Source organism: Molothrus ater, chromosome 3 (genome assembly GCF_012460135.2).
Source record: "Molothrus ater isolate BHLD 08-10-18 breed brown headed cowbird chromosome 3, BPBGC_Mater_1.1, whole genome shotgun sequence".
Lineage (NCBI taxonomy): Eukaryota > Metazoa > Chordata > Aves > Passeriformes > Icteridae > Molothrus > Molothrus ater.
In genome coordinates this window covers 50,192,519-50,418,723 of record NC_050480.2, presented here as the reverse complement: position 1 = coordinate 50,418,723, position 226,205 = coordinate 50,192,519, and the positions used below count along the sequence as shown (strand labels likewise).

General features: G+C 41.4%; 2 protein-coding genes across 2 annotated transcripts; one reads left to right on the top strand and one right to left on the bottom strand.

The window, feature by feature from the left end:
* The first annotated feature begins 15,561 nt into the window (after window positions 1-15,561).
* On the top strand, window positions 15,562-196,758 carry NHSL1 (NHS like 1). Its single transcript, XM_036379824.2, is given in 9 exon segments — window positions 15,562-16,194; window positions 141,877-142,029; window positions 158,471-158,598; window positions 167,530-167,722; window positions 172,594-172,725; window positions 181,503-184,166; window positions 184,169-184,915; window positions 185,457-185,586; window positions 189,047-196,758. Coding segments are annotated over 9 exon segments (5,229 nt in total). The 5' UTR covers window positions 15,562-15,836; the 3' UTR covers window positions 189,771-196,758.
* Window positions 196,759-208,722: 11,964 nt separating this feature from the next.
* SMIM28 (small integral membrane protein 28) lies at window positions 208,723-216,459 on the bottom strand. The gene is made up of 2 exons (XM_036380878.1): window positions 216,308-216,459; window positions 208,723-209,910 (listed from the first exon to the last, which is right to left on the bottom strand). Exons 1-2 carry the CDS (start codon window positions 216,416-216,418, stop codon window positions 209,512-209,514), a joined length of 510 nt encoding a protein of 169 aa, XP_036236771.1. The 5' UTR covers window positions 216,419-216,459; the 3' UTR covers window positions 208,723-209,511.
* Window positions 216,460-226,205: the final 9,746 nt, after the last annotated feature.

The following is a 226,205-nucleotide window of genomic DNA, read 5'->3' as shown; positions in this document are numbered from 1 at the left end:
TGAGTGCCGTGGTGTAGTTGAGGAGGCGGTGCTTGGTCACAGGTTGAACTCGCTGATCTCAGAGGTGTTTCCCAACCCGATTGTTTCCGTGCTCCCGTAGCCCTGGAGGCTGGAGGCTGGGAGGGGAGCGGAGCGGTCGGCAGAGGGGCCATCACCCCCCGGCGGCAGCGCGGGCCGTGCCGGGCCTCTCGGGGCCATGCCGGTGTCACCGGCAGGGATGGGCGGGACGGCCCCGGCAGTGCCGGTCCCCGCCCGCAGGGGGCAGCGCCCCCCGCGCTCCCGCCCGCCGCCGCTCCGGTCCCGCTCCCAGCTCTCCCTGCCGCGGCACCGCGGGCAGGAATGGGTGTCATGGGGACAGGGGGACCCATCCTCGTCCCCGCGACAGATGTGACCGGAACGGCTATCGTCCCAGGTAAACCCTGCTGCCACGCTGAGTTGGATGCCGCTCTCAGGGTCATTTCCGACCTGGATTTCAGTCGTCAGTCGTTGGCTGGCAGGAACTTAATTTTCAAGGCAGGCATTATAATTAGCAGGGTGTGCCTACCTAGCCTGAGTAATGAACGAGTTCAGCCCCACCAAGTCTATTTCCTGGTGCTGTCGCTATTGCGTTTCTGGTCATCACTTAACACCTCAGTGCTCCCTGCCGGTCGTGGCTTTGTGGACTTGAATGGTCGGCACACCTTTCCTACCTATGGCTGGTAGCCTAATCTGTTTTCCCCACATGTGACAGTAGTTTGTGGCCTAGAGAAATGAACTTATCAACTATCTCTACAACTTGTCAGCTTGAATTTCTTAAACCTGCAACGAGATCTTATTTTTTTACTTGAGAAGCGTGTTGTTCATCACGGTATGTTTTGTGATGAAAACTCTCAGGCATCATTCACACACCAGCTGTGAAGGGTGCTATAATCTGCATCAACCACAGTGAAAAAACATTGACCAGAAGCTTTGAGTTTGCAAGTATGTCTCAGTATGAAGCTACCTCGTGACTTAACAGGTGTGCAGTACCTAGAATGCATCCCTGTCTCTGTCTAAACTATCCATGATACCAGGAGAATGATTCTCAGTTGTACCCTGATACTGAACCTTTTTATGGACCTTTAATTTAATAGCTGAGAGGCTATTAAATAGCAGTGTCTCATTGAGACTTGGATGGGATGTTACAGCTGTGACATCCAGTGGCCACCTGGAGACCCAAAAGGGGAGATTGCATTTGGAGTGGTTCTCAGGTGAATGACAGGGACCAAATGTCCACTGAAGGTCACCCTGTAGTCAAAGTAATTCCTTGCAGCAGGAGACACAGTTTGGGTCTGAGGAACCGGATCAGTTCTGATACATTATGACCAGCGTTGTTGCAAGAGGTGTGTGGTAGACTAGGGATACACTGACAGCTCACTTGTGGGAACTAACAACCTGAGGGTGTTTGCAGGTAAGCAACCAAGAATAAAGAAATTTATCTCTGTAAGGCTGGAGATGCATTACACCAAAAGGCAGTGGTACAAGAATAAGGGACAGGTAGAGAAGCTGAAACAGTTGATTCTGTAATACAAAGGGCTTCTGATATCTGGTTTGGCATGCGTTACAGGGAAACAAGAGCTAGCAAAAGTCACACGGGCTGTGAGCCAGACACAAATCCTCAGTCGCAGGGCTGCCCAAGTAGAATCCTCATTTGCACACATACATATATGTGTATGCATAAATATATAGGGGGTAACAAAAAGTGGACAAATTGAGACTTACAGGCAGATTTCTGCAACCATTTGGGAAATTTGTGTAAGTACTGCTTCTCCATGGTAATGGAGAAATGTTGGGAATGTTTGTGTTCATGCAGCTCATTTCTCACATGCTATGTGAGCAAGTAAATGTACCTGCCATGCAGTTGGTATACAGAGGTGTGGTTTGTTTTCCCCGTGTGATTAAAGGTGTTCTGTTTGGATGGAAGGTGGCTGGGTGTCCTTTGTTTCTACCACAGCAGTTGATACAGAATGACTGATGGTCTGCTTTTAAATAAAGGGGAAATGTTTCCATCACTAAGCATTTTTAAAATAAAATTACTTTCATATTCAGGAAGCAGTTGGACTCCACAGTTAACCCTGCTTCAGTTTAATGTCTCAGTAGGAGGGAACAAATACTACAGAGAATACAATAAATTTTAGCATGTAGGAAATATTTTGCTCCAAGTGAATTACTTATCCCTGCACACTACACCACATTAGAATTATTATTAAGGTGCCTCTGTTATTTTTATATCTGATTTAAGAGAGCCTACAGGGCAGATAATTGGAAAGCATCAGATTTTATGTTTTCATAGAGAAAGTAATTCAATAGTGAATAATTAATTTCTTTAAAAGATAATAGTAAGCTAAGAGCAGAGAATTAAAGGTAGTATGGTCTTGATTTGTTACTAGAAATCCTATTGCAGATAACACAGTTGCCTAGAATCAAATAAAGTTTGAGGGAGGAAAAAGACATGTTTTAGACTATCTCTATCTGAGATTTTGCATAATTTTGTATTGTGATAATGATTCATGGTCCAGGAAAGACTTTTTTCTTCCTTTAAAAGGCTTTTTTTTCTGACAACTCCACCATGCATTACAGTGGTAGCATTTGTGTTGACTGCAATGCTCCAAGGGTAACAGTGTTTTAATGGCAACCACGTTATTGTTAAGGCAGCAAATTAAAAACTTAATTGACTCTGATTTTATTTACATGCATATCTACTTACAAACTAGAAGCCCACCTTTGAAGATGCTTTGAAGAAGAACTTCAAAGAAGTTAAGTCTGTACTTTGTATTGAGATATGCATGCAAATAAAATCAGATTCCTCTTTCTGAAAACCCTATTCAGTTAACATGAGATGGCAAGTCGGTTCTAAAGGCTTCCAAGACAATGATGAAAGCACTGGGTTCTTTAGTTTCTATAATTAATTTCAGATGTATTTCACAGGTTGGCACCTTGTACTCATAGAATCCTGACATTGCTGTAGCATCACTTTCCGGAAAAGAGCATGGTCTGGGACAAATCTGCCCATAGGAAGGAAAGTACTTATTGCTGATTTGTGAGGAGCAGCATAACAAGGTGTATATGTATCTATCAGCCAGATAAGCATGCAGAACAAAGCAGCAAAGTTGAAATTATACATATAACTAATTGCCACTGGAGTAGTATGAATGTAGAATTGCATGGGTTAGACACATGTACTCTTTACAGATTGGTGATGGATATGTTCTCAAGAAATGTGACTGAAAATATGTCAACATGTATGCTTATATTGATGTCTCTCTCCCCACACAATCATTATGCTAAGGGATATGATCATATATAAGATCATATAAAGCGTTTGATTTATGTGTTTTTATTGATCAGTTTCCACATCTCTAGCATGAATAGTCCATTGAAATCAGTACTGTTACACAAGAACAAGCAGTTTAGAACCTCCACCAGTATTGTGTGCTTACAAAGTGTTCTGATTGCAAAAAATCAATACTTGATTGGCTGCCAAGACAATAAATACATTGCCTGCTTAAGAACTGAGCAAATCTTTTACCTGAATGTGGATGAAGAATGAAGGACCTCCTTGGGCCAGCAGTGTGGTGATTCAGGCACTCAGGACATAGTGACAAGGGAGGAAGGGGGGAGAAGAGAAGGGACTTGCTGAATCCCTTGGAAAGCAGCAGTCACCCCAAGAACTAGGCCTCTAAGGGCCAAATGTCCCTGGACAGCCCCACCTGTCCCCCACCCCACTGCCCAGGAGTCCAGGAGCCCCAGCTCCTCCCCTTCAGCTCAGCCCGGGGACTTCAGTTCCCACCTAAGCTAAGCATCTCCAACTCTCTCTTCAGCTCCTGCATGGACACCTGGTAGATTATTTTTAAAGAATGTTATTAATATCTCCACTAGTTAGTCTGGATTTCACATTCACAGTATCGTGGAAGTAATAGTGGTTGGAAAGCACTGCTGGAGGTCATAGCAACATGAGCTAACTCAGTTTGTAAGAGACATCATGAGGTCTGAGTCAAAGCAGGTCAACTGTGCACACAGACCAGGTCCCAGATTTTATCCAGCCTCTCTTGAAAAACTTTTAGGATGAAATCTGCACCAACATTCTCTAGCATAGCCTCCTCCTCAGAACAGAGCTACTGCCGCATCAGGCCAGCTGTGTCTTTGTCTGGCCAAGTCTCCAAGAATGGAGACTCTACAACCCCTGCAGACAATTTGTTCCACTAGTGCATTACTATCCTGTGAAAAAGCTTTTCCTTATACAATTTTTAGTTGATTAAGAACATGTTATATTTTGTATGTGTTCAGTAGATATAGAAGATATTGTACCTTCCTCTAAATATTTAAATATTTGTAATATGCAATAAGATCCCTAATGAAAAAGCACTTTTAAACTGTACTTTAGTTGTTTTAGCAATCCCATTACTCCAGGTGGAAAAGGAAGAAGACTGTCATTGGCTCTACCAGCACAACAAGTATTTCAGGTATAGTCCCAAACCTAATAAAATTTTTCAGACTCTATCAGGGACATAAAACTAAGATTGTCCATAAATGCAGTGGTGGTTCCCTAGTGCTTAATGTGTCGTCCTTTAGAATTATTTCAAAATGGTTTCCATGGTTTTAGATGCTGCCATGTTGTAAAAAGAGTAGGGTTTTCTGAAGGATAAGGATAATAGCTGATTTCCATCTCACACTACTGTCTTGCTTGGATGATACTTATTTATGTTAAAATACATTATAATCAAATAATTCCATTTCACTGATTTTATAGTAAAATCCATTCTCACAGGACTCAACCCATTGATAGACATGAGAAAAGGCTGGGATAATATGGCACCACTCCTGCATACATGTTCAGTAATTGACAACAATTAACTTCATATGAGGTTTTAAAATAAGTTAAAATAAACCTTCAGCAAATTTTTCCCCCTTGGACAGCCTGCTGAATTATTCTTGCAGGTACTCACTGGGCTACTCACTGTAAATAGAACAATGTTTACAATCACTCTAAGGTTATCATCATGGTGTTTACAGAATTCTATGAAAATCAGCTAAAATGAACCTTTGTAAGCCAAAATGGGGAGTAAATTCTAGAAACAAGACCAGATCAGAAAACATGTGACAAAAGGTTCTTCTTCTCTACAGCTGGGGATGTATTATGCAAAGCATGGTTTCTGATGTATATTATAGAATTTAAACTAGAAAGGATTGTTGGATTTTGGTAACACCTGTTCTTGGCAGGCACCTGCTCTTTTCCACTTTTAAATATTGAATAATGTTTATGATTGATTTAGTACAAGATAGAATGTGCAGCTCATATCACAAAGATCCAATGCACGTCCTTTGTTTTCTGTAGCCTGTTTTTTAAACTGTTCAGTAATTTATCACAAGAGAATCATAATGGAGTAAGATCTTGCAAGGAAAAAAAGCCCAATGGTTTTAAGGCCACAACTGAAATAAAATACTTGTTTGGTTGTATTAATAGTTTGTTTAAGTGCCTACAAAAATGGGTTTATTTCCTTTGCCAGTGTTTACACTTCATGTCAGTAAGAAGAAACTACTATTCATATTGTCTCCATGAGGTGCCACTGAACAATATTACTATTGTTGAAGGTTGAGTAAATAAAGTTTAACTTTTCAAAGCAATTTCAGCCTCACCTCCACTATGTACAAACATAGGCTTGAGGACATAATCACCTGTACACACCTCTGAATGTCATGGGCAAGAATCTCAATGGTGTGAGACTCTGTACAAACTCAGGGAGCAAATAAACACAATTCCTATCACACAAACACTAAACCAGATGGATAGAACACAAAAGAGGAAAAAGGAAATGTAGATTCCTGTAGATAACCTGTATCTACATGATCCACCATGTCAAAGGTTCTGCTGGCATCAAGGGCAATGATGAATTCATAGCTTACAGGAAAGAATTTGTAGGTGATTTTTTTGGATGGATCATTTGGCTGAAAAGAAAACTGGTCAAACTTAGGATTTTCTTTTTAAGCCACACAATACAAAACTATCTCAAATATGTGTGGGTTTTTTTCTTTTTTCTTTATTTTTTTTTCCCTAATGGTAAACTCCATATCCAAAATTATAAGGCTCATTTGGAAACTTCAACTCAGGAAAATCCGGTAATTTTTCCAAGTGGGATCCACGAAGATTATGCCTTCAAGAACTGTGAAGGCAAGCAGCTAGGTTTCCTTTACTGAATGTGCTAAGAATATGAAATACAGCTCTCACAGTTATAGAAATAAACTTATATTCTAGAAATATAACTCGGATTATTATCTTAATATCAAAGTAGAATTGTGAGTTATTTGCAGTCTTCAATTTTTCCTGGTCAGATTTGTAGTTGGCCTCAAGTCATTTCTCTGTGTTGTTTAGAAAATTGAATTCCCTTCCCCCTCTATAGCTCGGTGGCTTAGTACAAAGACAACTGCTTCGATGTTTTAAGAGCATCGAGTGACTTTTTTTTCCAGGCTAGAAGATATGTTACTGAGAAGTTCCACTGACTAAATGTCTGTTCTCTGAAAACAGACATTGGAAAGCATGTTTGTAATTTCAGACTGTTTTGTTAGACATATACAAATGCAGAACTAAAAACAAACACAAATCCATTCCCTAAAGAGAAAAAGTGTACACAGAAATATCTTTACAGAAAACTGTTTCCAAGCAATGTAGACACTAAACAGTATTCTAAAGTTTTCTTTTTAATATGATTTTACTCCAGTAACTCTAATTAACAAGGGAAAAATTAAGCATCTGAAGCATTTTCCTTTGCCTTGGAAATGCTAAAGAGGAATAGCAGATAAAATTCTCAGCTCCAAACAGGACAACTGTGACAGTGGGCACCATACTGATGCAGGATAAAGAGGGCCTTTGGAGAAATATGTTTAAGGCTTAAATATGAGCTTTTAAAATAAATCAGTGATGGAATACAGCAGGCATGTGAGCAGCACTGTTTCACTGAAGGCAATTCTTTATAGACTAATAGTTAATTACAGTATGGTACAGTAGATATTTGTCTGAAGAATTCTATTTTAAGGTTTCGTTAAATTAATTGCAATAGAATAATGGGTTTACATGATACCTCTTTTAAAGGGATATTAATAAGCTCCCCCTGACTATTTGGAAAGCATGGCAAAGAGTTATAGATTTCAGTGGAAAAGGATTGACTATATGGCTTCAATGGATTGTGGATCACAATGATTGTGTTAGTATTTGAAACTGCAGTTGCAGCTGTCATTAAATGCAAAGCACAGAAAAACTGACAGAGCAAAGAGACAAGTTGAAATCATTGTAACACTGTTTCTTTGGTTTTGTTTGGGTTTTATTTCTTTTTTAATGTGTATGTACAACCGGGGATTAAATATTCAAACTTCTGGAAAGAGACCACAAGGGTGAGTCCTGGGAGGAAGCTAAATACAATCAACTATTTTTTCCTTCTAAAGAAGCTATTCCTGAAATACACTGAAATTCTTTACATTTTCTTCCACCTCATTTCTAAGAAAAACTAAGCAGAACTTCTTTAGCTGGATTTCACTGTATTTAAAAGTTGATTCCTCTGATATTAAGCAAAGCATAATATGTTTTTTTTCTTGAACTAAAGATTTATTTTGCTAGAAATTATTAAAACTGGGCATGTTCATAGTTCTCTAAGGAATGTGTACTCTGCCAAATCTAAAAACACTTGGAAGAGAAAGGAGGTCTATCTTGCATACTGTACTACATGTTTTTTACTGATTTATGAACAACTGATGTTTAGTTTGTACAGTTTGTTGGGTCCATGCAGTGAAATAAACACAGCTGCATTTATTACAGCAATTACATAATCACATATTTGGTACTCCCAAACTTCTGGGAATATTCAAAGAGTAGTAAAAATCCTAATTTCCTTTACCGTCTCTGTTACTCACATTTTATATTTATTTTATATTAAAGCCTTACATTATATTTAATGTAAGGCTTTAGTTTGTATAAATTAGATATTTTAGTAGTAATGATTCTGCAACAACAGTAATTTAGGTCATTGGCACCAGCTGTAAACAGTGGTAGTGCCATTGCATAGTTCATAGAAAATACAAAGGTGCCACTTGTCACAGGTATTGCTTTGAGTGATCCTCAGCTCAGCTACTCCAGGTAGCATAGACTTTACTAGTCAGTGTAATTTCTAGATAGTCATAATGCCATCCATCTTTCAAACAATTCTTTTGGAATATGAATATATTTTATTCTACTTTATTGGCAGTATGCCAGTCTTTGAGACTGATTTTATAGATAAACAAAAACACCAAGCTTTGCAGCACAAACACATTGTATTTCATCACAAACACCACCAGGTAGTTGAAATTGTGCAAAGGAAAATAAACAAGGCAGCCAGAGACCTTTAATGATCTACCACAGTGACAAAGTCTTCCCAAATGAATATTTAGGTAGAAAAAAAAAAAAAAAGTTCTGGCATCCTGTAAATATCCAGAACATGGATGGTATGCTAAATATATTTAGGAAATATTTTGTCTTTTTTTTAATCTGAAAATGGAAAGGGGAGTTTAGACAGTGGTAGAGTTTCTGATTTCTGCAGATTTCTCCACACTCACTATTATAATTTCCCCAGTGACTGTTTCATCCACGGTGGAAGTCCCAGGAACAAGTCATGCTCACTCACAAGGAAGAGAATGGGGAAATCTGTGCTAGTTGACAGAGGGTTTACCATGCCCTGCGTTTTTTCAGTGACCAAATTCAGCATTTTATTTATGAGGCAGAAGCTCAAAACTCATTCATGACTGACTGGCCTGCCATCCATTTGTGTTCATAATGGAAATGAAACAGGGTGGCATTATTTTTTAAAAAATGTTATATGTATAGTTTAAAGAAGTACTTCAGTGTAGCTGTAGTCCCTGTTGGTAGGGAGCTAATACCTAAAGAGAAACTCAGTTCTGCTTTGGTGACCAGCACAGTCTGCATGTTTGGGATGCAATTAAGAGGCTTTTGTCTGTTGGATGTATTGTTTACCCTGAGTCCTGAGGCATTCATTTGAGAAGATAATCAGCTCTGTTAAAAGAATCCAATTTCATCTTGATTGATGGAATCTTTTTTTCAAATTGTTTTAGAATTTGGTACAATATTTAGTTAGTGAATCAAAATGTAAACTGTGTTATTGCTTCAAAGGAGACCAAATATAATACAATTAGAGAAGAAATAAATATGGTCAGTGTCCTAGATAAATAAAAATTATATACAGAACTTACACCAGCTTTCAACATGATCTGTTTTCATTAAAGCTAAGGACAGCAGCAAATTACTTTGGTCAGCATATATGAAATTTCCATATGTTTATTCGATTTTCAGTTGATAATTCTTACAGCCTTTGTTTCTCCAGATGAAGGTTTTCTTGCACAAATAATGATATCCCTATTCCTGCTGTACAGTCACTGGCTGTTTGCATACCTGTAGCTATGAAACTCAGTAATAATGAATAGTTATACATGAATTGTATTAGATATAAGGAAGAAATTTTTCATGGTGAGGGTGCTGGGGCACTGGAATGAGTAGCCCAGAGAAGCTGTGGATGACTCATCCCTTGAAGTGGTGAAGGTGAGGGTGGGTGACACTTTGAAAAACCTGGTCTAGTGGAAAGTGTGTTTACATTATCAATGAAAAAAATGTATCAGAAGTTTGTCTGCTATGAAGGAAGTGGAAGAGCAGAATGCACTCTGTTAGGAGACACAGAAATGTCTCAACCAAATGAAGAAAATTAGTATGGCAATTCTGGGAGTACTATTTTTGACCCATTGAGATAATTTCTCAGCAACTTGGCTTCTCTTTGGGGAGATATAGGTAGGGATTTTTTCCATTTTCCAAGAATTGGAGTCTTAAAGGCAGGTTGTCTCTGAGTTCCACACAACCATGGTGACTGGCAGTCTTTTTTTTGCACTCTACTCAACTGAACACCAGGACCAAAAACCTCTGATGATCATTTGAGTTCTGAAGGGGTTGTTATGCTATAGTTGTATTTTCCTAGGCTTTATGATCTCTTGAAAGTGTTTCTATTCACAGTCTCGATTGCCTGCACTGTTCAGCTCCCTTGAGAATGATCCAACACACTGCTGTGTCTCGAAGTGCAAAGAGTACATTTTCCTGCAATTTTTTCACAGCATGTCAGCTGCCTCTTTTTATGCAGCAGAGCTGCAGCTCTTCTACACTGATGACTTCAGATGGTTGCAGAGCAAGCTTCAGATCATGCATCTGTGAGCAGGAATGGAAGGAAGGAAGCAGGGGTGGGAGAGCTCCCCTTTTAGAGGCAAAGAGCTGTTGCACGTTGTTGGTGTGCAGTTGAATCATATCCTCAGGCCATCACAACTACCGCTTCCTCCACGGTGTCATTCCCACTGCAGTTAGCTTTGATTGTTCCATTGCACCACTAGTAGCATGGCTTTTATCCAAAGACAATTCTGTACAGATAGAAAAATGAGAAGGGGTTTGAGAGGTTATAGGCAGGCTGAACACAGCATGCTGACTCTCCCACTTCTCTGGATAGACAGAGCGCTGTGGCACAGAAAAGCTCAGGCCAGCTAAGCAGAATAACCCAAGGTCTAAACCACAAGCTGGGCAGACTCGAAGAATAAGTTCCAGCTTAATGTTAGGAGTGAGAAAAGAGAAAGATCACTGGGACTGGTGCAACAACCACTAACTTTTAAGAAAGTGCCCAAGAAAGTACTGAACTCATCTGCGTTGAAAGTGTGAATACATCTACTCAGTTCTTTGAATAACAGGTATGAAGGTGCTGGAATTACACTACTGCCTTTGTTTAATGTTGACAATAACATGGTGAAGAAAATTAGAAAAATGCACAGCAGAATGAAACAGAAAATGCAGCTCAGTTTCAGGCTTCATGTAAGCATGTGATCCAGGCATATACCAGACAAGGAGAGCTTGGAGTTCACAAAAGTTGGAAATTATTGATGTTCAGGAAAACAGGACCTTTCTAAGTAACCTGTGTCAGAGAGAAACCTGGCATCATCAGAGAAGTTCTGCTATTAGTTTTAAAAGAATATCCACAAGGTTCTTTTTCTGGACAAAGAAGGTCTTTTGGGCTATGCTGAGTATGAACTCAAGCACACAAAAATACCAGTTCCTGATATTGGTAAGCTAGAAGAAAAGTAAGGATTGAAAGTTCTGCCGCATAGTCAGGCGAAGGTCATCTGTGGCCCAATATAGTAGTGTAGAAGTTTAGAGAAACCCAGCAAAGCAGCTATAATTTTTTAGCTGTAATTGATTTTATAATTTGATATTTATATAATGCACAAAAAGTATGTAGTCATGAGGGACAGAAAAAATTCTGGTGCCATTTGATTTTCTTGGGAGTTCTACTCCCAAGAAAATCTACTCCCATTTGTTGCCTATCTTATGCAGGTTTCCTTGAAAAAGGTTTTCTACTAAAACAAATAACTACATGATGATTAAAAGAGCCCAGTGATCCAGTAAGACTGAAAGCATCCACATACTTTTGGTTAACCAAGAAAGAATAAAATGTCAGAACTTTTCTTGCAGAATTAGCTCTGTTTTAAGCTTACACCAAACTTCTACAGCTCAACAGCTAAAGTAAGTAAAAAAATATATAAGCTGGCTATGTTTCCAGGACATTGAGCTTATTTTCTCCACTACAAACAAGAGCTCATTGGAGCTGCTCTGGGAGTGGCCAAGAAATGTCCTCCTCCATTCCTACAAGTTACACTGTTGTTGTTTCTGTGTATCCATTTTAGTTGGGTTTTCTGAGCCTACACAGGCAAACAGCTTCAATCTGTGGGATAAAATACAATGGATGAGCTTGGTGATCCATCTAAACTACCCTCTTGGCACAAAGGTACAATTTCAGGAAGAGCTGCCTGATGTTACATGGTTGGCCATGTGACTTTTGTATTACTGCTCACCACTTGCTTCTGAGAGCCCAAAGGGATTGCAGAAGTAAGCCAAGGGAAGAGCAGTGTTCATTCTGCAGTGGGTGATGAGTAAGTCCCACAAGACTTTTCTTCTGTTTCTTAAAGTAGAACATGAAAGTTATTAGGTCTTTAATTTGGTAAATTAACTTGTGGCTTAAAATGCCGAAGGATGAAAGCTGCAATTCAGGCATAATGAACTTTCCAGTGAACTTTAACTTTGATTAAAAATGTAATAAATATTGGTTTGAAATATTTAGTGGAGTCTCTGCTGTCCTTTTGTCTACCTTTCTCCTTTATCTCTCATTTTTCTATGCTCTGTTCCTCTGATGAGAGGGTCTCCCACTCCTGACTGAGGGTATTTGGAGCTGTGAGACCCAGAACATGGGGTCACAGCTCTGCCAGGCAGAGTAGCTGTGCAAGTGGAAGTGACTGCTGCCCACTGACCTCCTTCTCCAGTGGATCCAGCTGCATGGAAAGCAGCCTCTTGCTCCCACCAGTTACACAATTGCCAAAAATCTGCACTGTGTGAGCAGGCAGGGCCATGATGAGCTCCCCCAAGGACAGGGATGGCTCCCCCGAGGGCAGTGTCCTGCCAGACAGCGGGGACAGCACTGGGGCTGTCACTTGCTGGCCAGTGGTGCTTGCCTTGACTCAGTGTCCCCCTGGGCCTGCAAGAGATTTAGAAGGGTCAGGAGCATCCTTGCAGCTCTGCCAGAAAAGGAAACATTTTCCAGTTTTAACCTCTGGAAACAGACAATGTTCATGGCTACCTGAGGAAGATGGGGTGTCCCTAAGAAAGTCTGTACTTCTACTGAATGTAGAAATTTTAAATTCTTCCTTTTCAGCATGATGAATACTTTAAATCCCCACTCTGTAAGTATTTAAGCTTCTTTTTCTTCCCTATGTCCCTTCTTTTAGCACAGAGAGAAACAACCTTCACTGGTTTCAGTTAACCTATCTTCACATTTCAGTCATTCAATCTTTACATTTTTTACACTTGTTTTCTTTTCTGAGTATTTCATGTGGTAACATCCCATCCCAGAAAAACATATAAATTAATGAGAAAAAAAAGTATCAGTTTGGAATAAACACAGAGACTCTGAATATTTCAAAAACATCAGTACATCAGTGCATTTAAAATTTAGATTTATTTCTTAACTTGGTTTAACTGGCAGTCCTAAACCACCTTATTTTATGATACATTATTCCCACCAGAAATATTCAAGCTGTCACCAGAGTTTATTTTAGTTTGCAAACATAAGAACCAGTGAAATAGGTAAAGTAGACTTCACTGGCAGTGAAATCCCATTCACTCACATTAGCTAAGGCTTTTTACTGCATTTAGATGTTGTCTCAGGCTTTGATTTCTGGCTATTATTCTGTGCTCAGATCTGTTCTAAGTACCTTTTCCTGCTTATATATAAGAACATGCAAAAATATTTGCAATATCAGGATGTGATCCAGATTTTCAGGAAAAAAGAGTGGTAAATGTACCTTTTTGAAAGTACCTATTAATAAACTTAAAATTAGTAATTTCCAATCAAACAAACACACAGCCTTATGAACCCTGGCAGATATGTTGCTGTGGGTTCTTTTCAGCTGGCACCTTTACTGACCTCTTTGCTCACTTTCTTGCTACTGCATTTTATATTTATACTATATTTATATTTATATCCTGTAGTTTAAACACACCATACAAAGAATCACTCCTCCCCATTCAAATATGCCAGTGAGCAGGATGCATTTTTTATCAAACAACTACCCAAAACAAACTGTGTAAGAATTAATGAAGACATTATGTCCCAAAATAAAACCAGGAGAGTTCAATATGACAAAATTACTGTTTCCTATTCTCTGAAAATCAATCCTGACAGCTTCTCCATTGCAAAACTAATTATTTGGATTCCTTATGTGCCTAAACCCCTGATTAAACACCATTTTGCCTGTTTGCACCGTGTTCTTCTCACCAGTTTCTATAAATATTGCACATGTGCACCCATTGGTACCGTCTGGAACACAAAACCAGTGGGAGCATTCCAAGTTGCAAAGCTATCCATTGGTAACCTGTTTGGACAGAGGTGTTAAGAAAGGAGGCTTTGTTCTTTATTTTTTAAACACTAGATGGCATTGCTTCCTCCCCCTGCCCCCCAGGGAAAACTTGAAGATGAAACTTGATTAATGTAAGAGAAGAATTAGTGGCTTGCAAGTTTTGCTATGACTTGATAGGCCCTTAAAAGCCTTTCCTGTAAATCTTAACTCTCGACTGTGCCACCAAGCCTTTGGTTTGTATTCCTCTGTCTGCAGCCCCCATACTTCTCCATGCACCAAGGAATTTCTGAAGCACTACTGGTGGAATGGTTTCCTTCAGGATTCCTTTAAGTAAAGCTACGGGTGATAGATACTATGATGCAAAATATTTTGTTACATAAACTTCGTGTCCTCAAGATGCTAATTGACGTGATACATCCCTGGACCTTTCCTTCTCCAGCTGATTCTGTTTCTTTCATCACATATATTCATGAGCTACAGCGGGAACCAGAACAAGCTATGAGGCAGGAAGGAACTATACAACCGCTTTTCCCCAGGGCCCTTTCCCACAAGACGAGAGGGATTGGGTTCCTCTCTTTATCATATAGCAGGAGCCAGAGCCAGTAGGGCATTGTCCAATTAAAATTAAATAGCAGCTGTTGACAGTTGCTTGTGGGCTAAATTGGTTCTGTGGGGAATAGGGAATAGCTCATTAGAGCCGCCATCTCCATGAAGAGCTGATTGTGTCCTGAGCGCGGGGGCTTCTAAAGCTGGAACCTGCCTTCGGTCCGCACCAGGCTTACGTGCAGCGTTTGGTGCTGCCACACTCGCTGTCACGGGCCAGACTTTTCTTCTCCTACCTCGGTGTAAATCTTAGTAAAAATTAACCACAGAGAACGCGCCGTTCCCAGACAGGCTGCTCATCCTTCCCCACCTTGGAGCAGCACCCCTGGCCTGACCCGCAGCACGGCGGGGGGAAAGGGCAGAGCCGAGACGCGTCCCCTGTCTTGCTTGGCCCCTTTGGCCGAGCAGAGGAGGCCGGGCGGGCTGGCTTCTCCCGGGGGAGTCCCGCTGGACCGAGCGCCGCGGGGCCGGGCCAGGAGCAGCTACCTTGTCTGCCCGGGAAGGGTGAGGCTCCAGTTCGGGGAGCCGCAGGTAGGCGGCGGCCTCCTACTTTTCCCAGGTTCGTGGAGGTTTTTTTCCCCCCTCCGTTCTCTCCTCCTCTTTTTCCAGCTCTCGCTTTCCGGGTTGGGAGTTTGGTGCGTTCAGAAAAGTGCCTGCAACGGCGCGGGGTTCCCCAGGTGGAGCTGGTCCTGGGCTTTCTCTCCCCTCCTCCTCTGGCTGGCTTTCCTCCTTTGTGGCCGCATCCAGGGCGCTTCAGTCCCCCTCCCACGCTTCCTCTTTCCCTCCCTCCCCGCCTCATCCTCACTTCGGGGAGAGAAAGCCGGGCTCTTTCCTGTCTCCCGGCCGGCCCGGGCTCTCACCGTGCCCGCCGTGCGGCGGTGCTGCGCCCCGCTCCGCTCCCCCTCCTCTCCCTCCCTCCCCTCCCCTCCCTCCTCCCGGGGCCGCTCCCGCCTCCGGGGGCCACTCCCGCACATGGGCGCCGCTCGGGGCTCCCCCTGCGCCCAGGCGGCGGTGGCGGCTCCCCCCCGGCCCCGTAGCGCCTAGCCCGGCAGCCCTCCCTCCCGCCCCGATTCATTTGTTGTTGTGCTGTTCTCTCTCTCTCTCTCCCTCCCTCTCCGCTCCCTGAACTTTTGTCACCGCAGGCCGCTGCGCCGATGAAGACTTTTCGCGCCGGGGACGCCTAGCTCTCCCCCCACCCGTGCCGCTGCCGTGCCCCGCGCTGCTCCCCGTCCCCGGCCGCGATGCCGTTCCCCCTGCGGACCCTGGAGCCGCTGAAGCTGTGCAGGTTGGAAGAGGCCGGCGGGGATGGCGCGGAGCGGGGCGGCCCGGCTCCCGGGGACCACGCCGGGACGGCGGAGGGGGGCGGCGGGCGCCGCCGCGGCTCGGTGCCGCTCTTCGGGACGCTGGAGCAGGTCAGCTCGTACGCGCTGGTGTCGCTGCTGATGCAGCTCTCCGACCTCTCCCGCTGCGCCGGCGACATCTTCGGCGGGATCCTCAGCGAGGCGGACTCCCTGTGCCACCGCAACGCCCGGCTCCAGCGCCGCCTCGGCGCCCTGGAAGAGCTCCTCGCCCGCCTCGACCACCGCAAAGTCAAGATCCGTGAGTACCACCCTCGCCCGGCGCTGCGAGCTCGTTCGGGACGGTGGCGGGGCGGCTCGGGGAGCGGGAGGACCGCAGGAGGGCGGCCGCCCGGTGGCGGAGCTGTTGGCGCTGCAGGCTGGGCTCTAGTTTGTGATTTATTTGAAAATAGAAAGGAAAGAGGGACACCTAAGCATCCCCGTCTCTCTTTTCCCGTATTCGGGGGCGGCGGCCGCCTCCGGTCCCGCCGCGGCTCCTGCCGGGCCCCCCGGTGCCCACGGGCTGTAGCGCGGCGCTGCTCATCCCCCTCCGGGACACCCGGCCCCGGCTCCGGCCCGGGATGTCGGCGGCCCGAGCGGGAGGGGCGGGTGCTCCCCGGCCCTTCTGTGCGGCCGAGCCCTCGCTCACCGGGGAGAGAACGTGGCCGGGGGCTGGCCGGGGGCGGGGGGCGCCAGCACCGGGAGCCGAGAGCGCTGCCATCCCGGGGGAGTTTGTTTATGTGCTTATGCCGGGTGTGCGCTAGACTTGGGATCAGCCGAGCTTCTGACAGTTCAGCCCACATGCCTGATTAATTCTTTTGTATGTTCATGGAAAGACCTCAGTAAATAGAAAGCTGGATGTATTTTGCAGCTGGGTTTGTGTCTCTCGGTTCTCTCGAGCTTCTGTTCTCTGTGCAGAGCTGATTTAAAACTTTGAGATTTCAACTTCATACGGAGCCCAGGCAGCAAGATGCAGATTCGGCCTCGAATTCCTAAGTACTGGCAGCATGGGAGGCTGTTCTTGAGTTTCTTTCAGAGCCTGTAAAGTGGCCCTTAGAAGTGACTAATTGTACACCTACACAGAGCTATAGGAAAAGGTGGTTTGTTTGTTTTTTTTGTTTTTTTTTTTTCCTGAGCTTGGTCCAACTTTGGAGAAAGAACCCAGTAAAAATTGGCCTCTGGTACATGAAGTTTTGTTTGTGCGAGACCAAGCTCCCCACAGACAATGTGGGAGATGGCTTGCAACATCAGCTTAGCTTTCTCAATGTGCTGGAAACAATCAGGAACCCAAAGAATTGTGTTGCAACTTCTGTGGCAGCTATAGAAGGTGTAAGCCCAGGCTAAAAAGGGTTGTTGCTCAGAGACCACCGACAGTTTTCTTCTGACTGGAAGTAGAAAGCTTGCTTTCCATTTGGCACACTTATGAGCAAAATTTATAAGGAAATAAGCTAATTGATAATTTCAGAAATAAGATTTAAAGGGTATGAACCTTGTATGGATAACTTACCTCTTTCATTGCAAAGTATTCCTTATGGTATACTGAGTATGTGATTTCTCTGGGGAAGCACACCTTCATCATCCATACTAAACCTTGTGGTTTTAAAGTGTGAGGCTAAAGTTTTGTGCTAACCAGTTTTACTTTTTTAGGTGCTTTATAACTGAGTGATGAATAGAAGGAGAATTTCTTCCTCACCAGGACAAGTATAACCTTTCCTGCCAATATAGTTGTGTTAATTAGGCGTGGTATGGTGCTGTCACACTTGGAATGCGAGTGTGTTATTACTGAGGATATACACCTGCAGTATAGTGGTGTATTAAATTGATTGCCTGATAGGAAGCAATATTTATTTATCTCAGTTTAAATAGAATGCTAATGATTACCATACACTGATGCAATGTATATAAAGGCAAGGGTGAAATAAGGCTCCTGCTGCACTGAAACCCTGAAATTCTAGGTGTCAGACTCTTACTGATTGTATTCTTTCTTAGTCATCCTTTTGCACAAATTATATATTCATGAATTGCTGGTGTTGTTGTTATAGCTCAGTTTTTCGGGTTAAGCCTCTTATTGCTTTTAATTTGATGGTCTTTGCTCTTGTGATTGTATGCCCAAAACGAGATGCAGTTCTTATGTTTGGTTTTAAATTCTTTGCTAAGTGTCATGTCTTCTGTTCATTCAGTTTTGCTGTTTGCAATCTCATTGCTGCCGCTGCTGCTATATTCACTTTTCAAAGATCTCGTCCATTTAAGTCTAAGAGAATTCACGATTATTTAGCTCTAATTTTTTTTGGTGCTTTGGTTGATTTGTTTTTTGTTGTTTGTTGACTTGGGATTTTTTGTTTTTGTTTTGTTTGTAAAGGATGGTTATTTTATTTACTTGTTCAGTCAGTAGGAATTGATGTGTAGGCTGAAACTGTACATAAAGCCATGGCAATTCCTATAGCTTTCTGGATACTGCAGTCTGCTCAAGGAGATCAGGTAGGATGCTCAGTTGCAGTTAGAGCCATGAACATCTCTGTAATATAAGCTGTCAAGACTTGTCTGCAAATTTAACCCTGTTCCTGACATTAAAGGGAACTATATGGAAAACAAGGAAAATGGTTTAATAATGCTGTCTTTGTTTGGGAACAACAGCAAGGGGGATTTTTCCTTCCAATTTTTGAAGCCTCATGGAGCAAGCTGTTTGCTGGTGCAGAATGTAAGAACAACAAGGATTGTAGAATTGCTTTCCCATTTACTAGGTTTTTACTAATCATAAACCTTTTCAGATATTGTAAACTACTGCACCTTTTGTGGTGCACAAGTAACACACAGGTGCAGCATGACATTGTGTCAGATGATTTCAGTAATTTGCTCTTGCATTCAGGATGAGGGGATAGGACACTGTACACCTGCTTTTCAAATCATTGGTAATTTCTACTTGAATAAATGGCTTTTGTTCTCTTTGTGGGGCTCAGACAATAATTTCCTCTTGCAACTGAAGGTCCCAGAACAACTTTTGAGATCTCAGCATGATGTTGTATGGGAAGGACCAGCAGAGGACTAGAAAACTTCAAATCAGGGTTACAACCACTTTTTGGGAAGTAGCTGCAAACTGGCAGCTGGTAGAAGATATGCAATATGTGTGTCCATGGTGCTTGGGAAAGTACATACTTTGAAATTGTGGGTTTGTGTTTTTTTTTTTTATTTTTGCACTATCATAATTTTGTTTCGAAGTGAAGTTTACATGCAGTACCCCTCAGATAAGAGGGGTCTATCAGTGTTTGTTCCTCGCTGAGCAGGGGCAGGGGTGTGAGGGAGGGAAAGCAGGCAGAACAAAGCTCTTTGTCTTCGCTCAGTCACTCTCTGCAGTCATTGACCGTGCTTGCTGCTCTGTCTCTACAGTGTCCTTGTGTGTATGTAGGATCCATATGCTCCTAGATCTAGATGTTAGAGTATGAATAGGTAAATGTGCATCAGATGATCTCTGATGTTTCTCTTTGGTCACATACTCACTGGGAATGCATTAGTTCAAGGACATCCATTCACTTCTCCACATGGGAGAGAATTTTCTGATGTGGCAAACTGGTTGAGGATGTGCTGTGGTGCAGTAGGTGCTATGTCCTTGCAACCCTTACTAGGGATGAACTTCCCCATGTCTGGAATTCAGCCATGCCCTTCAGCTGGGAGGCCTCCTTTCCAAGGGTTTTGTACTGGTGTGCCACATGTACCCGGAGAGTTTAATTTCGTGTCTGCTTCAGCGCTTTGAGGGCAGCTTTCAGGTGTATGCGGTCTTGGTGATGGCTAAATTTTCAGATTCATTAGAATGACTCTGCTTTCTCTAGTTTGGTTTAGTTCTCTTTAACTTTTTGTTTACAGTGGCAGAGAAGTTTCTTGCTCTATCCCCCCAGCTGAGAAAATTGTGCTTGACATGATTTCAATACAAGGTTATTTTTAAGGCCAGTTAGTAAAATAGTTTCCTGACATGTATTTGAGCTTTGCATAATGAGCAGGGTGTTGTGCCAATAGAAGGGACATCAAAATATGATGAGACACGGCCCTATGGGCTGATGACTGCTTTATAACTCATGGTGATGGGAGGCACTAATGGCTCAAGGTGCCTTATAAAATTCGAGTGTAGTATGCAGTACTTGTGACCTTAGTTCAGCTGCACCAGTCACATCTAGAGAATTAATTAGATTCAGTACATTTTTAAACAGTCTTTCATCAGGTTTTCATTAAGCTTATGTGTGTTGCTGTTTTGCATGATGTTTTGTCATATGTTTCCAGCATCCAGCTGCCACAATGTGTTTTACACCACAGGACTTGCCTAACAGCTTTTTATTTTCTAGCAGTGTGCATCTGTAGCTGTGACCTAGCATCAGGTGATGGAGTTTTTCATCACTTTTGGTTCTCAAATGTCAGGGTGGGTGAGGACAAGTGCCTCTTTGAAGTGATCAGAGCTCGTCAAAAGCGTATAATGGCTGCAGAGAAGTCTTGCATGAATTACAAGGCCAACTCTTGGGAAATGCTGTGGGGCCTTAGACAGTCATTGTTTTTGTAGGACATGAAGAAGGACATTTTTTCCATTAATATTTGTCTTCTGCCATCTGCTGTTATTTATGAAAAAAATATTATTGCTGTTCTTTTCTGTAAATCCCAATGGTTTGACAGACTGGAAGGCTGTTCCTTCCATCCTCTCTGCTATTTATTTTAAAGTCTTTCTGAAGAGATTATTTGAGAGAGATGCTGGGAGTTTAACCTAATGACAACTTCTGGTTCAGTGTCTCCACTGACAGGATGGGGTTTGGCCAGTTGCACCTCCTATTTTAACAAGGAGCCAATGTTGTGGGAGGGAGGAAATGCTACCTCCTAATTAGTGTTGCTTAAAATCCTTCAGTGTTTGATTTTAAAGGCACAGCATAATAATTTGATTTTGGTGCACAATGTCTATACATATGGATGTTTTTGTTGTTTTTTTTTTCTCCCTCCAAGTTTAAGGACATTACTGCAGGAGAACTGGGGGCATGGGGAGTAAGGCTTTCTATTTGTCTGCATGATGGAAGGACAATCCAGTTTACACTTCATCTCCTGCTATTTTGTTTAGTAAGTATTTTCCACTCTTTGTGTGCAAGGCAGTGCTGGAGCACATTTCCTGCTTTAGCTGAACAGGAAGCTTTATTCAGCTTATTCCTAGGGAAACCCCTCCTCCATCCCAAGCCACCAAAAGTGAGCATTATTTGAGACAGTATCAGCAGTAGGCAGGAGATGAACGGGCTGGCTGGCTTTCTATACTTTCTGGTATAAGGACAGAGAATACAAGATATTCATCATCCTGCAGCAATAAGAAGAATCCTTCTCAGAAAATTAGGGATAAAAAAAAGTCAAACAACACACACCCCCACAAAAGAAAACAAAACACACCACAACCAAAATCCCCAGACTAACCACCAAAACCACAATGTGCTCATGAGAAAGCTTTGGTGAGAAGACGGGCTTTTAGGTGAAGAAAAGACAGGCTTTTAGGTGAAGAAAAGACAGGCTTTTAGATGAAGAACTCTGTTCTAGCACTATTTGGGAGCTACAGTTCACCCATGATTACAGATGCTTGAGGTGGCTGCACTTTGGTACTTCTCTCTGCTGCTGTGCAATACGAAGATTCAACAGCAAAGTTCAACCATGTTAAACAGTTAATTCCTAAGTTCCCCCTGGGAAAAAAACGAAGAAATTTTCTCTTTAACCCTGTTGTAATTATTCAGTTTGCTGCTCAGAAGCAATATAACTCTTGTTTTATTTAGCTAGTGCAGGACTAATTATCTGTGGAGATTCAACCTGATCCAAAGGAGATTTTGCTTGAAATAAGCAGGAAGAAAGTCTGAGTTAGAAAAAGATTTCCCATGGGGATGGTGGGCCAAGTCGTTGTCCTGCTGAGTGGCAAAGCTCCAGCTGAACTCAGTTTGATGAGGGTTTGGCTTGCTGTTCTGAAAACAGTTGACACTCTTTGGCTGAAATGTAGAGCTGCTTTGTACATGGCCCAGAACCTATTATACACCACCTACGAACATTTATTTCCGTGGAACTTATGAGTGGCTTGATCATTCAGGAAAACAGTGTTTAGGAGAGGTAGTTAATGAATTAAACATACTTGTATTTAGTTGTTTTCAATTAGGATCTATTTTGAAGGTTGCTAGATATTTTAGGATGCACTAAAATGTCCTCAGAAGTTTTTCTTCCTATTAGTATTGGCACGCTCTCATCTTGGTTGAGTGCAAGCTAGTAATCTTGGCCTTGTGGGCTTCTCTCTAAGCTAATATGAATCTCCTGCCGAAGAATATTTTTTTGGATGACCCTATTAACAAACAGAGAACAACACAGTGGAGAGCCAGCTGAAATTCCTCAAACCCTCTGTCCTGGAATTTAAATCAGCCTCTAATCAACAGAAGGTGGGATCAGGCTTTCAAGGGGAGTTGGGAGCAGCTTATCCCACACATGCTTAGTGTTCCCTGCATCTTCCACTGAAGTGTTTGGTGCTGGCTGCCCTCAGCCATGGGGTACTTCATTTAATGTTGCCCAGGCCAGATTCACTGTGGTAATTCCTGGCCTTTTCCTTGGTTTCTGGGTGAAGGAGCAGCAATTTCCCTTTCCTTGTCTTCCTTTTTTTTCGCCTACATGCTCAAATAAATGATAAAATAAATGATGGCATGTTCTTTGCTTCCTGTTATCTGGAGCACTAGTGCAGCAGAAACAGAAAGGGGGATTGGGAAACAGAAGGAATTAAAAGACACACACTGAAAGCTTGGCAATTATGCAAAGCCCCAGTTTCTTTTGTAGTCCTAAACTAGCTATCAGCAGGCGAGATCAAAGCTGTCCACCCTAACAGTTAACAAGATCAATTAAACATGCTAATTAAATGTTGTTCTTGGCTGTAGGTTGGATAGGAAACCTGCTGGTTGGATGGCAGTCTCCAGAAAGCCTGGATGTCATGCAACTTAAGAGACTAGAAAAAATATTTTGCTACCTGTGGGTTTAGCACAGATTAATGTGGGTGGACTTTGCAAGTTGTTTGTACTTATATCCTACCATATTTTAGTTGGGCAGGGCTGCTTCTGGCTCCAGGCTGTCATGGGTTTTTTTCTCTTTGTCATTTGTAAATTACAGTGGTTTAAGTTAGGCTGTTTTTATTTATTTATTTATTGGCCTCTTGTCCTTTAATCAGCATTGTGCATATGAGATTTCATTGCCCTTCAAGAACTAGGAGTAGTTAGAGTATAAATGTTTAAGGCAAATGGATGTGATTGAGCTTTGGGCACTCTGGAGGCAGGGTAATTACTCCTGCAGAGAGAAGCAGAACCCAGTAATTACTTTGCTATCACTCTTCTGGTAGTTACCCTGTTGAAACCACTGGACTACACAGTTTTTAGGTTAAGACCTGATTAATTTTTTTAGTTCCTTCCTCTTATTTTCTCCTCCTCATTTTCTTTAGTAGTTTTGATTCCTATCTCACCCCAGGTGTGCTCTGAGCTGCCTCTGCCTGTTCTGAGATGTGACAGTCCCAGTGTCTGCTCTGCACCTCACCACCCATGTCACTTGTTAAAACTCAGCATTTCACCTTCCTCAAATACAAATACAGGCCTCGGCAGGCCTGATAGTTGGTTGGGTCAGTGAGGAAGGAGTTGAGGAGACAGGGAAGGGTGAAGTTTGATGGAGCTTCTGGCTTTCTCCTGACAGCCCCCCTCACCCCTCTATTTCACAACCCCTTGGTGTTAGCCCCAGTGTAAGGCCTTCCTGCCTGGGGTGGTGGCACAGTGGGTGTGGCACATAATAACTGAGTATGCCCCTTTCTTCATTTCTATTGCTTCCCTTCTAAACATGTCCATTGCTCTGCTATAGGGTATAAAGCAAGCACAAAATCATTTACATCGTTACAGTGATGGAAGTGAGAATATCAAGGGATTACTTGAAATTAAAAAAACCCTCAAAGGAACTGACTTTAATGTGTGTCTGTGGCTGAGTTCTTACAACTTTCAAACTTAGAGGACATTTTAATGTTTCAGTAAGTTTAATTTCCCTAATGTGAGCAGCAGCTCTGTCTTAATTTGAAATTTGACATCTTGATAACAAGCAGATCTGTTTAGTTGATTGGACATTCCTTTTACTGTAATCGGGCTGTAGCCTAGCTAACCAAATTTTGATTAATCTAAGATTGTAATTTTTTAATTAACTTAGCTACTACTTTTCAGAGATTAGGACTAGAACAGCTGCCTCCTGAAGTATATTGGAACTATGGATGCTATCTGAAGAAGTGAGCCACTTCGTTTTTTCTGCTAGCACTAAATGCAAATGTTAATCATAATGGGAAAATGATAGCAATTTCAAGCATATTGAGTAATAGTGACAATGGTGGGATTTTTTTTCCCTGGTTGAGCAACCAATTGGAAAATAGAAACAAGACACTTCTGCAGTATGTTTTAAATGGTAATGTGTTATACTTGAATGCACTTCTTTCTTCTTGGTCCTCCCAATTTTTAAAAAAAATTTAGTGTCAAAACGCTGGCTGCAGAAGAGCTCTCATCAGCTTTTAACTGGTGGAATAAATATTGCCACTCACTGGCTTATATACATTCCTTGTGTCTGGCTGTTACATTTGTAAAGTTTCTTTCTTCCTCAAACCCAAGATTTTGGGTTTGAGTAAGAAAGCAAGCCCAGTCTTTCTCCTTGCAAATGGGTATCTGTCTTTTGCTTTCTACTTTAGCAAGTTTTAGCTTTTGGCAGCAGATGGAGTTTGCTTACAGGAAGCTCAGCAGGATCCAAGATGAGTGCCTTGTGGGTTATCTCTAGTGGCACCTTTTGTTCCTGCTGCATGGAAGAGAAGAGCTCCCAAGCAAGTGGTGTTGGCTTTCCCTTCCTGTTCTGTATCTAGCTCATGGTGAGTAACTGAATCTGCTTGGAACGACTGAGAAACCAAGTGATGCTTGACTAATGTAGTATTATTAAAAGTTAAAAAAAAAATCAAAATGTTGTTAGCCACATTGTCCTTAGAGACACTTAAAGTATTTTGAAGTAGAAAAAAGAACCCAACTACCAGGAAATGGGAGCAAGCTCTTACAAAACTTTTCATTAACTGTGGTATTTGATCTTCAATTTAGAAGAAAGATAGCTCAAGCAAAGCTTGATTGATAACACAGCAAAATCCATCACCTATTATTCTGGACATGATGCAAATAAAATTCTTACTACTCAAATTTTGAATTATTTTTCTTCCCTCCAATATATGTCCTAGACACTGAAAAATATTTATTTGCAGAAGTCCAAGAACCCAAGAATTTCTGAAAATGATCACTCTTTAAGATTGAAGATATATGTTCACGTGTATATGAACAATAATGCAATTAAGTACATGGTTATAACCTCTTTTATACTATTTTGATTTGTAGTGTTGGAAACATGGAGGCCTTCTTATGTGAACTTTAAGATTATTAAATATGAAAAAGAAATAAGTTTGTTCCAGATTTGTTGTGAGGAAGAAAGAATGAAAATACAGAAATGTTCATAAACACATCTTGGTGTGTTAGTTTAGATGCAGTTTCCTAAAAGTTGTTCATTGAGCTATTTCCTTGTTCTATTAAAATAAAGGTTGGAGGTGACTATGTAGTTCCTCCTGCTAACTTTATTTTAATAATGTGTATGTGATTAGAAGATCAGGTATTTTAGGGTATAAGTATACTTACCATAAACTCATTCTGCACGGCTGAATGCATGCCGTAGGGAATGGCTATGGCAGGAAACAGAAGGGTGGTAGTGGGGTTAGAACTGAAAGTTTTTGCACCAGCTGCATTCGCGACCTTGTTGGGAGCCCAGATATGGGAAACTGGTACGGCAACTGATCTCCGTGGGGCCAACACCCTTCCTGCCATCTCGGCTGCTGCCCTGGCAGTGGGGAGCATGTGCAGTCCTGTTGGGCAGGCTGGGGCAGCCGAGCCCTGCAGGGAGCAGTCCTGTGGAGGGGGGCCCTGGCCCCGTGGGGCTGCAGCTGGGCTCAGCCCCGGTTGTACAACGCCAGCCCAAGTGGCTCTGCCTCTGCTCTTCGGAAATCACGGGTGGCATCCAAGGCGCAGGGTTTGCCTTGTCCTGGGGAGGCAAGCAAGATCATAACAAGGGTGGTTTCAATGTAAATACATGATTGCAGTTGATTTTGAAATTACTGTTGCTGTTATAATTGTATAATAATTACGAAATACATACAATTGTAATCTATAATCGTGATCTTTACCTTCAGGAAAGAAAGGGAAGCTGGAGAAAACGAGGCAAGTGTGCGTCAGTTCTCTTGCCCTGCCTTGTCTTGATGGTCAGTGGTAGGACAGGGCTGCCCTTCTCCAAATCTGCATGGAGAGGAGGGGGACTGTGCTTGCTTATCCTGGAAGGATAAATTAAAGGAAGATTAAATTGCAGTGTTGGCCTGTTTGCGATAACAAATTTCCTTAAAACATTGGGAAGCACTTACACAGCACAGCCACAGTGCAGATTGAAGTGAGATTTAGAAGGCTCTTTGCCCTGAAAGAGTCTAGTCATAACACATGAGTGAATCCAGAAGATGGTAATTTAGTTAAGTGTGGCTTAAAACGGTCTGTTTTGAAGAACCCAAAGTTTCACAACAGTTATGGGCTTTTTTGAGGTCTAGAGGAAGAGCAGGTAATTAGAAATCCACAGAGTGTTTGCCTGAGGTGAAGAATACCACAAAAACATACAGCTCTTGGTGCTTTTTAGTTTGTCATGTTACAAAAGCCTCTGTTTGTCCATATCTGTTACAGAGACATTGTGTCTACTGGATGGTAATGAAGACTAAAACCATCTGCAGTTCTTATTATCTTGCCTGCTCCCACTCATTGCTGAGTTTGGCTTGAATTCTGTAATTTGTGATGTCCCCTCTGAAGAGTGTGGTATGTAACATGGGAGGGGAGTGCTCTTCAAGGCGTGTTGTTTTGACCCTGCTGCTCTAACTGAGCACGTTTTCCTCTCCCACCTCTTTTCCCAACACATAAAATACAGTAGCTTTTTCTTTACAAAACATTTTTTTACTGTTAGTAACCTTGCTGACAAATCGTGAAACTTGCTTCAGTCTGGAAATAGCTGCAGCTTGCAAAATGTAGGATGAAGAGTGAGTAATTTAGCATTGTACATAGAGATAATGTGCTGCAGGTTAACACATCAAATATTTAAACAATTTAAATGCATTGTGTAGTGCAACAGGTAGAAAAATGAATTAGGTCATGATAGACAAAAGCTTGTCTTCTTTTGAGCTCCTGTCAGCTTGACATGTTTGTGCTCCACTGGTTTTATCACTAGTTATGTCTATGCACATATGGTATTTCTAATTTAGATTAGTATTAGTGGCTTGTAAAAATATGAATAAAGTTAATCCCGAAGACAAATGAAAGCATGGGCATATCTCTGGAACTTTGAATTTGTTAGGGAGACTATCTCAGATTTTAATAAAAACAGCCAATTGGAAAAATGACTGACAAAAGACAGATAGCACCAAATAGCAACTGCAGGTAGGAACTCTGTATGTGAACACTGAAGTGAGCAGTGTCACTCACTGTCAGCCTGAAAGTTGTGCATGGTCATGGTTAGCACAAGAGCACAGCCTCCACTCACAAGGTGTTATAAAAGGTACTTTACTGTGTGCCATGTGTGTATTACCTTTATCCCCCTGCCTTGGTGGCTGTTGTTGAAGCTGAGACAGTGAGTTTGAATGGAATGAAACTTTTCAAGGGAGAGTTCTTGAGGCTGCTTGAGTGGTCACCAAAGGTCCTGTCTTGAGAGCATTGCAACCAAATGAGTAAACCTATAGTGTTCCCATGGGTCAGTGTGTTGAGCTAATCCAGATCCCTCTGGATGGCATCCTGCCCCTCAGGCGCGTCAACCACACCACTCAGCTTGGTGTCTGTAACCTGCAAAGTTGCTGAGGGTGCATTGATCCCTTCATCTTTGTCACTGATGGCATTAAACAGGACTGGTCCCAGTATGGGACTGGTCTCTTGTCACCAGCCTCCATCTGGACACTGAGTTATTGGTCACTACCTGCTGTCTGTGGCCACCTAATCCAGCCCCTACTCAGGACAGGCTGAGTGGGAGCCACGTGCTGAGGGCTGTGTGCATTTGGGTTTTGAATATCTCCAAGGGTGGAGCAATCACAACTCTCATAGTAAAACTGTTTTTCCATATGTTTAAATGGAGTTTGATGCATTACAGTTTGTTCTCATTGCCTCCTGCCAAAGTATTGTAACCATGAACACGGATAACTCCTTACTGGAAGGCTGTCCTAGAGAGGTCCTAGTGGCACCCAAGATGAGCAACAACTTGATCAAGAGAGCTGGGATACTCTGTGGCCTTTGGTAAATGTCTGTCCTGGTTTTGGCCAGGACAGGGTGATTTTTAGATGAGAAGGCGTGTGGCAGCGACCCGGATGTTATTCTGTACCACCTCAGGCCATTGCCTGCTACTTGCTTATTGTCATGGGCTATCCATGTAAATAGTTTCTTTGTCTTATTCCTTTTTTATTAATATTGCTGCTGTTCATTTTCTTATCTCATTGCTGTTTCCAGTTAATTGTCCTTATCTCCACCTGTGCTTCCAGTTGGAGTGAAGGGGGAGCAAGCAGTGGTGTGGTTTTAGCAGGAGTACTAAATTGGAAAATACCATTCCTAAACTGTGACTATGTCTTGGTACATTTATTTGAAAAAGGATGGGCAAGGGACGGTGTTAGTTAATCAAGTTATAGAGTGGGGAGCCAAAAATCACACTCTAAAAATTAAAAATAATATTTTTTATTTTTACTTATAATTATTTACTTGAGGACTTCTGACCTTGCAGTGCTTCTTGGGAAGAGCTTTAATACTCTCCATAAAAATACCTATTGTTTCTGTTGAACGGCAAGGTAATAAACTTGATCTCAGAAAGATGGAAACTGTCTCCAGTGGAGAAAGTGGAAACTGTTTCCAGTGTCTCACCTTACAGATCCTGCTGGCAATGACCTCTTAGGGAGTGAAAAGCATTCACTGTGTGCAGGAGGAGTCCTGAACAACCCTTCCGCATGCTTAAGAATTTCAGCAGCGGCTTCTCTTTGAAATTCTGACAAAGATCCTTGGCTGGGTTTTTGGAAACTGTCTAGGATCTAGGTTACATTGCTACAGTACCCTATTTTTTGCTTGTTGATGGGAGCTTTATTAAGGAGGGTGGAAAACATACCATACAGTTCTGTTCTTCATCTTGCTTGGGGCAAGCAAGCGAACTCCAATGAGAATTACAGGAAACACCTTTTTGATCATCCACAGCAGCAGTTGATCAAATAAAGCAGTTCCTGAGTTGCTGCTAATTAAACACATTTTCCTATCCTTCCCCTAAGTAAGCAGCCCTTCAGGCTGACTTAATTGCCAGGACTGTGTAAGTGTGGTGGTACTTTAGAAGAAAGTTGTGATTTAAGGGCCAAATCAAAGCTATTGGAGAGAAATAGTTTTAAAATGTTTTTGCTAGACTGCAGAATTATCTGGTGTTTTACATAACTTATAACTTACATACATGGATGGCAAACTATCATTATACAATTTTTTTTCCCAGTGCAAGTTCATAAACTCTTGTTAAAATTGTCCAAATTCACATGGAGGAAGCCAAACTGGCATTCAACACAGCTATATTTAAAGCTCTTGGCAGGACTTTTCCCATATGAAAGATGTTATATGTAAACTCTTGGAATAAAACTCAGAGTTTTGTGATGACAATTCTAAAGACTGCCAGATCATCTAAAATTAAGAGATTTTTAAATACTAGATGAGAGTTCTGTGTCAGAGTTCTCTTGTCTTACATTGTCTTTCTGTTGTCCATGTAAATTGATTTTTCTTACAGCACCTCTGGGAAATATCCACTGGATAAGCTTGTAATCTCAGGTATTTGGCACCTCTGTTGCTTTCTGCCATGGAATCCTGCAAAAATGGGGTTCATTGAAAGTCTGCTCTTAAGTATTTGAGTGTAATGAATGATTTTTCTTTTTTTTTGCTCCCCATATTGTGTTTCTAAGGAGAACAGTTATAGCCTGTGGAATACATCCTGTTTTCTTGGCTGCAATGAAACCCTTGCTTTTTTATTGGTAATACCTACTATTTTTCTTCTTTGTGGAGGCTGCCAACATCTGACCCAGGACTTCTTAAAGACAAAGGCTAATAGAGATGTGTTCCTTTGTTTTGTCCCAGAGAGGAAAAGGTTGGGGTTTTTTCAACCAGCTAGTTTTCCCTGTGGTGCTTTCAATCAAAGCTTGTGTGTGTCTCTCTCAAAGAAAAAAAAAAAACAAAAACAGCTCAAAACTAGAAAATCAAATCCCGACAGACACACACAAAAAAATGAAACAAACAGAAAAGCCCCCACCAGGTGAAATTCACTTTGCCCAAAGTGTAAGAGAGCCAAAAAAGTAAGGGCCTTTTATCCTAAATGCACATATTCCGATTTTTTTTCCTAATCTGTGTCAGTAGTAGTGTAGATTAACCCTCAGTAGTTTTTAATTTGTTAGTATTCCTCAATACATATTTTTATATAAATAGGTCATGTTGCTGAAACTTTCTTTTTGCCTGTTTCTTGTTTGCGTTTAAGGTCAAGAAGAGACACGGGGTGAAAGTCTGGGTTGACTTACGATTTGCATTTTCCAACATCAGTTTTGACCTTGAGTTGCTAAGTATGAACTTGGAACAAAAGAGCTTTATAGAAGTGGTTGATGGATGGGTTGTAATATTGAAGCTTCCCTCCCCCATGCTCACATCCTCAGAGCTCAGTCCATCCTTACACTGTAGTGCTGCCTTCATAGGCAAGAGTCTGCTGCTCCAGGAGACAAAAATGCTGAGGCTGGCACTTTGGGAGTCTGTTTATAATAGTGAAGATGTAGGAGACAGAGAGAAGTCAAAAGTGTGTAGGTAAGTTTTGGGGTTGTTTTCTATGGATGTGCCCCAGTGTTTCCTAATGAAGTAATGTTTTAGATAAATATCTTGCCTATCTATTGTATAGGAAATGCTCTTGTATCCCTTTTGTCTTCTCTCTGCAAACAGCTTGCTTTGTGTGGATTGTGGTACATTTTTTAAAAATTAGTTTTTAATAAAAATACCTTTTTGAGCCCTATCCCCCTCCAGCTTTCCATTTATTTCAGTACCCCTAGCTATCACAAGTTTGCTTTTTGTCAAATTTGCGGAGCTCCTTGTTCACTGAAATGCTATAAAACCAGGAGAGGTTGTTTTGGGAAGAGAGGGAATTAAGAGCAGTGGAAGTAGCAACCTGCGCAGTGATATATCCAGGAACACTCTGGAGACCATATTTTGCAATACTGAAATCTGAAAAGAGAGTTCCCCCTGACTAGGGGTTGCCCTTGTGTTTTGAATCAAGCTTCATTACTATTCAGCACTGGTGTGGTGTGAGAGCAGCGCTCCCGTGGAGCTGCAGCCGTGCCGTGCCGGGCTGGCACTGTGGCTCCTGGGCTTCTGCCAGCGGCCTGGGGGGTCCTGGGACCAGGAACGGGGGAACCTGGCTACCTATGCTGTCATTTCATAAACTAGCCTACGCTGGAAGGGACCTTCAAAGCTCCTCGAGCTGCCTCCTTTGTGTTTAATTGATTAATCTGTTTTGCCGTGGATGGAAAAGGTAAATTGGTTACAAGAACAGATGGCACAAATGGAAAAGGATGGACTGAAATGAAACAAAATTAGCATGAGGTAGGCATCGGTCCCATTGAACTAATGAAGTTCTGTCTTCTGCAGTCATCTTGGAGTCAAGTTAGACTCTCATATGTGTTGTCTTAGTGTTGCCAGTGGGGGATTGGTTTGTTTCTGGAAGAAAAATAAACACAGAAAGGGAGGGGTGTGTCACTTATTTTGCTAGAGGGGATTTTAGGGGAAAAAAAAAATATGAAAAATCTACAGATGTTAAAATGCTGTGGATTAAATCCTATGGGTAGTACAGATGCTGAGGCTGCTCACAGTTGCCAGCATCCCTATGAAACCTCTAATAATTACAGCTGTCTTATACTGTAACCTTGCAAGTTTTCCTTTAGGATGACTGAGGCTTGCTGGAAGATCAGAGATCTTCCTCTGCAAGCCTTGTAGAGACAGATCTTGATTTTAGAAGCTGGAAGTACTGAATTTGTGGGTGCAGAATAATGGGCTGATGCACAAAGAAGTGAGAAACCTCTGTATGAAAAAAAATGCCACTGCCATCCTTCAATGGAAGAGCACCATCTCTTCCTTGAAGGCTGGTGCTTCAAAGTGAGCCACAGCATAGATGAGGCCATTGTGATGTGGCCATAGCTGTAGCTGAAGGTGTTCTCACTCATAATTTTCAAAAGGGCTTTGAGAATTGTGGAATTCCCATTTTATAGTTAAAGAAAGAAAACTCGAAAGTCAGCTGCCATGTCCATACAAGCTAATATCAGAGCCTGCACCTCAACACTGGTGAAATAGGAGATCCCAATGGATTAAGCTGCCTTCCAGTTCATGGGTTGCACAAGGTCTGGCTGGAATTGTCTTGCCTTCTGTTGAGCTGTACTTTGATCTGTTTGGCTTTGATGCATAGGGCACCGCTGGCCAAATCTATCCACCAGATCTGAGGAGGAAGGGAGTAGGAGTGCCTGCTGTTTTGCAGACTTGGGATGATTTTGATGATCAAGATGACTTCAATGGATAAAGGAAAATAATTACATTTTCCTGTAACGTTCTGTAGACCTTTAAATACAAGGCATTGATTTTTACTCCAGCATTGTATAAAATTAGTGGTTCTATTATTTTGGTGCTGTAGGAAATCACCATGAAAGTACCTTCTCCAATGATCAATATTGCAGTGGCCAAAAGATGTCTTGGGTTTGCTGTCCATCTGCATGGCTGTGTGCGTGCCCAGAGACATGCTTGCTCCTTCAAATCCAGCTTGCCTTCTTGTTACTCTGCTGGTTAATGCCTGGGCTTTAACAGTCCTGCTGCTTTAACAGTCCTGAAAAGCCTGCCTCAAAAATCCCTGCTTTGATTAATAGTAGCAACTCCTTGCAAACAAATTGAAAAATGGATTTACCACATAAATTGGTAAAGGATGGTGATGAACATACTAAAATTACTTTATGAGATACATCCGAGGATTTCTGTGGAAAGGCTCAAATGCTTTTTTTGACTTTGGTTAAGTAAATTTCACTGAAGATGTGTATGCAATATCCCCAGTGATTAATTGCTCTCAAATACTTATCCCAGCTGAGTTATGTAATATGAATCTCAGAAGGATTCCCAATAAAAAGTATGTGAATGGTAGATGTAAATGTCTACAGTGACTTTTGAAATTTTAGATGTGAAAAGTGCTAATGGGAAAAATATTTTATGTAGCTTCTGAGATAGGGTCTAGATTTTTATAAGGCTTTGTGTTTGACTCCCACTGAGGAGCTTTTTGAGTCTTTGCTATAAATTATTCCTTATGCTTCTGCCAGAACAAGAGTTGAGTGTCTTCAAAGAAATTAGATTAAGGCTGTGAAGTGAAAAATACCAAATGGAAAGGTATGTACTTAATTCCAACTGCTGCCTGTGAAAATCTGCTATAATATACTTCAGATGGTATGATAGGATTCCATTTCTGAGTACCTCAATAAAGATGTTTTTTTGGCAGCAGGATGATTAACAATTTTTCTTTATTTTTTAGGACTTCTTTACATGAAGTCCTAAATTTTTCAGAGTGGTTTTTGCTGGCAACTCAAAAATGGGAAATGAACAAACACTGAGCTGAACATGTAGATGTTTTCTGTATAGATATAAAATTGAATTTCAGGGCTCACAATACCTGTACTAACACTTGAAGATCATGAGTTTTCTTTGCCAGGCCCTTTCTGAGGATGTTGGAGGCAGGACAGGGACACAGCTTGTGCTGGAGTGCTGAGATCAGCATTCTCATGGGAGTCCTGTGCCTGCTGCATGCAGGGGATGGGGAAAACAGTTTCTCTACTTAGGTGTAAAGGAAATACCATGAAACATCTGTTGTGGTAAAGGAAAGCATAGTTGAACACATGAAAGTGTGAGATCTCCAATCCAGATAGGCAGACAGCCTGTGCTTATCTTGCCTGTGTTGTTCAGCTAAGTGCTGCCTCAAAAACAGGTTTCAGTGATGAGCCTGCTGACATGTCACCTTTTCACCCATGATGTGCACTGTCACAGTGGTGTTTCCTGGTGCTGGGCTTTGTCTAGCACTCCTCAGCCAACTTTTTGAGTGGTGTCGTGCCAGCTGTGTTTTTGGACCTGTGCACATGGCAGCAGTGGCTTTCAGGGCTTAGCTTCCCGTGCCCATCTGTGGCAGGAGCCATTTGAACCCATCCAGGCTGTCAGTGGCAGCTCTGTGGTGACAGCTTACAGCAGCCCCCTCACTCTCCCCACAAGAAGGGGCAGCCCAGGCTTATCCAGCAGGCTACTGGTGCGACCACTCTCACTTTGGTTACAGACTGGCTTCTTCTTGGCTGCTGGGAAGATCTTGGTGTAGGAGCAAACATAAATGAAATCAGCCCTAATCTGTTTGTGTTGAGCTGACCAATGTGACCAGTGTTAACCATAGCTGATTGATTTCCTGGTGTTTGGTTTTCCTTAGAGGGCCACAGCACAGACCTGGAGATACTAGGGTGATGTAGCAATGGGACTTGAATAGTTATTGAAAATGAAGAGAATTTTTGCTAATGTAAGAATGTAATACAGCCTTTTTGTGTGTTTGGTGCAGTTTCTGTAGGGATGCCCACATCTACAGTCTGCCATGCAGGGCAGCACTGCCCTTCCTGTTGTAGGAGAAAACTGATCTTTTCAAATGGTTCAGCTGGTGACCAGTAGCTTCCTGCTGTAGTGTTTTGCTTGGTCCTCAGCTGGTTCCTATCCAAACCTGATGATCAGATATGCAGGGGGTACCAAGAACAAGGAGGAAAGCACCATTGTAGGAGAGATGAAGCAGCAGTAGTAGTTCCATCAGCCTCCAGCTTTAAGTCAGGACATTAAAACAAGTTTGGATTTCAAGAAAGCAAATGCTATACAGAAGTGGAGGTTATGAAACTCTGAAAATCACACATGTTTTTTTTTAATGTTGAGGAAAGAGACATTAGCCCACACTTGCATTCATATAAAAAGTCATTGACTTTGCATACTTCTGTATTGGTATGCATGTAACAAGAGATAAAAAAGCAGCAACAATCCCAAGTAGGTGCTCCCATAACTGCACAGAAGGATGGACAAAATCACTGGCTGGCATGGAGGCAGCGTGTGACGTGCATGGGGCATCTTGCAACTTGTAATGAGCAAATGGGGGGAGTGATTTGAGCAAGCGTGGCCAAATATGGCCCATAAATAGGAGCTAGAGCAGCCCATGGTTTTGGTGGTACTCAGGACAGTAACATCACACAGGATCCAGCTGTGGCACTTTGCTGGCCAGCCCTCCATCTCTTTATAACCACTTGGTGTTGGCTGTGCCTCCTGCCACCTCTTCAACGCCAGTGACAACACTGTGAAAAAACATCTGATTCCAAACTAAATGGGCACGTGCAGATTTCCTGAAAATTAGCAGAAAGTGTGAAATGAAAACAGATTTAGTTATTTTGCTGTAAGCTGGTATGTAGTTCAGCTCTCTGTAACCACTCCCAGAGGATATAATAAATACAGAAGTGTTTAAATATAAGGCTTCATATTTTCTTTAGTAAATGGCCTTGAGTAAATTGTCCTGAACTATTTTTAACTCTGTAGAGCAGTTAATGGTATAAGTATGTTTTTTCAGGATTTTTGGTCAGCCAGTGGGTTGGTATTTTGGAAATATATCTTCATGATTTCTGGTCAGCTTGTGGGTTGTTTAGAGGAAAAAAATTGCTATCTGTTTATATATGTATTAATCTAATATAGGGTTTTTTGAGTTAAATGCCATTAGGTAGTAATTTATTGTCTTTGGTATCAGAGGTATACTGATGATGGTTTTCGGGTTTCATTTCTTTTTACAAAATTTCTTTTTAGAGTGTTGTTTTTGGTTTTTGGTTTTTTTTTTTTTTGCTTTTTTAAAAAGCTTTCCTCACAGTCCTTAAAATAAAACATGCTGCACTGTCTCCCAGGTCTTGCCTTTCCCCAAAAGAAAACATTGTAAACCACTAATTTTTTCTCAAAAGTAATTCAGAAATTACAGGTTGAGTTTTATTAACCTCCTTCCTATGCTATCTATAAGCATGTGTGGCATGGTTACATATATGGAGTCATTAATGTTACTGCCAGGTAAAATTTGTTCTGGGTAATACAATTCCCCAAAGTAATGTTTTTTTTTATTTCTGAAACACTGAATATCTCATCACCAGGGGTTTGACAATAGTGTTTGTGTTACTCTAGTTTACACTTGTGGAATGACTCTTCATTGGTAATCTTTTGAGACACTTGGTCTTACTCTTGTAGGAATTGAAGTTCAGCTGAATAATTATAATGACTAACCAAGCTTGTCCTTATTTTATGTCGTTTGCTTGGTTTTATGGTTGCAGTTTAAGTGTTTGGCAACCAAACCCTGAAGTAGAAATGGCAAACAAGCCCAAATTGACATATTTCTAAGGTTAGCTAAGCGGTAATGAAAACTGTGACAGCCATCTAGTAAGTCCAATCACAGAGTATTCTGAGTTGGAAGGGACCCCCAGGGATCATCAAGTCCAGCTCTTGAATGGCCCACATGGGGATTGAACCCCCAACCTTGGTGTTATCAGCACCTGTGCTCTGACCAACTGAGTTAATTAAGTAGTAACTGAGTAGTAACTACACTGGGTTAGAGTTATTTGAAGCCATGCATTGCACTCATTCATTCAAAATGTTGCAATTCCTCCACATTCCTCAAGTAGTTCCACTCATTTGTTTACATTTTGAAGATCAGCAGAGCTCCAGGAGTTATATCCTTATAAGCTTTATTTACAACAGAAAAGGTACAGGTTTTTTAGGAATAAATAGTGATGAATCTGTGCAATACCCATTTCTCACTGGTCAACATAGATGTCTAGTACCAATTTTTTTCATCTGCTTTACCATATGCAGTGAATATTCTTAAAATTTTGGCAAAGTTAGCATTGTAAATATTTGCAATTATTAAATTCTGGAGACAAAACCTAAAACAAACCTGGACCACTGAGGTTCATTATCTCTATACCTCCAGGTCCCACGTGATATGCACTGCTTTGTGCTGTGTTACAGTGGGGAATGGAGGCAGAGGTTGGATCGCTCATCTCTGCCCTTCACTTAGGGGATAGGGAGTGTACAGCTCATCTGATTGTAACTAGAAACAACTGCTGAACTTTCATCTGTTAATTACCCTTTCACTGAGGACTGCACTGCAGTAGCATCTGGTAGTCATTATATCTTCTTTAAAAAGAAACCAGTAAGAAAAAAAATATAGGAAGGATAAAAACAATGAGGTATCAGTTTAGAGCACAGAATTGATAACAAATGTTCTATTTCTGGTTTCTTTGCTGCCATAGAAGCCTTGTACCTTCATACAAATAATACGTGTCTTTCATCACCTGCTAAATGAAGTGCCTGCTGCTTGCAGGTGCTTTGATTATTTTTAGTTTATGCAAGTATCAGTAGAAAGCATTGAAAATTCTTGGTTTTGCTTTTTCTCTCCTCGGCCTGTGGTGTCATATTTTTGTCATGTTATTTTACAGCCATGGTTGTTACCAGCCTCATCTCAAGCTCTCCTCTAGATGGCTTTTCACTTTACTACTCTCTCTGCTGTGCAGGGTCACGGGGAGCCCAGAGAGGCTCCAGTGCTGTGGCAGCAGCATTGCAAGGCTGCAGGACTGCAATTGTCACTGCACTGGTGTCAGCAGTTCCTCCTCAGCTGCCTGCAAGGTTCTAGCAAGCTCGTAAGATTGAGTTGGGATTTCTAGGACAGTAACAAGTAGGATTTGTGTAGTGGCTGGGAGAGGGATTTATATTCTAGTTCTTACTGTTTTGGCCTAAAGGATGAGGGGTAGGGTTGCTGCCTGTTCCTGTACAGAATGCTTATTTCACACCATAATTCATGAACATGTTTTCCCTGGCATGTGCAGAGCTTAGCTGTTGGAATGATGCTCTGCATAAAGCTGCAGTGCACTTCAGTCTGCACTGATTTTTGCTTCAGACTGACTTCTGTGTCTTTTCAGTAAGTTTTATGTGTTGGAACATCTACACTATGCCCTGGCATAACCTGCCCAGTCATACCTAATACACCAGAAGAGCTTGGTGTGGGGCATGTGAAGTAGTGGTAATAAAGCACCAATGAAATGTTTCAGACCTCTTTCAGATGCCTTATGACCCCAAGAATATGTAGAAGAACTGTAATGCCCCCTCTGATGGTGGTAGCAGGCTGTTGGCAGGGCTTAGCCCACCATCCCTGATCCTCGTAGCTGCAGGTTGTTGCTACCTTTACCTCTCCTCCTGCCCTTGCTGCAGGCTCCTTGGGCCAGATCCAGTGAAGGTGCAGTGCTAACTCGGCCTGCTAACCCAAGGGCAAGCCTTCTGGCAGAAGGGACAACAGTTGTACTGTATTAGGAGTAATGTCCATGCTGGAGGTGTCATGGCTCACTCACTTCAGCAGTGCCCACCTTAACAGCGTCCGTCCTCTCTCCAGTGTGCTAGATCAGCACCAAAGTGATCACAGAAATAAGCCAAACTGAGACAACTGTGAAGATGTGAAAGAACCTGCTAGGAGCTCTTATCTGGTATTTTCTTACTATACAACCATACATGAGTAAGCATTTTCTTGGGAGATTGCTGGGCCCAGGAGCCTGGACTTGCTGTCCAGTAAGTTACCTTACTTTGCAAGGTAACCCTGAATGCCTAAACTCAGTTGATATCCCTCTCCTTGGTTTGTTAGCTTGGTTTTTGGGTTTTTTTTCTACTTCTTTAAGGACAATGATGGGTACTTTTCATTAAGTGATCTCTTCAGACTGAAGGCAGTCAGAGTGCACGAGCTTCAGTTGCTGGGCAGGTATGAAATAGGAGCCCTGCTGAAGTGAAGATCATGGGACCAGAAATGAAAAAATTGGAAAAGAAACCTCGAAGGCTTTATAGTCTGGGAATTAGGGCTGTTGGCTGGTTTGGATTGATATGGGTTTTGGTCTGCACTCTGAGAGTTATTTTTCTGCTTTAGTCCAGTTTGGTTTTGTTGTTTTATTTTTTATTTCTTATTCATGTCTCTGATTAATAATAAGGCAACTATTAATAATTGAAAGTTCTATGTATCCACATCTGTGTTCTTGATTCGATGTAATTCATTAATCTAATTTCTCTACCTAGATGACCAAGTATTTTTGGCATGTCAAAATGAAAAACTTTGCTTCGTGTATTTCTCTTGCATACCTCCCTGGTCTCTCGCCATCTCTTGTCTTTGTAGGGACTGGAATTTTCACTTAGCTGAAATTCCTGTTTCTCTTGCACACCTTGAGTATTCATTAGTTTCCTCTATTGAAATTGATGCCAGACCAGTGTTGCTTGATCTACTGCTGCAATTAAATGCAAATTAAACCAGTTTTGCTCAATGTTAGTCTGCATTACAACTCACTAATTAAAAATGCCAAAGTCTTGAAAAACCTGAGTCACTGAACTTCCCAGCCTGGTACAACTGTCTGTGACTTGTGGCACAAGTTAATTGGTTTGGAGTTCAGGGCACAGCAGATGCCTCTCAGATACTAAATAAGTAGAAGACAGGGTATTACCCCTTCCTGTTTGCAGCTGCTTTAATTGGAATTGAGCTTTTTTTTTTTTTAATATGGTTATTCGCAGTTGGTGGGTTTAATTCAAGCAGAAGCTAGTGCTAGTGACCAAACAGGCAGGTCTGTTCTTGTCATGTTTTTGATTTGTTCTGTTTTGCTGGAAATTTGGGGCTTTTAGTTTGCCCCTATAATCCTGCTTTTCTGGGAGCCAGAGTGGGAGGAGTGCTCCTTCTCTGAGTTCAACCCTGTCTGCCTCATTCACTGGTGTCTCATCTCCTTTTGCATTAAAATCAAGTTTCCTCTTCCTGCTTGTTTTCTCCACCCCTCCTCCTTGCACATCTCTACCCTGTTTTCATTTGTTCTGTACATTTCCTTTGGTGTTGGTGCTTCCCAAAAACCTGTCCTGTTGGGACAAACTAGTGCTATAACAAGCATGCCCTTTAATATTAACTCTCTTCTATGCAGGGTGCACATTGGACCTGATTTTGAAATTGCCCTTGGCATGGGGAGATTATTACTCAGCACACTTTCCCCTGACTGTGTTTGGAGGCATGGCTATATAGAGAATTTAGCTGGGAACACACTATAGGATAACTTGTAGATGTGCTGGTAGGAATAGGTATTTTGGTGGGTAGCTATTTACTGCCCTGTGTAAATTACTGCTTTTCATTAGAGTTGTTTTTTAAACTGGTTCCACCTCTATGCATATGCTCCTTTCTCAGGCTAGTCTTAAACAGCTTAGGAAACTGTCTGATAATTGGGAAGCTGGTGACGCTCTACAGGCTGTATATCTGGGATGTTCTGGATTGTGGTCACTTTCTGGAACTTCGTCTCCTCAGAAGAAGACTACCTGTCTCAAAGCCATCCCCAAACCACAATCAAAACACTGAAGTTTTTTATTTCATTTTTAGTGTCACTAATAGAAAATTGTTTATTCAAAAGAAATGTTTAAAATTTATGGTGGTCCTTTTCCCTATCCCTCATGCCTTGTCATTCCAAAAATTTACCCTGAGTACTCAGATTGTAGATTTCTCAGCAATGTTGTTTAATTTCTTGGAGTTTAGCATGGTGTGGACTTCTGGTTTTGATACCAGTGTTGTCAAAGGATGGTAGATCTTCTTGCATCTATTGAGCAAATGTGGATTTTCTATGCTTGTGCAGTCTGTCACTGCAGTCCCAATGCCAGGGAATGAGTTGATCCTGCCACCACAGTGGGCTAGCTGCTGTGCTACAGTGGTTTGACCACTAGTGATCTGTATTGGATGTGAACCAGTGCTCCAGTACTGACCAGCAACAGGATCAGATTTCTTGTGCCCCTTGGCTTCTGGGAAATGCATTTGTTGGTGCCTGTGAGTACTGGGTGAAAGGAGGGCTGTTAGGGGTTTCACAGTGGTGGTAATATTTAGCCTCTACTCTGTAAGTAGAGTTTGACCTATGTGAGTGCAGAGCCCGAAATGCAGAGAGCTCTGCTTTTGGGACTCAGATTTTTCTTTTAACCTTGCCTTCTGTTGCTGCAGTTTTTATCCCTCTCCATGGCTTTTTCTGAATACAACAAAGTCAAAGAGTTGGACATTTTGTAAGCAGCAGAGCAGCATGCCACTGAAAGCTACTTTATGTTTGCATATATAAGATTGTCCAGTTGGCTGAGCACTGGAATAGACTCACAAGACTTGCTCTCCTAATTCCTGCTCTACCATTAATCACTAACAAAACAGGGATAAACTCTTCCCATGCCCTTATATTTACTAGGAAGTCTAATTCAAGTGAGCTAATAGGAAGCACTGAACAATCCAGTGAAGAGTGCATTCCTTCAGTTCTTCCTGTTGAAATCAAGGCCTCTCTCCAGTTCCTGTTTTAGTCCTGTTACCATTAATAACCCCTCCTAAGCCAGTGCTGCAACTTGCATTCCTCTGCTGTGGCTGAAGGCAAAGCTGGGATGAGGAGGAGGTTGGGGCATCCTCCACTGGGGCAGTTTCCTGCCCAGCCCTTCCCTTTGTCTAAGAGCTAAATCATGGCAAACAGGGCAGTAGGGAAGGATGAGGGCCACATTTTTATTCAGGAGTGCTGGATTTAGCTGAACTTGGGGCATCAGCTGCTTCTCTTGCTGCTACCTATTTCATCATGCCCCAAACTGGAGTTTTAAGCGTGGTACTGCAGAAGGAATAGCAAGGCAAAAGCCCATGTGTTACATAAATACCTGCAGGCAGCACTCTCCTGTGATCTTACACCAGGCAGGCTTGGCAGGAGGCTGTGATGGAGCAGAGGGAAGCTTGAAGGGAAGGAGACTTCAAGTGACACAAAGAGATAGGAGAGGGCAGGGCAGCACTAGGGGTGCAGGAAGGGTATGTGAGGGGAAATGATAAGAGATCTGATTTAAGTAGCAAGAGTAAGAGAAGGAAAAAGGAGAGTATTCTTGTTTGTTTATTTTTTTAACAGCCTGGTGGAACACCTGCCATGAGATGGCCTTTGTGGAGAGACAGAAACCAAACCTTGGAGCCTGGTTAAGACTGTGTGGGTGCAGCAGCTCCTGTGCTTGTAAGCATGGGAACCAGTGCCTGTATTCCTCTGTACAAAACCTGGTACCTACAGCAAATATTGCAGAGATTCCTGGTTTAGGCTTGGAATGTGGCATTTCAGAAAAAGCAGATGTTCTGCTGTGCGTGGTTATGTCTCTCCTGCCACCAGAGAGATTCTCTGCTGCCTTTCTTGTTTCTTGCCATGCCTGAGGTTGGTTAAGATCTTGCGGAAAAAAGTAAAACCAATGTTTAATTCATTCATGATGAAATGTTTGATTCCTGACCCTTCTGAAGGACTGTTTAACTTCCAAAGATTGAAATATAATTGTGTTTATTTTAGCATTCCCGACCTTGCTCATTGCCCTTTCCCAATAATGGTTGCTGTATGCTTTGAGAGGAATAGCCATGCATTTTTATTTTTAAGATTAGCATATTCATATAGAAATATAGGTTCCATCTTTTCCATGAAATAGTGAATGGGATTAGGGCAAAAAAAAATTAAAAGAAAAGGCAATTCCTGCATTCTCTAGTGCAGTGTCTGTAGAAGTATCCTCTGGCTTGGTTTTGCTCAAGGGTTTTCTTTTCTCCACTTTTAGCTGCTATGTGAAATGTATGCTAACTTCATAAAATCATAATAGGCCATCTCAGGGGAGGTCAAATATAGAAATTATACTTAACTGAGTCCACTTAAAAGCTAACAGAAATAGAACTCAGCCACAAATAACAAAATGCTGCAAGAATAATAATACACTATATTCTGGGGCTTTTTTATTTTTTAAAATTCTTTTTTGTGTATCGTCCCTGGTAGTTTGGTTTTGAGCATTGACCCTGTATAACTCCAGATGGACCCTGTATAACTCCAGATGGAGCATGTTCCGTGGTTTTTTACCACGGGATTTTGATGGGGCATGCTTAAGAGAGCATTCATCATTCTAAGGATTCATCATCTAAGGATTCATCTTCTCTCAGGTCTAAAGCACTGGTAGTGAAAAACTGATTTGAGGTAAGGAAAGCCAAAAAGAGTCAGTTTTAATTTCTAGAATTCAGTTTAATTAACTACCGTCAATGGAAACTTTTCCAATAAAAGGAAAGCTCTGGACTGGGTAATTTTGCAGTCATTGGACTAATACCAGATGTATTAAGAAAATAAAGCAAACTCACAGATAAAGATCTAACAATTAAAATTAGGTACTGTCATTATGTCTACAAGTATCTCGGGTGTGTAATCATGTGAACACTGCAAGGCACAGAGAGAGGGCCATGTCTGACCGCAGGGTTATTGAGGGCAGGAGATTTGGGTTTCGATAATACAGAAAGTGAATGGCTGAGGGAAACACAGAATCCGATGCAGTGAGTCCTGGGTTTGTATTTTATTCATAGATCTACTGGCTTTCTACCATGGATCTCTAGCCCTGGTGCCTGTTGTGAAAGGAGCTCTGCATAATGTATGATTCCTTTTGAAATGGCCTTGAAATACTTCTTCAGGGTGCTGTTCTCTGTCTTGGGGGATGGACTGAAAAGAATTACAAGCACCAGCCGAAGAGCTGCGGAGTATCTGGTTTCAGGGTCTTTCAGCCTGTGCAGAAAATAATGTGTCTGTACAGCAACAGTGCAAGCAGAGAGTGTTGGAGGAGATCTGTTTTGTCCACAGCAGTGGGGCAGGTTGACTGCTGAGAAGCTGCTGGATGACAGCAAGGGCTTCCCTGGTTATTGTCAAGTGGTCTCTATTTATTTATTCACCTTAGTTTTTGCTCCCATCCTGACAGTAATGAATTTTGGTAATTCACAGTGGGGAAAATTGACTGGCAAAAGAACTGAATTATTTGGGCATGATGAGCTTTGAACCCTGCACATGATCTTGGGTTTAACAAGAGTTTGCTCGTTGTAAATATGCTTGTGTGCTCCTTCTGTTGGAAGCAGAAAGTGAAATTGCAGCTCTGCCAGGCAGAGGAGAAGGAGGGAGAGGCAGAACTCCAGGAAATGGCAAGTTCTTGCCCGAATGCTGTTCTCTGCTGTGAACTTTTGTACCTGTAGTACTCTTGGATTCAGCTTTACCAGTGGGAGCAATTAGCTGCTGGTCAAGAAGCAGGTTCATGAGAGCCAGGAGGAGATTTCTGGGGGAAGAGCTGCAAAGGCAATGGAAATAAATACACATTAGAAGCAGATTAGATTCCTGAATCTTAGCAAATTGAAAAATAACAGAATAACTTAGGCTTTAGAAAACCTACTGGAAATAAGCCAGAACTTTTTGCAAACTGGAATGACCTTAGCCTGCCTTAAATTGCTGCTCAGTGTGAGACCACAGTTAAAACAAGGATTAAAAATGAGAGTTCATACTCCTACCTGCAAATCAGTGAATCTTTCCATGTTTGGTGGGAAAACAACCCAAGAGTAGTGTTGGGAAGACCTCAGAACAAATCCAGCATGTACGAGACAAAGAATCAGAATAATAATCTTAAATTTAGAATTGTGGTAGTAAGTAGTGTCAGCATGGTATGAGGGTTTTTTTTCAAGTTTAATTGAAGCTTTAATTTGTGGCAGAGCAGTTTTTGAAATGCTGACATTACCAAGGATTGATGGTACAAATCAGTAAGATTTATAGTGTGGATTGGAAAATGTTGAACAAAGTGGACAGAAACTGTATTTTTTTGAAAAGTGTTTCTAAATTTGTCCCCTTGGAGAAATCCTGTATCTCTTTCAATTCACATTTCAGGTTTACTGACTGAAAATCTCTGTGGCTTGACTGGTTACGAATGTTTTCATGCAAGCACATTAGCTTTTAAGTTGGTACATAAGCTGCTTTTTTTTAAAGAAAGTGAATAAGCTTGTAAAATAGTGTGTTGGAAACAAAAAAAGTCTTTTTTTCATATAGACAGATCTGATTCATCAGAGAGCATCAAGATAATTGTCACGATTTTCATTTTAAAAGGAAACCAAGAAATCTTGGCACAAGTGTAAAACTTTCTGTTGCTATACTGGCCTGTTGCCTGGAGCTAAATATTTGCCTCATGAATTTTCCTTTCCCTATCAGGAACAGGAAGCAATGCTACAGATGAAATGCATTAAGGTTTGTAAGTGATGCCTGTTATTCAAAAAAGGAAAGATGCTTACATGTTACATGATTTATCAACAAGATAAAACAATTTTTATTCTGGCTGAAAATCTGGATGGTCACTTAATTTTTGGGAGCAGTTCTAAGGTGGAGATTTGTACTCACTTGCTGCAAGTCCCTTCTAATGAGCACACATATTAGACCCAGGTTCAGTTAAACAATTCCAAATTCTGTTAATATGACTAGGCACATTTCCCTCTATTTGTCCCTTAATTTTTATTTTCTTTTAATGAGCTCAGCCACCAGTGATTCAGGCTCTTCCCATTGCTTCTCAGCATTTTGTGTTTCATGCTCTTATGGTAACTCCTCATCTTCCCTTTGGTCCCTGAAGAGAGGCAGCTGTGGCTGGCAGCAAGCAGCTGCATTTTCTGTCCTGTATCACTCCCTCTGTGCCTTACCTGGAGTTAGAGGAAAGAGAAACCAATCCTGTCAAGAGACTGCAAAACCTCTGAGGCCACAGAAATATGGAAAAGGTGTTTTAAGATGCTGCTCCTTTCAGGGGCTTCTGGAAATGCTCCTACTTGTTGGGAAGACCTCACTGCAGCAGAAAAACCCAACGTCCCCATCGGCATACCTGCTGGCCTCCCAGGTCAGGTACCACCATGACCTTGGGAACATCGTGTGTTTTATCAAATGCAATAAACATGACAATTGGCTCACCTTTTCTTCCTGCTTGGGATGGGGTAGAGGGTAAGCAATTGATTCATGCCCTATTCTTAGTCATAAGGGAATTCAGAGCCACCACACTACATTTATGTAGCTGATAATGCAGTGAAGGGCTCTCTGAAACTATAGTAGCAAGGTTTTCCTCCAACTTGGCTTGTTTTGAGACAATAAAGGTGATAGCGCTAACTTTGATGGTCACAAAAGACTGATGAAGGGCTTTTAGTTGTAACTGTGTATCCTACAAAATCTACTCTGTGTTGAAGATATTAGTGACATTGAGCAATAATAATTAATTCAATTTGTATCTTTATTGAATCTGCAAGGGCCTATCTTTGTGCTGTATTTTTCTGCTCTTTAAATAAGTTGCCATCTTTATGGTATTATAGGATAAAATTTAAAAGGTGAAATAAACTAGCCAAAATGCAGAACCTCAATTTTTTTGCTACTTTCCATTTCTGTGTTTCTGAAGTTAGGCAAGTTGGTTTTCCCCCAGTGTTTTTCCAGGGATTACATGTTATCTGATGTTTAATTATTTCCCTCTCATTGCACATTGTAGAATAAGATTTCTGATCTCCAGCACAGACTTGCATATTTTATTCTCTTTATGGATAATTCTCAAAAGTTTTCATTTTGCCTTTTTATGCAGCTGTTAAAGGGCTTCCTTCTTAGCTAAGCATACCTGATATTAAATATTCACTGTGTATATTATGACCACACATTTATAGTTTGTGAGTTATGCTAGTTTCGATGAGAGTTTGGCACACAATGGAGGTTTTCCATTTATTCTGGAAAAGCTTTGCATGGTAATAAGCCTTGCAGTTAGCTGAAGTACTCTTGTTTCCTAATGGAATCTGCTTTCTTTAGACTCTCGAGGAATTGAGTGAGAGCACTGTGGTAGCTGTGGTTTGTACCTACCTGTGCATTATCACACACCCTTGCAGGAAGGAGCCAGAAGAGTTCTAGAAAATATCTGTACTGGCTTTGATGTTTTTTGCATTTTTCATTTTATAGCCTTTCAAGAATTTCAGGTACTAATGAAAACTCTAGTCCTAGATGGGACCTATCTGCTGGCCTTGTTGGAATCTACTGATTTTGCTGGGCAGGCATTTGTATTTGTAAAATGTATCAAGTTATATGCTTCCAGTTCAAGTTATATGCATGCCAGAAACAATTTCTTACATTGAGGGCTTTCTATTTAAGTTCTTCTTCAGCTTTTTTGCATAAAAGCATCGAGGTATAATTTTTTTGTTGTCAACCAATTACAGTTGTTTGTGTTAAAAAATTGTATCCGTGTATGGGGTCAGTCATCTGGATAAATCTTTAGTGTGTGTAAGAACTGCCCTTCATTCAGATTACTTATAAAAAAATGTGGAGAGAGAAATTAGAGCCAAACTGATACAGCTCAAACCCCCCAAAAAAACTATTGATTGTCAGAACTGGAATGACCCGCATTAAGGGCTTCAAATGGAGAGCTGGAAAAGAGGGGGAAGAGAAGGCAGGGTGTTTAGGCAAGAGAAAGATGATGAATAGCTAAAAGACACTGAAGGTCAGGAAGTTTGGAGCTCAGCCTAGGGAAAGCTCAAGGTGTGTGGCATTGGGATTGTGCCCTGTGTCACTGGTTTTGAGCGGCCAGCAAAGGAAGCGTCCATCTCCTTTCTAATCCCTCATGCACACAGGGACACTGGGGGTTGCTATGAAAACTTTCAAGCTCTCATTGCAAATTCTCTCCAGCTACAGCAAATTATCGCACACAGAGATTTTGTCTGGCTGTTCTAATGCAAATGGGCAACATTGAGTCTTCTGTCACAAAAAAGTGATATTGAGCAAACCATCTGCATGGGTGTTTTGCCTGGTACAATTGCTGGGAATATAGCTGTTTCACTCTACCATGCTTTCATTTAGAGTCGATTTAAAACTACTGTTTTTATTTCTGCCTTTCAAACTGTGAAAACTTTGACTCCTGTTTTGTTTCTAAAGATATTTACTAGTGAGGAGCTGATGTAATTTGTTTTGGAGGACAGGCTCTTTTATACACAGAGTTTTATGAATTGAGATACAATCTCTGATAAACGTGGACAAAATTAATGGGCCTTTACGAGTGGCCAGAACAATATTTATTGTTTGCAAGCTGTGTTAACTCGTAGGGATCCCCTGACAAACCGGGGGAATGGCCTGTTGTGATTTGCAGCTGCCTGCGCCGCAGAATGCGCTTACTAGAGCTTTCCACCCGCTATTCAGCTTGCTGTTGCCTGCTTGTTTTCTGTTTTAAAAAGTGTTTTCGTTGTCAAACTGCATCCAAACTATTCAGTGGAAGCAGCCCATTTGCTGGTGCTCCGAGACGCTTCGCTTTGTCCCTGCTGACACCTGATGATGGATGCAGAATATTCTGAGCCGAATGGTAAATATGAGTCTTCTACTTATGTCGCTGTTTTTAGAGATATTGATTTTATTCAGGTCCAGCACATGTTTTATGACTCTGATTGTATGTGGCTGAGGTCACAGTGCTGTCCAGAGCTCTGGACACCAGCAAAATCCCATGGATGTAAATATATAGAAAAGAGACAAACTGCATTGGGAAAAAAAAAAAATCTTGCTTGCATTATAGTGCTTCCTTTGTGATAACAAAGGAAGATTTTTGGTTTCTGTTATTTCTGAAAACGTGAAAATCCTACATAACTGTCTAGGATAATAACCACATCTGATAGTGTAAAAGGGTGTTCTGTGAAATCTGGCTTTATAGGCACCACAAAGCTAAATAGCATAAACTGAGGAGGAGCTACCAAAAAAAGGGCATTGGGAATGCCTGCCTTGGTGAAATAGGGAAAAAATGTAGGAAAGCCTGAAATTATGGGTAGAAACTGAGTGCTGAGTTTTAGGAGAAGATTGCACAAAAAGCTGCGGATATGGATGAAAAAGAGGTATAGAAGTCTGTGCACTGTATTTGCATTCTTTGCACTTCTAATTTATTAAAGGTTTTTCTGCTCAGTTAATGCCGTATCAAATACTGAAATTGGATAAGAGTGCTTCAAAGGAACTTTTCTGAATTGTTTCTAGAATCCTTGATTGTATTTTAGGAATTAATGCAGTTCTTAGGGAACAATCCCACAAATATGTACATTTTGTTCTCTTGCACCACCTAAAGGGAACTGTTTGTGTGGTCAATCAAATGCAGAAGCCTTTGTGGAATTACATCTTTAAAAAAAAAGTTCTCCAAAATATTTCTATGCATTTAAATGTTTTTAAGATAAATAGGTAACAGGTTGTTTTCCTGTTTTATCTCAGGTATGTGTCTGCATAATTTCTAAGGTGGAAAATTCCAATATTTCTTTCTTTTTGTTTCTCTGTGTTATATATGCTTGCTCTCTTATTTTTTAACTCAACAAACCAAAGGATACTTTTAAAAATTACTTGCTTCTAAAAATCTAGAGGTGCTACAATGATATCATACTTTAAGAAAAGGAAAAAAAGTTTCATTTTGATGTTGGAGACCTTTTTTTCCTCATCATACTGTGCCAGTGTTTATATTTTATGTTTTAAGGAAATTAATTTCAAACTGTTTCTGATTAGTGGCTTGGCTCTGCTTCATTGTCATGCTGATTTTCATATGGTTCTTTTAAAAATAAAATATCAACAAGGCAGGCATGGTAACAAGAGAGAATCAGCAGTCCTGGATATTTCTGGACACCTAAATGTGGGAAAAGCCCGTGAGGAAAAGCCTGTGAGGGACTGGGCAGCCAGGTCCTGAGCTTGGTGTCCCAGGCAGAGAGTGAGGGAATGTGAGGTGCGGAGGGATGCAGCAACTAGAGCAGCAACGGGAGACACAGCCGGAGAGGGCACGATAAGAATGTGGTGTCTTCTTCTCCCAAATCAGGGAAGTTTAACATGGGCTGTATGGCATCACATATTGGGCTAGAACAAAGGGAGTGTAACTGGGAGCAGAGAAGCAAATTGTCAGAAAAGTGACATGCTGAGGGGAAATGCTGTGTTGTGGCTCTGGATGCAGCCAGCGGTTGCAGCTCCCTGATGAATGAAGTGAGGCTGATGGCTGTGCCACCCCAGCACCCCTGTGCTGCAATCAACACAGAATTGGTGTCGTGGTACCCAGCCAAGATGGTCTGTGCTCACCAAATTGCTGCTGGTTGATGTGGGACTGTTAGGACTGGGACCTGACCTTCAAATCATTGCCCCTTGTACTGGGAGGTGCCTGGCTTCCCTGCAGAATGTCACTAACCCAAGTTATTCCCTACTGGTGCTGGAATGTCCACATCTCTGAGATGTGTTATTGCTGCAGTTCCAGCATTCACTGCTTTTTATTTGTCAACTTGAAATATGTGAATGCCTGGTACACAGAAGTGCTCTGTAAATAGCTGGAGATGTGTAAAGGATTGGAGGGAAAAGCACAAATAAAGTAATTTCCACAGCACATGTAATTTTTTGTTTGCTTACATGTGGAATATGTAGTTAAATTAATAAAACTTCAGTTATTAAAGAGTTACCAAGAGTTTCTTCATGGCTACACAGTCAGTAGTGCTAAATTTAGTCTCTTACTCCTGGCCAGGTGAATTTAATAATTGTTTAAGCTAATGAAATTGGGCTGCTGCTTTGTCACAATGAAAAATGTGTTTCCTTAATCCTCCTAGGAAGCTGTGAACTGGAGGCTCATAGTTCCCAGGTATTCTCTTCCATTTTTTGCTCCTTTTCCCTTGTCACCACTGGATGGTGAGCAGACTTGTGCCACAGCACGTGTCCACCACAGCAGCGCTCTGTTTAAGCCCATCATCCTGTGTTGGTGTCTCTCCTCCCCTTAGGTTTTATAAAAGCTGCTATTTTATTATTATCTGGTAAAGAATTGTGTGTGCTGCATTCTGTCCGGTACATTTGCTTCTTTGTGTCAGTTTTTTAATCTTGGTGGGATAAAGGAGGTTTTGGAAAATCACAGTGAAGAGTTTAGTATAAGGGAAGGCTTCAGTGTTAACTTGCTTTCATTTATGTCCTGTGATATGTAAATCCACTCTGGTTTTGTCTGCCATATTTTAAGTTATAGGTGCTGGTTGCATCCTTGTCTCCAATGTTAATGGTGTGAAGAGCAGGACTGCAGCCTTAGCACTGAGGAGGCAACCAGGGCAGAAATGAAAACTACTCTCTGTTTTCACATTACTCCTCCACCTATTTTTTTTTTTTCCCTGATAGAAAATGTACCTGTTTTTTAGCTGGCAGAAATCTGTCAGCCTGGCACTTTGATCCTAAACTCAGGAATACATTGTGATTGGATCATGATGCTGGTTTTTCCATTTGCTGAAGCTTGCAGTAGCTGCTCAGGAGGTTTTTATCAACAATGCTCTGCTAACTCCACAGTGTCAGTGTTGGCTTCGTCATGATACCAGAAACATCTTTTGTTCCCTGCTAGTTTATAAAGCTTTTCCTGATTGTTTTTAAATTGATGCTGCACACTGGGAGAAGTTAGAGGTGGTTATTTTTTTTGGAAAAGCATGAATGCACAATGTGCCTCTAGTTACTCTGTGTCAGCTAAAGTCAGAAAATTTTTGAGGAAAAGAATGCCCTTTTTTGATGTTAGTAGATTTGATAGTAAGAGGGGTTTTTTTTCCTGTCTTATTATTTTTTAAAACTGAAGATTAAAAATTTGTATACTGCCCAGAGGTGCTGAATTCCCAGGTTACAGATGATAGAGGATCTGAAGTCACTGAGAAATTGCATTTAAAGATGCTGCTCATATGGTTGTAGAGCTCAAAAGGAAACTGCAGTCAAGTTGTTTATGTAATTGTTTATAGACATTTTCATTCAATAGTTAAATAATTTTTACATGTTTTTTTTCTTTCCTCAAAACAAAAAAAAAAAAAAAAGTAGGCAAAGGGAAAGCACTGTAAACTAAAAATATTACAAGGTTAGACTGAACTACAAAGTTGTATTTAGAGTTTTTATCAATTGTATTCTTTCCACCTGTTTGTTTGGGATAGGACAGGCCAGAGCTGAAACCTAGACTTGTCTATTTCAGATCCTCCTAATTTGGCTGTTGGTAATTCAGAAGCAGCATCCCTTGAGGGCCTCGTGCCTTCTGTGTGCCATGCAGGGATACTCCTGACCCTGTCTGTGATTTATGTGAAACAACCATGCTGACCTGCTGGCCAAAATGAATGAAGTTCTGTTTTCTGTTAACTGGGAAATTACTGCTGTGGTTTTATTTCTTCAAAAGGGTTAAAAAACTCATGGGAAGCCCAAATGAAATTGGCTTTTTTGTTGTCTGAACTTGATTTTGTTACTCTTGTAGCGTCACTGTTTCACAGACTCTTGATCTTCTAGGCTAGACAGGATCTGCATTTCTAATACAAAAATTCAGGCTTTTTACAGATCTAAATGGAACAAAAACAGACAAGTTTCTCCAGAGTTATTAACCTGGAGCCTTCTCATAAGCACTAATTTTACTCAAAACTGACACATCAATTGCAGGAATTTTCCTTAAAATATGAAACACTGTAATATCCGCAAATTTTAAGGGTTATTAAAAAAATGCATCTCCAGTAACACTCGAGAATTAAATTCTGGTAGGTTTAATATAAAATTTGCCTTTGTAGAGTAGATGTTTGCCAAATAGAAAATACATGTTCAAAATACAAAGGCTGTTCACAACATAAGGTCATAATGGTAGAGAGTGAAACATGAAATGCAATAGGGTATTTTGTTACAATAGGGTGCATTAAAATATTTTAGTTACATTTGCTGAATTTTTATTCAATATTTCACTGTATGAAAAAAATTCCAAATGTGTGAATACCTTGTCAGTATTTTCTTTTCCACTGTCTCCAACTAAATTGAAGCGCAGCTCCAATAATGATTTTCTTTCCCAACCTATCCTCTTTATTCCTAGTCTGTGAGAGTATAATTTGAGAAACACACCTATTCCCTGGGCAAGAACTAACAAAGTATGACTTGTTCTACTAGATGAGTTCTTTGCCCAAAATAAAATGTTCCCAAATTAGAGCTGGGGTTGTCTTGATGAAAACAATAAATTGAAGATTGAGAACGTGCCAATATCCACATTTCCCCATACCAAACTTATTATTTGTCAGGTGTGTCATCATGTGTCTTGCCACCATTCACCAAAATAAATGCCACTGGAGTAAATGCCAGTCTGGCATAAATCTTGAATATAAGCAATGAACATGGGAAAATTGTGGTGATTATTTTGATAAATGATAAATTTTGGTGTGATGTTTACTTTGTGGTAAGAGTTCTGGAAGACCTTCACTGAGATGGACATAATTTGGTGCTCATAGTCCATACAGACAGGTTGGCTTGGGAAGAACAATGGAAGTTGCTTTCATGGTAACAAATAATTTGGAAGTTGGTTTTGGCTATAGAGTTTTATTTGTAACTGGTTGTTGGGTATAACTGTGGTGTTCACAGTTCTTGTCTAGTTAGATATTTCCTTCACATTTTTCCTACTAAGGTAATTTTCACTGTGTGTCTTTAGAGCTGAAATAAAACATTAATGTTAATCCATAACATTATTTGAATGTTACACTGATACTGTATGAGCAGATTCAAAGTGTGAATTAACTGGAACAGAAGCAATTTTAGTAGGAAGTGTCATGTTGAAAGCAGAGCAATGGGACATTAGAGCTATAGTAGAATATCCTTTAAAAGTTAAGGTTACAATTCCAGCAGGTTATTCTTCAAATCTAAAGATGGTCCTTTGGTTGGACGCTTCCTTATGCCAAGTTGTGGGATACAGCAGCAAAGAGAAGTTTGCCATAGCCTGTGCAGCCAGAAGCTGGTTTGATGAGTACTTTCGTATCCTGTTCATTCTTGGGCCTGTTGGAGCCATTTCCCAGCGTGGCTGTCTGCCTCCTGTGACGGGAAATGATATGGGAGCTGAAAACTGTGTTTCAGGGAGAGGCAACAACTGGCAAGCAATTCCACTTGCTCCTATGTAGAAATCTACACATTTTACCTGGGCATGTACCAAGGCAAACAGACTCTGGGTCCTGGGAGGAAAACTACATTTGTTCCCAAGCTGCTCCGTGTGCAGTCTGGGAACTTTTGCATTGGGCCAGGGTGTGGGGGTGGAGATAGTAGCTACTTTACTTGTCTGACTTTTATCAACTGCTGCAAATCTGTCAGAGACCTGATGTGAGTTTTGGTGTCTGAGGAAGGAACTACCACAGAGTTTTGAGAGTTCCTGCCTTGAGCTCTCAGCTGCAGGTTAGTGCCCTGACAGCAAGATTTTTCCAAAGCTTATCTATCAAGTGCTACTTTATCATGAAACTTCTTTAAAAGTACCCTCAATCTACTTTGAGGTTTCACTATGATAGAGATGTAAATAATGTGAAACATTTTTGTGGTCATTTGATAAATTCAGAAATAGTTTACTCCTCTGTAACCTGCTCCAATTTTTACACAAATTCTTAACCAAAATTTATTATACTAAATGGCACGAGAGTAAAAATTCAAACCAAATATCATGTGACTCTTGGAAATTTGCCCTTTCCACAGGGGGTCTGATGTCCTTAAAAGCATTAAACCTGTCCATATTGCTATATTTCTATTTCATAATTAGCAGGTTACTAAACTTTTTCAGTTTTGACTGCTTTACTACACTGTGCGGGTACTTAATGTTTTTGCACGCTTGGAATTCATAGAATGGATTGGGCTGGAAGTGACCAAACCCTTTGACCTTCTAGATCAAACCCCCTTGCCTGGTCTACTACACCTTGTAGTAGCTAGCCCAGGTTGCTCAGAGCCCCATCCACCCTGGCCTTCAACACCTCCAGGCATGGGGCATCCACAAGTTCACTGGACAACCTCTTCAGTGCCTCACCACCCTCACAGCAAAGATTTTCTTCCTAATGCCTGGAATCTAAACCTGCCCACTTTCAGTTTAAAGCCATTTACCCCTTTTCCTATCACTGCATACTCTTGTAAAAAATCCCTCTCCACTTCCATCAAGATGAATATCCAGAAAGCTTTTGGTAATATTAGAGAGACAAGTGTTTTAAAAAGAGTGAGCTTTGGCCAGATAACCAGATGAACCAGATGTTTTCTGGTTCACTGTCTGCTGTGCTTTTGCCTTCTATTCCCTTTTGTCTGCACTGTTTCCTTGCAGCCCCTGCTGTGGAGCTGGCAGGCCAGGGGAGAGGGAAGCAGCCAACCATAGCTCCTTGCACAGCAGTGCTCTTGCCACCACTGCTCTTCATTAGGAAGCAAAAGGTATGTCAGTCTTTACAATTATTTGCTACTAGCTTGTCCTTCCAGGCTTTGCTGCCTTCTGAGGCACAAGAAGTTTGGCCCACCTTGTCAGTATTGTGTATTAACTCTACTTGTCAGTGCAGGGATTGCTTCACTGTTGTCCTTGCCAGGTCTGATGCTTAGTCATTGAATGTCTTTCCCTGACTTGCTTGTTGCTTTTCTTTCATGTCATATAGCATGCATGAGCTTTTGCTGGTTGATATATGCAGAATTATTCATCATTTTAATATATAAAGGCTTGATGCATACCTGAGTCTAATGAGTAAGGAAATGGTTGTTTAAGTTGCAGTATTTAATTTATATTTTGTAGCTCAAAATAAACAGTACAAATCCATAGGCTTCTTTCCAATTAATCGTGCTTATAATTCTCCTGTGACGTTGTGTCTTCTTTTTTCTATTTCTATTCCTTCTGTCTGTCAACCTTATTTATCCCCATTTGTTTTACTTTCTCTCAAGGCTTTAAATGATTTTGAGAAAAGGTCATTGTTTGGGTGTATAGCTTGGGTTGGAATCTCTTAGTGTAGGTAGTGGGAGTTTTCCATGGGAGTTACACAGGTGAGAGGCAGCAGCTCTGGCACCAACATTAAAGTAAAGAGGTTGGGCCAGTTTTAGGATGAGCATAAGCTCTAAATTATGATCTGAGTGCAAAATTGGGGTAGCCTGTTTCTCTGTTCTGCTCAAGTCTGTAGCTTCACACCAAGCTTTTACAGAGCAGTGCTTAGTCAGACCTGCACAGCCCATGGAATTTTATCCAATAATCTCTCTACCAGGCTCAGTAATGCATGTCTGAGCTCATCATCTCTCTTCAAAATATGTTTGACAACTAAAAATTATAAAAAACAAAAATATTTTTCATCCTAAAATAGAAGTATTCTGAAGGTATACTTTGAAGTCTGTTCCTCTTCCCAAAGACTTTGAACTCTGCAACATATGTGAGAAATACAAGTTTAAGTTATTTTCAGTAGAGAAAAACTAACTACAAAATATTTGAACATGAGTAATATTTTTTTTGTACATCTGGGTTGTCCTGGCATTCCTTATATAATCCCATTTGTATGGAAATGTTGAATTTGCAATTTATTTGCATCATTTCAAGAGACAGCACCAGAAGGACTTGCAGAGGCCACATACTCAGCCAAAACTTAACGCAGAAAGAAAACGGAGTGGTTTTATCTCTAAAGCTGGAAATAGCGGCTTTATCAATGTGTATCTGTCATACAACTATCGACCAAACTTCTGGAGTTTGCATCCTCACAACAGGGAATTTTCTAGTGCTAACACTTTTTACCAAGTAGGCAGAACTTCCTTAGAGATGCCCACGTTGTCAGCACATGGTGTCTAAGAAACAGGAGAAAAATAACCTTATTGTTACACTCCTTTTGTTTTCCAACTGCTACAATCAGTTTTGTTAGATGTACATCAAATGCTTCTTTCTAGGAAAGCACAGTAACTGCCCTGAACATGGTATGTGCTGTACACTGAGAACATTTCTCGAGCAGCAGAAGTTTCTTGCACCTCACTGATGTATTTTTGTGCTGGTGTGATTCCAGGGAGCCAAAAGTTCTCTCACTGTTATCAGAGCTGAAAAAAAAAATGCAGCATTAGAATCTTATAATTTTTGCGGGATTTTAATGAAATATTCAAATAAGAAGAAAATAGCTGTTAAACAGAAGTAAAAGTAAACCTGGGGAAGGTAGCTGGGGAGAAATGATAAAATATATTTTGTGTGAGTTTGACTACTTGCACCAGTTTTCACATAAATAAACATCATTAGCGTGTGCTTCCAAATCGTGATGAATTTTTTTCAGCTGTGTATTATGGTATGGTGCCAGAGACCTGAAGAGCTACAAATCAGAGCTTTGCAGCCTAATTTCTCAGGGAGCTGAAAGCTCCTGTGTGTTAGTACTAGCTTTGGTTAAGACACCTCTTGGAGTTGCTCTTTCACTAAATTTTCAGGTCTGTATATATTAATTTTCCAAATTAGTAACTTATAAAAGTAAGTGGAATACGGGTTACATGGATGCTGGGATTATGCATGGAATATGGATTACATGGGTCTGGGAATCTCTGTTAATAAAAGGCATAAAATACCTTTTCTTGTCTAAGTAATTGTGAGGCTTGCTGGGACGGAGTGGGGGCAAAAAATGAACCCTGCTACCATTTTCAGACTGGCTTTTTTCAGTTTATATGAGTTTTCTACATGGTTATTCTATTCTCCAAAATTTATCTGTGCAAGAATTAGTCAAACCAACGACTCTTCTTCTTTTCTCCTCTGCATTGCTGCATGTGTTTTACTGCACATAAGGCTTATTTTACATTCCACAGAAGCCTGCCAGGATTTTCCATTCTGTTTCAAAGCAAGAGTTCACATCTGAGTGCTTTCTCACTCTAGTAGTGGAAAAGGTCTGTTGAAGTATGCTGTGATAACTCTGCAGAGTTAAAACTCAGAGGAACAGGAATCAAGCATTTGAAAATGTGGAAAGGTATTTTTATTTTAATAAAAGTGATGAGCATTTTATTTTCTTTGGTTATGAATCCTGTTTGCCTTGCAAATGAGAATTCAGCTTCTCAAATCAAAGATCATTTCAGCAGTTGTGAATGTATGAATGAAACAAAACGTTAAGAGATTGCAAAAGTAATGCAAATGAGGGGTGAATTTTATCTTTTTAAAAGTTGAAGTAAATTGAGTAGAGGGGATTTGAAACTGATATGTAGCAAAAGAAACAGGCTTTTAACTGCACTCAGAACCCTGCTTGTAATACAGGTGTTTTAGCAACTGCATTTTCCCCTCGGATTCAGAGCTCTGTTTGAATGTCAGTGTAACATGCACTAGAACACAATCGCTTTGGGGTTTGCAAGTAAAGCTTTGCTGTGTGCATTTTCTTACACGTGCCTGTTCAGGAGCACAGGTGACAAGCCCTGGACAGTTTCCTCTCTTGGGATGCCATGTCACAGGTTGTCCTTTTGTCACCTAAAATCAGGGCTGCAGCCTGGGTGTGCCAGGCACAGGCAATCCCTTCCGCAGGCAGCTTGTGTCTTACACTCTGTAGGGGACTCCCTTCTGCAGTCTAGTGACAGCAGACAGTGACAGGGAGCCAGAAACTTTGGAACAAGGTGTTATTTATTCATCCCCTGAAAATGTCTGTTGGATGCACAATACGGTAATGCATCAGATGTAGCTTTGTCTCCAAAAAGACCTACGTGGATAGGCTTTACTTGCTCATTGAGAAATTCCTCTAAGCCTAGATAAGTCTGTCCCTGGCAAGGAGAGCTGGCTTTAGCTGTGTTTTTACGAGATGGATTCACATCCCCTGTGTCAGCTCCACATGCACTCCAGTTGTTCTGGCACAGCCATACAACTCTCATGTGACCCAGAACAGGGACTGCATCTGGCTTAAAAATGCAAAAAAACCCCAACGTGTTTTGTGGCTTTTGTTTTGCACGGTGAAGCCAGATCTGATTGTCAGCATGGCTGTGTAAACTGTGATACTGCTGGCATCACTGTAGGGTGCAGGCAGCAGCATTTCAGTCAGGCACTACTGTGAGAGGCTCTTGTGGACGAAATCATATAGTGAGCTTACAGCACGTCTGTGGGGGGATCAGCCTGTGCTCTCCTCACTGGCACAGTCGTACTGATTTTTGGTGTTCTTTCCCTGCTTCATTCAGACCCTTTCTCTTTTCTTGAAGTATGAAATAGCCTTTGATTCAGTTGTAAGCTTCGGGAAAATTAACACATTCAAATATGGTCGGATTTATGCAGGCAGTCTCCCCAGTTAATGGTGTTGGCACTGTCAGTTCCTTTTGAAGCTGTGTCTTTGAGACATTTACCTGCTTGCTTATTTTCCTTTTTTCTTCCCTGCTTCGAAGCTTGGCAACCTCTTTATAGCTCACTTTCTTCTTCACCAAGGAAACAGAGTTAAAAGTTGAAGAGCACATCTGACAACACTGATCAAAAATAAGCATTATTCTACTTCTTCCCTTTTCTACTTCTACCCTAACCTCTACCTCCCCTCAAGTTAATCTTCAAAACTTCCAGTGACCAAAATAGTTCAATTTAAATATTTTGGGAGACGCCTCCATCTTCCTGACTTCCATTTTCTCCTGTGGGCTGATTATACTGGCTTTTTATCTCTCTTGGCTCCTGGGGTTGGTTGCAGATACATCCCTAATGTGAGAAGATGGCAGAAGCTGCCACTGTTATTATTGGGTTTTGAATATGTTGCAGTCTGGTATTTTCCTGCTTCTAGAGCTCTTTGAAGAGCCTGAGAACCAGTTGTGTGTGCTTTTGAAGTTCTTCCTCTTGAGTGAGGCAGGAATCCCAACTGGATGCTCCTGCTGATATGTGAACCCAAGAGCTTTTCCTTAGGACTGCATCCTGAAAAATGGATGTGGTGACATAATGGCCACCCTGGCTTTTTATCCTTTTCCTCTCCTTCATTCCTTCTCCTCCTCCCAGCTCATTCAGGAGAAGCACATGGAGGCACGCCTGAAACCATGTAGAGATGCCTGCAGCATTGCTAGTATTGGCATACAGAAGAAATTGCAGGTTGTCTGTGTTTGCTGGGGGGACCTTAGAATTTGATGGCAATCTGATTGTTACTTCATTCAGGTTTCAGTGCTTGAAACAGCAAAATTGTATGAAGTCGTGGTGATTTGAATGAAACAAGATAAAATCAAGAGGAAAGGAAGTGACTGAAGGGCCTTCAGCATGCCCTTATTAAGACTTGTAACCAAAATACATGTAGAATTTAGAATTAAAGACCAAGTCTGCTTTTACACTTCTCATCTGAATACTATAGTTTCAAAGGGGAAGGATTAGTTTGACTTATCATTTAACACAGGAAAGAAATGAGAGGTGGAAAAATATCTGATTCACCAGTTAGTACACATCCAAAATTGTCTTGTTAGGCTTGTTTTGATTATATGCATGACTGCAATTTCCCCTGTGCTTAATGCAGGGAGATGAAGCATTTTAGGAGACCTGGCAAAAGGGTTGGGAAGTGTGCTGTGTGTGGGGAGCTGCTGCCAGCCCTTGCCTGCACTGTGGCTGGCATCTGCACTGCTCCATCCTCGTCCTTCCAGCCACTGCAACTGGGTGCTGGGCTCTGGGACGAGCCTCAGCGTGGGAGGACCATGTGTGGGCATGGCCTGCTGGGCTGCCCTGCCTTGATGAATTGGCTCTCAAGGCGTTCCAAAAGCACGTGTGTGTTTGTGAGAGATAAAATGGGTGTCGTTGATGCAGTTGGTTTCAATGTTTTAATGCAGAGATATAAGCTCTATTTTTCAGTGGAGCAATGTGCCGTGCTCTACTCTCACCTCCATCCCTTCCTCCTTCTATGATTTCCTTTTGTTATTTTTCAGAAACACAGGTATTTGGCCCCTGGATGTTTTGAGACTGCTAGTGCTGTGATGCATCAGGGACACACCTGCTGTGGATATTCACTTTATCTAGGCCACTGTTCTATAGTTGCAACAAGATATACATAGCTTGTCATGAGCAGAGCAAAGACTTTCCCTCATACACTCCCAGCCCTTAAGCGCAGTCAGATTCATCTCCACACGTGAGTCTGCACAGCTTAAGAAAGTCTGGGTTTTTTTTATAAATATAAATAGAGAACATAAAGGGACGCAGGAAGGAATCCACATCTAGTCAGATTGACAGTTTCCCCACGATGTGTCACTGTCTTGCAGTCCCTGCATTACCAGTAGCATTGCTTTCCAGGATGCTCTCCATAGGACAGTTCTGTGATCAGTGGTCCCAGCTGTGATACCCTGTAACAGAAGCACCTCCACAGCCACTTTGGTGGCCACTTTGTCTGGTCTGATTGAATTGAGATTCTTTGAGCAGGAACTATGATCAGGAGTAGTCTACGAGCAATGTGGAGTATAGTTTGAAGAGCAAAGCAGAGAGCCCAACTCAAACCCAAGAGATAGCTCTTGGAGTGAAATTGCTGTCTAGATTGATACTGCTGGCATTGAATATTCAGTGTTTTGGAGGAGAGATACCAGTTGGATGGGTGTGTATTTTGTGTGTTGTGGTATGCCAAGCTGATATGCAGAACTGATTTACTACTTGATGTTTGTCTCATGATGGGGAGGTGGAAGGTGGAGCTCAAAAACAACAGTCATTTAGTCCGCAGTTTCTTCCACAGTTATTTTCCTTTATTGTCTTTCTGCATTTTGTTATAGTTGCAGAAGAGTACATTCCTCTAATAGAATAGAAGATGGTGACATATATATATATATATACACATATACCTGAAGTCCCTCTGCAATTACCAGTGTAATAAAAACAAGTGATTCAGTGACTTTCTTTCAAAGCTGTAAACAAATGATGAAATTAAGGATCTGCTGAAGGTGATCATTTTCCACTAGGAGATTTGATGGTCTTGTGCACACATGTGAAAGCTGCAGAGCTCCCAAGCCCTGTTTCTGGCCCTGGCAGAAGCTGTGGGGTGAGCGAGTTGCATCACTTCTCCCCGGCTTCCGTGTTAAATAGTTTCCTCTATTAACTGGCCAAATGGTTTGTTTCCTCTGGAGCACTTCATCAGGGAGCTGCCAAACCTGACATACAGTGGATCCTGTCTTGTTCTCTGCCGAGTCTCACTGAAGCCAGTGGGTGTGCTTGTTAGGCTGTAATTAGACTTTGTTATGAGTAAGCAGCATCAGGCTGTAAACTTAATATCCTTCTGAGGTGAGTGCTGCTTAAATAATAAGCAGCCTTCTGTTTTGTCTATCCAGTCTAGTTTAAGTCCAGTAAGCTTTCAAGATGAAATACTATATTGTATGGCTCTAATAATGCACTGTAAACAGCAGCTATTTCATACTGCGTTTAGAGCTGCCTTATATTTGATGAAAATACATTCGCTGATGAGACCCTTACTTACTAATATATGCTTTCTAATTCAAATATCTTTCTTTTACAAATGAGTTCTTCTTGGCCTCAGCACTAGCACTCATCTTGCATACTACTGTGCCTTCTAAAGCAATTATTGCTTACATGCTGTGCTGTACTCGCTGTAACAAACATTTTCATATGGGATATAAAGTAAAATAGACCTAGATATTTCAAACTTTGCATTAGCTAGAACTGCTTAGGCAATCCTGGTTTGTTTCTTCTTCAATTCTGTCTTCCTTTTGTTTCCCATGTTTTACCTATGAAAGCCGCAGATTCTGAGTACTTTTGGAGTAATTTGACGAGGTTAGGAGGTGAGTGATGGCACTCAGTGAGACTTGGGAATGCATGACCTCACAGAGAATATGATTCTGATGGTAGAAATGTAGCCTGCACTATTTTAAATTAGTAAGTCAGCTACAGAAATTCCAGTTGGCAACGCATAACCTTTGAGCTCTCTGGGCTCTGTAGATCCACGGGAGAGGCATGACAGGAGAGCACACCTGAAGCTGCCTGTATTGCCAAAATATCTGTAATTGTGGTGGTTTCAAATGTGTGGGCTGTCCTTCCCTTGTCATCTGCTGTCCCTTCATCTGGCACATCCTTTTCTCTCATGGCCATGTGGCCTCACACCATGGGTTGGCTGTGCCATTGCAGCTCTGTAAGCTGTGCATCTCTCCTGTGAGCTGAAGTGTTAGCTGGCATGGAAAAGGAAAAAAGGATCAGGCTTTTTTCACCAGTGTCATATCCTTGCTGGGTACAGCTAGCAGGGACAGTGAGGGGAGGGATGTAATGGTCAGGAAAATGGGAATTGTTTGGTGCTGCTCTCACTCTGAGTGGTGAGGCCATGGTGTCAGAGCACATCCCACAGCCGACTTACTGCCGGCTCAGACGTTCTGTGCAGAGCTTCAGATGCTTTTAATAAAGTGAATGTGGTTGGTTTAATGCCTATTCATCACGCGGTTGGGAGTGCTCAGGACCACACGAGGTCGGTGACCAGCTCTCTGCTAACAGGTTGCAATTTTTGAAGAGGCACGAGACACGCTTCCCATGTGCGGTCCCTGAGGAGCCACTGTGCCACCTCCTCCTGGGATGGGCTCTTCCTGGCCCCAGTGGGTTTCTTTAGGGATGAAAATAGGAAGAAGTGTGTGAGGGCAGGTCTTGGTGAAATGGTTACCAAGAAGGGGGAATAAAGCATGAGGAGGGTAGGGGCTCCCCCTGAGGCATTCAGGCTGTGCTTGTGGTATATCAGACCCATTGGTGCTCTTCAGCACTGGGGGAGGCTTATGGCAGGCCCCAGGAGGCACCACGAGAAGGGATGGGCAGGGGAGATGTATTTTGTGTGGATTTTGACTTTCCCCTCTAGCGCTTTCTAAATAGAACAAGAGGAACAAAACATTTCCTCCCAAATGTTTCTTCATAAAAGGTGTAAAAACAACTGAAAACCTTGTGTTATGCAGATAACTCAGAGGGCACCTTAAACACCGAATTCAGTTGTTTGAAGTTATTTTTTGTAAGTTGCATGTGTGCCTCTAAAATTTCTAGGTGATTAGATGTTTGTTTAACAAAAGAGCTTGTTTTCTTTGTGCTAAACTAAATATCCAAGATTCGAAAGGACTTCTTAGGCAAAAGAGCCACCTTCTCATCCCAAGGACTAATTACTGAGACCTTCTGTTTCTCTCAGGAGTCTCATCCTCTTAGAATACATATTGCATTTTCAGAGCACATTTCCTCGCTCAGAGTTTCTCTTGTTGGGATTAGCTATTGTAGTGCTGTCACCTACCCTGCAGGGTTGCTCCTGCTTGGCTGCACGGGGGAGAAAAGGGGGAAATTACTGCAGCTCACAAAGATGCTTTGCCCTAATTATAATTCTTACATTGAGGAGGAGCAATGGTCCACCCCAGTGCTGAAAGCATACATTTGCCAAGTGTGCACTCCTGGAGATCCAGGACAAGCAATGACCTCTATTCAAGTATAAAGAAAAGTTCTAATTCAGCTACTCCAGGTGTGAGTTTGATCAATCTGTTTCTCTTATTTTGTGGTTTGTTTTTTTTTTTCCTCTTGCAAGTATATATGTTTTTTAAGGGAGGCAGGTGTTATTCCTTACAGCAGAAAAGGACTTAAGTTTCTTTTTATTTGGTTAAGTAAAAATGGGGTGTCAGTAGATGTACAGGCTACTTTTGGGGCAGTCAGAATGGCACCTACTACATGGCTTTGACTACCCTAAGGGAACAGAAGGACTCTGGTTTTTAATTTCCACAATTTAAGCACAGTAAAATGCTGTCAAAAAAGGTCCATCAAGATCCTGTAAGTTCGATGAGGCCCTTTTCTTCTGTTATTTTTCCTTGCTAAGCTGCTTGGTCTTCCAGTGGCCTTCAAACTTTTGCATGCTGTGAAGTAACGAAGCAGAACATTAAATCTTTTAAATCCTAGGAGTGCCAGCAATCTACTGAGCATTTCACAGTGCTGTTGTCAGTGAAGAATGCCTGTGTGTTGTATTCTCTACATTGTAATCCCCTGAGTGTGAAATTAGATCTGGTACCAGTTTATTTTTCTCTTCTTTAATTCTTTTTCATATCAAATATTAAATGTACTGTAATCGCCCTATCTGTTTCTGGGTATATAAAGCAAAGGATTACCCTTTGGTAAGTAGGTTTCCAACTTCTTTTTTTTTTAGTAGCACAGCTTAATAGTACAATTTAAATGGAATAAAAGATTGTGTGAAAAATTATAGGCTTCCCCCCCTCCTTTATTTCTATGTGTAGGCTCCTTTTAAATGTTTATTAATTTCAGTCTTATGCATCACTTTTTATATTTCAAAAATCTACTTTAGTAGCATATGGCCTTTTTGTGATCAAAGTTGGGCTTAATGAGTGCTTTCAAAGCATTACTTTGCCAAACATAATGATAGTACTGTATTAACTTCAAGTTTCAGTAGCACAGTACTAACAATGTCTTAAATAAATAGTTAAATGAAATAGTTCTTATCCTTTACTCCATTTCTGTTGATCACAAGTGTTAACTCACAAGTCTTTTTTTTTTTCTTTTCCCCCTCAGTTTAATCAAGTAAGTACATTTTTTTATATCTGTGTCTTCATCTGTGAAATGAGACTAATGCTTACCTGGCACATTGTGGAATAAAGTGAAAATAGCTAGTGTCTGAGATTTAGAGAGGGGCCAGGGGAGTAGGGAAAATGTGTGAGTGACTGATATTTAGTAGCTGGCACAGATGTCCAGCTATCTGCAAGGATGAAAATATGTAGACGACTGAAAAGACACGAATGAGATTGAATTGGATTAGTTTGAGCAAGGAAATCCAGTGGTACAGATGGCTTAAACAGCTGAAATTGCACTGTGCTCACCAGCATGATGAAATCCTTTCTTGTGATATGGGAAGCGCCTGTGTTGTGAAGAATGGAGACAGTTCATGTTCCTTTATGGAAAACTGAGCTACTTAGGAGATGTTCCTCTAAGGAAACAGCAGGTAGTGCTTTTTGTAAATGTGGTTCGAGTTTGCAAATCTTACTGCAAGTAAATTTAAATAGGGGGATTATATTTTTGCATTTAGTTGACCAAAGAGAAGAAAGGACTTGCTTTCATGCCTGTAAAAAAACAAGTTGTCCTTGCTGTTGAGAATACTGTTGCTCTTCATCTGAAAATGAAGCTAGTTTAAAAAAATTGTCTAACCATACATGATGCACAAGGCCTGCTGCTGTAGAGAAACATGCGTATTCTTTGCTTCAAGTGAATAAATTTATTCACTGATTTATCTTCAGTCAGGACTGTAATGTTCTGAAGTTGTGAGGGACTTTGTTTTAATGAATCCTGGAATGACAGGATACATTGCCCTACTTAAAACAGTCAGGTAAGACTGTGGAAAACCTAAACTTCCTTATACTGATAAGCTTACAGGAGGTGCAGACTAAGACTGGCAAAGAACGAAGATTCTTTTTTCTTTAAAGCTGATTTGCAAAAATATTTTCATGCCTTTTAAAATAATAAGTAAAAGCTTTGAGTATTCACAGATATCCTTGTTTGAGAACAATCTAAGCTGCTTTTGTGCTTGAAGTCTTCCGTAATTCTGTTCTGTGATTGTGGGTAGGTCAGAAGCAGTGTTTGTTGAAGTTACATACTTTGCCTTCCCATGGCCTTACATGTTTTTGGTGAAAAGCATGAACACTTGAAATGTTGGAATTTCCTTTAAGCATCAGCACTCTAGGCTTTCACTTCCATTTTCTTTAATCAGGGTGAGTATGTCTGAAAAACTATGCTGACATGGCAGTTATTGTCCACATGATAAATGTTTACATTGTGCTGCAAAATCAAGGAAAGCTCATGCAAAAAATTTCATAGTTAGAGATTTATTTAACATACAGGTGTGTGTGGTTTCAGGATGCTGTTGCATCCCCTGTTTCCTGGAAAACCCTCTGATACCATAATCATGGTATTTTTCTCCTGTGTGAAACTTACTGCTGTTAGCTATGCTTTTCTGGCTTCTAGAGGTGCTTAATGAAGCTTTCTCTTTAAAATCCTGTGAGAGGTACAGCCAGATCAGAGTGGCTCTGGTGGAGCAGACCCTCCTTTTTATCCCTTTCCTTGCAGGGAGAGTAATTCAGCTCCTGTGCTGAACCCTCCCTGCTGCCTGGTGTGGCTCACAGCAGCTCATTTGCCCGTGACCTCTCCTGTGAGAGCTGTTGTACTCACGTTGGTCAGTGCAGTTCTTGCTCACACTTAATAAAGGCAGGTCCTTTTGATGCTCTTGGCACAGTTCTGTATGTGAAGGCCCTTGGCTGCGATGATTTGGTCACAGTTAAAGCATAATGAAGTCATGCATGTTTGCTCATTTTCTGCCCAAAAGGCTTGGTGAGAACTTGTGTATGCCTTTGTGTTAGGAATATCTCATACCCAGGAGATAATTTTTGTTTTAAAAACTGATCAAGGAAGTGTGGAGGAACCTATCTTTCATGATCTTTAGGATGGGTTTGTTTCAGTGGGACACTACTTATGTAGAGAAAATTTCATTACTCAAAAAAATCCCAGGGCAGCCAAGTGCAAAGAACTCTGTATGTCTGCCATGGCTTATAATCTAAGCAATTTCAGATTAAGAACTTGATCTAAAAGACTTTGAAAAGCTTTCCTTCCTCCATTTTGAGGTATATAATGATTTTTTTTTTTCAGTGAATACAGCAATAAGCTTGTTGACTCCAAATCTCATTACAATACTATTTTAATTGGAAAATGAAGGAAAAGCTGTTATAACCAGGGGCAAAAGCAAATATGAAAGAAGTGAGAATCCTCAGAGGGACTCCATCCCTTGCTGGAGTGGCCTTTGGTATGCGCTTTAGCGACACATTTAAATTATTCATACAAAAAATTTCAATGTAAGTAATTACCATTCAGTGCTTTTTCAATAATGTTCTTCTGAAGAACAAGAGCTTTTGAAAACCTGGTAGGTTTTCAGACCGGTTTTAAAGATTTTAAAAGAAACATTGCTCTTAGATAGATGCAGTCTTGTAGCTAATAATATTGAGAACTCAGTGGTGCCTTCCAGTGATCACAACTGCTTTAAAAATGCTTAGTCTAGTCTTGCTTCTGTAAAAATAATGAGAGCTTTGCCACAGGCTTCAGTGGAAGCAGGCTATGTCTCTTTAATTATTTGAGCTTTGCTTCACTGAATTTTGGTAGGAATTGTGAAGTTAAAGCACAGGCACAGAGTCAGAGACCAGAGAAAAATCCTGGCCCCATGGAAATATGCTGTCCTCCATTGTGGGTTTCCTCACAGAGCTTTTTAATAACTGCTGTTGTGTAGTTTTCTCTGTTTGTAAAGTGGAGGAAATAATATCACAAATCATGGGGGTCATGGGGCTTCATGTATTAATAATCTCTAATGGAGGGTTGATTGTCTTGGTTGAAGCATGATGTGGGTGTGTAGATAGATTTTTGAGTCTCTTGTAAATAATAAAGTTGTCTCCTCCCTACTTACTAATTCACTAGTGGAGATGCAGCAGAAAGAAATCTCATTCATAAAACAAAGGCATATTTATGCAGGTATTAATTCTTTTAAGGTATCTGTAGCTGGATGGTGATTTCAGACAAGGGCGTCTCCTCCTTAATGATCTTAATGGTGTTTTTCTTTTGTATTTTTTTCCACCTACTGCAGGAAATTAAAGGATTGTGGCCCTGCCTTTGCAGCACGATCATGTAGTAGTACATGCTGTGTTTATTTGTGGAAAATGCCACGCCGTCACACTCAAGTGATGACAGGTTGTGCCGGCTGTGTTGCGTCGGCTCTCTTCTGTTGGAGAAGATCAATAAAGATGCTGAGGCACAGCCATGGTTATCCTGCCAGGGGTGCACTGTTGAACCTGGGTGTGTAACCTGCCCCTTGCTCAGCACCCGGCCTGGGAGCTCCACTGAGCTTCAGTGTCACTCGTGGGAGTTTGAGTGAGCCTGCAAATGTTGGGCTTCAGTCAGGACTTCCCTCAACCTGTGGTGAGACGCCACTCCACCCCGTGTCTCACCACAGCCTTTCTCTGCAGCTTTGAAGAGGGCAGTTTGGAGGAAGTCCTGATTGACTTTTGCTTTACAGAGCTGGGATTTAGTATGCAAGTTATGAGACCCAAAGGAATCATCAGCCAGCCCTTGCATCCCTTTGATGACTTGCTGTGGCAGCATTGTGGAGCAGTGCTGTGGTGAGACCTGTATATTCTACAGTCCTGAAGACATGAGAAGTATTTTCAACAGCTCTTTACTTTAAGGTACAGCCTATGAGCAAAGGTTAAGTTAAATTAGAAGTATGGGTGATGCAAAGGTTTGTGGCAATGCTGAGTTATATCTAAAAGAAGACAGTAGGAATTGCTGCAAAATGATTTAACATAAGCTGTAGGTCAGCAGCAGCCTAAGAAAACCTATCTGTGAGCTGAATGGTGTCTCCTCCACTACTGTGGTCCCGCTCTCCATTCTTTGCTGAGCCATTTCAGTAAGCAGACAGAAACAAAACCCATGGGATGACACAACGGAAAAAAAAAAGATAATTTTCTGTTGGGTAATAGGCTCAGGAGTGGAGGGCTGGGATGCCGGCAGACAGCAATTAGATCGGCTTAAGCTGCACAAAATTGGGGCCTCGGGGTTTCCTTCTGCCTCATCTCTCAGCTGTGACTGGCTGGTCCCTTCTGCCACTGCAGCAGCTTTGCAGCAGGAGCTGCCTGGGCTGGGGCTGGGGAGGGGGTCAGCGCCAGCACAGCTCCCGGAGTGCTGCAGCTGGAGCTGCATCTCTGCAGCTGGTCAGTTGTATTCTTGTCTTGGTGGGCTTTGTTGGGAAATGAAGAAAATTTGGGGCCTGCTTTGAGCAAATCTTTGGCCCCCGTGCCTGTTGTGCCCTCCCTGCGCTGGCGCACGTGTGTTCGTGATTGCACGGAGAATCAGACGGCGGTGGAGAGGATGGAAACTTGCCCACAGAAGGTTTGATTTGCTTTACTTGACTTTGCCAGGGTAATTTTCAGCCAGATCAGCTCCTGGGGCCAGGTGTGTGTAGGGGCAGCTGTGTCCCTTGCCTGCCACAGGGACAGCTGCGGGTGGACAGCGCTGCCACTAAGATGCCAAACCACAGCTCCGTGTGTCCTGCGCTGCTCTAATAGTCGGGGTAATTTGTTTGGGCTTCCCTGGAGAAAGCCATTTGTTATGAAAACGTAAATGTAATAACATTGCTTGACTAATTCCTCCCTCATTAACCACACGATGTGCCACAGGGAACTGTGTGATTCCATTTTCCCCAAGAATGCTGAATTTCAGTAACCTGTGCTAACGCTCCGTCTCTATTCTGGTAGCCTCGATTGGAGCATTTATTGAAGTTGTAAAGATATGTTAATTTCCAGTAAAATTTTCAGCTTTGCACTTTAATAAGAATACTTAAATATTTTAAGGTACTTTGAACCGATCTTGGTGGAACACAGCTTTATTATTTTGTTAAAGCTCAGTGCCACCCATAAAACGTAAGTTGCTTTAGAAAAGCATATCCTGTTATTTTTAAAGCAAATGTCTTCATTTAGTTGTAGATAAATGGCAGATTTACGGTTTTTTGAAATATATGTATGAAGCAAAAAAGAGGGAAGAAATACATAAACAGCTAGAGTTGCTCTGTAGTTGCTTCCTACAAATGCATTTATGCCTTAGACATGGCTAAGTGAAATGCCCTCCTTTTAAGAGTGCACTTGTTATTATCTCTTCATGTTGACATAAATGAGTCAAATTAGAGTTCAGTGGTAACTATATTCATTGGAAAAATTGAACAATATTAGTCTTAATGTTTCCCCTTATAATTATGGGAAATACATGATCTTATTTGTGGTACTGGCTGGCTACCCATGCCTCTAATAAATGTAATCGTTACATAGAAGCAGAACAGAAACATGGAGTTTTCTGATCCTGCATAAATTTCTTTGGAGCTTGGTAACGACTGCAGTGAACATGCATTTTTGAAGAATGTAAAGTAAACAAACAAAAAAATAAAAAGGTCAGTTGGCAGGCTGACAACTTGCTAGAGTTTCTGCTGACTCCTCTGAGTTTCCCCTGTGATCGCCTTCCTTTGAAAACAGGACAAACGGGTTCAGATTTATCTAGCTGTGTTGTCTAAATTGGCTGCTTTTCACTGTCACAGTAAATGAATTTTGATTAAAGAGATGCTTTGAGCAAAGGTGGTGACAGATTTATGCTGTGCAGAGCTTTACCTGGTGACCTGAGTGTCTAGGCCTGGCACTATTCTATATTTAGAAGGGGACAATTGACTACAGCAGGAGCAACTGAAGGTTTTTATTAGAACTGCGCAGCATTTATAATTATGCAGCTAAAGGCCACATTTTGGTTTATGGATGAAAAGTTTTCAATTGATTTTGGTTTATATAAAAGGTCACAGTCCAAGTGCACAGATTCTAACCTAAGTATTTGTCATTTTGAGGGCACAATACATTTTAAACCAAGTGTAAATAACAACAGAGAATGCTGCTGAGTAAACCTAAATCAGTGAACCACTTTAACAAAGTAAATAATAAAAAAAGGCAAAGACTCTCAACTCCTTTTTTTTAAAGCAATACTAGTGAACTGAACCTTTACCTGGAAGACATCAAAATTCAGATTTAGATTGCAATCAAATGAGTGTCAGTATTCCCATACTGCCTCAGTCCAGATGGGGAGACTTATAAACTGAAGTATAACTAAGAATGCCTTTTAAATGGGATTTAATATTTCACATGTTCCAGGAGCAGCATCTCTTTTTGGATGACCTTTTTGCTAGCTGCTTTGTAATTGGGACCTAAATTATTGGGTAGATTTAAATAGTCTCCAATATTCAAAAGGAATGGAAATTGTGTATATGTATAAATAGATATAAGCAGATGTCTGATGGGAGTAATTTTCTGCAGAGAGAAGATGCTGACTGAATGCACTCCATTCTTGCACCTGATTTTTTTTTTGTGAATATGTGCTTATACGTGTTTTATAGAACATCAAAAGCTTTTAATGAAGTCATCTGTCTATTGATAGCTTTTATATAATTTTAGAATGTTAAAGAACTTATCATCAATTATAGGAATGGTAAGGCGCTCATAGTATTTTCTTTCTCAGTGGCAGTCAAAGCAGTTTAATTTATATTAGTAAAGTTGTTCCATTTTAAGACTCTTATCTGTTGCTAGTCACTCTTTCACTTGATGTTTTTGTTTGGAGTAAAGCTGAGTTCTGGGGTTTATCTTAGGGTCTCAAAATGAAATACTTCTCTCAGTTATCCAGACAGGTTTTCAAGCACTAGACTGTGGATTTAGCTGGCTTAGATCACCTTATATGCAAAGACTGTTTTAAAGCAGGAAATGGATACATTTGGGAATTTTAAAAATTTGTGTTCCCTTCAGGACTAGTACAACACTCATGAAAGTTTGGACGAATGTGTGGGTAGAGAGAATTGTTGTGCAGTTTGTCCAGGTACTGTATGCATTTGCTGCTTTAGTAACACTGATATCAGAGCAGGTAAGGGCCAGAAGAGATGACAGGGATGGAAAGAAGGCAGTGTGCTGCAGTGACTCTGGCTGGAGAGGCAGCCAAGTGGACCATCCCGTGGGGAGGCTGGCCTCCACAGCCCTAGGAGAGGGACTTGCTTCCCTTTCAGAGTCCACAAGCAGATCCTGCGTTTCCATTACAGCCTGTCCAGATTTAAAACTCCTGGGGTTCCTCAAGCACATTATTTGGTAAGAGAACAGACTATTTTTACATGCGGTGTGTAAGGCCAATATTACACAGTCCAAGAGTATTACAAGAAAGTGTTGGTATGTGTAAAAAAAAAACCAACCCAAAACATATGATCGAGTTTATATTAACGCCTTTATGTGAAAAGTTGTTTTTGAAAAAGCATTCATATTGCATCAAATCCAGGTTTAAATAATGAAGTCCAAGATTCTCCAGTTACTGATGAGTTTTGTACATGGTGCTATTGTAATTTTTGGAAGAGACACAGGAGTGATTTCATTTGAATCGAGGGGTATGGCTTTTTTCCACCATCTCCTGGAACTGGTCTGAGAGAAACACATGTACTCTGTATCCTTCCACAGAATCGCCAAGGGTCTACATTTACAAAGCCCTCATTAAAGTGTGCTAGTCCTTCTCAAATCAGTAAAAACAAGAAGTGAATTGCCACGTTTATAAAACTATGTGCTCTGCTCAACAACACTGTCTTTCTCTTTAGAATGGTATATTTAAAAAGAAATGGTGGCCAGTCTGGTAGACAGTTTCTAGGAATATTCCAAGCCCTAGTACCAGAAATCTGTTCATTTTATTTACATTAGCTTCCCCCAAAGGGGAAGAAACATGCAGCACAGTGCTGTGTTAGCCTAGCCATGCTTTCTAGTGTTTCTGCAGGTTGCAAGAGTAATTCTCCTGTTTATGGTCTCTGTAGCAAATATGTTGATTACATGAGTGATCATCTTCAGGAGAAGTAACAGGTGACAGGGAACAGTGGTGGGAGAATGGAGGGAACGGCTGGTTTCAAGAAACAACTGGCAGGTGGATAAATGGGCACTTGTTTGGGAGAATTTTTGAACAAGTGGTGAGGAGGCTGGTGCAAGTGAAGTTTCTGAGGGGGACAGCTTGAAGGATGAAGGCTGATGGACAGAGTGCAGTTGGTTTGGAAAAGCCATGATGTGTTTGGCCTCTGACATTTCCTCTTGCATATGGTGTTCCCTCCTTGCTGCATCAAGTGGGCTCAAGATATGTCAGCCTCGGGGAGTTGATGTCTGAGAATTTCAGCTTTTGTTGCATTGGCTCTTTGCTGGAGAGCAGATTTTATCTCCACAAGAAACTTGATTTTAGCATCATGTTTGTGTTGCTTTGTGTGGACTTGAGCCCTTTTGCTGGAGGCCAGCTGTGTTTGGGGAGCAGGCTGCTGGCTGCACTGATGGCACAAGGAGAATGCTGACAAAATCTGTATCACTTCAGGTTCATTTATAGGCAAGGGCTTGTTGGCAGCTGTGGAAGGTAAATTAAACCATGTAGCATCTTTCTTAGCTCATGACAGAGAGCCCTTGGACCATGGGGCTCTGCAAGCATCTTTCACTATAAATGAGCCCTGAGTGCTGGCAAAGCAACACTGGGCTGTTTCTGAGGCAGAGGTAGGGGCCATACTGCTGAGAATTTAGCAAATGGGATATAATAAAAACCAGGCTGAAATGACATCATTCTTTCTGTTTCATAAGCATGCGCTGCATGTGTGGACAGTGCGCAGATGTTTTGCTTTGATGACTTGCTGTGTAGGTTTATGGCCCTGGAATGTCGCTAACTAAAGAGGCTGGTTTTATTTTGAACTGCATTAAATTCTGTGGAAGCGGGTATTGAACTTTAAGTTACATGCCTGCAATTTTTAGGATGTTTTACTCATAGAAATGGAATACTTTACTACTTAGTGTTTTAAGGTTTTTAAAAATTTTTATTACTCTTCCTCTTCCATTTTTCAGTTGCTAATTGTTTCCAGACATTTTTTTACTATGATGAAGACCTCTGTCGATGTTTTCATTTTATCTAATTTCTTTCTTTCTATTTTTCCTTTTTTTAAAGTGCAAAGTGTAGGGAGGTGTTTTGATTCCATCCTCCTGCTAAAAAGTCAGAGCTTTGAACTCATGATGTTACTTGCCATCAGGATTTCCTGCCACTGGTATCTGAAAAAAAATCTGAAAAAAAAAAGAAAAAGAAATCTCTGGAGAATTTTCTAATGGTTTGCCTTAGTTTAGGCTTGTATTTCAGACTAGACTCTATTGTGTCTAAGAGCAGGATTGATATAGGCTGCTTGAAACTGCTGATTGCTAGGGAACAGCTTTGCTAGATGAACGTAACACATTCCACAGTTTTCTCCCTTTTATGGTCTCCATTACAAATATTTTTTTTTAGCTTCAGTATACTTTAGTGAAGTATTCTGCTTTTAAATAGACATTCAACATATGTGTGTCTGCTTTAACAAAGGGCCAGCAAGCTATACATCAGATCAAAAAATCATTTTTCAGTTTGACTATATAATCCTACTAAATGGAGTTTATTTTTCCTTGTATGTCTTTTCTCTTGTTTGCCAAAGTTCCTGTCCCTTAATACTACCCCCAGGTTTCCTGAGAACTTCCCAATTCCCAAGATCAGGACCCTATTTTGGTCTTTTGTGTTGATGATTCAGAAATGCCATTAGTTGAGAAGAGGAAATTAAGCAGTAATATAGAAACAGTGGAGATGGTAGCAGACTGCTTCAGCTGTGGACCAACAGATTGACAGTACAGTGTAGCTGGTGTTTCTTTTGCCATGATTTCTGTTTCAGAGCACTAAAAGGGATCAATAAACTGGAAGAAGTTTTAAATTTTTTCTCATATGAAGGCTGTGCTGAGTTCTCAAAAACCCCTCACCAACAACAAAATAAAAAAAAAACCCTACACAAAACAGAAAAAAAAAAATCACGAAACAAACCCAACCCATGTTCAAATTCCCCAAACTTGTAAGATCTTTGAAGGCAATGAAGCTTTAGGTCAGATGCCTTACGTGGGTGAAGGAAATACTTCTCTCTTCTGTCCCCAAATTGTCTCATCTTTCATGTGGGCAGGGGATCATCTTCATCCTTCTGATGGAAACACCAGCTCTCGTTCTGCTGATTATCTTTTTTTCTCTCAAGTCTTTATTAGCAGACTCCTATGTTGTCCAGCACTCTCATCATCATCTTCCTTTCCATAGCATAAGCATGTGATTTTTTTTTTGGTAAATATTCTAAACTATTGTTGGGTTCTAATTCCAAAACATTATTTTAGTTTAAAGGAATTATGATTTGTTTTGAGTAACTGACTCTTCTGCACTACTTATCTCTTGCCAGCTGTCTGTTCATTTGATCACAACAGAGAAGTTATCTGGGCTACACCTCTTGTTTTCAAGGCAAACGTATCAATTAATGGCTGAGTTTATTAAATGTAAATTAAAACATTTTCAGTGTACCCTGATTTATATAGTCAGTCATTAATGTTGCTTCTTTCTCCTCCCTAAATATATTGGCTTAATTTTCTCTAAGAAGGGAGAAAAGAAAATGTCGGTGTATAGTAAACAATGGTCACTTGACAAAATTTGTAGGCATTTCATCTTTAGATACAAAGTGTCAAATGCTGAATTTAGTCACTCTTGCTTTTTCTGAGAACAAAGTGGCTTTTTTGAAAGCTGATCTATTAATCCAGTAGTGACCTGTCTCTTAGAAGAAAATAAGGAAATATAATTAGGAAATTTTTCTATAGGACCTTACAGTTTAATCTTTCACATCATGCAGTATAAGAATTGGTAAGCTCATTTATTGGTGAATTGTCTTGAGTAGGTGGCAGTGATTGAATTTTTAGTCCTGTGTTTTTGTCCTAAATTTACTGCTGATGAAGGAAAAATGAAATGGGAGAGGCAGAAAATAGATGAAGTACAAATCTTGTGACAGTAATTGATAGCTAGGTGGAGGCATCCATCCAGAGCTGCCTGCTTGCCTTTATACACACCCAGTTCAGTGAGATTGAGAAAGAGATTTTACACAGAGTAGGTAAAGAAAGGGAGGGGGTGGACTTGATAGTGACAGTCCCACTCGGTTATCTCAGATGTTGCTTACTTTGTGCTTAAAAAAACCCAACTTTGGAATTGCTCTTTTCAGAATGAGAGCTTTTTAAAGTTTGGGGGTTTTTTAAAGTCTGAATAAAATCTGAGTGTACTCAATCATTAAATTTTTTAAAAATTGAGATCAGGTTTTCAGTAAACTCTCTGAGTAAAAGAAACATTGTAGGATAAGATTTTAAGTTTCATTAATTATTGAGTGAAATAATTTTAACCACTTGTGCTAATTTTTGGCTTTGTTTTCTTTTTTGGGAAGAGAATGTTTTATTGGTTTGTACTGGCTAAACCCTTTTTGGCCATATGGCAAGATTTCTTACTTTCATACAGCTGCTACTTCAGTTCTTGCTTCTCTTCTAACCCTTGGGACCTTGCAGTATTTTTGTTAGTGTGCTTGTTCTCACTACTTGGAGATGAATTAACTACTTAACAAACTACTTTCACTGCTAAGGGTGTGCATCCAATTATCCAATAATGAAAAGCCTGTATTTTCATCTTGCATCCACCCTGATGAGGCACATTACCTCGACAGGAATTAAAATTATTGCATGCAAGCATTCAGCACCCTCCCCAGAAAAGCATCCTTTATCCTGCTCTAGCTGCATTCCTGCAGTCTAACTCCTTCCATTGCAGAGAATCTGGCTGAGATTTTCCCACCTGTAGAACTGGGTTTAAGCAGAGCACTCAAGATCTCGAGCTTACCCCCCAAAAAATTGTGAAATATGGAAACAAAAAGTGTTTTTAATACCTCTTGGGATATGAACTTTTATCATATTTAGGTTGTGTGAATTTCTGCATCCCTCAAATTAAATTTAGAAATTTTTTACTTTCCTTTGAAGATAAAAGATGTGACTCTTGCCCAGATACGTGGCTCCCAAGAATTGGGATGTGGGAAGAAGCAGCATAAGTGTGATTCACCCTGAATTTTGCAGGAATTGGCAGCGCTGTGAAAGGCATTGAGGGAAGGGTGCACATGGATGCTGCTCCCCCACACCGTGCATGCAGAGCAGCTCTGTGGTTCTCTGTGCTATCTTGCCTTCCTTGGCTTAGTTTCCCACTTGCGCTATCCTGGGAAGTTGCATAAGGAGAGGGAGGGATATTGGAGAGAGTGTTTGATGAAGGTAAAGTTTTTTTTCTCATGTGTCTGTTTGTGGCTCTGACTAACAGTGTCCATGACTGGAGAAGAAAGCAGTCATTATGGAGAAGCTGTGGGATGAGAAGGGAAGGTAGGAGGAGGCCAGCCTCCCTGCAAGGAGACGGCAGACCCAGTTTTACAGGCAGAACCTGTAGGACAACTGCAGATGAACCTCAGTGAAGACATGCAAATGCAACAGCTCTCTCTAAGCTTCAAACTAGCTGGTAGTGCCTAAAAGATGAGTGTCTACCCAGTTGACCTGCTGCTGAAGGCAGGGGGGGTATTTCAGGGTGCATCTTGACCTGTTTTTCTGAGTAGGGGCATGTGCATGCTCTGTGTTTTTGTTCAGGAGTGAGCTTGTGTGAGCACCTCAGCTGCAAGGCAGTGACATCTCTTTTCCATCAGGGCTGGAATGCCAGGGATGCCTGTCCTACCCTCACTCACATGACTGACTTGTCTTCTTGGTTTTTTCTCTCCCTGCTTACCACTCTAGCACAGAAATGTATTTCTGCCCTGTCTTGTTGTACTGGTTTTCTACAGCATGGTCTGAAGCTGAAGGTTTCCATGAAAAATCAAAGCAAAATCGGTGCTGAAAGCCAAGTAGCAGGAAACAGCATTGTCAAGGAGGCCTGGAGTTAAAAAAATTGTAAGGGAAACAAGTTTCTCTGGAATTAAGGTGGAAATACACTTCCACTTAATTTCAATGGGCTAACAAATTGTAATGTTTATAGTTGGCTGACAATGTAGAAATAACTCATGAACCAAAAGAAAAGTTTACTTCGGAAGACGGCTCTCAAATTATTTACCTTGGCTTCATCCTTCCCTGAACTGGGGAGAACATAATAATGTTTCCCTCTCTTGATCTCTGTCTTGGCTGGTTGCTGAGATGCTTTTGGATATAATTCTTAGCATAGGAGGGAACTTCCAACATAGCAAAACTGATTGCCAAACCTAAAAAAAAAGAAAGTCTGCATCCAGTAACGACATTCTGGAGATCCTGGATGCCATATTTCTTTTCTGCCATCTCAATGTATTTTCCACACATTTTTATGAAGTGTTTTGAGTCTATTTTGGTGATATAATTCACATGAATGTTTTGAGTGCTCTCTTTGCTCAACCCTAACCTCACCTCTATGGAGATTTTTTTATTTTTTCCTGTGTTGAAAACTGCCAAAGACTTCAGACATCATTTTCCCACACACAGTGAAAATAAAGAACTTTTTAAAAAGAAACCCCACACCCAAGAAACACCACTCCAAACAGATTTTCCCCCAAAATAAGAGTTCTGTTTGAAAATCAAAGTGGTTGTTTGGTTTGGTTTTTTGTATTTTTTAATTTGAAGTACAAGCTGAATCCAGGGAACTACTATGCTCAGACCTTCTTCTTTTCCTTATCAATACCCTGAATTTGTTCACCAGAGAACATAAAGGAGAGTTTGCAGAACTCCTGGACAGTTGTAGCCTTGGGGCTACAGCAGCTTAACCTGCCTAGAAGGAGCTCCTGTTCTTTCAGTGCTCATGTCCACCCTTCTCCTTAGGGTTTGGGTGTCCTTGGCTGTGCTGACACAGCTGGTTTGGGGCCATGAGCTGGCTGGCTGCAGGGATTTAGATGAAGTCCCAGCATTTCTGGGAGGCCGGGGTTGCAGTGTCACAGCGCAGGATGAGCCCAGCTGAGGTGCACACAGAGGGTGGGAAGGGAAGGACAGGAGCTTGCCTTCCTGGCTTTACTTGAGAGCAAGAGAAAAGGTAATGCCCTCACCTCAGGGCACACCCATTGATACCCAGGAGGGTGGGCTGCAAGCACTCTCCTGGTGAATGTTGTAAGGGTTTTTTTTTTTTTTGAGATTCTCACAGTGACCCCCAGAGTACCCAGAATTTGGGAGCCATTAAGGAACTGCATTGTCATTTAGTTTCTTTATTAAGTGTCTAAAAAGTGGCACACTTTTTTTTTTCTTTTAAGACAAAACATGTAGGATACTAAGCTGGCAATCTGAATTTTAAGATGTCTTTTAAGCACTGCTGAAGGATGCTGGCAGGTACCAAATATTTTAGCCAGAATGTGATATTATTTATTTACTCATTCCCCTCCTGAGTGATGTTTAGAGCTGTCAATCTGCTGCATTTTGCTGGCCCTAAACTAAGCAGAATCACTCAGGATCCTGTAACCAGAGCAGCCCTTCATAAATTAAGGTCAGTTGGGTGCAGTGCTGTAACAACAGCCTGTAGCAACAGCCTCAGACCAAGGCATCTTTTGTTAACCAGAGGAATATTAACTACACTGGGAGTTCCTGAAAGTGGGTGGTTTCTACTGCCAAGCTCAGCAACACTTTGTCATAATGAAAAAACAATACTGTCTGCAAGTAGGGATTGAAAGCGTCTTCTCACATCTGTTTGTCTAAGCTTGGGAAAAGGTGCCATTGGATGAGAGTAGCAAATCCTGCTGTGACTGTGCTTGTGCTTGTAGGGAAAGCCTTAAATGCCAGAAAATGGCCAGGCATCTTTCATGAAGCTAGTTTTAATTTAATTTTAGACTTGATTAATAGTTACTGCAATATTTGCCTTGCACATTTTTTTAATGGAATGCTTTAAAAAAAGCTAGTTTAATATGTGATCCCTTCTGTGTAATTGTGCTCTCATACAATGTCTTTGGTGAGAATGAACTAGCAGAGTTTTACCCAGAATTGTTTGGAAGATACCAGTGTGGAAAGCAGAGATGACTCACAGTGCCTTGGAGGAAGAAGAGCCAGCAGTTAACCACAGAGCATGGCATTATCTCTATGCCAAAGCTGGCTGAGAGAGCCAGAATATTTTCCACTTCACTATGTTGGGGGGAAAAAAGTACTCCAGAGAAATATTGGCTCTATAAGCAATCTTGATAATCTTGTTAACTTGATGAGTTTAGAACAGGTGTAGCATGGGAGGCATGTGAATCAAAAGAAGGTGGTAGTTCCCATCTAGAAACCATTGTTACTTTTATTTGATGAATAAATACATATGAAGCATTCTCATTTTTGGTGGATTCCCCTGGGTGAATAAACTTGGTTGCACAACAAGAATGTGGTATGTGATGGGTAGAGTACATGATTAGATAATGAGTATTTCTGCATAAATTTATTTTGTATCTAATCCCATGTGTCTGTATTCTTATTTCTTTAGGAATATCTACATGGCATCTCTTTCTATTGCAGGCAATTTGCCAGATGCCTGTAAATAAGGAATGTCTATTGCAAGTGAAATAATACATATCTCTTACTTCACAATGTAATTTGTTTGCCATTAGCATTTAGTGATGTGGCGTTCTCGTTGGAGAGAACTGATTTTGGCTTGACTTTACAGGCAGAATTACATGAAAAACACAGCAGTTAAATCTTAATTTTGATTTCATTACAATCAAAAAATCTATCTTTTACAGTATAGAGTTGAATATTTTCTTTTGGGGGAGGTGTTTCATTTAAATTGGTATGACATATCCTGTTATCTCTAGTGGCCTTTACTTACACAGAAAATAAAGTAAGAAGGGGTTGGCTTCCATTTTGGGTCCTTCTTTTTCTTACCAATCACCTTCTGAAAGATTTAAAGACATATCATTGCTGTGGTGCTGTGCCACCCTGGGACCTGGGCATGTTCTCCTGCAGATCTGATGCTCCACTTCTTTTTGTGTAAGTGTGGAAGTTTGGGTATCCAGCTCTAGCCATGTTCCTTGTTCCTGACAAGGAGAAGGTAACAGACCTCATGAAATACTGGATTTAGCATGTGAGCTGGCAGTTATGCCAAAAGATGAAAAAAACAATGGTGTAGACTGGAGCAATATTTTGGCCTTGGCCATTGGAGAAGTCAAGCTGAAGGATATATCAGGATTGATGCTTGGTTTCCAAGCATCTGAAAAGGAAGATGTTGAAGAACCTGGGTGATGAGTACATTAGAGCTGCTTTCAGGCTGGCAGGGTAACACAAGCAGATTGTCTTGTGGGCAGGCAAAAGCACTAAGTGAAGACTAAGCCTGTAATTTAGTCCACTGGTTAATAGTGAAATGTCTGGATGACTTCATTTAACAATGACTATCAAGGTGTGAATCTTTTTTGCCCTGATGAAACCACCTGAAATAGTGATTGGTGGTTGGCATTGGCTGTGAGAAGGCAGTGAGTCTGCTTTCTAAACTCTCTTGCTTGGGAGAAGTGGGTTCGGGGTGTTATTATTGTGGGAGACATCCACTGGGCTCCCAACAGATTAGTATCTGATGAACAAACATTTTTTTACACCTGTAATTTCAATAGTATGTGACTTCTCTTTCCCTTTCTACCCTTCCCACCCTGTATTTCAGTGAGTGCCAGAAGATGAGCTTTCTTTAGATACATAAACAAGATGATGTGGTGCAAATTACAGAAGATTGCAAACCCTTGATTTAATTTCTCTCTGCTGTGATTTAAGAATTGATACTCTTGGGTTTTTTAACTGTGACTAAGCAACTGTTTTGTTGAGGCTGATTATTTCACATGCCAGTGGTTGAGAGGTAGCATCAGATTATTCCTGCTGCTTGTGGGAATGTTCTTATTTATCCTGCCTTCTCTTCTACTGAGGATGATTTGGACTTAAATATTACCTCCTGTTCTCACCTTATTTTCACAGCTGATGAAAGTGAACACTTCCTGTGTCTCAAATGTTTTATTTAGGGGGGACCATAGGCTCTGCAGGGTTGACCCTGCATACTATTCTTCTGTATTCTCAGGGGTTTTTTTGACCTAGGAACTTCTGTTGGTAGGGGAAAATATTTGTGTTTCAGATTGAAAAAAAAAAAAAAACTAATAAAAATCAAAGTTGATTTCAGACCTATATATGGCAGAAGGGAAAATTGCAGGGAGGGAGAAAATTTTTCTTGTTGGTCACACTGCTCCTGCTGAATATGTGGATGTGTACATATGGAGTGAGCACATGCACAGGCACTCCATACAGAGAGAGCACACACATAGGCCATATGTTCATTATTTTAGAAGTTTTGTTTTCTCTTGCATTTTCATTAAGCTTTTAACAGAGCTATTTTAATTGGGATTCAATATAACTATGTAGGACAGTAACTAAGACACAAATTCAGTGTTTTCCTCCTCACCCTCTGTGTGTCAGCAACATTCCTTGTGCTCATCCTCCACCCAGAAATGAGTTTCTTTTAACCTAGGGCCTGTTGTCAGGAAGAGAGGAGATTGCAGCATTCTTCCAGGTGTGGTGGGGCTGAGATTCATTTACAAATTTTGTCTAGAGTTGCAACATACTCCTTTGTACTTACCAAGTGCCAGGCTTAGCTGGCATGTAAAAACAGTAATAAACTGAAAAAGCACTGCTGCAGTCCTGTACTTGTGCACACACATGCAAATGTGAGCCCTTTGTCTGTCTTCTGAAGCTCAGTATTTATGCATGGTTTACAGTAACTGCACATGCTTAGATTGGTTCCTAGAAGAGACTTACATACAGTTTAAGTAAGGTAAATAATTTTGCTGGTTTGACTGTGAAGTAATATTGAAATGTATTTTAAAGATACAGGATTTGAGACATAAAGAGGTGCACATGCAGCATTTGTATCTGTAGGAAGAAATACTTTGCTGTGGTTCAGATATCAAACAGTGAGACGTGTTTATAACGCTCATGAGCTGTGTTCTCAGTGTTGGAATGGTCAGGTCTGCCCAAGTGTCTCACAGGGCTCTAAAGTTCCATTTTAGCATTTTATTATTGCAAAGACCTGGTAAGGTTTATTAAAGTGTGTATTTTGTAATTCAAAGGGTATGTAAATACAAACAGGAAAAAAGTTTAAAAAATTAAGAATAAGGATTTCTGAGATGCTGATGGTTCTTCTCTGCTTTTTCTTTAGCCACTGTCTCTTTTCTTGTTCTTTGTGGTTCTCTTATCTACGAAAACATTTAGATTAGTGTGCTAATTAGTTTATGTTAACCAGCAGAGGGCTTCCACCTCAAAGCAAACAGCCTTATCCCTTCTGCAGTTTCCCTGGTATCCTCTTAATCAGAGAAGTGGGAAAGAGACATTTATTTAGTTGTCTTAGGGTACTTTCCTGCTGGCAGAACAATCTTCAATTACATGTTAACTATTTTTTTTGCACAGTTTGTTTTTAACTGGCTTCCAGTTACTTTCAATACGACCGTCAGCATTTCCACAGGAAACCTGGATGATTCTGTAGAAGTTTCTTGTGCTTCACCAAAGCCTCCTATTTCTAAATTCCAAATGTAACTGGTGTGTTGCAAAGTTTCTGTGCAGGTATTTAAAAGTGTTTTGAGCCCCTTCTTAGTATGAACACAGAATATGCTGAATCAAGTAGCAGGAGAGACTAAACTGATCTTACAATTTAGATTAAAGCAGAGCAAGGTGAGTTTATAAACTCTTATGCTCATTGTGGAGCATTCCAGAGCAAAGAGTACCTGTGCATACAGGATGCTACAAAAGCACACAGCTTTTTTGGGAGGTTGGAGCCGCCCTGTGAGGCACAGGGTGCTTTCATTCGGAGCATCCTTCATGCCAGCTGTGCCGGCGGCTTGGAGCGGGTGCCTGCTGCTGGAGTCAGGGTCACTGCAGGGGGGGCAGAGGAGCGCCGAGGTGCTGAATGCTGCTGGAGCACCTCTCCAGTTTCTCTCCCGGACTCTGTAACTAACTTCCCGTGTTGATCAGAACTGCTGTTGATAACTTCTGATGATTCAGCGAACAGCTGAGTGCCTGGGGGGAAAAACCCCTTCCCTTCAGACAGAAAACTTACTCTGTCCGCAAAAATTCCATACTAAGATAGTTAATCTCCCCAGTCTATCAGCACTTGGGATGTGTTGGCTAACAGTTGTGAGCAGAGCACTTCCCTGGCCGAGCCTCAGCTTTGGAAAAGAGGTGACCCGACAGTTAGGGGATTTTGAAAGCAAGAGCCCCGCAATCTAGGAGAATGTGTGTAGGAATCGAGGTGTGACTACAGTAGAGAGGGAGCTTTTAGCAGAGCTGTCTCAATTAGTGACTTGTCATGCCCCAATGAAAAACCACTAAAATTGTTAATTGCGTTTCAAGCAGAGATAATAACAGCTCACTACAGGCAAACTGCTAAAAGATAAGTCACTACCGTGTGTCACCGTGACTGTGTGGCTGCTGAGGTCCCTCGGGCGGTGGGAGCGCGGATCCCAGCTGGATCCCGCCTGGATCCCTGCTGCCACCTGCCGGCACTCGCTGCCCGCCTCCGGCCGGGCTCGGTCCCGGCTGCTGGGCAGGAGGGCTGCCCGTGGAGTACCCAAATGTTTGCACATCGCCCGAAGTCACCAAAGCCCCGTTATTCGTCCCCTTAAGCTGTATGACAGCATCAAACCTCACGAAGGAAAAGCTCGTCCGTGTGTAGGCAAGGCTGAAACTTAACGCAGATCAAGCCCTTTCCTCCTGTATCCCTCAGAATATCATGGAATTGTTTAAGTTGGAAAGGAGCTCTAAGATCATTGAGTCCAACTGTTGGCCCAGCACTGCCACGTCCACCACTGAACCATGTCCCCGGGTGTCACACCGCCAGGTCTTTAAATGCCTTAAGGGCATCCATCCCACTCTCACCTAGCAGAGCTCAGTACCTGAAATTGCTCCTGCCATCAGTAATTGCCCTACTCCTTGCATACTTGCAAGCACGTTTTCTATGAAATTTGGAGCTTGCATCAGTTCTGGAATTATGCTGATGAAGAAAGCCAAAAGCTTGTGAATGCGTTTGTATACGGCTGAAGCAGGTGGGTGTCTCTATGCGCAGTTAACTTGCCTGCTCTTTTGGCATCAAAGTATTTTAGAGAAGAATGGTATTTTTTTTCTGGGCAATTCTGACATTGGGTCCACCCCTCTTACAAATATCTTTTTGGCTAACAACCAGCTTGTACTGTTCGTGTTCCTTGCTCAATTTCTCTCTCTCTCTCTCAGTAAGAGCCATCATTATCCCTACATACAGCTGCTGTTGAGGGGAGAACCAGCTCCAGGTTAGCCTAACACTTTATAGAAACTGTACCCTTGTTTATACAGAATTTCCCTATCAAAGCAAGTGCAGCTGTTGAATCAGAGAAAACATTGCCTTGATGCCGTGAATCCTTCTGGAACACAGAAGCTGAAAGGAGAAAGAGAGACTGGTGGCAGGTACATCATACTGACCTGTCCAAAAGCTGGTTTATTCTCTGCAGGATAAAATAGTTGTCTTCAGTCTGATTTTTTTTTTCTTTTGTTTTCCTTGTGGATCTAATAAAGTTGGAAATGCAGATGGGCTGCTTCGAAGCAGTCCTACAGTATAAAAATCCCTCCTCTTTTAGTTTGGATATGGTGTATTTCTTTTTAAATTGAAAAAAAAACCAAAAACAACTCACAAACCCAAAAGGGTACAAACAGAAAGAAGTTTTTCTTTATAATTACGGTGTTCAAAGGTTCTGTAAGGGTTGTGATAGAAACAATTAATAGGCATTGCTTTTGTGTGAGACAGGGCCTACTTAAGTAGGTTGCAAGGCTGGTTGGCAGGAGACCTACTTTCTTTTCTTAGCTTTGCTGCTTATCCATTCTGTGATCTTGGGCAAGTAACTTCATTTTTGTTCCTTCATTTCTTTACTATTTTTTCCCCCTTGCAGGTCTATTCACAGTGGGAGGGAAAAAGTTTCTCACTTATGTGCCCTGCACATAAAAAGGGACATAACCTTAACTGGAAGTTTGAGGCCCTCTTATACCAGAATGCTCTCCGTGGCTGCTTTGCTGTAAAAAAATCATGCAGGAATATGGATTACTTTATGGGTTTGCTATGTGAGCATTTCATAGGGTACCTGTAAAAGAAAAGGCACGTTTTAGATAAAGATCTCCAATGGAGGTCAGGTTGACAAGGTTTCTAAATAGACTGAAATTCCCACACATCTGCCTGGAGACGATGAGTGCAATGGGGAGGTGACCATATGTAGCTGACCTGGTGGTGTTGGGGTGGTTTCTGGGATGGAGGCATTTCCAGGGCTGCTGGAGCACCCCTCTCCTTTTGCTGGCTGCAGCCAGATCTTTGTAAGGATGGGATGAGACTGCAGGGAAGGTGTTTTCAATGGCTTTTTGCCGGTGCTTAATCCAAAGGGCTTTATGACTGGCTGATGATGAGTTGTTATCACCTGAAGGAAAACACACAGGAAGCTTGAGAGAGAGGTGTCCTCTCAGCTGTTGGAGCATGAGCTCTCCCAGCAAGCTGTAATTGTGAATCATCCATGCTACTGTCTCGTTGAGTCATGAGAAATGATAGATTAGGAAATGTAGGAATTTAATTAACATAGGGATTATGCCAAAAGCCAAAAACGGAGCATGTCTATGGTATTTTGGGGTTTTTGTCTTTCTGCTTTGTTGATTTTGTACACTGAACCGAAACCTTTTCTGTGAAACTTTTTTTGCTGTTTTTTCTGGCATTAGGAGAACACAGTGGCTGTGAACCATGTACGTGTGTTTGCTTAACAACTTTTAGAGAATTCTTAGACCATCAGATTGTGATGCATGGTAAAAATCCTGATGGTATGTGAGACTATGGTCTCGTTCACCTCTAAAAAGAAATAAATAAAAGAGAACAGGGGAAGGAACCAGTTTAGCTTTCTACTTCAAGCCCCATGTTTCTTCTTCTGTGATTCCTTCATGTTTTTTACTGAGATGGATTTGTATTTAAAAAATGTACTAAAAATAATGCCTTAACCTTTACATACATAACCTGGAAAATATGAAGCCTATATACTTGTGTGACGTCTTCATAAGGGAGAAAATAGGTTGGAAAATTGGCTTAGCTTATTAGAAATGTACTTGTCTCTTTCATATGGCTTTGTAGAGTGTTTTACATAATTAAATTTAAGCCTCTACAGTGTTTCAGATGCTAAAATTTCACAGAATCACCGGGTTGGAAAAGACCTTAAAGATCACCAAGCCCAACCCATGCCCTAACAACTCAACTAAACTCTAGCCCTGAGTGCCGCACCCAGTCTTGTTTTCAAACACATCCAGGGATGGTGACTCCACCAACTCCCCGGGCAGACAATTCCAGTGCTTTATCACTCTTTCTGTGAAAAACTTTTTCCTAATATCCAACCTATATTTCCCTTGGCACAGCTTGAGACTGTGTCCTCTGGTCCTGTCAGGTGCTGCCTGGAGAAAGAGACTAACCCCCACCTGGCTACAGCCGCCTTTCAGGGAGTTGTAGAAAGTGATAAGGTCAGCCCCAGTCTGCTTTTCTGCAGGCTAAACACCCCCAGCTCCCTCAGTCGTTCCTCATAGGGCTTGTGTTCCAAGCCCCTCACCAGCCTTGCTGCTCTCCTCTGGACAGATTTCCAACTCCGTGGCCTTGTATTTGGCTAGTGATTAAAGAATGACTTAACTTGCAACAGTTACTCAACATGTATTGTTTATCAAATGGTAATTGCTGTTTTCTCTTGATCTTGGGAAATTTATTTTTGATCCACATGTATAACGATGTATGCTGATATTAAGCTTGTCACCTAGAAATAAGAAGCATTCTGTGGTAGTGACAGTGTTGAAGTGTATAGCAATGGATCTTTTCCTGCAATGAAATCGAATAATACTAAACCCTGAGCAAAGCATTGCACTACTCTGTTTACAGTAACAGTGGAAATGTTATGGTCAGTCACAGTGCTTTGGCTCTTGCATCACCAAGTTGTGACTCAGCACCGTGTTAAAAAGGCAGAGGTACAGACAGGTCAGGAAAATTTCTGAAATTAAATTGCTGCCTAGACTCTGGGCAGGCCTCTGGGATTTACCCTGGCATTTTGGGTTAACCTGAAAGGGTTTCCTTCTTGTTGGTTCCTCTGATCTTCTGTTTTTAAGTAGTACAGTAGAACGGAGATGACTGTGATTCTGCAGTTCCTACCAGGGTTTTTATACATCTGGCTCTGTATAATTTAGCCAGTAATAGCTGGGGTAGTTTACAGTTCTCTGTACTTTTCAGTACTGGCAATTCCAAATGTTTATTTTTTGTCAAAAGAACTAAGTTCACTTTAAGCATGGTTTTTGATTTTTATATAAAATCCTGCCTATTTGTACGTGAGCTGCTCCAAAAGGGGTATTTCAGTGCTTGGGTCTCTAGGGGTACCTCACTCCAAATTCTCAAGTCTTCTGGTAAGCAAAAGGAAGAAAAACAAAGGAAATCTCCCAACCCTACTCAGGTCTCTTGTCTCATCAGGGATGGGGAGTGGTGTCTGTGAACAAAGACAAAAAAGCCCCAACTAGAAGCACTTGATGACACAGTGAGAAAAGCGAGTGTTAGCAGTGTGTTAGCTCCCACTCACACTCACTTAGCACACACTCAGTGTGCACCCCCCTCCCTCCACAGCCCCACTACAGCACCACTGGCTTTGGGAAGTGGTGGGAGAGACCTGTGTATGTACATATGCATTACCTTGTTGGAGTGAGGTCAGTTTAAATGCAGCCTATTAAATTATTTACAGAAGACAGTTGGCCGACCCATTGTGCTGTGTTAGTGGGAGCCAAAGGTCACTTTGGTGTGCCTGGTTGATTCATAGGGTAATCTGATACAGTACTTAGCTTTTTGCCTCCCAGTTAGTGGGTTAAACCTTATCCTCTTATTATGAGTCAGAGAGCCATAAGTTTCAGAAAAAGCCAGAGCCTTTGTTTTTAATGGTTTTGAAGAGGCTGTGCAGCAGAATCCAGAGGGCTGCGGTAGCATCTGCCAAGGGGTTGGGGCGTGTTCTGCAATAGTGTAAATCTGACTGGCAGCTCGGGAGCCTGAACACTTCACCCTTCTTTTCTTACGATCCTTGTCCTTTCGATAACATCATCTGCAGCCGTTAGGACGTTAAGACATTAATGTTTGTTCTTCAGATAAAGGGTTTGGTTTTGTGTTCTTTTTCATCTTCGTCCCCCCTTCTCCTCCAGATTCCTCTCTACTACCATCTCCTTGAGGATTCACTGAGCTGACCTCAGTGGCTATCTCTCACATTCAACTATATATATATATATATTTTTTTTTTTTTTTTTCTGCAAGATAGAAGCTTGTGGGTTTTTTTTTGTCAACTTTTATCTTGGTGACCAATTCCAGCAAAACCCTTGGGTATTGGGGTGCCTTGGTATAACCAACTCCTGTCTGCTTTAAAATGCTCCCTTTGCCCCTCCATCTTGCAGGCTTATTCCCTTCTGGGAGCAGCATTGGTATTGGCATGCAGGGCAAGCACTGCAGCTTTCAGTAGTGGCTGACTTTTTAAAATTTTCATACTGTGGAGTGCTTTTCTTAGCTGCTAGTTTAAAGAGAAGGCCGCAGAATGTAACAGCTGGGAGCAAAACCCGTTTTATGAGCTGTAGTGACCCCAGTGAGAGCCCGATCGCTAAATATCTGCTCAGATTTTGTTTATGTCTATGCACTTTTATTTAGTTTCTTTTCAAATGTACCACCAGTTACGGGGGCACTAACGTATTCAGCACACTGGTCAGGATGCTTTTGGTGTGGAAAAGCTCCAGGATTTTATTTCCCCCCTCTCCAAGTCCGCAGAGGTGCGCAAGTGCTTTCCTATTTCTGCACGCAGAGTTCAGAAGTTTGTGCTGCCGCTGAGCTGGCTGAGGAAAGGAGGAGTTTTGCTTTTAGGCGAGCGAGCCTATCATATTTCACTCTAATCCTAAGCGATAGCCACGCAGTCGGTTTTATTGTTAGAAGAGCCTTCCTGGAGCTCCTTCACCAGGCTTTTCTCTAGGAGAGCAGGGCAGCCGGAACGAGGCGGCAGAAGTGCAGTCGCTTTACTGTCCCTCGTGAGCAGAGCCATGCCAAGGCGTGATCTCTGCCTGCTCTTCCTCCTCGTGGGCTGCTCCTGATGAGCCAGAAGAGGGGACTGGATTGCCTGCACGCTCCTGGGCAGCGATGCCAGGGAGAAGAGTGGAGCTACAGTTTTTGCTGTTGAGTGGAGAATGGGGAAAACACTTGCCTCGGTGCTATGCTCTGCTCAGCCCTTACATGCTCGGCTGAGCTGCTGCAAGGTGCCACTTTCTGCTGCTTTTCTCCCCTTTGTTTTCTTTGGCAGCTCCCTAAGTGCTGTATCAAAACAGCTTCGGGGGAGCTGCGCTGGCACAGCCACCTACCTCCATACTGGTGCTGGTCTAAAGGCAGCGAGGAGAAGCCTGGACTGAAGTCGGATTGAGTTGGTTCAGCCTCCCGCGAAAACCGCTGAGAAAAGGGGACGGGAACAATTTCAGAGAGGTCTCTTTGGAACCGACGCCAGTGGCTGGCTTGAAAGAAAATGAAAAAGGAGTGTGTTTCGAGATCTTTCAAACTCAAACAAAACCCAGGCTCCCTCTCGCGTGCTGTCAGCTGGATAAATTTCTCGTCCTTGTCAAGGCAGACAAAGAGATTGTTTCGCAGCGATGGGGAGCTCTCCTCCATGTGCGTGCAGCAGGTAGACGAGGACGACGAGACCTGGACCTACCGGAGCCAGCAGAGGAAAGGTGACTTGCTTTCTCTTTAACCCTTGCGGTTGCTGCCCAAGTGCCAGCCCTGCTCCATGCGGCTCTGTCCAGCTGCTCGCGTCCCACCCGGGGCCAGGAGCCGCAGGTGGGGGGGAGGAGGAGGAGGAGGAGGAGGAGGGCAGCACAAAAGCTGAGGTGCAGCACTGCCTTGCCAAGTTTATTGGAGGGTTAAATCTGTGAAAGCTCATAGTAATTAACAGGAAAAAGCTTTAATTTTCCATCTGGGTGCTGATTGTGTGGGATATAGGTAAGTTTTGTTTATGCTTCTTGTAGCCAGTAGTCATTGGTGCCAGAGTCTTTGGGCAGGTGCAGCTAGAATCTCTCTTCAAAATGTGGAACCGAAAGTGATTTAAGACTCCACTTTTAAACGACTGGGTGGCTTTTCTTGGATGATTGCCTCATGGTCCTGCTGGGAAAAATTTAAGTGTATTTTGTTTTATGAGGGCAGACTGAGAAGAGGTCCCAGATGCAAAATAAAAGAGATGATGAGAAAGCGATGGGAATTGCTCCACAGAGAGGAGGGGACATCTAGGATACGAGATAAGCAGCTCTGACTGAACCCTTGAAATGTTCAGAACTGGACTTCTAAAAAGTACTTTTATTTTTTTGTGTTCTGTTTTTGAATGAAGTTTGTCAGGTCACTAAGTAAACAATTACCTCATATTTGCCATAAATCAAAACAAATTTCAGAAGTTTTCTCATGTGAGTTAGTGAGCAGGACCAGTATTTGGCTGGCAGGCAGTGGAGCGTGTGTGCACGCAAGGTTGAAAATACTCAGTGAAGTGAGTGATTTGGTTGTAATTTCTCTAGTGCTGCCAGAGCAGTAGTTAGTTAATAGAAAGTGTAAGGTTGAGTCTGTTGTGCTGTAAGGTCACTTTTGTAAAAGCAAGCAGGCTCTCGAAGGGCATTTGATCTTCAAAGGGCCTTTTATTTCTTTTCATTTCTCGGAGCAGTTAATAGCTGTTTGACCAGAATTCCACTTCTGTGTCAGGACAGATTGTGGCTTTAGTAAATGGTTTGTATGCAGGAACACTAACACAGGATGTATATGCTTGTGCCTTGCTCCCTGCATGCTAGGACACAACTTTAATCTGTGCTTTGAAGGTTGTTTTTTAACCTACTTCACTACTGAAAAACTTCTAAAAAGGGAGTTTGCATTTGCAACCAGTAATTTTTACTTTTGACTGTTGGTATATTGATATTGTACAGTGGTGCCAGATTAGCTTCTAACGCCTGTGGGATGGGATCTTGCATGGATCAGAAGAACCATTGAGTCCTGCTACTGGCTTCTATGTAACTTCCATAAAGTTTCTTGTGCTGCCTTCCTTAGCCTGTGCTCACGCTGCAGGGCAGAGATGGGAAAGGAAGCTTTACTGATGGATTAATGGTGTATTAATTTTTCTGAGTGATTTACATAAAGAACCCATTGTACCGGCTGGAGGGGGAGGGAGAATTCCTCCTGTAATTGGGCAGCAAGCTATGAAAGCCTCCCTGCCTGCCTATAGAGGAGATGACAATATGTCACTTTGGAAGGGAAGGTGTGGGGAGGTGTAGATTATGCAGGGCTTATTTCCTCTTTGCAGGGAACAATTTGACTCAACTTGTAAAATCTGCCTGGATCATAAATCTAACTGTGCATTTCTGTCTCACCAGGATCTTCTGCCAGACTGACAGGGATTGTGGGGTTGAAGGGAGTGTGGGGTTATGTATTTGGGGGTAGGAGAAACTTGTCACAGCTGCAAGTCTTTTACCCTGGGCTGCGAGTCAGGCTTGCACGGTGTTGGAAGAGTTTGAGAATCCATACCTGGCCGAGTGCTCATCTTAGGTTTGTGTTCAAAGGCAAAACTGTGTGTGATAAATGGCCACTTGTGTTCTTGAATTAATTTATTCCACTGCTCTGTTGCATTACTGCTTGTCAGCCTTTGTAAAACTGAGGGCTCAAAACCATATTGTCTTTGTTGCTCAAATTAACTACATCACTAAATTAACACAAACTAGAAAGAAATGAGAGGCACAGACATAGCAAGTGTTATATAGAAAAGCAGACTATTTTAAGCTAGATGAAATTTTAATAGTTTTTCAGCTATCAGAATAGTTTTCCCTCCAGTTCTTGCTTAGGTAAGCTGGTAAAAAAAAGTAAGTCTGATAAATCACAGGCTCTCCATCTCCTAACTGTACATGTAAAGACAGGAGTGTTAGTAACAGAAGCTGGAAATGAAGGTATTGCTCCTCTTTCTGAGCTGTTTCTCTTCCTGTGTTTTTAAACCTCTTGCCACTCCATTGCTCCTCCAGGCTCAGATTGCATTCCCACGAGGCTGCTGGGTGACAGGCACAAGGCAGCATGTGTTGCGTGGTATTTCACCAGCAAAGTGGCTAATCTGCCTTGGCTGCAAACCCGAGCTTCCACACAGTAGCGAGCACAGAGATTGGCTGGATTCCTCCGTTTGAAATGAGCAAGAAAAACAAAAGTAAACGGGAACTGCGAGCCTGGGGCACTCCCGGTGTCCTGCGGAGCTGGTCCCTGTGCACCTGGAAGTCAGGGGCTGCTGCTGCTTCTCTGTTCTTTTTAAAACGTACACAGTAGTGCAGAGTGTTTTGGAGCTGGTAGCACCAATCAGAGTTAGCATTTGATAAAGCTCTTAGTAGAAGAGATGGAAAAAGTTGACAGTAAAATAAAGGTTTGGTTTTTGAAGCATTTCTTGCTCAGCCCTCTTCCTCCTCAGTCAGCTGGAGGCCCTTTGAAATGAGGGCACACTGTAACTCCCGTGTTTCTTCTTTTAATCAGAGTTTTTAGTTCACATATTTTACTTTCTGAGGGAGCACGTATTTTCAGAGTGAAGCTCAGAGCATTTTTTTCCTTTAAAAACCACTTTATTGGAAAAAGGCTGAGAGGAGTATTCTTTGAAATGAAAGTGCTTGGGTGTGTTGCAAAGGATTTCTGATGGGTGGAAGAATGGGACCTTGGTTCATGTGTGCCTTTGTTGTTCATCACAAGTACGACATAGCAAGTAACTCTGAATAGAGATAACACATGAGTTAGTTCATGGCACAGCCTTCACCGTATTTACTTTAATTTTTTTGGAAAGGAAATGAGTCACATGGCAGAATCAAAACAGCTAAGCTTTTCTGGCCAGGTGCTGGAGAAGCACAACTAGCAATCAGGTCTGGCCACAGGTGACAATGCATCAGAAGAGGTTCTTACAGAGAGAGGTTTTCCAGGCTCTCCCCAGCTCCTGTCCCTGTTTCTTGCTCTGATGTTTTACCCACTCCCTCCATTTCACTTGGTTGCTTTCCAGTCTTTCTGCATCACAAAAGTTAAAAGTCTTGCCTGCTTTTTACTGCAGGTTGTATTACCTGGAAAACTTTTTTAGAGTCATTAGAGAAACCTTGTTTCTCAGGTAACTGCTGTGTTTTAATGACTGATCAAGCCCAGTTCAGAAGGTGGCAGCCACTGGCTTTCTGCTGTTTGCTGGCCAGCTCTCAGTCTTTAATAACAAAAGGTGTGAAATGCCCACTTTTTTTCCTTGCAGAACCAGTCTAAATGAGAATTTGTTTTAATGGCAAAAGAAGTTTAAATTCACAAATCTTTGTGGGCTGAGCCTTTTGTGTCCTTGCAGTGTATCTGATGGAAGCAATCCTAACATCCTGATGACAGCTCTGGCCAAAGCTGTCAGTTAAGTTCCTAATGATTTATCATGGTCTGAGAACATCAGACTTACCAAGCGGTCGGATTTCCATAAACTGAACAATTACGGAATTGTCACAGTAGGAGTTTGTAGCATAATGCTGCCTCATTATGTCAGTAAAAATGATGGCCTTTAATTATGCCTGTATACCTGTGGTTGGTTAAATTTGCATCATGTAAGTTTAATACTATCAGATGAGTTTTTCCTCGTGTTCCAGAGGCAGACTTGAGACTCAAGACCTTTTAGTTTTTGGAGTGTATTTTCAGTGTTTCCTGTAGAAACTCAGGATAGAGATAGGCAACTCTGATCTCGCCTATCTGCGGCACCAGAGTACCACTCTAGTCTTCAGTCCAAATAATTTTTAAATTCTAGGTTTCTAAGTCATGAATATTGTTTACAAGGGGGTTTCAGGAATAGACAAGTAATCACATTTTTTTAGTAATGAGATGCAAGAGTACCAATAACTATTAAGTTTCTATAAGCAAAATTACAAAATCCAGACTTCTTGTTGCTATTCCAATGTAAAATCATTTTATTGGGCTTTTTTTCCTGTATGTTATTGCACAAGATCTTGTGTTCAAAATAGGAAAAAGTCATGCCAGTTACTACCTAGATAAAGGCCCATAAACCCAAAGGGAGCTGTTAGCATTTGTAGAATCCATAACATGTGATGGATTGTAGTGTTGGGGCATGTGTGTCTGTGAAAAGGATTCTTGAAGCTTTGGACAAGTCCATAAATAATCATTTATGGAAACCTCAAAAAGCATTTGTGTAAGAGCCTGGAGTAAGTCCAAAACAAATATTATATGCTTTATATACCTTTTTGTGAAAGACTTATTTTTTGGTTTGGGTTGTGGGTTTTGTTTGCTTTTGTTTTGTATGTTTTCGGGGGGGATATTTTTGGTTTTTTAAAAAATAAATTAATGCTTATTTAGTAAGTATAAGGATACATATGCAAATAGGAATGTTTGAAAGGAAAAAATAATGAGAGATTTGATATAAAAGCCCATTTTCTGTCTTCTACTACCTTTTACATGTTGTAGGTTCAGTGTGCAAAGATAAAATTGGATATAGTTCTATGCATTTGTAACAATTGGTCAAATTTATATCAAATTTTTGTGGTTGAACTCTTGGATGTGCTTTTATGGAAGCTCAGCTGGGAGCAGAGGTACTACTTCAATTACTGATGTATGTACTATTTGTCTTAGCATATTTTATCATGGCACAGCAGAGGGTTCTGTAAAACTTTCATGATATACAGTGGCAAACAAAAGTTTTCACGCTGGTAAAACAGCTGGGGACAGTCACAAGTCCTGCATTTTACTATAACTTGAAGTACCAGCTTTTGTGTGCTTGTACATAGAGACAAATTTAGTCAAAGCTTTGCTGTGTTCCTATGTCTTCTGGCAAATATTGCCACAGATGGGAATCTGAAAATGGGTTTGCTAAGCAAAAATTTGTAACCTACAGAAACAAATTTAAATAAGAAACATTGGTATCACAGAATATCTGCATTGATATCCAGAACCATTTGTTTAAACCCACATCTCTACTTCTGCTTTACCAAAAAAAACTATGGATTCAGACATCATGGTTATTTATTCTATAAAATCCTTGCCAAATTCCAATTATTTGCTATTTTGAAAGTGTAAATATATTCTATTTTAAAAACAGTAGAATTTTTTATTTGATCAAAAGTGTTCTAGGTAAAAATAGAAATGAAAAAAAAAATCTATAATTGTATAAAACTTGCTGTAGTCCTTCCTTTTTTCCGGGCTGCTATCCCAGCACTGTGCCTCTCCAGGAAGTAGTGACAGGAGAACAGCAGTCTGTGCTAAAGGACATTTCCCAGTAGTTTTTTTTTTATGAAGAGTTGTGGCTGGTTTCACTGCCTACTCCAAGAGCCATAACTAATGTAAGCTAACTGTGTTGAAGAGTCTTAATCTCTCAGGGGATTGTGGAATGTTTTTCGTTAGGATGGAGGGGCTGAAGGGAAGAAGAGGCTTGTGTGGTGTTGCTGAATCGTGTGTTAGAGCTGCTGTGTCAGAAGTGTGCTTTTCTTTGGCAGAGGGGAAGTTAACCCCTGGTTAAGCTCTGTGCTGCTGCCAGGTGAGACCCTGCCTGTGCTTGCCTTCACTTGGACACCCTGAATTTCAGATGCAGAGTAGCTCCAGCCAGAGTTCTCTTGGCTGGTTGCATGTAGAAGACCACAGTGGTGGGAAACACAAACAAATGGAGCAGCACCTGACTTAACCCCGTGTTTCCAAAGTTACAGGGGCACTGCAACCCAATTTGTCCCACAGTTTCTGTGCTGTTTGGATTAGCAGGCTCGCTGGTGCAGCCCTCCTTGGCTTGCTTCTTTGTGGCCATGATGAAACACAGGAGGTGCTGTGGTTTTCCTTCTGAGAATGTATTGCTTTGAAAGGTTTCCAGTGTTACTTCATGATAAACTTCTCTATGCTTTTATACGCTTTATATGCTTGTTCCCAGGGTACCCTATAATGTCCAGCTTATCCTTAGGCTGAAAACTTGGGGCAAATGTTTCCCCCTCACTAGAGGTCAAAACTGATTCCTCCTGACCTTCATATTTTACTCTTAAGTAGCTATATTTTATAAAGCAGACTGGATGCTTTCCAGTGATTGGATGCACTCTTTGAGCTGAAACAATGTGCTGTATGTGCTTTCCCGTGCACTGCTCATCGAGTAATAGAGTACATGAAATATTCTATTTGTATGCAGTTGTTAGCCAACTGTTTCAAGAATTGTCCTCTAAAACTGAGGGGACTTTTGTCTCCAGCATGGTCATAGCTCACCATTCTGGCAGAGCATTGCAAATGTAACAACTTCTTGTTTTCCCTCCAATCTGTTACAAACGAAAAGAAAGTGAAGGCGAAGGTTAAGAATGTGGCTAAGTTAATAAAGTTGATGAATTCTGAAAGAGCGTATTTAGCTTCTATTATAATTGGAACAATTAAATAGGGTGGATTTGACAGTTTGTGATTTAAACTGCAAAATACATTTTCTTCTTGTCTTTTAGCTGCAGAACTTCAATAAAAATAAAGAAATTAAACTCTAGGTTTGCCATCTATCTTATTTGTTTGGGGCTTGTTTGGGTGTTTGTTTGGTTTTGCTTATATTTGTGTATTAATATAATTTATCTACCAGCCTCTCTCATTTTTAAGTGGAAACCTCTGTGTTGTTGTTTTTTTTTTCCTGGAGAAATGAAGTGTAAATGCTGTAACAACTCGAATATGTACCTTATTGTTCCAAAGCCTGAGCTGAAGTGGGTGAAATATAAGGCCTAGGTGCTTTTGATACCTAAGCAAGGTGTACTTTCAGCATGTGTGTATGTTGGACACTTAAGAGAATGGCACATTTTCCATCCCAGGAAAAGGTAATTAATATGTACACCCTCTGCTCCTTCTAGAGCTTCCCTTACATATGGCATAGCTGCTTATGCCTGGTACTTTATCTCCCTGAAGCAGATGGGTTCCCTGGACACTGAGTCCTGGTGAACTTGTAGTGTTTGGAAGGCAATTATGGGCTGTGAATTAGGTGCTTTGCAACTGGTGCATCACTTACTTACCCATTCACTCCGAAATAAGAGATCTGAGAAGCACCGTAGAAGGTTTTCATATAAAGCTGCTCAGAAGTTGTCAGATCAAACACCTAAGCAGAGGGAATGACAGGGCTGCATTTTGCACGTGGGGATGTTAAATAGAAGTTATTCCTGGTCACACTTTCTCCAGGGTAACACAGGTCCATAGTAACAGTGCACCAGTGGATATTGTGGATATTGTGGATATTGGAGGGGACGGGGGAGGTTTCTGCCCACACCTCTTCTCACTTCTTGCTTGAACAGGGGGCCATGTCCATGAATCACGGCACAAGAAGCCGTGCTTGCCAGTTAGCAGGTCAGCTTTGATAGGAGCAGTTCTTGGAGCGAGGGACAGCTTCGCCTCCTGACTGCTTTGGAGGGACACCTGCCCTCCACACACTCTGTGCCTTGGTTCGTGCAGCATGTCCCCATCAGTCACGTCCCATCAGACCTGCTCCTGTACCTGCTGCCTCTCTTTCCTTCTGCTTGTTTGCAAGTCTGAATTTGATTTTTTTTCTTCCCCATGGCTTTGTTTTGCATATGCAGGTGTTTGCTCCCTACTCCCTTGCAGTGGGGGTACTCACAGTTTATGTACTAGGCTTAATAACTCTGAATCACACTCTTGCAGGCACCTTGCTAATGACTACATTAATTAAAGAGGGACCTTTGGAAGAAACAGGCTCTTAATTTTGATTCTGTCATTCCTGTCTAATTTTAATGTCTGAAATAGGGACAGAAACTAATGAATAGTGGAGGCTGTTGCCTTTTAGAAACTGAAATGTGTTTGTACTTACTTGTAATTTCCATTGAGTCTTTTGTATCTTTTTCTCCTTTGTAATCCAGACTGCCAGAGGTGATGAGTAAGGGTGACTGATTACAGCCTACTGTACACTTACATGGAAACTCTCATCCAGGAGTTACTAACTCAGTTTTATTAACCTTGAGTCATGCATGTAATGCCATATATGGTAAATATGGCATTTTCATTTCAGAATGAAATGAGGTATTGTGACATGCAGTGCCAGAATCAGGTATTAAATTCTGTGTTTGACTTGTAGCCAGCTTGACCTGGTTTTGCAAAGGGAGAAGATGGCCTGCACTCAGCACCACAACTCCTTTCCCCCTGGGGTGCCAGCTGGCTCTGATAGTGGAGCTGTCAATAGCAAAGGGGCTGCAGCTCTTCCATGGTCTCTGTCAGATTGTCATTCAGCTGGGACTATGAGGAAGGCAGCAAATGTATTAAATTAATCAGGTCAAATAAGGAATAACTCATTTTGTTCCGGCTGCTCTGTGCTGACACCCTCTCAGTGCAGAAGCAGTTGTGTTTCTGCCCCGGGGACAATGGCAGAAAACACCTTGGGGCTATCTCAGCTTTGTAGCAAGGAAGGAATCAGAACAGGTGGGAATGTAGAAAGAGTTCCCATTGCACTACTCAAGTGAAGCTGTAACAACCTACAAATGGCTCTGTCACCCTGCCCTAGCACGGTTACTGATAAGAGTACTGGCCCAATTTGCTGCCCAAGGACAGCTCATGCTGAAGTGCCAATTTTTGTAATTTTTTGTCAAGGACTTGAGTGTATTTTGGCCCATAGCTTTAAATCAGAAGAGAAATGTATAAAGTGCTGCTGGTTTCACCTCAATTTTTCAGTGAACTAGTTTTTGGTAGGTAGGCATTGGGGTGATGTGAATGAAGACAGCTCCTCAGGCAGTATGGATGGTGTGTCTGCACACTCGTACACAATTAGGGCAGAAGAGAAACTGATTTTTCTCTTTGCTGCTTTGGGTTGGTCCGGCATTTGTGTCAGCCTTGAAGAGTTTGTTTGTTTGGTTTTTTTTTAAGACTATTGCTCTGTTTGGTTACAACATGTCACAATTCTGCATATTTCAGGAAACAACCTGTTCTTTTGTCCTCATCCTTGTAGGATGGTGCAGCTGTCTTTATGTGCCAGGGTGATAGCGGGGGGAATTCACGTGTTCCTCATGCTGCCTGTGCTTTCGGTATTTCTGATTACCCAAAGGTGGCCTCAGAGCATTCCCCAGTGGCTTGCTGTTACTAGGGTTAGCGGAACACTGACGACAGCAATCTGAGGGAACAAGCCCTTGCCAACCTGTGGCAATTTTCTGGAGCGATGCACAGATGACTGGGTAAATCAAAGTGCCCGCGAGGGACACTTTTGTTTTGTTTTAATAGTAAACATTATTAATAAAGCCCTGTTGCATCCATTAATCAAAGCTAATTTGGCACACAGCCCTTGCAAAACAATGAATCTTTTTTTTTATTAAGAAGCGGGTCTTTTAGCAGCAGATTGAAATTACTGGATTGCCTGTTGTTTTCCCTGGTTTTTCCTTCAGAATTTCTGCTCTAGCCTCTCTTTAAATTTAGGACCATCAGCCACCGTTTCCATACAATTAGTGTGTTCTTCTGGTGATGTGTAAAGGCTCTGTACATTCTGGTCCTACCCACAAAACTAGGAATGCCCTCTTTGTTCAAATTCTGTGGCAAAGAAATTCCTGAATGAATTTGGAGAAGTTGGTTACAGATTCCTTTCTTGACCTACAGCAGCTCTTTAAAAGATTTTGCCCTTTCTGTGCCCTTTGTCTGAAGAGTAAGGCAAACAAACGATAAGGCGAACTAATTCATGACTTCATTGTGTTTGTTTTCTTCCTCACTTAAGGCAGAAGCCAGCCCATTCCTAAAACCATTTATTTTATTAATTTTAAGGCCATGCACTTAGTGTCTGCACCTGCAAACGCTGCTGGGTTTATTACAGAAAAACTTTTTGTTTGCAATCATCGGAAACCACAACAGGATTTAACAAATGCTGTCTGCAGTATCTGATTGAAAACTCCACCAGTATAGCTGTAGCTAGGGTAGAAATAAAAATAAAGGTTTTTCATTGAAAATTGTATTTTGATGAAAAAACCCCACATAGAGAAAGGATTTACTTTGGCTTCTGAGTTTACATAGGATTAACGTGGAACTGTGTTCCTCCTTCAGGTAAAAGGTCACTGCTTTAGATTTAATTCTCTAGGAAAACAATTTTGTCAGAGGTTTTATTGGAACAAAGTTGTTGTAATTATGGGCATACATTTTTTCCCCAAAATGTTTATATTGGTTCTGCTCATTCCTGCTCCTTAAAGGTCTGAAAAACTCCATTTTTTTCTTCTACGTTTGACAGTTTGGAAAATTCTGTTACTCATGCCAGTCTAGAAGGGTGGGACAAGGCCCTGCAGCTGCAAATCTGGAGTGCAAGAGTAGCTCTATAGTAGTTGTTTCACTGATAATTTTAGAAAGATCCATTCATCACAAGTCACCTGCCTGCCTGACTTTTTCCAGGACAGGATACGTCTTTTTAGCTCCTGCTATGGTGAATACTTAGCAATTTGAGTTACTTTGAGTTACTGCTTTAAAGGACATACTTTCTGCCTGATCATTTCAGTAATACCTGATTACTTGTTTCATTATGTTTGCTGTGACTTTCCCCAAACGATTTTCTTAATCTTAAATAATTTTTGAAATATTTCTTTCCTTCCTCACTGTATGAGGAAACTCCACCCTTAGTCCTCAAGTAGAATAGGTAATATAATATGTGCTATCAACTGCAAGAGATAATAGCAAAATATTTTTCTCTTGCTTCAGAGTTGTAAGAATATTTGGTTTTACTTATCAAAATAATGTTTAATATCTTTTTTCCAGTGCTTGGTTTCCGAGTTAGTGCTGACTTTTTAAAGATATGCTGGGGCTGACCTAACCTCTCTTTATCTCCCGTCTCTTATCACCAGTGGCAGCACAGGGCCTGGTGGGCTCTGGGTCTGGCTTTCCTTAGTGCTTGAGCTGCCTGCACACTAGATAGTGTGGCTTGTGTCAACCCTCAAATTGAAAATTTTGTTTTTACTCCAGCTGTTTTCTTTGGATAGCTTTTCAGAATGGTTTTTTTTTGGTTTTGGGGTTGTTTTGTTTTTTTTTTTTGTTTTGTTCTGTTGCTTTTGGTTTATGTGCAGATTGAAAGGCAAACATGTAAGAAGAATTCAGACTTTAGAAAAATGATAGTTGACACCCATCCAGGGTATCAGAAATGGATGTCTCCCAAGGATTGCTTTGGTTCTAAAAGGGAACAGGCCTTATTTAGATGTCCCAACAGCCCTGCTAGTCAGCTGGCAGTCAAACTGGGATGCACCTTGATGTGCAGCAACTCATGAAGATCAGAAAGAACCTAAACCCACATCAATTTTTTCAGTGAGTTGGGCAGATCTGAGCTGGATTTTCTTTCTGCTCATTTTAATGGTACAATCTTTAGTATCCAAAAAGTGATGAAGTATGTACGTATTTTTCTTGAATTGATTTCCCTCCCATCCTGTTGCATATTCAGATTAGGGCAGCTAAGAGAAACGGCGCTAACAATGTTATGTTTCAACAAAGGAAAAATGACATTGCAGCTTTTCTTCTAGTTGTGCTCAGAGAGCTGATAGATGTTTCAGAGAGTTGAGGGTAAGGGAGAGGATGAAAGATGTGGTTTGGTGTTTCATGTGGTTAAAACATTTCTATTTTAAAAATCATGACCATTCCCTATTAAACATGGATATATAGGCACAGTTCTCCATGTCAGTTGTGGTCTCCTCTATGGAGCCAGTCTATTTAGCATCCATTTGGGGGGAGCAGTGCCCCCCTGAGAGGTGGCAATGGCAGATGGCATTATGGCAGCTGGGAGAGGTGCTTCTCCTGTCCCAGGATGGATGTGGTGGGATGTGTTCTTTCACATTTGTACCTGTCTCTTGGTATCCAGCACAGCATGTAATACTTTGCAGAGTCAGCATATTTTGTAATATGGCTGTTGGAAGATATTTCCATGTTATTTCCATAGAGTTCACCCAGGTATGATCGGGAAATTTGGTTGCCTAGAGTCACAGACTGCAATATGAGATGTAGGGTGTAGGAGAACTGGTTCCCTGATGGGAATTTGATTTCACACTGCAAATGGCCAGGCAAGGGAAGACCTGGAGAAAGGAGCTGTCAGCTTCCTAGAGGGCAAGGTCCATTACCTTTGAGGCAGTCAACGGGATATCAGGCCTCCTTGTTTTTGCTGCTGTAAAGCTGCATGTGTCCTTGGATCCCTCATAGAGTCTTGTCACACTAAAACAAATAAAATAGATGCTAAACTGCTTTAGGCTTGTCTGGGGGTTGATAATTCTGCCCTCTTCCAAAATATGTGAATTTTTATTTCACTTATTTTTTGTTTTAAGCAAACAAAAAATTGTTTTTCCCAATGGATATCTGAAAAGTGACATCACTGTTAAAGGAGGATCCCTTTCATGCTTCTTTGCTCTACTCCTGGTGAGGGTGGGAGGGGAAGCTGGTGAACAGGACAGAGTATATCCTCCAAGGAAGATACACTTCCCCAAGGGCCCAAACCTTGCCAGAGGAGTATGTGTCACTGGTGTTATGGCCCAGAGCAAATCAGACTTTTCAGCAATTGTCTCTAAGTTGTGTCTAATTTCTTAGACACTATTATTATTCCACAGTTGGCTTCCTCTTCCTTGGTTTATTGACACAGTCTTCCTCACTGCCCATGTACAGAACAGACTGCTGGTTTGGGGGCTTTTTTGGTAGTTTTTTTGGTGGTTTATTTATAAATTACTTATTTTTGTATATATTTTTTTAAATTTTCTACTTATGTTTGTGATTCCCCTAGAATCTGCTGTGTCCTTTCTTAGTTCCCAGTCGATTGTTGGCAGCTGCTCTCAGTCCCTGGTGATTATCACTGATGCGCTTCTTACTTCCCCTTGCAGGTAATTAATGAGTAGATTTAACAAGATTGGACCTTAAACTCCCTCTGGTATCCAAGTAACCTTCCTCCAGCTACAATATGTTTTTGTTTATTTTGCTTCCATAAACTGTTTACTCCCAGAGCCCTCTGAAAAGTTAGGGTAGGAAAGAGCACACGCATGCCTGGAGCACTAGAAAATGGAATTAAGGGGAAAGGGCCCCTTTGGTTCTCAGAGCATAAGGAAATCTTGACATTAGTAGGATTTGAAAGAGAAAGGGCAGGCTGAGCTGTATAAATGTTCTTTTTTAATTTCAAATTATTCCGATGTAGTGTCTCAATTTTTCTGCCACCACAGCCTGCTCATAGTCCACTCTAAAGTGAAGTAACTCTTCTTACATGAGGACAGATTATTGAAATGTTATTCTTTAATATCATTAAATCAAAGCCCAGCTAACGGTACTCAGCATCTCATCAACACTGCTTCATCTGGGGTCTGAATTGCTGTTTTCAAGGTGTCTGGGCCAGGGCTTTTTTTTGGAGCTCCACCTAAAGATAGCATGTGTTTGCATGTGTTATTTTCATTTAGCTTTTCATGGAGGATTTTAGGATTTGTACTTTTGGAGACAGTTGCAATTCTTGTTTGTTCAGCAAGATAGGCTATTCTGACCCTTACCTTGTTCTTTGGTTTTTGTGTTTCTTTGCTGCACAAGGCCAAGCCAGGTTAGTCAACAAAACACAGCTTAATTTAGACCCAAATACCATGGATAAGCACAGTGCTAGTGGCAGCTCTTTGCGACCCTTATAAAATAAAATGCTTACATTTTATTACGGAAGGTGTCCTCTGCAGAAACAGTGAATAATGTAATAAATCATTTTAGCCACAACATCTCTGGTACTGAGTAGTGGAATCATAGAATGGCTTGGGCTGGAAGGGACCTGAAAGACCTTGTGATTCCAACCTCTTTGCTCTGGCCAGGAATATCTCCCAGCAGACCAGGTTGCTCAAAGCCTCATCCCCAGCCTTGCCTTTGAACACTTGCAGAGATGGGGCATCCATCCACCTGCAGTCTTAAAGCACACAGGCACATGCAGTATTGCAAAAAGAAACATTTTCTCTAGTTTGACTGTTCAGATACACTTAGAAGATTTTGGGTTATGGATAAACTTTATATTTATAGAAGAAGTAGAAAACTGCTCAAAGCACTTTCTGGAGAGCAGACACGGGGGCAGGATCACCAAGAGCCGAGTCAGTAATTTGTGAGGAACAGGCGCGCTGGATTACAGTGACTTCCTTCCCTGGCGCTGACCCCTGGATGCCCACGAGCTGCAGGAGGGCAGTGACAAACGCTGACAGATGATCCGGACTGTCCCTCCCCAGGAGCTGCGGCCCGTCCCGTCAGTGGCCGCGCTCCTTCGGCCGCGTTTCCCGGAGGGACGGAGGGGAGGGAGGCCGGGCCCCGCCTCGCCGCTGCCCGCCGGGCCGCAGGATGTTCTGCCTGAAAGGTGAGGCTGCCGTGCGGGGCGGGGAGCGGCTGCCGGTGTGCCCAGCGGGGCCGCTCGGCCTGGGGGACAGCCCGTGGCTTTGTGGCTCCTTTCGTTGTCCCGATCGTGCGGGAAGCTGCCGGGCAGCCCGGCAGACAAAGGCTGGCGCGGTGCGAGGGCAGGAGCGCGGCCGGCGCGGCAGCCGCCGCAAGTCTCCGTGTGGGGAGCGTCGCTGCCAGTGACACAGCAGCAGGGGCGGATTTGCCTTCATTTGGGTTTTCCCCCGCACGGGTGAGATGCCATGGGGCACCCGGAGAAGAGCAGAGAGTAGTGGGTCGTGCTGTGTTACTGCAGGTGCTTGATAGAAACTCTGCTGCTCTGCTGGGTGATGCTTCCTCTCATTCAGATATGGTGCCCACCGTCGGAACAACCAGAGTTTTTACGTCCAATGAGATAGTCTTATTTACCTTTTTAATTGAACTTCTTAAGCACGTGATTCTGAAACTAAAAGACTAGGAAAAGCTTGCTCGTTTTCTTTCACACCCATATTTCTTTTTTTTTTTTTTTTAATTGATATTACTGCTACTTTTCGTACTGAAGTAAGGTGAAAGCTGACACCGGAGAGCCGTTGTAAGGAAGGGTTTAGGAGTTGTTATTAAAAAAAAAAACAATTTCCCTGGGAAAGAATAACAATTACGTTAATTACTTAAGTGCTTATCAGTGCTTGCTCAGAGTGTTTTTCTAAGCTAGTTAGGGACATGGTTTAGTGGTGGACTTGGCAGTGCTGACTTAATAGTTGGATTCGATGATTTGAGAGGTCTTTTCCAAAGTAAATGGTTCTATGATTCTATAAACCATTGACTACTTTTATTCTACTAATCTTCTATTAATGCAAAGTTCCCACTAAAGGATCTCGGTACAACCAAGAACAGTAGTTCCTTTCCTGCAAATTTCAGAGTAGTGATCCAGTGTTCCTAGAGAAAACCTTAGCGAATTGCACAACACAGTTTGCTATGCAGTGGTTTATCTTAAATGAAATTGCTCTCGTGCACAAAAAATCTGCACAGTTTAAAATTTGAAACTTCCCCAACAAGAGGTTTTCAATGCACAACAATTCAGCAGATCACTGGAATTACAAAGCAATACAAGATGAAACTTTTGCTGTAGCATTAATACTACAGGACAGAAATGGTTTAAATGAAAAGTATAATAGGTAAAAGGTTTTCAAGCCTGTTGAGGCAGCAACTGAGACTTCTGTAATCTAGATCACCTGTCTGAAAATGGACCAAGGAGTGAAGTTTTCAGATATTGTCGTATGTACAGCAAATGAGCTTGTACAGAAGCAAAATACTTTTGCCTTACATAATTAAATTGAGTTACTCTAGCTTTTTTCTTTTAAATCCTAAGTTGAATGCATAGGAAAATGCATTTCACATTGAAAATACTTTTCAACGTTTTCAGGTTTTATTTGTGAATAAGTTGCTAGTTCCAAGACAAAAGCCCATCTAAGGGCTACCCTTCACAGCCTTCAGGTGCCCCCATCTCCTGAAACATATATTGGAGTTTGAGCTAAGTTGGGCACCTGCAGCAGAGGCAATCTGGGTCCTAGTTAGTGATCTTTAGGACTGAAGGAGTACAAATGGAATATTTAAATAATTTCCCTGGTAAAGAATTAATTCCTAGGAACGTCATGAACTGTTCATTGGCACGTGGTGAAAAATGAGCTCACATTTCTGTGATAACAGACTGGAGTTTCTCTTTCCTTCATAGCTTTTGTAAAGGCAGAAAGAAAGTGCCAAGAAATGCTGTAAAGAAGGCATGTGTGCTCACTGCCTGCACTTGGGCAGTATTTTCCATCCTTGCTTTTCTTACAGCTGTGCATTTGGGAGGGAAGTCTTTTATACTAATAATAGCAAGAAGTTATGATAGAAGCTATCCATGAAAAATCCCAGGCATGTGCTGCTTGCTCTCTGGAGAAGAGTTCCATTATAGAAATGCAGATTTTTTTAAAAATATTTTTTTAAAAGATCACAGGGCTGCTCACCAGTTGTCTCGTGTGTTGTGTGTATGTAAGGACATTCCTTGGATTCCTTTCTTGGAAATTTTCTCGTGAAATATCCAATGTTTGAAATCAGAAACAGATTTTCTCTCTCTTAAAGTAAATGTGTTTTCCAAGTTGAACTTGACAAGAAAAAATTTGTACTAGTTGTTTTTTTTAATTTATTTAAAGTTTTACTTTTTTGTGCATATAACACCAGGCCAAAATGAGGAAGGGGACTTAAAATAATCTAAATGAAGGAATCTATCAAAGTGAAGATTCCTGGCAGAATTAAATGAGGAGTCTAGTTTAAGCCTGGATTGATCTTGTGACATATCTTCCCCTGTATTCATTTCATTTTTTAATTTCTGTTTTGGTTATGGATAATCACAATGGGATCCATTATTTTTGTAGTTGTTTTTTATATCATATGCATTATTTTATTAGGGTGAGTAACTTTGAGGACACTTGCTATCTGCAGTTCTTTGATGGATTAAAGCAGTTTGAACAAACACAGAATAAGTACAGATTGACAATTAAGCGTGTAAGATTAAAAACCCTATGTCTCAGTTCTCACAGGTTACACCTGTGTGAACCTTGGACATGCCAGGTTGGCTTTGTCAGCTGCGCCACCAAGAACTGTCAGACATGTTGTGTTCTCATGATGTGTGTTTGTGGGGGGGAATCAGTTTCTACTTAGCTGCTAGGAAGATTTTACTGTTTAAGACTGCATAAAGTTTGAAGGTTTTGGTCATTAAATGACAGCTTTATTAATTCACACTGTAGGCAGGAGAGGATTGGAGGTAGGGAAGGACATGCTCATGGCTGTGGGTGACAGCATCTGCTACAGGACTGGCCTTTCTCTGTCCCCTGGCAGTGAATGGAATGGCTTCTAACTGTGCCTGGAAGTATGGTATGAAATTGAACATAACAAAAGGAAGATTACAGGTCTGGATACTAATGTTCTTGCTGAAGTTAGTCCATGCTCAGAAATACTGAATATATTCTTCTGCTTTTAAGTATCATTCAAGTCCTTCACCTATGGCTACAGTCCTATTGTCGAATGTACTTGAGCACCAACAAAACACTGTTTCTGCCTGGATTTGTTTACAATCTCAATGCATTGGAAGGGGCAGTGTATATAAAAACAAAGTGAATTTCCGAAGGTAGTGGAATGCCTGGGTGGCAGAGCTGCAGCTGTGCCTGCAGTGCCTACCCTGCTTCTTTCTTGGCTCTGTTTGTAGCACAGATACAAATCCCAGGGAGTATTTGTGCCATGCTGATCCACTGGGGGAGAATGGAGCACCCCAGTTCTTGCTTCTGCAATTCAGAGGTTGCCTATAAATACATTTAATCACCTCATTGTGGAGGCATGTTGTTCCACACTTGGAGCTGTTTCATTTGACCGCCTCTGAGGAGCCCACCAAATGGCATGGGTACAGAACCTGCAGAATGAATGCCTATTGTTTTGCTTTGCTTTTTTTTGCTCATAGAACAGGGTGTGGGTGCCTATTTTTTCCGTTAAATTTTTAAGAAGGTCAGTGGCAGTGGGTGAGGCAGGGTGAACGTGTTCAGGCATTGGATAAAAATCTCTTCCGGCAGGTACAGCAGCCTTTCCCAGGGCACATGGGCTTTCACCATGGTATGGTGACAACACAAGCCAGACAGATTGAGCTGTGAAATCAGTTAGTATTGAAGCTCTCCATCAGTAAATCTTGAGGTGATGATTAGAAATGTGGAGTCAGGGCAGACTGCTGTATGTGCCTGGCTCTCAGTACTTGAACTCAGCTTGTGCTTTTCAAACACTGCACAGTATAAACACACACAGAAAAAAATACTTGATGTTTGTAGTCCATTTGTTGACTCAGGTGGTATTATTCTTAAGATTATGGAAATTGACTCCTCTACTGTCACAACTGTATAATTAAGACACAACTTTTCCTTCACATGTGCATTTAATGCACACTCTGCCTTTCTGCTCCACATCTGGGTCTTTACTGCAGGCTGCAACAGGAGCCATTTGCACAATTCACACAGCGCTGCAGTCCTGAGGAGGGCCTGTTGGTAAATGAATCATAGGCAGAAAGATCATCTGCTGTTTTCCTTGACCTGCTCATGTTTGCTTTTACGCAATATCTGTTAAGCCCCTCCATTGTCTGGCGGGCTGCAGTACAATGAATTTGGCCATCACTGTGCAAAGCAATAATAGAGGGCAGTGAATTTCTGTCCAATTGCAGCAAGAAGCCAGCACTTAAAATTAAGCAGTAAAATGCATGCAGGCTAGAGAACATTGAACTAGATGTAGAAGTAGCATGCACAGCTGATTGGATTCAAAAGCACTGAAAGAATTCCATGTTGAAGTGGTCTTTGAGACAGCACACACATACTCGAAATCTATTAATATCTTCATGAATTTTTCAGTGCTTTAAGCATAGTAATGATTGCACGTTGTGTAAGTATTGTGTTACCAGATTTGTATTCTCTATGCTTGTCATTCTTCTACATTGGCTTTCTCCCCTAGCCCCATCCCCCCACAAAAGCATTTTTGCAGAAGACTGCTGTTACTTCCAGGGAAATGCCATAAACCGTTGTCAAATGGGAGACCTGTTCCCTGTGAAAGCACTTTGCCTGGTATTAAGAAATGGAAATTTTATTAATTCTTTTATTCAGAGTCCTGTCACAGCTGTGCTCTTGCCTGTGGTTAATGGCTGGCAAAACAGTCTATAATTACCTCAGGCATCTCTCTCTAATACTAGCCCAGTCATCCAGAGCATCCCACTTTTTTCTAGCTATATTTAAAAAAATTCAGAAAATGTTTTTGGCATTTGAAGTTCTTGTATAAGTTTTCTGGACTTTAAGACTTTAAAATATTTTAAACTTTATTGCTGGCCATATGCAGATTATAAAAGCACAGCTTATTTAGTCTAGCTGGTAGCTTGGGAGGTAAATACCACAAGGAGGGAGGAAACCTGTTGCAGTCCAAGGAGAGTACTGGCACAAGATAAATGGTTATGACTGTGTTCTGAATTAATTGAAGTCAGACATTAAAAGGTTCCAAACCATCTAAGGAGGGAAGTTGTGAAACAGACGTCCAAACAGGATAATGTGGACAAAGAACGTTATTAAGATGTTTCTTGATAACGTGGAGAGTTCGAAATCAGAGTCTCTCGAGCTGGTAAGGGAAGTCTGTGACAGAGAGCTACATGGAAACTTGGGGACAGCATTGCATTAGCACTTTGCATACGTTGTAGTTGTCCCATGTTTAAATGCTTCTCCTGGTCCTCCTGTGAAGATCAGGAAGAATTTTCCCTTTAAATATATAGTTGCATCTTCTGAAGTTTCTCTTTCAGTGGAGGCTGGCTACAGGAAAAGGCTGGATGAGGAGCAGGGTGTGCTGCAGGTTCTCACGGCATCAAAGCATCTCACAGATGTGCCCTGCTCACCCCATTCTTTGCTTTAGACTCACTAACAGGTACTGCTGAGGGGAAAATTTCCCCAAAAGCTCAGCCTGGTCGGGATTGCTGGACTTTTCCTGTTCTTCTCTAGTGCCAGCTGTGCTGCACTCTCCTTAGAAGTTTTATCTTACAGATCTCCTGCTTTCAAAGTCTCCAGACCTTGCCGACACCTTTCAGTTTTCTCTTGCTCTTTTCCTGTGTCACACTGTTTTTACATACATAGTGAGTTACTGCTGTGTCTCACTTCAGGCTGCTTGTTGATAAGGTCTTCTTGGCCTGTGAAAACTTTAAATCTAGAGACATGTTGAAAATCTGCTATTTGCAGCATAGCATCCTGGCCCCTTTGTCTTTCTGACTTTTAATCCATCTCCACTTCAGTTGAAACCCATCAGTAGTGCTGAAACAGAAATACAAGCCAGGAATTTTAGCCATATCCCATAGTTAAGGACTAATACCTGTGGTGCTCAAGCAGAGGCATCTCCAGCATCGGCAGATCCTGCTTTTCAGGAGAGTAATGTGCTTTCTGTCTACATCTCTGCATCTCAGTCATGAAATCTTGGATTCTTTTGTGTGACTTTCAGCCTTAAGAGAATTGCTGCATCTTTAACGTGTTTATGTGGGATAAAGAATCATGATGCTTAAGTAATGAGGAAAACCCAGCTTTTTCCTCCATTCATTATTAAGGCCAACAAGTTGCCAGTTCTTGTCTGAAGGCTCAATTTGCAGGGAAGCTTGTGTTAAAACAGGAGAAAATCTTTCCACCATTTGAATGCACAAGTGGGTGTTCTTCAGTCATTCAGATTTTGTTGTCCTAGTTTCATACCTCAGATGAATCTGAGATCGCAAGGAGGTTTTTGTAGTTGGGAGCAACCAGGAGCCATTGTTTGTGCGGCACCTTCTGGAGAGGTGCCCTTCCTCATGCAAACCAGGCTGGAAAACTGAAGGTGGGAACAAGGGTCAGTGTTAACTTCTCTCCTTACAGGCAGAGTGCTGGAGTAAATGTGGCAGACAAATCAGGAGAACAGAAGAAAATGCAAAGCCGTGTTTCCTGCCTAATGGATATTTGGAAGACAGTTTTTGATTATTTTCAAAGCCTTTTTTTGCTCAATCTTCAGTACACCAATGTGTATTTTCACGAGTCAGTTCATGCTCTGGAGCAGTATTGCTGGTTAGGACATTGGTCCAGGAGATTGCTGTGGTGAGAGACATCCCACTCTGTCAGGTCACACAGCTTGTAGCTCCACTCTGAAGATCTTGAAGGGTTTCTCATGTTGTTCTCCCATGCAGAGGTTGCTCTTGTCATATTGCTTCTCATCTTAAAGGATTGTTTTCCAGTCAGTTAAAAATAATTTTACTTTCCTGCTAAAATTTTTAGACCTGTTCTTGAATTATCATGCTAAGTTGTGTGGCTTTGCTCTCATTTTTTTTAAAGTCTAATGCATAATATAAAGGCTGAGTGACTCTTTTTATAAACAAAAAGGTTTATAATCTGTTCAGCTTCAGATTAACCTTGATTCAGTGGCCTATAGTCTGTCAAAATATGGAATTTTAGGAATACATAATTCTAAAATTACATGAAGCATAGGTTTGAAGAATTATGTAAATTTTTCATGTCTCAATTTGTGGATTTAATATGGACCTTGTCATAACCAGGGCATATTGCATTGCTCAGTGAGTCATTGCAGAGAAGATCCTTCTCCAACAGAAGTTCGGCATACAGGGAGATTTATCAGAAAGGAGACTTATTTTCCAGAGTATTCCTTGGAAATTCAATTTTTTGAAATAAATTCAAAATGTTAAAAATAATTTAGGTGGGGTTTTTTTTTTTTTTTTTTTTTTTTTTTTTTTTTTTTTAGTAAACAGACTGACAAATGGGTCTTGTCTATTGGTTTCATTTGTCTTAATTTGTGGACTTGTATACATTCAGATGGCTGCTCTTTCCGGTTTATTTTGTGAAGCTGAACCATTTGACTTTTTTTTTTAACAGAGCAGCAACTCTGGATACATGAAAGAATGGCCTGGTGGGCTGCATAGCAGTAGCATCTGCATTCAATCATTTCATTGAAAAATCAGTTGTTTTAAAAACAGTTGAGTGTTGGCTTGGTAACTTCATATTCCACATGAAAAAGCAGTCCATTTGCTGTTAAAGACACAAAAATGACAAGTCAATACGAATTTTCTGTAAAAAACATCAAGACTGTGTAGTTGATAGTGAAAAGTTCACACATCACACAGATATATTATTGACTGGGACTTAACAAGAATGTTCTTCTTAGGGTGTGACTTGGTTTTGAATTGAAATACTGCTAATTTGTACTGCTCCTCATTAGGGTAATCTTTTCTTTGTCAAGGGGTGCATATTTTTGTCATTATTCTTTCTAATGGATGCATTCCTGTAGCCTGATCTGTAAACCCAAGAGTTTACTTACTCTTTTTAGAAAGCCTTTATGTGACCTGTTGGAAAGTAGGTGGGCTTGTATTTAGTCATAGTTCATAAGAAGCTAGTGCTAACTGGCTTATCTTGCCTAGATACGATTTGCAAGTAAATGTGACACTTCAGATTAAAAATTTACTACTGAACCATTCCAGGTTAATGGGATTATATTTGATACAAAGTCTTGTTTTAGTTCTTTTAATGTAATAATTATCTTTGCTAAGTTACGACCATTCCTTAGGCTGCTGACAGAAACAGCCTGAAAAGGTGATTTTTTTTTTCATTGGTTGTGCTTTTAAAAATAATAGAACTATTTTATCTTGAGCATATGCAACGATCATGAAAAACTATATCTACATTGGCAAGTTATCATGAGAGGAGAGGGAGGGATCTGTAGCATGGAGTAGGTGTGACATCCTTGTGCTTGCAATGCAAACCAGTGGCATGGGATGCGGAAAAGCATCTCTGGGTGGAACCAACATGTGACTGAAATGTGCACCTATAGGCAGGGAAACCCCTTCAGGCTGAAAATTGAATAACATGACTATTTTATTTTTAACTTTTAGACAATTAGGTTTGCCGTTCTTGGTCCTTTACTGATGTTTTAATGTTGTTGCATTTATTGTAGTGTGCCCAACATATTAGCTGCTGCTCTCTTGTCTGAAAATCAGTGAATGAATGCTCTGCCCAGCAGAGCTGAATAATGCTCTTCAGTGTTGAATGTTGTGCCCTACAGAATAGAAAATCCTGCCCTGCGGGACTGACTGTTACCTACCAGTTTATATTTAAAATGGATGAACAGAAGATCAGCTCATCTTTTGACACCCTGAGGTTTTTTTTTTTACTATATACTGCAGCACCACTCTGTTAATAAAACCAAGTTTCGCCTTTTTTCCTTGCCTAGATTCTATAATCATTTAGGCTAAAAGAATTCAGTCCAATGGCTAAAAGAATTCAGTCCAATGGCTAAAAGAATTCAGTCCAATGTTAACCCAGCACTACCAAGTGCCAAGTCCATCTATGAACTGTGTCCCCCAATGCCACAGATCTTTTAAATACTTTCAGTGATAAGGACTCAACCACTTCCCTGGGCAGCATGTTCCAATGTTTCACAGCCCTTTCAGTGAAGAAATTTTTCCTGATACCCAATTTAAACCTCCCCTGGTGCAACTTGAGGGCATTTCCTCTTGTCCTGTTGCTGGTTGCCTGGGAGAAGAGGCCAACCCCCACGTGGCTGCAGCCTGCTTTCAGGGAGCTCTGGAGACCAGGAAGTTCTGCCCTGAGCCTCCTTTTCTCCAGGCTAAACACTCCCAGCTCCCTCAGCTGCTCCTCATGACTTGTGCTCCAGACCAGCTTGGTTGTCCTTCTCTGGACATGCTTCAGCACCTCAGTGACTTTATTGTAGTGAGGACTTGAGGTGTGACCTCATCAGTGCTGAGTACAAGAGGACAATTACTGCCCTGGACCTGCTGGCCACACTATTCCTTATACAGGCAAGGATGCCACTGGCTGCCTTGGCCAAGATGCTGGATCATGTTCAGACACTGTTGGCCAGCACTTCCAGGTCCTTCTTTGCCAGGTGGCTTTCCAGGTGTTTTTTCCCCTGCTGCATGGGTTTGTTGTGACCCAATGACAAGACCTGCACTTGGCATTGTTGAACCTCACAGTTGTCCTCGTACCACTGATCCAGCCTGTCCAGATCCCTGTGCAAGAGCCCTCCTGCCCTCCAGCAGACCAACAGTTCTGCCCAGCTTGGTTTCAGCAAACTGAATGAGGGTGCTCTTGATCCCCTGGATAATTGATAAAGATATTAAATAGGGCTGGCCCCAACACTGATCTGTGGGGAGCACCACTAGCAGCCAGCTGCCAGCTGGATGTAACTCCATTCACCACCACTCTCTGGGCCCAGCCATCCAGTCAGCTTTCTACCCAGCCAAGTCTGCACCCAGCCAAGTTATGAGCTACTCATTTCTCCAGGAGAATGCTGTGGGAAATTCTTTAAGGCTTTACTGAAATCCAAGCAGACAACATCCACAGCCTTTCCCTCATCTTACATAGACCTTAAAAGCAGTTCTTTATGGGGTACTTACTGAAACACTGACCATGTAAAACCAAAATGTTTTAGAAGTACTCACTAAAAATAATGAATCATCTCAGTACAGATTTGCATTTGTTTTACCATTTTTGTTGTTTTAATCTTGAAAGCCTTCCTGACTCTCCATGGCACACCTGGCCAAAGCAGACCTTCCCCGGAACGTGTGTGTCCAGGAGGTGGCACTGCGTTTTTGACAGCAGTGGTGGAGTACATGAACAGAAGGCAGGTTGTCAGACCATTTCTTCCAGAAGGAGGAGGGCGAGGAGGCTGCAGCCTTCTGACTGAAGGCTGCTTTCTAACAGTGGCTCTTATCAAGCAGTGTAGGTTGCTTTGGCTTTTGATTTGAAAACCCCACTGCTTGTGAGCTCTTCCAGTGGGCTGTGCGGGTGGCAGAGAGGTCGCTGGTGATCTATATCAGATGGTGCTTCCCTCTTTGGACTTTTTAATCCATTAAAAAGAATTGTGCAAGATAATAGGAGTGGGGAGATGACTTCTTTCCCTTCCTGTTACCATGGTAATAAGTTTAATGAGCAGACCTGAAACGGGTAATCCTACCCAACCCTGTCTGCATTGCTGCTACACTTAATATGAAGTGTAAAATAAGCTGGTAGAATGTGACTCCTTTGCTCACAGAGTGTGTGGGTGTACCAGCGTTGCTGACACTGCCATCCATTGTGGCCCCAGACTGGAAACCACCATCTCCCCTGGCTCCTGGCAGCATCATCTTTTCTTCTGTTTTCAGAAGGATCAGAGATGTGTGGGACTCAACTGCTAGAGCAAGGCAGCAAGAATAGCTTGTTTTAACTATCAGTAGTAATATCTAATTGCTTCTGTTTCACCAATAGCCCTATCTTCTGCGCCCAAACATGTGTCACCCCCTTCCCAAAGGTGGTCCAGTTCACAGAATGCACTGACCAAAGTACTTTATTTTTGTATGGCAGCAGAACTAAACCAGAAAGGCTTCTCTGCTCCTTATATGGCTGGCTTTAATTGCTTTCTTGTTTAAATATTGCAAAGCAGTGATCCAGTGTTAATATCAAACATACAGTATTGCCTGTTGCTCTTAAGAGGGCTTTTTAATTGAAAGTAGAGATGAATAATTAGAACACAGAAGTGTATTTTAAAATATTTAAGACTGCCAATAATATAATCCAAAATATGTTTTTCTCGTCTAGTGTCTTATGTCCTGTATATCAAAATACTTATTGAATTAAAAATAATTGCAGAGGGCTATTACATAACAGCAAAGGAAAAATTAAATTAAGATATGAAAGAGAGGGTAATGGGTATGTTTAGAGTTGGTGCAGCAGAGGAAATACAGGCATGCATGATTCCTAATGATCCTTGTACATTATGTTTGGTTTTGTTGTTGTTGGTTTTTGTTGTGTTTTACAGGTGCCTGCTATACAATGGTTTGCAGATCGGGTGTCCTTTCAGAGGGCTGAGGTTGCCTAGGGTTGACACCTTGAATCTGGCTATGTGGATACCAGGAATTAAGCTAGCCAAATGCCCCATCATTCAGGGATTTGCCTTCAGTTTGTTTGGTACACATTTGCTGTACCTTTTTACAAATCATATTTGCTTGTTAGGATTGCTTTTAGCTGCTGTGCCTGTCAAGCTCTTTAGGCTGCACAAGACTTACTGACTTACTACTTATATCCCTTAAAAAATATTAAGAGCTAAAAGCTCATAGGTGCTGTATGATCATAAGCATTATGAAAAAATAAATCCATTGAAAGTAGCAGGGGACAGAGCTAATGCTGGAGAATGTGAATATGGCAAATGGAGAGAGCTTTCTGGAACATCACAAAGCTTTGTGTGCATTTCTGCCACCCTGGGTCCCTTTCATCTCCCTTGCACCCTGATGTTTGTTGGTATTGTACAAGCTCCTCAAATGCTGGGCTTGCTTTAAACACTGTAAAGCTGATACCTCTTGCTCACTTCCTGTTTGAGAGATTCATGTTCAGTTAAAAAGCAGATTTACAATACCTCAAGTGGGGCTTTTTTCCTCTTTGTTTTGAAATTCTTTAGCTTTTGTCTGCTGTATTTCTGTTTAAGGAACATGAGTTAAGACTCCATGCACGCTATATGTACAGGAAAGAGGAAAGTACATGCACAGGCCAGGAGAGCAGGACATCCCATGTCCAATCTGGCATTTCCACCAAAGGATCATGATGGACATGTCCTGATTCTTGCTGTGTCTTGAGCTGTCCATCTGTAAAAGGAGGATACTTCTTTCTGGGAGTGTTATTTTGAGGATCAGTTAATGCTATATGGTCCAATTAAATATGTTTAATATATAAATTTTTCCCCCTGTTTGTTTTAAAAATAACTATTTAAGTACAATTTAGAAGCTCCACCTGCTCATTCAAAAAGCCCGGAACAATTCATCAATTCATTGCTGCTAAAAATAGAATCCATGTCTAATTAGGTCAAAGTTTATCCCCGTGGATTTCTATGAGCTGTCTTTAATTTCCAGTTTGGCTGCTGGAATTACTTCATTTGATGGTTTTGTTGTGCAAGGTGTCCATAAAATTGCTGTTATTTTATGACATGGTGCATATTACCTTCTATCCAGAGGATCTAGAAATTGTACATAAAGGCTGATGATATAATTCCTTATCTGGCATTTATCTAACAAAGATTATCTTAATGCCTGAGTAGGGCTGACATGACAATATCATATGGAATCCTTTGTGATTCCATATTCCCTGAGTTCCCAATAGATGTATCCTATATATTTTTAAAACTCCTATGTGTAGTACTCATCAGTATCATTGCTGTTCTCAGAGCTCAGGACCGTATATGCTTGTCTAATAAAAGGAATAATGTTTTCTTTGGTTGTTTTTTCTTTATGATTTTGTTTCTTGTAATCACTGAGTTAGTCACAGTTCTGTGAGTCTGTCAAACTCTTAAAGATCTTTTTTGTTTAAACCAAACATTTCCAATATAATGCAATATTGATTGCATTTTCTGTAATTATTCCTAATTATTCAAGCTCTCTCTAATAGAGTCTGAGTGTAAGGAGATGGTTTAACAAAAATGAAATATGCTGATGAAGATTAATATGCATATATAACAGCCTGCTCAGAGCATTCATACTAGCATTACTAATAGTTCAATTTTTAAACGTCATGAAAAAGAATAATAAAGGAAATAAAATGTTACTTTTGGGAAATCTTTCTATAAATGATAGCTCAAGGCTGAGAAAAATGAACAGCCTCACTGTTTTGTATTTGAAAACATAAAGCTGTGCTACAGCTGCAGTAGAATAAGTGAAGATTAATGAGAAGTTTTGTGATAAAATTTTGACTTTATCAAACTTAGAGAGGCTTTTGCTCCATATAGACATAGCATAAAGAAATTGGGTTTTTTTAATAGGATTTTTGGGGGGAGATGAAGAGGCAATGTACACAGTGTCTTTCTCACATGATAATGGTACATTTTGGCAGCTCGTTATGGTTTTACATTTGCTAATAGCTGAGACCATAACCATCACCAAATCATTTATCATTTATGTTACCAAGGTCTTTGCAGCTTCAGTGAAGAACAGATTTATTCTTCAAGTAAAAAACTTATGGGGACATTAATGCCTACCATATGGTAAATACACTTGTTAAACTGGATTTCAGCCATGATCCCATTATTGCGCTTCAGCCTTACTTCGTGAGCATGCATTGGAAACATGGATAATTGAGTATGTCTGTACTCTAGAGAAGTGCATGGTAAATGTCATGGGGACTCCAGAGCAATATGTTATCCTGTGTCACCTTGCTAAGTGTTTGGGAGCATGGGAGTCTGCTGAACACTGAGTTGTTGGTGTCCCCTGTCTTCTTGCTCTTGTGTTTGTACTGCATGTTACCTAATAATACTGGCTTGGTGTGTAGATCAACACTGAACTTTTACGTCAGATGACATGACTGTATAGAATAGAAAGACTGCATGCAAACATCAGCCAGTGTCCTTTAGAAAATGTAATTTGATAGTGTGATTTTGAGTTATTAAAATTAAAAAAACCAAAGAAACCCAAAACAAACAAAGAAACCTCCATAACTGAAATCAACCTGTATTCTTATGTAAGAAAAGATACTGTTCCTGTCTGCAGGAAAAATAAATGCAATTTCCAGAATACACTTTTATCAATAGCCTGGTGATGCTCTGAAGTTCTGTGCATCACATCTCTGACAGTGACTCTTCCCAGGACCCTGATAATCACAGGGAATTGAAAGGGTGAGGCAGCAGGCATGGTGGCTAGACAAGCTGGTTGCAGAGGTCCCCTTAGGGAGGCAGTAACAGGGCCTCCTTATGAACTGCTTCACTGACAGCACTCTTGGGCTTTCATTCCACCCAGGACGACTGTCTAGACATTCATTTATTCTGGCAGACACAAGAGTATCAGCATGGTTGATGAGTGAATTGAGCTCTGCTAATGTTAATCACAGTTTGTCTTTCTCATAGTCTGATGAGTAAATGTACTTGGCTTTGTAAATTTGTATTTGCCTCAAAGGCCTGTTTGCCAGCGTTCAGTGTTTGCCAGTGAGTTTCTGCTATCTGTATGGACAAGGCAGAGGTACCAACAGCTATTGCCCTTGCTGTTGGCATGTTTTTCCCTTTCCATCCATATTTTTGCAGATACTTGAAATTGTTATCAAAAAATATAAAATTGCAGGCAGGGCTTGTTTCATCCCTATTTATTAAAGGTATCTGGCACAGTTCGTTATATGACCTGTTTTCATCTATTTGCAAATTTGCTGAGATTCAGTCATGTGACGTGTATGAAAGGCTTTGTAGTGAAAATTGTTTGCTCAGACTGCTGTGCAAAGTAACAGGATGTTAAATGAAAAAAACCCAAACAAACAACCTCCCCCCACCAAACTAGCCAGTTGTTGGTAAACTTTCCATGCTTTGCCAGCAGTGTCAGCGCTGCAGACGGCTTGTGCTGGCTGTTGCTGTGTGGTGTGTGTGTCTGGAGGCTGATGCCACGCTGGTGCAGGGCCCATGGGCAGCTGGTGTGTACACCCTGCTCCGGGCTGCGGCTGCCAGCGCCGGCGGCAGCAGCGCCGAGGCAGCAGGGGATGCGTGTGTGTGTGTCGGGGGAGAGAGGAGATGTGCATCTGTGCTGGTGCTGTTGTTAAACAGTGGGCTTGGTTTGTTTTTTCTTCCTGACCAAAAGTTTATTGTAGCTCTCAACCAGACAGCACACAAAGCCTTTTAAAATATGTGTAAATACTTACATTTTGCTGTTGTGCTGCTATATATATAGAGCAGCCACCTCCTTGAATGGTATGGGCTGCAACCAAAGCACTTATAAAGAGCAGTTAAGAAAGCGGACTAAGAATTATTCTTTGTTTACCTTTACTCAGGGTTTTGATATCTTCCCTTTTTAAAAAACAAGTATTCTCCGATGTAATATTTCAAACAACATAAACCTTTAAACATTGCTGAAGACAGCAGTTCATGCAGTGTGCTCTCTTCATGTGACATCTTCCTTGCTGTCCCAGTCTGGCTGTGCTGTTACAGCCAATTCAAAAGCCTAGGATGGGCACTCTTCCTGAATCCCAGAGAATAACAGTACAGGAGATAATGGTTGACAATGTTAGCAGCATGGAAACTTGCTTACTAGTGCAGTGTTTGGGAGAGGTGCCATGGACTAGTGACTTGTGAATAAGGCTAAAGAACTGAGAATACCTTGACTTTAATCCTGGCTTTTCCACTGTGTGGGCAGGTTACTAAATCCCTTTGAGACTATGTCTTCATCTTTAAATAGGAATAATAGAGACCCTGTAGAGGCATTGTGAGGATGTATGTATTTATGCAATACTGCAGGCAAGCTTTGTGTTCAGCATCAATCCAGTTATAGTCTAACCTAGAGGATACCATCATCTTTTGGTATCAAACATTACAGTTCTAACTTTGAAAGGGAGCTTCTTTAATAAAATCCAAATACTGAAATCATGACACTTTGCCCTTTTTTCTTTAGTCTGTATGTTTTTTTCTGCTTTTGCATTCTAGAAGAAGGTGTACGTTCTTGTTCTTGGCAGGTTCCTGCCCAGTTAGGGTTCTGGAGCTGCCAGTGTCACGGCAATTATAGTAACTTAGCTTTAAATAAGCTTCTTGGACGTGGCCATCTGTGTGTGGCTGTAGTACCTGTTGTTCAGAGTGGTGAATAATCAGGGATAAGGCTTAAGAGAAGCCACAGGCTGGAGAGGCAGCAGAAAGGGAGTAGGCCGAGGTCTGTGGCAGGTGACTGGGTTTCCCAGCTCTCTGCAGCCTCTATTTCCCTGCTTTGGCTGTGAGCCGCGGGCGGGAGGAGGGCAGGAACAGGACAGCCAGTAGCTACGGTGGGCTGCTTAAACAGGTGCTTGATTTTTTTTGTTGCTGTTTTCCTTCTTTTTCAAGGACTTACCGAATTCTATTCCAAACAGTTTTCGGGATATCCAAATAGCTTAGCTCGCCTAAGTGCGAAGGAGGAGAAAATCTTTTCCTCCCCAGCCTTTTTGAATGTGTCCGCTCAAGGGTTATAAGCAGGCCACTCCCTTCTGCTGGGAGCTAGCCATTGGGGACAGCAGGGACATCCTTGAGAGCAGCATCTCACAATGATCGCCTATGTGCACTGCCTGCCCGCCGAGCCGATGGTCGGGTGCCTCGGCAGGAGCAAGTGGCAGCCCAGCTGCAACGATGAGGAGGAGGAGGAACTCATCCCGCTGTATTCCAGCAAAATGGGCAACGCTCACACCAAGCTGCCTGGGCGCCTCAAGAAAAAGTTTCTGAGCAAAGACGACAACTCCTTTTGGCCAAGTAAGATCAGTTCCTGTTCCTTAGCATTTTGGTCATTTAGTATTACATTGTCATCACTGAAAAAACAACTAAATAAAACAAATATAAACAAGGGAAAATACTCTTATTTCTCTTCTGGAGGATGAAGGCATTGGGAACAATTTTCTTACAAAAGTAATGTATTTGCCCTTCAGGACAGTGCATGTAAATATTGTATCTGATGGGGCTGCTAAGTTGATACAGGATGGTACTGTTTTGTGCATGTGATATGTCTGTGTTTGAGAGGTCTTGAGCACTCGCTTTCAGTTCAATAATGCTCCTTTGCAGCAAAATGATTGTTTTAGATGAGTGGAACTGTTGACGTAGCACTGTAATTGAAAGCTATAGGAACAGGCCAGGAAAAATAAGAAAAAGGTCTGACAGACTCAAAAGGTGCTTAATGCAGTTGATGAGTACTTATTTGAAAAAAAACAGTTGGCTTTTGAATAACCTTTGGTCTAAGGTTATTTTCTCTCTGAACGTGAGAAGAAAGAATTCCTGAATTGTGATGACTCTCCTTTTTTAATCTGAATAGTTTCAAGTTTCACTGGCAAATACAGATGGGAAATAAGGAGAGAAGAGGACGGACAATGGTAATGTTAAGCTGCTTTGTTTTTAGCCTTAATGCCTGCCTTCCCTTCTTTTCTGGCCACCTAAGCAAAGGCACCCAGCTGTTTGTGGAATGGTTGTATATTTCTACGGCAGAAAACTCTATTTAAGGGTGATGGGGGAGAAATTTCACAAGACAAAGAAAGCTTTTCCTGCAAAAGCCAGCTGGCTGGCTATCTTGTGCCAGGTCTTTTGGGAAAAAGAAAAAAAAGGTACAGGAGTATATTTACAACTGTATTGATTTTTCTTTTTCTCATTAGTCTCACACTGACTATCTGACAATGGTTCGTTATTACCAGGAATTGAAAAATCCCCCTCTTGCCACATGATGCTAACACTGATTAGCAAAACCACCTGTATTTTGTTTTCTGAATTATCATATTCTCCATTCATTACTAAGCAAGCTTCATTTGATGTCCCCTCCTGCTCCTGTAGGAGGAGTGTGAATTACATGATTGTTTCAGACCTTTTTCAAGAGCAGGTAATTTTTTATACTGCATGCAAAGACAAATCCACGTCTTCTGCTGAATTTTTGTATTTTTGAGCACAGGATCAATTCTGGTCCATTTCGGGGGAAAATGAAAAATCTTCCTTTATGTAAAACTATATAGTCACTGTCAGACCTAGGGAAGCCCTGAAGTTAGGGACTAGGAAGCAGCTTCTAGGGATGCTCTTAGGTAGGAGGATATGGCCCTTCTTGCCCCAGACAGCCTGGGGTGTGTGTATGTGTCTTCTGGGATTTGTCTCTCTTGCTGGTTGACAGGTTAGTTCATTCCTACAAAGCTGTGAGCTGACTTTCAGAGCTGGTTCTCGTAGTGCCCTCGGAGGGGTTGCTCAGAGCATTGTGAGCAACCACTCTGTTTGGATCTGCTTCTCCAGAGTGTGGAAATGTGATTGAGGAGCATGGGCAAGGAACTCAGAAATCCCTGCTCCCTCACTGCAGCCTCCCTCCTTTTTCTCTTTGTGATGCCCATAGGGAAAGCATCCCCTTCTCTCTAAAATGTGCCTGAATTGAAATTACAAAACTTTCCAGAAGATATTTGACAATTTGTCCATGTGTGTAATTTCACTGATTTATAGTACAACACTTACATAAGCAATTGAATTATTTGACTTGTGATCTAACAAAGCTATTTAATGCAATTTTTGGTCCTTAGCAATGAACTTTCACGTATTTCAGACCAAGTTTATTGCAGTATTCCTTATGTCGAATTTCACTGATATCTGGTATGACCCAATACATTTTATTTGTTCTTTCTGAATTCCAAATCCTCACAGTTTCAATGAAATTTTTTCATTGAGACAGTGAATGACAAAAATCAATCACCCTGCTTTCTGGCCTGACTTTTCCCAGAACCTCTGGTGCTTCAGTGGTGGTGTCCCAGCACAGTACAAGTGTGTAGATTGTGGGACACCAGCTCTGCCTTCATTGGCTCCTTTCTTACTCGTTCCCAGTTCATAGAAACAAAAGAATCGCAGAGTAATTAAGCCATCAGTTAAAAGTGTTATGGGTGGGGCAGGTACTATTTCTCTTTGAGTAGGGAGACTGTCACTTTAAACTCTGTTAATGTTTATTTTAAGGAACAAAAGTGTTTAAGAGTGGAAGTGCTTTCTGGGACCAGGTCAAGAGATAACTGCAAAGCACAGCAGGGGATTATTGGCTGGGCTTTATCTCTGTTGATAAAGGCCTCCCTTTGGGGTCCTTATCCAGCATCATGAGAACTGGGCTTGGAGAGCTTTCACAGTGCTGATACACTCCACAGAAAATGCTCCCAGTAGTGTTAGGGTTGTTTAAAAACATAATACAGTCAAATTATTTGAACTTCCTCATGGGCTGGGGGGGGGGCCCTCCTCACTGAGGGGATCCTCAGTAGTTTGCAGCAGTAGTCCTTGTGCTCCTGCTACCAAATAATCAATAATCAAAATACTTATGGTGTGATGTAGCAGCCATAATAATCAGGTTACCATTTTAGGGTTTGAAGGTTTTTTAAGCTGTTGCGATTAGTCTGATAAAACTTATAAACTGATAAAAATTAGTCATGTTGTGAAGTCAAAGTTCTGCATATACCAGCTCAGCCTTGTTCCAGCATCTGTGATGCTGTTCTTCTGCTGTTCTTTGCTGCTAGACTGAGTGCAAATAGACAATGTAGGATTAAAATCAGTCAGAGTGCAGCAGTACATCCTTTAAAAGCCTGTCTGCCTGCCAGAAAAGCAGTATTACAATGGTGCTGGGGCTGTCACCATCACATGTTCATTCACAATTACAAACTCCAGTGGATCTGAGTGTTTGATAACTGGTTTTCCTGCAACAAAGTTAAAACTGAGGTACTCCACTGGCCAGGTTTGGCAAAAATGTCAGGGGCTTGGTTTAGTTTGCTTTAAATGCCTGCTGAATTAAAACATGAGGCAGTGAGACACTGCTGGCAGTGACTGCTGCTGTGGGAGGCTGTCACCTCCTGGTTAGAGCATCACCTGCCTCTTGGAGTTCCCATTGCCACTTTTATCCAATTTGCAAAGTTTAAAGGTGTAGTATGCTCTTGCCAGCTTTTTGTGATGATAAAGTTTTGATAAGGAGTTGGGAGTTTTTTCTGTCTTTTACAGATGCAGGAGCAAGCCAGTGGCAATATCAGATTACTTTTAATGTTTGTTAAACAAGTAGCTTCAGTTACTGGGATTTTTTCTCAGTGTTTTGTTGCCTGCTAGCTCATGAAAGAATGCTTTCTTCTTCTTTATTCATATCTGTAAAGCTGAGAATTGTCTGTATGATTTGTATTTTGTGAAAAACATAAAATTTGAAATAGTAACTATATCTATTTATACATTAATAGGATATTGTGAACCAAGTTGGGTATTTCATTAGCTACTGTTTGCTTTGCTTTTTTCCAGGTTTCTCTTCCAATAGCTATGAGATTTAAATTTCCCTATATAAGGGTGTTATACTAAAAAGAAAAAGATGCCAGAATCCTTGCAAACTGAGAGGATTCATTCTTTGCTGTCTCATTTAGCAGTGTGAAACAAAGGCTGAATTGCTTTCCATCTCTGCAAATTCTGGGCTGTGTGGAACACTGAGCAAGCCTTTGTGGCCTTCCATGCCCTAAGTGACACAAGGACTCAGTCTGTGTGGTGAATGGCTGGGACAGCTACTTACAGAGCCTCGTGCAAGTGACTGGCCACCCTCATTCCCAGTTTTATCTGCTGCATCCAGCTCATACCATAACAGCTGACATAGTGGATTGCACCAGAAGAAGCCAGGAACTGGTTTGTTTTGAAAAGAAAAAGTAAATTTGATGTAATTTTTATTACATGTCTAAAAATGGGGGAATTCCCCTCTCCCTCCTTCCTTTTCTCTATGTGTTTTTAATGTCTTGTCTTACGACTGAGATTTTTTGGAGGTTTTGTTCATTTGGCTAAAACAAACCACGGTAATGTTGCAAAGCAGGGGAACTTCTCCATTTGGACAAAATTACTTCAGGTCTTGGATAAATAACAGCCCTTCTGGTGTGTGTTTCTATATGTGTATTGCGTTTCTTACCCACATTCTCTGCATGTTCCATAGAAAACAAGCCTCCCTGCCTGTGCTCTTCTGGACAGGCCATGGAGGTCCAGCACTTGGTCTCCTATGCCTTTTCATGCTTCAAATGCAAGAGTGACGTGGATGAAGGGAGGGAGGAGGAAGAACTTGGAATATGATGGTTCAAAAGATGTTAATGTTGGGTTGTTGTAAAACACTCAAGTGAATCACTAACATGAATAGGAAGGTCTTCCTAAGTTTCCTGGCTGAAAGAAAACACTTGGCTAGCCTGACTGCTCACTGTTAGGTGTGAACCTGAGCTTGCTGTTGCAAGGAGGTGCTGGTGGTGGACATTTCATTCCTCTCTGCCTGTGAGCAGAGAAGAAGCTTTCTGTGGTACTCAGGAACACAAGGAAGAGGTGGTGAGGTTTTGGTATGGAGCTCATTAACACCCCTCAAGTGCATCTGGAGGAGTGTGAAAAAATAGAGAGCTCAGAGACATATTTTGGGTAGTGTTTTTTATGACTGGGGCAAGGGAGCATTTGCTGTAGTTAAGGAGGTAAAGCAACATAAATGCAAATTCACATGTGAAACAAGTAAGATTGGAAAGCCCATGGCTGAGGATAGTGGTTAATGGTACACTGAGTAGGTTCTTCAGTGTTTAATTTGATGAAAGCTTCTGGGGTTTATGGATGCTGGGTACAATATGTTTCCAAGTCTTACTGCAAGTTGCTTGTGAAGTCAGTAAATGGTTTTGAGTGCTGTAAGAAAATCAGATCAGATTATTGTGGAAACATGGTAAGGAGAATGGGAAACCTCACAGAAAGGGCATCCTTTAAAGGAAATGGTTATTAAAAGTCTGATAGATTACAATAGATTTTTAGCCCTCTATTGTTTCCCTGCCCTAATCCAATGACCCATCATTGGCAAATGCCTGTGTTGCTTGATTTTCAAGATTTTCAAACATCTGCTTAGTTATCAGCTCTGCTTTTTTCACCTGTCCAGAGCCACGTGCTCCATCCTATGGGCTGTGATACTTAAAAGGTGCTCATTCTCTGAAATACATCACTTCTGTCCTCTGCTCTCAGTTGCTTGCACAAACATTTCGGTGGTAAAGCAGACTTGCACTTTGCTGGCATTGGAGCTGGTAGCATATAAATCTGTTTTATTCATGCCTTGTAGTGTTAATAAAAAAAGACACGTTTAAAATAATGCCAAATGCCAATAGGCTTAGTGACATTTAAGCATGAGCGATGCTGTCAGTCCATCCGCAAACAAAAGCGTTACGTCTTAATTTGTCTAATTACACTCTAACATGCAGGCCAGCTGCTGCTGTGAACAAAAGCAGTTGATCACACCATTTTATTAATTGCATATTAATTGCCACATTCATGTTAACCATATGGGAGACAGTGGAGTAGAGTGAAGGCTACTTACTGATGGAAAAGAGAAAATGAACTGGCAGAGTAGGGTCTGCAGGGGACAAATCTTAGAATGATAGGGTGCCTGGAGCTTGTTGATGCGATCTGATTTTTACAAATATCTGGGTTTTTTTTCAGCCATCTAAATTACTGTATTTAAAAGTGAGAAGGATTTGAGTAGAAAGGATTGCGTCTTGCATGGTGACTGCATATTTGTGAAAATCCTACTGTGCAAGTTGGTATTGAATTTGTTTGGTAATTTGCAGAAGGCAGGCCTGCTGGCACGTGGCTGCCTGCCTTTGTCTGCCTGCTGTGCTGATGGATGCACCTGCACTGACTGGAATCACTTCTCATAGGAGCAAGAGGGGTACAAAACTTGCTGGGTTTTATATTTTACAGCAGTTTTGCTCCAAGTATGTAGCCTTTTTAGATGATGGTAGTAAGTCTTGAATAGAGCTGGATTTCTTAGAATGAAAAATAAAAACCTTGACGGGGTAGATTATAGATTAATTGGTGTAAAATAACCTACAGCAAATAGCAAATGGCCTGGCCCCCTGCATTTATCTGGCATCAGATTACCTAGTAGGATATTTAATGATATTTAATTTATCTTCTTGAAAGTAAGACTTGAGAAAAATACCCTCAATTTCTTTTTTTTTTCCTTTTTCTTTTTGCTGTGTGGAGGCACCAGCTACTCTCAGCAGATGCGCAGCAGTTCTGTCAGGCAGCAGGTGCAGGCTGGAGTAGACATGAAGTGATTTCTGTCCTGTCACCCCCAGACTGACATTATCACGGTCTGTAGAGCATCTCCTTCAGCAGGGCTGTGGCGTTGTTGTCTCCTGCCTCCGAGCAGCACTGTCCTGCAGGCGGGAACATGCAGTAGGGACAAATTATATGATACATGCAAAGAAAGCTTACTGGACTGAGACCTAAAAAAGTCCTCAAGGTCTGCCTTGAGTTTATTTTCTTGCCTTCCCCTTCATTTCTCTTCATAAAGGAAAGCAAAGACCCATGTTAGAATTTGTAAGACAGAGGAGCAGCAGGCTTGGTAGGAGGAAGGCCCAAGGGCAACTCTTTGCTTTCTTAGAAAAGAAGTAATGAGATAATGGCAGATCAAATAGAAATATGTCTACTGTGAAATAAAGTGCACAACTGGACCTGGAATCCACAGTAATTTAGAGAACTCAGTCTTGTGAATCAATTAAATATTTTTGCTTGGCTTTTCTAAAATGAATATTTCAATGTTAAAGGCTTAGTCCCACCTCATTGCCAACAGATGGCATTTTGCTTGCATTTCCTCTATCTCTCAGAAGAGCTAGGATTGAGAGAGATTGGCTAGTTAAAAGGAAAGGGAGAGGGTCACAGCCTTTGTTTTAATTGACATATTGTTCCAAAAAAAACCTCCCTAGAAAGCATTTTTCAAACTGTATTGGAAGGCACAAAAGGACACACAAGGAGTCGCACAGTTAAGGAATTGCTAATAAGCAGTTGAGAGGTAGATTGGGATCTGATCTATTCTAAGAACATGCAGTGCAAAGCAAACAATAATGGTGACATTCTTATGTCTAAGCAGAAATTGGGGCAGTGGGGTTGTTGTGGGCTTTTTTTTTAATAAGAAAAATGCTTTAGGTGGCTCATCGCAATTACGTCTCAATTGGTGCTGTAATACACAGCAGTGTGGAGTCTGGATTATAGAGATAAAGCATGATTGGAAAGGCACAGCTTGAATTTTGGATTGCAAGCAGTGCCTGCCATTACAGCAGTTACAGAAACAGTGCCTGATGTGTGACATGACCAGTTCTGACTTGGAGTCATTGGAAGAGAATAAATGTGAAACCCCATGATGCCAGCTCTCCAGTCCCAGCATAAGGGTGCTTAATCAGCCTCGCCAGGTCTTCTCCACTCAGGGCAGGCAGGCTGGGGCCTGACCATTACTAATTTAAAGGCTGAATTCCCCAATGCTCTGCTTGTGGCTGTTAGGCTGCAGCTCCTGGCATGTGCTTGGAAACTCTATCTCGGTGTTTGGGGGACTGACTAGATTACCAGTGATCCCACCAGCTGAGCATGAACTGGTGTTGCTGGAGAAGATACAAAATCTTGTAAATGCTATGGTTGAAAGACAAGTTCTCTGTCTCTGATGCCTTTTCCGGGGCAGTGCTCAGCTAGCTGCTCTGTGTGGGGTCAGTGGCCATGTGCTGCTTATCCCAAAGGTCTCATGCCCTGTCTGACTGATTTCTGATTTGAGCCACAATGACTATGGGGCAACTTTTCCTGCTCTGGTTTAATGCTGTCGTTTGTTCATTGTCCTTTATGTAGTTTGACAAGGAATTTAAGAACAGTGAAGTTTCCCACACAAGGGTTGCAGAGCACATTTGTCATTGCCCAAAGGCATCAACAGAAGTTTATAAAACCATTTCTGTGTGGTTTTGGGATGTGTTCCAGGAAGGGCTAATTAAACTTGGAGCTGGGTAGCATCTTCAGAATAGGTTTGGCACACCTCATGAATGATCCCTCAAAGTTGTTCTCGGTGTCTTTTAACCTGGCCCTTCCTTCTGTTTGTCAGGCATGATGCTATTGCCACAAACACAATGCTATGGCTAGACCAGGAACAGTGGGCTGCTGTTCGAGGGGAGCAAGTAGGTCCCCAAGCAGATGCTGGTGGCAACATTAGGGTAAATAATTAATAACATCAAAGGAAAAGACACTCCTTTATGTCCAGTAGTTGAAGGTGAGCAGTTTTTTTTTCCCCTGGGTATGACGCTAACCTGTTCCTGATAGGTTTAATTATTTCAAAGAGAAGAAAGATTATAATTACCCTGATTTTAAAAGGAGCATTTTCAATGCCTTATAAGAATGCAGTGTTTTAATTTATTACTTCCTGGGGCTGGGTGTGTGCTCTGTACAGGATATTAGACGTTGTGGATGTGTCAGGTACTTTTAATGGCTGTAGTTTCAAGTATGTTCTTCAAACCAGCCATAGTTGAAAAACAAAGATGTAAATTGAGTTTTGGTGTGCATCAGCTTAGACAATTCCTTGCATGATGGCAAAGCAGGGATCCTGTTAGCTGGTGCTTTTGTCTATGGTGAATTGGGATTGAAGTTTTTTTATGCTGCATCAAAGCATCCTAAATGGATGCCAAAGTCAAGACTATTTGTGTCATTATCCATCAGGATGGGAAAAAGGAATTGCCTTTTCATGCATATTGCATACCAATTTTGGGAAAATACTGCTGTGGTTTTATTGACTGGTTTTCCTGAAGGTTTATTCACATTGACCATGATCTCCTATCTCCTTTAAGTTTAAATGGAATCTTCTGCTCCAGGGGTCAGCCCTGCCCTGGAGCTGGTGTATAGTTTCACCCCTGATTCTTCCAGACTTCTAATACCATGCTTCTTCTCTCTTCTGACTGACTAATAATGAAAAATGCTCTCCTGTTTTAATTCTGTAATAGCACATAAGTCAGTAATTAACAGTCTTCTGAACCAATTTTTACCTCACAGTTGAATTTGGAATATTGTGCACAGTGTTAAAATGCAGCTGCTGGGATACACAGTAGTTTTATCAATTATCTTGGGGTGGCAGGGTTGTTTGCTTAGTAGTAGTTGACTACTGATATTTCTTTGCCTTGTTCCAGCTACTGGAAAGTTTCAGGAATGAAACTTACTCACCTTCTTTTCTATGTGGGAAAACCCATGGTATTTCTACACAGAAATTGATTTTTAGGGTCTGCGTAATTGCCTCTATATTTTTGTATTGTCTCCAGCTAAGTGTTGGAAATCTGATTTGTAGTGTACCTCTTATTAGTGGGATGATACATTCAGAAACTCTTTGAAAAATAAATTGGTAGTTTCAGTTTAAGTGGTGCTGATCTGAATTGTAGATGCATGCTTGCATTTCAGTTGTCTTTGAGCAAAAGTTCAGCACTGGGAGCAAATTGCTATGAAGAACTGCTGTCAGGTTACAGAGCCTGAGGTTTGTTCAGAGCTGAAGAGGCAGTGATGGTGCTATAGCTGCCCACTTTCAGAGGTTTGCAGATACAAATAGTGAACATACTCAGAGAAATAATTTTAAAACTAGCCTCAGCTGTCTCAAGTTTTATATTTACATTTCTTCAACTTCTACTTCAGCTCTTCTGACAAAATGCAAACTTTACTGCAGTTTATGTTTCATGCTTAGTGGGGAAACCAAAGATACCAAAAGAGACATTTTTGCATTTAAGAATGATATCTTTAATTTTAAGTAGTGTATGTTTAAACCCCTTGCTGTGTTACAGCTTTTCTGTTTGGCAAGAAAAAATGTAGGTATCTGCAGTGGGGATCCTGAAGGAAAAGCAAGGGATCTATTCTTTTCTGTCTGGCAGGAAATGGAGGCAGAAATTGAAGACAGAAAATGGGAGGGGAGAGAATCTGCATTTTTAAATATTTTGTGGAATACATTTTGATGAGGAACATTGTGATTCCTGTTGTTTGCCTGTTGCCCACACACACTTATTTATAGAAACCATTGCCACAATACTAAAATACACAATAGACAATGTGCTCATTAGTGCTTCCTGAAGATGCTTGGTGGCAAGGCACCTTTATCACTTTAGCATCACTTAAACTGTTAGATGCATTTTGCTAGCTACTCAAAGAAACACAATTATTATTCGGTAATTAGTGCTGATCCACCATGGCATGTAATGGGGTTTGGGCCTCTAGATTGTGTATGATTAATAAGAGAGCTCTGAAATTTTTAATCAAACAAGTGCTAATAAAAGCTTATGTTGGTATTCACCTTAGAAATTTTGAAAGTTCAACTGCTTAAAACATAAGTCCTTTCATTTGGTTTTATTGAGGATTTCTGATAAGAAGATGCTGACCACACAAATACAACCTTAAAAATAATTTTCGAAATCTTTTGGTGTTTGATCACATCTGAGGTCCATATGCCCATGGTCAGCCAAAGACAATCTCTGGAGATTCTGTGCTGCACAGATTTTGGTGCAGTTGTTTCCTTACACATTGCTGAATCCAGCAGTAATTACTATTAGCTCACTGTTACAGGAACTCCATGCCTTACTTTAGTTTGGAGACTTTTATTTCAGGGCAGATTGTGTCTTTAATTGGAACCTGGGTTTTTAGATTTCGTCAGAAATCTTAGGGCTTTAGGAGCAATAGCAAATGTCCATTTATTATTTGTGAGCCTTTACTTTTACTCATCATTTTAGTATTGTGTTGTGCAGATAACATTTTTCAGGTAAAATTTTTGAAAGTTTCTAATGAACAAAACTTTTTTTCAAGTTGCTGTGGAAGGCAGTAAATGGGTGCTTGATGCTTGATTTTAGCATGAGCAGTTGTATGATTCCATGCAGGTTGGTATTTTCCAAGGAGCTTAACTTTTTTCATTTATAGGTTGTAATAGTTCTTAGGAAACTAGAGAATGTACATGCCTAATTTTAAGAGAGTGTGCCTCCAAGCTTAAATGAGACCCACCCAGAATTTATTGAGAGTCAGCAGAAAGCCAAAAAAAGGGAAGAATTTGTAACCCTTTATACTAAAGGAATAATCCATATATAAATAAAAGCATACCGAAGAGCAGTGTTGGGCAGGGAGGCCAAGACAGGCTACAAAAATTCTTTCTAGTGACCTTTAAATAAGTGGAATGAGTGGGGAGTATGTCCCCTTCAGAAAACCCATAAGGAGAATGCAGACTGAGATTAGTTGGAGATGTCTGTTGGATATTAGTGTGGATGCCCAAGAACACAGCTGCCAAAGATGGAATTACTGGGAGATTGTTTGGGACAGAAGTTCAGAAATGGAATTTTTGCTGTCTGGTTTTGTTGGTTTTGCTCCTTGTCCTATAGGATGATTCGAATGAGAAGACTTGCAAGCTTCTCTGCCTGGTATTTTTTCCATCACTAAATCAGAAGAGAATTGTTTTCACTGTTGTGCATTATTAGGGCAAGTAAGAGTCAAGATTTTGTAGACTAATTTACTTGCCTCAGCCAGTTTTGATCAGTTCTTTAGGATAAGCCATAGCACAGGAGCATTCAGGTGGATTTGGCATTTAAATTGAGAATATTTCCTGGTGACATCCTAAAAGGGTATTATTCCCTAGGGAATGAGAAAAGTTCTCATCAATTTGCCTTAACTGGGCTTCAGAAATGGCCATAGGAAAAAGGTTTGTGCCCTGCAATTTAAAACAAAACAAAATTGCACATTCACAAAGCGTTTTCTGTTCTCTTGAGTGCCATTACTGTGTGGGGAGATGCTCTAACCAAAAGAAACTGCTGCTTTGTCTGCCGGCAGCCCTGCCCAAATGCTGCCTTTTCTCTCTGCCGATGTGTTTGCATGATAGAGTATCCTGTGGAAAGATGTTTTGAATTGTTAAAGGAATGAATTAGCTTTATTGTGCTGTGACCTAAATAGGATCATCAGATCAATCAGTCTGCTGCTTTTCTGTCCTCTCTGGCTTAGGTTGTGTTGCTTCTCCTTCTCATCTTGCTCCCCCTTCCCTCTGCCCCCGCCGGGCAGCCCCTTTCCCAGAGCCTGCAGGCATAATCCTTTATGATCTTGGATAAAGGAGGGCACAGCCGGGTACCCTCTTTTCCAGCAATATCTGCCCCCTAATAGCCTGCACAGGCCCAGGCTCAGCCCTGGCTCCCCTGCCCCTGCACTGTGGCACGGGTCCTTCTTGGTGTGCTGTTTTGGTGGCTTTAGGATAAAATAATTTTTCTTCTTTGTTCCTGTCCCCTGTGCATTCTTCTCCTCCTCTTCCTCCTGATCGCAGGTTTAATGGATTGTAATATCTCGGTAGCCGGGCAATATCGCGCTTCCCCAGGGCTGAGGTTGCCTTGAAAGGGGCCATTGTGAGTGAGGGGAGCCGAGACTGGAGGGCAGCTGAATGCGGTGCCGCCTGGGACGGCCTTTGTGGAGGGAGCACTTTTGTTCTCCTGAAAGATGCCGGGAGAGGGCCAGCCGGGATGGCATCTCAGGGAGGGAGAAACCTGTTCTGACCATAAATTACTGACTCCTGTGCTCTGCAAGGAGTCCATTTAGGCACCAGCAAATGGTTAACAGCATGGGTGAAGGTGGCCAGAACAAGCACAAAGCTTGGGTGTGAGTTTTGAAAATACCTAGGGCATTTGGCCTTTCTGCTGTTTCTTCATGACAGAAGTCTCACTTAGAAGTAAAAGTGCACATTTCAAAGCTGGGTGGTCTTGGTCTGAGGCAGGCAGGAGCCTTGTGACCCGCAGGAAGGAGTTTAATAGCCCTCCTCAGTTTCAGGCTTGCCCTGCAGATGCCTGGGTTCTCTGTGCAGCCTGGGGAGGGGGTGCCTGGGGGTCACTTCCATAGCTGCACCCCTCTGGACACCACAGCTGCTCAGAGTGGGTGGCTGGGGGCGGCAGGGAGCAATCCCGAGCATGTCCTACACAGACACATTCCTGCAGACCTGCTGGAAACAACTGCCCTTCAACAGCTTCTTCCCTGCAAGCTGCTGTAGGATGGCACAGTGGAAACTTATTTACAGCGACCGAGTGACGTGTCTGTAAAAGCAAAGGCATCGATTTAATTGTTTTGAGTACATCTGCTTCCCAGTGTTTCCACTTTCCCTTTTGAGCATTGAACAGAGACTCACTGGAAAAGCTCTCACAATGCAGTCAGTACCCAGCTCAGTTGGATAGTTTTACTATTTCTTTCCTCTTAAAATGTCATAAATGCTACGGAGTTGTTTAATGGAGGATTTTTCCATTGTCCAGATAAAGTTGCTAAGGCCTGCAACTTGAAGTTTAGGTTTTGAGATGATGGTACATTTTAGTAGTTTGATGCATCATTCCGTTAATCAACTTGATATATCATGTGTTGGGCTTACCTCCCCTTCATGAAAATAAAGTGGTAAAATTTGTTTTCATTTGTGGGAGGGAGATGGAAAGCATTGCTTTAGCTACTCTTATGTTTTATTTGGTTTTGTTTGTTTGTTTTTTTTTTTTTAAACTTAAATGCTTCCTAAATTTTGTACTGCACATATATGCATGGGCTAGTGATTAGGAAGAGAACGCTGATTCTCAGTGATTCCGGTGTCCCTGTGGACAGCTGCCTCTGGGGCTGCTGCCCGGCAGCTGCTCTGACTGTGGTTACGAACAACCCAAGAATGTCACTTTTCAACATTTGCCTTTTTGTAAAGCTTCAGCTTTTTCAGTGGATTTTGTGCGCTGGTGCTAAGGCTCAGGGCACTGGGTTGTGAATGGGGGCTAGACACAAGAGCCCCTCTCCCCCAGGGGCTGGCTGGAAATATTTCTGTGGAAGCTGAATATTTCCAGATTGTTTCACTGGCACCGATGTTTTATGCTGCTGTGAATGTGGAGGGGTGGCTGTCCCAGATGGCTGTCATGGAGCAGGTCAGCTGGAAAGCCCCTCTAAAGAGGGGATAGGCCAGGGAGGGGAGTGAAGGAATGGCTACAGCAGCGTTTCAGGCATGCCGCATGCAAGCAGCCACTCTTCTTTACTTCTTTTCTGCATGTATGTGGCCTCTACTAGAAAATTAGAATCAGTTTAACCACTCAGGGATTAAAAACTATTATAGGTGGACTAAAAAAAGCGTTTTGCTAATGAGTTCATTGCACAGTTGTGATTTTGAGGATGTTGTTTGACACTGAAACTTGTGCCTCTCAGTTTCTTTGCTCTAGTCCCTGACTTTTTAGGAGGATTCTTCTGAGCCAAACTGTGACCAGTCCCATCCAGTGTGAAGTGAAAATTAACATTTACTGAACATCTTCTCCATGTTTTCTGTATTCCTTGTGATCCTTCTGATTGATCTGTATTTCTGTGATCCTTATGTGGCAGCAAGCATGATCCGTGCTTCTAAGGATGTGGTAACTCAGGCGGTGGGTTAATATTAACTTGTCCAAGGTGGAGTAGCAAGTGTGTCACAGAGCAAGGTCTCCCCAGTCTGCCACTTGTCTCTGAGTCATTTGCATGTAAAGAACTGATACCGCAGTGTGCACACCTACTATTCATGCTGGGTTTATCTAGCTTTAACAAGCTTTTAAATTTTATTCTGTCAGGTTAATTTTAGGTGGGGTTTTTTGTTCTTGTTGTTTGGTGGGGATTTTTGTGAGTTTGCTGGATTGGCAGTGTTTGAGGCTGAAGTCCTTTATTTGTTTGCGTACTGGCTACGATATAAATTTTCTCAAACTGCCCCGTCTTTTCCTTCTCTTTTCAGTGTAGGGAGGCTAAGTGCAGAGGAGCGCATGCATTTCATGCTTTGAGTTCTCAGAGAATTGCTATTAGGTGAGAGTTTCTTGAGAAATGAAAAGCCTTTACAAAACGCTGGGTTGAGACAATGTGATGAATTTTATGGAAGTCAGTGGGTTTATCTCAGGTGGAGAAGAGGTTTTGTTTGTTGTTGGACTAGTGCAGAGTCTCAGAGGTGCAGATAGGAGTAGCCAGAGGGTGTTTCCTTTGGGGTAGTCCCTCATGATTGCCATTTTTGATGTCTGACCTCTTTAACAGCATGACCTGAGGGTAGGTGGAAGCAAGGTCGGTGGGGAGGGGGATGAAAGGCAGACATCAATTAAGGTATTGTTAGTTGCTGGGTTTGAATGTCTGCCTCCGTGCTGAGATCGGGGTAGAGGACAGTGATCAAGTGCTTGTTCTAAGGCAGGAGAAATGCTCCAGGGTGGGTTGAGGATCCAGTAATAAAAAACTCACTGCACTTGGCACACATTGCAGCCGGGGGTGAAATGAAAGGGATTCCAAGTCGCCCAAAGTACCCAGGATCATGTTGATGATTCACAGTGGCTTGACCATGAAAAGATAACAAAGTCTTGCTTCCGAGGGCTTGCAAGGCTCCTCTGAGGTTCCATAAAGACTTTTGGAAGAGACTGTCTCACTTCAGCCGCCCAGACTCCATCATGTTATGCTTGAAACTCTCTCCTTTCCGTGTGCTCCGCTTCCTACATGCTAAGGAAGTGGCACGTGTAGGAAGAGGCACTTCCTTCCTCCTAAAAAAGATCAACACCACGCTGGAAAAGGAGTCACCATCTCCTTGGTTTGCCTTCGGAGGCAATGTAGCTGGACTTAGAAATGGAATCACTCTAAACTCACTTTCAGTGTGTGTCCAGCAAGCATGCATTTTATGGTTTGTGGATGGCAAATGTCTGAGAGGGGTATTACTGTATATTTAATTCCAAACCAGCACTAAATAGTTACCTTGTTATCAGAGTTCAATACCAGAGTCATTTTTTGTGTACAGTACTTGATGAAAATCAATGTAAAAAGCAGAGATGCCTTCCCTGCCATTGCTGCCATGGCACCATGGTCTTCTGTCCCTTTGGCAGAGCTGAGCCAGTCAAAATGCCTCTTTGGAGCAGCAGCTGTTGGAGAGACCTACTGCTCATGGTAGTTCTCATGGCAAGCCCATGTTGCAATTGCAAAATCTCTGGATTTGGAAAATCCCGATAAAATGTTGATAGTACTGTGTTCAGACAGTGATGAACAGATTTCATTTACAGTCTGTTTTTCGCTGGGTCTCAACTGTTTGGTGAAACTTAGAAGTTCCTGTGGAGCATCTGCTTTTTACATGCTGTGCTCCAGAGGCTGGAGCCTGCTGCAGCTTTGGGGTCAGCCTGAGCCCCCCGCTGCTGGCATTTCTCTTTTTCCTAAGGAAAAAAAACCCCTTTCATTGTTAACTCGAGGGGGTTTCCTAAGCTTGCTTTGTGAGGGAGGGCTTGCTTCTTGAGCCTGAACATTGTGCGAAGGGCATGCCCTGCTGAGCACATTCATTTGGTGCTCAGAATTTTCTCTTTAACTTTTGCAAAATTGCAGTTCATTCCTAGGAAGGATGGCTGTGGACCTCTGTACAGATGCATTTTTTTAAGACATGAGGATAAAATGCGCATCTCAAAAACCTGGGCTGTTTCATCTCCGTGCACAAGTTTCGTTTGATGAATAACAGAATCTCTATTAGCCAGAAATAACTCGATTTTGTTTTCCATGTATCTGGTCTGAGATGACGCTAATAAGAATAAATTAGGAGTGCAACTGAATAAAATTCAATATGTAAAATTAGTGTGCTGATGTCTCGGGCAATGGCAGTGGCTACGGGGGGAGCAGTGAGACTGGAATGGGAGGCAGTGCAGAGCCGAGACTGCGTGTTGCAGCCAGCTTAGGCGCAGCTCGGGATCCTTAATAAAGTGGGAGCAAGAGGGTGAAAATAAAAAAAGGGGTGGTGGGGGGAGACGGGGGAGGATGGGAGCGGTGGGAAAGCGGAGCATCCTGATTAGCACGAAAATGCAACACTCATTTGCAACTGGAAGGAGGCCGGGGCCGCCGGGGAGGTGCGGCGGGAGGGGGCGGGGGCAGGGAAGGTGCCGGGAGCTCCGGCTGCTCCGCCGGCACAGCCGGCTGGAGACATGGGAGGGAGAGCAGGCACCTGCCGGCTCGGGACTTTCTGGAGCAGCCGAACTTGGAGAGCGCAGGAAAGGAGGGTAACAAGAGCGGAGTAACTGCTGTGGACAGCAAGAAAACCTTCTTCGTCCTGCGCAAAGGAGAATAACAGCTGGGTGCTTTTCTCCTGTTGGAAGTGGCTGTTTCCAGCGCACATTCGAGGAGGAGAAACTCAGGCCAAAGAATTGTAAATTATTTCGTCTGTCAGAAAGATCTGGACATATTTAAAGTGATTTCAGAAAAAGAAAAGGCAGAGGGGAGAAACGTGGAGAAGAGAAATTCGGTGTGCAGAGTTTGAACAGGTTCAAGTCTGGCAATCACCTTTCTGCAACTCCTCCTTTCTATGGGATTTCAACTTCAGGATCGCAGTTCAGCACCTTGAAAATGGTGGTTTTCATCAACACAAAACTTAAATCTCTCATGAAACTTTTCAAGAGAAAGAGTAAGTATAGTTCTGTGTGTTCGCTGTGCTTTCAGGAGGCAGCCCAGTTCTGAAGGAAAGCGCAGGTCCCGTCGGCTTCACTTCTCCTTCCTGCAGCCTCCTTTTAAGCTTTTCTCACTCTTTTAATCGTTTATCGTTGTGGAGTGTATGGAGGCAGGCTTGTGAGGGTCTTTAGGACCTCTGCTTTGGGACACAGTGGCTTTGGAAGTACTTTGTCACGGTGATACTGAAGGAGCCAAAGTTCTCGGTGTGAAATGGGCAGTTCGGTGACAAGGCAGGGTGTGCCGGTGTGTGCTGGTGTCCTGATGGTTTGTCAGACATCTGTCTCTGCTTATGCAGCTATCGGCTTGTATCACTGAGGTATCTATGTAAAGTTTGTTCTGAGCCAGGTTTTGTTTTTAAAGATGTTCTGGTTTCAGGGTGGCTTTTAAAATCATGTTGATCTTCCTTTAAGTCATGAAGGACAGACAAATCACACTAGAGAGAGAGGTTGGCAAATGTGCACACCACTTCTCTTGACTAGTTTTGATGACCATTATCGATCTGACGAGCAGTAAACCTTAATTTTGCTGCAGCAGGGCTGCAGCCAGACAGTGGGATTGGCGGCAGGTGTTTCCCTCCTCCTCTTCCTCCTCCAGCCTTACCCACTCCCCACCCGCCGGTTCAGCCAGGGAATGGCGTGGGCGTCTTTCACTGACTTTAGGTGTCACATTTTCTGTTAGATGGGGGTGATTGATGCTCTAACCAGGTAGGTGATGACTTCTCCATTTTTTTGTAGTTTAGGTTTGACCGCTGGTGAGCAAGAGCGGGGAGAGTGGGCACAGGCTGAATGTGTATTTGCCTTGTTGAAACCAGTATGTCTTGGGAGAAGGGGGTGGAATGCAGGACCGAGACACAGACATGAGGATACCCATTTTCAGACATTTCGAGGTCTGAAACTAAGAGGGGAAGCAGTTAAGAACCTCCCCTTCACCTCAAGTCCTTTTAAGAAAGAACAGGCATTGAGCATGAGGCTGTAGCTGTTTTGAAGCGAGAGGCAGAGCTTATTTTCCTTATGAATCCCAGTTGTTTCCATCTGAAATGATCCCAGCAGATGACAGTAGTGTTAAGGAAAGCGTAATCTTTCAGATGACAGAAGAGTGTTGCATCCTTTTTGCTTCTCAGTTTTACATGCCACCTCTGCTACCGCAAGGGCATCAGACAAACCACAAAGTGATGCCCCAGGCAGTGCAGCAACAAAGGGGGCATAGGGGAGATGCAGAGCTGACAGCAAGGCTGGGGGCAATGGAGCTGTGGCAGCAGGGCAGGTGCTTGGAAGGCAGCACATCTGTAGTGGCTTTTTCTGCTTTGGAGAGCTAAAAAGCAAGGATGTGCAGCATGCTGACTGCAGGCCAAAGGGTGCCTGGGGGATCATAAAATATGACCCCCACCTGCCCTTTTTCTGTTTACAGCAAGGTAGAGGGATAAGGCTATTCAACTGTTTAAGTTTTTATTGATGATAAACTTGAAACAAAACGCAGTGGCTGTCTCTTGGGGAGCATAAATGATAAACAAATCTTGGCAGTGTGTGCTTTGGCTGTTTTATTGCTAGATTTTCTGAGCTTGAACAAGGTCTGTGTTTTATTTTGACGTTTGTATTGAGTGCAAAGAGGTAGCCAGAGATAGCCCTCTTCAGTGCTGTTGTGCTCTGAGCAGTATTTGTCCACGGAGTTGCTTTTGTTTATATGTGCTTTCCACTCATGACAAAGGAACATAGCTAATTTATTTGCTTCATTGGAATCTTGTTTCTAGTGTGAGGAAGCAGGAGGTCAGACAAGGTTGTTTCCCAATAAAAATGAACCTGTTGTCATCTTTCATGAAGGCTGTCATATTCCCAGGGGCACCTTTGAGCCAAGCTATTCTGCACTGCACAGCACCTGCCATGATCAGGGAGTGGAAAACTGATTCCTTTTTGAAGAGTGGGAGCTAGAGGGGGGGAAAACAGAGTTTCAAGTTTAGAGTGAATAAAACAGCAAGTATAAAAATGGGAAGAGCAAAAGGTGTTTCCTACAGAACTAATTTTAGACTAGCAATTTAAGGGAGGGTTTTTTAACTGTCATGGAAGTGAGGTTCTAAGGAGTGTTTTGATGGCTCTGTGGTGGCAAACAATGGTTCTTTCATTTTTAGATGACATGGGGCAAACTTACATGTAGGATTTTGTGATAGAGCTATCTGCAATAACATCTCATTTTCTTATTATTGTGTCTCTCTGCAGCTGTTTCCAACCTAGATGAAGAGAGTAGATGGACTGTGCATTACACTGCTCCGTGGCACCAGCAGGAAAATGTATTCCTACCCTCCTCAAGACCACCTTGTGTGGAGGACCTGCACAGACAAGCCAAGCTGAACCTCAAGTCAGTGCTGAGAGGTAAGACACTGCTACTGACACGGACACGTCCTAAAACAACAGTACTTTTGCCAGTCTTTGCAAACATATCCAAATTGCAGGCTTTGCAAGAAGTTTATTTGCTTCTCTGTATCACATGTAGAACGTTAGTGGGGTTTTCCTGCTCAAATGAAGGGACAGGGGAAAATTACTTTGCTATGAAGACCATGAGTAAATGTGTTATCTGACAGAGCACTCTAAAACAGGAAAGTGTCTCTTGGCCTATCTGTTTAGTCTTTGGAGTGTTTCCAAAATGATACCTTCAATTTCACTAAGTCCTGAATTAGTCCATTTGTGAAGAAAAAATATATCAGAGGTGTTTCATTTGATGATTTCTTTTGTTGTTGCACAGGGTCATTTCCAGGGTTGTGGCTGCTTCTGAGAAGCTGGAAAAGGTGCTGAGGGCAGAAGAGGGAAATGGGGAACAGGGCACTCACAAGGACTCCTCCAGTAATAAAAGTGCTTGCTTGCAGAAGTGTTCAGCATGTTTTTAAGGCCCAGTTTTTACCCATAGTACCTTTGCTGGGGCTGTACCTGTGCAGTCCTGTGTGTTGTGTGAGGCATTGTGTTGTGTCAGTGCAGCCATGAGAACAAAGACATGCAGCCAGCAAGGAGGCCTGCAGAATGTCTGTCCCTGGGCCAGACATAAAGTTTAAAATAACAGTATAATGTTCATGTTCTGGAAACGGTTAACCTAGATTTTTCTTTACACTGGCTGTTTAACAAAGGGGGTTACCCTGCAAAGAGCCAACTTGTTCAAGTCCCTTTTTGTTTCAACAGGAACTGCAGGTACTTGATACCTTGCAAAGTTAACCTGATTTAAAAGAATATTGTATTTTTTTATTTGATTAACCTGACATTTCTGCTTTTTAGACTTGAAGAAAGCTTGATTTTGTATGTCTGAATAGAGAAGTGTTTGACAGCCATATTTGAGTTCTCTTGCCATTTCCCCAGTTAATTGATTTTCACTGTCTCTTACTAGGTGCTTTTTGTTATCATTTAATAGGGAAGTCTTGACAGCCAGTTTTATTGTCTCCTGCATGGCTCAGCAGATAGCCTGTGTGCCCTCTGTACTTATTACTGGTTTAATACATTTGTGCAGTTCCTTAGCCTTGAAACATTTATTGTTCTCTTGCAGGCACGCTTACCAGTCCTTTGCAAAATGAAAATATTTATCAGTCCTTTACAAAATAAAAATATTTGCCTGCTTTAGATTAAAAAGAATAGTGATGGTTTTTAGCTTTTTTGTGAACTTTAACCACTCATTCCAATATTTTTTCCTGTTCTCTGTTTTGGACTGTTAAAAAAACCCCAAAAACTTGCACAGGCTAAAATGCACTGATTTTCTTGAGTTTTATCAGAAATGTAACTACTGCAGTTTCATGTTCTGTTTAAACACATTTATATCTAATATATTTGTCTGAAACCAGGTTTATTATTATTATGCTGCTTCCCCTTCTTACACACCTGGAGTTGTTTTGGTCTGGTGGGATTTTTCTCTGGAGATGCAGTTCATTATAAAAAAGAAGCTATTGATTACTACTACAATTTGCTAGTTAGCCATTTGTGTTAAATAGCCTGGCTTGTGTACCTGATGTAAGACTGCTTGTTAATGAAGTGAGTTTCAGTTTCATGCTTTCAGGGTAGTAACTGAGAGGAGAAACTGATGATACCTTCACCAGACGTCAAACTGCTGACTTAGTGAATGCGGCTCTGTTATTTATTTATTTACTTATTTGTTTAACCTCAAGCTCTTTCCTTGAGCCATGTTTTGGTTTTTTTTCCCCTAATGCAGTATTAAAATAACTCCTTGCTGTTGCCTGGAACTGTCCTGAGAAGCTACAGCAAGAGTAGTATTAAGAGAGGCACTGAGTAAAGTTCTATCAGTTTTACTGTGCTGTTGCTTTAACCAGCAGTGTGAAATCAGGAAGGCACTGGTGCCTTGGAGATTTGAGTTAAAAGTTCTGTATCCAGAGCAGAGTTTCATTCAGTGTAAAAGCACTGTCAGAATTGTGACATAATTTTGAGAACTGCTGAACTGATTTTCCACCTGTTTCTTTAGAAAAAACAAAGTTTTCTAAAGCTTCTTTAATAGGTAGAAAGGAATTATGTGACTGTAAGGCAGAAGAACTTGAAGTAGTGTTATGAGCAGCACCATTGGGCTAGCATGGGGACTTCAGTTCTGCATGTCTTAGCCTTATGATAAAGCTTGCATTTTGCTATCCTTTTGGTGTTTCAGATTCTTTGGCTGAGGTAAACCTGAAGCAGTAGGACAGCTGTATGTGACCTGACATGCTGTATGGGTGGTGGGGAAAGAATGACACTGGATCACAAAAGGCACTGTATTCTGTGCAGAAAGTGGGATGAATCACTTTTGTCTCCAAAAAACAGTGACAGCAAAGGGAAACTGGAAAGAAGTAGAACTAAAGGAAATACAGTTTTTGCTTTATGCTAAGTCAGAAATGAAGCAGTAGGCATGTACCTCAGGGGAGAATATGAGGGCAAAGATATTTAATACACCCCCCTTCCCCCATAAATTTTGAGGGTTATGAAATAATTTAAAATTTTTAAGAATAGGTCAGACAAGCACTGCTCAAAAGTCATTTGTGTATATTTAATCCTATCTTTAAGAGGAGGTTGGGAAGGAAGAACGAACCTCTGGTGGTCCCCTTGAACCTGATAACGAAGTCATGAGAACTAAGCTAGCAGCTATTGTTCAGACCATCAAAAGACAGATTTGAAAGTTTTCCAGTCCTGTTCTTGTTCACATTATGAGAGCTGATGTTGTTGGTAGATAGCAGCTATAGAAGCTTCATTGAAGACTATTTATTTGTTTCTACACACGTGGCTCCCCTGTAAATGGAAAAGGAAGTATTTAAATGTGCTCTACATGTGAATTTGCTCTACATGTGAATAAAAGATTTAAATGTGCTCTACATGTGAATTACTATTTGTTACCTAAAACTTAGGTAACAAATAGTAATTCACATGTAGAGCACATTTAAATCACCTGTCAAAGTATCAAATGTATAAAATCTTTCAAAATAATTCAAGCAAAGTATTTCTATCAAGTATTTCCATCTAAGAGTAACCAGATGGAATCCTGGCTGGCTTTTAAGACAATGCAAGGGCGAACTGTTCTGGTATGATTTTAACAGCAAATTCTTTACAGTGTGGGTCTAATAAAAAAAAATCTAGTGAAATCAATAAGAAGTTGTTATTTAGCATAAACTTCTAAGTACCACTTAAGAAGCTGAAGCTAATATTGCTACTTAAATTGGTTTAAGGATAAAAAGTTAGAGATATTAAAATAAATAGTATTTAACGTGTCTTGAGAAAATTAAGTACACTATGTGCTGATCTCTGCATACTTTTTCAGGAAGCAGTGTTGTTTTTGTAGGAGGAAAAGATCTTCTTAATTAATTTTTGTGCAGCTGATTATTTTACTTTGTATATTATATATTGGTATGTCCCCTGTTTATCAATACTATAGAAATGGATGCTGTATGTGATAGTAGATGTTGCATAGGGAGATATTTGCGGTTTTAACCTATGAACTAGTCTTTTATCCTTTTGAAATTAAGGGGAAATACTGTGCTTTTCCTTTGTGAAGCTACTTTCAAGTATAAGTGGTGAGATCTTTAATTCAAATGTGTTCATAACTGAGGTAAAGCTATTTTAGGCATGCAGGTGCTCTGCTGCCCTCTGAAGTTTTAAAATGCAGTATTGTCCAGTAACCTGAATTAGAAAATGAAGTGCCTGGAAAGTTTGTGAGGCTAGTCTATCTATCTTGAGACATATAATGTATATGTAACCTATATTGAAATTTAAAGTTCTTATTGACTAAAACCAATGGCTTGATATATTAAACCCAGGCTGTGTTACTTCATTTTAAATGAAAGGTTTCTGTGGCTTACTATGATGGCTAGGGAGGAAGAATAACTTCAGCTGCACTTTGCAGTCACGGTACCATTGCAGTTTGATTTAAATGTTTAGAAAATGATGCAGTTCTTGGGTTGTGGTGATAGATACAGTATTTCTTCTTAGTGTTTTGTTTGCATTGGATAAAGCAAGCCCTCATTTTCTTTGGGGAAGGAGCCAGGACCTTGGAGTGCCTGCTGAAGCAAATGGAGTGACACGTGCCATGCAAGATGCATGTTTTCTTACCCTTAGGGCCAAGCTGCTCTTGCTGGCCTTTCCTGAAACCCTGTGCCTATTTGGCCTCTTCCTAAAGTTTTCACAGGCACTTCATGAAAGGTGTCTCCCAAAATACAGATGTTCAGACAGAAACAAAAAGGTATTAACCACTGAGGAGTCTTAATGTGACTGTGCTTTGTGTCCCTGTTGTATCATAGGAATTCATGGAAACAGGAGATGGAAGACGACAGATGGGAAGGAAGAGCTGAGGCTCTGCATGGGGCCAGGATCCTCAAATCAGTCCTGTTCCCTTGCTGTGTGCTCTGCTCCAAGGCTGAGGGACTACTAGACTTGGCTAGTCTCATGTTGCTAATGTCTGTTGAGTGTCTGGACTAGCACTGAGAGTCTGGTCTGGGCAGTAGCAGAGCTGTGAGTTTGATGTTGTTCAGAGTGGCATTGTTTCTTAAGGCAGGCTGTTGTGCTGAAGGGCCCAGTGCCACATACTGCAGTGTTTTTTCTGTGGTGTTCTTGGTCCATAAGGCTGAGAGGTTCAGTGGGTAGGGTAGCACTGTAAAACAGCTCCCATCCCTGCATTGGCTGATCTGGCTCCTTGCATGGTCCTGTTTGAAGAACCAGTATCTGAGGAAGTCTCTGAAGTACAGTGTTCTTCAGCTGGGAGCACAGATAGAACAGCTGCAGTACATAGCAGTGACACAAATATTTGGCAGTAAAAGTAATTGAGACTAATGCTCACTTTGTGAAGTGTGTAAGACTCTCCAGCAATAAGGCATGAAGCATGAAGATGGGGAGGAGACGCAGCACTGTTCTAAATGTTGCTTTATTTAACTGCTTGGGGTGTATTTTAAGTGTGCCTGTTTGCCTTCTGAGCAGGTTTGTGATATCAACAGTGTGTTACAGGTGGTGGTCCAATGTCCTAAAAGGAAAGCCTAAAGTTTAATCTGGAATGCATTGGCCTTGGATAATCTTGCAATCTATGATGAAGAGAAGGAAGAGAAAAAATAATTCTTACCATGTACCTGAACTCTTAGTTTCTGTTATTTTTGAACTATTCTAAATTCTCCCTCAAATGTGGATATGTGTCACTTGCAGTGATGAGAATGAGAGCTGAGCATTTATAGTGGAATTTCCAAGGGGTACTTGTCTCCCTTCAATTAGCAATATAGAGCACTTTTGATTAAAAAAAAAAATTGGGGAAGTGCAATCTCCACTGTTGTGTGTTGTCATTTTTTCATGAGGTGGGAGATGACAGGCATAAAGGGCAAGGATGGAATAACTGTATTAAAGGTCAGACACAGCTAGACTGAAATGATACCAGGCTGTTAGGAGATATCCAGCTCCTGAAGAGTGTTGTGGACACTGTCTGCACTGTTGAAGTTGCAGATGAGGACAGTGTCTTGTCACACACTTGCTGGTCCCTGCCCAGACTGGTTGTCCATTCCAGCAGATAACAAGGTGTCGGATGTGTACTGAGGAAGGTGTTGCTGTAAGTAGTGGGAACAGTCCACATGCTGACTTTCATACCCCTTTTCAGGCTGTAACTGCTGAAAGTTCCTGCACAACTGCCTGTACTTTGTGCCCTCCCCCCAGGGTAATTGTGTTGATTCAGGCTACGTACATAATATAGGGCTCGTTGTTCCAATGCCTGCGATGATTCATTTATTATCTCATCTTCTGAAGAGCTGGATTTGGCTGACTCTAGCTTCTGTTTAGCTTTGTTGGCCAAATTCAAGGAATGTATTTAAGCAGCAGTGATTGAAACACTTGATTTGTTTTCCAGAAGACATCTGGTTAGCATTGTCAAATAAAACAGGATTTAAGTAGTTAGTCATAAAGCCTCTATTATGTCTTTCTTCAAGACCCTCCAGACAGGTATGTATTTAGCCTTTGTTTTCTCAGTGCATCTGGCAGATCACTGTTCAGATGAGCAATATTAGGGTCAGACCTACTAGTCGGTAATCCTCCTGAGAAGATTATGGACTTAAAATAATCTTATGTTTCATTAAAGAGCTGCAAAATAAGGAGAAACCACTTCATATTGATAATAGCTCTGGTTCAGGTTCAGAGAGATGTCAAGATGTAAACTCCCTACCAACTGGAAACCTTAATGAAGTAAAAGGCCATTAAAGACTAGGAGTAGACCATATGTTCCTGAAAGGCTGTGGAGCTATAAAATCAAAAAACAGAAATCAACCTTTTTTCATTATTTTGGTTTCAATTGTCAGGTTACTATCAGATCTTCTGCTCATGTATCCTGCTTTTTTTACTGTTACTGAATTAATTCACCGTACATCTGTTGATGGTTTTGGCCAAGTTCCATACTCCAACTGCCCTTTCTAATAAGGAATTTCAAAAAGGAAATACTCAAATGAAGCAAAACAGAATTTGACCAAGAGGCTGTTCTGCATGTGTGTGAAAGCTGGTCTTGTGCTGCAAAATGGAGCTACTTGGAAGCATCTAGGTGGCCTATTTTTAGGTTTAGTTTATATAGTGCAGTGCTGAGTATAAAACCATAAAGAGTGGTTATATGTAGATTGATTGCATGATACACATGAGCAGTGAAAGCAATTCCAGTGAAAGGGCTTAAAGAAGATAACATTTGTTTCAAAATAATACTGTTTTTTTTTCCTAAACTAGATGAATGTGTTTCTTTAGGCAGCTGTACCTGACGGATTATTGAACCCATTTCAGATCCATGCCTTTAGTAAAAAGAATAAATTGAAACTGTTAACTCTCTGTAGCAGTTATTTAAGTACTAGGTAAAGCAACTTCCATCACAAGGAATATTGAACTTTCAGTTGATTGCTTTTTTGCTTTTCTTCCTCTTTACTCTCCTAGATTTAGGATGTTATGTGCTTGTTGCCAGCATTTGAGATAGCTTTACATTTAAAATGTCCTAGGAGGAAAAGCAGTGAAAAACCCCTTCATATTTTTACATTAGCTTGTTCAGTTGTCTAAGAAACAGCAAATATCCATAAAAACCCTAGAGAAAAAGCAGGGAGTGTTATTTTAATGCAAGCATCAAAGATAGAAAAGGAAGCAAATACACTGTTATACTTAAGACATCTTGTCACCACTAAATGCAGTCGTATAAGGCACTTGCAGAAATTCAAATTAACTTGAGACAAACAGTAATAATTATTTTGAGCACTCCCTAGTGACAGCTTGTTAACAAATATAATTTGCATTGGCTGTTGCATTTTGGTGCCATTAGAAAGGTTTTCTCTATCGCTAAATCATGCAGATCACCTGGGGAATTAAAGGTTGGTATTAAATGTATTTGTTTTTTAAAAGCTCCAAGAAAGAAGGGAAAGATCAATGTGTTTGCATTTACTTGACCTTATTAACATTATTTTGACATTTAAGAGTTCCTTTTAATTTGGATCCTTCTTGAACACTTGCATCTGATTTAGACCCTTGAAAATAAATCTGTGCGATCGCTTTGCTGTAATGTTGCACTTCCATGCCCAATCCTTGTGTTGCTTTAAGTGTCTGCACAGCTGAGCCCTGAAGCTGCTTGGAAGGGTGGCATTCCCAGCCCAACTGGCCTCCAGTTACATGGCAGGACATGCTTCCCAACATTTGTGTGTGTAGAGGGGGAAATAGACCTAACATAAATACATCTGTTCAGTTTCAGTAAGACTTCTTTGAAGTCATCATGCAACATTGTTCTCTGTCACAGTCCAGCAGGCCTGTGTTAGCATTACCTTCATCCCACTGGAGCCCAAGACATCTTTGTTTCTGGGTATCTCTGGACAGCATCTGTCCTTAAAAGCTACCTGTGTGGCTGGGCATGGCCACTTATTCATGAGAGAGAATATCCAAATAGTCTTTTAAAAAGTCTCATGGACCTTTCAAGTTCTTACTCATCAAGTGAGTCATCTTTGAAGAAAACAACTAAGTTTTGCTGGTGATTTCTGTTTGTTTTGCCGCTCGCCACTTTAAATGGTGCTTGTGGTAGAAATACGTTGGTACCGGTGTTCACTGTCTCTGGATTTGTCTTGGGCTTTTCTGTATGTACTGATAAAAGATCTAGAAATATCAGTATAAAACTGCATTCTGGGGCAAGGGATGGGAATAATAAGGAAGTTGGCTGGATTGGCAAAGGCTGGTACTAGCCAGAGCACCTAATTGAGCTGTTGGAGCAGGAGTTTTTTCAGCTGGGTGCCAACAGTACTCCATCTGTTGAAATCCCTGACCCATTTAACCAGGAGTCTGAACAAAATGGTGCACTGGATATATCACAGCTGAAGTTCATGAACTTGCTTTGCAGTCAGCATTGGTTACAGTTCAGTGGTTGCACAAGTGTATCATTGCTGTGGCTTTACAACATATTTTAAAGCTTTGATATAGAAGCAGTCTCTGTGATAGTCAAGTTCTGCAGATGATATGGGGATTTATACAGTTAAAGAAAATGGGACATGATCCAAGCTGAGTGAATTTTTGGGAGGAATGTGAAGTGGTAGAGGCAAGCTGTCTGCTGCATATTTAGATCCAGGGACAAAAATAGGTGCTGTATTGGAGTTAAGTTGAGCTGCTTTTTTTGAAGTCATGTTTAACTTGAGATATTTGTGAGAAACGAGATTGCCTTTGTACAGCTGAGCTTTTATATAGCCTGTCTCATCTACACACAGAGAACTCTGCATTCTTAACCCCAGTTTACAAATGAGGGAACCATAAAGAGGCACAGAATGAAAAGGTAGTAATTTCAGTTAGATTTACTAACCAAAGAAACCTTTGAACTAGGGTGTCTGTTTTAATTATAGTTCCAGGCATAATAATTCTCAACAAGCTCTTTATCTTGGAAAGTTACCTCCCTGAAATTCCCCAGTTAACTGCATAGTCAAGTGTCACCTTGGTTTTATCCATGTCTTACCACAGTGCTGTGAACAAGCAGAGAGGCAGCCATGCCCTTTGAAGAGGTCCTGGTTCAGTGCTCAGAGTGTGTGTTGGTACTTAGCACCAGACCATATGACAGTCCCAAACAAAACACAACTCTGGCTTTTACAGGGGACAATCTTTTGCTCAGTGTTCTGAGAACACCATTAGGAAGCTGAGATTTAGCCTGTGCCCACCTCATCTGTAAAAAACTTAAATTTGTATCTAAATGAAAAATACTTTTAACTTGCAAAAGCACATCATCCATAGAACCCTGTTAGGTTCTCTTGCCCCTCATGAGAAGGCCTTGCAGCACTAGACCCAGCACCAGCCATTACTGGCGTGGTCATGATGAGAGTTATGGCATCTCAAGTTCTTCCTTAGCTGGATTTATCCTGAGTGCCTTTCTGTGTATTCATATGCTGCAGGCAGTATGTACATACCTGTTTGGACTCTGAATTTAGGAGGCACATACGTGAAATTTAGATCATGCCGTGTCTGACTGCAGGAAGTAAGTCCTTGACTGGATCTAACCCAACGTGATTTGCTCAGATCCAGCAATGCCGGCTCAGAAATCCTGGTCTTCGACACCCACACGTGTCTGTCACAAGCCCACCAGATCTTAGTTATCTCAACTCAACTGGAAAAACAAATTCAAAGTCTCTAGCAAGTAAATTAAAATTATATGCCGTTACTTACCAGTGGTGAAAGTAATTTCTTTTAAAGCCAAAAATATTGATACTTTGATTAATAAAGTGCAGTGTCGCCTGTAAAGGAAGAGGTAATTTTGAACAGTTTGAGTTTACAAGACAAATGTATACTGTACTACAGTCTGTCTGGTTTTAGGTGAAATTTTGAAAAGCTACTTGTAAGACAGTGTTTGTAGTCGTGACTAGGGAGGAACATGGTTTGGGGATATTTACAGAAGAAGTTAACTACAGTGTTTGAAGACTGAAAAAAAAAAAGGTTTCTGATCTGGGGAGTAGAGTGGTTTTCCAGTGGTATGTGCAGAGAATGGATAAATGTGTTTTAATATACTAGTCAGCAGATTTAGTTCTCTGGTTGACAGTTTATCTGACTTGAGCAGTTAATAACCTCTCCGTAGTAAGAAAAAAGAAAAAAAAAATAGAAAAATATGAGTTACAACATGAAAGGCTCTGCCAAGAAGTCACTCAGACTTCAGCTGAGAGAGTTTTTCAAGCATGCAGATGAAGCTGTCAGCTTGTCACATGTCCCTTCTTGCTGACAAGGAGACAGCAAGAGGTGATATAAAAGTAATTGATGTTTGTGCTGGTCTTTCCCCTTTCTACATTTGTACCTGGGAGTTTTTGTTTCAGCAGCTAAGCCAGGCAGGCAGCGCATCTGCTCCTGGTCCGACTTACATGTTATTTTAATCTCTTTGGATTTTAGCAGTTAGTCTTGAGTTCCAGGTCCTGTTCTTGCATACAGGGCAAATTTAGATGTTTCCAGGATATGATTTTCCTGTCTTTTCATTGCTTGACCCATGCAATTGGACGGGTAGTTATTCCAAACTAATAATTGGTGCTATTAAGATGTCTGAATAACTTTGATGCCAAGTTTCTAAGTTTATACTAGTCAATATCATGTCACTTTAATTATTTAACTAGTGCCTTTGCTGGTTACTAATAAATATTTTAAAATATGGATTTTAGTTTTTTAATATTAGCCTCTTCAATATATGCTTGTGAGAGTATGCCTGAGTGTGTACATGTGGATGTAGACAGCTACAGAGCTTAAGGCCTGATCCTGCAACAGTCATGTGAGCAGTGTTTGCTTACAGGAGTAATCAGAGTAATCTCATTAGGGCTAATTTAATGAGTGATGGGTGCACTTTCCGGCCTGAGACGTGAAGGACTGGTCCAGGATGGTGGCATAAAGCTGTGGCTCTGTGCTCTTGCTGGGGCTTTGCCTTAGGGAGAGGTCTCGGGCTCAGACAGGCTCTAGCTGTGGAAGCCAGCACCTGGAGGCTTTTTTCCCTGAAGACAGGTACATATGGGGCCCACTAACACTGACAGGCAAAATAATTGTTTTAGAAAGGGTCTTGTTATAAATAGCACTCTTGCACAGTTCATTTACAATAAAAAAATACAAAGCACAACTTCTGAAAATAACTGAATCCATGTCACTCTGACCAGTTCTGCTTCTGACAGGGTAATGCATTTTCCTTCATAAAAACTTTAAGATATGGCAACAAGTTTTATGGCTAGGAAGCTCAGCAGGTACAAAACGTTACCCAAGTTGGTTAAAGGAGAGGAAAAGAGCCAGTGCATCCGGTCCCCTCCCAGCAAACCCAGCCTTCCATCTGTCATGGCACGGTGTGGCGTGTAGGTCTGACAAGGTAAACGTTAATCCTGCTTTACCATGGTAATACCATGTCAGACGAATTACTGAGGTATCAGTGCTGTGCCTTCTGTTCACTCCTGTGATTTGTGCCTCAAATTATCATGCGAGAATATGATTTCAGTTGTTGGAAAAGCAGGAAATTGCTTCTGTGTTTGAGACTTGTGTGTGTTACTGACTCAGGGGCACATATGAGTTCCTTGTATGTAATAGAGAGATCTGGGCTGAGAGGCCTCAGAGGTATTTTCATACACTTGGCCTGACAGTCTGTCACAAAGGCCGTAAGCATTTATATGGAGAGGTGGAGTTATTCACAACAGTGCTGAATTCAGTGCCATGGCTCAAAACTCTGGTGCAGAATTGCATATGGCTGGTTGGGCCTTTGCTCTCAGTTTGCTGCTGCAGGTACCTGCCTGTTCCCCAGCTTATTTAGCAGAAGGGAAGAGAGTAGAGATGAGTGATGCCCAGGACATGTCCCCAGCGTGCTTCTGTCTGATGCCAAGATTTGGCAAAGGCTGCAATACTGCAATCCTAAGGAAATATATGAGTATCTGGGTATATAGCAGAGACTTGGGCATGATTGTATTGGGCACTGACAGCTTTAACACATTTGCTTTGGTTGTGTCTCCCAAAGCCTGTTCTAATAACTGTGGAAATGATGAAGGGGCCCTTAAAAGGGCTTCATCTGCATTTCCCACGCACTTTCTTCACGCTTAACTAAAACCACCCTGTGAACAGCAAAACATAAGGAAAAATTTCAGGAAAGATTTAATTTTTTAGGAAGGGTTTCACTTGTACCATGTAAGTGGAAAGAAAAATTATTATATAATCTAATGACAGTAATTTTTGAGCAGTACTTCTAATACAGAGGAGGTTCGAAATTTAATGTATCACTAGTATAGAAGGAAAACAAGAACAAATGTATGGTTTCACCTAGCCAGAAAAGCACTTGCAGGGCAGCAGAAGGTGACAGGCAATGTCCCTGTGCACTTGGCCTCAGAAGCAATCAGTCAGGAGATGAAGGGGAGGGAGGCAGCTTCAGACTTTTGAGTTGTGGCAGTACCCAGTGCAGCCACCAACTGTAATTGCCAAAGCACTAACACTTTCCTGATTTTCCTGGAATTAATGCTTGTGTAAGCAAAATTGGTTCATCTGGGGCATAATCATATTGTTGCACTTTTCAGATCAGATTCATGTGAAAATGATGACTTGGAGCTTGCCTGCAGCATGTGCTGCAGATTTGGAATGGTGAGCACACCCTCAGGAGCGGGTGTTTGTGTGCTGCCTGATGCAGTGTCCTGGGGTTCCACCTGGCAGTTCTTTGGTGGAAATACGGAAACGCTGCGCACGGTTTTGAATGTTGTATAATGTGGGAAATGGCAGCCAAGAGAGTGTATGTCCCCAGTTCAACTGGTGCTAATGTATTGTCATTCTTTAAAATGAAGATTTTTAATAACTGGAACTGGATGGATCCTTCTGTTACCTTGTCAGCTTCAGTACAGACATCTCTGAAATAACATGCATAACCGTAAGAACTTTTTCACTTAGTGTATAGTGCTCTTCTCTGTTTGGGGCTGTCAGACTAGCGCAACATACTGTTCCTTTGGGAAGAAGGGAGGCTTTCCAAGAGTAAGTATCTGGAGTGTTTCCTAGAGTAAGTATGTCTAGCTTCCTCATTTTTTTTTTTTAACGAAAATAAAACCCCTATATCTGAAAAATATTAACCTCATTAATTACAGAACACTCTGTGCACCTCTAGTAAGAGTAAGGAGATGGAGGGGAGGAGCCTCTAGCTGAAACAAGTTTTAAACAGCAGTTGCCACCCTTGGTTCGGCAGCAGCAGTACCTTCAGTCAGGTGCAATGTGTGGCCTTGTGTTGTGCATGTAGGCTGTTGCAACATGAAGTAAAACATGTCTGCCTAAAGCCTCTGGTGAGGTTTGTTGGCCTTGGGTGCCATCCACAGTGTGTTTCCTGCTGTGCTGCAATACGTACAGTTACAGTACATAAAAAGCTGTTCTTGGGGACAAACCACCTTTTTCTTGGTTGTACCTAGCAGTTTTTGGCAATTTTGGCTTCATCAGCAATGTTGCTGCAATAATTTCTGAAGTTACATGGATTTTGTGTTGTGGACAGTGGGAGGTTGTGAGCTCGATAAGCTGACAGATTGTTATTGGCAGTCCACTTGAACTTCTGATGGAATTGAACCTTCAGCATTGATTTCCTTAAGTTTTTGGAGCTTTTCTGGGCTTCATGAAGTGCACTACTCATCATCTTCACCTTCTTGGCTAGGAAAATAAATAAGGTCAAACAATTAATATTAGAGCATTCATCTGTCATGCTCCAGAAGAGCCTGTCGCCTCCAGAAGAGTCCTGTGACAACTGTGACTCCATGGGAAGCCCACACTGGAGCAGGCTCCTGACAGGCCCTGGGAATCCATGGATAGAGAAGCCCAAGCAAGAGCAGATTTGCTGGCAGGACTTCTGACCCACAGTAGGGAACCCCCACTGAAGCAGACTGTTCCTGAAGGACTGCACCCATGGGAGAACCACTGCTGGAGCAATTTGTAAAGAATTGTAGCTCATGGGAAGGGTTCATATTGGAGAGTTTTTAGAGGACTGTCTCCCAAGGAAGGAACTCCACACTGAAGCAGGGGAATGACCTCCCTGAGGAGGAAGTAGCAGCAGGAACAACATGATCAACTGACCATAACACTCACTCTCCATCTCCCTGCACTGCTGAGTGCAGAGGAGGTAGACAGTTGGGAATTAAGTTAAGCCTGGGAATGAGGGGAGGAGTGGGTGGAGTGTGTTTTTTAGGATTTGCTTTACTTCTCATTATCATGCTCTTATTTTGATTGGTAATAAATTCAACCAAGTCTCCTAAATCAAGACTGTTTTGCCTGTTGTTTTAACTGGTGAGTGATCTCTCCCTGGCCATTTCTCAGTTCATGAGCCTTTTGTTATATTTTCTCTCTCCTGCCCAGCTCTCTTCAGAGGAAGAGAGTGATAGAGCAGCTTTGGTGGGCATCTAGCCCAGGTCAGACCACGACAGGATTTTTTTTGGGGCGTGCCTTGATGTTTGATGTCAGAGAGTGTCAGGAGTGGCCAGCAAAGACTCTAAGCCTCAGTCCAAAAATGGGAGGAAAAATAACGGCATTCTTGTGCACCCCTTAGGTTGTATTCATGTTTGTTGGCAGTGATTAATGATTCCTCTGTAAAAGTTGCAGTGTCCAAGTTGACAACTTTGCGTGTTAACTGTGCTACAACTTGATGCGAGTCTTTGGGCTGTCTTGCTCTGCCACAGTCCGTTTAGCCTGTTCATTTGTAGCTGAAACCAACAAACAACCCATCAGGGTGCTCACATCTGTGAGTGTTATGTTCTGGATCTGGCTGGATCCAGTATCAAATTTGGAAAGGCGGTGGAGGAATTTGCTTTGCTGTGGTTGCTGACAGTCATTTTTCAGCCCCCTCCTGAAGTACGGCAACAGTTTGCCAGATGTGCACAATGTCAGCATGCTCACACATGTGGAACGGGGAAACAGGGTTTCCAGCCCTCTGATATTCAGATACAGCCATTGATTTGGATCTCAAAACCCACACTGCTGCTGGTCCTTGAATGGAGAGAGAAGGAAAGGTTCCTGTCATACTGCCCTTTTGGAGACATTAGGGATACATAGGCAAGGACATTTGTCCTGCACCAATGAAAGTGGCTGGTTGTCAGAGTGTAAGCTTGCCTCCTCAGAGTCCATGTGCAGATACAGGAGAGTCCTTATTGATTAAATCCTCACAGATCTGTGGTTCCTATAGATCAGTTAACCTGTCAGCACAAGTCCTCCAGACCTCAGTCTCAGAAGCATCTGGGCATAACAGAGGTCATGTATGCTGGAGATGCACATTGTAAGTCCACCTAATCATTTGCCAGGCAAAAGCCTCTCTAAAACCTTGCCCTTGGTATAACCACTGCATCTTTTCTATTTTAAGGAGTATTCAGAAGATCAGGATAGGCAGACAGATAATATAATCACAGAAAGGCCTTCTCCAGCAAGTGATGATAGAAGTGCTTTGTGTTGTGATGCTTATGTATTGTGCAGAAATGCTTATGTATTGTGCAGAAATTTCACTTCCTTAAATGGAAATACACCAAATACTTAATTTTTCTCTTGCTTTCACCATCTTTCAACAGATTTAGATATCTGTCTTTGAAAGTGTAAAGCTAACTGGTCAAATGAGTTTGGTTGCTGCATCTTGAACATTTAATTTTTCCTTATGCTCTGGCGTCTGTTATTCTTTAGCACAATCACACTGAATATCAATTAGGAGACAGGAGGATGATTGTGGAAAACTTGGTGAGGGGGATGCTATGCTGGCTGGAATTTTGGCTATTGTGAGTGGGGATGCATGTCTGCTCTGAACGCTTTCTGAACTTTAGAAACTCTGTAGTATTAAACTATGTGTGCTCTGCAGCAACACAAGATTTTGAGATCCCTGTGATTTGCATTCCTCTCTCCAAAATCACAGTAAATGGTCTCTTCCACGGACAGGAAGACAAGACAAGTGGTCAGTGCCAAAGTTATTTAGCAGATGGTGCTTGAGTAGTGAGCAACATCATCATTTCAAGTGTAAGGCACATAATAGATGTCTACCGGCCCGGCAAATGAGACCCCTGGAGTTACTCTCATGCATCCGTCTCCCATCCTGCAAGATGCTGCCATCTGTCAAGACACTGAGCCAGGCCTCACTTAAATAAATAAAGAAATCTCTTTCCCCCTTCTTTCCAAAGCACTTGCCATCGCCTGGGTTAATACGCTCTCTGTGGGCTTATGTATGTCACACATGTGAAGGGAGGAGGAAATATAGATACAAATATGAGGGACGCGCCCTTGGGTTCTGTCACTTGGGGCAGGCAATGTTAATGCATGGTAAACCTTTTCAGAAGAACATTCAGTACTTAAATGCTATTGAACACCAAGCATAAGCAGTAATGGCTCTTGTCATGATTGAACCTCCTGTTTCTCTTCCTTTTGGCAGAGTGTGACAAGCTGCGGCGGGATGGCTACCGGAGCTCGCAGTATTACTCTCAGGGCCCCACCTTCTCCTCATCCTCCAGTGCAATCTGTGGAAGTTACCAGGATGATTATGAAGAAATTGAACAAAAGGTAATGGTGGGGGGAAAAGTGCTGGAAAAAATACTTGTGTGGTGCAGTGTAATTGCCTGCCATAACACTGGTCAACTAAGGCAGGATTTTTAGAGGATCACAAAGATGTTTATTTCTTGATTGCAGTGACAGTAGTTCATCTGAATTTCATAGTGTCTTAAAACTCCTAATTTTACCCATGCAGTGATACACAGCTCCCACTGGCATGTTCAGAGTGTGAAAGAAGGGGTTTGGTAATGTTCTGGAGGGAAGACTCCAGCAAGGGTAGCTGCTAAATTGCAGGAAGAGCTATTCAGCAGCCATCAGCATACTTGAATTGTAACTTGGATAGGTGCACACTTCGAATTGCTAATGCAGGTGGTTATTCAGTTAGGTAGGGGCTTTGTCCTAATGCATCACAACTGTTTACTAAAGGCATGCAGAAGAAATGAAGATTGTCCACTAAGTTGGGTTTATTGCCTTTCTTTCAGTTTACTTCATGATTTTCATGCTTATATCCCCACATCTCAACTCTTAGAATCTAGAAATAAATAAAATAAAGAGAATGAACAGTTGATCACAAGTTTTAAGAAAGTTATGAAGCCATATTGCTTTGTACATCAATTTATATGGATTTCAATTACAGAACTAGTAAGTTGTGTTACTGTTCTGAAGAAGAAAAGTTCTGCTCTACTGCCTTTGTCTGTGGTGCCTTTAAGCTCTGAAGGAAAAGCTGACTGTGATGTAGTGGTTTAGGATGTTACTGCTGGGGTGTGTGCCTGCCTAAAACTGAAATGCCAGAGCTCCTAGCATTTTCAAGATAGATATTCTAGAATACTTTGCCAAAAACAGCTCTTGCTTCGAGAGTGGGAGGATATCCTTGATTGTAACACAGTTTAATTTCTTTGAATTGTTACTAAACCATATGTCCCTGTGGTAATATGGACCAAATAACTTTTATCAGCAAAATGTGCAGACCCTGAGAATGCACTTTAGTAGATACAGTGTTTTTGAGTTTTATCCTCCATGGGTTTTAGTCACATAATAAGAGGTATTGTGGAATATGTAGAGTCTCTTGTCCAGGTGGTGATTGCATTTTATCTGTGTATTGGCAGGGAATGTCAGAGCATCTTGTTTAGCTGTGTGTGGTATGTACTGGCAGTGAGCCGAGAATGTAAAGCACATTCATACTGTGGAATACATTATAATGGTAATTTGCAAAACCTTGCTGAGATCACTGGAATTACGATTTCCAGTGGGGAAAGTATTAACGCCTTGTTTGTTGCTATTAATTAATGTCCTGCACATAAATGCATACATACATGCCATCAACTTGTCCTGGCCAGTGCAGCATATAACCATCTGCACACATAAAACTAATGTAACATTTAAAAATATGAGTACACTTTTCTTTAAACAATTTGCATGAAAGTATATAAGCATGGGTGGGAATTCTTGGAGACTGAGAGCTGTCATCCTTTCTTGGTTAAGGGTTTTTTGAGTGTTAACATAATGTGTTACTAACAATTTCTGTGCATTCTGGAGAAAATTAATGCAACTAAGTATGCTTTAAATATAGGATAGCACTTCCATTTCAAATTGGAATAGGTTCCTTTAAATATTGTAGCTGAAAGGATGATTCAGAGCTGTGGAGAAAGATAGCTGCCAAACTGACAGTCTTGGCTGTTACTGATTATCTCAGAACCTTAGCCTTAACCCTGCCACTCTTATTTCCAGCTCACAAACACATAAATTTCTTGTAAACTGTAGCATGATTATCCATTAATATTGTATAACTTTCTTTTGTGGAATTTTTTGACCAGTATCTCTGTTTAATTGGCACTTTTTTTTTAATGCTGTAAATGTTTAATCTTTCTTTAGAAGATTGTTTACTTTCTTTAGAATGTTTACCACAACAAATTTCTGACCTTGAATTATTATCCTACTGGTAAAGAGCCAAGTAATTCTAATAAGTCTTATGCCTTGAGGGGGTCATATTTCAGCTGTCAGGAGAGTTCTTCGGTAACAGTGTGGAACTGGGGTCACCAAAAATCCTGTGATTCAAAATGTGAACTCCTTATTGCTAGATGAAAGCTTTGTTGTCTATTTAAAGCAAAAAAGCCAACATTTAAATTCTGTGCATGCAGTATTTAATAATTGAAATTTGAGAACAGCAAAATAATGATGGGTGGATGAATACCTCTTTACTGTTCATAAACTTCTCCGTTGATATAATTGCCAACTGACAGCAAAAAAGAATGGGTGATATCACAAAGGAAACCAGCTTTCCCTGTTATTTTTAATCTGCTTCTAAAACTAAAAACCATAGCCAGATATTCTGCTTGTCTGTCTACAGTGGAGACAATATGAAACCATTGTTAGGTGTCGATCCACAAGCATTTTCAGGTTTTGTGGAGGTGGGTGTCTGTCAGCAGAGGGTAATAGTCACACCACCAAGCACGTTGTGTTTCAGCATCTTAGGAAATGTCTAAGATAAGCAGAACATGTGCTGTTCCAAAGGAAAACCACTAAGGAGAAGCAGGCCCAACTCAAAAATGAATGAACAAAATTAGAAAACACAGAAAGCTGAAATCTCTGAGTGGAAGTTGATATAAAATAAAGTGTTTGGATCTGCCCTTTTAATGTTGATTCTTACAAGTTAGATTAATGGAGCACAGGCCAAGCTCCAGTGTAGTACTGATCCTAATTGAGTTTGTTGGTGATTAAATTGGTTTACCTGGATTTTACATCTCAATACTGTGACCAGTCTTCTCCTTTCTCGTATCTTACATGCTGCTTTTGTGACAGAGCTTGGGAGCTATTCCTGTCCTTCAGTATTGCTCTGTTTTACCAGTGTGAAAGATGTTTTGAAATGTCACATTCAAACTCCAGTTCTCCTTATGTTCTGAAATGTATGCATGTGTATATTAACTGTATTTGTCTTTTGTGTGTTTTTTTTCTTACTCCTTTTTCTTTCCCTTTTTACCACTCATTCTCTTTGTTTCTTTTTGTCTCACTCAACAGTCTAGTCTGTTAGACTGCATCTCTCAGTCTTGCATTAGCGCCTGCTGTAACTTGGTTCCCTGGAAAAACAAGGTACTTTGCCCACAAGTGGGACCATCCAGCTGCCATATCTGCAGCTTGATGTTACTTGTAGTATTTAGCCTATATGCAGTCTTTTTCTGCTCTTAGCCTTCAGTCGTTACCTGCTGCTTTTTTCTGCTTAGGAAAAAAAAAATTAAAGAAGAGTCCCATGCCAGGTTTGCTTGTTCTGTGTTCCTCTGTACTCCTTTTTGTCTGCTGTACAGTATCCTGTATTTACTTAGTTCACAGAGTTTTTTATTCCCTTTTTTGTCTATTAACATTAGTCTCCTTTGAAACTCCTCCCCAATGCTTCATTGGCTTTTAATTAGCCAAGGAAAAACTCTACTAATTTGGAGGAATGTGTCTTTCTTGAATGATAAATGTGAACTACAGAGAATACCTGCTCCCAAGCATGCAGTATTGCATATATTATTCCTTTATTCCATTTATGAAAATGTTTGTGCACCCAAAACTCATGGTGTTTTTCCCTACATCATGTCATTTGGTTTAGGAACTTTGATTTGATAGTTATGCTTTGGGTGAAGAAACACTTAACTTCCCTTACTGGAGGACAGGGGGTGTGGGATGGGGTGAGAGTGCATTTTTGCCACTGTGATCATCTGAACTGTTAGTTATCTCTCCAATTTCTGCACTAAACTGTTTAGTATCTTAAGTGGAAACAAGTGCTCTAACTGTATTGATTTGAGGAAGTCTAATGTAAAACTTTACTTGCTGCTAAGAGGAGGTAAAGTTGGGCACTTCAGTTTTGGAGGTAGGAACGCCTAAAAAGCCCTGAGGTGTAAGGTCTGGCAGAGCTAAAGATGCCTCTGGGTGATGGTGTCTTCAGGTGGCCTCCCTGCCCCTCTGCTGCAGCTGCATGGCACTGCTCTTGTAAGCAGCACATGTATTTTATACCATTTACAGTGGTTTGATTTTTTAAAATACTGTGCCATTTACTGAGCTGAAACAGCTGCTCATAATACATGAAATGCCAAAGCATTAAGGAGGTGAGTACAGAAAATTTTGAACAAAGAAAAGAGGGTAATTCTTCACATACTCAGACTGTGCATGGTAAGGGGTAAATTGTGCATGCTGAAAGCTTACATGAGTTTAGAAAGCAACTGGGTATATTCTTGAAGGGCAAGGACTCAATCCAATGCTGAGAGAATATTCAGGAAAAGTTTCTGCTCTGTGCATCCTCAGATTTAAATTTTACCTTGATACAATTCATTGGTCTTTATCTTAAGGCAAATACTAGATAGGCTTTTAGAGCTCCAAACAGCACAGATCTTCTTGTGGTTTTTATCCCATTACAACAGAGTAGAGGAAGAAGAAAATAACATTTCTGCGGTGCTTGTTAAGGTGATAATTTGTTTGATAGTCAGTAATTTCACTGACAAAAAATTCTTTCCTTACTGAGACACAGTGAAGGTTATGAAGTGAAGAATTTAGTAGAATAGCAGTGCTGGCTAGTGCAACTGGAGATGTGTGTGTAGAAGTAATAAAATGGAATTGTCTGTGAAAACTGAGGGAACTAGACTGGTGACCTTGGTCTAGAGGACACCAAAAAAGAGTCAAAGACTAATTCATCTAAAGTGTAAATTCATGTAAATTTATAGTCTGGCAGTGTTCCATGAGACAGTGTGAAACCCCATGGGTTGAATTAGGCATGTGAAGTGCCATTCTCAGTTGGCTAGGTTTGGGTCTTGGGTTTCTTTTCCCTGTTATTGGTTGTCTTGATTCCTTGGTGTTGGAAAAATGGCTCTTGAAGCCATCAAACCTAGTAAGACACTGGAGGCAGAAATAGGATGTTGGCAAATATAATAGACAGCTGAACTCATATGGCTGCTGTCTGCAACACTGATTTTTTTTCATTTATTTTGTTTTTCTGATAAATTATTATTTTAGAAGTGATTTTAGTAGACAGTAGGATAAATGGCATGACGAGAAGTTTGAAATCTCTTTGCTGAAAAGTAAAATTTGTATGGATTAAATTCTCCTGGAGGTTCCATCTTTTTTTAGATACTGTAGTATAAACGCCTGTTATATGAAAAAGATTTAAAATAAACAGATTATTTAGGCAGAGAGTGCTGCAAGATACATAGCATAAACTCATTTGTCATCTGGGACCTCTCAAATAGCATGAAAGTGCTGAGATAGTGAAACTCTTTTGTTGTATCTCAGCAGCTGAGTTGGCTGGGAGACAATATGTCAACAAGGCGTCGGAGAGGCTCCAGCTCACTGAGCCATATAGCTTGTCTATAGGATATTTATAGGCCATTTTTCTCCTGGATTCTTATTTTAACTCCCATTTGAAGGTTCATGCTTTTTCCCCCCTAGTGCATGTTTGTGGAAACACTGCAAGGTCCAAGGCTGCTGCTTTCACATCCCACCATCACCCCTTACCATGTCCATGCAAAAGAATGGATTCCAACAGATTTTCCTGTGGAGATGAGCGTAACAACCCTTCCAGGGATTTGGGCATTAAGACTGGCAGTAAAATTATTATGACTCAGAGATGCTTTAAAAATGGGACAAGTTATGAACATAGAGTTTATGATCAGCTATGCCTCATTCTGATTCCAGTGTAGCAGACCTGACTAGAGAAGACATTCCTGTCACACAGGAGCAATTCACTGCATCTTCCAGCAAGCTTCTGTGCTGTAAATGTGGGAATGTTTGCTAAAAATATGGAAATCTCATTTTCATCCTGATTAAAGAGGTGAATAATTTCTGTCTGAAGAAGGCTGAAAGATGAGCTGCTTCCTTCCTCTATGTGTAATAAAGCTGTGCACAGCTTTGTCATGCATATACCGTTATCACTGAGAGTACTTTGGAAAAAAGGATATAAGTAGAGACAATCATGTTTCTTCAGGATCCATGGAAAATGTACCTACAGTTGAAATGTGAACACTTATTCCTACACCCAAAACCACTTCCATCTCTTCTACTGAATTATTTTGTAGAAGTATGTATATGTGTCCTGTGTCAGTAGGTTTTTCTCACGGACACTGCTTTGAGCTCAACTGCGCCATTGAGTTTTCAGTTGCTTTTCATTGGTTATTTGCTCATATAACCTGACTTATTTCTGTCTGTCTTCCTCCATCTGTCCCAAATTTTCTCAGCTTCTAATTCTACAAAATTTCTGATTGATGTTTCACATTCTTTGAAAAATTAGGATTCCCTTGTAGCAGATGCTTCACTTCTTCAGTTTTTCTGTTTGTGTACTATAATAAAAAACCTGTTCTGCTTGGCTTGGGTAATTTCTTTGGAAAGGAAGCATGGCTTTGTAACCAGTACCTCTGCCACTTAACGGACTGGAGTAGCCCTTGGAGACTGCTGCATGACAGCTGAGACCTGGCACTGAAGTGCAGTCTGAAGGTGACACTGATACTGACGGTATCAAGCAGGCAGTGTATTTGGAGGTCACTGGTGCTCATCCTCACCCCAAACAAACTGCAAAATTATGTTTGAGGTGTCTCTCTTGGTCTCTCTGATTCAGGTGGACAAAAGCTCATTGTGGACCAGGGAAAGCAACATTTCTTTGCCTCAACCCTAGCTTACTCCTTCAAATGCACATACACATGCCAGCTGTGGCAGATGGGCTGTCACCCCCCTGCCATGTTCCTTACAAACCCTTTCTCTCTCTCTCAATCACTTTTTAAACCTAACTGGGAGAAGCATGGCCTGGAGGCAGCTTTCCCTTCTTCATTGGCATTGTCATCCCAAATGTATTAAGTTAATAAAAGTGTTTATGAATTTGGGTAATTTGAGGTGGGAAAGTCCTTGTGTTTGTAAGTACATATATATGTGCCCACACTGTATATATATGTAAACAGTGTATGGACACACTCTCGAAAAAAGATGAGCACATCATATTATTACTTGGGTTTAGAGCCTTTTAGAAACAGCAGAGGCCTGAAAAAGTTCTGGTGTCCTCCAAGAAGGTTGTATTGATAGAACTGCCAGGGCTTTCACTGGGCTGAGTGAGCCCTTACCTACAGAGCAGTATCTATCCCTTCCACAGCCTCTGTAGGAAGAAAATTCAGGGATGTCAGAAATTGATTATTTCCTTGAAGAAAAGCTCCCATGTTTTGAAGTGTGGTTCCAAATCACAGAATAATACTAGTAATGGTTTCATTGCCTGAAATGTTTTTTTAGTGTTGCTTGAACAGTTTCTACTTTTCTCTTACTTTTTGCCTGGAAGTGGCTTTTATTTTTATTTTCTATTTAATAAAGTGTTGGACTCTGTCCTAAAGAATATAGAGTCAAAGCATAACAGAATAAATAAATGGTTATTTATTTATTTATTTATAAACAGTGGGAACTCCTCATAGTAACAGGAAGAAAATTAAAATCAGAAATGATAAACAGAGGTTGCAGCATTTATTCAGTGCAGCTCTCAGCATTTGAGCATGTCTTTTGTATAGCATTCAGGTACAAGAGAAAACAGATCACTTATTCTGAACACCCACAAGAATAAAAAATCCATCTGTTATAAATAGCTGTGATGTTTCCTTCCGTGCCTGTGCAGCAGTGAGGGGGGAAGAGGCAGTGGCCCACTACTGACAACCCTGTTCTGAGTAGTATTTGACTTTCCAAAGGGAGAGAGTAATAGAGAAAAGAGGGGGGTAATTTTGGTCTGGTGGTAGGGAGGAAGGTCCCAAAGCAAACTCCTCTGAAGCAGAGGAGTCGACAGGTTGCAGAGAAATCTCTGCTAGTGCTGCAAATGCTGTGCAACTCCACTTCTTCCATGTTCTCTTTTTTGTTTTGTCTGGGGGCAGAAGGAGACTGTGGTTGGTTTTCCTGCAGGTTTTCCTTCCTATCCTGTTTCTGGGATTCCCTGAGGTGCCTTGCTGCTTCTCTCTGGTTCACTTGGGTTTGTGACCACCTGCTAGAAGCCCCAGTGATGGACAAGTACTGTCCAGTCAGTAAAAAGCTGCTCCATGGCTTTCTCTGCCATTATTGTCATGCAGGGAAAGACCTAGTAATGAAAACAGATTTGCTTCCCAAAAGGAAATGGTTTTTTTTGGCTTACAACTTTGGTGGAGGGATTTGCACAAGCTGCTGCAACCTGTTTTTCTCATGCAGAAAGATTTTTGTTTTATTGGTTGGGTTTTGTGGTTTGTTTCTTTTTTTTTTTTTTTCTTAAATAAAACACTTCATGGAATTGAGTGCAGCTCAAAGTGCCACTTTGAGAAGAACTGACTTTTAAAATTATTGCTCTGTGGCTACTAATAATATTAAGTGCTTTACCCCTGAAAAATGAGTAACCCCTTGAACTGTGGCATGAGTTTCTCCAAGACCAAAGCAAAATTACTTGCTTACCTCACTGATCCATGGGTGATGATTCTGTGGAGTGTGCTGATTGGTTCTTTTACTGAGCTCTGCTAAAATCTGTCTTGGTAACCCGATTCTTGCTGAGACCTTACACATTCATGCAACCTAGTGCAGCTGGAACAAAGCAGTGCTCAAATCTCATCTTCTAATAGGGCATGGGGAAGTGAGAGGGGAAGGGAAGGCAAACCTTGGTACAGGGAGAGAAGGGTTAATCGCTGCAGTGTCAGTGTGTAAGGTGTAATTAGTTACTGTGCTTTGCTACGTGCAACACCACGCCTTTCTCCTTCATTGGTATATATTAGACTAATCAAATGTCTTGAAAAAATGCAAACTAGATGTTTTATTGTGCATTTTTTGTGTATGTTTAAAACTTCTCTTTATGTAGGTCAAAGTGTGATATTTGTGAGGGTGTGTTTCGCTCCACAAGCAATCAGTGCTGACTGCAGCAGCAACACCTTAGTAATACCACAGTCCTACCTATTTTTTTTAGTAGTAAACTCACAGTGTTGTATATATTTCTGTTTGTAGTGTCCTGTCTCTCCCCCTGAAGAAGAAAAGCTTATTACCGTCAAAAGGCCTAAAAGTCCAGCTACAAATGAGTTATCAGATATCAACACCCAAACCAACTGGACTAAGTCTCTCCCACTGCCAACGCCAGAAGAGAAAATGCGACAACAAGCACAAGCCGTCCAAACAGATGTGGTTCCTATTAATGTGACTGGTAGGCTTTTAATTTCAGTAATTGCATTACACTGATGAGGGAGGGCAGAGATGAAAGGGGATCCGTACAGTTGGCTAGTCTTTCAACACTCATTTATTCAATGCATGAATTTTAAATTACTTACCACACCTTTCTATGAAAACCATTTTGCATTTAATAGTCTAAATCTGAACTTAACTAGAAAATATCAAAATCCATTGAAATTGTCATTAATGGAGATAGTTAAAATATATGGGCTCGAAACAGCATTAGATATTCACGAAGTGCAAGAAGATGGCTGATAAATAGCAGTGTTTTGCTGTGGACTGCACTGAGGATATGTATTTGAAAATCATGTTCATCCAGTGTTGATGATATTGTAAGATTTTCTTCTAGGAATTTTATTTAAGGAGGTAGTCAGGAACTTCTGTGTTCCAAAGACTAAATGTTACAAAAATCAAGAAAAAAAGCTCTAGGGTCTAATTTTTATCAGCAACAAAAGTTTTAGGTGTCAAGGGAGAGTAGGGTTAGAACAGCAAACGTTAATGATGGTAGCACCTTTGAGTAATACTCTATGTAAGACATTCCACTTACAGAACCATAGTCCACATGTTCTTGTTATGAACTGTGTGTTAACTCTTCATTTTGAAAATGCTCTTTGATTTTAAGTTGCAGAACTCTCACTCTGTGGAAGTTAAATTACCTTAAAGCCTAATGCTGAATAGATACTTCATTGTGTGTAAAACAAAATTTCTGTCAAAGATGGAATTATCACTTCAGTTTAATAACCCCTTTTTTCTGCACAGTATCAAGATTGTCTCTTATTAGTTAATTCAAATAACTGACTGCTTGCCTGCCAAAGCCAGGATGATATTCAATATCCAATTTATTTCAAATGCCATATGGCGTGCTCTGACTCCATGCTTACTCTGACAATCAATAGCTTGCAATGTTTCGTTCTGTTTTGAAAGTAAATTAGGTTCTCTTTCCCTTCTACCAATGCTTTTTTTCACCTGTATTTTTATAAACTAGTATTTTAATTAGTATTATTTAATAGTATTTAAATAATCTAGTAGTATAGGAACAGGACAGCTGTAGCAAACATCAGCAAACTCTGAGAAATCAATAACAAATTATTCCTTAGATAGTAGAAAGTGTTTGAAGTAAACAGATGAAGACAACATGAAATTATGAATACCCCACCTCTGGAAAACTAATAAAAGGAAAATACATGCAATCCTGAAATGTCACTTGGCCAGTTGGTATTATCTAGGAAATTTAGGGTACAGATGCAGAAGGCAAGTTACGGGAACAACAGATAATCGGACATAATCAATAAGCTTGAGTAGGGCTTAGATACTGTGACAGCAGGAACACAGTTTACTTAGAGAAACAGTAATCTGTTGTTTGATTTAATGACCCTGCATACTGCAGAAGATATGGGAGAAGTCAACAGATTAGAAGAAAAATGAGGTAAAGGGATCAAAGAACTCATAGAATTAATTCAGCATCATGTGGAACATTACCTTGTTTGGATAAATTATGCTTGTGACTTAAACCTGCATAATTTGATAGGTGTAGCAAAGCTTGTGTCCACTGGATTGTTTAGCCAGGACTCGGGAAACTCAGCAATTCTCAACTTTTGTGATAGAAATGTTGCACATGCATATTATATCTCACTTTTCTGGAGTGTGTGATTGAGCACTTACTCCCTTTTAAACATGGTAGTTGGAAGAGATAGAAAAGGGAGGGCATTAAAGGAAGACTGCTTTTACATCATATGATCTGGTCTCCAGGATCTACCATTCCCCTTCCCTTGAAATAATTGTATTGCTACTGTGAAACAAGGCAAGCTTGTGAGCCACACACAACATACAGAAAAAGCTGCTGTCCTTGTTCCTTTTAAAAAGTCACAATCTGCTCCCCTCCTCTTCTCTCCCACTCACTGAGTAATTTTGTTTTGTGAAGTTCCTTATGTTACTGCACGAGGCAGGAAAAAAACTGACAAGAAATCCGGTGCCGTTTGTTCAACATAACACAGAACAAACCACTGAGGATTTTTGTTCTGATTTGGCTTTTTCCTTCACACACTCTTTTTCTAATTCTCCCAGAAGAGAGGTCAAAAAAACTTCCGTTTTATTACTCCTGGCATGAAATAAAAGGTTAACCTCTGAAGAGGCTGCTGACAATTGATAACGTTTTCAGCAGTGCATTAGTGGTGATTCTGCTACAAAGGCCTCTCACGTGGCTGTGCAATAAATGCTCCATGAGTTCAGCTTTCAGGGCTCTTTGGTGAACAGATTGCAACTAATACAGTAGTCATAAAAATCTGTTGGATAGCCTGAAGGTGCAGGGGCATTGCATTAGGCTTACAAGCTGCTGACTAGACATCCAGATTTGGAAGCAGTTTCAGTCTCAGAGTGCCTGAGCTGAGCTTTATTCTGGAAGGGGTTGGACTGAATTTTTCCGTGGTGGCCAGTCTTTACATATACATATCTTCTGGGTTAAAAGATATATATGTATATATAATGGTGTCTGTTCTCATGGGCTTTCTGGAACTAACTTTCTTTCCAGATGGAGGAGTCTGGTAATGGTGGAGGTGATCAGTGCCAGGCTGGATCCTGCAAAATATTTAAGCATTTGGTTGAGTCCAGCTTGACTGACTTCAGTGAGATTTAAGTGCACACTTAAATATTTTCTGTGTATCCAAGGAAACTGGGAAACTGAGAGACAACTGAATAAAGTATTTAAGGAATACCTATATGATTTATTACAAACCTGTAAGAGAAGGAGAAAAATATTCTTAAATCTGTAAAATAAATTTACTGTTGATATCGATATTTTCTAAAATGAAAAAGATGGCAGTGAAGAAAGAAAAAAAGACTGAGACATTCTGATTTTGCTTGTTGGATTTCACTGAAGTTGCTATTTTGAAATTCTACAGATTTGTATCATGGCCTTTGTGTATCAAAAGCCATTAAAGATGGATTGGTTGAGTTAGCTTTTAGGTAGCTCATTTGGAACAAGTTACTGTGGGTCATTTGACACAGTAATATTTCTCCATGACCATCCTGTTTGTGCTGTCTGAGCCTTCCTGTAAAAGACTCTCTCATTGTTTGCACCCTCTGCTTACCACTTATGTTTTATTCCAAGGCTTCATTCAAAGCTACATTACAATTTTCTTGTAACGCACCATCTCGGGCATGATTGTCAGCCTTTGAGTTGACAAAGACACGTTCAGAGATGCAAAACTTTCTCCTTGAAATCTGTTGGATTTATATAACGTGTTTAGAATTATGTTTATCATCCTGCAGGACAGGATAACCTAATGTCCTGACTTTCACCCATATGGGTCCTAACATCCTAATAATGGTGCTGCCCAAGACAGTGAATAGTCTGTCTCAATATTTCAGGACTTCTAAGCCAGTGGGATCCATAGCTCTCAATTTTATAGTTCCCATGGGCTTCGCCTCCTCCCTTAATCTGACTTCAGTCAATCCAAAAGTTGGATGAAACTGGCATTTTGTAACTGCAAGGATTCCACTCAGCAAAAGTGCGGCCCATGGTCAAGGCTCCGGTCAAACAGAGTCAGAGTCTTTATATTTACAACATGGTAAATGAAAATGCTCCATTTTTTTCCTTGCATTTTCACAAGTCCACATGCTGTACTTGAATACATGACTGTGTCTTTAACTGTTATAAGAGATCATGAGGTTTTCTATGCTACTCGCACGACACACATCCTACTGATGTGCAGTCAGCCAGGGGTAATTTTTATGATGTATTAGTTACTGTGCATTAATCACTTTTTAGAGGTAAATAATTTGGTCATCAATTTTCAAAAAAAGTATAAAATAGAAAAAACATGTGCAATATATATCAAGGTTTTCCCATCTTTAAGTTTTACATGGATCATCTAAACGACATTGAGCAGTGCTTTAAAATGCTTAAACTTGTAAAAAGGGAACTTATATGTGAGCTACAGGGGGTAGCTGTTAAAGTTTTAGAAGTGGCAGAGAATTAGCCTGTGATCTATAGTGCAATCTTTATCTTACTGCTAGTGAAATGGCCAAATTATAAACCTCTAAACAAAAGTGAATTCCTAAAGAAAAGCTTCTTTATGATAGTGGTGCTTCTGGGTCCCATTATGATACAGCACATGGTCATCATAAGGCTTTGTCTGGCAAAGTGCACTTACACTTTTTTTTAGCTCTCAGCATTGTATATTTTTACAATCATCTGTAAAGTTTCAATTTTAAGCAGCTTTTGCCCTGAAATATTTATGAGTCCACAAGATCAGTTTGATCTCTGTGTGCTCCGTAGTTCTTATTTGTATTCGTGCTAAAAGATCAACACCAGAAATGCAGTACACTTGACAGGTTCAGAGGAACTTGGAATGAAAAAAAGGGCCTCATGCGAATTAATGATGGAGCTGTGCAAAGGCATCGTAATAGCTGTTGCCAATGGCAATGTCTGTTCCTGCATAAACCGTTGTGATCTTTCATTTTCATGAGCAGATTTGCTTTTTCTGCAGCTCATTACTTAAAAATAAATTAATAAAAAACCACAGAAAAAGCTATGAAGGGCCGAATAAAAGCAAGGATTCTCTTTGCTTTTTGGAATTAAAGCTGCTCTCACCAAACTTGTGTTTGGCTCAGGAATTCAAAATTCCTTTTAAAACATGCAGTATTGTGTAATGGATAGTTTTGTCTAAAGCCTTACTGTGACAGTGTGCTGTATCTTTCTTCAGTGTAATCCTTCATTGTAGGACCAAGCTAACACCATTGATTAATGCCTTTTTTTCCATTTCTACAACAAAACTAGTGGAAGAAAGTGCATGATGTCAGTGTGCTTGGAAGTAATGTTGCTTTGCTTGTTCTACCATGTATTAGGGGAGAATTTCGACCGCCAGGCCAGCATTCGGCGGTCTCTAATTTACACAGACACGGTGGTAAGACGGCCGAAGAAAGTCAAAAGGAGAAAGACTATTACAGGAATCCCTGACAACATACAAAAGGAGCTAGGTATGGCTCATCAGAACTGTATTCCATCCACTGTTCATTGTCACTGCTTATCATTACTCGACTAATAATATCACCAGTGCTCATGAAACCAAATACAGTCTGATAGCCTATTTCAGTTCCAAATATGTGTGTGCCTCCTTGCCACCTCCTGCATTGGGAAGCTGGGACCTTTAATCTGTTCACTTCCATCTGTTAAAGGGAACAAGGTGTTTGGAAAATGGTGTACTGGTACAATGAAAACCTGCAGGGATGTAAGGTGTCTGGACTTTAATGCTTTCCTTCAGATTTGGTCATCTTCTCCAGGATGTTCACCAAAGCAAAACTGAAGTGGGCAGACGTTTTGGCTTGTGAGTAATTAGTGGAGTAAATTAATTTATGGATGCCTTCCTGAACCTGCCGAGGATTGCATCTAGAGTGGAAAACCTATTTTCCAGTTCAGTGTTGGCAACCCCTTAAGTATCAGTGTTACATGATTGAGTAACTTACCTGGGTTTATTAGCTATTCCATATATTCTAAAGGAAAGGGAACTTCCTTTAGAATATATGGAAAAGCTAATAAGCCCAGGTAAGTTGCATTTATTAAGAAGGAGGACTGCCTGAGGTGGTGTAAATGTGACCTATCTTCTTCCCACTTGGTAGTAGATGTGAATTCAAAGCTGATCAAGCAATCTGAATTTTGGCAGATCTTTCAGACACTTTTTGCAGAATTCTTTGATTTAAATGGTGGGGTTTTTTTTAATTATTGCAGCTTTTCCCAGATTATAACTTCACAGATAAAAATATTCTTCCCCCCCCCCTTTTTTTTTTCTCTCTGTAGAGGAAGAATATGTTTTAAAATAGTCTGGCAGAACTTCATTTTGGTGCTTTACATGTGAAATCATCTCATATATTGATGATTTCAGTAAGTTTTACTACCTTGCATGTTGCAGCTATTTCTTTTTTAATTATGTTTTCAGTTCTTGGTTATTTTTCTGGGTTTTTCAGAAACAGAAGCAAAAATCTGTGGCTTGTTTGGATGGGTTTGAAATGAGCTAGAGGGTCAGGCACAGAGAAAGGGAAGAAATAGACAATTACATGCAGAGAAGTTTGTGAGTAGAACTGTGCTCCTTCAGCCTCTGTAATGAAACACTGCCCTGCCATGGGAATGCACTGCCTCAAGAAAGCATTTCCAAAATGTTAAGGTTACATTGTGACCACTTCAAAAAGATGTTTCATACTTGAAAACATCAACTGTAGTTGTATTTGGTGGAGTAAACTGAGAATGCTGTTGGCATCTATCCTATAAAGAATTCGTCAATTAATACCTTCAAAGAAGTTTATGACCTGCCAATCTGTTCCCTAAGGGTGACAAGTTTTTACCTTGATTTTCATCTTTCATGTCTGTGCTGAGCACATTTCATGTTGCATTGCTTGAAGGTTTTCCTTGGCTTCTATTTTAAATTGTGGACTGGCAGTATCCCGCTGTAGTAGCTCTCTCTGGATGGTTCCCGTACCCCTAACCTGCAGGCACATAGGGCTTCAGCCATCTGCCTGAGGGCATAAGTTGTCTGAGGAGCTCCATGTTACTTCCATGGTGGTTGTATCTCTTCCAGGGAGCAAATTTTATGCTAGGAGTACTCTGTGACAGCAGTATCCATCCTCTTAGTGTGTTGGTTTCCATCACAAGACAGAAGGTGCACTAGAAAAGAGTGATAGTGTCTTCATCTCGTACCTGGGGAAACCAGACATGCTGCAGTGAAGTGACCTAGCCAGTCAGCCACGAGGCTGCTGGCAAGGCTGGGAATAGCTGCATGTCTCCCCATCCCTGTTCAGTGCACTTTCTTTCTGCTTTTTCTCCCCTGTCACTCTCCAATTATTTCTGTAGCAGTCCATTCCCTATTTCTCTTACGCTGTCCCAAAACAAACAAGGAGTTGTTTTAAGACATTCCACAGTTCATTGGATCAGAACAAGTATCCGGACTAAACTCCAAATCAAGCAATTGCATTATGCCTATTGACATTCTCCCTGTGGTTTCAGCTGAATAAATCTCTTTGTTTCTTCCCTAAAGCATTGCTGTGAATGGCTATAATATTTGTACAAAGATTAAAATCCCTTGGTACACCAGAGTTGCTGCGTGCAGGCTAAATAACCAACATATACAGCAGATTCTTGTAACTTCTTGTTTATCCTTCAGAAGGAAGCAGAAACTTGAGAGAACCTCAAAGCTTCAACCAGGCTCGGACTATTTTCATTTCTTGTGAGAGAGCCTGGAAGAACTTTTGTGAGGCCAAGCTGCTGGGGTTCTCCCTTGGCTGCTTTGGGTCCTTTGGAACAGGAGACCAGGCAGAAGAGAAAGCCTGCACTGGCTGCTGGCCTGAGCTCACTGGATGTGGTGCCCTCATAGAACTTAGCCAGACATACTGAAAGGAAACATTAACTTCACCCATGTGCTCAAAGTATCTTTAAACATTCCTGCTTTTTAGCATTGAAATGCTGTTGTGTTTTCACAGGTGTCTTCCAGTGATGAACCAGTCTCTCTGTGTAGACTGGAAAATTCTGCATTAAGAATTCTGCATAAATAAAATGCAATGTGATAGACGGGATTCTGAAACACAGTAAGAATGTGAAGTGTCTACCAGTTTAGAGATGGCAGTTCCTTTTTGAAGTTGCTTTTTAACTGCAGCACCCTTTCAATACTATTTAGCAGAGTGACACCAAAGTAACAGGAGAAGGCAAAGCATTCTTCTCTCTGCCAAACACAGCAATGAAAAAGAATTAGTTCTGCATACTTCTGAATTACCTTCCTTGTCTTACAGAACATAAATATTACATGCATATTTAATGGAGTCAGTGTTGGGTCAAAACGGCAGAAAGAGCGATAAACTTTCAGACGTTTTACTTCAAGTGCTCTTGGTTTCTCTGCTCTATTGCCATTATCCATTGTCTCTAGATGTCTTCTTCAGATGGTACCTTATATGCAAATACCTGTATTCCCCCCTCAGACAAGATGATTCCCAAACAGAAGTTTAGTAGAGATGAGCACCTCTCTGGAAGAACCTGTCACTGGCTTTGCTCATTTATTGGATCTTGGTTATCATCAGCTCCCTTCACGCATTCCAGCTCTCCAGAGGAAGTGAAGGCAGCAAAATTCTCTCCACCTTTCCATGGTCCCTTCTTTGTGTCAGTGCTCTAGGGTCTGGCTCACACTAACTTTCTTTTGTAGAAGTTCCAAGTTACCTGGTTGTGAGTGTTTCTCCAGAGCTCTGCATCAGTGCAGTCCCAGACACCAGTGGGCAGCTTCTGGTGTCCCAGACTCCTTCCCTGTCTTGCAGGAGGAGCAAGGTCTCAGACCTGACTATCAGTTCCACCACAGTTCCTAATAAACATACCTAACCAAAACAGGGGACAGGAAAATATCTTTACCTTTTCCACCTTTTTATTCCTCCTTATTCTGACAGGCATTTTGATGGGTTTTTTTTATTCCCAAAACCAAAAGTTTCTGTCCTCTTGGTTCCCAAAAATGTCTTCTAATTTTATGCTTTGTGTCTTCTTCCTTTGGATTATTTAAATCCTTTTTTTCCATCTTACAGATCCAATCATTTTTTTGCATCTTACAGATGCAATTCATAGTCTTTTTGATTCTGTGATTTTCTTGCCCCATGTACTTTTTTTTCCCCCTTCTTGACCTAAAGGTTCAAAGAGTCAGAATGACCTCACACAGTTTTTTCAGCTTATTTTCCTACCTCACTTTTTCAGTAGCTCCCTTTCACCTATAGGATGTCATGGCAGTCATTGGGATGGAAATGACTGACACCTCAACTGTCAGTCCTTCATTTCTTTCTTGCTGTGCAGCTCAGACCCTTGGTGGTACCAGTTGGTGTCTCAGGTGTCATTTGGGACTGTTGAAGCTCCCTGTTGACATGCCTGAGAAGAAGCAATTCCATCTCAGCAATATGGGGGCAAATGAGTCCTTCAGATCTTTGGAAACTCAGCTGTTCTATTAAAAACGCCTCTTAATTGATAGTCTTCTCCAGTTAGTTCCCTCCAGGGCTAGCAGTCACTCAAGTTACAGGTCCCATGGGTAAGAAAAGTCCCAGATATACCCATTGGTCCTACAGAAATACCACACAAATACCCAGCTGTTCCAGTCAAGTAATACTGCACCTGCTTCTGTTTGGAACTTTAGCAGTCTTTGGAGAGAATATCTCTGTTTCAAAGTTATTGTTATATATATAGTTTCGACTAATACTGGGTTTCTACCTGTAGTTTTTCACAATTGTATGTTTCCAGCACTATCCATCTATATATCAGATGTTAGAAAGCAGGTATAATCTGCTTTTTGATACTGAGGATGAAAAACACAGATGCCAAGAATATAATTTTCACCAGAGACTGTTCGGTTAGAGAAACAATCAGAATCAAGAAAACTTGAATTCCTAATATTTACATCAGAATTCTTGCCCTCAGGGTGGCAGTGATATGTGCAAATATTCAGGATTTTTTTTAGCTGGCAGTACTGAAAAGTTTCACAGGATTCACTGCAATATTTTTCTTCCCCTCTGAGAGATTACAGATGCTTCATGGAGCACAGTGAAAATTCCTTAAAATTGCCATAAGCCCAGTGTACTTGTCTGTTTCTTGTTGAGTGTCTGTTAAAATCACTCAGTTTCTAATTGCTGGGGTAGAACAAAATAAGAATCTCTGGGGGTTTTTTGTAGCACTAAACTGTGGTGCCTACACAGTGACTTAGCCAGTTTACCAGGTTTGCAGGAGGATTGCTAGGTGGGGCATGAGGAGGCAGTGAGAGCAACACACCTTAGGAATGTGCCTGTGGCATAAGAGAGGAGTGCTTACATTAGAAATGGTTAGTCAGAAGGTAACAGAGACTACTTCTTTGTTCTCGTTGAAACAGGCATCTGCTTTGGGACACAACACACACGCTGTTTATATTTTCAAACCCTCAGTTTCCCATGCTCATTTCAATGCAGAGGACCTTTCATGTGATTCTCTGCAACAAGCTGCTGGTGCCACCAGATCAGCTGGAGTCACAGCAGGGCTGCTAGTATCTAGGCCCCAGGGATTATATACAGACACACTTTCTTACCCATCAAATTCGCCAAATTTGTCATTCTCGATCCCTGTCCTCTCTAATGAGCAACACCAGTGACTACCAGAGTCCACAGAGTGGGTGTTCTTTACTAGCTGCTGGAGCCTGCACTAAACATGCACATGAGTGAAGAGCATTTGCCCTAATTAGGAGAGATTTGCAGCGTAGTAGGGTAATGAAAAAGAAAAGAGCATAGATACAGGTCTCCTGTGGTGGACATAGCACTGACTGCAGTGCTGGACGCAGGATAATGCAAAAGGCAGACAGGACAATTGTTACTTTCAGCCACATCTATCATGCACCCAGTTTGCAGCTACTTCTGACTTCATAATGTTCAGCATCTGTAACCTGATGTCTGGTTCTGCAGCATTTTTTGCTGCTGTCTGCTCACACATTGTCCCTGCAACTAGGGACAATGGATGGTATTCTTTAAAAATCTCATTCTGTTCAAGGATCTTGGTGTTGGAGATATCTTCTGTCTTCTGACTGCTATTTATTTAAGTAGGTATTTTCTGACAGACCTAGCATTATCAGTGTACTTAGTCAAAGGCTTAAGCTGTCCCTTAGAGTGGGGTTGTCTTCTAGCTGTAGTACCAACAAAGATTTTAAGGGGGTTTGAAAATCATTACTTTCCAGTATTACTCTGGGAGAGTGAGGGTTTTACAGTGCATTTGTAAATTGCAAATAAAATACTGCTTGCTACCGTCCTGTGAATTTCACCAAAATCATAAACACCTCAGCATTTTACCAGTATACCTGAGTCTTAAATGTTCCTCTGGTTGGTTTTTTGAACCATTTTCCCTGCAGATTTCTGTTGTCCCTCTTCAGAAAACAGAACTATAAAAAGACTAAATCCTCACAGCTTTGCATGAGATTGTGCATACATGTAAAGCCAAAACCAAAGCTGATAGAGTTTCAGAATATGCTGCTTTTCTAAAAAAACCCCAAATTTAAAACCTCAAAGTTATGTTCCTGTAATAGTAACAAGAATGAAAATTTCCTTCCCTGATCATAGCCCATAGAGCGATGTAAGAATGTTGCCCTGTAGTTTATATGTCTGAAGCTGGGCTGTCTTGCCCTCCCTAATCCTGTGTTTATTTGGGCTCTGAATCATTCAAACTAGAAGAGGCCAGTCTTCACACCAGTGCAAAGACTTGCTCTGATAGGCTTCCCTGCAGTATTAAGGGTGGGAACATTTGCTGCTGTTGAGTCAATTTACTCAGTTTCCCAGAGCATATTAGGCTGGACCATAATTGACATCTATTCTGGTAACAAACCTGAGTAAGCACTGGTTCTCAGCAGCATCCTGCACCTGATTGTGGATGCTGCCCTCTTGTTAGTGTGCTGCTCTGGCTGGGGCAGCCAGCAGTGCCCAGGCTCTGTTGGGGTGTGTCCCAAGGGAAGGGGCAGGAGATGCTGCACCAGGCATTTTGGTATAGCCATCAGTGGCCTCCTTTATCCAATGGCCTTTTCTATTCAGTGCCATTAATTTTCTTTTTCAGATATCACTGTGCATTTGCCATGAGCAGTATGTCCCAATAAATGAATCTAACTCTCCTTATTTTGGAAGGAGAAGGTGAGGTTAGCAAGTCCAGCATTGATTCACTTCACCATTTACCTTCTCTAGCAGTAACATTTTGAACAGATATAAACCACCCATCTGCATTATACTACTTGTGAATGAGGGTGCATTTAGCTTCCTCTGTGAATACAGTACAGACGTACCACATACACATGCTCTCAGCCACAGGTCAGTGTGTGACAGTATTAGATACTTGCTGTAATGCTGACAGCTTCATTCTCCACCAGCACAATCCTCTTGTCTCATCTGTATTTGTTTGTGTGCGTGTGTGTGTGTTTCACTGTGGCAGAAGAAGAAAAATACCCATCTCTTTGGTTATTTACATGTTTTGGCATGCAGATTTTTGTTACCAGATATTTTTAATTGACCGACAGTTAGAATTGGTTATGTCATGGTTCCAGAAACATTTGTAACATCTGTTTTGATACTTTTCTCTGTCTTAACCAAAGGGGTGCACTGATTCCATAGAAAAAAAATATACCTGGAAAGGATGATTTTTTTTTACTGTACAGTTCAATAACTGTATACAGAATATGCAGATCTCTCTCTTGGTTGGCTGCAGTAGTCCATCTGTTCTGACAATATCTCATATTAGATTATCCAAGACATTTGCCAGCATCTGAGTATCTAGCTTTGCAGCAAACATCTACCAGAAGCAGAAAGAGGCTGCATTTTTATGAGAGCAAGAGAATTTTCACAAAGCAAGCTAACTAGGCTTCAAGCTGCTGAAAGACTACTTACATGCCTGAGGAAAAGAAGTAAACAATCTTTTTTGTGTGTGCTGCTTTAACTGTAGCCTTTTCAGAGCCCTCTTTTCCTTACCCTAAATGCCTCTTTTGCCTGCCAAGAATGAGGATGATTAAATGTCCTTTGGGTGGTGTTTTTAAAGCTGCATGATAAGAATACCTATCCTCCCAATGCAGTTTCATATAGTAAATATGAAAGGAGAACATTCCTTTCAGGCATGCTACTTTATTGCTCCTGAGACTCACTAAGGCAGAGACTTGAAATAACCAGTTCTCCCCCACAGTGACATATGTGTCGCATCCTTACCAGCATCTCCAGCAGCATGCCTGCCTCTCTCTTGCTATTTATACAGCAATGCAACTGAATTCAAAAGCAACAGCCTTACACAGACTAATTTTAAAGCGGTCCTCTGCTTTGTGATTTTAAAAGGCAGCTACCAATAAAATTGTAAATTTAAAAGAGCCCTAAAATCCTTTCTGTTGACCCAGTGATAACTATATATTGAACTAAAACTGATTTCCATTGTCTTCAAAGTTGGGGGTTGGGAGGAGTTATGCCAATATGTGATCGTTCCTTCTTTTAGAAAAAGTGGTTATTTTTTTATTTCCTGATGGTGCTGAGGATGAGACAATCATCAATACCAGCTGTTTCTTTTCCCCAGTTCTTACTGTTTTTCCTTTATGATAAATAGAAAGTAGTTGTATGGAGAAACGTTACCTGATGGTTTTCTTTGCAGTGTTGAATAATGCTTATATGAATGCTGTTACAGTGTATGTATTACTTGTGGTAAAACAATGCATGTTTCCATGTGTTAGCATTCTTTCAGACAAATTGCAGGACTTGGAGAGCTATCTTTGTCTCCTGAAACAGTTTTTTCTGAAGTGTAATGCTTGTAAAAAGTAGATCCTTTTATTCATATTAGTCTCCAGATTTCCTTCCCCTTTTCTTTATTGCATGAGGCATTAGCATGGGAACACACTTCACGTTTCTCAGGCTTTTGTCTGTTCCTGCTGCGTTGCCTGCTGGAAGTCAAACAGTACTACTTGGTTTCTGACACAACTGATTACTATGGAAATTATTACCATGTCATAAACAGAGGATTTCATGTGTCGAATGTGCAGCAGGAACACAGACGATTCTGTAAGCAGAAGGTTCCTGGTAATAAGGAAAAAGGGAAGAGAAATGCAGAAAAGAGACGATGGCTCTGCAAAATCCATTGTTGCAGATTCTTCTTCAGAAGGCATAAACCTGCAGGAGCATGGGGATCGAGCAGTTTGATGGGTTGCTGTATTTTTTAAATGAGTGAGAAGATAAATGTGAATTTGTGCTTCAGGAAATAATTATTTTATTTTTGACTCCAGCAGTTGGTACTGGCCAAAGTGATTTCCGAGGGCATTCCATGTATGTCCCAGATCACTGTTCCACGCTAGGGAGACTAGACAGCTATCGCTCCGCCATGCAGCGCTCTGAAACCAAGGACACCAGCTGCCAGACGGAGGAAGTTAAAGTTGTGCCCCCTTCAATGAGAAGAATACGAGCACAAAAAGGACAAGGCATTGCAGCCCAGATGTCCCAGTTCTCCAGCTCCTCTGGAAACATGTCGGTGATGAGTGATTCTGCTGCAGTTATATTTGCTTCTCGCCAAAATGACGACATAAGTTTTCACAGCTTGCCTCGGGTTGGTGCGAGGGTGTCTCTGCAGTCCCTAGATCAGACACAGAGCATGATGTCAAGACAGACAGAAGACATTGCTGGCACTTTACCCCACCAGATAAGTAAATTGCAAGTGGATGATAGTGTTGTGCATCTGAGGAGTAATCCCACGATGGGGACCCCGTCAAGGCCGAAGTCCCAAGAGGTGAGAAGCTGTGACAGCGAGAAGTCCTCAAGCCCAGCATGTGTGGTCTCTCCTCATGCCACTTACTCAACAAGCATCATACCCAACGCAACACTGTCATCCTCCTCAGAAGTTATCCTTATTCATGCTGCCCAGAGTGTTGGATCATTGGATAGTAAAATGTCCAGCTCCACTGCCTTTCCAAATCCAAGAGACAATCCTGCTGCCAGCAGTGCAGTAAGTGGGAAAGAAGATCACCATTCTTCAAGTGGTAACTGGAGTGAGAGTAGCTCCACACGTCACTCGCAGACTTCAGATACCATCCCATCTAGCACTGTCATGATGCTTTCTCTTGGTGACTCCGCTGTCTCTCTAAGCACTCCTGGGAATGCAGAGGCTGGGTCGCAGAGCATGAGCTACAGCTGTAGGAACACTGCTGCTTTAGCAAGCCCTTCCCAGGACAGCGATGGTCGGAGCGAATCCAGCTATTCTGGGGAGCAAGCACAGGCAGCAGTGAGCAGCACGGAGCATTGGTTGTACAAGTCTTCAGAGAGCAGCGAGACCCCTTCACGCAAGGTGGTTTGTACGACACCAGGCTGTGCCACGCCCCGTAGCAACCTGAGCAGCAGTAGCCTGGAGAGGACGTCAATCAGGGAGGATTCTACTTCCCTGTATTCTGTGGACCATGATGGCTATTATGGCTCCATGCATATGGACTCTGGATTGAAGGCAGACATGCCATGCAACAGTAGTAATGGTTTTGAGAACCCCAGAGACAGCGTGATAAACGTCTTTGAAGGAAAGGAGAAGAAACTTCAGGATGACCACTTAGGCCAAGGTGACAAATCCCTTGCAAGAAACATCTCACTGAAAAAGGCAAAGAAGCCACCTTTGCCACCATCCAGAACAGACTCACTCAGAAGGATGCCTAAGAAAAAAGCCCAATCCAATGGACAGATACTTGATGAAACCCTCATTGCCACTCTCCAGCATTCTCTTCAGCTGAATCTCAAGTGCAAAAATGGCAGCTCCCCTTCCCAGAGCCCCTGCAGTGATTATGAGGATCCCTGGGTGTTGCGCTCACGCAGCCAAAGCTCGGTCAGCGCGAGCAGCAGCATGATGTCCACCACTGCTCCAAACCTCTACTCCATCTGCACAGTCACTCCCTCCCAGAGTGAAACAAGTAGCATAAAGTCAGAGTATGCTGACCAGTGGGGTTACTACAGTGACTATGCTGCGGTGGCAGATGACCAGGTGAAATCTCCCGTGACCCATTCTGCGAGTACTTCATCTGCTCTCAGCGATTACAGCATCAGCCACTTCAGTGATGGCTCAAGGGCTTCTGTGCCACAAGTGCCCAGTGGACTGGCCAAACCAAAGAGTGCTTCTCCGGAGAAATCCCACCGAGTCACATCGCCATCGAGTGGGTACTCCAGCCAGTCCAACACACCCACTGCGCTTACTCCAGTGCCTGTACTTGTAAAGTCTGCATCATCAGGAAATGGAAAATCCAAGCTGAAGCCTAAAGTGCCTGAAAGGAAGTCCTCTCTTTTGTCTTCAGTCTCCATGTCTTCGTCGTCCACTTCTCTTTCTTCAAATACATCTACTGAAGGGAGTGTGAGTGTGAAGAAACTGGACCCTGCCCTGAGCCCTCCTGTGGATTCTGGTGCACCTCCTCCACCACCTCCTCTTCCAACATCTCAGCATTGCCCTGAACTTTCTCCTCCTCCTCCTCCTCCTCCAGCAGAAGTAATGGATCTGTCACCATTGTCGACCTCTCCCACGTTCCCCCCTCCTCCACCAGAAGCCAGTGTAAGTTCTACCTTTGCCCAGACTGTCCCATGGTTTCCTCAAGAAGCCTCCATCAGTTCATTCTCTTCCCCTGTTGCTCCTCCTTCTTCTTGCCCCTTGGCTGTCCCACCACCAGCACCACCACTTGATCCCAAAATAACAAAAGGTGCAGCAATATACCCACAGTATTCTTTTAAGAAACGCAACCAGGAAGATTCTTGCTACAGTCCAGTGAAACAGCCACTCAACAGGCAAGATTCATCAAGACCTGTGATGCCATTAGTAACCACCAAAGCACTGCAAATGGTGCAGTTGAGGTCTGTGAAAAAATCAACAGAAGGTGAATCATCAACTGATTCTGCTTCTGAAACCACCTCTCAGGAAAAGGATACTGTAAATCATCATCACAGTCTTTGCTAAAGCCATCTCTCTCACTAAAACTCAGTACCAGCTTAGGCAATGAGGAAGTGAAAACTCAAGGCACCTCATTTAAAAATGCAGTTCAAACACTGTCTCGGGGTTCTCCTCTCATTCTCTCTGATAACGCACCTGTACTTGACAGTGATCAAAAGCCTGTGAGTGCAGTAGGTGCAAAGAAATCTTCTGAAGATGATGCTCTGGGGTCAGCCACTGATGACACACCTGAGTCCTCAGTGCAGAGTGAAGACCTCCCTTCTGGCATGTCACTTCAGGGGTCATCAGCATCTCCTGACAAGACTCAGGGTGTATTGCCAAGCAAGAAACCACCTCCTATTTCAAAGAAACCCAAACTGTTCCTTTTGGTTCCACCTCCACAGTTAGACCTTACAGTGGAGAAAGCAGCTGAAGTGGGTGATACTGCCAGAAGCCCAACTAAGAGAGACGCTGTGCTTGCACACTCTGAGGAGGCGAGAAATTGTCTTACAGATGGACTCGGTTCTAGCGAGATGGACTCTGGCAGCCTGGTTCCTGAGGGAGGAGCTGCTGGATTCACCTTCTCTGAGACAGTGGGAGCGAATGCCTTTGTGGTACAGCCTGCTGCATCACCAGTTCAAGAGGAACCCAGGCAGGAGGAGCAGTCTGCTTTTGATGAAGGAAGCAGTTCAGGCAGCAGCCAAGACAGTGGCAGTAACACTGACGGGCACCCATCTCAAGAGAACGAAAGTGGTGAGTCTCTTTTCTCTGACTAATTCAGATGCAGCAGTAGCTATTTTGAAGAAGGTGGGGATCCTAGCATTGAGGTGGCATTCTGTAGAAGGCAGATCTTCTTGTGATTGTTACAACTAAAACAAAAAAAGAAAGTTGCAGGGATCTGATTAATATTGTATGACATTTCATACAATTCCTTTCTGACTTCTCATTGTTGCAGACATGGAAAAAAAATGATGCTTTATTTAACCAAGCTAGTATTAAAGCATGCTGTAAAAGCAGTTAATTTGTTAATACTGGTTTTGCATTTTAGTGGAAATGCTACAAATTTTCTTTTGTTACTGTTCTCCGCCTGTTAGGCATGAGCAAGCACAGGCATGTATTTCATGCACTGCAGTTCCCTAAGCAAGCATTGATCTGAAATCACAATAATGACAGTGCTGCACTCACTCAGTCCATCGGATGCTTCTCCTTGGAGGCAGCGAGAGCTGATTTCAGGACTGTGTGCCCGGGGGGTTCGCACAACAGACTGACTGTGTTGTTTGTTCTCTTTGCATAGTGGAGGTGTTTGAATCAGACACAGCCAGTAGTTCATTCCTGCCAAGCAGTAGTTATGGGGAAGAGACAGATGGAGTGGCAACACCAGCAAGACCAAGGACTACTGAGGATCTTTTTGCAGCCATTCACAGGTACTGTAGAAACTGCCCTTCCTCTACTGTCAGGTCCGGTAGGTCTCTCAGAAATAAATTTAACATTGTTTTGTTGAATACCCAATTACTACAGTCGTGGCTTTAACAGAAAGCACATATTTATCAACTTTCTACTAAGGCTATATGTGAAAAAGATGAGGAAAAGAACTTGCATATTATTGTTTTATAAATGTATTTAATCCATTCTGAACTAAACCCAACTAGATTAAATGGATATAGATTATATTGTAAATACCTTGCCCTTTAAAATATCAATTTACGTCTAGTATTTATTGTACTGTTCTCAATCTGCCATATTAACTCTACTGTTGCTTTTTCTGTGTATCTTTTTGTTTTCATTCTTGTTCTTCTCCATCTCTTTTTACTCTCTTCGCTGCTTATATGGTGCAGTTTGGGACAGAGGCTCAACGCTAATGCTTCATGGCAAGCGTGGCTGAAACTGGCAAGTAACGCAACATGTCAGTCATATGGCAAAACATATGGCAAATGCTGGATTATAGTTTGCCATAATCCAGCCTGAGGTCGGGTATTTTGTGTCAAACTGGTTCATGAATGGAATGTGCAGTACTGGCTCTATTGTTAGTGGCATTATTCATTTCCCTTGAAAACAAAATCCTGCCGAATGGCAGCTAGATTTATGTGCTGTTCACGTTAGGTGCTCAGGAAGAAGAAAGCCCAAGGAAGCCCCAAGGACAGGAGCCCTAAAGGCGGAGCCCGGAGCGCGGGTCCCTTGGAGCGGCGCTCCCGGAGCCGCCCGGGCCGGGCCGGGCTGGGCGTGGCGCCAGCGCCATCGCGTGGCTGCGTCGCGCTCTGCCAGCCGCAGAGGGGCCGCCTCCCTGCCCGGGAGTGGGGAATTATCCAGGTGTTCACTCAGTCTGCACATCTGTGCATCGGGAATGAGGGACGGGAAGAGAGCGGCTGGGAGGCTGCAGCATTCTGGATGCAGATACTATGTTTTTTTCATTTTTTTAAACAAGTCTTTTCCAGACCTTACAAAAACTATATATATATGATACTGACTTTTTATAATTTATTGTTAGCCCTTAGGACTTGGCCTGTATGAGCCATTCTGAAAACGGTCTGTTGCATTCATGTTGCATGGCACTCTCTAGAGCTGTGTCAAATCTGGCTTTAGAATGAGGTATTCTGGCCAGTAGCCATTCTCCTTTGTGTATGCAGATAGAGAGTGGATTTCTGTGATACGCACATATTTGTAATTCATTAGTTCGTGGGGAAGTGGACAATGGAACTGGATGTGACATACTTGGAATTGCTTGACACATTTTTTTATTATGACCTTGCTTTTACTGGCTTTGGACTTTAACCACTTTCTTCCTTGGTTGCTAGTTAGTAAAAAAAGTTTTGGTTTTCCCCCACTGTTTCTAAGAGATATTACTTCAGTAATTGGCACTCTTGAATATATAATTTGGAGCAAGATAAGAAATTTAGTGTATGTGCATTAAGGACAGGAAGAACAGTCCAAAGTTTTAAGTCATAGTTTTGTTTGAACATATACCCTGTCTGTGTCTGAAAAGCCACCAAAACCAAATTTGGTTCCTAATTTCAAGTTTCTTCCGTAATTCATACATATTGAGAAAAGCTGGCTAGGTGCTGACAGCAAGCTGACTGCTCTGCACTGCATTCACAGTCTTACCAGATCACTCCAAGCTGCGATAATAGTCTTTCCGTGCAGATCTTTGCAACTGATTTTTTCTTTTTTTAAGTTTAATTTGGGGTTTGGTAACAGTACAGCCCCAGCACTGCAGTGTTTAAAGATACCCACAGGCAGCCAAAACCGTAATGAAGGAAAATCTTTTCCCTGTAACAAATGCACACAAATGTTCACATACAGACTTGCAGAGCATCCGAGCACCAAAATCATCTGCTGCCTACAGCGCTAAGGCACAGTTAAATCTAGATGAGGTTCCCACATTGGCTGCTCCTGAAGTCATCATTCTATCTCTTTGCTGTCTTCTGTGTCCATTAACTCTCAGGCTGAATGGACATTGGTATTACATTCTTATTCCAGAAGGACAGGTGGAGGCAGCAGCAGCTGCTGAAAATAACAGCTGGTGCAGCTGCCTGTGGGGGCATCACAAGTGAGCTATGCATAAACTTCACCACTTAGGGGAGAGACTGGATTGCTCCAAAGTCTTGGCACAGCCTATAGCAGTGTCTGTTGCTGCCACCTACTCAGCTGATGGATCCTGCTTCTTTGTTTTCAGGGGTTTTTTAATTATCAGTAGGCTGCGATGCATGAACACATTTAGCTTGCCTTGGCAAAATCTCAAGGCTTTTAAGAAAGTAAAGCTAAAGATCACATTAAGTAGAAATCTGTTTTACAAGGGGAATGGTCTGGGTTGAACACATGCTTGATAAAAATTAATACGGAGTTTATAGGATGATAATTTTATATCTCTGAGAAGTCTGTTGACTTGTTCTAAACTTCTGCCAAAATACCATATTTAAAATTAGGCTTTATACAATCCTTTTTAATTAATTCTTGCTCAGTCAGCAAAGAAAGAAAGCAGCTGTATTATAGCTACCAGGCATGTACATTTCTTTTAAGATTTCTAGAAATGTGAAAATGAGGCAGTAAAAGTCCAGTTTCCATATATTCCCAGTTCCATGGTTATCTCTTAATTTTTTTTTGTGTGTGTTTTGTCCCTGCACTTCACATCTAAATAGACAAGCTCTTTCATTTGGAAAGATAACTTTCTTGTCAGGAAGTTGGTCTCTCCTTCATTTAGTTGAAAGTTGCAATGACAGAGCACCAACATAACTGTGAATTTTATCTGTGCATATTGAGAGGAGCTGGAAAGGTTTTTTCTCTATTTATTTAATATTTGGATTAGGGATGGGGTTTTTCAATAATTTAATTTAGAATTGTTACATGTGGCTCCCTTTGCTCCATCTTCAGCAGCAGTGCTTTGCTGTGTCCTTTTTTCTGAAGGAAAGTGCACTAAACTACACCTCAAATTCTCCAGAGAGTGTCAAATTGTAAAATGAAGCAAAACAAAACAAAACATACTCTAGATGACATATTTTGAATCAAGTCCCCAAATTAACAGAAAAACAGCATGGAGTATAAATTCTTACAGCACATCAGTCTGAGCAGTTGAATATTGACTCCAGAAAACCCGATTCACTAAATTTACTAAAGTGTTTTGAACATCAGTATTGCCAGTTTTAGTAGTTTCGTTGTTCCAGATTTGCAGAAAAAGAGTAATAAACTTATACCTTCAATACCTGCATTAGTACCTGTACAGTTCTGGTGGTGTTCTTACTCATGCTTTAGATTTAGATCACTTCTCCCTTTTCCCTGTCTCTGCTTTAGCTTAAATTCATTGTCATCCCTCTAAACTGAGTTTAATTAGAGGAGGTAAAAATTTTTGGTTTTGTGTCATCCTCTTTTTTTGTGTGTGTGTTTCAAACTCAGATCCAAAAGGAAAGTCCTTGGCCGTAAAGATTCTGAAGACGACCGTACCCGCAACCATTCTCCGTCGCCCCCCGTAACTCCCACTGGTGCTTCCCCAAACCTAGCTACCCTTAAACAAGCCGGATCTATCCAGAGAAGCGTTCGCAAGAGCAGCACCAGCAATGACAACTTCAAAGCCCTGCTGCTGAAGAAAGGGAGTCGCTGTGACACCAGTTCCCGTATGTCTGCAGCAGAGATGTTGAAGAACACGGACCCGCGGTTCCACCGGCCAAAGACGGACGCCCCCCCTGACCTTTCCGACAGCCCTGCCAGCTGCTCGCCCAGCAAGAGCAGACGGGCCCAGGAGGAGTGGGCCAAGAGTGAGGGCCTGATGCCAAGGAGCATGTCCTTCTCTGGCACGAGGTACGGCCGGTCACGGACACCCCCGTCTGCTGCCAGCAGCAAGTACAACGTCCGCAACCGCATCCAGAGCAGCCCCATGACTGTCATTAGTGAAGGAGATGGGGAAGTGGTGGAACAGTCCGAGGGCAGGGTCCGGAGGACTTTGGAAGAGCAGCAAGAGGGGCAGCTTGATATGTTTACCAGTGATGAAATGGACATGAATGACTTCCCGTATGCTGAGGAGGCAGGCTGCAAGGAGACCTTGGATCCAGCCCATGTAGACTTAATGACTCAACCAGGTGCTTCAAGGAAGTATCTAAACTCTTCAGCGGAAGAAAGTTAAAAGGCAGGGTGACAAAAGGCATTGGATATTAGTCTAGAAAATTACAGGGACTAGATTCCAGAAGAAAGCCCAGACCAGGACAAGGTTACTTTGCTGAGCATTTATTCCACGAACTGCATGTGTATGTTTAAATGCTAAAGCGACGACGGTTCTGCATGGTTGGGTTGGGGTGGGGAGCACTTGCTTTGAATGAGTGGTCTGTGGCTTGAAGAATGTTAACAGTTGAATTTTTTATGTAAAGCCTTAGAAGTTCTCTTGTGGGGTGGGGTGGGGAAGTTTTCTCAGAGTCTGTAGGGGTGTGAAGTTTTTCTTTTTCTTAAGACTGCAATTGTGCAAGCAAAATTTAGGAATAAGCCTGAAATGGGAAGGCTCCTGTGGTACAAGCTGGACATTTGGTTCAAAAGCATTGTAGTGATGCAGCGTAGTGCATTCATTGAGCAGAGGGAGGCACAATGAGGCACATTCACCTCTGAGAGAAGGTAGCAGGGTTGATGCTGGGGTTACATGGCTCCTTAGAGGGGTATGGCCCAGCGTTTGATGAAGCATGTCCTGCTCGAGCAGCGAGCTCACCAGGTATGGATTGGTCCAGGGTACTGTAGTTTTAATTCTTTTTCTTGAGGGAAAATGAGCTGTGTAGTTAAGGTGGAAAGGGGAGCTGATTTTATAACACACTACTGGCTGCTGTGCAGCCACACACCTTCACTTGGTGAAACACACATTTCCAGGTGAATTGCTTCCTTGACTGGAGTATTCCCTTAGAGAGCTAGAACAGCTGGATGTGTGTGGAGGGTGCACACAGACATCAGGAAAGTGGGAGATGAATGAAGCCAGAATTCGGAAGGGTCATGGTTTAGGAATGGTAATCCCCAATTTAGTGTTCCACCAAAACACTCCAAACCATGTACCCGCTCACTCACTCCCCTCTCCTCTTACCTCTGCGGGTGGCTGGGGAGGAGAATTAGAGGCACAAAAGTTGAAAGTTGGGGGCTGATAAAATAAAAATTTACTGGAAACAACAGTGAAGTAAGAAAATGGACGGTAACAGTGACAACGATTAGAGTGCGCACAAAAAAGGTGAATGGCTCACAGGTGACAGAGCCTGGTAAGGTGTGACCTGCTGCCCCTCTTCCTTGTTCCCAGCAGTGTTGTGAGGTGGTGTAGAATAACCTCTGTGTCCTGGCCACGGCCCCTCCTGGCTGCTGCAGAAAATGAACCCTGTCCTGGCCGGAACCAGGACAGTTGTGCTTCTGAATTAGAAAGAGAAATTTGACTTGCACTACAAAGCTGTAGGTGGAGCCCGTCTTTCAAAACAGAAACTTGGGAATTGTGTTTTGCCGGAAATCTGTCTTTCATTTGTCAAAATGGGGAGACTATTACTTTGTATCACTTGAAATACAGATACTTGCTAACTTTCGGTTACCAAAGAATAAGTTACGCTTTCCTTTTTGATTTGCCTGCAGTATTGCTCTTCTTTTTTAACCTTAATAATTTAGTGAGGTTCATTTTTATTGTATATTTTACAGATAATAAGAACATTTAACGGTTTTCCAATTGTAAAGAAGACCATTAATTAAAACTGAAATATTGGCTGGAGTTTTTGGTTCTTGGTAGGAATGAAGCTTTTAATTTTTAATAAGAATTTTGCATCATTTGATGGCATGCGCAGTTTTTGTATTGTTTGTAAATATTGAAAGTTGTTAAAATATCTTTTGATCTCCTTACTGTAGAATTTTTACATTTTTAGATTGCTTTTAAGAAGAAAAAGCACTCTTTGTAGATTATTTATTTTAGAGAAATATGCTTGTAATCTCTTTCTTCAATCCTTTACTTGTTAGTTATGTAAATTTCAGGGGCCTTCGTTTAACTCTTCCCTTCACAAGAGGGGAATAGTGCTGAAAATGCTGTGACTTTGCTTCAATAAAGTAAAAGCCTGCCAGTTGCCATATTGTCTTTTGAGTCGATTAAAATCTCCTTCAAAAGATGTGTCCCACAGCGTATGGCAACCCATTGAATGCCATCATCCATGCATCCAGCTACTAATTTCCAGTTTTCATTGCAAAATTTACTAATTCACTTTAGACACAACTAAAGTGTACTCACACATCCATCCCATTTTGGTATCTCAGTTCTGAGACTAAAAACATTTAAATAATCCTAAGCTTTTTCCAGTGTCATGTGAGTGTTTCTACTACTTCTGTCCTACTTGCAACCTGTCGCAGAAAACTAAAATTCTTGGAGAACCAGATTATAAGCAGAGTGAGTGAGAAGTGGAATGGACAACTTGAATCCAGCTGCACTCAGTGGAACAAGGGTGGTATCAACTGGTGCGCAGCAAACTTTCTACCATTTTCATATGATAACTATATTGAAAGAACCATTTGATTTTTTAAATTAAAATAAAACCTAATTGGATAAAGCAGATTGTTTCAGATATTGTTAATATTGAACTACATTCTGTTACAAAGAGGTAGCAGTGGCAGGATGTTTTGCACTAAACATCTTGCCAGTGTTGCTTTGGTCTGTCTTGCTCAGCTGATCTCATGAAACATGAAAGGACCAAGTCCTTTTCACAGCAGGTGCTATCCCTTAGAAAGCCATGCTAAATGCTAGCCAGTCCTCATGCCCCCATCCTGACAGGATAGTGTGTCATAAATAACACTCAGGCTTTGTTTATTGTTTACAGATGAAATCTAAGATTAATCTTCTAAGTGAAAAATGAATGCACTGGGCAAAATTGTAGCTCTGGTGCCTGCAGCTTCTGCAGCCGTTTGCATCAAGTGCCTGTAGGGGTGAGCATGGCCAGCTTGCTCCCTGGTGATGGCCAGCTGATGCTGCCAGTTGTTTTTATGGGCTATGCAGGAAACTTGAGAAAAGCCTGGCTTAAATGCACGGTGTCAGTGCAGGTAGATGAGATTAAACTTGAATGTAGCACAGGCTGAATTTCCTCTCTGGCCACAGACAGCCTTGATGCTCCTCTAAAACTCACATCTGGTGAACTTGGGCTAAGGCTCATGTTTTGGCTAACATGCAGAAGACAGTGTTTATACAGCCCTGCTGATGTTGCTACAAGACTACATTTTACACAATACAAGGTGTAGTGAAATACCTTAGGTGCGCTGAAATATGTTTAATGGTGCTAATACCTTTTACTTTGGTAGCTGATGTAACTTTCTTACAGAGGTGTCACCATGTCATCTCCCCGCAGGCAGAACTGGTTCATTATTTTGTCACACTTAAAACTTCAAAGTTACTTTTTTAGACAATAATGTTCCTCCATTGGGAGGTTTTGCAGTGGAGGTTTTATTGGTCTACAACTGTAGATTAAATTTAGCAAACCTCTTCTAAAGACATCCAGTGCAGAAGGAGAGGAGGGCACATATGCAAACTTGGTTGTGCTGAAGAAAAAAAGCAGACTTGTCATCCTGATGCTTAATGCATCATAGTGTCACAGGGCTTGTTTGGAGTTTACAGCTGGTCTACAGTTTGCCTCTAACAAGAATCTTTATTGAAGCTAGTTGTGAGATTTATTTCTGGTGTCCATTTTACTGGGAATGGTTTTCAGCTTCAGTCTTTTTCTAAATTCTGCCATATATTAACTCATTTCATGTTTTGTTCCTTTATGTTCAAAGTTCTGTTGTCAGATGTAGGTGGCCCCAATAACGTTGTGAATCTGTTAATACATTCACAAGGCCCTGGGGCATTTACAAGCCTTCACTGCTTTTTGTACACTGGAAAGGAGAACTTATTACCTTAATTGAAATAATGAAGGTTATGCAAGGAGCAATAGCTTGGTGAGAGGAGGTTTGGAAGGCTGCTGGATATCAGTTAAAAGATTTGGATAAGAAGTGGATTTGATGAAGACAGGACTTTGAGAAACCAGGACTGGGACGCTGGTTCCTGCATAAGGCTCAGCCTAAAAGAAGGCACTGGCAGAAAAGGTGAAGCAAGGAGATTACTGAGAAGAGATTAAGGCATGGGGTGGGCAGGCTAGTGCAGAAAGTACAGAAGAGAGAAAAAGGTAAAGGAACAATGGAATAGCCACAGCAAGGAGGAAGAAAAATTGTAGCCCGTGTGTTTCATCATAATTCAAAGGGTGTAGAAGGCTGAAGTCAGTCAAACATGGGGGGGAAAAAACCCCAAACCCCAAACAATTTAGAAGAGGAAAATGAACAAAATTGGGTGAGCTTAGAGAAGCAGTAGTAGGCTGGAGTGAGGACTGCTCTAGGAGACCTCAGGCAGCACTGGTAGGTGGCTGAAGCACAGCTCTTGGGAGGGTGCTATAGAACCACTGTGCCTGAAGTCTGGAAAGAATAAAGGGGATTGGGAAGATCAAAGCTCAGATTGATTTTGTCTAATTTCTACCAACAACTCTGCATCCAGTGCTTCCAATGTACAGGGTACAGGTCTCCAGACACTTGCATTGGGGTAACTTCCTAAACTTTCAGTCATTTCCTGAAGCAAACAGAGGCCACTCATGCATACAGCACAGGGATGAATGTGTTAATACTACTGCAAGCAAATAGATCTTGTTAGGTATTCTTTGGATGCCACAAAGTTCTGGAAAAGTCATTTATAGCAGTAGTCACTGTTGAAACAAAGCCATTGCCACAGTACATTTGAGTGATTCAAAATGATGCATTGTTTGCTTTTCCAGGAGAGGATTAAAGGGATGGGCTTTAATGGTAAAGCAAAGTGTTAGTGTGGCAATGAGGAATCATCTTATATGTTTTATTTAAAATAACTTCAGTACTCACAAAAGGGAGCACAATAGCTTTATAATGCCCTTGGTAGCTGTGTGAGTTCCCCCCTTACACTTAATTTTCTGAATAACTTTTGAAAGTGATTTCTTGCATGGTTAAAACTAGAAAAATCTTCGGGCAAAATTGATAACTTTCTTGGTTCTAAAGGGGTGTTATCAACTTAAATCTGAGTACAGCATTAAAATCTTGCAACACAAGTGCTGGATTGTGACTGTGGTTATAACTGGTGTGAATTAATAAACACTCAACAGAGTAAAATATAGAAATGTTGGATAAAGATGTGCTGTGTCATATATTATCCTGAAAAACTGGATGAAAGCCTTGATAGTGCTTCCCTAGCAGAATGTTGATTACATTTTATGTTGCAAATTTAGCTCTTTGCAGTTGGGTTCTTCCACATAATGTGCAGCCAACCTTTTAAGGGCCAATCAATGCTTCTCCCAACAATGCTAATGGAAAATGTCATTGATTTTTAGTAGGAAATTGTCTGTTAATAGTGAATCCAAATGTGTGTGTATAAGCATGTGGGGAGGTATATAGAGAAGAAAGTCCAGTTCCAATGTAGCTGAGTTGCTTCTGTCTGTAGTACACTGGTCTATTTGTGCACCGACCTTCAGTATAAAACCAGAATTGTTAGCTGCTGAAGGAAAAAAAGGAAAATTTGTCAGGACATATAAAGTAGCAGAAGTTTCTGCATTTTCACTACCTCTAGGAAAAAAACCAGTAACAATTTAGCTTCTGTGTTTAGATGGTAAAAACTAATTTGTGAGGAAAAAATATGTAAATTATGAAAACAAAAACAAACACAAAAGAAAACAAAAATCTCCAGAAAACCAAAAAATTCTAAAACACCACAAGATGAAATCCTGGAAACAAGAAATAGAAGAAACTAAATGAACTATCTGCTATCTGGAGAGGAATGTTGTTCATGTGCATCTTGGTAGTACACTAATGTTTTCTTTTTTAAAAGTCAAGTATCTCTTCAATGTACATTTTCCAGAAGAAATTATAGGCTATTTCCAGCAGTCTCTTCACACTGGGTTGCAGAAAATGGACACACAAATTCCTGCCTTTGGGAGTTAAATTTGGGGAAAACCCCTGATTTCTAGGTCAGTTTAAAACAGGGAAAGAGCATTCCAATGGCACAAGAATTCAGTGCCCAGTGCAGCATCACCAGCTGAGAAGCTGCCTTAGTAAGACATGGTCCCATCCTTTTTGCCTTAATCAGGGTGTTGTAATGTGCTGCCTGGAGATGGTGATTTTGCCAATTGCTGTGCCATCTGGGAGCTACAGTGTAGTGCAAAGGACTTAAAAAGCAAAGGCCAGGTTTATGTAGTCAGTGCAACAGTCACAGACTAGGGAATGATAATGATTTTAATGTATTTACTTTTTTATAGAGCCCTGATACAAAACAAAAGTACATTTCAGCAAGGAGATCCGTGAGATCACGTGGCTGTGAGCAGAGGTCATGCAGAGTTGCACAGAAGTCCAAGTTTGAGTCTAAGGTAGCTTAAGTCCATTTGCAAGCCATGGATAGACAGTATCAAACCACTGGTGATCCCAAGTGAGCTTGGCATATTCCCATACACAGCACACTTGGATCTTTTAGGGCAAAGATCAAACAAACAAATTCCACAGAAAGGTCTCTTGTGATGAGATACACAGGGAAAAAAAAAGTACCTCAGTGTAATATTCAAGAGACAGCCCTTTATTTATTCCAACACAGAACATTAAGCCTGATTTCTCCATTTGCTCATGCATTTTCTTGCAACATTTGTCAGAATTTATGACTGTGGCATGTGGAAACATGGAAAGTAGTTGATTGGTTATTTCTAAGTTAAAAAAAACCCAAGCAGTACTCTGGTTTTAGACTGTTAAGCACAACCCAAGGCAAGCAAGATGTGTAACATAAAAGTTGGGTTTTTTTTTTTTGAAGTGCAGCTTTGAAGTCCAGGACTGACTGCAACAAATTAGTCATCAAATTCATGGGATGAGTTTTTTGCATGATGTGACAATCTCATGTGGAGCCATGTTGGGTTTTGGGAACAAAGAATCTAAAAAATTACTTTCTGTGCCACAAACTTGCTCTCTCAAATGATCACCAGGGTCTGGGAAATTGTGACCTCTTTGAACTGGAAGTCCATGTTAGAAATTATCTAAAATACTTGCTGACGAATGAGGGAAGAAAGTGTCTTGACAATAAACTGAAATGCCTTTCTCAAAAGTCATTCTGGTTGTTGCTCTTGTTTGTTGGATTTTTCCTTCTTTGGATAAACCAGGTCTCATGTAATCTATTAATTCTTGTAGAGTGCCTTAGCAGTACTCTTTCAACAGGTATTTCCTCATCCTGCTTGAAACATCTTGCTAGCATCAAGCTGTGATCCTGGTATGTCTTTTGGAAAACAGGTGGCCCTTAGGACAGAAGACAGTGAATTTAACAATTTTTCAATGAACAGACTGGCAAGATAAATTGGTAAGATAACTGGCTGCACACCTTGACTTGCACTTAAGAGCCTGATGTCCTGAGAGACTCTACCTCAAAAGTAGAATTCCATCAAATAGGGCCTAATTTGGAACACTGGATATTAATCTCAAATTTTACCTGGTAGTCTTCAATTCCGCTTTTTAGCGGTCTGTAACTGAGGAGATACTGGATGTGGGATTCAGTTTCTTTCCTTCACATTTGCAAACTGTTCAAGCTCTTCCCTCCCCTCCCTAGCTCCTGCTGGCACAATGTTTTTATTGTGATATGAAGAACCAACGTGGGATAATAGCAGAAGACTGGTGAGGAGGATTATAAACACGCTGAAGTGACTTGCAGCTGGGGTGTAGAAAAACACATACATCATACTAATTGTTGTTTAGCCTTGTGTGTTTGACAAGTAGAACATCTGTGTTTAGATAACATAAGCCTGTGAGAGACTTAGAGGCACCCTATCACACATGCTTGAGATTCCTGCTCTGCTTCAGGAAAGATCAAAGCACAGTGGTAAAATACCTGTGTGAATCCCTGGTAAACAGGCAAGGACAGCAGGTTTGGTGATCCTCTAGCACGGCCCAAGCTCTGTGGTGCCTGTGTCCCACTTGTGTGCCTCTACCTGGGCGCTGCTTTGGGGATCCCCTGGTCAGTGAGGTAAGGGAAATAAATGTCATCTTTGTGTTTCTGTGGTTCTTCCTGTGTCCTGCCTGTGCTGACTCACACAAACAAGCAGGGAAAATGTGATTATAGAAAGTAATACGTAATCTGATTGTGGCCTTGGTCAGATTAAAAAAAAGAAAAATGTGAGGGTCTTGTGTGAGAATTATCCCAGTGAATGCCTATCATAGGAGGGTAATAACTACTGCTGTACTGCAGGCTAACTCAGACCAGGTTTTGTCTCTAGGCAGCACATGCTTTAGTTGATGAAATTGAAAAATTAGATTCCTAATGCAGGAAAGTAGGTACTTTATCCAAGTTTATTATTCTGGAGATTCCCTTTGGATTATAGGGACACAAACTAGTTGACAGCACCACACAAATTAATCCACACCTGGCAGACCCACACGTTTCTCCTCTTTCTTCAGCAGAGATATCCAACTCCAAGAGATTAATTCCATTATTCTGGTGTTTGAGTGTCATTAAGAGAAGACTGCAAAAGTGGATGCAGATTGGATGTGCACCAGGCTCACGGGGGCACCACCAATATTGTCATTCCTCCAGAAGATCAGGTGGGTAAAAACAGCTCAATGGTGCAGTCTCGTCCCACGGCCACAGGAGCTGACGGGGCTGGCTAGCCGCTCCCGGAGTGACTGGTGGAGACCATGAATCCCACCACTCCATGTTCTCTGAGAGAACCCCGAGTAGTGGCTCCGTCTGCAGTGTGGTGACACAGGTGAGAGCAGGACTGCGAAGCACTGAGGTGAAGGAAGGAAGGAGCACACGTATGGATGCCAAGGCGCTTTATTGACCCAGGCGGGGCCGGTAACTGTGTCAGGGAGAAACCATTAGGGAGGCACTGATAAAGGGGAAGGGTGTGACGGAAGGAGACACGAGGGACCAATGAACGAAGCCCAGGGGAGGAGCGAGGGACGCAACTGAACCAATGGGAATGGCCCAGGGGAGGGAAAAGGCTCAGGGGACAAATCATATGTTAGGTAAGGGAAGATTGACATAGAAATTTCTAGAAATGAAAGGGGGTTGGTTACAATGAGGGACAGGTAACTGGTGGAAGAAACGAACCATTATGAGGGAGAACATGGGGGGAAGCAAGGGTCAAACCAAATTCTTAACTTATGAAAAATAACCAACTTTACAATAAACCCATACAGGACACCCAATGCTACACAATGGCACATAGAAATCAGGCAGATCAGCTAAAGAGTGTGGCATTCAAGAAAGCATCTGTCTCGGTGGCTTGTTCAAAGTCTGCATTTGCTCCTTTAATTCTGCAAATAAATCTATCATAACTTCATTGTTCTTCTGTAGTTCTGAGAGCAACAAAGTAAAACCACCAGTTCTTCTGTACCTTTTTGACTAGTTGGATTCTCTGCTGCATCACAGAGGGCCCACTGCAAGAACATTTTCACCATATTTATGGAGCATTTCTTCTATGTGGGTTTTCTCAGTGTCTTACAAAAGCTGAATACTACAGTCCTTCCCATAGTGAGGTCACTCTTGTAGTCACTTGCATTGAAATTGAGTTTCCATGAAACTGAAAGAAACTTTGTGCTTTTGAAATTACCCGATTTCATACAGATTTCACAGAGGGGCCATAACAGGGTAGAAAAGCCAGCAGAGAAACAGACTGAGACCCTGTGCAGCACAATCACAGTTCATTAAAGCAGTTCTCTGAGGAAACCTTGCTACCCAGCACACCCTTTTTCCTCACCTACAAAGCAGGCTCCTTGTGACCCAAGGAAGTACATCCGAAGGGTCCCTACTAATCCTGAACTCTGTTTTTGTAGCAAGCCTGTCAGGAATGGGGGCAGCTCTCTGTGGGCCCTGCACTTTGCAGAGCTGACAAAACAGATGTTCCTAAGAGGTTTTCATTCAACTCACTTGTTTTCTCCTCACTGAGAACTGGGAAGCGCTAAGCTTACTCACAGATGGGCACAAGAAAAGACACAGCTCCCTGTGGGATTGGGAAGACTAGGCTAGGTTGTGGCAGCCAAGTCAAAGTCTGGAGCAGCACTAGCACCTAATTGAAACTAGCCAGACTAACCAAGAAAGTTAAATTTCGGTAGCATAATGATTGCTTAAGGTCTCCTTTAAGTGCTGAGAGCCCCTTGACTGTTCTGGAGAAAACAAGCCACAGGTGAAATCTGATTACAAGTTAAAGTTAGTTTGTGAGGGAGCTTGGAAAAGCAGGATGAAAGAGGCAGTTGCAGTTGAGGACATCTGTAATGCTGAATCTTGTTTTCTCATGGCTTATCAATGCTGCTTGCTACAGGTACTTTTAAATACTTTTAAATTTGTTGAGTTACAAGATTTATTGGTGTTTTTTTGACTGTGACCTAGAACAGAAGTAATTCCCTCTGTTGGAAGCATCCTTGCCTTCATAATATCATACCAGGAAAAATTTGTTGTTCAGGGAGCTATATCAAAGCTGAAGACAGCCTCTGTACAGAATAGAAAGCAGCTATTTAAATCCTCTCAAAATGGTTGTAATCAAGTATGTAGGTCAAATGTTCAAGTTGCCTTAAACAGTATAGAAATTGTCCTATAATTTTTTTATTATTTTATACCAATTGCATTTAATCTGACATTATAACTTTCCAAGTGGTGAGCAGTGGAACCAGAGCATGCAAAACTTCCAGGCCTCTTCAAGAGGAAGAAATGGGAAAGTAGAAGGAGCTGTGTAAAATGCTTCTGGTGAACAGGGTGTGACTCTAAAGCCTTTGCTTTTCATTCTTGTCCTTAAGCTGCCTGCTGTAAGGACTGCTGCGACCCATTATCTCCCGTGCCCTTGATTGAACCACCAGCTGGATTAAGGGTGCCCTGACTGGCAGCTGTGTGGAGGCTCTGGGTTTAAACTGGGCAGCAGTAGATGCTATGTTTGCCAATTACCTCTGTCTGCAAGGCTCCAAATCCAGAACTGTGAATCTCCTTCTGGGTTGCTGCAGTTTTGTGTCTAGTGAGTTAAGGTAATCTGTGCTGATGGATCCTTGTGGCTGCGCAGCAACCTGCATAACTCAGCAGGGACTTGGTGAGCCTTTCTAGGAAACTGGTGCCATGTCCAGGCTCTTCCCCTGCTGTTGGAAAAAGCACTCCTGATCCTCCTATGTATCCTTTACTCACCTTTTGCCATCTCTAAGGCCTTGTACCTGCTCAGGCTGTTACCAGGGTATCTGCCTGCCACAGGTGCCCCTTGTGGAAGGTGTGCAGGTAGGGGACGCAGGAGCAGGCACTGATGGGGCTGGGAGGCCATCTGGCCCCTCTGTGCAGAGTGCCTAGGGAAGGAAACTGAGACAAAAATGAGTAAGTGCTTGTCTACTCTGAGCAGACTATTTGCTATTAAATATTTACAGCTGTGCTGATTTGCCAGACACTTAATGGCTCAATACAGAGCTCATGGACTGTCACTGGGGTCTCTGGATGAAGCTGCCACTTGGTCCCAGCACTATTGTGTTGTACCCCTGGTGCTCCTGGATGGCTTTGGCAGTTCTGTCTCATTTCCAGAAACTTGGAGGATGCAGGAGAACATCTCCTGACAGGTCTATCAGAAGCCCCAGTGCCATTTGGGGCAGTTGATCCCATGCCAGCCCAAGGAGCCAGACATCATTTAGCCACTGGCAGCTCTCCTGCTGCTGTGGGCAGAGCAGAAAGGGACGTTTGCTGTGGAGCTGTCACAAACTGGGAGCGAGGCTGTAGGGTTAAGAATAATATGTATTTTGTCAAAATTTACGGTTTAAAACAGTGTTAGCTGGAAAAATACCAGTTGGAGTGGTCTGTGTTGTTGGCTACTATTGTGGTAATTTATGAGAAGTACTAAATAAACATGTACAACTTTAAAAATGGCTGGTCCAGCACTGGGGACGAGGGACCAGGTGAACAGGAGTTGCTGGGAACTCTCCAAGGCCCATCAGCAGTGAAACTCAACCTCCCTCAGAGTAAGCTGTAGGATGTTCTGGTGTCCAGTTTCACCAAACAAGCTGAGTCCTGAAAAAATTGGGAATTTAATCTTTTTGTCTGTTAAACATGATGGGAAGCTGCCTAATGGAGAGAAGGCCTGGCCAAGCTCCCCTCTTCTGGTAGCTGGGAGTGATGCCCAGCATAACTTGGGTCAGAGGAGCAGGTTGTCATTATCATGAAAATTTCTTTTCAGCTCTTTAAAAATCAGTATAATAGCTCTAAATGCACACCATTCTGGAAATATTCTTTTTCTTCTAACAAAAGTAGAAAATGTTATTTATTAGAAGTTAATGCATGTAGTGTAAATATTTCCTGGCACTCAGTCCCAGCTAAAACAGAAAATCTGTTAATAAATGAAACTGGGCAAACCAAATTAATGAGTGCCTCCAACAACTGTGTGGTTCATTGGTAGTTGGAGTGGGCATTTGGAAGGAATCCAGGTAATTGTGAAAATGTATAGGAGGTGATAATCTTTTGAAGTGATGATAGCTAAAGAGAGAGAACTGTTCATGTGGAGCTCTCAGATATGGTATCTGGGCATGCTTCATGATTATAGTTTACTTTGCCTGCCATCCCTACAATTTCTATTTACATTATTTAAAATAAGATATGCATAAGTTAGATAAAGAATAATGGATCAGAAAATAAGCCCTCTGACTTACAGGATGATCTGCAAAGCATAAAATGCAATATCAAACAGTAGCTATTTCCTTGTGTTTAGAGAAAGGAAATGTAATTTACTTTGTGTCTCTTTTATAGAGTCTGCTGTAACAACTGGCACACAGATCTAGATGTGACCAGTGTATTAACTTGCTACTTTTATTAAAAAAAATGCTCTAAGGGTCAAATAACTTGACGATTTTATTTTGTTTCCAGTAGAGATCTTACTGGGCAGGTTGAGACCACTCAGCCTTTCCTTCTTATGGGTGGGAGTGGCAGGGCTGGGGCTGGGGAGGTGCACAGGAGCAGGGAGAGGTGCAGGACCTCCTGGTGCAGCCTGGCACCACTGGGCCCATTGATGCCAATGCCTCAGGTGCCACCAGTGATGCACTAGGGACACCAGGCTCCTCTGTCGTGTAGCACTGTGCTTTTTCTCCAGGTGATGATTTCTGGTAATGCTGTGGAAAAGAATCACTGTGAAAGCCTCAGAATTGTGCCAGACAGGACTGTACTTGTGTGGCTTCTTCTGTCTCTGAAATAATGTCCTCTGTCTGCTTTGATCTTCCTGATGCAGCCAAACACTGAAGGGTTGTGCTAATGGATCTGCTTTTTTATTTTTCTTCCCTTTCATTGCATGACAGCAGCATTTTTTAGTTCCTGATGACCACAATGTTTTGCTGCTAGAAACCACTAGAAATCAGTCATTTATAGAAATATTTAGGTTCTGCATCATTAACAGAAGTGAAAAAGGGATGAGTGTTAAGATAGGGTTTATAAACAAGTTTATTTTATTTTTCTAAAACATAGGTGTACAGACTTTCTGAAGAACCATAGACCTGTACTAACATCTGAGAGTGTTGTCAGCTGTGAGTTTTCCAAACTGGAAGAAAAAGTGAGAGAAAAAGTGCCACAGAACTAAACACATGCTGAGTTTTTAATGATGCTGTTTCAATTATTTGGTGTGTTGTTGGTACACAAGCAGGGAAATGTGTTTGTAGAATATGTTCGAATTTGTCTGGTTTACCTGCAGTGGAAACTGATTTTGTGCAAAGCATTTTATAATCACAAACAGATACTCCAGATTACTAGTGGAACATAACACATGACACTTATTTTTGCTCTCGACAGCTGTGGGTCAGTCTATGGAGGAAGTTTTCCTTTCTGTGTTGTCTTTTAGAGAGTTGGCAGAAAATTAAAATAATGCCAAAGGAGAGAGAAGTGAAAAATAGGAAATCTGAGAGGAGAAAGCAATTTTGTGAGAGGCTTATTTCTGGATGGGCATTTCTCTTACCTTTTTTATCCTGATTTGTGATCTTTTCCACATTCCTTTCCTTTTAAGATACCTGATGGTGTAGGGCATGGAAGAGTATGGCTTTGCTTCCTGTGCTTTGTGCTTGGAAGGCCACTAAAGGAATTCACTTCATTAGTATTCAAAGAACTAAAAAAACCATACATTCAGTTCTCTTAGTTTGAACCTGGAAAAAAAATCCAAACAAAATAAAAAGCCAAAACACTAAAATAACATAAAATAAAAGATAGACTTGTGAAGGTGCTTGACATGATTGGAGAGGATTGCCTGTCTGTGCTCTCTTGCTTTGAAGTATTTATTTATGTCACAGGTGGAAATGTCTGAAAAGTTCTAAGATAAGCATTCAAGAAAAAAATAACAAGAATAAGCATTCAAGAATAAAATAATGCTGACATTGTGGGGACAAATGAATATAAAAGGGGCTGAATAAGATATTATGATATTAATGGCACAACTTGTTTGAAAGGACGTTCATAGTGTGGTAGGGGTTGGCCTCTTCTCCCAGGTAAAAAGTGACAAGAAGAGAGAAAAAATTGCACCAGGGAAGGTTTAAATTGGATATTAGGAAAAATTTATTCACTAAAAAGTTATCAAGCATTGAAACAGGCTGTCCAGGAAAGTGGCCCTGTCACCATCCCTGGAAGCATTAAAAAATATGTAGATGTGTCAGTTTCATGGTTTAGCAGTGAACATGGCAATGCTGGGCTGGAAGTCAGACTTGATGATCTTAGAGGCCTTTTCCAATCTCATCGATTCTGTGATTTGATTCTATGAAATTCTGAGTACTACAGTTTTGATTGCTGCTTCTTCCTTAAACTTAATTTCTGACAGTAAGGTCTCATAGACATGTTATTCCTGTGAAAAATCAGAAGTAAAACAACTGATGGAGCCAAACTCACAGACAAGTTTGATTCTTTCATACCCTTAACAAATATGAAAGACATTGGCATTTTTCTACCTTTTTAATGAAAAGCCTGTGAAAGTACATTTTCACTGCTGTCAGGCTAGTCATGTATCCCAGAGTCTTCAATGAGGTTTTGCTGTCTTCATCAGCACCCAGGTGTCTGCAGCACTGATTTATGAGCTGTGCCCAGCCTTGCTAGCAATGCCACTGAGAATGGCAGGTTGTCTTTATTACAGAGGACACCTTCCTTAGGCTCCACACTCACATGCCTTTCCTGTTCTGCAGAAGATCTCGTTATCCAAGTGAGGAATGGAACTGCTTTGTAATGAAAGTCATGGCATGACATGATTATTTACTAACAGACTGAAATTAAGAAATTTCATTATTAAAAATTCATAGCTGTTTCACTTATGACAGTTTTTGAGAGAGGAGTCAGTGAATAATTTATTTGCCATAAGCATTCAGCTTATCCTTATCAGATGTCTTTGTGCAATGTTTGTTCTTGAAAATTTGTGAAAAAACCCATCAAAAAACAACAACAACAAAAAAAAACCGCTCACCCAAAAAAATTGCTCTCCTAACCAGAATAAGACTGCCCACTCACTTTCTCCCTTTGATAAAACCTACATTTGTAAGAGTTTTCACTGCTGGAGCACATATAGTTCATGCCAGTGGAGTTTGTACTAGCAAAAGTAGTTGTGTGTCTGCATTTGGAGGCTTTGCTCCCATAAGAACCCAAGTAAAATCCTTTAAAGCATGGATTAAGTGGAGAGTTTTATTTTGGGAATAGTTCCTTCTTGACCACTGTGATATTATGGAACTATCATAAACATATACTGTCAGGGTTTGTTTGGTTTTCTTTTTTCAAAGTGTTTTCCTCTTCAGTTTGGTTTCTAAATTTCTGGTCAAGATATTTGTTACAAGTGAGGATCTCTCTCTAAAATGAAATGTATTCACTGAAATGCTTATTGTGCCTTCCCTAGACCAAGGCTTACTTCATAATGCCAAGCAATGACTACTGTGTTTTGAAAAGCACATTTTATCATTGGCCGGTACAAACCAATGAGTCACGAGTTAGTTTTAAGTTCAGCAAAGATCAGGTGCCAGATGCTCCATCTATGCAGAAGCATGCATCGATTTTATGTGAGATGTTATTTTCTGAGATCCCACAGTGGCTGCAAAGAGCTGTGTCATGTTTTTTTTTCCTTTGGCTAAAATGAGACGGGCAGGATATTCTATTAATATGAAACTACTGTGGCGTTATCAGAGATACATGCTGAATACTTTCAGTGGGTATCTAGAAGAACTATTTTGTATAAATTACCTGTGTTGTTGTCTATTAAATGTCTTTTGATCAAGAATCTGCCATGTGTGCAAGATGTGTATTTGTCTTGGTCTGCAGGACAATGGACCCATGTCAGTGAGAGACTCGGGCAGTTCTCTGGGGGAGGACAAGCACAGAGATTGCTCTCTAAGCTTGTGAAGCCTCCTTAATGAAAGGGCCTGTATTGTTGCATGATTTCCTACTAAATATAAACAAGGGGTAGTGTATACATAATTAATCTCATCAGGGTTCCTTAGTATTCTCATAATAGAAAAATTAATTACAATTACCCTTCACAACAAGGTGAGTTCATAATTTGTATGTGTGCTAGCAGATACAAGATTTAAACAAAAAAAAAAAAGAAAAAGGACCTTGTGTCTATAAAGTACAATGACAATGTTACAGTGATTTCTGGATGCACATGAAATCTCATAATATGAAATTTTCAAAGAAACAGCCATCTGATTTTATATAATTTGTAAACAAGGAACAAAATTTACTCCGGTGTAATTTTAGGGCATAGGAACAGGAAAGGACACAGAGAAGAATCTAATCCATTCTCTGCTCTAACCAGGAGCCTTCATCATACTGGACAGACATTTGTCTACCTTCTCAGTGTGTCCACTGCTTCACTGCACTTTCAGCCTACACTTGACTTTAAGAGATTTCTTTTCTGATTTAATCTTTCTTCAGTTTAAAATCACTAGCAACAGTTCAGATTGGTGTAGGCAGGAGGGGTCCCTATTTTACTGTGTTTGTAGCTACCTTTTATGTAATTGAAAACTTAATGTCTCCCTTCAGTTTTTTGTTTCTGGTCCCAATTCCAACATCTTTCTTTTAGATGGGGTGCTCTAAACCTTCACCTTTCAGATTACTGCAGCTAAAAAAATGGGAGATCTTCCCACTGCGCCTATGGCTGCTCCTATTGCCAGGCACGAGTTCCTTTCAGGTCATGAGCTCTCTGCTTTGAGGGAGCATTCATTGGTTCTGTGCCTCATTTGGAATCTTTTCACAAAGCTCTGCTTTGATGCACAAGGTGTTTGCCCAGAGGACCTGATAGCTGCTCCACAGCCAGTAGCACCAACATCAGTAACCTGGTGGATGCTGAGATGTATGTAGCACAGCCTGACAGGATCAGAGGCAGCTTCTAGGCAATGGAGACTTAATTTCAGTATATTTGCTTGAGGAACTTTTTTTTTTTTTTTTTTTTTTTTTTTTGTGGGCCTTCTCTTTGGGGTGGAGATTTAATAGTCAAAATCCTGGTCATATTGAAACCTACTAGGGACAATTAACATAGAAGACTAGACAAATCTGTGTTGGAATGAGATAAGGGATATCAATTCCAGATGGAATAAAAATCAGTTTACTAGAAGGAAGAATTTAAGTCACAGCAGGGTTTCTGTTAGTATGGATTTGAGCAAGTATCTGTTTTTAATTGTCTTTAGCAATGCTAACAATCAAAGCTATTTCTCTAAAGCAGGATTTGAGAGTTGTCCAATAAATACTCCATGAAGCACAATTGCTCTCTATATTCTTGCAGAGAATAGCATTTCTCAACCAGTTATAGAAGTATATCCAGTCTTGGTCACAAGGAATACCAGTCAAAATTTTTCTTAACTGTAACTAAGGTAACTTGAGAGCAGTTTAGAAGGATGAGCCTAGAGGCTCTACCCAAGTTAAGGGTAAAAAAGAGATTGTGTTGAAGAACAGCATAACTCATTTCAGAACAGAGTAAATCTCTTAAGATCTTTTAAGGCAATATATTCAAATATATTCAACTTGATATGACAATGCGTGAGTTTTCAAGCATATCCATACAATTCCCCTGAAGTTAGTGGAATACAGAGACACCAGAGGCAGAAGTGGTTTATCTTTGAACCTCAAACCTTTGCACCTTTCCAATTAGAGAATTGTCTGGAGCTCTTGTATTTTTCCAGCTTTCCTTAGAACCAACTGCATGCACCAAATATTAAGGAAGTAAAGAAAATGTGAGGAGGCATTAGAACATGGTACTTTCAAACACATCAGCAAATACCGGGAACTGTTCCCAGATATAGTCTGAAAAGAAAAATGGTTGATTGAATTTGGAGTTTTCCAAAACATCTGCTCCTTCAGTTTGGAACATTAGAAAAAGAATTAACTCAAATTTGTAGTTCAAGAAAATAACCCTTTTTTTCCTCAATAAAAAAGGCATATTTTTTTCCTCATTGTAAGAGAAATGTTTGAGTGGAACATTAGTTTTGCTATGGACTATTTGGTTACTGTTCTTGTGTCACTGTTGACATAACACAGAATTCAACCACCTTGCAGCTCTAAAGTGGCCTTTCTTCTGCTGTACAGTGAGGATTTTTTCTTCTGTATTGTGTTGTTGTTTTTGTTGGGTATTTTTAAGAAGCATGCTAATTTCCTAAATCAGGACTGGCTGTTACTGACACCTCCTGACAGCTGCTGAAATCACCAAGTGCTAGCCTTTGGGTTTGTAAGTTACACCAAGGCTGCACCAGCTGCTACAACAGATTCTTTCTTGCAGGTGTCAGCTATTCCATGACACTGCATTTGTCTCTGGCTTGCCAACATAGCCTTTGAGGCTGTCAGGACCTGTAGCAACCACCTTCTCTAACACGAGCATCTATCAACTTGGTGAAAATGCTATCCTGTAAGAAAGAATTGAAGATGACATACATCATTTTCTGAAAGCATATGCAAGCCCTCGGAACCACTGCCACCAACACACTTGAACCAGCCTCACCCTGCCCTAGGGATGAAGGGGAAGGGATTATAATGCTGTTTTGAAATATAGACCAGGGCATTTTTGGTGCACTTGATTTTATTAATTTTTCCTCAACTCCTTTACATGCTGCACCAAGTAAGTCACATGGTTTATTTTTTTAGTCTTGGAAAAATGTCCGCTGAGTAGTCTGGAATGTTGGGACCTTGCAGACCTTGGCAAGCAGCTTGTAGCAATAGAGTGAGTGTGCTCTTGCATGGAGGCTTCCTCACCCAGAACAATCAGATCTTCCCTGATTGCTGCTTGTCCTCATTGTCCAATTGTGGGAAAAGACAGCCTTTATTCACAGTGCACATTTGAACCTTTGGGGACAGTTACTGGAAATTTTGTAGAGGTTATGTATTTACTTGCTTTCCTGAGAGCTGCTGTGATCATTCCAGAGCACTGCAGAATGATGTGATGTAAACGCACACAGACTGAGTGACTCAGCTTGTCAAAAACTCATTTAAATATAAATGCATAAAATAGAAAAAAAACCCAAAAAACCAAAAAACAACCCCAACTGGAATATGTATGTGCTAAAAGCCCTTTTTGTGATTGCTGAATCTATAGCATTATTGACTTTTCATTGTAGCTGAGGGATTACAGAGGAAGAGCTTCCCAGCTTTCCTTAAGTTTAATCCTTGCATGACATGTTTGTTAACTAGAATCCCCACGTTGCCAGTCTGGATGGGAGTGGTGCCACACTGTGTGTACACGTGCCACAAATGGAAGGTAGAGAATCCTGGGATGAGGTGAAGAGACACAGTCCCTGTTACTTCAAGTTTCTTCCTTCATAAATTCATTGGTTTTGTGCCTCATTTGGAACCTTTTCACAAATCTTAAAGGCCATAGCAGCTCCACCTTTGTGCTGCATGCTTCAGCTAAGGTGCTTCTGGGGGAAGTTCATTTGGTGCTGCTGCTCTGCAGCGTGCTCTCTTCGTAGGGAGGCACTGGGTCTGGAGAGAGCTCAATGTGAGCCTCTTCCAGGGAAGTCTTCATGGTGGCCTCCTCATACGACGGAGGCAAACACACCGAGAGGAAGGTGGCGTCAGGGACCAGCGTGGAGTAGTGGAAGCTCTGCTCGCTGCTCCAGGGCAGGGCAGAGAGGAAATGGGGCACGTCGTGCTCGGGCAGGGCCTCGGGAAGGTCGATGCTGAAGATCTGTCCCTGCTGAGCGGGGCGCTGGCAGCGGCGGTACAGGAAGAGCAGCAGGAATGCCAGGAAGAGCATCATGGTGGCAGGCAGTATGATACACAGAAATGGCTCTATGTCGTCTTTGGTTGAGCTTGTCTGCTGTCTGCTCTGTAACCAAAGCAAAGAGGAAGGGTGTTGGATTCTTGGAGATCTCTTAGTCAGAGAGAAAAAACACATTCCCCATCTCTGCCTTGTGACATAGCGGTTGCTTTTCCAACTTTCTTTCTCTCTACACCAGTATCAATCAAGCAATATGTTTTGCAGACTCATGAATTTTATTTACTGGCCAATTAAACAAATTACAACCAGAGACAAAAAACCCCAGAGAAGTTGCTAAGAGTGTTGGATTTTTAGAAAGCCCTGTCTCCAATGGGGGAAAAACCCTAAAAACCTGGAAATATATGCCATTTTTTATGACATTTTATTGCTCTTGGATTATAGCAGGAGTCTGGTCAATTTTCAGGAGACTGGTCGAGCTTTTAAAATTTGGGAGAACATTGAATTGCAGATGAATAATGCTGGTGATCCACCATCTGGTGTTGCTTCTTTGTGTTTGGAAAACTGTTTAAAGAACAAATATTACAGCAACTAGCCCTTTCAAACAGGGGCCATTGCCTACAATACCTGCTCTTTGGGTTGTTCTAACCTCACAGACCAGTTCCAAATAAAACACATTGTTTTTCTTGGACAGGACAGCTTGGACTGGACCTCTTGAGCTTGCTCTGCCAGTGATCCAAGAATCGTTTTCTCCTGTTTAAAACTACAGAAAAAGAACTTCTGGTGTAAGAGAAGTAACACTTGTGACTGCTGTGTTAGCTTTGTTTTCTGCAAATGTAGCACAAAAGACCTCTGTCCCACAGCTTTTGAATTGTGATGTAATGTTAACTGGAGTCATAAGCTATGAGAAAAACCAACAAAGCCATTTGTGCTTTTGTGTTGTATTAGATTTAGTTTTAAAATTTAGTATATCTTGTTTCCAGTCTGACTCCATCTTCTAATGATTGGGTCTCATTCAGAGTCTAGTCTAGGGCAGAAGGAAAACCCAAACTTTATAATGCTGTTTATCAAGTAATTCCCTTTGTAAGCTCTTGACTAATGCTGTGAGGTGCCTTTTTCACATTTGCATGGTGAGACTAAACTGGTCAATGGATCAGATTTCCTTTATTTTGAGTGAAGGTGCCATTCAGGCCAGGAGAACTTCAGTGATTCTTTCCCCCAAGGGTTTGGAAGCAGGAATGCAAACTGGCCTGTTTGTAGCAATGGCTTTGTGAAAAGGACAGTAACTCCAGCATCTCCTTTTTAGTCTACAAAAAATTTCTGTTCTTATTCTTCCAGGAATCACAGTCATTCTTCTAGCTACAAAATCACACTGTAATCTACATTCAGCTGGTTATCTACTAGTCAATTGTAACCTCTTTGCTTTGTTGTCATATTATGAAATAATTATTATGTGTCATGCCTAAGAAAAATAAAATAAATAGGCATTGACTCCTAACAAATAATGTAGGGAAGATTACTGCTTTTCTATTTTTTCTCTAAGGTATTGTGGGTCAGAAGCTAAATGCATTAAAGTAATTTTAAAATACACTGAAACCTTTGCAGATTAGCTATGAAGCTATTTTTTCTCCAGTAGTCTTTTACCCCCAAAAAAGCATATTAAAGAACTATTTTATATTTATTGATACTTTTTATTAAAGATTTTCTGGCTGTATAAGCTGTTGTCTTACCTGACCGTTCAGTGGGTGTCAGGAAAAAGCAGAATTGGAAGAAATTGTTCCAGCTGTTCTTCCAATGCAAACATTAAATAATTTCTTAAAAATTAGGGGATTTTTTAAAAAGTTGTTAATGCTTTTCTAGAGTACCTTATGACATGCATGAAACATTTCAAGAGAAAATGAGAAAAAAGCATTCAGCAGTATTATGTTAGTGCTCTGTGTATGTGGAGACTCATTGATACTGATGTGTTACCAATACTCTTACAGTAAATATTGAGAAGAGCTGAGCTTATAATGGACAGCATTATTCCTGATCAATGAAGAGCTTCTTTTTAAAATCCAAGTCTAAGTTTTGGGTTTAATTTGTATGGAGCAGGCTTTCATCCAGGTTAAGCCTTGGTCTTAGTATCTGAATTGTACAGTATTCTGGTGGTTTGTGAGGACAGGGAGTGAGATTGCCAGTGTTTCCTACATGAGATTAGTAAAAGGTACATAGAGCCCCAATTATCATTTAAACTCAGTGCAGCTTCCCTATAAATTTCACTGCAGTGATATTTGCATGTTGAATAATGGCCAAGGACTCAGTGTATCCTTCATGTGCTGGTGGAGGCACAGGCAAGAGTGAGGGCTGTAAGACAAGGCCTTGCACAAATACTGGACTTCAGAAGGGAAGGAAAGGTTAAGCTTGATGGAAGGAATTAACAAATGGTCTTGCCTCTCAGGGAAATATACTTTGCTCCAAAGCCTTGACTGGAACCCAGAGGTCTTGTGCCTTGCAATGAAGTGCCTATTAAGAGAAAGGTGCAAAATATATTATTGTTGGAGGGCACAGTTTGCATCTAATGGTAAAAAAATGGAAGGAGTGCAGCTATTTGTAGTATGAGCTGGCTCAGATGGCAACAGTCTGTGAGGTAGCCACAAAAAGACACCTTAGGGTATCAGTGGGTTATTGGCCTGAAACCTCTTCTTGTTTAAAGGCCCTCAAAGAATAGCCTATAGCACTATTTCTAAAATTGCAAAATCAAGCTCTCAAGCCTGAATAAATGCCAGCATTTTTGAAATCTGTGAAATCCTTAATTTTCTCTGCAACACATATAATTTTAAATTACATTATTGTGCACAAAATGCCTCCTCAGGGTTGTGATAGATTGCTTAGGGAAGGAGGTGAACACCACAAACCTCAGGGTACTGTGTTGCAGGGTGTGTAGAGTATGCAGTGACTGAGTCAGAAGGTTGTGGGAGGAGAGAGGACAGCCTGCTTGTGTGGTAAAGCAGATGTTCTCCTGGGGAGCTGTTCTCCTGTCTCTGATACCAAACGCTCTGGGGAAGGGGCAAGACAGATCAGTGGAGGTGTTTCTTGTGGGTTACTCGTTGGTTTGACTGGGTTGAGATCCTTGGGAATGGTCTGCAGAAATTCTGCACCTGTATTGCTATCTCTGAAGGTGGAAAGGCAGTGCCCTGAACCTGCAAGTACTTTATTGCACTGTGGGATCTGGTCAAAAATTGCAATGTTATTACAAAGCAGCCCATATTCTCTTGTACTAAGTAAAGAGGTCGGGTGGTTGGACTAGATTTTCATTGCAGACCCCTTCCAACTGAGCTACTCCTATTTTATCCTGTTCTGTTTCAAAATAACCACAGTAACCAGTGCCTGCTGGCTACCTATTCAGTAATGTGTGCAAAAGAAGACATAATAAATTTGTTTAGTTTGTTCTTTTGTTTCACAACCACTGTATAGTTGTTGAAGAACAGTAAGTGAGTTTTACTATGATCTGCAAATTAGTGGCACGTAAAGCAGATAGGATTAAGAATTAGGCAATATTATAGAATTATAAAATATGCTGAGTTAGAGGGGACTCATCAGGATCATTGATCTCAACTCCTGGCCCTGTGCAGGACACCCCAAGAGCCACACTGTGTGCCTTAGAACATTGTCCAAATGATTTTTTAACTCTGTCAGGCTTGGTGCTGTGACCACTGCCCTGGGGAGCCTGTTCCAGTGCCCAACCACCCTCTGAGTGAAAAATCTTTCCTCATATCTAACCTAAACCTCCCCTGACTCAGCTTCATGCTTTTTCTGCATGCTAACAGGTGACAATAAAGACTGGTATTGCTCAGTCTGTGTTTCAGAGTGCTCATAGCTGTTTAAGCACAGCTAATGTTAAGACTTTCCTATCTGGGTGAAGTAATTTGTAGGCTACTTAGTGTATTATTTGAGCTGAAATAGTTTTTTAGAACTACTGCCCCACAGATGCCCTGGACCTGACCAAGGAGTTATGTATCCATTTGGATGCTGCCTCCTGCCAAACATTACATGGACTGATTTTACTTTGAGATGTAGTTCCAAAAGGACAATGATGGACTTCTTGTACGTGTATCAGTATAAATATATCAAATGTATTACAGACAATTGATCAATATTAGTTCCTCTTTTTCTATTGTGCTTTTGTTTCCATTTCTGCAATGACTGCCTAAAGGGCTACTGAAGAATGTTGCAAAGATCTTAACATAAAGACTTGGGAAATCTAATAGGCATTTTAAAAATTACACTAAAAATGGGGATAACTTTAATACAGTGAATCAAAGGTCACTTAAAAAAATTCTGAAATGCCAAACTAAAACTTGTTCTAAACTGACCTAAAGCTAACTTCTGCAGCTGAAGCTCTAAAACTAGAAAAGTAACCACTGTGTATAGGTATCAAGAATAGCTGCCAGAACTGGAAAACAAAATTTTCTAGAAATCAAACTCAATCTTCATTAATTGAAAGTAATATAACTGCAGACCATATTTAAGGTAAAATCCTCTACTCTTTTATATCTGAAAGTTTCTACAGCAGGCATATGAAGTGACTGATGGAATTATTAATTGACTGGTTTTGTTTGATGCTGCTTCATTGGAGATCAGCATGCTCTGCCTGTGTCATCACAAGCATCTACTGTCAGGTTTGTAAGTGACAAAAATAAGGATCTGACTTCCAGCATGAAACAAGTTACAGACACATAAATATGGGAAAATACCCTTTTTAAAATAGAGAAAGGCAGAAAAGAGCCTTTATTTCTATGGAAAAGAGCCTTTATTTCTATGGAAATAAAAGAGATCATATTTCTAAAAAGTCCTGTTTTACCAGAACTGATTCTTAGTAAGATATAGTTTAGACATTGTTTATTCTCCTCCTTTCATTTATGTATTTGTAGGGACTGAAGCAAAGGGTCAGTTTCCCCCAGCCACTGAGCACATACTGGAAGGATAAAAGCCTTTCATTAGTAATCTGTCTGCCAATGTTTTTTTAACATGCTGAGCATGTACAGTTGCCAGTTTACAGATTATGTGACCCATATCAGTTGAGATGAGCTTTCACTCGTGCCTGTTGGAGAAGGAATGAAAGGCAGAGTGTGGCTGAATTGTGTGGTATAGCCATGATGAGTAAAGGAATGGGCTTGGAGCTGAGCTATGTGTCTATACAAAAGGGGGGTAGTACCTGCCTTGGGAGGGAATGACCTCATAAGGCAAAGCATGAGGTTAAGGGAAGCTTTTGTGTGAGGATGGAAAAATGAAAGTTTATTTTTCTTACTGAAATTCCCATTGAAGTGATTGAGTTGTGGTAAGATTTATTATGTTCTTAATGATTTGCTAGCATACTTAGAACTCCATTAAAATTATTTTTGCTAATACAGCCCATATTTATACTAATATCTTTTGAAGTTGAAGCAGGAAACCGATACTTCTGAAATGTTTTAAGTGGATTTGGAACAAAGTCTGCTTTGAAGTCATTAGGGTGTGGTCCCCCCCTTAGGTTCTTTTCCAAACTCTATCCTGATCCTTGAAGCTGATTCATTATTGCTTGTAAAAGCAAAAACATGTAACTCTGGAAAACAGAAAAATATTTTTATGTGGCTTTGTATCCATTAGTAATGACATGTAATTTAAATGTGAGCCTGGATTTACACAGAATTTTCAAATATTTGTTGGAATGTGACTCTGGTGATGCTGTTTGTTTCTCACTGTCAGATAAAAGCAAGTCTTAAGGTGTGAAGACATTGTCATTGCTGTTCTAACTCTGGAAATGTTACCAGTGAGGCAGACCTTCATAAAATCATGGCGACATTTAAATACTACTTTTTGTCCTGTTTTGACACTCACACACACTCCTACCCCCATTTATTTTGTAACAGTACACTTTGTATATATCAGCTGAGTAACGTAGCCAGTTCATTTGCTAATGCAACATGCTTTGGACCTTTACTGTGGAGCTACATGCACCTTAAATTATTATTTTTGATCAGAGAAACCCTTTTGCTGTATCCAGACCAAGCCAGAAAGCAGGCTGTGTTTTCATCTCTGGGGGCTGCTTCCCTCCCCCCCTGGGCTGCATGTGATCCTCTCTGGCAGAAGTAATCAGCGCCCAGCTTAGGGAACAAGAGTTCATTGCTGCCTGCGCGGGACTCACAACATCTGCAGAGAGGCTTCCCGGCGCCAGATGCAGAGCGTAAACATGCCTTTAACAGAAAGGAAATCAAGGGTGCCTTATGCTTAAAAGAAGTAATTAAACTTCCTTACCTGCCACCCCAGCAAAATTTTTCCATCTAATGTTTTTCTCCTCCACAAATGTGTTTAAAAAGACTTAGCAGCAATAAAGAAATGCTCCGACTCTCTGTAATTGATCAGGACTGCTTTGGTACGTCCCAATGCCCAGGGATTTACTCTGCACTGTACACTGAGGCGTTACACAGACATACACACACATGCAAAGTCAAGGGACATGCCATAGAGATGAGCAGGGGGTACAGACCTGAAGCTCTGTTTCCAGAAGTGGCCCACCTGGTTCACTGTTTAGCCAGTCATAGTTCCCCCTGTCAGCATGTCCAAAATTTTTCAAGCTGCTGCCCAAGAGCCACCTCATGCTTTCATTGACCTGGTCTTCTGTCTTCGTGCCTCCACCTTGCCTCGCTGCTGGCAGCTGCGTCTCCGCCTCCCAGCCTGGACCCAGCCGGGCTGCTCGCAGCTAATGATCCCTCTCCAGCGGCTTCCCCTTTCCAGCCGGAAAGGAAAAAGGAAGTTAGACACCCCCTCGTCGTCAGGAAGCCAAGCAAATAGATCTCAGAGCCTCTCTCCACTTCCAACTCAATCTCTCTGGATTTGCTTCGGTGGCCTACATTACCAGCAAAGCTGGCATCAGGTATCTGGGAGCTGGGGCTGATAGCGCTCTGATTGGAGCACTCCCTGCATTAGGATTATTAAAAGGGGAATTTGCATGTGAATCTAAGCCCACATGGTCATGACTCCATGTGGATAAATAACGCTCTATATTTAGTTATCTAATAAACACTATTTCCAACAAAATAAAATAAATAAGCCCCATGCTTCTATGTTGAGAGTGAAAGGGTACCTGAGGTTCCTCCCTCAGTTACACAGCACAAGGTGGAAGCGCAATCCAGGCAGGTTTTTGTTCCCTGTTGCTGAAACATACAGAAAAGAAAAGTGTTTTCTGAGTAGAGAGGCAAGGACACGAGGCTAAATGCTGTACTGAATTATTTAGCAGTGTTAGGATGTAGATGTTAATGATAAATCCAGAGAGAGAGCTCTGCCAGGAAAGCTTTGGTCACTGTGGGAGTGTACGATTGCTTCTGGTAAGAACGAGTTGTCAGTTCAGTTAAATCAGGTTAACAGTTTTCTAGGCTACTTGTTAAATGGCAATTGTTTCTAGTGAGAAGACACTGTTTATCCACAAAAAGAGACATGAACTTATTTCACTCATGTGTGGTAACTTCTGAAGAGAGGACTCTTTAACATGAATTAAACCTTGATTCAACCTGCAACTTGTGCTGCAAAGCTGCAGGTGCCTTTTGCTGCCTTGCTGTGGGCAGAGGGAAAAGCTATTGCTAAATGTCTCTTTCAACTCTGCAGCTTTTCAACTGTGGTGCACTTTTTATGATTTCTCAAGGCTTATCTGTCAGAGCAAAAGTTGTGCTTAGGACTGATAATAGAAACTTGGGGTTAGAATCTTAACCTCTTATTTCTTGCCTGGACTTTTTTTCATCAACTTTTCTTTTAGTTCATGGCTCCCAGAAAACTGCAGGTGTAGTTGGCAGCACCAGGCTCTACTCCTCCAGCTCCAGCAGTGGCAGCCAGTGGTGCCAGCACTTGCCATTTCTAGCAGGAGGACCCTGCAAGAACCTGCTCCAAAACTGGCTGTGATCCCTGTGTCTGCAGCTTGCAGGAAGGATTCACCCTGCAGGTGAACCATGGCTGTGTGGTAGTTTGATAAATCTATCCCGGTTTGTTACTGAATTTGCCAGGTGAGCAGTGGACAGGGAACAATAATGTTGCATGAAGGGCTGGTCTTGCTGCTGAAGCAGCCACATCATTGCTGGCAACTGAACTCTTGCTTCTGCTGAGGTGCTCCTGTGTGAAGCTAGAAATCTCACCTCAGCAAAGCCTTTGCATGCTTCTCCTCCTTTCCTCAATGCCTCACTCCTTGGAAAGCACTTTCAGAGGTGGTGAGTGTGTCCAACCACCAGGACCAGGGCAGTTACACTCTGAATTGCAATGTCCACTGAGAAGCCAGGTCCTAAACATGGATTAACAGGTCACAGGTCAAACTAGTAAAATATTTCTCTAGATGTCTCAACACCTTGTAGAAAAGCAAGAATAACAACCATCTTTCCTAAACCACTGTTAATAAAATTAATTCCTTTCAGGAGCCTTGAGACTGTGTAGCTTAAATCTAGAATCTCACATGCAAGCAGGAAACATTCATATACCATCTTAATTAGGGTCTTAGTGCAGCCCCTAAGATTATTAATGCTATTTTTAAAAGCTTGCTATAAATTTGCCTTGGGACTGTGCATGAATAATGAGGAGAAGTAAAAAAATACGTCCCCTTACAGTATAAACACCTGTTTGGCATCCTTAGATTCTAGTTGATGAATTTTAGCCAAGAAAAATAAGGTGTGTACTTTTATGACCCCATTTGTCAAGTGCTGCTTTGAATACTTGACCTCTGGAAAATGTGTAAGAATGATTTAACTTTGTAGAGCTGAGGCCGAGTGGGAATTTGGGGAAATTCAGTGCCTTTTGTCAGGCAGGTAATTAGAATATAAAGTAATGATTGTCCCTCTGGCTTTTTATCTCATCAGTGGAGCCAGCAGCAAGATTAGTGAGTGTGATTGGGATACTCTCTTTCTGCTGCCAGGAGTCAGGTGTCCTTTTGCTGCACTGCCTTTGTAGAGCAGATCTGCTCCTGTGCAGAACTGAAACAGAGCCATTCAAGACTGGGTTGGTGGTGGCAAATCTGTTGCAGATTTCTGACAGCCCTATGGGGCTCACAGACACTTATTTTTCCTTCTCACACAGAGTTCATAAATAGCCTTGTAGCTTGAGGCATGCTGCAGTGTGAAAGCTGGGGCAAAGAGGCTCATCCTTAATTCCAAGCCCTTGGCCAGATGTCAGGCTCACCACTTTGAAGTGTGGGTTGGGTTCAGAGATCACCAGATCTTGACACGGACAAAATGTCCTACCCTCCTCCTCCACTGGCTTTGTTCTTTGAAATGGTTTGATCTGGAAGTTGCCAGGTCAAACAATCTGGAGACAATAGCTGACATGGAATGGCACCACTGACTTTGATTAAAGTTTGGTAAAGGTTTGTGAAACAGTGCCAAGGTGATGTTTTTAGCTGAGGCAGTGTTGGTATTATCACTTGCAGTGCCACAGCGGAGAAGCAGGGAGAGACTTTCTGAGGAAGCCACTGCAGAAAATAGGCACCTCCACTGTCCTCAGTTCAAAGCTCAAACTGTCATAAATTATTCATCTCCCTGATTGCTGAGATGTTGGAGGCTTGCAGTGTAATTCTAGGCTATAATGCCACCAATATTGGTAGGGAACACAATATCCACAGTGCCTTAGACAACCTTTCAAGTTTCTTGATACTTTCTTCCCCCAGTTTCTTTTACTGCTGCCCACAGGTGCTGGTGAAACTTCCCTGATTGAATGATTGTGCTGCTGTGAGGGATGGTATGGGGCTTAATCTGAATAATGAAAAACTAGAATTTTAGTGGATGAGGTGTTCCACTGTCAGCAGTCCTGTGCTGGCAGGTGTAGATTCACCAGGAGAAATGGTGGGACAGGATTACTTTAGCCTATGACCAGCTGGCAGGTGCTTCTGTGTCCTTCAGGTGGGAGTGGTGTTGGCTTCTGTCCATTCCCTTCTCACTTGGGTAATTAAGCAGTTCTGGTTTGTACTTTTTTTGATAAAATTTCTTTATATTGAGATTTTAGCTTTCCTTACTTCTGTGAATGTGATAACACTTGAAAAGCTCTGTGGTCATGGCAGAGTGCTGGTGGCTGAGCAGTGTCCATCTGATGGATAGATGGATTGCTCTGTCTAGAGCTATGGGGTTTTATTAGGTACTTTTTTGTCATTTCTGTCAGTCTAGGTTTGATCCCCTTCATTTACATCTGGTCATCCTTACCCTGAATTCTTGTTTTCTCTTATTTAAGAGAAAAATCTGCCACTCTATTTAAGACTGCATATATGCTAGCACACACTGTGGCACTTCATTCTTATTTAGCCAAAAGGTAGAATCTCTTTGTTTTAGTGGGAAGGGAGAGGGTTGGTTTTATGGTTGAGTTTTTGGTGATTTGGGCTTCTTTCAGCATTTCTGAAGGGCCAGCTGACTACATTATGCTTTTGCTTTTAAAAGTGTTGCCATAAACAAAACAAGCATTTTGCTATTTTATTAGGGTGATGTTCTAAAAAGAAACAATTTTGGGTGGCGTGGCTGCAGTCAGGTCGAGCTCCACACTCTCCCTTTTGTACTTTCATTATTAATATTGTTGATTTTCTTATCTCATTGCTGTTTCTAGTAAATATTTCTTACCTCAACCCATGATCTTTGCCTTTTTTGGCTCCAATTCTCCTCTCAAATCCTCTGAGGGAAGACGGGGAAAAGGGGCTGGGTGAGAAAATGGTGTGTAGTTTGGAGTTTCAGTGAGAAATGCTAAACTGGGGAGTACCATCCCTGAACCATGACACCAATATGAGGAAATAAACTTCTAAGGAGAAATGTGAATGTGTGGTTAACCTTCAGGTGAGCTTTTAAAAGTAAACTTTTAAGATTTACCTCATTGTTCATTGTGTTTCATGTTTCTTACCCTGGTGGTTGACCTTGTGTAGTGCTGGGCAGGCCTTAGGTACTGAACTCTCAACATATCTGCAGTCCTGTGTTCAATTTTTTGTTCAAGCTGATGCAATTTTCTGCTAGAATATTGTGAATCCCTGAATGAAATCTCCTGACACTGTATCCAAGTACAGCAGTCTGTGTCACTACTTGTTGCTAACTCAGTAGATGTTATACAAAAGAATGATCATATCTCCATATAGCCTGATTTGGTTGGTATCATCTGCTGCAAAATCTGTTATCGCTAGATTCCAAAGGAATTGTTCTTTCTGACATTGTTGCTTAGAACTAGTGTCAGGAGAGCACTGTTGGAGAAACAATAGCTCTTCTAGCTTCTAGAAGAGCTTCAGTTCTTCATCAGAGTGGAAAAAATGCAAATTAACCTCTAAGTCCTCTAACATCCCTTTAAAGCCAGGTGAGTCTCACGAGCAGAACTGTAGTTATCAACAGACCCTCTTACAGGTTATTGTCTCTGATTACAGGCTTAGAGAGGCCCTGATATTGCCCATCATTAATAAGGAATCTGTAACGCTTCATTTGCCATTATTAAAATGCTGGAAACTTTTGAAAAATCAGGATACACTTGTTCATGTTGTACTCAGTTGTCAAGGCCTTTGGCCTTCTGGACAGGAGGAAAACTGTGGACTTCTGAATCCATATGAATGTATTATTTAAGAGAACATCAACTGAGAGGCTTTGAGAAATTTTGTACTGTTTTGCTTGAAATAAAACACATTTTGTGTACGGTTCCAATTCAGACCTCACATCCTGAAGTTTAATCTACTGATTTGAATCTAAAGATTTCTACTTCAAACTTATGGAGAAGAGACAGCCTCCTGCAACCTGTAGAATAGAGTTTGCTATAGAAATGAAATGTATTAAGAAAATATTTCAAATAAAAAAGGCCCCAAATCTGTAGATGTGAGAACAACTTTATTTTCTCAAGTGCACTTGCTAATGATTCACCTGGCCAGCAAAGTTGCAGTCAAACCTAGGTTTTAGGGTATGAGCCTTGTTACACAAAGGCAGGTGAGTTAGCCTGAAATGCAGTATAATAAATGTTAATAGATGCTAATAAAGCAGAGCTGATGGCACCCATGGACTGCAGCGGTACCTGAAGGGGCAGAGAAAAGGGAAAACTTCTCCCCACCACTCAGGGGGGAAGTGAGGGGCTCCGAGGCAGGTGTCCTCCCCCTTGGCGTGTCCTGTTGGTGCAGCAGGTGCTGTGTGACACTGCTGAGTGTGACTCTGTGACTGTCACTCTGTGACTCTGTGGGAGCTGCTCAAATTCCCCTGGGCTGGGTTTGCTTTATGATGCCGTTTGTGTCGATTGTGCCGCGCTCGGTGCGCTGCCTGTCCTGGCTGGCTGCCGTGCCTTGTGCTTGTGTGTTAGGAGGCAATGCCTGCTGGACAAGCAAAAACCCATTGCCCTTGTAGGTGCTGATGTTACCAGCTAAAAACTGTGAGGGAAAGGCTGAAGAGCTCCCTCAATGGAGCTATAGACTGGCAGATAAAATGTCAGGAGGCAGAGAGGGAAAGGGATGAGTTAAACACAACAGGCAGATGTTTCCGGTGTAAAAGCATTTCAGAATTGACCAGTGCAAGGCCATAAGGATAAGAACAGCTGTAACAGTGGAGTAAAGGCACTGCCACAGTTTTCTCAGGCTGGGGACATTAGAGCTTACATGGATGCAAGTGGAAAGTATGCCATGGGATTTGCAATGAAAGGGTCTTGGTATTAGAAAAGACAAGGCACCATGCAATACCCTCCACAGCAAACCACAGATACAAAGGCAAAGGCTTTAAGTGTGGCTTCTTAAAAGAAGAGGCTTAGCCTGGCAGCAGGGAGTGGCATGGCAAACCCACCCTGAAGGAAACATGTTGTCTGAGGGATGTGTGAGTGTTTAGAGGGGAATAATTGCACATTAGAAATACCTGGACAGTTGAGCTGCTGAGAACCACTACTCAGCATGGGTAGCTTTTTTACTAACAGGTCGCGTTTTCAGTTAGGAAATGCAATCTGCAGCCCAAGAATAACATGCTGATGTTAAGGTGAGAGGGATTGTATGAGAAGAGTCAAAACAGCAGCAAAATGTAAAGAGGATTCTGCTTGGGGGCTTGGTGTGGTTGAATGGATGATCTGAACAGTTCTTTCATATGTTCAGTCCTTAATTCAGGAGGCTATATTGTCATTTGAGAGAGTAGTGAGAAAATATCCACTGCAGTGACCCACTTCTGGATAGGGAATGGGAAGAGGGTGTCTGTCCCTCGGTGCATTCCAGGCTAGCCTGGGCTGCATTGATGCTGCTGTGCAAAATGTTGCTCCTGTGTGGATCTTCAGGGTCAGCCAGAGTTGTACAGAGGGGAAAGCCTAAAGCCAGACTGATTAAATGTGGGTTTTCTCTTTGGGGAAAAAGTAGATTTTGCTTGGAGCAGTGGTGGACAAAGGGAATCAGTTGTGAAAAGAACATCTGAGGCAGCTATTTCATTCTGCTACAAGATGGGGATCCTCTCACCGCTTTTCCAGGAATATCCTCCTCACTCTCTGTGCCAAGTGAGTTGGTGTGCTAACAGCAGGAGGAGCCAGGTGGCTGCTGAGGGGCAATGGGGCCTGCAGGGGCGAGCATTTACAATGTGCCCAGGTTGTAGGGGCAGCTCTAGGCCTGACTGGTTAGAGACATTTACATTCTGATGTCGCTCTTCAGGGTTTAGGGTGTTTTTTAAACTTTATTTGACTCCAACCATTACTTTTTGCTATGTGCAGGGTGTAGTCTCCTTGAGAGGGATGCTTGTCCACCCATACTGGCTTGGTTTGATGGCTCAGGCTCTAAAAGAGACAGTCAAAGTGGTGTAGTTTGGCACTTGTGCCCTGCTTCGGGTTCCTCTTTGTCATCCTGTTTTTCTTCTGCAGTCACTGCAGATCTGTGATGTTGTCTAGAACGACACAGCATAGTCTATATAGCCCACAACCCCCTACAACAGACCCTCAAGAGTGGTCATCCTTCTTGCCCTACTCTCAGCACAGCTCTATCTAAAAAACTGAAAACATGTGAGAAAAAAAACACACGTAGCAAACTACATTAAAATATTTCCCTTTTTTTTTAACCTTCATGCCCGGCTTTGCCAACTAATAATCTTTATTCTCTTGGGTTTGGGGCTGGTCACAAGAGCCTGCATTGAGATATTCAATTATTTAGTGTCCTTTTAAAAGAAAAGGTAATGCACACAAGAGAGATGTAAGATCTGCTCTGGTGACCATCCCCGCAGCTGATATTTTAAAAGAACATTTTTGTCAGGGCCCTTGTGCTTGTGGTGCCAGCATTGCAATTGTACCCAGAAACCAATTCCTCTGTTTTCTCAAGGGACAATGAATTGTTTTTGCAAGTAAGCAAACCAACCAAGAGCCTTGTCACCTTCCTCTCCTCACATGAGTTACTGCAATACCTTTTCAAAACCATTTTTCACTTTCTCATTATGTTTGACATTATTGTTTCTCAAGCTTGAAGATTTGTCTTTTTTGACCTCCTAGACAAAATTACTTATAAGGATAGATTTCAGTATAGCATCTTACCCAGTTTTATTTTGATCTCTTCCTCTCCCTGTAATCTCTGGAACAAAGAACCTGATTTGAAGTACAAAGCGGTCTGCTGGGAGTAACATTAAAAAACATAGTAAATAATTTATAAATGCTACCCAGAAAAGTATTCCACGTTATTTTAAGTAATTTTGTTTGACTGTGGTAGGGAATGAACATAATAAGAGATCAGAAGTGGTCACACTAACCACAGAGAAGAAAAATATTTCAGGTTGGGCATAATTTCTCAGAGCTGGCAAAGCTGAAGTATTGGCTCTTCTTTATGGATACATACTTCCCAGCAATTATAGTGTAGACAAAGGCACAAATCTGTTGTTAAAACAAAACAAAAAACCATCCGGATTTATTACTATGAATTTCTATCAGGAGTCAGAAAATTGCACATGCAGCCTGGCTAGTATGTTTGGTTCTGGTGTTTTGTTGTTGTTGTTTTTTTTTTTCCTTCCAGTATAAGAGTAGGACCTAGCTGACCTGTGCTTACATCTAAATTGTTCTGATTTATTTTGGATTCTGTTGAGTTTTGAAATCTGTATACTGACTGCACTCTTCTAGGACTCTGTGTCATGCATTTGGATAAAGACTTCAATTTGTGTTTGTTTGCAGTGATATTAGATGTTAAGAGGTTTATCCTGATGCTAGCTTCTTTGCCAGAAGCTCCAAAATCAGAGATCACGCTGCATTTCACATAGCTCTGTGGACAGAATCCCAGCCTCCTTCTTTTCAACTTCTGCCATAGGTTTACTCAGTGAACCAAAAGGTTTCTTCATCTGGAAAACATGATCAGGAAGTATCTGTCCTGGAGATAGCATGCTTCCAGCAGGCTTACTGAAAATATTGTCCCATTTTTACCTGAGTGCTTGGGGGTATGGATGTGACACTGGTCTCCTATGCAACCCTACTGTGCCCCACCTGTTACATCCAAAGTGTGTCTCCCTTTTGTCTTGTACCTGAAATACCTGCTGGTACCTCTAGCGTGCCCTTCTGTATTCCTCCTATAAACAATCTTTGCTGCTGTTTTTCTGTTTTGGGGTTCTTTTTTCTTCTCTTGCCAGATTATCTCACGGATCTACTACTTTGGGATAAGCAAGAGGCCAGAGCATATGTTTAGATACTTTGGACCATTTTGAGGTCAAGGACAAATTTTTTACTTGCTTGGTTGGTCATCCCACCTGTAAAATGGTAGTAGTGACACTGGGCACTCCTTTGGCACCCTGTCAAAAAATAAAAATTAGTTATTAAGAAACAATTAGTCTGGCTTGGTATCAGGGGAGCTTTTAATATTTAGTTTAACACAGATTAACTGTGTAGCCAGTGATAAACTTACATTGTGAAAACATGAATGAGTTCAGTGAATCCACTAAAGCGAAGAGGATGTCTGAGATTCAATGGTGTGCCTGTTTAATTCCTTTTAAAATTTTCTTTATTGTTTTTTGAAGTATTTGTTGACAGCTGTTTTTTTTGGCAAGTGTTCTTAACAGTCTGCTCCTCAACAGAAGAACAACACCAAGGGTCTCCTAGGTAAGTCTAGTGGCAGCAGAAGCCACTCTAGCCTGACCCCAGCATAAGTGGGAAGACAACTGGGAATTTGTACATGTAAGGAGAGGAATAGTGGAGCATTACTTTCTGTATTTACTCTGCTGCTGTTTCACATTACTGAATGCTCTTTAGGAGGAAATGAAAATCTTTCTAATGGGATCAAAATGAGATGTGTGGAGCAGCAGAAGGTAGTTCCCTGGAATGAAATTAGATCTGGCGGCTGGGATTTAACACACTCTCTTTTGCCAGAAGTGTGTAAGATTATTAAAGCATCACAACCTCATTTGGTTCCTTTGTAATCTGTTCTTAACCTTCATGCTGATGAGGCTGTTATGTAACAACCAGTGAAGGCCAGACCTTATGTTGCTTCAGTGTATGGC

Bases quoted from the DNA above. Each gene is read 5' to 3' on its own strand.
- SMIM28 (XM_036380878.1), bottom strand. From the start codon at position 216,418: ATGAGGTGGCTCTTGGGCAGCAGCTTGAAAAATTTTGGACATGCTGAC. The intron at 209,911-216,307 runs GTCTGTACCCCC...CTTTGGTTACAG, and splicing joins TTCTGGAAACAGAGCTTCAG to AGCAGACAGCAGACAAGCTC.